The sequence below is a fragment of the Drosophila ananassae genome, chromosome 2L (assembly GCF_017639315.1).
Source record: "Drosophila ananassae strain 14024-0371.13 chromosome 2L, ASM1763931v2, whole genome shotgun sequence".
Taxonomy (NCBI): domain Eukaryota; kingdom Metazoa; phylum Arthropoda; class Insecta; order Diptera; family Drosophilidae; genus Drosophila; species Drosophila ananassae.
Window position 1 is genome coordinate 21,322,103 of NC_057927.1, and position 260,519 is coordinate 21,582,621.

At 40.6% G+C, this 260,519-nt stretch overlaps 31 protein-coding genes and 1 pseudogene across 61 annotated transcripts; 15 read left to right on the forward strand and 17 right to left on the reverse strand.

Annotated features, from left to right (window-relative positions):
- The first annotated feature begins 24,877 nt into the window (after window positions 1–24,877).
- LOC6501599 (headcase protein) lies at window positions 24,878–106,934 on the forward strand. The gene is given in 6 exon segments (XM_032456185.2): window positions 24,878–27,149; window positions 56,182–56,278; window positions 95,468–95,656; window positions 96,907–96,995; window positions 97,081–97,180; window positions 97,337–106,934. Coding segments are annotated over 6 exon segments (3,267 nt in total). The 5' UTR covers window positions 24,878–25,869; the 3' UTR covers window positions 98,849–106,934.
- LOC6498983 lies at window positions 52,987–54,008 on the reverse strand. 7 transcript variants are annotated; one of them, XM_044718360.1, is made up of 4 exons: window positions 53,746–54,008; window positions 53,591–53,673; window positions 53,400–53,535; window positions 52,987–53,323 (listed from the first exon to the last, which is right to left on the reverse strand). In XM_044718360.1, the coding sequence occupies exons 1-4, from the start codon at window positions 53,864–53,866 to the stop codon at window positions 53,091–53,093; spliced, it is 573 nt and encodes a 190-aa protein (XP_044574295.1). In that variant the 5' UTR covers window positions 53,867–54,008; the 3' UTR covers window positions 52,987–53,090. The 7 variants fall into 7 exon arrangements, 5 of the variants coding, with proteins under 5 accessions (XP_044574295.1, XP_044574297.1, XP_044574296.1 ...); XM_044718362.1 differs by having other exon boundaries at window positions 53,733–54,007; XM_044718361.1 differs by having other exon boundaries at window positions 53,400–53,532; window positions 53,746–54,004.
- Window positions 106,935–115,671: 8,737 nt separating the features above from the next.
- Window positions 115,672–117,114, reverse strand: LOC6502610. The gene is made up of 3 exons (XM_001955528.4): window positions 117,021–117,114; window positions 116,415–116,837; window positions 115,672–116,345 (listed from the first exon to the last, which is right to left on the reverse strand). Exons 1-3 carry the CDS (start codon window positions 117,064–117,066, stop codon window positions 115,711–115,713), a joined length of 1,104 nt encoding a protein of 367 aa, XP_001955564.2. The 5' UTR covers window positions 117,067–117,114; the 3' UTR covers window positions 115,672–115,710.
- Window positions 117,115–117,741: 627 nt separating this feature from the next.
- On the reverse strand, window positions 117,742–120,171 carry LOC6498982 (ferritin subunit). Of its 3 annotated transcripts, XM_014910377.3 has the most exons (5): window positions 119,906–120,045; window positions 119,557–119,645; window positions 118,801–118,932; window positions 118,294–118,571; window positions 117,742–118,219 (listed from the first exon to the last, which is right to left on the reverse strand). In XM_014910377.3, the coding sequence occupies exons 2-5, from the start codon at window positions 119,621–119,623 to the stop codon at window positions 117,947–117,949; spliced, it is 750 nt and encodes a 249-aa protein (XP_014765863.1). In that variant the 5' UTR covers window positions 119,624–119,645; window positions 119,906–120,045; the 3' UTR covers window positions 117,742–117,946. The 3 variants fall into 3 exon arrangements, with proteins under 3 accessions (XP_014765863.1, XP_014765862.1, XP_044574189.1); XM_014910376.3 differs by lacking the exon at window positions 118,801–118,932 and having other exon boundaries at window positions 119,906–120,039; XM_044718254.1 differs by lacking the exon at window positions 118,801–118,932 and having other exon boundaries at window positions 119,557–120,171.
- A 472-nt stretch (window positions 120,172–120,643) lies between these two features.
- On the forward strand, window positions 120,644–122,601 carry LOC6501601 (ferritin heavy chain). The gene is made up of 3 exons (XM_001955530.4): window positions 120,644–120,981; window positions 121,298–121,430; window positions 121,701–122,601. Exons 2-3 carry the CDS (start codon window positions 121,313–121,315, stop codon window positions 122,258–122,260), a joined length of 678 nt encoding a protein of 225 aa, XP_001955566.1. The 5' UTR covers window positions 120,644–120,981; window positions 121,298–121,312; the 3' UTR covers window positions 122,261–122,601.
- A 7,012-nt stretch (window positions 122,602–129,613) lies between these two features.
- Window positions 129,614–139,437, forward strand: LOC26513960. 14 transcript variants are annotated; one of them, XR_006508037.1, is made up of 4 exons: window positions 130,496–130,923; window positions 132,134–132,496; window positions 138,329–138,424; window positions 138,808–139,437. XR_006508037.1 is itself a non-coding variant. In XM_014911744.3 (3 exons), the coding sequence occupies exons 1-3, from the start codon at window positions 129,798–129,800 to the stop codon at window positions 139,023–139,025; spliced, it is 318 nt and encodes a 105-aa protein (XP_014767230.1). In that variant the 5' UTR covers window positions 129,614–129,797; the 3' UTR covers window positions 139,026–139,437. The 14 variants fall into 14 exon arrangements, 2 of the variants coding, with proteins under 2 accessions (XP_014767230.1, XP_014767231.1); XR_006508038.1 differs by having other exon boundaries at window positions 130,496–130,728; XR_004311516.2 differs by having other exon boundaries at window positions 130,502–132,363; window positions 132,437–132,496.
- An 8,152-nt stretch (window positions 139,438–147,589) lies between these two features.
- On the reverse strand, window positions 147,590–147,974 carry LOC26515152. Its single transcript, XM_014911910.3, has 2 exons — window positions 147,777–147,974; window positions 147,590–147,709 (listed from the first exon to the last, which is right to left on the reverse strand). Exons 1-2 carry the CDS (start codon window positions 147,913–147,915, stop codon window positions 147,693–147,695), a joined length of 156 nt encoding a protein of 51 aa, XP_014767396.1. The 5' UTR covers window positions 147,916–147,974; the 3' UTR covers window positions 147,590–147,692.
- Window positions 147,975–150,332: 2,358 nt separating this feature from the next.
- LOC6498981 (thyroid transcription factor 1-associated protein 26) lies at window positions 150,333–150,970 on the reverse strand. The gene is made up of 2 exons (XM_001955531.4): window positions 150,774–150,970; window positions 150,333–150,705 (listed from the first exon to the last, which is right to left on the reverse strand). The coding sequence occupies exons 1-2, from the start codon at window positions 150,828–150,830 to the stop codon at window positions 150,472–150,474; spliced, it is 291 nt and encodes a 96-aa protein (XP_001955567.1). The 5' UTR covers window positions 150,831–150,970; the 3' UTR covers window positions 150,333–150,471.
- A 1-nt stretch (window position 150,971) lies between these two features.
- LOC6501602 (28S ribosomal protein S18c, mitochondrial) lies at window positions 150,972–151,630 on the forward strand. The gene is made up of 2 exons (XM_001955532.4): window positions 150,972–151,098; window positions 151,154–151,630. The coding sequence occupies exons 1-2, from the start codon at window positions 151,065–151,067 to the stop codon at window positions 151,540–151,542; spliced, it is 423 nt and encodes a 140-aa protein (XP_001955568.1). The 5' UTR covers window positions 150,972–151,064; the 3' UTR covers window positions 151,543–151,630.
- On the reverse strand, window positions 151,562–152,245 carry LOC6498980. Its single transcript, XM_001955533.4, has one exon. The coding sequence runs from the start codon at window positions 152,243–152,245 to the stop codon at window positions 151,646–151,648; it is 600 nt and encodes a 199-aa protein (XP_001955569.1). The 3' UTR covers window positions 151,562–151,645.
- A 317-nt stretch (window positions 152,246–152,562) lies between these two features.
- On the reverse strand, window positions 152,563–155,214 carry LOC6498979 (RING finger protein 37). The gene is made up of 2 exons (XM_001955534.4): window positions 154,119–155,214; window positions 152,563–153,970 (listed from the first exon to the last, which is right to left on the reverse strand). Exons 1-2 carry the CDS (start codon window positions 154,839–154,841, stop codon window positions 153,203–153,205), a joined length of 1,491 nt encoding a protein of 496 aa, XP_001955570.2. The 5' UTR covers window positions 154,842–155,214; the 3' UTR covers window positions 152,563–153,202.
- A 553-nt stretch (window positions 155,215–155,767) lies between these two features.
- LOC6501603 (sphingomyelin phosphodiesterase) lies at window positions 155,768–158,477 on the forward strand. The gene is made up of 4 exons (XM_001955535.4): window positions 155,768–156,823; window positions 156,890–157,607; window positions 157,827–157,976; window positions 158,035–158,477. The coding sequence occupies exons 1-4, from the start codon at window positions 155,787–155,789 to the stop codon at window positions 158,215–158,217; spliced, it is 2,088 nt and encodes a 695-aa protein (XP_001955571.1). The 5' UTR covers window positions 155,768–155,786; the 3' UTR covers window positions 158,218–158,477.
- A 623-nt stretch (window positions 158,478–159,100) lies between these two features.
- Window positions 159,101–162,435, forward strand: LOC6501604 (aminopeptidase N). Its single transcript, XM_001955536.4, has 6 exons — window positions 159,101–159,710; window positions 159,770–159,925; window positions 159,980–160,834; window positions 160,892–161,441; window positions 161,494–162,005; window positions 162,066–162,435. Exons 1-6 carry the CDS (start codon window positions 159,250–159,252, stop codon window positions 162,283–162,285), a joined length of 2,754 nt encoding a protein of 917 aa, XP_001955572.2. The 5' UTR covers window positions 159,101–159,249; the 3' UTR covers window positions 162,286–162,435.
- Window positions 162,436–162,655: 220 nt separating this feature from the next.
- On the forward strand, window positions 162,656–165,022 carry LOC6501605 (sphingomyelin phosphodiesterase). Its single transcript, XM_001955537.4, has 4 exons — window positions 162,656–163,729; window positions 163,797–164,514; window positions 164,568–164,717; window positions 164,777–165,022. Exons 1-4 carry the CDS (start codon window positions 162,693–162,695, stop codon window positions 164,933–164,935), a joined length of 2,064 nt encoding a protein of 687 aa, XP_001955573.1. The 5' UTR covers window positions 162,656–162,692; the 3' UTR covers window positions 164,936–165,022.
- A 13-nt stretch (window positions 165,023–165,035) lies between these two features.
- Window positions 165,036–166,968, reverse strand: LOC6498978 (spermidine synthase). Its single transcript, XM_001955538.4, has 2 exons — window positions 166,495–166,968; window positions 165,036–165,811 (listed from the first exon to the last, which is right to left on the reverse strand). The coding sequence occupies exons 1-2, from the start codon at window positions 166,626–166,628 to the stop codon at window positions 165,082–165,084; spliced, it is 864 nt and encodes a 287-aa protein (XP_001955574.1). The 5' UTR covers window positions 166,629–166,968; the 3' UTR covers window positions 165,036–165,081.
- A 41-nt stretch (window positions 166,969–167,009) lies between these two features.
- On the forward strand, window positions 167,010–169,092 carry LOC6501606 (calreticulin). The gene is made up of 4 exons (XM_001955539.4): window positions 167,010–167,409; window positions 167,478–167,582; window positions 167,789–168,261; window positions 168,414–169,092. The coding sequence occupies exons 1-4, from the start codon at window positions 167,322–167,324 to the stop codon at window positions 168,963–168,965; spliced, it is 1,218 nt and encodes a 405-aa protein (XP_001955575.2). The 5' UTR covers window positions 167,010–167,321; the 3' UTR covers window positions 168,966–169,092.
- A 226-nt stretch (window positions 169,093–169,318) lies between these two features.
- LOC6498977 (thiamine transporter 2) lies at window positions 169,319–171,177 on the reverse strand. Its single transcript, XM_001955540.4, has 5 exons — window positions 170,857–171,177; window positions 170,467–170,768; window positions 170,044–170,375; window positions 169,748–169,989; window positions 169,319–169,686 (listed from the first exon to the last, which is right to left on the reverse strand). Exons 1-5 carry the CDS (start codon window positions 171,063–171,065, stop codon window positions 169,428–169,430), a joined length of 1,344 nt encoding a protein of 447 aa, XP_001955576.2. The 5' UTR covers window positions 171,066–171,177; the 3' UTR covers window positions 169,319–169,427.
- A 371-nt stretch (window positions 171,178–171,548) lies between these two features.
- LOC6498976 (thiamine transporter 2) lies at window positions 171,549–173,384 on the reverse strand. The gene is made up of 5 exons (XM_001955541.4): window positions 173,128–173,384; window positions 172,650–172,951; window positions 172,248–172,585; window positions 171,951–172,192; window positions 171,549–171,896 (listed from the first exon to the last, which is right to left on the reverse strand). The coding sequence occupies exons 1-5, from the start codon at window positions 173,334–173,336 to the stop codon at window positions 171,656–171,658; spliced, it is 1,332 nt and encodes a 443-aa protein (XP_001955577.1). The 5' UTR covers window positions 173,337–173,384; the 3' UTR covers window positions 171,549–171,655.
- Window positions 173,385–173,493: 109 nt separating this feature from the next.
- LOC6498974 (thiamine transporter 1) lies at window positions 173,494–176,003 on the reverse strand. The gene is made up of 5 exons (XM_001955542.3): window positions 175,291–176,003; window positions 175,146–175,228; window positions 174,699–175,000; window positions 174,077–174,635; window positions 173,494–174,009 (listed from the first exon to the last, which is right to left on the reverse strand). The coding sequence occupies exons 1-5, from the start codon at window positions 175,414–175,416 to the stop codon at window positions 173,748–173,750; spliced, it is 1,332 nt and encodes a 443-aa protein (XP_001955578.1). The 5' UTR covers window positions 175,417–176,003; the 3' UTR covers window positions 173,494–173,747.
- A 278-nt stretch (window positions 176,004–176,281) lies between these two features.
- On the reverse strand, window positions 176,282–181,988 carry LOC6498973 (methionine-R-sulfoxide reductase B1). 8 transcript variants are annotated; one of them, XM_032456188.2, is made up of 4 exons: window positions 181,190–181,569; window positions 179,910–180,077; window positions 179,664–179,828; window positions 176,282–176,416 (listed from the first exon to the last, which is right to left on the reverse strand). In XM_032456188.2, exons 1-4 carry the CDS (start codon window positions 181,287–181,289, stop codon window positions 176,346–176,348), a joined length of 504 nt encoding a protein of 167 aa, XP_032312079.1. In that variant the 5' UTR covers window positions 181,290–181,569; the 3' UTR covers window positions 176,282–176,345. The 8 variants fall into 8 exon arrangements, with proteins under 8 accessions (XP_032312079.1, XP_014765855.1, XP_014765859.1 ...); XM_014910369.3 differs by lacking the exons at window positions 176,282–176,416; window positions 181,190–181,569 and adding exons at window positions 176,520–177,143; window positions 181,775–181,988; XM_014910373.3 differs by lacking the exon at window positions 176,282–176,416 and adding an exon at window positions 176,520–177,110 and having other exon boundaries at window positions 181,190–181,669.
- Window positions 181,989–182,160: 172 nt separating this feature from the next.
- On the forward strand, window positions 182,161–184,034 carry LOC6501607 (tetraspanin-33). Its single transcript, XM_001955544.3, has 3 exons — window positions 182,161–182,241; window positions 182,295–183,027; window positions 183,119–184,034. The coding sequence occupies exons 2-3, from the start codon at window positions 182,478–182,480 to the stop codon at window positions 183,439–183,441; spliced, it is 873 nt and encodes a 290-aa protein (XP_001955580.3). The 5' UTR covers window positions 182,161–182,241; window positions 182,295–182,477; the 3' UTR covers window positions 183,442–184,034.
- Window positions 184,035–184,318: 284 nt separating this feature from the next.
- On the reverse strand, window positions 184,319–186,095 carry LOC6498972 (alcohol dehydrogenase class-3). The gene is made up of 4 exons (XM_001955545.4): window positions 185,776–186,095; window positions 185,632–185,721; window positions 185,098–185,559; window positions 184,319–184,989 (listed from the first exon to the last, which is right to left on the reverse strand). The coding sequence occupies exons 1-4, from the start codon at window positions 185,794–185,796 to the stop codon at window positions 184,423–184,425; spliced, it is 1,140 nt and encodes a 379-aa protein (XP_001955581.1). The 5' UTR covers window positions 185,797–186,095; the 3' UTR covers window positions 184,319–184,422.
- A 563-nt stretch (window positions 186,096–186,658) lies between these two features.
- Window positions 186,659–189,363, forward strand: LOC6501608. The gene is made up of 2 exons (XM_001955546.4): window positions 186,659–187,043; window positions 187,231–189,363. Exons 1-2 carry the CDS (start codon window positions 186,897–186,899, stop codon window positions 188,350–188,352), a joined length of 1,269 nt encoding a protein of 422 aa, XP_001955582.2. The 5' UTR covers window positions 186,659–186,896; the 3' UTR covers window positions 188,353–189,363.
- A 395-nt stretch (window positions 189,364–189,758) lies between these two features.
- On the forward strand, window positions 189,759–191,764 carry LOC6501609 (sorbitol dehydrogenase). Its single transcript, XM_001955547.4, has 6 exons — window positions 189,759–189,959; window positions 190,042–190,232; window positions 190,295–190,328; window positions 190,624–191,093; window positions 191,157–191,497; window positions 191,555–191,764. The coding sequence occupies exons 2-6, from the start codon at window positions 190,179–190,181 to the stop codon at window positions 191,736–191,738; spliced, it is 1,083 nt and encodes a 360-aa protein (XP_001955583.1). The 5' UTR covers window positions 189,759–189,959; window positions 190,042–190,178; the 3' UTR covers window positions 191,739–191,764.
- An 80-nt stretch (window positions 191,765–191,844) lies between these two features.
- LOC6498971 (acyl-CoA Delta-9 desaturase) lies at window positions 191,845–193,055 on the reverse strand. Its single transcript, XM_001955548.4, has one exon. The coding sequence runs from the start codon at window positions 193,021–193,023 to the stop codon at window positions 191,956–191,958; it is 1,068 nt and encodes a 355-aa protein (XP_001955584.1). The 5' UTR covers window positions 193,024–193,055; the 3' UTR covers window positions 191,845–191,955.
- A 45-nt stretch (window positions 193,056–193,100) lies between these two features.
- LOC6498970 lies at window positions 193,101–194,573 on the reverse strand. The gene has a single exon (XM_001955549.4). The coding sequence runs from the start codon at window positions 194,466–194,468 to the stop codon at window positions 193,578–193,580; it is 891 nt and encodes a 296-aa protein (XP_001955585.2). The 5' UTR covers window positions 194,469–194,573; the 3' UTR covers window positions 193,101–193,577.
- Window positions 194,574–194,680: 107 nt separating this feature from the next.
- LOC6498969 (mitochondrial thiamine pyrophosphate carrier) lies at window positions 194,681–197,348 on the reverse strand. 3 transcript variants are annotated; one of them, XM_001955550.4, is made up of 3 exons: window positions 197,004–197,348; window positions 196,627–196,924; window positions 194,681–196,226 (listed from the first exon to the last, which is right to left on the reverse strand). In XM_001955550.4, the coding sequence occupies exon 3, from the start codon at window positions 196,123–196,125 to the stop codon at window positions 195,118–195,120; it is 1,008 nt and encodes a 335-aa protein (XP_001955586.1). In that variant the 5' UTR covers window positions 196,126–196,226; window positions 196,627–196,924; window positions 197,004–197,348; the 3' UTR covers window positions 194,681–195,117. The 3 variants fall into 3 exon arrangements, with proteins under 3 accessions (XP_001955586.1, XP_032312081.1, XP_014765854.1); XM_032456190.2 differs by having other exon boundaries at window positions 196,627–196,953; XM_014910368.3 differs by having other exon boundaries at window positions 196,627–196,921; window positions 197,004–197,347.
- A 1,502-nt stretch (window positions 197,349–198,850) lies between these two features.
- On the forward strand, window positions 198,851–200,344 carry LOC6492909 (annotated as a pseudogene).
- Window positions 200,345–240,467: 40,123 nt separating this feature from the next.
- Window positions 240,468–242,075, forward strand: LOC6501610 (alpha-amylase 2). Its single transcript, XM_001955552.4, has one exon. It carries the CDS (start codon window positions 240,514–240,516, stop codon window positions 241,996–241,998), a length of 1,485 nt encoding a protein of 494 aa, XP_001955588.1. The 5' UTR covers window positions 240,468–240,513; the 3' UTR covers window positions 241,999–242,075.
- A 232-nt stretch (window positions 242,076–242,307) lies between these two features.
- LOC6498968 (arrestin domain-containing protein 1) lies at window positions 242,308–247,138 on the reverse strand. The gene is made up of 4 exons (XM_001955553.4): window positions 246,811–247,138; window positions 245,624–245,991; window positions 242,987–243,521; window positions 242,308–242,927 (listed from the first exon to the last, which is right to left on the reverse strand). Exons 1-4 carry the CDS (start codon window positions 246,923–246,925, stop codon window positions 242,518–242,520), a joined length of 1,428 nt encoding a protein of 475 aa, XP_001955589.1. The 5' UTR covers window positions 246,926–247,138; the 3' UTR covers window positions 242,308–242,517.
- Window positions 243,923–245,523, forward strand: LOC6492910 (alpha-amylase 1). The gene has a single exon (XM_001955554.4). It carries the CDS (start codon window positions 243,988–243,990, stop codon window positions 245,470–245,472), a length of 1,485 nt encoding a protein of 494 aa, XP_001955590.1. The 5' UTR covers window positions 243,923–243,987; the 3' UTR covers window positions 245,473–245,523.
- Window positions 247,139–247,538: 400 nt separating the features above from the next.
- LOC6501611 (ADP-ribosylation factor-like protein 8) lies at window positions 247,539–250,284 on the forward strand. The gene is made up of 4 exons (XM_001955555.4): window positions 247,539–247,783; window positions 248,793–248,947; window positions 249,015–249,176; window positions 249,248–250,284. Exons 1-4 carry the CDS (start codon window positions 247,661–247,663, stop codon window positions 249,366–249,368), a joined length of 561 nt encoding a protein of 186 aa, XP_001955591.1. The 5' UTR covers window positions 247,539–247,660; the 3' UTR covers window positions 249,369–250,284.
- Window positions 250,285–260,519: the final 10,235 nt, after the last annotated feature.

Genomic DNA, 260,519 nt, shown 5'->3' on the forward strand with positions numbered 1-260,519 from the left:
CGATACCTCCTCCATCGCGTCCACGATCATGGGTCACCCTCACGATTCTCACCCACAAACGAAAGTCGTGCCAGCCAGCACTCGAACCTGCAATTATGAAAATTAACAAACATTTTGGTAATTAATTTCGGCAACCCTTTTGGGGCGGCGCCTCCCTGTGACTGCGACGTGGCACCCATAATCCCGCATTAATTAAAATGCACAACCCGTAATCTGCCACCCACGAAATATGGCTTTGGGAGGTGATTGTGACCACTAGATGGATAAATAATAAAATAGACAAAATATGAATGGAATATTCAAATACTCTATGTAGTTAAAATTTGTTTAAAAATTAAAATAAATTGTGGATTAATAAAATAAACCTTAAAACCATAATGTCATTATATAAAATGAAATCCCTTTTTAGGTTATTGAAATTTAGTCCCTTTGAAATAACCCAAAATGCAAGGGTATAATTATGATAATAGAAATCGTTTTAAATAATTTGTGACACTCTTTGTCCGTCAATAGGCCATCAACGTTTGGGCCATTAATTGGCGGTTTGACAGCTGAAAGAGTTGGAAAGCGGAATCCACATCCGCGGCGGATCGCAGTCCGTTTTGTGTGGGTGTGATTTGGTAATTGAATCACACAACTCGTCTCACTTACCAACGCACACAGAAAAGTGCTTATATCGCAGATATATATATAGGATATAAGCATTGGATCGGGGCAGAAAAAGAAGAGAACAGGACGGCAAATTGTGCAAATCGTGTTGGCCAAAAAACCGGTTTCGGCCTGTTTCTATGTTAGTGGTCAAGGTCTAAGGAGCAGCGGACAGACGGACACACGGACAGACGGACGGAGAAGCTTTGCCGAGGAGCGGCTGGTGGGGGGAATAAACAATAACAGCAGGCCCAGTGTGGCGGCGAACACTGAACAAAAACCCAAGTGAAAAAAAAAATAAAATGGACAGCAACAAAAACCACAACGAGTAAAACAGAACCAAAAGGAGTCACGAGAATTGCATAAACAATGTATGTACAAAGTCTGGCAGGGTACATACATAAATCGAGTTATATATAGCTGGAAAGAGACCGAGGAAGAGTTAAAACCACTGAATAGGGTGCCTCAAGCTTCAATGGTTTTAAAAGATAGTTTAAGTGGCATTACCAACTAAGCACTATATTAAAAATATATAAATATGATTAAAATTTCAGGTATTTTATCACCTCCCTCTCTTGAGCGGACACACGGACACAAGCACACACGGCACATTCATTTTCAAAATACTTTTCAAAGTCAAAGCTCTTTTGAAAAACGACTCACCCTAATAAGAATTCAAGAGGCACGCACATGCATCATGCAACATGCAACAGCGGCGTGATTGCAACGCAGCAGAAAAAAACTGCATATGCATCGATGTGGCATCTAAACAGACGGCATATTGTACATAAGTGCATCGTTAAAAAAAAACTGCATTTACTCAGGCCTCTGCAATGGTGTTTGTGTGTCAAAAAGGGTTGCCAAACCACTTTGCGCCTCACCATATATACAAAATATATATCTATATATATATATATATTTGACGATATATACACCACCCAATGTGAACAATGCACACTGGCAGGACAGTAAAGGAGAAATCCCTATAATGAACATTGTTCAAGCCACAAAACTGGTTTTCGATTACGTCGACTTACCTCTTACCCCATCCCTTCTACCAGAAAAAAAAAAATAAAGAAGCCAAAGGTTGTCTTATCGCTTCCCGCAGAAAAGGCACTTGACCAAAACCCAAATGCAAAAAAAAACCTAAAAGAGATTGGAATCGGAGGGTTTTAGTTAAATATCGATGCAGAGCCATGATTCCTCAACTGCAGCATTAATCGTCGCCAGTTCAGCTGTCAGCTGTCACTGCCAAAACAATTTTCGGGGCTTTGTCTATAATTTGCGACACTTCACACGCACATCAACGACAGCTTCATTAAAATTAATTAATGCCTAGGCACACACACAAAATTATACACTGAAAAAATAATAGATTAAGTATCATTACAGGTGAAAGAAATATTTAAAAGACAACCTTTTCTAGAAATATATTTTCTTTTTAAAGAAAAGTTTAAAGAAACTACCATGTAGTTATCCTTTTTTAGGGAAAATATTTTTCCAAGTGCCTTAACCCTAAAACTATAGAAACACATCTAGGACCTAAAACCCAAAAAAGGGGGGGTCTGGGGATCGACATCATTAAGCTGGTATCAGTTTACAACGATTTTCCCCTAGTCGGGGGGCAGCCGAAAAAAAATATTCACAAATTAAATTAAATGAAGTGAGTGTGAAAATGCCGCAGGTGGGAGATGGAGGTGGTAGGGAAATGTGGAAAGCCACAGAGTGCAAATGGCCCGACGAGTGGGCCTGGTCAAAAGGAAACACGCTCAAGTGATTTCCATTCCAAACACCCCTGACCCGGCATTTCGGCCATATACCATACACATTTACTCACCTGTACCCTCCTGTCTGGCTGTTGATGTTAAATCAAGATAAGCAAATTGTTGCCGAAAAATAGAGGCTCACAAAGGAAGCGATTTGGACGTTTTAATGATGATAGAGCATGACACAGAATAAATGAAAATGAAGTGTGGAAAAAATTCATTTAAATTGCGGGGTAAACACAAAAAAACGACACAAAAAATAACTGTTACACGAGAGGTTAAAGGGTAAGAGGATTTTGGGCCGGGAAAGGCGAAGCTCTTGATTAATGATTGGAAAGGATTATTTTGATATGCTCGGGAGGAACCTCCAATGACGGGCACAATTATTTGCTCACTGGCAAAGTGAAAAATTCTATTCCGCTGAAAGAATCAACAAGGTGGAACTGTTGCTTCTTAAGTAAAAAATGTTTTAATAGATCCTCCTAAAAAATTTGATGCATGCATGGGAAGGACAATATGACCCCTTAAGAAGGCTATATCTTTGCCAAAACACATCCTATTCATGAGCGGAATGCCTTAATCGATTTGTAGATCGATTCCCCGCCAATCTGCATCAAAACCTACAAACAAAATATTTTTTAGATTTTTTCCAAATTTTCTGGGGGATCCCCTTCAAAAACGTTGAAGAATGCATGGCAAGGACAATATGCCCCTTGGGAAGGCTTTTTGGATTCTTAAGCGGAATACCTTAAACGATTTCTATATCGATTCCCCGTCACCTCGTTCCTTTTTTAGATTTTTTCCCAAAATTTCTGAAGGATCCCCTTCAAAAATGTTGAAGAATGCATGGCAAGGACAATATCCCCCTTTGGAAAGCTATATCTTTGCCAAATCACATTCGATTCTTAAGCGGAATACCTTAAACGATTTCTATATCGATTCCCCGTCAATTGGCATCAAAATCCACCCATAAAATATTTTTTAGATTTTTTCCCAAAATTTCTGAAGGATCCCCTTCAAAAATGTTGCAAAATTCATGGCAAGGAAAATATGCCCTTGGGATTCATGAACGGAATACCTTAAACGATTTCTATATCGATTCCCCGTGTGAATCAAAATCCACCAATAAATTATTTTTTCGATTTTTTCCGAATTTTCTGGAGCAACTCTTTCAACAAATTGAAAGAAAGAAGGTTAGGTTAGCGTTATTTATGCGAAAGTTTATTTGGAATGTTCCCGGTACCCATTCAAATTTGTTGGGTCACAAAATTACTTTCAATTCAAAAATTATCCTAAATTTAAGCAAATGGGAGCCGCTCCCCAACACATGTATTCGCACTTTAGAAGGCAAAAAATGTAGTCTCGAGCTGCTCCTGATGTTTGTCGTAAACAAAAGTCTCGATAATTATGATAATTTTGTTTTATGCTCCGTTTGTCTGCCTTTCAGCTCCTTTTCCCCCAGCACTCTCTTGTTGCCTTGACCAAATTGTCGTTTTCATAAAAGAAAATGTCCAAAAAATAACTCAACGACAAGTGTGTGCAAATGGTTTGGTATACATGGATATTAACACATTTATATGCATATGCACTGGTAAAAAAAATATTTAAAAAAAATATTATTTATATGTTATATGATTCTGAAAATTGTGGGAACATAGGTTGACTAAAAAGGTTGATTTATCCACCTTATGAAATCAGAATGACTTCTAACAAAATGATTTTGAAATAATATTGATTTAAATATTATATTAAAATTAAAGTGTACCTAAAAAAACACACATACATAAAACTTGACTATGTTTTGAATGCATCTTCCTTGCCTTATTTTTTGTGGTTGCCCAACCTGTTTCACCTGAGCGAGCTTCCCTTTAAAAAAGCCCGAAATTAAAAAGCCTGTGACAAGTGGACAGTAGGTAGGGTTCATTATCATCATGGTTATTATAATTATAATTTGGTGTCTGCTTTTTTGGGGTTTCCTTTGTGGCCGCCTGGAATCCTTTACGAGAAAGAGAGGAATTTAACAGCAGCCACTGCACTTAGTAGTGGTTGAAACTGATTTAGTATATAAGTATATAGAAGACAGAGCTTCCTGTTCTTACCCCACAACCTGCTCTTTGGGAGCCTTTCTAAGCAGCAATTCTTAAATGGACAGTGAGGCGTCTCAAGGTCTTCGCTGTCAACTGATAAAGAGATAATATTGCAAAAAAAAAGAACAGAAATGCAGAGGCTCAAAAAGTGAAGTAGCAACTGTCTGACTGACATACACACACCACACAAACACACACGAGTACACCCAAAAGCCATGATATCATCGCAGAAACAGAAAAAATATATATTCGCAAAACAGGCTGACTGAAATAAACTGCAGAAGAGGTAGTACAGTGAAAATATATACCATTTTTTAAATAATTCATAGGTTAAGATATTAAAAAAATACATGAAATAAATTTAAAAATTTTGTAGAACTTAAAATAACAAGGATTTTATAGTGTCTTTTTTTTAAATAAATATAATTAATGTCTAAATATTAGGCAAATTTTTTTTCAAGTGCATATATTCTATCTGACAATCGACAGAGAGGGGAGAAGACCCACGTATATCCCCACTCTTCACACACACACACATCGGCAAGTTCAAGTTTGTGAGACAGGATCCCATTCAAGGCCCCAACCAGCAGACTGCGAAGCAAAAAAAACAGAGACAGAACAATGTGGTAGGGAGGTTGGGGAATGGGATAGAGCACGTTGAAAAATCGCAAACAAGTTTCGCTTTTATTTAGTGGCCAACAACAACAACAACAATAACAGCGCCAACTTGCAGATTCCCCCATCACACAGGCGCAAGTTCCACATACGTGGCCTTATATAGAAAAGGGGCAGGCACTATATAGTACCCATACCCATATCCAAGCCTCAGCCGAACTTTGGCGATCCGATGCGAACGAATGTTCCACAGCTTTACGTGCCACAGCATAAAAATGGAACAGGCAGCTGAAGATGCAAAGACTGGCGGTTACATTTGGGGGCAACTAAATGGGGTTTCTCCACTTTTATTTAGTATAAAATTTAAGAATTATAGTGTAAAGATTATAGAATTATGTTTATAGAAGACAAAGATACAATCGCTTTTAAAGTTCTTAATGATATTTCATAGATTTAATATAATAAAAATTTTTTTTTAATAAAACCTTATAGTATCTACTATTTTCCGATCCTTTGCTGTTGCAAGTTTCTGGCAAAAGCAAAGGGAATCGCACTTAATGCTCCACTGATTGCACAACGATCGTTAAAAAGGGAGAATCCGATAGATGCAAGAGGGAGCCAGTGGCGGATACCAGGGGAATTTCTGATGGGAAATTTTAAAAGATCAGGGGGGGAGGTGGATGGTGTGTTGAGCAGTAGACACAATTGTAGCCGCAGTCGGTGTCAGTAGGTAGACCCCATCCGCATCATCATCATTATCATCATGAGGCACATATACAGCAACATCATTGTGCATCTATGTGTGTCACAAGGAGCTGAAATTAAAGTAAGGCAGGAGGTTTCTCGGACTGCTCTCGGCATGTGCAGATAGAATAGTCTTTTGCCCCACCATTTCACTCTTTTTTAAACCACCATACAATGGGCATTTAATTATTTAACCCTTCCACAATTCCCCGCCATGGTAGACACTCCCCACGAATTCGAGTGATGCAACTTTGTTGCAATGTGGTTGAAAGTTGGATAGACTTGGGGGGGTTACCTATAAGTTCTTACATTCTTTAAAGTACAGACAGAGGGAAGACATTATTTTTCTTTAATTTTGTTAACAGATTTATATTTATTCTCTTATTAATATTTTTTAACTATTTTAGTTAAAACTTTATTGCCGAAAATACCCATTAAATCCCTTTCGTATACCCTCTATAATGAAAAGTGATTTTTTTAGCCAGGATGAAGCTGCAGCTCCCGGCTGATTAATCGCGAATCGTGATGGAGCTATCGGCTTGGAATCACGTTCCGAGTCCAGCTGAGATCCTGCCTTCCTTTGTGCGTTAAAAATAGTACCGCCGCCTATTTAGATCTTAAGTCCCAGATATATGAGCACATTCATCCGTGATGGGGATTGCCCTGTGGGCGGTGTGGGGTCGTCCAAAAACTGATGAACTGCAATGGGAATGGAATCTTCGATGGGACGCTAATTGGAGCCACCACTCTTGGAATGATTTATTCCAAATATTTACACTTGCTTCTGCTGCGTAACTCTTGTTTGGACGACCAGATCGTATAAATCTTTCTCCACTTCAATGTTTTGTCACGCGATCTCAGTCTCTAAGCATATTGTTTTTATTTCATGTCCGATTCCCCCAAGGTTTGAGGCTCGGGGCTTAGTTCAGCTTGGTTCACAAATTGCCATAAATTATGAAATGATTTTGAAAACAACTCAAGAAGAACTCTAAATACACAGAAATTTATTTTCAGAATAATAGTTTTCTTCACGAAAGAGTTCTTATAAAATACAAAAACCATTTATTTTTTCTCTGCATAATACCGCAAAAGAATAATAAATTTGTTTGTTTTTCGGTTATGGATCGAAACGAACAATAAAGGTTTTATATTTCCGAAGGAGGGATCCCAATTACAGAGTTCGCCTGCAGTGCGCCAGATAAGCCCAAGGACCTCGATCCCCAACTGTGTGACCTTCGATAAATCAAAGGCCAACCTAAAATCCCAAGTCAAACTTATGGCCTCCGTTCCAGTGCTGACAGTGGCCACCTTTAACCCTTTCACTAATTATACTGCTACAAAAAAAAAGAAGCCAAAAAAAAAGAAAAATAAATTTTTGAAAAATGACTTCTTCGGCAACAAAGACTTCCCTTGATGGACGACACTCTAGGGAGCGTTTGTCTCACCCCCTCCTTTTAGAAAAAAAAATAACAACAAATTGCTTACAGGGCAAAATGCAAATCAAAATGACAAAAGCAATTAAATTTAACCCATTTCCAATATAAAAAAAAGTTCACTTTTTGTGGTTATTTCATGTGGAAAATGTACTGCATCATGGATAGGGTTCAGATTCCAATTCAGGTTGCCAACAGTTGCAGGAAAATCCAGAAAAAAAAGATGAAAAAAGAATAAGGAAAAGGGCTTTTTTTTAATTATTTGGCGCCTGCATGTGTCTCAATTTAAATTAGCTGGCGGGGATTTTTTTCTAGGGCTTCGTTGGAAATTAAAATTCAATTTGAAAAATGCCACGAAAAATGCCAGCGAAAACGGGCCAAAAAATTTTACAACAAAAGTGGGCTAATTTTGTTATGGTCCCTTAGGGGGATGGTTCAAAGTCCAAAGTCCTGGGCAGGTTCAAAGGGTTGTCTCGGAAATTAGTTTTACAATTTATGGTGCAACATTGGTTGACTCTTTAGGGGATGGGGCAAGCTTTTCAATTGCCATAAATATGATTTATGATCGGGGGCATTTAATAAGGATAATTTTCATTATATTATTCCTAGCCAGGACAGTCGGGACAGCCAGGCCACTGAAAACGGTTCACACCCGCCCCAATTAACGCACAATTGCAGGGAGTCTGTGTATTCGTTTTATTTGCGTCTTCCCTCCAAAGATGCCACGTCTTGGGGCAAACTGTTCATCAGTCATGCAATCGCAAAAGTTGCCTTCCTCTGCGATCCTCAATGACATCGAAATGTGCGGCTGGCATGCCGGGAACTTCGTCTTCTCAGCAGAAACACAACTCATCGATGAGGGCGGCCCCCGCCAGAAAACCTTGAAAACGACAGTCAAAAGGGCTGGCTCTCCGTCTCCCAGTACTGCCTGGGCCCCCCCCTTTTTCCGCCTCTGAGCCCCTGGGAGGCCCCCCTCTTTTATGCCTTGGTCGCGGGATCAACACAAAGGCGGCGTGCAAAGTAAACAGCAACATCATTGCACAGTGGTTTTCAGTTCCAAAATGATATATTACAATATGAAATTATTAAAATTACTAAAAAGTAGTAGTAAGAATAGCTGGGATAATATTAGTTCTTGAAGTAGTAACTAGAGTACATATATTGCCAACTTTTCAGACATTTGTGAGCATTTTATTTTTTGTTTTTAAATTTTATTTAAGGATATAATCACTCCACTGTGCTGGGAGTCGGGACTTGGAGTTGCCTTGGCACGACGCCTGGCCAGAACAAACATTGTTAGCACTAAATGTTGTCGTTGCCTTACCCTTGGCCCCTTGGACCCTTTCTCCTTTCTCGATGGCAATATTTACACGCGGTGCACGAAGTTGCAATGTGAATGTTGCTCGTTGCTCGTTGCTGGTTTGCTGGCTTGCTGGTTGCTTGTTGATGTTGCTGGCATTGCTGTTGCTTTAGCTGGTGTCGACAGATACGCCGAGGCATTAAAGTATAAAAATAAGAACGTCTTCCTGCCCCACAGCCCCTACCCGCCTCCTTTTTTCCAAGCCTATTTCATCTCCTTCGTGGGAGCGGGCCGGGCCGGGCCGCACTTGAAATTGCATTTGCTGGCCTGGCCTTGAAAAAATGGCAACGCCACCAAGCCCAGCAACTGGCTGGAATCACTTGGCCCGAAGAGGCAAACATTTTTAATAAAAATATTTATTAAATAATAAATAAAATCTGAAACATCCATATCCAACATCCAACACCCACTGGCAGGCGACATTGTTTTCATTTAATATCCTGGACATAACCACTCAAAAAACAGAAATACAGAAATTCTGAATCCAAGATGAAAGAGTTGCCCCCACTGCCCACTGCCATAAATGTGAAGTGTGCAATTTCTCTAATGTAGTGTGTGGTGAAGCGTCTTTCGAAAGATGTGCCCAACAAACCACTGACCCACTCGAAAAAGGGAATCGGAGCCACCACCTCAGTGTAGCCCGAGGGGCGAAACCCAAACACAGACTCCAGACCTCGTTGCTGCACTTTAAATTAAAAAATTTGGGATTTATTTAAAATATTATTAGAAATATATTAAATTTTTACTTAGAAAAAAATGAAAACTTATAGTTAATTATATAGTCTTCTTAAATAAAGTACTTCTTATTGTAGAAATATTTTAAATATTTTTCTTCAAGTGCCTTTAGCTTTCTGTAGGGTCTGTTTCTGGTTATATTATGCCTTTGGGCCTCTCTGGGCTCTGGTTGCCTGCATTTTTGGTCATGGCCTTTTGGCACTGCTGGCCTGACACTGCTGCACATTAATTATTGTTTATGTCCGGGCAGACAATGCAACATGGCCCGACTGGCGGCCGTGTCAAGTTCAAGGGTTCATTAAAAAGGGGCCCCAGACAATGGCATCGTGGTCTCCTCGGCTCTCGGGCACTCTTGGACCCAACTTGGATCATTTGGCTGCCTCGCCCACGAAGGAACCCTTCTTCGTCTTCCTTCAAAGCCGAGGCGAATGCAAAAAAAAAAACCTGCACCGGATGCATTCGAGATAAATTCAGATACCCGCTTGGGTTTATTTTCTAACTATATATATATTTTTTTTATGTAGGTGCAGCTGGTGCCGGGGTTGGGTCTCTGGAGCCGGAGCACCATATACTCTCCGTAATCTCAATTGTCGGCTTTTCAATGCTCGGTGATACGTGTGACCCTAATCCGCATTGACATGTAGCTCAAATTAGATAATAAAGTTGTCTCCACCCCATGGGCTTGTCTCTAAACTCAAAACTCAATCACGGTCTGGGTCGGGGTCTAGCCGGGATCCGATCTGTAGGAGATTGTCAGACGTGGCGGCTGCTCCTATGACAACAAAAGATACATTGACCCCATAAAAGTAACCCCTCCTTATTTTTCTAATAGAGAACATGAAGAAAAAATATTTCGAAATAATTTATTAATAATATTTTCTATGATATTTATTTAATAAAATATATAATAGCTTTTTAAAAAGCTCTAGCTACTACCTATACTTATAATATGCCATATAACTTTACCAAAAACTTTTATTAAACTCTTATATATTTTTTTCCAAGTGTACTAGACAACCCGAGCCTGGTCAAGCATTATTTAATCCAATTAAAGTATGGATTTATGAACTACCCGTCTGTGACTACGAGACTCTTGCATGAAAGGTAAACCCTTTTTATGGCCAGTGCGTGCTTCGGCTCTCGGCGAAAGCAGTCGGAGAAAGAGAGAAATGGAGTGGAGAATCATAGAGAAATGGAGAAAAAGAGGGAGACGTACTTAATGACACAACGAGTTGCAAATTATCATTCAACTTTCCATGCCACTCCAATTGCAGGCGCATTTCAAGAGCACTTCTCATAAAGATAAAAAAAATAACAAAAAAAAGTGGTGTGAAGGGAGAAAAATCATTACAGCAGGTTGGATAAATTAAAGGATAAAGCAAAGCAGACAGAATTAATTACAGATGACAAGAAACACTTTTGCAACAAGCATTAGTTCCATAATTAAAGGATGTGAACTGGTTACGTATACGTAATATTTTTTTAATCAAAGAAGAGAAGTATCTCTTCAACCGGAAATATTCTAGAAATATTCTAGAAATATTATTACGTATTTTAAAATTAATCTGCATTTAAAAAATATAAGCTTTCCACCAATTAACCATCTTTATTCTTTAGCAGACGGAGCCCTCTTCTTTGCCAATTCATTCATGAAGCGTTACCCTCTCGTTGGAAGTATATGGAGGAGCCCTGTAGGGTTAAGCCCTTCAAGCTCTCGGCAACAAAAGAAAAGCTGCAGAAGAATTATCATAGTAATCTTGATAAGTAAACGCATACAGACGGACGGAATAAAAGTGAATGTGTATACGTGTATGCGTAATTAGCATGCACGCAAATAAATTGTTGGCAGTTGCGGGTTAAACAACCAGGGGGTTAAAAGGGGGGGCCGCTCGATTTAACGAGCTGCGACTGCAACAGAGACGGAGGGGAAAAGGGAGAGGAAGACTTTCATCAACGCGTCAGTTTTTGTGCACTGGAAAAAATAAAATTATATATAAATAATATATAAATTAAATTTATATAGGAGAATTATCAATAAAAATAATACTTATCCCTTTAAAAAAAATCACAAAAAAAACTATTGTATTTTCTATCCTATCTATTCTCTTTTGAATTAAATTTTTTTCAGTGCATTAACCATTCTCTTTTGGCCCCCTGAGACCCACCACACGCATTTGAAGAATTATGAGGCGACGGCAACGCACATTTCGCTGAAGGAGCCGCCACAGCTACAAATCTCCCCCCCCCCCCCACAACCCCTGCCCCTTCTACCAGCCCAGCCCCTCACCTGCCCCCCCATCTTGAGCCTCTTCTTCTAACCAGACGTGGTGCATGCAACGTAGCGTTTCAATTTATGCGAAGTGATTCGTCATGCGGTTAACTTTAGAATCCGCACAGCCCAAGAGTCGTGCATACTTGAGATACAGTACATATTCGCTAAGAAACAAGATTTTATTGGTAATAAATTTTTTACTTTAAAGGTTTTAAGATTTAAATAAAAACTTATTAATCATAATCTAACAAAAGATGAGAATTTAAAAAGTGGATTATGATTTTTGTAACCATGCCCCTGAAGTATATCTCACTTCTACTATCTTTTAACTTAAAAAAGTATCTTATAGTTCAAATATCTTAAAAATTGTATTTTTCAAACAATTTTATTAGAAAACTCCCAATTTCTACAAACTTCTCTAAAAGATACAAAAAATATAGACATTATAGTAAAGTTTCACTTCTTGGCGGATAGCTGCGAGGGTTCGAGTAACTGGTGGGGTTGTGGGTTGGTGGTGCCAGTGGTGCTGGCTGGTTCTGCTGGTGGTGCTGTTGTCTCCGACCCCGCCGTCAGGCATTTGCATATGACTCTGTGGGTCGTCGGCAGGCGGATCAGGGGGGGGCAGGCAGACCAGACCATTGAAACCTAGACGATGGCAAAGCCCAACGCCAAGTCCAAGGCTACGAGTGGGGCTAGGAGGCAGAGGCACTAGAGGCAGGGCCCTGCTTATGAGGAAAGACTCGAAGCGAACGACTCAATTGGCGGCGTTGACACTGCCATTTGTTTCACTTTTCATGCCTTTTGTTTAGGCTGCCATCTCTTTTGGCTTATCGTTTGCTTTGTTAGCTGCCAGCCACCACTCCCCCCTGCCTCTCAGACTTTCTGCAATTGTTGCAACTGCATTCGCCATGGGTTTTTGAAATGGCCATGAAAAAGTTTAAACACCTCAGCGTCCAGGGAAATGTTTCTCCTCCACCAGCCTGGCCCCCTTCGCTGTTACACTCCTATTATTAGCTAATAGCCAAGCGAGTCGGTTGCCAACTGATTAGCCATTGACGGCCCCTCCCAGTCAAGACCATGTGTGCAAAAAAAAAATATGATTTAGAAATGATTTTTGAAAATAGAAATGTTTAAGAAAGACTCTCATTTTTGTATACCTCTTTAATGTTTATTTCATTAACTATAATCTTGTTTTGAATATTTAATATATTTATTTATTAATTTCTCTCAGTGTAGCTAGTTGCATCCATCCATTGGGCCATCAATTCCCCAGGCGTTGACACCAAACAATTTGTCAAAAGATAATGTGTTGTTGCAGCTGGCTTTGGGTCAGAACCAAGTACCTACCTACCATACTATACTGCCAATTGTTTGGCTTGTGATAAGCGGCTAACGATGTGGCCATTGTTTGCTGTTGGCCACCTTTTGGTCTCATTTGCTCAGCCGATTGTAGGCCATTCAACTCACTTCTTTACTTTGCCTTGCCAATTTTCCACCTGCCTGGAAAACATTGCAGCCTTTTAGGGGTCAAGAGGGCCATTTTCCTCTAAAAATAAATTAATTCTACAAATTAATGAAACAGCAATTGACTTTGGGTTCAAATAGTTTAAAGGGTTGCTCGATGACTTAATAAATAAAATGAAAAATCAAACAATTCTATTAAAAACATGAGTTTAATAATATTAACAAAGCTTTTAATGCAATTTTCTATTTCTATTCTGTGATGATCGAAGTCTTTCTTGGAAATCTTGGGTGACTCGTTGGGTCTAATTTTATGATTCTCAGATGTCAGTCGGTCACATTTTTTGGGTACGCAAATTTCGGTTCGTGTCCCTCAGTTTATAGGCGGCACTTTGATTGCTTTAAGAAGCACCCGAAATCTATGGTCGTAGAAAATTAATAGATTCATAAAAAAAACGGGACCGAACGCACCAAAAAAAAAAGATTTCCGATATGTGCGTAGAGAAGAATTCGACGGAAAAAGCAAAGGGGGGGTCTTCATCTTCGGGGTATTTTAATTTGTTAATTTACCGCAAAGCTCGCTTTTTGTGGCTATTTATTGAGAGTTATGTTTGGATCGTCTAGTTTCCAGCCAGATGTCTTCAAGGGCCACAGCAGGGAGATATTTTTTGGGAGGTTTAAGATGCAGGGCTTCCCTGAAAGGGAGACACTCTAAAATAAGGTTATAAATAAACATTATTAAAATAATTAAAAATATGAGTATTAATATGATATTAATATAATATGAGTATAAATAGTATTAATATAGTAATATAATATTATAAGTAGTATTAATACGATATGAGTATTATTAAATAATTCAAAATATGAGTAAAAATTACTATTATATCTATCTTTTTATATAAAATTATTGTAGAATTCTAAAATACTTCCATGTAAGTACTACTTAGACTACCTTAGAGAATCTGAAATTCATTTAAACTCTTACTATTTAGCTTTTAAATGATTTATGCCCCGAAATGTTGCCTGCCTCCTCCAGTTGTGACTCCTCCGATCCGACAGACTACCAGATCCCACAATTCCCCTCCAGAAACTGGCAGTAAGGTCTCATATAGAAGACTCTGAGATCCATGGTCACCCCCTCGTATTCTTCTCAAAAGAATAGCAACAATTTTGGTTTTAATTTTTAAACGAAATGAAATAGACAGAGCTTCTGAAATGGGCGGGTTCCTGGAACTTGAGCGGATGTGTTGATTTATGGGATTCGTTTCTGTTTGGGGGACAAAGAATTACGTAAGTCAACAATTAAGGAAATTCCAATAGAGAGTTGGGTTAAAAAAGGAAAGGGGTAATTGGAATCCTGTGGGAAAATTGTCTTTCAAAGAAAAGAAGATCGGTGCATTCAGAAAAAAATAGTAGTATAATAATAATAGTAACCAATATCAAAAAACTCTCCCCTCTATTATTAAAAATTCTAAACTCCCACTGTTTTAATTTTCTTATTTTTTTTCTCCCATTTTTTATTCAGAAATAAAAAAGTTTCGGTGCACTGATGACGGTCATGGTCTAATTGCACCGCCAAAGGGTTAACCATACGAGCAAAATTTAATCAACAGTCTGCAGTTGGGGGGGAGGGGATGGAAGTTTCGGAAAACTCCGCTCGCCAACCAGGCGCATTAATCCAATTCCAATTGTCACAATTCGCCCCACAAGAGCGGATGTAACGGTCCGCAGGCAAATGACAAAAAATCGCATGACGTGATGTTTGTGGAAAGTGCAACAAAGGTCCAACTTCCAGTGCAAAAATCCCAACCAAAAAAACTTTATCCTCTTTTTTTTTTGTTGTATGCCACAAACAAATTGCATTACAATGGGAGGCAAGTTGCCCAAAACTGAGTCAACTGGGAACAACTGCAATTTATGCACCCAGTATTTTTTCAGAAATTAAGGGAGTTTCAGATATCAGATATCATAATCATGAAAGTTAAAAAAAAAATTAATAAAAAATTTATCAAAAATAAACTCCATTTTAAAATTAAATGAAAAATATAAATAGTTTCTACCTATTTTATAATCATAATCGGTACTTTTCTCATTAAGTTTTACTTATTTAAGTCAAAAAAGTCAAAAAACCTCAATATTCTAATAATATTTTAGTCCAAAAATCTTAAATATTATTTAATATCAACTCTACTGCAATTTATGCATCCAGTATTTTGAGTTTCATATATATTTGATTCTAAAAATTTAATAAAATTAATATTCTACCAAGTTCTGCCTATTTCATTCCTAAATCTTTTCCAAATCTAAACCTCATAATACTAATATTCTTTTTTGTTCAAAAATCTCAAATATAATACTCTCTGATATATGTAATACCCCTTCTCCACTTGTTGCCAAATAACAGTAGTAGTAGTAGTTCTCGAAAGGTGTGGTCTGGACTCATGTAATTAACCTGCTAAACCGCTGTGACGCCTGCCGGCCTTATATTCATGGCGCAGACTGCACACATACATACGTATATAGAGGAAAAGTGAGTGAGATGCTAAAGTCGGGGGCCCTAGCAAAAATTTTAAATTGCCATAATAAAATGCCCAAAAATAAATAAATGAAATTTTGAGCATAAATGAAGGGGTAGTGGTGCTGTGGGTGGAGCTCCAACATTTTGTGGAGCTCTTTCTGTTCTGTATACCACATGTTTTTTTTGCAAACTCTGTTGTTTGGTATTTGTGTCTGTCTTTTGGGGGTTGTTCATGTACATGTAAGTGTATTAGTATTTACTGCCAGAACTTTCATTTTCATTCGCAAAAAAATGGACAAAAAAAAACAGGAAAACAAAGAAAAATCAGCCAGGCGTATGAGGTTCTATAGGAAAAATTTTGATAACTGAGATACATACGTATATGTGAGGGGGAGGTGTTTTTAATAAAGGAATTATGTATGGGTATTGGGAAATTGTTGAAAAAAAAATATTCAAAAATTCCTATACACAAAGGAGAGGCGAAAAAAAGTCTTTTCTTCTCTATTTGGTATTTTTAATTATCTTATTTAATAATTATTCAAATTTATTCAAATAAAACACATAAAACGATCATAATTTGAGTTTTCAAATGATTTCTTTTTCAATTTGATGTTTTAAAAAATAAAGAAAATCCTCTTTTTTATCCAGTCTTCTATTTAATATAATAATTATTAATCTTAATTATTAATTAAGTAAATAAAAACCATAAAAAATATCATAATAATAATTTGTAAAGCGTGAAAAATGCATTTTCGGTTCATAAAACCATCATCATTTTCAGTTTACAAATAATTTCTTTTCAATCTGTGTTTTAAAAAATTTTAAAATTCCCATACATAAAGTAAAGCCTCTATTTTATCCAGTCTTCTAATCTATATAATAATTAATCATCTTTGTGTTAACAAACCCATAAAAATATAGTAATAGTAATTTGTTAAGCTTCAAAAATGCATGTTTTGTTCATAAAACCATCATAATTTTCAGTTTTCAAATGATTTCTTTTTCAATTTGATGTTATATCCTCGCTTTTTTAGAGCTAGTCTCGGTTTTATGACGGAATTTTGTGTTTTTGAGTTGAATAGGGCGTGTAACACGATTTAGTTGCCTTTGTGGGAGCATAAATGCCACCCCGCCCCCAGAACCATGCTACATTTATGAGTCACTCGGACGAGCGAAGTAGTATAAAAATGAGTATAAATATTACGTATGTATGTGTGTATTTTGTATGTTTTTCCAAAGATGAGAAAAATCTACGCAACAAAATCGCCCCAACAAAGTGCGCAGTAAAAATAAACAGAACGAGGCGAAATAAAAAAAAAAAAAGCGATAAAGCCAAAGATCCCAACCAGAATCCGTGAAAGTTAGGGCAGATAAGGAGGAAGAGAAGGATAAGGCGGGAGAGAGTAGAAAAACGGCCAACATAGAACACCTTGTGCCTCCCACTTCCACCTCAACTTCCACTCCCTCTCCTCCTTGCTCGACTCAATTTCATTTTTACCCGACCTCGGCCAAGGAAGAGAATGTTCTCAAACTTCGCCAGAAAAGAGAAAGGAGAGTGGGCGGCTAGTGTCAAGAGGGGGCGGTGTGGGGGGCAGGCAGATGGAGAACGAAGCCAAATGAAGGCGAGGCGTTTGGCTGTCAGCGATGAAAAGGAAATGCAAGAGGCGGAAAATAACGCAGAAACCAGCCTAGGAAAATAGAAAAATGTGCAAAAATGTACAGTGGAGGTCAAGAAATTAAGATCTATTCGGATTTAATAGAAATTAACATATAAAGTTGGAAAATAGTACTTATTTATTCAGTTTTTAAAAACTAAAGTAAATAAAAATAGTATTTAATTAAAATTATCAAATTTCTTTAAAAATAATTAAAATTATCATTTCTTTAAAAATAAATAAATATTAATATTATATTAAAACATTCAATGCTTCAAACCATTCCTAAATCTTGACCGCTAGTGTACGCCTATAAGCTCTCCACTCACACATTGAAATCTCCAAAGGAGCTCACAGATAAAGTGGAGAGAAGAGCCAGCAGCAGCAGCAGTAGCAGCAGTTTCCCTTTGTGGCACTGACGTAATGCGGCAAATGCTGCGCCAAACTCCAACTCCGCCCCCCATCTTCGTGCCACTTCAACGTCATTCGTGCCCACAACAATTTTTCAAGGTTTCAAGGCCCCAGTAGCATAGAAAATTCACGATCAAGAACATGGAAAGTTGTGCCTTGTAGGAGTTTGGAGTTTGGAGTATTGGAGTTTGGGAGCCGAGAGAGCGACACGCGCAAAAATGTTCGCACGACGAGGGGTCGGCGGAGAACGGACAGGGCGGAGTTGCCAATCCGCCTTTGGTGGTGGTTTCGTTCTGCGGCTGCGTGGAGAGCGGGAGCCCAGGAGGGGCCGGGCCGAGGAGTGGTGGCGTCGGCGGCGGGGGGCCCTACTGCTCACAAAGGAGTGAAAGGGAGCGTGCGAGTGGAGTTTCATGGTTCATGCTCCCTCTTGCTTTTGGGATCTGTGCCTTTTGTTGTTGCTCCTTGGCCCCGGAGAGTGGGAGGCCAGCAATGGCAATGGGAGTGAGAGTGGGAGTGGGTGTGGGAGGGAGATAGTATGAAGTTAGAGTTTCCAGGGTGTTCAGGATTGAGGTTTATTTATGGCCCACGGCTTTTTGGCCAGTATTTGATACCACGTGTTTTGTTGCTATTGCGAATAGGAGTTTGGGCCAAACAGGAAAGCATTGGCATAGATAATGGCGAAACGAGGGGGAAGGGGAGCAAGCAGCCAAAACGGAAGGAGCTGGAGTATAGAGTCCTGGCAGCAGGACAACACAGTTGCTAAAAAAAAAAGGAAAACAAATGACTCATTTGTTCCTGTCGATGAGAAATGGGAATGGAAAAATGGTTAGAAGGGAAAATCAATTTCATGGAGAATGGAGGGATACAAGGAATTTTTAAAGGGAAATTTTTTGAAAAATTAAATTATTATCTTATTTTTTTAAATTTAACTAAAAGTTCTGTCGGTAGTGTTGTGAAACGTAATAATAATAGTGTTTGAAATATAAATAATGAAAGAAAATACGGTTTTTATTTTTAATCCATTAAATAGTTAGAAATTATCTGAGAAATAGAAATATCTTAGATAGAAATTTGTATTTTTAATCCGTTAAATAGATAATTTCTAACCCTATTTTCTTTCATTATGTACATACATTTCAAACACTATTATTATTACGTTACACAACACTGCCCACAGAACTTCAATATCCTCCACAGCAATAAATTAAATATTTTTATTCTAAAAAGAAAATATCAAAATACCAAATATAGTCCTTAGATTCTCAAGTTTAGATTAAGTTTCCCCATAAAAGTATGCGAAAACTTAGTTCGAACTGCTCCCTAGAATAAAAAAACAACTCAAACCCAATAACCAAACATTGCAGCTCCCTTGCCAAAAAAAAAAATTATAAAAAATAAAAAAAAAAAAAGAAAAAAGAAAGAAAAGAAATTTCATTCAATTTCAAATACATAGAATGTTGTCACAAAGCCCCAAGCTGCAAACACGTTTTCGGGCATTACATAAGCGAATCTCCAGAGAAACGGGGGTACAAAAAGGGTAAAAGAAGAGACCGAAGAAGACTGGGGAGAAGACAGGAGGACTTTGGCGGGGCAAGGATTGTGGGTCGCAAACAGGAAAGCAGACAAAACAAAAACCGGAAGAACAGGAAAAAGTGGGCGAAATGTCAAAAAGTGGGCAGTAGAATAGAATAGCGATATGGGGGATGTGGAGAAAAGGAAAAGGACGTGAGAAGAGAATGGAGAGTTGCTGCCCACACAAGTACTGTTACCCAAAAACTTTAAAACAATTGAAAAAATATATTTTTATAAAATATATAACACTTTTTTTTATTTAAAACATAAATTTCTAATAAATATTTTGATTTCAGTGTAGAAGAATGAAAAAAAAAAGAAGAGCAAAGGAGAGAGTGGCGAGACCAGAACTTCCAGAACCTGCTCCTCTGTCGAAGCGTTCCACACGCTGCCGCCGCTCTGCCGGACGCTCTGCGGCTGCAGTTGCCCTTGGAACTTGGCAGCCTTGCACTTGAAAACCGAAGTGCCGGCAGCGCTGCAGGCGTCGGCGTCGCGGTTGCATGTGGTTCTAATGCGCGCGCAGCTGCCTCCTCCTCCATTTTCCTGTTTTGCTCGCCTCTCTCTCTCTCTCTCTCGCTCCATCGCCGCCTGCAGCTGCAACTTCAAACTCGAACTTCAACGTCGACGCTGGCAGCGACTGCTACGGCGACTGCGACTTCGATGCTCATTTTCGGAATGTTGCAAATTTCGTTTTCATGCAGCAAATTTCAATTTCATGTTATAAAATCGCATATTTGCTTTTGCTTTTGCATTTGTGTTTGTATTAGTGGTTCTGCTGCTTCTTCGCTGTATTGGTGCATGTTTGGTTGCATATTTTTAGCTCTCCGTCAGTCTGCCACTTCCTTTTCGTTAGCTGCTGCTTCATTTTTTGCCTTTTGCCCTTCCACTCCTTCGCTCCGTTGCATACCACTCTCTTTTACACAAATTGAAGGTCAGCGTGTTAGCGAAAATTGCATTATATTTGCATACATGTGTGTGTGAGTGTGTGTGTGTGTGAGGGAGCTTATCAAAGTTGGTCAAAAAATTACAAAATAAAAAGAGAGGGAAATAAAAATGGTCTATAGATTCAAAATATTCTAACATACATAGATGCTCTGTGCATGTTCAAACATGATTAGAGAAAAATAGAGATGGAAATGGGTTGGAATTAAGGGAAAAATAAAAGTAACTGTATATTTTGTTTAGAAATTTTGAAAGTAAGGTTACAGCCGCCATTTTCCTTTATTTTCTTCATTTTCTTTTCTGTTCTATCTTCTGCTTCGTCATTTTCCATTTTCCTATTTACCTGAAAATCATATTACCTGCCTACCTCGTCTTCTAATGGAGTGGGCGGAGTTTCTCACTCTTCATGGATTCTCAACTTAGTGGAACGAAAATGTACATATATTATATACATATATTACTTATATTCCTTATATATGTACATATGTATGTATGGGTATATGGGTACCAGCATTTAAAATAAATAAAAATAAATAAAAAAAAGAACCCCCGAAAATACTCAGCCAAAAAGTGCGTGCGCCTCGTCATCATCCGCTTTTTGTGTTCTCTCCACTCTGCTGCTCCCCCCCACTCCACCCCCCCACCATATCCATTATCCTTGTGGTTGCTGCCACAAAGGACAAATGAAATTTCAGCACGAATCTGCCGTCTCGCTCACTTTCACTTTGGCGCCACAGAGAAAGGAGGATACAGGAGGCTATAGAATACGTGGCCAAGAGGGAGGGAAGAAAACAGGATATGTAGGGGGAGCAAATGGGGAGGCAACAACCAAATCCCCTACACATACATACAAACATATATTTCTGAATAAATGTAGCTCCACCCTTAAAAAAACAAGGAAATTTGGATAAAATTATACAAAAAATTATAAGATATATTTTTTTTTATTGCATAAATTTTTTATATAAATTTGTATCCCTAAAATATGCTTAGCATTTAATATTATATTATATATTTTATCTCAATATCATATACATATCTCTTAACTTAGACCCCCCCTTATTATAGTAGGACTAGGACTAGAATTAAGGATTTAAAAACAAAAAAAGATAAAAAAAACTATTTCTTTTTTATTTTCCAACAAATATGTGATAGAATTCTAAAAAGTTGTGACCATCCAGAACTCATCCTGCATGTACAAGGACTCAAGTGGAGAATATCCTTTTGTCAAATTGAAAATATATATGTCTATAGGGCGAATGCTGACTTCATTTCGCTTATGTAAGCTGTCTGAATCAGTCCCACATTGAGGGAAGAGTCCTGGGTAACTCTTCTCTTCTTCTTATTTTATGATCCTGCGGCAAGTGCCCGGACAAAATGGAGTTTGAGGTTATATTTTTTTGGCAACAAAACGAAATTACGACACCCTCTGTCGGCCGAAAAACACAACTCTCTCTCTCTACCTTTTTGTCTCTTTTATGTCTATATATGTATGTTTGTGTTTATGTATGTGTGGAATTACGGTATGTATTATGTTTACCGTTATATACTTTATAAACTCCTTCTGGTTTGAGGTTGCCATGGCAGTTGAATTTCAAACCCTATTTTGGGTTTCAAAGTTGCTTCCGATTGGATAAATGCGGGAGTATGAGTAATTACAAATAATGCTGCATTTTCAGAGGGGGGAATTTATATATGTAGGAGGAGGAGGAGGAGTACGGGTGGGTGTCGAACACATCTGCCCGACACACCCTCGGGCGAACTCAAAGAACAAAATACTGAAAACTGAAAACAGAAAACAAAAAACAGAAGGAGAGGCCTGAACAAATGGCCGTATGTGGGCGTAGGAGGTAGAAGAAGATTGTCTATCCAGCCAAAGTGAGTGTATCTTGTGGATGCTCTTGCCTTTTCACCGCAAAGTTCCTTCAAGGAACACGCTTTCACACCATGTGGGCTTGGTAATTCAAACAGGAAGCCAAGAAACACGCAAAAAGTTCTTCAAACACCTAAAGTCATAGCTTATTTGCTGCAAAGAGGTCTTAGGAAAGTTTTAGAAATTTAATTTTGAAAATATTAGGGTTTAAATGGGTGGAAATTATATTATTTAAAAATTATTTTAATTTAGACTTATTTTATTAAAGATATACACAAAAATGTTGAAATATAATATACAGTTTACAAAAAAAAACTAACAATTTTTTGTAACATCATCTAACAGAAGTTAACATGTATCCAACTTTATGGAGGTCTGGCAACCCTTTTTGTCTGTTAAGCATCTCTTGTTGGCTAGAAGGTGGTTTAAAAAAGTTTTAGAAATTTTAATTTTAAAAACTATAGGGTTAAAAAAGTTTTAAGATCATTCAATTTCAAAAATTGTTCAGAGAAACTCCGTTTTTTTCTAATCTAACAAGTCCTAACATGTATCCAACTTTATGGAGGTCTGGCAACCCTTTATGTCCATACACCTCTTCTATTTGTTAGAATGAGGTCTTAAGACAGTTTTATTTTTAGGGTTAAAAAAGCTTTAAAATCATACAATTTCTAAATTATTTAAAAATTTTTTTATTTTATTAACGAAATAAACAAAATTTAATACAAAAACCGTTAATTTTTTTCTAATCTAACAAGTCTTAACATGTATCCAACTTTATGGAGGTCTGGCAACCCTTTCTGTCCCGAGGGCTCCAAGCGTTGCCATTAATTATGCAAATTGAACTTGATGCGTGTCGCCGAAGAATTATGAGTTTAGCTTTGCCCCAAGGCCTCAGACTCTCCTCTCTCTCACTCCTGCTCCTCGCGCCACCTCTCTCTTTCTTGCCATCAGGTCTTCTGCTTCCTCTTCCCTTCTTCCTGCTTTCTTATTATTATTTTATTTTTTTTTTTGTTATGCATTGGTCATTAAAATTAGGTCAGAGCGGATCGGAACACAAAAGCGAAATCCTTGAAGAAATAATGCCACGATGACAACAAAAAACTAGTTTAGTTTGCCTTTGTTCTCTATGTTTGTCTCTTTCTATCATTAGCATTCTTCTCGAAGGGTCTTTATACAGTTAAGAATACAGGGAAGAAGAAAATAATAAAACAATGGCGTAATTAATGATCATTAGATGATTATAGTCTGTAGTAATATGTCCTAATATTCTTACTTTTATTTTAAATATTTTTAAAGTAATATTTTTTAGGTTATGTTTATTTTTTCTCTCTTTTTTTCCAGTGTCTTCTTCGATCCTTTTAGCTAGAATAACAAACACACACTCATACTCACACATGGACGATCCTATTACGCAATGGCTGCCGATCTGCCTACCTGACTGACTTAATTATTATATCAGATCCCTACCCTACTTCCCATCCCATCCCCCTCTCTCTTTCTCTTTCTTGTTCTTATTCTTATACGTGGCAGGTCAAAAGGAGAGAAGCAAACTGCGCAGTTCGGCTTGAAAATAAACAAAAATTGGACCTTGACTTTGCACCACAGAACCTGAAATAATAGAATTCGGATCCAGATCCTGAAAGTCCTATAAGAACTTCTCTTCTGTTACCCCCTTCCCTTCTAGTTACTTCTTTTTTTTAAGCTTTTTTTTCATTTTCCATTCCACACGTGCCCTTGTTTTGTCGTTTCTACCGCTTCTTCGTGTTCGCTTTTTTTTGCCATTTTTTGCAACACGCGCAGCGGGAATTTTTATATAAAAAGGGAATCAGGATGAGGAGGGCATGATGGAGGGAAGAGATGAGAGAAAGAGCAGGGACAAGGATACATAAAAGCTGTAGAGGACATATTAAAAGGATCAGCAAATAAAAATAAGCTTTTTTTCTTGTTATTATATTTTATATTATTATTCTATATTTGTGACACATTTAAAAAATTATTTAGGTATATAAAAATAAGCATATTTCCAATAGTTAAGGAAAGCAAAAGTGCGCTGCAAATTCGTTGAACTCGACAACCCTGGTTTTTTGCCGGCGTTTACTTTGCCGGCTTTTCGCACACAAACACAACTTCACCGACGTCGAGCATGTTGGAGGGGAAGTTCATGGCGAACAACGAACCGTTCGAACAGCAACGAAAGTGAATTTTGTGCGATAACAGAACGCCGCCAGGCAGGCGCTGGTTTTCCAGCATCCACCCCCATTCTCAACCCCAAAATCTGCGGATTTTCCGCCAAATGAAAAGCCAGAAACCAACGGTGGTGGTGGAAAGTGAAAAGCAGCCAACCACCACCCACCAACCCCAAAAATAAAGCCACGACGGGGCAGGCGGTGGAAACTCCAACTTCGCTGCCAATGCCAGCAGAGCTCTGCCGCGGTTGCGGTCGACGCTGGCGCGCACTCCATGCCACATGTTCGATCGAGCCATTAACATCCAACTCGAACTCTCCAGAGAGGGCCGCTGCCGTTGGCTCTGCCGACGTCGGCGCCCCGCTTTGCTCTCAAGCCGCACCAAGCCGTTTTTTTTTGTTTTGAAATACGAATTTCGCTTTCGATACGAACCCGTTCGAACATCGAACACGTTCCCGACGTTGTGTTTTCATGCTCTCTCTCTCTTTCGCGAGCCCGGCCCTGTACGAGCGGGGCAGAAAGAGACGCACGAGGCGTCGAACGAGGGGAGGGGGGGTGAGACCGGACTGCTCAAAAGCATTCGCAGCGGTTCGCGTCCGGACGTGTCTCACATTTTCGTGTGTCTCATTTCGAATTCCGCTTTTGATCTGTTCGGTTGTGTGCCTCTGCGTGCGGCGTCGTTGTGAAAAAAAAGCCTAATCAGAACAGTTTCGAAGAAGTACCAGAATAGCCGAGAACCATCACTCACTTTCCTTGAAATCACAAAATATTATCTTTTATTCATATTTTTGAAAGAATTCGAAGTGTCGCGATTTGCTCCTTAATTCCCAAATCCTCTTTTGCCGGCGAAAAGAAAGAAACGGTAAACAACGCAGAGCAAAGCAAAATGTGAAGAATTGCCGAGCATGGCGCCGCGTGTGTAGAAAGACGAAGACGAGAGGAGGGACGCACGGCAAGGGAGAGCGAAGATAAACAATAGAAATACACACAATTTTTGATACTTAACGTTCTAATTAAAAAAAAAAAAAAAAACTAAAAACTAAAAACTAAAAATAAAAAATAAAAAACTACAATAACATAAAACTCAGCTCAGGTACAAAAAAAAAAAAGAAAAACAAAAAGAAATTTTTTAAAAACTACGGCAAAAATAGACTGCAAACTAAAAACTAAACAACGGGAATTTTTTTACAAGTATTTTTGATACCCACTAAGGTGTACCAAATTTTTTAACCCACGGAAATTTTTTAACTAAAAAAAAAGCAATAACAAGAAAAGCAATTTCTCCAAGGCAGTTAAAAAATAAATCTCTAAAAAATAATCATTTACAAGAAAGCTAAAGAAAAACCAGAACAATTTACAAAAAAACTTTTCGAAAATATTACAATTTTTTAAAAAGAAATCTGGAAGAATTCTTCACTGGAAGAATTCTACAAATCAAGCCATTATAGACCATAAATTAAAGAAAACAAATTAAAAATTAAACATTTCGAGCAATGCTTATTCGAAATAGCAACTGATTCCACGAGGTTGTGTTCTTTTTGAGATACAAGTTGAGATCCAAAACCGAAAATAAATAAGAATCCAATTTATGGCTCCGCGTCGCAACAATAATATCAGCAGCAGCAGCAGCAGCGGAAACTCCACACAGCAGCAGCAGCAGCATCACCAACAGCAGCAGCAGCTCCACTCGCGGCAGCAACAGTTGCGCCAACACTTGCATCAGCAGCAGCAGCAGCAGCAGTCGGCGCAGCAGCAGGAACTTCATCCGCAGCAGGAGTACATGTCCTTGCTGATGTCCACCCTGCTGGTCAACGGGGGTGGTGGTGGTGGTGGGGGCGTGGTTCGGTGCTGCCTGCCCAGCGGCGAGTGCCGGAAGATCGACTCCCTGATCCCCCTAACGGAGATGTCCTTGACGGAGTGCGTCCGTGTCCTGTGCAACAACGAGAACTGCAATGCCGGGCAGTTCATGCACCGGGAGTGCTTCGATGTGTGGGAGGCGGGTGTCCTGCAGACGCTGAAGGCTAGTGGCCGAGCCAGATCCTGGTCGGAGCGGCAACGCGCCCAGCACCTGTGGACCAAGAAGGGCTACGAGTTGGTCCACAAGGCCTGCAGCTGCAAGTGTGGGCGTGGGCAGCTGCGCAAGGACCTCGACTGGGTGGCTCCGGAAAGGGTCTACCTGAACGGGAATGGGAACGGGAATCGGGGGGGCAACAACATAAATGGCAACATCAGCGAGGACGATGACAAAAAGAAGGCCAAGAAGAAGAGGAACCGCAACAACAACAACAATCAAGGATCACAGAAGACTCCTCTAAGCAATAATAACGGTAATACTTATGCAGGACTCACGCCGAATCCCAATGTGGGAGTGATTGGATCAGGACTCCCCCACAACAACAACAACAACACTAGCAACTCCAATAACTCCTCGGAGATCCTGCAACCGAGTGTGGTGGCCACTCTGAGCAACATCCTGAATCCGAACAATGTCCTGGGCCTGGACTTGCGCGCTCGTGCCGGCAGTCTCTCGTCCAGTGGTGCCGGAAGTGGCTCCACTTCCCCCTCGGCTTACCAGTCCAGCGGAGAGATCTCAGTGTCCCCCGTGCAGCAACTCTTGCAACAGCAGCCGCCGCAGCAGCAGCAGCAGCAACAGTCCCTGCTGATGCAACCTCTTGGCCCGATCTTCGAAAGCGATGTGATGTCGAATGGGCTGGGACTATCGAAGAATCTACTGATCGCCCCGCTGCCGCCCAACCTGCCCGCCCTGGCCAATGTCAGCAACTTCAAGCCCCTGGCCAGCTACGAGCAGCAGCAGCTGGTGCAGCAGCAGAAGAACAAGGAGGTCGAACTCTATTCCGAGCAAGTCCGGTGAGTCCTTCTACACTTAACTCCCAAAATAATCACATTATTCTCTCTTTTTAAGCCAAATTGTTTTTATTTTTTAAGAAGAATATTAATTTTAAGTGAAATAAAAGTTGAAACACCCAAAAACGGCGATTTGAATGCATGTGTGAGGGAGAAATTCCCCAACATGTGGTCGGGGCACATCAACAATTTCAATATTTATTCACGAAACTTTTATCAATTACACTAGGCGACAAAAAAAGGGGGGTTTCTTGGCCAAACTGCTTCTCTTAGGGGGTTCTAAAAATTGTTTCCATTTTTTTAATGTTTTTTTGTTATGAAATTAAAGCTAAAACCTTAAAGATTGTTGGTTTCAAAATTTAGAATATGTTTTTTACGAGTTTAATGGCTTTTTTCAGAATTCCTCTCAAAACTCATGTTTAAGGCCTCTTTTCTTCATAACTCAAAAACTACTCAATCGATTTTGCTGAAATTATAGATACAACTTCTAAATATAATTTAAAAAACAAAACTTGAAGGATTTTTTCTTAAAAAATAGTTTTTACAAAAGCCGTTTTTTCGCACAAAAATGTCTTGTTAGAAACTCTCTCTACTTTGGTTTTAAAATTTATTTTTTAAATAAAAAAAATATATTTTTTAATAGAAAATAAAATACTATCATGTTGCTTAGTGTTTTGAACAATTGCCGGCTCCATCGCTTATATAACCTTGATGATTCCTTTAATTCGCTGGCTGAACAGCTGCCGAATAGAGTGAAAAATACACAGAAAGTAGCATTCAATATTTGCCAAAAAAAAAGCGCTTGTTTATTCGAAAAATAAAAAAATAAAACAATTTCCAAAATAAAGTGCAGTTGAGGAAGTTCCATTAAGAGAAGGAGACGGGTGACAGACTGTCTCATCAGATATCTTTCTCTCTCTTTGGATCTTAAGCTTTTTTTTTTTTATTATTTTTGTTGGTGTGTGTTGTTATTTCCTTTTTCGTTTAGCGAGTTTCACTTTTTCTTGCCTTTTATTTTGATTTTTGTTACTTTTTTGATGCTTTGGGTCAAGGCTTGCTCCTCTTCTGAAGATTTCTGTGGGCTCTTCTCTTGCTTTTCTTCCCAAAAAGCAACCTCCATAAATCATAAGAAATGGAAATTATTGAAATTTATTTTCTGCCATATGGAATTCGTACACATGTGTTTGGTTTTCTTTATTTTTATTTATTTTATGTTGAATTTTAATATTTCCGTTTCCAAGCGGCGCTAAAAAATATTATTATTTATTTCGGAATGATACAAAAATAAAAAAATAAAAACAGAATGAAAACCAGAAAGAGTGGAGAAGTAGAAAACAGGAAAAAGAATTAGATCGTTTTTTTTTTTTCTTCTGTTTTTTTTTTTTCTTGTGTTGTTTTGGAAACGATCTTCAGGTTTGAGAATCCCAACCCCTCACCTGTCGCCCCATCTCGCTCTATCTCTTTATTGTTTTGCCTTCTATGGCATAATTCCATTCATTCTTCTGGTTTTTTTTTTCTCTCTCTCTGGTATATCTCGGGCTTTTATTTGTGCTTTTTCTGTTTTTGCCCACCTTTCAAGGCCACGATATTTGCTTTTATTTTTTTTTTCATGTTTTTTTTTTGTTCTCTTTTTGATCGCCTAGTCCAGGCTCTCTCTTCGCCGCACTCGCCTTTTGCCTGCACTTCTCCCCATTTCTCTCTCTCTTTCGCCGCCCTGCATTCTTCGCCGCTTATCAGCATTTTGTGATGATTTGTGTTTAATTCAAAAATAAACTTCCATAAAATTGTTTATCGCCTTTCGGTTTCTTTTCGTTTGTTATTTTTTTCTTACTTTTTTTTTTTTTTTTAAATTTTTTTTTGTATTATGATGTTTATTTTTAGCGCCACACGCGGCCCATTTTTATTTTTTATTTAATTTTTGCTCAGTACTTTTTATTGTTATTGTACGATAAACAAACTCTGCTGATTTAAAACTCAACTGGAAAAAAAAAATTAAATTTATTTCCCTTTAAATTTCCCTTCTCTGTTTAATGAATGAATGTGCTCTCTCTCTCTCCCTTTTTTTTTTTTAACTTGTTTTTGTCTGCCGGCATATTTGTGTTTTCTTCTTTTTTTTCGGCTTCTTCTTCTTGCTCGTGTTTGGCGCCCAATGTCAAGGTTAAGATACATTTTATGTATTCATTTTCGGTGGGTGGCTGAGGCGGAAGTTTGTTTGTTTTCATGACTTTTCCGAAGCCGAAACTTTTTTTTGCAGAAAGCTCTCTTCCTGTTTCTGTTTCTGCACATCATTTCTTCTAATCCATAGGCCCGACAGAGACTCTCGCGTGGGCGTATTACCCCTCCCACAAAATAATGGCGCAATATGTTCGGAAATATTGCGCGCCCCAACTGCAAATAAATTGCGAAAGGCACGCCGCGAATACATCCGAGAAATGCAACTAAAAACTATAGAAACTGTAGATACAAAGTAACAACAAAGTAGACGACGGGGGTCTAAAGGGTGTGACTATCTAGAAATTTCCCATAAAGTAGGGTATTAGGGGTAGTTGGGAACTCCAGACTGTTTAAAAAAAATATTAAATTTATTTTTTCGGTGGAGTTCGAACTCTAGATCATATTATGGTATTTTTTATGAAATATTATGTTATAATAAAAGTATATCTTCAGTTTCTTCAAAGAAAAAGATAAAATAAATGGTATTTTTAGAGAAGTTTGTACCCTAGACCATATAATAGTACTTAATTATGAAATATGATAAGACTATTATGAGTATATCTTATTATATCTTTAATTTCTTAAAAGAAATAGATAGAAAATGGGAACTTTAAAGTAAAGTTCGAACCCTAGACCATATTATAATGATATAATAGTATTACGTTGCAATAATTACTATTATATTTTTAATTTCTTATCAAAAATTTAGTAAATCGAAGACAACCCTAGTCTATTCGACTAAATTTTAATAATTTTGTTTTTAGATCGCCAGACACACAGACACTTATGGCTTAACCCTCCCCCCTACAGAGACTGGGGTTATATGGTGTGAAAAAATTAAAAAAAAAAAAAAACAAAAACAAAAACTAAAACGAAAATTAACAACTTTCGCACGACTTTTGTTGCTATTTTTTTGCGGGAGAACAGAAAGGCAGGTTAGAATGGGAGGTGAGGATATCCATATCGGTGCATAGTTTATCTCGCCAGGGGTCTCTTCCAATAGCAACTACGAGTACAAATTACAGTCGTGAGGCATAGAGGAGAATTTCATTTAAATGTTGTTTTCGTTTTTGTTTGTGTGTTTTTCACTCGTTAGCTCGTCATTCCATATATAATATGGTATGGTGGTATACTAATACCCCCCCTTAAGAACGCCCCCCGTTCAGATTTTTGCGCTAATTGAGCACGTTCCAAAAACTGTCGTCTAGACTTGAAGCATAAATTTCTGCACTGTAAAATTTTTATTAACGCGGAACCCATTTTCATCCATGACGATGACGACGATACGATATATCCAGTTGTTTTTGTTATTCTCTCGCTTGGCTTTCATTCTAAATATTGGAATAGGTTCTGTACGCGGATTGTCAGTACAAGTTTTTTTTATTTTTTAAAAGCTATATAAGCTATACTATTTCAAATACCCGTTCTGAGGTTAAGTTTCACTTTTCGCTCGGCTGGGATGCGATGGAAAAATGAATAAATAAAAAAACAAAAACAAAACCGAAAGACAAATGTAGAGGGGCAGCGGAGCATGAAATGAAATGGTGCGACTTGGATCTCGATGGCTATATGCATACATTATGGATTTTTCACTAAAAAAAATATCAAATACTATCTTTTAATTATTATTTTAAAGGGATATGATAATATCTCCCAAATATCTTGACGAAAACTGGCAAAAAATTAAGTTTTTTTTTGGAAATAGTTTTAAGAAAACAAAGTTTAAGGAAATAGTTCTCTGTGTATTTTATATAGGGACTATAAACCTTGGCGGGGATATGAAAAACAGCAATTAACAACCTTTTTTCGGGCCACTCAAATTGAGGAAACATTAAAAGCGCCACTTCGCCGACACTTTTTGTTCTTTCGGGAGCTTTGTTATGGATACGCTTTATAGGTTTTCCCTCACCAGGGGTTACCACTGTAGTACCCACACACACACGCACACACACAACAGAATCTCTAACCGCAAACAAATCTGCAAAACCATTTGCAAATTAAAGCGTATAACGATGTGTGGGCGCAGGCGGAGAAAGAGTTCGGAGATATAGAGTGCCGGAAAAAGTCCCCTCTGGGATAGGGGGGGACTTCACCTTTTGTTGAATATCAAATCAAGTATGCATTGCTTACTCAATTTCAACTCAGATCCATTCCTCCCTCATAACCACAACAGCTATTAATGGCATCTTGGCCAAAATGACACGCACAGTGGAGTCTTCTTCGGCACAGTGGGCATAACTCCGTTTCTAAACCTATGATTTCTAGTTTATATCATTTTTTGTAACTACTGTGTTTAAATTTTACTATTTTTGTTGTGTTAAATTTTGTACAAATTCTTAACTGGGTTTCTAATCCTATGATTTCTAATTTATATAATTTTTTTGTGTTTAAATATTAATATTTTTGTTGTTTTAAACTTTGTAAAAATTTTTCAACCTATGATTTCTAGTTTATATCATTTTTTGTAACTATTGTCGTTTAATTTTACTATTTTTTTTGTTTTAAACTTTGTAAAAATTGTTAAATTCTTAACTATCTTTCTAAATCTATGATTTCTGTTTTAGTTCATCTTTTTTAACTATTACCTTATTATTTCACCATTTCTGTTGTTTTAAACTTTGTAAAAATTCTTAAATCTTTTTTAAACCACTGTATCTGATGCATTGCTACGCTCCACATATTGAAATATAAACTGCAACACACAGATACTGGGCGCCTATAGAACGGCGCATGTCTCTTGGCTCGGCGTCATTATTGTCGTATTTTCATTGCCAACAGACAATGCCAGGGCAACTCCTGCCTGCACTCCTCCCACCTCCACTTCCTCGGGCACCTCCTGCTGCAGCAGTTGCCACCCACATCCGCAGCTCCATCCGCAGGCTTTTTGCCAACTTTAAAGGCTTCTGGGCTCAGCAGTTTTAGTCTCTCTCTTCCTCTTATCAGTTGGAGTTGAAATACAGAGAGAAAAAATTTAAATTTTTTTATAAAAATTAATTTTTAATAAAAATTATTTGTTATTTTTTCCGTATTTATTATTTTAATATTTTTAAATCTGTAAAATATCTTCTTAAACAAGAAAGTATCTCAAAGATACTGTTTCTACAGTGCATTCTATCCCTTTCCACTGCTTGGCTCCCTGCTTCCTCCTTCGGCCAGCATGATGTCGTCTGTCGGTTCAAAAGCCAAGCTTTGGTGTGAGTGTGAGAGAGTGTTTATCTGTCTGCCTCTCTTGTATGTGTGTGTGTGTGTGTGCTTTTAGGCTTTTGTGCTGAGCCATTCAGCCAAATGAGAATGAGAGCCCCACAACTCCCCAAATCCTCTCTCCCACTCTCCCTCCCCCCTCACTGCAGGCTGAAATTGCAATCAATATTGTTGTTGTTGTCGAGCAGCTGCCAGACACAAAAATAAAATGCAACGTGCAAAAAAAAAGGAAATAAAAAAAAAAAGAGGAAACAGTAAAAACGAGCCTGGCAAAATGAAAGAGCGAATTGGCAGGAAGAGGAGGGGGCGTGGAGGCGTGGATGAACAAGTTGAAAAGCGAAAAGTAAAACAGAACATCAGGACAAAACATGAAATGTTTGTGCAAATGAAACAAAACTGTTGTGTTGTTGTTGTTGTTTCTGCTCCACTCCTGTCGTCCTTCCTCCCCCCTCCCCTCCTCGCTGGGGCTCAGCTGGAGTTCTGATTGGAACTGGGAATGCAGTTGGAGATCCTTTGTCGGAAATGGACTGAAAAATAAGGGGGATATTAATTATTTATGGTTTTTAATATTTTTTTAGTTAAAAAAATGAATATTAAATATTTTGCTTATCTTTTTGATGATTTTCTTTTATATAAAATCTTAGTATTTCTTAAAAATAGCTCTTAACTTTACTCTGATTGTAACTGAGGATCCTTTGAGGGAAATCTACTGAAAATTGAGGGGGAGGTGTATTATAAATAGTTAAAAATAATAGGGTTGTTAAATTTTAGAATATTTAATATTTCCCTACTATATTTAAAGATTTTCTTTCTTATTATATCATAAATGTTCCTAAAAATTGATTAAATTATTGTATCATAAATAGTCTAAAATTCTTGCCCATTTAATTTATTGAATCTTAAATATTTCTATAGTATTTGGAATGATTTTCTTTCGTATTATATCATAACTTTTAGCTCCAAACTTTTCTCTCAGTGCCCATATGCATTTGAATGCATCAGAACTGCTCGATGAACATACATACATATGTATGTACATATGTACATATGTGTGTGGGAATGTTTGTTTTGTTCGCTATTTGATATCCATTAAAACGATTCCACATTCAGAGTCTGTCTGCTGCCTGTCCCTTGTCCCTTGTCCCTGACCCTGTCTCCAGAATAAACTCCCTACTTTCTCCCCACAGCCCCCACTCCCCCCGTCAATCTGATTGCGAATGCATTCAGCTTTTTGTGGGCATGCCCTCTGAACTGTCTGGTTCTAGATACTGTGCATGTATCCAATAGATATATGTGTGTTTGTGTCGCTTGCAGTTCCTATTTCCCCCTTTGCAACTCGACTTCCAATATTTATTTGTTTATTAGTTGCAATTTTCATTTAAAAAAAAAAATAAAATTGACAGTCTGGCAAGAGCTAACCATTCTAGTTTTGACACCCACTCAATCACAGAGTCCTTAACCACATCCCTGCCTCCCATATCCTTCCATCCCCGCAATATGGACTCTCTGACAAGAGCCACCAAATGAAGCTTAAATTTTAATCGTCACTCTGCCGCCATTTCACTGACGATAATGCTTTGGTACTCCTCTATTTTTTCACTCCTCTTTTTTTTTCACGCTTCTTACATCTCTCGTCTTATTCTGCTTCTTCATCCTACATCCTGTCAAAGGACAACAAGCAGCAAGAACGTTTCGACGTCGTTCAAAGTCATTTGCTTTTATGATTATTAGCTTGTTTAGTTCTCTTTCTACCCTATTTGATACCCTGTAGTATGCGAAGTATAAAAAGTTTCTTCATTTTATGCTTGGCTTTTAGATAGCAAGGACTTGAAGGATATCTTATAGTTGTGATTGTATTTTTTTTGTAAAAGACAGACTCCCCAAAACAAACATATTCTTCATGCTTATATAATATCTATTTAGTTGCACTTACCCCGCCCTAGTAGTTTTCGGGGGCAGCGATACGACTGATTGCGCTTGTTGTGCGATAACCGTTGCCATTTGTATCTTTTCCATCTTTTGGCCATAACAATTTGACGCTCCATGACTTTCGGCCAGGACCAGACAGGACAGGGACAATATGCCAGCTATAAGAAGTGAAAGAGATGGTCTAACAATTGCGTTTTGTTTAATTGAATAAGTGGCATGGCGGGGCGGTGCAGTGTGGCATGAAAATAAATATAAAAATCGAGCTTGAGGCGATCCAGCCTTCAACATGTGGCGTTGATTTCCCAGAAAAAAAGGGGAAAAAATAACATTCGAAATAAAAAGAGCAAAAGTCTCAAACATTCGACAGCATGACGAGGACATAAAACGCATTAAGTTTTGCCTTTTTGCCATTTTTGGGTGCATGCAACAGCAGAAACAGCAACAGCAACAGCCACAGCAACAGCGGCAACATCATTTGCCCCGTTTTGGGCAATAAAAGCAAATTATTTTTACGATCAAACCGCCGCAAATAAATAAATGCTACAAAAATACATTTTTCTCTTCAGCTTCCATCCTTTATTGTATATTTCTTTCTTTTTTTTATTTTTTAATTTTTTTTTTTTTTTTTTAAGTTTGCTCCGGGGCGTGACAGATCATTAGCAGAAACCTAAAAAAAAAATATCCAAACTGGGGAGAAAATGAAAATAAAAGGGAAGAACTGAGAATTTCTTAATCGCATCACGGTTTTTTGAAGAGAGAGAGTGTGGAAAGGAATTGAGCTTAATTGCAGGATAATCAGACGGAATTCATTTCCTGTGGCCCAGAAAAGGCTAAGAAGAGGAAATTGTTGAAAAAGAAACAAATATAGAGGGTTTTTAAAATTTTTATAGGGAGGGAGGTCTTAATTTTTTAATAAATAATGATTCCTTCTTGAATCCTCCTAGAATCCTCATTGAATCCCCTTTGGAATTTAATGGATAAAAAAAGAACAAAATATTATGTGTTTTTAATAGTTTTATAGGGCGGATGTCTTAATTTTTTTAATAAGCAATGATTCCCTATGGATTCCCCCTCGAATCCCCCTTGATTCCCTCTAGATTCCCCCTTGATTCCAACTCCCACAAACTGGCAAACTTTCTCACGCCATAATTTCTGTGTTTCAACCCAATCACCGATATTTGTAATTAACAATAACAACACACACACAAAGTCAGACAGAGACATTCGAGTGTGCAACATGCAACAAGACACACAACTTCGTCTTGGGGCAACGATCCCTGCTCTGATATCCGATGATCGCGAGCGGATCGAAGCGTTCCAGCTATAATCGGAAGAGAAGGGAACGGGAATGGGGCTTGGATAGCTTCATTTCATTGTGTTGTGGCTGTGGATGTGGCGGCAATTGCTGAAAGGCTCGTTGCACATGCGAAAATTGCAACGTATCTATTGCAGCATGCCACAAACAGTAGCAACATCATCATCGTTGTCAGGTTTATTGAACTTGGGGCAGGCAGGCGGCGGCGGCGGCGCCAGCGGCAATTAAAATTAAATGTTAAAAGTTAGCTACTACTACAGTGTTTCCAACCTTAAACGGACAAAATGTTGTCGCTGATTCAATTAATGAAAAAAAAAAAAAAGAAAAAACTAATCAACAAAAATTGGGCTTGAAAAAAAGACAGAAGACTGAACCAAAAGACGCGAGTCGAACTCGAAAGAAAGACTCAACACATGTGAGTTGCCCCCAAAGTAATTTTTTTCTTTATTTTTTTTTGCCTTAAAAAGTTAACTTTCACTTTCGAGTGCAACTCCTTTTCCCTTTCTCTCCCCTCACCTGACGACTTAAAAAAAAAATTGATAATAAAAATGCAACATTTATTGAGAGACAGTAGGGGGGGACTCACTCGGTTCAGTTCGGATCGATGGGGGCTTTATCGTTGATATGGCCGTTGCCTCGATCAACTTTACTTTCGTTTCGTTTCGTTTAGTTTTTTATTAAAAATGTAAGTGCAATAAAAAAGTGCATTTGCCAGAGATTTAAATCAATAAAAATGCATAAATTGAAAATGTCCAGAAAGGAAAGAAAGTGACACTCGAACCACGAAACCGGCGCGGAATATAAATAAATATTTACAGTTCTCGGCTTGTCCTCGTTCCTTTTTTTTATTTATTTTATTTTATTTTTTATTTCACTGACCTGGAAAATCTTTACGGGCATTTACAATAAAAAAAGAGGCAAATTTTGATTAAATACTCTATAAGGAAGGATGTGCCATACATAAAATACTTTCTTAAAAAATAAGAGAGAGTATTCCCATTTTCAAGAGCTCTTTCTTTAATGATTCCCTCTAGATTCCCCCTGGTTTCCTTATGGATTCCCCTTTGATTCCTCGCTATTTCAGTCTGGAAAGTCTTCTCATGCCTTTATTTCTAAATTATGATAAGGATAATGATTAAATTCTCCCTAAAAAACAAGTAAAAAACATTTTACTTTAAAATCTGAATAATTTTTTCAAGAAAGAGTATTAAAATCTACATGTATCCCCCCGACTCGCATCTCTTCTGTTTATCTTCACTTTCTTTTGTTTCTTCTGATCAACCTTCTTGGCTTTTTTTCCGAAAAATAAATAAAACCTAAAAACTGTTTACCCTTTGGCCGTTCGACCAAATGTCCTGCAATAATTTGCAGCATTCGACTGACAGGCAGCGGTGGCATGTCATGGCACGGCAGAGGAGGGGCAGGGCACATGGCACATTGCACATGACCGTGTTGCATGACTTTGTTGTAAACCTGAAATTCAGTTTCTGTTTTTTGTATGGCATTACCTTCTTTTTTTCTCGTTTCTGGCCCGCATCTTGTTTATGCACGCGATAAAAATGTGAACAAAAAATAAAAAAAAATATTTAAACGTAAATTCAGGCAACTTGGCCAAGTTGAAGTTGAAGTTGTCGTGGGACCTTAATCTTAAGGTAGCATCTGCTGAAGTGGCTTTAATTTTATTTTTTTTTAACAAGGCCAGAACCATATATGATTTGCACTATTTATTTAATATTCTTAAGCTTTCTTCACCAAACAATTTCCATCAATTCCCGACTAATCCTCCGATATATTTTCCCTTTTTTTCGTTGCAGGTGAGTACCTGAAGTGTTTACCTGAAGAGGAGATGGCCATAAATCGCGGCAAGTGCAGAACTTTGGTGGAAAGTGGTCTGATTAAGTGTGAAAAATCCGAGGGGGCAGACCTGAGAGTTAAGACTCCCTGAATTATTTGTCGACGCTTTAACTTAAACGCTCCCCATGGCGCCATAAACCAAAAAAAAAAAGTAGCAGTGGGGAGCGTTTAAGTGTTCTTTAACGGTTCAATGACATAATGAATATGAAGGAGGAGCAGCAGCCGGCGCCTGCAAGAGGGCCAACAAAAGGGTATCCTGCAGAAAGGATGCAGGACTCTCTAGCCAGTCGCCTGCTAATTAGCTGCATTCATAATTTCGTGCACATTATTTACATGCTAAGCAGAGGCGCAGCAGAGGGGAAGGTTGCTACCCAGACACTCCGAAGCTCAGACAGAGCCAACCACAATGTGGTTGCCACGACTCCTCCTGCCTCCTGTCTCTTGGCTCGTTTACAGTTATGCCGAGGAACTCGTACAACTGCCAGCCGCCGGCCCAGCCCGCGAAAAGAACAAAAAAATAAAAAAAGGTGTAAGAAGGAGATGCCTGCCACCAAGCACCAGGCACCCGTGTTGCAAGTGAAAACTTTCTTAATTGAATACATTTTTCAAGTTTATTTTGTATATTGAACGGCGGCAGCTCTCCACTTTTAGAGGTTAAGTGTGGCAAGGAAAAGGGAATAAGAATACAAAGAATAAAGTACAAAAAAGTTCACTTGGCTTAAAGCTGTCTCAAGCTGAAGTTTTCTTTTTTTTTTTTGTAATCCTTTCTAGGGCTTCTCTCGCACAGTGGGGCTACTACTCTTCTTGACTGTTTTGGTCAGAAATTTAAAGACAGATTCTTAAATCGTAATCCCACCCCCTCACTCACGCTCTTCAATAAAATATTTAAATGCCGGCAATCAATTTCCATTTCTCGTATACTTGTTGGGAATTATCCTGGCGCCATCTTGCCAGAGAGCTCTAGAACTGGCTATCAAGTGGTCCCTGGAGGTGCTCGAGGTTGGGGGGCAATGCAGAAGGTCAGACACGCTAATTACCCGATCAACTGTCGTCGTTCCAGGAGACTGTCGTGGAATGGCAGCCAGACATTTCATTCATTCAACTTTATGGCCAACAACCGTCCCTCCCTTTTAGCCCTCTCAACTGTCTGGCTAAAACTACATAACTTTTATTTTTCAATTTTTTCCTTTTTTTTTTTTTTCATGTTTTGTCAACATTTTGTTTTATTTCTACTCCCACAGCTACCACTTTTTGTGTGCTACTACTATTCTACTCCCTCTACTACTACTCTTCTATAAATGCAGAAAAATGCATCCACAAATCAATTTGCCAATTCCAACTCAATTTCAATTATTTAATAAATTGTTTATTGTTGTCATTAATTTTGTGTTGTCATCCATTCAGTCGTTCTCTCATCCTCTTGCCTCATTTGCATTTTTCCAATGGAAATCATTTTTTGAGGAAAATCCAAATCCAAATCGTATATTGTTGAAAAAAAAAGTCAAAGCTCAAATTCGGCTTTATGGCCATAAAAAGCTTTGTTTTGGCCACTTTGCTGCCAGCTGCCATTTTTCAGTTTTTGGATATATATTTTTTTCCTCTTTTTTTTGTTCATTACGCTGACTGTCAAATTAAATTTGACTTGCAGTTGCCAAATTCGTAAAAAAAATAAATAAATAACGAAAAAAATATCAACAAATGCATACAAACAGAAATGTCAAAAGAAAAAAAATACAAAAAGTATATAATATTATATACACAACTTGCTTTGGAATCTAAAAATTCCTTAAATGAGATTGCAATTTTAATTTCAATTCTGATCTTTAATTTTGCATTTTATTGATTGTTGCTTTTATTAATTTATAGAAATCAGCAAGTTTATTATTATGCTAAAATTTTGGCTTCTAACTCATAAATTATTAAGTTTATGATTTCATGAAAAAGCTTTTTGTTTAGGAGGATTAGTTTTTAAAATTTTATATAATAGTACTTTCGATTTCCGGTAGTCCCCACTTTTCAAGTTAAATCCTAAGATGTCACTCTATTCCTAATTTATTCCTAAGCTGATGATTCAACAATTTTCTGTTAAAGTTCTTATATGTCACCCTTTCCTCCCCCTTACTTATTGCATTTAATTAACTTGCTAGCCGCAGAGAAATATTACTCATACGCCCCGAGTGGTTCGATCGCAAAAATGGACATTGAAAAAAACAAAGTCGTTTGAAACGAGTTACTTCTCGGAGCAAATAAAAAAAAATTATGTGCGTAGCTTAGTGGTTTACTATGCCTATCTTTTGTTTTTTCTTGCCTTTTTTTCTTTTATTTATTTATATTTTTTTTTGTAACCACAAGCTTATATTGCACAAAAAAACGTGCCACGCATTTGAAGTCAATCACACGCCTGCTGTTTCATATCAGTGGGGTAAATGCACTTTGCACATGCCGCCCATGCCACCCCACCTGCCAATTGCCGTTTGACGTTGCCAAGAAGCACAAGTTACAACAAAACCACACACACACACCCAAAAAAAGTTGCAAATTTTATGAAATATTTTTGCATTGCATTAGGCGACAATTTATGACTTTTAATTAAGCATCCCCAACAAGTTGACGACAATGTAATAAAAAAAATGGAGGAAACTTTCAATTTTCATTTGCATATTGACGAAAATTTTGGATAAAACAAATAGTAAAGGGTGTGGAAAATTCACAGCAGCTTAAATTGATATTTTAGCCTTTTGAAATCCACCATCCATTCGGCTGTCAATTTCTAGTTAGCAACTGCCCAGCGGCAACTTTACGAAACTAGATAGGGCTGTATATAGGGGCGTGAGATGGGCGTGGGGATAGGGGCTTAGGGAAGCCTTGAACGTGCCTGGCATGGAGAATGAAGAGCAGCCAAGTTAGAAATACAAAGCATTTGGATTTAGCGGTCTACCGACAAAAGTTCCACTCTTTAACTTTCAAATACACCCTCTTTTCTATTACTACTAACTAGTTAACTAAAAAAATAACTATTACCAAGTAAAGAGTAGCTAAAAACTAGTAAACAATAACTAGTAACTAGTAAAAAATTACTAGAGATTATTAAAAAATATCTCCAAGTAGTTGCTAGTAACTAATAACTAGGATTTAGTAGGAATTAAAGTAACAATTGGGAAGTAACTAGTAAAAAAAACTAGTAACTACATAGTATCTGCATAAGTTTCTGAAAAACAAGTAGTAACTAGTAAAAAATAACTATCAAAAAATTACTATTCAAAAATAACAAGTAATAATAACTATAGTTACTGCTCAAAAGTAACTAGTGATTAGTAAAGAATAACTAGTAACTAGTATTCCCAAAAAAGATACTACTAATTAGTTAAAATTAATAAAACAATTAGGAAGTAACTAGTAACTAGTAAGAAATAACTAGTAACTAGTATCATAAACGAGAAAAAAGAAACTAGTAGCCATTACCCAGAAACTAGTGACTAGTAACTAGTAAATAGTAACTAGAAACGAGTAATACTATATTTTATTAATCAAAAAGACTAAAATAGAGAACATTATTTTTTTTTTATTATTAATTCTTTTAGCAGTTAAAATTATAATATTTTTGTAATTTTATTTTATGAATCATCATGACTTTTGATGACAAGAATTACCAACTTAATGTCTGAGTCTTTATCAACTGCCTGTGATTTCTTCCTTGTGATGCAAGACTTGGCTTGGCTTATTGTTGCTATTTGCCTGTGTTGTTGTTGTTGCTGTTGCAACCTTGGGGCTTTGTTTCATCGGGCATTAAACTACGACTACGACTACGACTATATAAGCCAGAAGAGAGAAGTGCCAGAAGGAGGCTCCTGGGGCTGGAGTGGAGGAGTGAGAAGGAGGAGATATCGCCGACGATATCAGTGTCAATATTGCTCGCGTACGCCGTGTAATTCTATTAATTATATTTATAAATTACACACACACACAGAAAGCAAGCCCGTAAGCTTGCAACAGCGAGACTTTTTCAATGGATCTGTCCTTGACAAAGTGCATTGCCGGCAGCGACCGAAGCAGAGGCAGCGACTTTAGCGTCAGCAGAGCGTTGCATTTTGCGTTCATTCGCCTCGAGTTGCAGTTGCAGCAGCAGCAGCTCTGCTTTGCTTTTGCTTTTTTGCTTTTTTTTTTGCTTTTTTTTTTTTGCTTTTTTTTTTTTTTGCTTTTTTTTTGCTTTTGCTCTCCACCGACTGCTTTTGCTTAATTTATTGACTCGACTGTGGCAATTTATTTGCCAAGCGACTAAAACTTCAATTACGTACGCACTTTCTAAAACTTTACTCAATTTTCGGGTTCATTTCAGTTTCAGTTTCAGTGTCAGTTTCTCTGACTTTGGCTGCAAATATTTATGAAACAAATATCGGGAGGCACAAAAGACCTGCATTGTTGTACTGTGAAAAGGAAAGTGTTGTTGGTGTTGCTTATTGCTGAGATACGAATACACGCTAAGTGGGTCACTTGAAAAGATCAGCTGTCACACTTAAAACGAGCCACAGTGGCGGTCACAACTATAGATACTTGCCTCAAGGACATCTATCTTAAAAAGAGGATTAAATTTCAGAATAATGTTACAAGAAATACTATCCTAGGAAATAGATAAGATTTTTTCAAATATTTCCCTTTAAATGCTAATAATTTGAAGGCAGCTGTGTCTATATAGCTACTACGCTTTCAGGCTCAAGGCTTGAGACTCTAGAGGAGGAAAAATTAACTGAAAGGGGCCGGACCTTATCAGACTTCCAGCTGCAAGCTGGCACTTGTGCAAATATTGAAATCCGAATCGGAATCATTGGCCTTATCAGGGCTAAACTTTGACTTTCATTAACAAGAAGATTTTGCATTCATTCTTTTCCATAAAGAATGGAAGCCCTTTCATCGGCAAAGTCATTATTGGTGAATTATATTGACAATTGTTCTATGGACTTTGCTCCGATCGCCCCGATCAATGGATTGGCTTTGTTTTCCAGGCCTAGGAGGGGATTTGGCGCCATGTCTTTTGGTCACTTGGCCTGACCTTTTGCCCAAAAAGGGCGGTGCCTACGCCCACGCTTAAAGTTCGAAACTAGATTATTCACATGCGATTAAGATATGAAAATATTAAATTTAAAAAAAAATTAATATTCTCACGGCACAACGCTTTGTGTCTCACATCTTTGCAGTTTCGTTTTCAATTGCATTTTGCTGTCTGTTGTCTGTTGTCTGTTGGATTTCCTGCTCTGTTTCAAGACCCCAATTCCCTGATTCGTACACCTTGAAAAATTTTTCTAAAATATCTTATAGGTTATTGAGTGTGTGCTTGAATTTAGGATTGAGTTTCTTTCAGTGTAAGACATTTGTTTCTTGTTTATTGCCTTCCTCGTTGTCTGACGATTTTTGTCAGTTGATCTTTGACACATTTCAGGGTGCGGCTCCCCTCCTTTTTTTTTTATTTTTTGTTGATTTTTTGGTTTCTTTTTTTTTTTTTTTTAGCCTGTGAGTAGGTGAATTTCCAGCTGGTTTTTGTTGTTGTTGTTGCTGCCGATGTTTATCGAGCTCTTCCTCTTATTCGAGCGACATGTGCACGTCCAACAATTGTTTTTATTTTTTAATTTTTTTTTTTCACCATATGTTTGTATTGGAATCATGTTCCTTTGTGGTGCGCGATTAATTGCATATTAATTTTGTTTATTTTTTCAAAAGGGGGTGTGTGAGAGGGTGTGGGTTGAAAGGGGGGAGACCTGAACACTCATACACCTTACGATCTTGGCACGTTTCCTGCGGTAAGTGGGTGAAAAGCATAAAAAAAGCTTCAAGCCTCGGAAACAAAAGCAAACAAAATCCAAAAAATAATAGCAAATAAAAAAAATTTTATTTAAAATTTTGTGCGCGTGTTACCAGCGGCGTGAGAACGAAACAAAAAAAAAAAATCACTACTCTGTCTTAAGTTTTTTAATTAGTTTTTTATTGTAATTAAATTTTTTTTTCGTTATTTTTTGAAGCACCTGTCTGTCACCCTGAACAAGGTTAATTTCCAAACTGCATTGAAGCTGAAATGGAAAGTGAAGTCGCTTTCAGTTTTAGTTACCAACCAATTCAATGCAATCTCGTTGTCTCCATCGGGTTTGTTGCTTCTGTGGTGCCACGCCCCTTTGTTGCAGTTGGCAGCTGCCAACGACCGTTATGTCTATTACCAGCATTTCGCTTTTTGCAATATCATCTTCATTAGCGATCAGTGGCAGATGCACAGTGGTCTAAAAGTTGCTATTATCTCTTAAAAAAGAGGGGTAGTATTTTATTTTTCCCCCATTTCTATTTAAGTTTTGATATCTGCTTTCTTTTTGGTTCAATTACTCACTCAAAGTTTAATATCTTATCTTTGATAATAAAAGTTATTAGATAAGATTTTTTTTTATCTCTGACTATAGTATTTTGACCTGTATTGTACTTCTGCCATGGCAAATAAATTCGCTTTTTGTTGCTACTGTTACAAGTTACTTAAACAATTGCCTAGTTGCCTGGTTGTTATTTTTTTTTTTTTTTTCAACTTTACACAATTTTGCGTTTGTTGAACCTCGTTTTTTTTTTTTGTTGTTTTTGCATTTGTCTTTCGGGCTTGTTGGGCGAGTTATTGTTGCAAAATGAATTTTTAAGTGTAGTATATGTACAATATGATGTAGAAAGCAGGCCCAAGCCAGTGGGCAATTGTGGGCGTGGGCCCGTGATGGCAATTTGTTGGCTGCCTTTCTTGCCACTAATTTGTGCAATTATATTCAAATTTAAAACTTATGTACTGCCATACATATTTGCATTTAAATTGCCACCACGCCACCAAGAACGCAAACGTCATCGTTAACAATTATTGTAAATTACTTAGCACATTTATACGAATTTTCTCTGCCCATCTCTCAGTTCTCGAGATACGAGATATAGTATCTCTCGGCTTTAAATGAATCCAAATTGAACTTGTCGCGCCCACACAATGAGAGTGCCTTCTCCCCATCTCGCATCGATATGAGCTCTGGGTTGCTGACATCATACTATTAGTATTATTATTATTACTGTTCTAGCTGGAAATTGCAATTCGCAATGCACTTTTAAGTCAACTGGCTCTAACAGTAAAATGGCAGAGCCAATAAAAGCTCAATCGAATGATTCCGAATGATTCACTTTTCAAATAAGTTTCTTTTTTAATACACTGGAAAAATAAAAGTCATTTAAATATGTCTCTATAAATGCAATAAATTTGTGTAAAATAATGTGATTTATTTTCTAATATTTCTAAGATTAAAAGCAATTAATATCGATTTGAATCGGATTAGTTGCCGGGAGTATGTAGATTCCTCTAATTGATTTTCGTTTTAATTAAAAAAGTATTCTATTTGTTTGAATAATAATTAAACGCTTTGTAATTTATGGTTTTCATTCAGAGAAGTCTATTTTTACACCCGAGAGCTAGACTGGCGATGATGGCATTGTCTGATGGTCTTGACACTGGGGCGTTGCTTTATAGTTTATATTTTATATTCTATAAGAAAAATAAGAAAAATGATCTTACTTTTCCGCTTGTCTCATAACTCATAAGGAAATGCAATAGTTTATTAAATATAGTTTTCCCAACGGTCCTCTTTACTTATCGCTGGCATACTTGGCGTATACTTTATATATATATTCCACCAGGAAACGGCCGCTGAATTCCAAGATTTCCTCAAGTCCCCAAGGAAATGATATTATTTAGCCAGCTTATTATTTAGATTTTTTCTTGAGTCACATTTTTTGGTGGTTCAGACTCAGACCCCCGAAAAAAAAACCCTTTTGTTGTCATAAGTCTGAGCACATTTGTTATGGCCTGGCCCTTAGTGGCTGGAAACAGGTAAGGAAGTTGGGGGGAGACCTCAGTCTAGCCCTATCTTAATAAGAAATCTTCCGACCGCATAAATAACACTTAACATGTTGTGGTCTCAACACATTTTGGCCCTTGTCCTACCTTTCTGTTGTCTCACTTCCCCCGACAGGCCCTTTACCATATTTCATATGAAATTTGCCTATTTTTTTTATACCAAAACACTCTTTTTTTTTTTACTCTTTCAGATAAGGTTGTTGTAATTTAAGTAGAAAGTTTGTTTAGAAGAATAGCTGGGTACATGTAACAAATCTTTCTTTTCAACCTAATGAGGTTATAATTTCTGGGTTTTTGGGGGATTATCTGTGATAACAAATCCGCTATTTTCTTTTAGAAATATTCTCAACTTGATTCTCCAAAAAACCAAACTCAGAAAAGACCACCCAAAGTTTCATAATTGTTTTAGTTTTTGTTTGAAAAACTATTCTCTGTCTTTCGGTCAGTATATGGTAGTAGTTGCCTCTATTTTTTTTTTTTTTTTTCTTCTCCCCCATAAAAGTTGTCAACTTTGGCTGACGGCTTGCCTCAGATGTTGTTTTTTGGCCATAAAGGGGCTTCAGGCCAACATGTTTGGTTTTGGTCTAATTATGCTGCTACCCTGCCGGCGGCCTGGCTTTGAGTTGTTAAGTGATTTGCCTTTTCCTTGTGACTCGACTAATTTTTGTTTTGTTTGTCCGCTCTGCTAATGAATTTTAATTGCAATCTGGCAGGGAATGCACTCTGACCCCGTGACGTGGAATTCCCATCAATTTCAGCCCAAAAATATTGTGTTTTGTGACATTTTCTGGTAGTTTTTCCAAAGAATTTTCACGCCAACGCCCACGAAACAAATGCCAGGTGATGACTCAACCTGAGCAGGGGAGGAGTACTATTATGGTGTTGTGGTTGCTGGTGTGTAGTATGTGCGTTGGCTGACCACAGACAACAATTACACAATTATGCGAAAGAAGGTTGCTGTGAGTGGAGGGGCAGGGAAGTCAGGTCAACCGTGAGCGTGCCGTAAAAGCCTTGAATTAATTAAAAATCTAAGCCTAAGCTTGGCGGTCATAAATAAGCCCAGACAACAGTAATAACAATGCCATTGGCCAACAATAATATTATTAAGCCAGGCCAGGCCAGTCGCAGTCGCAGTCAACAGTCGCTAAAAGAAAGATTTTGTAACCAAAATACTATGAGTAAATTTTTTCGAGAGCCTGTCGGGCAATTGCAATTAAAATTAAGGTTCTCCAATACAGTCTCAGTCATAGTTGTAAAAGAGTTTATGACTCGCTGATTGCTGTTCATAAAAATGTTATGTCTGATAAGAAAAAGTTTGTCTTTACTTTTGAAAAGAAAATCTAAAAATCCTTTTTGTTTATCTATTAAATGAATTAAATTGCTATTTTTTTGGTGCTGTCACGCACTGTAGCCGTGCCTAATTGAATACATAAATCAAGCGAGTGCATTCATTTGAAGTTTTCACAATTTTTACCCCGCCTACCATGCCCACCAGCCGCCTCTCTGGCATGTCAAGTGTCAGCGGCAGAAAATGTGGATTAAAAAATATGGGTGGAGTTTCGACTCGAATTCGTGCTTTGTCTCGATCGGCGTCCCAAAGAAATAGTTAGACACTCGCACAAAAAAATAAAAAGGCTATACCCACAAATGAAAAATAAAATAACAAACCAAACACCAAAATCAACAGAGCTCTGGAAAAAAATACTGCCAATTAGAATTAATGTGAGCACTCGCGATGAGATTTCACAGTCGGACATGTTTCCAATTATTTTTGAATATTTTTTCTTGCTTCTATTTGCACTTGCCGGCTAGTACTCTTTGTGGCTAGAGCAGCACTCTGGTTTTGGCCAGAAAGAAATAAATATCGCGGGGAAAAAATCCATTGATTTATAGAGGAAGTTAGCGCGGTTCTCAAAGAGCCGCCGCTGACAGCTCAATTTGTCATGAGCGAGATACAGATACGTTTTGTTGCTCAAAGATACACACTGAGGCTGGGCTTTCAAGTATCTTTTTTTTGGTGTCTTCTCCTGTTGCTATTTGCCCAAAAAGATCTCTCACCTGTCTTACGCATGGGAGTCGCAGAGTTATTTCATATTTATTTTTCCATATTTGAGACTCTTCAATATTTATTTATCACAGGTTCTGTGAAGTTTCAAATACTTTTGGCTGTAAAGAAGAGTTCCTAAAGCTTGCATAATTTATAACTATTTTAATATGTATCTTTATTTTTAAAGTGTTATTATTACATTTTATCGATTTGTTACATGGTCTTTAAGGTCTACCAGCTCTATTGTTTATACTTTTGTATGCAAATGTTTTTCTTTCACACGAATTCCCAAACACATGGCGTCGGTTCTTGGGTTAAATGTAATTAAATGTGTTTACCCGACAAGAGCCGAGAAAGGCAGGCATTAATTAAACAAAAAAATAGAAGAAATAATATTCAAATGTCTGGGCCTGGCTTACACATGTTCCCCATCGATCTGTCTCTTACTCCTAGGCCCTCCAGAGTCGTTCTACTATTGAATAATATTTGAATACGAAATAAAATGTTAGTGGCTGGCTGGCAATTAATTTGACGCCTCTGGAGTAGCAGAAAAAAAAAACTATATACATATTTGTCCCCACATGTGTTGCAAGAGAGCTACAGAATCCATTTTAATTGCAAAAACTGTGCGTGTGGCATGAGAAGTGAAAAGGGATCAAGTCACAGTTGCCGCCTGGCCTGCTCCGGCCTGGCCTGGCCTGGTCTGCCCCATATATAGCATATATGTTATGTATCTATGAACTTGCCACCGCAACACGCGAGCTGCTGCGGTCTAGTTGCTGCTATGGCCCCCTGTCTGCTGCAAAAACTTGGCAACTTTGCACATTCGCTTTAGTCCCCAGCCCCAGCCCCAGCCCAGTCAACTAACACTGCATATTTGTCCAAAGTAATGAGACTTTTCACAGCTATTTTTTGTTTTTCACTCTTGCCTTAGTCTTGTAGTAGACTTGTAGTATTATTTTTTTTTGTAGTGGCCGGCCAGCCAACAGGCACAGCACAGCGTGAAGTCAAAGTTGTGTCTCCTAGACAGCCTCGAAATGCATTATGGGAATTTTGTGGCATTTTCATTAACAGCTCTCGCTCCCCGCTTTCATATGGGTATTAGAGTCTCTCTCGGTGTGTGTCTTAGTTTTAATTTGTTTGCGATTAACACGCAAGCGTAGAAAAATATTGTAAAGTTGAGTCATATATGGGAGAGGAGGCTACTGATTAGGTAAGATTTAAAAGCGATTATCTGTAATTTTTATGGCTATAATTTAGGGTCTAAGACTACAGATAGTCTTTAATTTCTGGCCACCAGCTGCTGACGTTGGCGAATTTATAAAAGCCCCTATCAAATAGCTACTCCTCTTCCTCTGTTCTTGCAACACCTCTTTGTGGGGCCCGCCTGACCACTCGCAATTAATTAGCGGCAATGAGCTGTTGCCTCTGCCTCTTGGCTCTTGGGTTTGAGTTTCAGTTTCTGTTTTATGGCAACTAATGTGCGTCGTCGTTGTTATTGCTCTCTTTATGCTGCTGCACCAACATCCACATTATTTGTACGTTTCTTGTGCTGCTTGGCTGGCCAATGTCTGGCTAATTTTCTATTTATTTGACCACAAACACAGATGGAGGACCAGCCATCCAGGCCACCAGCAACCAGCTATACACGGATAAGGCACACTCGGGCTAATTTATGAGTTTCTTGCACTCTCTTGCAAGGGAAAGACATTAAAGCCAAAAGGCAAAGAGCCCAAAGCCTCTGCTCTGGCTTAAAGTTTGAATTCGTGTCCCAGAGGAGACCGCACCTCTGGAGGATCAATAACTAGTTTACTTTCAGTGACTGTCCAATGCTCATCAACCTGATTTGTGACTCTAGCCACCTTCACGATTTTCTACATTGAAATAAAATACTTTACCTTAAATAATACTCTTTTTAAACTCTATATATTTAAAGTTTTTAGTAATTTTTTTTTATTGTGCAGTCATTGTTCCCTTAGCTATTTATTTCTGTCGACTTTTGGCACACGCCCTTCTCTGACAATTGCTACTGGGCTTAAAGTTCAGGCCAGGTTCACTTTGAGTTCGAGTTCATGCGTGGCCTGTCTGCCCCTCCTGTTACTCCTCCACCACCACCTCCTACCACCCTCTAGAGTTGGCCTTTGCCGCGGATTCCGATTTGGAATTGTTGTAAAATGACTTTTTGCCATGATTTATGTTTCCACGTTGCGCTTCAAGTGCAGCAGTTTATAATTTATAATGAGGAGAAGGTATATAGGTTTTCTGATTTTTAGATGGTTGTTAAATATATAATAAAATATATATTAATTAAATTCTTTTTTAACTTGCATGCTTTCTTAAAGTCTGCCATTTATCCTACTGAATACTCTATTATTCCATCATAAATAGTTACTTCAATATCATGATAAATATCAAGAAAATATCAATTTAATCAACAAATATAAAAGAAATATTACATATTTTTAATAACTAAAATTTTCACTTGAATGCTTTCGTAAAGTCTGACATCTATCCTACTGAGTATCAGTCCATCATAACCGTTTAATGTTTAACTTTTTAGATGTGGGTTGGAACTGACATTTGTTGCTGGGCTGCTGCTTTAATTAGCTCAGCATTGTTTATGCTTATTTCGATTTGTTTCATTTTTTCTCCATTATTTTTTACCCCTCCCCTCCACCACCCACCCCCCTCTCAGTATTTTATTAATTAATTTGCCCGCTTCGTACTTGGAACAAAGGCTGGATGGCTGGCTGGCGGCAGCAGCACCGAATGTGTGGCAAGAAATGAGTTCGTATGTCTGTCAGACTGTTTTTATGTGCAAGACACAACCCACATGATTAACATTTGCTATTTGCATGGATTAAATCAGAGCCTCTTGGCTAAATTTGCGCAATTAACTGAAGCTGAAGCGAAAAAAAGTTTGTTTCCATTTTCCCCACTGCAATTTGAGATCGTTTGCTCGAAGATCGAACAGATGCGATAGTCATTTAGTTAAGGGGGGGTAAAGACGGACTGCGACTGCGACTGCGACTAAACTGGTTGCCGTTTTAAGGCATAAACTGAAACAATTAATAACAGCAACAAACCGCCATAACAACAACTCAAATAGCCTAGCCGCACTGAGTTTTCATGGTTCCCCACGAATACGAAAAAAGCAAAAACAACCCAAAGCCGAGCTGGAAAATGTTTTAAATATTTAGCAGCCATTAATCAATTGGCACTCGGCGCTGATCTAGCGTCCAGATGCGGTTGGTCAGCTCCGATTTCATTACAGTGGAGTGTCACTAAAATATATCATTAAAATACATAAATATAACTATAATTTTAACAAATAAACTAAAGATATAATGCTTTAATATTTAGCTATTTTAATTTTTACCTTTAAACTAGAGTTATTTTTCTTGTTTATCTTTTATTTTGGAGTAACCACTGTAGCTGATTTTTATTACAGACCAGATTGCGCATTATCGTCTCCCATTTCATATATTTTGCAATTTGTTTGGAGCCATAAACATAAAATTGCATTTCCTGCTTTTCCCTAAAAAACCGATAAGGAATTTTTTTATTTAAATATTAAAAACTTTTTAGGAGAACCGAACCACACCCTTTGACAAAAAAAAACTATTCAAAATGAAAGTAAAAATATTTGAAAATTTGATTTGAAATTCATTTCGACTTTGATTCGTGGCTTGCGGTGTTAACTTTGCCATTTCCAGTGCCACTCTCCTATTTGCATTGATTTATCTTTGATTTTGGCTTCTTGGGGGCCTACTGCCGATTTCCTTGGAAAAGTCCAATCAAATGATAGGCAAACAAATGAAGGGGCGTGTCTGATTTAGCCAAAAGGGAATTAACCAACTTAATCAATAACCAGGAGCACCACCATAACGAACAAGTCTACATTTATTTATTTTTTATATTTCAAATTGAATCTCAGGTGTTGCTTGGGTGGATTTTTGTACATATTTTTTGGCCACTTTGTTTTTTTTTTTTTTTTGGAAGAGGGCGAAGCCAGTTATTTATGGGAAAAACGTGAGACGAAGCAGTTGCACGAAAACTGTGTACGCCGCTCGTCTATTTACTTTTGGCATTATTATTATTATTTTTTGCATTTGCTGCGCATTTTGGGCAGCGTCTAATTTATTGAGAGGTGTGTCCTCTCCACCCAGTATCGCAATCAAATTATCAAAAATACAAATCTCTACGACAGCTTGAAGAGCCAGAAGAATCGAATCGAAATCGCACAGCACCGAGACAGGTACGAGCTCGAAATTGGAAAATTAAAAATCCAAATGGCAGCGGCGCCCAGAATTAGTTTTATTTATGGATTAATTGCAATCACAGCTATGACATTTAACGTGGAGGCCATGCCAATCGGAAGAGATAGAGACTAGAGACTGACCCAAAGTAAAGGTCGGTGATCTGATCTGATCTGCATTCAAATGCAGATGAGGTGGCCAAAATGAAGCGATTTGAGGGCAGAAAGACTGAAGCCACACAGTCATAAATGAGATCAGATCGAAGGAGAGCCAAGCAAACCGTCAAATCCATCGCTTGGAGACAAATATTTATTTATAGAAGCCTCGAACTATGAGTCTTATAGATGGATAGTGTGGAAAGTGATTATAAAGCCATAGATGATAAAAAGTATTACGTTTCAGAGCACTATTTGTATGAAAAACTGCAGAAACAAATATGAAATATTAAAGCTTTTGTATGAAATACTCCACCACTGACTTGATCACCTTACGCTTTCGTTACGCACTGTCAGTGGCCCGCGTTGTATTTGCATAAATTAAACTAATTGGGCGCCAAAGCAAAGTCGCCGCAAATGAATTTACATAAACCGATGGATGGTGGCCAAAGGGGTTTAGTTTTTTTTTTGTCAGAAATAGTGGTAGTAGTGGGTGAGTCTCACAGTTCAAGTCAAAGTGAAACCAGCTCACTGTTTTTGTTAGTTTTTTTTTCTGCTTCTATTTGGCAATAGCAAGACAGACTGTGCTACAGAAATTGAAACATTTCACATTTTTAATTTGTACGTGATAGGGCAAATAGTTTTGCCACTTGGAGCTGGACCTGGACCTGGAGCTGGAGCTGGAGATGGTGGCGCCCCTTTCCTACTAAAACAGTATGCCACGGGAAATTATGCAGCACACAAATCAGCTCTAGTTCTCCTCCGACTCTCCACCATGTTGCATGCTAACGTGGCAGGGCAGACAAATCGACTCTTTTCTGTCTGGCAGCACTTAGCACGTGATTGAAAATTGGCCCGACGAATGAAGTGATTGGCTTCCCTCTTTGAGGGAAGGAAAATAAATGGAAAATAGTTTCCCTAGTCTCTCACCTCCATTCTGATAGCTGGGGGGGGGAATACAAAATATATATACATATTTATTTCTTTGGACAAACAATTTGCGGAACTTTGGTCTTTTGTTTTTCTTCTTTGTCGTTTGGCATTAAAGGCAAATTTACAAATTAGTGTGAAATTAAAGCCAAAACAGGAAAGTACACAGACCAAGGCAAACACAAGCGGCGCAAGAGTTTTCTGTGAGAATCAATATAGATCCAGAATAGACCCCAGAGATACCCACTGAGATGCCACTGCCGCCTGTCAGTCGTCGTATTCTGGATCGTTCTGCCACTGAAGGCGCCGCAAGTACGAGAAGGCCACCAGCCAAGAATAGAGACTGACAACTGAAAGGAAGATTCTAAAATTAACAAAAAATTGCTAGGAATAAGTACTATTTTTATTCTTGAGGAGTTTGTTCGAACAAAATTACTCACTCAATGTGATGTATACGGGAGTTGTTTCCAAAGCGCAGAACTTGCAGTGCAAGGCGTACTCTATGACGAAGGCTGTGCTGAAGATCAGATGGAATATATTCGTACCCAGGTAGATAATCGTAAGTACTTCGATCTGCTGCAAATCAGATATGGGGGATCAGAGAGGTGGTGTTGAATGGAAGATCACATACCAACATGCTGCTCATCAAAAGGAAAATAGAGCCGATGAAGTGAAACAAGTATCCCAATCGTCCGATGAGAAACAACCTACCCTCTGCGATGCGATGGGAGGATTTCAATAATTTAGGATTGCTGTTGAAGAGCAGAGCTTACCTCTGCTTATTACCTTCGGCCACGAAGAAGCCCAGGACCGATGCGGCGATTTCAAGTAGAGCCAGAAAGAAGCAGCCCGCCCGCAGATTCACACAGCAGCAGCATGATTTCAGCCTCGGGACCCGACATTTCATCTCACCTCTCTGAGATGGGCTGACAGCAGGGCGAAGGCCTAGCCCGATCTATCCGATCGCACCCTCTCTAATCCTCTATATAACAACAAGCCTCTGATCTGACATCTTCAAAAAATATTTCGGATATAGCCAGCTTGGCATTACTGATTCAAGGCCAGAGTCAGCTGCTCGGAACATGTGATAATGTTTGGTATTCTAATTTCAAACGCCTTTGTCTTGACTGGCTGGCTGGCTGGCTCATTCAATTTGACAGCCGACGGACGGAAGCGACGCCGCCTATAAATTACAGCATTCGGCTCTGAATTGGACTGGCTTTCTGAGTCAATTTCTTGCCAGCTTTGTCAGCTGGAGCTGGCTTTTGGCCTGGCCCAGAATACTTCAAATTGAAGTTGAAACTCCAGACCCAGACAGGAAGAATCATAATCGATTGACGGGCGGACAGGAGGCGGATCTTAAAGAGTTAAGAGACCTTAAAAAGAGCACTTTTTGCTATTAATTAGTATGTGAAATGGGATATGCTTCCCTAAACGCTTATAACAATCAAAAACCTATTAAAAGAAAGTAATTGTGATAATAATTAATAAACAATAGCTACCTTATATGATTCTTGACTTTATTCCATCACTTAGACCCGAATACAAAAGGGTATCTGATAGCTTTTTAAGCAAAAGAAGGCTATAAGAGTGCACGTGTTCGGGCCAAATTATGAGTAAAGTATAGATGGCTGGGAGAGGAGAAGGCCAGGCCAACAACGGATTCGGGCCATTTAAATTCATTAGCCGTGCACATCTCGGATCTGGAGTGCGAGATCCGATCAATAAGCAAACAATAAAGAAGCCAGTTGACCAGGCCAGCTGGGCTGCTACGAATTTCGAATTAAAATTCATATTGCCCAAAATTAGCAGAATCTTGAACAGAAAAAAAAAAATAATAATATTATTAGCCCCATTTTATTGGTTCAGGGTTAAGATATGAGGCAGAGATGAAGGGGGGTACTGGTGTGTGGGTGGGTGCTTGGCTAATTAACCTTTCAAAATTGAATTTCCTCAGTCGATTATTTAGTCGATTCGTAATTGTTTCGTAAATAAATTACAAATTTCGACCGTTTTTTTTTTTTTTTTTGTTTTGTTCGCTGATTAGCGAAACGCGATGACTAATTTGTTAAAAGGGAGCTCGAGTTCGAGTGCGCTGGTACGAAGTATAGTATGACGCGACATACAGTCTGCCTTTGTTTATGTTATATAATCGAAGTCTGTCCCGAGGTGTAAATAAACGGCGTATTATAGCATTCCTAATGACAAAACAAAAAATAGCATTTCAAGTCCAAAAACCAGATAAGGTTTATTTTATTTATTTTTTTTTGTTTTAAAACTTTAGCCGATAAGTTGAAATTCCACACGAGCTATAATGGCCCACCCCCTGCCAGGAAATTTTTGATAAGAGTGCTTTGAAAATACAATTAAAATTAAAATAAATGCAAATAAAACCCGCAGCAAAAATAAAGTAAATAAAGAAAATACAAAAATAACAAAAATCTATTCAATGTCAAGGTCAGTGGAGCTCTCGAGAGGCAACAAATAAATTCGACTGTTTTGTGTCTCATGTCGTTTCTTCTCTCACTTTCAGTGTTTTTTCTGTTTTTGAACAATTTTTATTATTTGCTTTCGTTTTCATGTTAAATTTTTGTATTTTTATTTGTTGATAACTTTATTTGATTTGAGCTGTAGGCAGTAACAAGCTTGAATAAAAACTTAAAAAAGAAAAAAAATAAAGAATGAATTTTATAAAAAATCATATTTTTTTTTTTGCAAACTGTGAGGGAATTGTTTTATTTTCTTAAGCTTTTAAGGCTTTTAAGCAACTTGTATGTGTGTTTGTTTTTATTTTATTTGGCCAATGACGTCAGAGCGAGAAACAATCGCAAAGATTGTTGAGAAAATAAAAACAAAAACAGAAAGCAGCTGAAACATTTTCTTTCGGTGGCCGGCCATCGAAGAAAACTTAAAAGTCACGTAATAAAAATATGCATTTCTATATCATGTACATATACATTCGATTAGTCAGTTTGTTACGTGGCTCAAAGCCAATATATAAATATATGTATATTTTTTTTTTTTTAAAAGCTAACCCTTTGGGGGGAAATCCTTATCACCAGTCATCCGGCTTGAATGCGAACTCGAGTCTCGAGGAATTTCCGCTCGCTTGTCATATTTGCAATTTGCAAGCTGTCATAGAATTTACATTTTTTATTTAGACTATTTCTATTTTGTGCTTATCTTGTGGTTTTTGTTTTTTTTTCTGTCTCTATTTTTTAGCTCAACATCTGGTTGCAATGGGATCTTCTCACGTCGCCTGGACTTTTCCTCGTTCAATATGCTGCCAAAGACGCGTTTAAATTCTTATCAAGTCAAGGTAAGTTTTAGAAAAGAATATATAAACGAATTTAGATACTGTTTAATTTCCTTTTCATAAAAAAAATAAATATTTTGTAATATAAACACAACTCATAACTCATTGAGATAAAAAACCATTGAGAAAAGTGCTTGGCTTGGCTTTGTTTTCTGGGAAGGAAAGGCAAACAAAACAAAAAAATCCGCCTCACTTGGCAAACTTGGCAACTGGATACTGCCCTAAGAGTCTGAAGGGAAAAGCTTACGATTGAATTAAATAATTTCCAGCTGTTTTTCGGAGGCTGTGCTGACTTAAGTCTCAATTCTGTGGAAGAAGCCAGCTCTGAATGCATTGTCTAAGCTATTTTCAAGTCACATGAGTGCTTCGGAAAAATAAGCCATCAGTACTGAAAGAAACAAATATAAATAGGATTATACTTTACTTCTCAAAATATATATTTCTAGTCATTTTTTTCCAGTGCACTTTATCTTCAATTGTGAATGAGTGCATTGAGAAAACCAATCAAGAGGAAAAAGTCTTCTCATTCAGAAACCTTCGGGTTTCGGGTTTTTGTTTACACTTGATGATGATATGTGGAGGAAATTGAGACTTTTAAGTATGGAAAAAATAATACCCCTTAAAGGAAAACATATTAATTAACATAAAATCATTAAAATAGTTTGCAATAACCACTTATAGATAGATAGTTTCCTGTGTATTTAGAGATTCTGGCCTCCTTAAGCCTAAGCCAGCCCTTCCAACTGCACCACATTGTTATGGATTATGCTCCAGTGGTTTTCGATTGATATGATTGGGTTTGCGGTTGAGGCGAGAGAGCGCGGCTATTGAACCGATTCGAGTCGAGTTGGTCGGGGATTGTTTCAAGTGGCAATTAGCGGGGCCTCTCCTCCAAGGCAAACTTCACCATTTGCGGCTTTGTTGGCCAGGTCAGAACCACCGACAACCGACAACCATCCTTTGGTGGGCTGAGCTCATGAAATCATCATATACCACATGCCTGGCTATGCGAGAGATGCAGAAATCCTTGGAGTGCGCCTTGAATATTTCATAAGCAGCCACAGACAGAGTGGAAAGGCGTTCTCGCAGGATAACAATTGCATGCAGGATAAGTGGAAAACCATGAAAAGGAGGAGGAGGATACAGAGCTACCTGTCTTCCCTTGCCGCCTGCCTCGAATATGTTTTGCGTATACAAAATTGTATCTGGCGAATGTATCTGTATCTCTGTATCTGCTGCAGCTGCTCTCGGGATTCCCTTTTTGGCAAAAAAAAAAAAGAAAAAAGAAAAGCTTTGTCTGGGAGAGAATTGCTTTTAAAAACTTTACAATTCAATCTGTTGTTGTTGCTGCTGTAGAATCCCCCCTTTTTTTTGGCATGCATTCCGAATTGCATTTTGTATTGAATTTATAAATATTTAATGCCATTCAAAATGCCATGCAACCCCAGAATTGAGAATCCAGAATCCCAGCCAAAGCGTTGGAGTATAAACTGTCTAGGATTTTTCGGTTTTAAGAACTGAAACGAAAATGAAAGAGAAAAAGTTTCAGGGCCAACCAACTTAGACAAGTTGTTCGGAAGGATTTCAATGTTTGCCCGAAGGACTTAACTAAAGCCCAAAACAAAACAATGCCGATGAAGAAACCGGTTTTTTGAGCTTCTCGTCATAATTAATACAAGTCAACTTGTTAATCATCAAGCAATTTGCTGCCACTCGATGGATATTATTCCCGAAAGGGTTGTTACTCCTTCGCTGCCGCCTCGCTGATTTTTTAATCAGCATATCATAGACTCCGAGGAGGGTTAACCCCTTAAATCAGCTGTCGACATTTTGCCCGTCAAGGGATTTGCGTTAAAAAAAAAAAAAACAACTCGAGATGACTGCTCTGATGGCCCCGGGGCTATGGACAGTTTTAAGCAGCAGCTATAATTATAATTAACAGAGCGCCGGGGATTGAACTTCAAATCGGACCCAATCCGCACATCTGCTAATTGTTTCAGCTCTTCCTTAATCCTTTTTTTTTTTTAAATTTTTTTTGAGGTGGGGTGTGTCTGAGAGATGATTCAGTTTGAGATCTGCTCTGTTAAATGTTCATTTTCATATTTTATTTTTTGTTATCTGAGCGATTTTAATATGCCAATCAATCTTTGTCGAATTCTTTTGCAGAGCAAACTTTAAGCAAGAAAATAAGTTTTTTTTTTTTTTTTTTATACAAATGATTGATGAGCCCTGCCACATGTGTCTGGGTCTGGGACTGTTCCCAAAATCGCTATTTCAAATTTCAAAAATTTGAATAGAAATAAATGTTTGCTTATTGTTTTAAGTTTTATTTTTTAGGTAGTCTTTAGGGTTAGACTTTATACCCTACAATATGTCCTAAATTTTGTAGTCTCTGAAGTGGCGACACTTCTACAGGATTGATGGCTGCACATTTTCGGTGCCAAGAGCCCTCGGTTCTTTGCAAGTGTCAGCGAATTTTGAGCCGAATTCCGACAAAAATGGCAAAAGACAAAAATTCCGTTGATGGGCGCCACCGGACAGGCCCCAGTAAAATTTATGCAGTCTATGAAGGCAACCCCGACAAAAACCGGGCTACAAAAAAAAATTTTTTTTTGGCATATGGTAGATGGTAGATGACTGAGAAAAATAAAAAAAAGAATGTAAACTTGGCTGGCAGTGGCAGCAGTGCACAGAAATGCGATTGGAATTAAATTCTTGTTAAAGCCAGCAAATTTATGCAAAAGTTCTCGTACTCTCAGACATGTCTACGCCCACTCAGGTACGAAGTGGAATTGCTTCGGGCCATGTTTGTCAAAGTTGTGCTGCTGTTGATGTTGCTGTTTCTGCTGCTATTGTGCGCGGATGTTGCTGATGGAGTTTGGCTGGGCGGCTTGGCTGGGAGTCTGGACTGATGTGCGTCGCTTGACTGCCTTAAACATGACATTTATTGTAACTGTCTCTCTACAAAGAAAGCGGGGAGGGAGGTAGGGTCTAGGCCCTTTGTGGCACGTTGCAGGAGGAGATGTTGCTGTTGTCATTTAAGCATTTGATATGCATTGTGGTGTGTCTGTCTCTGTGTACTTATAGCATCTTACTATCTTATATATATGTTTCTATATAGTATGTGTTGTTTGTATGTTTTGTGCTTTTTGCCAGACGGCGCCAACAGTCGACAGTCATTGTCATGGCAACATGTTGCAGACACCGCTGAAGCTGCCATCATTGTTGCTTTTGCTGTTACTGTTGCAGATGTGTTTGCATTGCTGCATTGAGTTCTGCTGCTGCCCCATACTTCATTTATACATACAAAATGCCTCATGCCTTATACCACCCCCAGTTGAACGGCGACGACGACGACGACGACCCCTTTTGCTTATCATCCATTTATTTCAATTTCTGCACTTCTGCGTGGTGCAAATTGCACGAAATTTGCTCAAGTGCCTCCAAGTGCACAATGAAAATGAATAATTATGTTTGCCAGCTTTGGATTTCTCTGTGTTTTCCTTTTCTTCTCGGCTGTGTTCTGCTTAATTAAATGCCTCCGAGGCAGTGACAAAAACACAAATCTCATAAGCAATTGCATAGATAAATGGGCGACTTCAAGGAGGCAAGTGTTGATTAAATTAATATTTAATAAAAAAAACTTTTAAACCACAATTGTATCTTGTTGTATCATAAAACAGAAATACGGTTTGTTAACCTCAAGGCTTGTGTCCTTTTTGAATGACATTTTGTGGGCAAAATTTAATTTCAATTTAGGCTTAGGCGGTGGCTTTCCCTTTCTCGATAACTGTGGGGCTTGGTAGGTGATTTTGGGTATTTCCCGTCGTTAAGTTTGCCGCCTGGCTGGGACAGGCACCGGCGCCGTAGTCCTGACAGAAGACTGATACCGAGACAGAGACGAGGACGAGGACGAGGACGAGGACGAGGACGAGGACGAGGACATCTACCGACAACAGACATTGAGAATGATTGAAAGGGACTGACTGACTGACTTGCAAGGGAGGACCCAGCAGCGACCGACATTGAAATGTTGTTGAACTTTTCTTGGTCAGGTATCAGTGGCAGGACAGGTGAGTTTAATACCTCCCTAGTATTTAATCAATTGAGTAACTTGGTCTAAATAAATAAAAAATTGAAAACAATTGTGCAACTGACTCATTCTATAGTGATTTTTGGTTGGACGGACGATAATTACAACCGCAAATGCAAAAAAGGCGCGCATTAAACAAATTTAAAATGCATTGACTTGCGATGTTAACGAGTACTCGTACACTCGTACACTCGAACACTCTCACATTTATTTAACCTAAAAAATCGCACACACACAACACTTCAAAGTCTGCTGCCCACCAACCTAACTCTGCTGTCCCCATCACACATATCAGAGTCATTTGCATTCGACAATTAAGCATTTGTTTACAATCCAACAAAGGCAACAATAATAACAATACCACCAGCACCAAGTCAGAGTGAGAAAATCAACAGCAGCTACAATACGTTTTTTTTGGGATTGTTCTTTTTTGTTTTTTTTTTTTTTAGGAGAACCCCCCTTTATGGAGTCCCCTACTCGGTTGAGTTCATCTCACACCCACCAAAAGAGCTTCGACGTTGTCTCGTCTCGAGTTTTATGATTTCATTTAGATTTATCGCGCGCACACACGAAATATTGTACAAATACGATTGAGAGACATGTGCTGGTGCTGTCTATAATATATTTAATTGAGGATCGAGTGAGGAGGTGTTTTGGTGGTGGAGTTGTTAAAGTTCGACTCGAGCTCGAGCTCGAGGCCTTTGGGAACATAAAAATTGAAAAATATTTTAAATGTTTAAAAGTGCAGCAAGGTCGATACGATCTGACATTTCAATTTCCAGCTCTCTCAACTTTACAACCGATGTCTTGAAGTGGAGTTCAATGTGTTTAATGGCAGATAATAATTGAATTAATAATTGTGGTTATACCACATAAATAATCACTCTGAAATTCACTCTGAAAAGTCAAAGTATTATATTATAAAAATTTATTTGAAATATTTAACACTCGTTTCATTCTTCTTTATTTTTTTCTGCAATTTTCCGCATTTCATTGGCATTGTTTTCTGTCTCGAAAGTTAATTGAAATTTTTAAGGTACGGCCTGGAATTATTTTCGTTTTCTGATGTGTTGCAGTTGCAGTTGCCGGTTGCCAGTTGCCAGTTGCAGCTGCCGTGAGCCACTGAACCGCAACGGGTTGCAATTTTTTTTTTTTGTATTTTAACGCTTCATTTGCCTTGAAGAGAGAAATTGGCCAAATGACTTGCCACTGAAAAATGCAGAGGGGGATATCCAGTTAAAAAAAAAAAGTAAAGAGGATGGAGGTGCAGTCTGGAATTGTAATTTATATGAACATTATTTTATTTTATTTCAGTTGTTTGTGTGAATTTTGGGGATTGTTTGCCGGCAACTCGAGAAGCGACAGACAGAGGAGACAACTATGACAGCTGCCTGACTGACATAATGTCCGTTTGGCCGATGCTAATGACGATGATCACCATGCAATCATCATTATCATCAAGTTTTCAAGTGTCAGTCCCCGTACCCGGGTCTCTCAAGACAACGAACTGCAAGTCTAATTGTATGTCCGTCCATCTACAGTGGAATATCAATCAAGTGAACTGGCCAGAGCAGAGCTTATTGAAAATTATTGTAATTCGCCCCAATGGCAGGCCTCAGATTGAAATCCCCCCAAAAAAAAACACATTTTAATTGAATCGATTTCAGTGCTCAGTCGATGACATAATTCCTATAAACACACAACAAACAAACATCTACACCCTCCATCTCCACCCTCAAGTGGCCAGACTATAACGAGACACCTACATCACAGCCTCTCCTCTACCATAGTCCATAAATCTCCTTAGTTCGGCATTAGTTTAGTTTTGTCCTCGTTGGGGGCTTTAATGTTCCATGTGGTGTACCATGTTTCGATGCCCGTTTCAGTTGCCATTTGACTTTGATTTATGCTACATTTTTCTCTTAATTGTTGGCTGGCTGGAGTTTTTCTCGCCGGAATGTCACGCAAAAAGCGCAAAAATTCAATTAAAATTTTCCTCTTGACTTTAATATTTTTATAGTATTTTTCAGTATTATTTGGAGAGGCGTGGTCATGCTTGAGGGCTACGACTGAATGTCTTTAGTTTTATTTGTGTTAATGAAAATAAATTGCTTAATTTGTTTAGTTTAAGCAAGCATGCAAAAAAATAAATTTTAAATGCTTATTTTTTGGCAGTTGGCAGTGGCATGACAATAACAAAAACAACAAGGCCAAATGCTGCATAAACAAAAGCAATCAGAGAACATTAATTTTTTGACGTTAAAATTGCAATGGAAATAACAGTCGCGTCCTCAAACTTTGTCATTCAAGTGATTATTTCATTACTAATTTTATTTTTTTGGGAGAAAAAAAATATATATATCTACCATCCAATGATCCTTAAGTGGCTTTGGCTTATGGCGAAATAATCGAACGATATTTGCTGAGCTTCTCTGAGCCGGGCCAAATGCTTTTTATGGCCAATTCCTATGCAACACGACAGGGACAACATCATTATCGTTGTTCGCCTCATTTCGGTTTATCCGATGAGCGTTGAAATTACCAATTTCTGGCCATAAAATCAAAGAGAGAACAAGTTTGGCGCTATTTCTTCCCCTGCATTCCTTTACTTTCCTTTCCTTGCAACATTTTCGGTGTTGCAGTCATAACGGTTCTTAAGCTCACTTTATGTTGGCCATTACAGAACAAGTGAACTTGCTGCAAGATGCATCCTTGATTTTTTTCTCCATTTTTTTTTTCTTTTCAGATTCGATTTTCTTTTTACTTTTTTTTTTTTTATGGGTTTTTTTAGTACCAATGATGTGGTTGCCAAGATTTTAATAAAAAGTCTTTTCAACCAAAAATAAATCAACATTTTCCTTTGAACAGGAATAAATAAAATATAAATATCAACAATAAAATTATTTTCAATTCTTAATATTAATCTTGAAGATGTAAAATCGTAATTTAAACTTAACATTTCCATATAAAAACTGACTAACTAAGGACTAACTTAGTCACTGAAGTCCTTAAACCCTTCAGATATAGAAACTTCCAAAAAAGGGTATCAGAATCTGGACTTTCCTTTTGACCATAACTTTGCTGTTGACTTTTTCAATTTTTTGGTTAAATTTTTATGCTTCTCTTGGCGGTTTTCGGCGGCGGCGGCGGCGTCTGTCTACAAAGTTGCCAATTAGGCGAAAACTTTTTAATAACAGCAGCTGCAGTGGCAGCTTTGAACTCCATTTCCCTCTGACCATTTCACTTCCTCCACTTCCACTTCCCTTTTCCTTTTCCTTTACAGTTTTTATCTTTTTGGCTTTCGTCCAGCCACTGACCTCGTTCAATTGAGCAATTGTTGTTGGTGTTGCTTTATTTTATTTAGTACTTCGGTTCGTTGAGCAGTTCCAACACCTGTCAGTCTCGCAGAAAAACAAAAAACAACAACAAAATTCGAGCTGGAAATGCGCTTTGAACCCGAAAAAGGGAAAGAAGCAGCAACCAATCAATTTTATGACAAAGCTCCATTCTTCTCTCAGCTCTTCTTGGCTTTTGCCAAAAAAAAAATTCCCAAATTTAAATATCAAATATTTGAGAAGAGGAGCAACCCTGCACCAAAAAGGAATATCAACTTTTATTGCCCAGGACCCCGGCTATTTATTGTCTGCAGGTTCAGACACCTTAACGTATTTTTTTATTTCCCTCCGATATTAAATTGTGTCTACAGCGAAATGCCATAAAATCCCACTTAAAGCTGCTACAGCTACTGTTTCTCCCCCTCCCTCGCTGAGACACTGATTTTCCCACGCATATAGAAAAGGCAGACACCACTGCCCTCAGACCACCCACCCACCTCAAAAGCCCATTCTTTCGGTTCGACCTTCGCCTTGAATAATATATAAGTGCGTCAGACTCGGGCTTTTTTCGGTGGGGTCAGAAAGTCTGCGTGCCGCACATTTGCCAAATAACTCCCCCAGGAGGCGGAAGGAGGCGTATTAGGGGGTCGGGGGATGGTAGGATGGTAGGATAGGTGCAAGGGCAAGGTCAAAGCACCCGGCAAAGCTTAGAGTCGGGAAATCGGGGAAACAGCGGTAAGGAATAGGCCTGCGCACGCCTCGGTTTATTAACATTTACAAGTGGAGCCTGTTTACACTGAGAAATATTTGTAGTAGGAGTTATAACAACATGAATAAACTAGAAAAAACTAGAACAAACAAGTTTAATAAAAATAAATAAACATTAATAAATTGAAAAAACATGAATAAACTCTAAAAACTCTTCAATAAAATTATTAAATTTTAATGAAAATAAATAAACTATGTTCCTAGCTTTTCTCTCACTTTACAAATCCCATCCCCCCTCTACCAATTTCCCAAACTTTCCCTCTACGGTTTCCTTTTTTCCCTCAAAACCGCCCGAGGCAGAACATGAAAAGAAAATGAACCATAGAGGAGGGTAGGGGCTGAGGGGCCAGGCATAATGTCCCTATGCCGGAGAGTCCTTCTGGCTGCGCCTACGCAAGGGCAAGTGCAAGGACACAACCATTCAGTGTATAATAGAGGGGCCAGAGGCTTCGAGGACACCACTTCACGGCCAGGGCCATTGTCACGGCCATGGCCGTGAGATGAAAATGCCGAGACCCGAAAGAGCGCCGACCGCCGACCCGAGAGAGAGAAAAGCCGGCCGGCTTCGGCTTCGGAGGCTCTCGCTGCGAAAAGCTCCCGAATAGGAGCTTCGATGCCTATATGTGGTGGTGAGCGCCTGCGTGGGAGCCTCTCTCTCCCTAAGCCTCCCACTTATCCTTCAACCCAAGGAGCTACCCCACTCGGGTTTAATGTCCTTTGCAGCCGTGTAGAGACAACCGCCTGCCTGCATATTTTCATCGCCTAGGTTCCCTGAGAAAATTGAGAAAGTTTCGTCGTAAGCCGAACTGGTGAGCTGTTTGGGCGCTGAGGCGCCTCCAAAAATCCCCCGTGACTAATGTGGCGACTAATGGCGTGCCGCCATGGGGGGCGTGGTGCCGCCCATTTGGGCCTATCCGTTGTCTATTTTTGAAATACTTGGCGTTTTATGGCATACTTTATGGCGTTGGAATTGCGGCGCTTAACATCACGGCCAAAAGTGAAATAGTGGGCTGGGGACCGCCGGAATTCCCAATGAGTTTCGACTGGGCCGGACCCATGAATAATATTTTTTTTGGTAGCATTTTAAGAAAGCAAGGTTTTTGAGGGAAATCTTGAGCATATCTTTATAGGGAAGGTGCTATAAGGAAGATATTAAATAGAAAGATATCGGGTTCTATCTTAAATTTAAGAAAATTAGTATGTTTAATTTTTAGTTTCATAAAATTAAGGAAGAAATTGTTTGAAAAGATAGCAGGATTGAAAATATTAGTATTATTATAATACTCTTTTTGCTTTTAATTAGCTATATAGTTAGTCTATTTGTTCTCTTGATTCCTGGCACCCTAATAGCTCTTTTAACTCATCTACATCCCTCTACTCCCTCATCTAACCCTGCCATATGCTCAGCATAAAAAAAAGATATATCTATAAAAAAAAGAAGAGGAAAAAAAAACTACACACGCGACAATCTATATCTTCTTTCCCTTCAGCTGGCCATGCTCTTTGTCTGCGCTTGTAATGATTAATGTCAAGTTTTTTTTTTTGCTCCTCTGGCTGGTTGACAATTTTCTGTTTTTCTGTTTTTTGTATTTGAGTTTTCATTTTTCAATGTTTGCGTTTTATTTGCACTTCCCCCTGCCAGACACTCTCCTCTCCGATGTCTGCAGTTTAATTTCGCTTAATGAAAAATTGCAAGCAACCGAGCGAGCGAGCGAGTGAGTGAGTCATAGGGGGAGTTTGCATTTAATTGCCTGACATTGGGAAAGAAAGTGAGAGTTTCTCCAGAGGGGGTAGGGCGGTGTACTAGGGGGTAATGCATATAAATATGTTCCAGCCAAAAAGTTTTGTGACAAGCTTTAGATGGTTTTTTTGTTAAATATTTTTTTTGTTGTTGAGCTTCTTACATTGGCCGATGATTAATGGTTCGTGTTCACGTCAGTCGAGGATTGCCATTGCGGTTTTTAAAAAACACTTTGTGGAAAAAAAACTTAAATGATTTTTCACACAAATAAAAAAAAAGAAAAAATGGAAAAAAAGAACCATGATATTCAACACAATTTTTTCACTTCCCCCTCCTGTCTCTAAAAAAATTGCTGAAAATTAATGAGCGCCTGGGAGAGCAGTTCACATTTCCAGTCTGAATCATTTATTTCCCCTTCGCGGTCACCAAAAGTTATTAAAAAAGCATTCGTACATGAGAGAATCACATTTTCGTAATATCTTTATTATTTAAATATTCCATTTTCGGGGCTGCTAATAATTATTTATGGCAGTTTTTTTTTGGTTGTACGAACATTTAATGATTTTGTCAAACACTTTTGGTCATTTATTAAAAATTTGAGCTGAGAATTTGATGATTTTTTAATTCCAAACTGCAGCATTCAAATCACAGGAGGGGTCACGAAAAAAAAAAAAAAAATGAAAAATTAAATGAAGAATGAGGAGAACAATTAATCATTCCGGTGGCCAGTGACCGAGCATGTCAGAGCCGAGTTAGACCTCTTCCTGGGCCAACTTTTATGCGATTTTAATGACTTTTGGCCCATGCGATCTCTCACCTCCGCAGGGGCAGCAGGGCACGGTTTTCCTCTGGCACGGGTTTTCCACGAGCTCTGGCAAGAGTTTTCCGCTGTCGCTGTTGCTTCCACTCGAGTGACGTCGTCGTCGTCTTCCACTTTGATGCATTTGCAGCTTGTGGCTCTCACCTGAAAGTGCATCCATCATGAATGACTGGAAATGAATGAATGAATGACGAGAGAAGAGGCGTTGGACTGTAAACCTGAAGATGTAATGGTTATGGTTTCTTTGTGGATAGTTTCGTTTAATAATCATTTGGTTAAAGACTTTCAATCACTGGGTAACTATCTATTCGAGAGCCTGTCCTGACTCCTTTTGTATTTTGTTTGCCTTTGAGCTTTTATCCTGGCATCTGGCAAACAACAAACAGTCTTCAGCTGGAGAGTCGGCAGTCACTTAAATTGCTATTTCAGCAGCTCATTTTTTGGGATACGTCGGGTTCGTTGTCTCCTCCGGTGTTCACACGTGCAAATCAACAGAAACGGAGGGAAGTCGAGGAGCCGCCGAGTCCCAGGTAGTTCAACTGCCATTCATCATACGCACTGTTGTGCCAGCAAACTCTCTACCTATACAGGCTGCCTTCAAAGATAACACAGACTAGGGTTTGAGGGTAAAAAGTGAACAACTTTTGGGGGAAAAAAGGTAGTCCAGAAAGGACACCAGACCAGAGGTCTGACCACATGCTGTTCTGCATGTTTTTCGTTCCACCATTCGTTCAAGTTGTTATCTGCCACAATTTAGTGGCACTTCCTTGCAAGGAGCGTCGCCGGATACTTTTTTTTTTTTTTTTTTTTTCAATAAAGGAATGCAAGTTTTTGGCTTCTTTGGACAACATCAAGAACAGGCGGCGGCAACAACAACCAGGTTCATTGCTCGTTAAGTTATTGTCACCTTTATAGCCGCTCGACCCAACTCAAGTGTCTGGGCCATAGACTCGCCAAGTGCTCACTTACTTGCCCCCTGCCCCATGCCGCATGCCCCTGCCTTTGTTAATTTTGTGTGCATAAGGAATTTGTAGTGCCACCCACAAAAAGTCTGACCTTTAGTTGATAAAATCCTCTGCAGGAGAGTTCGATTTTGAAGGGAGGATTCAACTCAACTCAAGTACTCAGTACTCACTTCCGTTGGAGGACAAAAAGAAGGGAAAGGACGTACACCTGGGCACCTCTACTAAATACAACTAATCCCCAATGTAAACGAAACTTATTCGATTTGCTGAGACCAACTGCAGACCAACTTTGTTTCCCCTAATTACATTATGTTTACTTTTCCAATTAAACTGAGGGATTTCATCCTTCCACTCCACTCCCAGACTCTCACTACACTAGGAGGCTATGGATCATGTGTTTTTGCAGAGACAGTGAATTAATTTTAAGCCACTCTGAATGGATTCCAATTTTTATTTAATATGCCAGAGATCAGCTTGCAAATCAATTTCAATTGAGGGTGTCTGTTGACGCTATACGCGATGCTAGGAGGTTATAGCTCTTTAGTTCGCTTGGCACGTACCAGCTACTACCACTTGACTTGGCCCCTGGAATAGTTCAATAATAAATGCCCTGCTCCTCCATCAAGGATTATTGTTTCGAGGACTGTGCTTGCATGTTGGCCAAAAAGGAAAGGGGATATTTATAAATTGCACCTGTGCCTGACGTGCGATTTATTCTTTGTTGGGCGAATTAATTAAAGCTCTTGTGGGTCTTTAAGTCCGCGGAAATGACGGTGCAGAAGAAAAGCAAGACCGTCTCAGCGGGCGGGAAGAGCTGAGACTTCCTTTGGCGTGTTTCCGATTGCTTGTTAGACACACTCCGGAGTGCCAGACATGCATTTTTCTACCAACCAACTTGCCAGCAACGCCCCGTTTAGCCTTCTACATTGAGGGAAAAATACGAAATACTTAAGTTTATTTTACATTTTGTCTTGAAATATTTCTTCAAGTGTAGTACTTTTCCTCTCCTCTGAGTTGTGCTCACATGTCTATGGCAATTTTTATGGGAAACTTTTTTATTTGCACCTCATAAAAAGCGGCAAATGCGCCGTTCACTATGCAACACAATGCCAAAGAAGTTTGTAGTCCTTTCGGCATGATATGTGCATGTGTTAGTTTCTCCTTTTTATGTGTGTATATGTATGTGTGTGTGTCTGCCACAAATGTGATATTTATGACGCCCGTCCAGACAAAAGAATTCTGCCAGTTGCAGGTGCGCTCCAGGGGAATGCTAACCGAAAGGACCAAGCTGCAAAAAAAAATATATATCATTTTCTAGTGAAAAGAGGAGTTTATGTTAGTTTGTGTGTTGTGTCTGGGGGAAAGTCCTGGCAAAAACTTTCACTGATTCGGACTGACCTTTTGTGGCCTGTGTCTGGACGCAAGTGTAATTAAATTTTAATTTCCCTTCTTCTTGCCAACCAAAAACAAGCAAATCCTCTTTAATTGAAATTAATTTCATATGTTGTTTCCCTTCTTTTTCTTCCAGGTGAGTCTAATTTTTTTTTTCTGTCTCCGGATAATGTTGGTAATCTCGGGTGAGTTGGCATCAAAACTTTTTTTTTTTTAATTTCTGTTCTGGATCATAAATCTATTGAGTACTGGGTAGTTGCTTTACTTTCAACTCTTTCACTGAGGTGTTTCTTTATTTTTTTTTATTCTTGTTTTCTTGTAAAATTAGCAATGGGATCATAGTGCTTTGATGGAAGACACCTCTGGAAAGTCTGTGCACGTCGCGGGCATTGAAAACTTTTATAGACCAAATTGTGTCACTCTCCCCTTGACCCCCTCCGCTAACTTCTTTTGATGCGAAATGCAATTTCCGGGGCGCGTAATTTTTGGCTTTTTATTTACAAACGCATAAATGCGCTTAATAAACACGCTGCACATGGCTAGCTAGCATGGCTAGTGTGGCACGTTGCACGTTCTACTATACGTTGCACTGAAAAAGAGTTGTAAAACACCGGCGAAATGGCCGAGGCGAAGTTCCGCAGCATTAAGTTGGCCAACATGCCCCAGGGAAATGGCAAAAAAATAAAAAAAAAAAACTTTATTAGTTGCCAGTCAGCCATCCAGCCAGCCAGCAGTTTCAGTTTCTTCTATTTCGTATTTTTAACATCCATTGCTCATACGACGTGTTGTCTGTCTTTTGCGTTTTGATACTCTAACTGTGGGTAGGTTGATTTTCTATCTTATATATATATATTATATATACTATTAAGGTCTATAGAGCTTGATCAGTATCATAGTTCTCCCTATAGATTTTCTCTTGTAAGATTCTCTTTTTAAAATAGAGTGTCTCCCCTGGTCGTCCTTAGAATTTCTCTCCAACTTTTTATGCAGCTTCTGTTTTATGCTTTCCAGGGCAAATTTTATTAGCTGCCATGGCTAACAATGGCTGAATTTGTATGCTTTTATTGCCGCTGTTTGTTAGCACAACTCGTTCAAGCTGAAAAGGTGAACAAACCACTCTTTTTGTAGTTATTTTTTTCGTCTAATCCTTCAGCTTAGTGTCGTTTTCTATTTGCGTCTCTGGCGAATTCGATTGTTTGCGTCCTTTGGCTTATCTGCGGTGTCGAGTCCTTTATGAAGCTGTCACTTTGATGCCTGCGGCAGAACTACGCACTTTCCTGGATGTCAAATTGCGCATTCTTCAGGACAATTATAAAAGGAGAGGCCCTCTCCTTCCACAAATGAAGACGCAATTGCCAACTGCGCAGGTTCGTTCAGTTTGATCGTCAAGGGGTTCCTTTGTTCAACCACCACCTTTTCACATATCCTTCAAGAAGTCAGGATCTGGTTGGGCTGACAATGGACTTGATGATCATAAAATCAAATAGAACAAAAATCCCAGAAAACAATGAAAGCGGCAAATCAAGTTAAAGTCTTTTCCAGATGGCAGAACCTTTTGTGGAATTTTTCCCCCAAAACTGCAATTGTAGATACTTTCTAAGCCGTTGACAAATAATAATTATATAAGGGCTTAGAGGTTGCAACCCCTTTTGAATGCAAATCTGTTGCAGTTGCATTCCGAAAAAGCATTCCTAAGATCCTGTCTGCGATTTGCTTTAATTTGTTACGTTTGAATTGCTGGCAACTCGTTTTTAATTGTGGCACGAGCTGTTGCTGCCGTTGCCGCTGCTGCTTCTGAAGCTGTGCAAGTAGTGACGCTAATTGCTGCATATTCCAGACGCCTGCCACACAACAACACAAAAGCATCCAGCCTCTATGCCACAGCCCCGGCAGAATGCAAATCGATGCGGCGGCAGCTTGTGCAGTTTTCAAAATGCCAATTATGAGACTAAGCTGCAGTTTGCCGACCAGACAGACAGACGTCGTTCTGGGATTATCTTTTCTCAGTCTATATCAGAACCACCACGCCCTCCACTCTTCTTGCTCCCTTTTTTCAATTTTCTACAAAATTTATTTTTATATTTTTCTTCCTGCAAACTTCCTTGAAATTATGAATTTAAATTGCGGCTAATAAATCGCCACAAATAATCATATTTTTGCACATTTTTCTTTTACTTTTGCGGGCAGAGAGAGGGAGGGAGGGAGAGTCTTGCCATTCAGTTACTAAAAAGGATGCTAAAGGATGCCGGGGTAAAAAGCGAAAAAAGCCAGGACATCCTTCTACAGATTGCAAGTAGTTGATAGAGTGCATTTGGTGGTGGTGCTCCTCTGATGCAAATGACACAAACGACAACATTTCAACTTGGTCTGCTTCCTTGGAGACTCCTTCCTTCTCGTTTCCCTTTTTTTGCAGAAATCGTTGCAGTCAAAATAAGTAAAAATGGCCAACAAGCAAGCGCTGTTGCCCTTTCCCCAACTCGGCTTTATGCAAATGCAAAATGGATTTAAATTGGCCAGACAAAGTCTGCAGAGCGCATAAAGGCCAAAACAACGACAACCGCACCGCGCCGGCCGGACACACAGTTTGGCTTTAACGTTTCTCGCCCATTGAAATTGCACTTTTCAACTGCGAAGCGCTAAAAATGCAATTAAAAGCGAATTATTTCGCCCTGGAGGGGAGTCCGCCTCCAAGTCACACTACCCTCCACAGCACCCGCTGTTCGGTTATGGCTTAAAAGTTCCACAAATTACGCTTGATGGCTTTAAGAGATATTTTTCCCCAATTATGCAATTTTTATTTTTATGCTTTCCGGCTCCAGATACAATTTCAATTAATTTTAAGCTCTCTTTACATTCAGTATCTACCTTTTTTTTTGAACATGGAAATGTGATTTATCAATGGATTAATCGAAAAAAAAGGAGTATGGGTTTATAGAGAAAGGGTTTTTGGGTCTGGAACTCATAATTTGGGTTTAGAGAACATTAGACGGGGGATTAGAAGCGGAAAAGCGTGAGTTATTTCCACTAGAGGAGTTAACCAGGCGGAACAAGAGACAAAGATTCTTCAACCTTCTCTCTTTTTATTTCAGCGTGATTAGGGGAAGTTATGACTACATCATTCCTATCCATAAATTCGAATTATATTCTTTTTAATGTCCTTAACGATACCTAATCCTTTTCAATGGTTTAAAAAGGACTCTAGAGGGATGGGTTTTCTAAAATTCATTTCCTCAAGCGGAATGTTTTCCATCTCGAGTTTCAACAACAACGAACGACTGAATGTATTGGATAATATATGATATTGCCTTTAATTATCCCCTTTTTTTGCCGATTTCTCCACCTCATTGTCAATGCACGCCCCCTTGAGATCCCACAGATCCCAGATCTCACAGATCCCCGGAATTGCAATTCATATTCCCGAACTAAACTGATAACCGCAGAGGGAGGGGAAATCGTAATTCAGCCTCAAATTATATGGCCAGGACTGTCGTTACCTGCCCCAAATTCGATTCGTTTGTCGTCTTAAATTTCCAGTGATTCCAGATTCGGATTCGGATTCGGATCCGGGGCTTCTCTTAATGGTTTTGAGGGAAAAACAAAAGCTAAATCTGAATGCGATTTCAAGTGTCTGGCAAAAGGAAGTGCACTGAGGAAATTAAATATATATTTAATATTTTATATAATTTTAAATATAATAGTAAAGGTTTTTAATGTATTGTTTGTTATCTCTTTTAAATCTTAGTTTCCCCGATTATCTTTTAATTATTATTTCCAGTGCATAGCTTAAAGATAAAATATCGAAAAGACCGGCAGTAGCGACCTCCTTCTCCTACCTGAAGAACTGGAATCTCTGCTGTTGTTATTTTTCCTTTTTTTTCGGATTTCAGATTCCAGATCCCCAGTTCGCATTTCCCATTGTTCATTGATCTGTCGGGACCTTCGCTTCCCCTTTCCCCTAAATTTTGTTTTCTGAAAAGGGTCGATTTTGGCCGCGTTGACAACAAGCGGCAACCGCAACGTAGCTGATCAGATTACATAATGTGACATAATTAATTTCGAATTTTATAAGAAATTCCCTCCCGCCCAAGAATGAGCAACTTCTGGTTTGTATCTAATGTGTAGAATCGGAATAGACTGCGCCCTTTTTTGGGTGATTAGTTACATAGTTAGTCGAATAGTATCTTAGGCCTCTTTTAGGGCTCTTAATCCGATTTGGGTCATCGAAACATACACGCGTGTAAGCACGTCGTCGTCCTCAGCTCTTTTCCAGCTAATTTTCTGCTATCTTCAGCGAGAAGATCGGCAGAGCTCCCTACGGCGTCGGTCTGTATCTACCAGATACAGATACTTTTTTTTTTTTTTTTTTTCTTACATGGGCGGCTGTTGTAACTCATTTCTGATTTCATCGAGCTCTGTAGCTCTACATATCTGGTTGGAATATAAATCAAACAATTGCCCTGCTTGGTCACCAGAGAGAGACACAACACATATGTCTTGGGCTGTACCCGCCACCAGAAAGTTAAATCACCTTAAGGTTCTGGGTAGCTTTTTCTGGTCTGGTATCTGTTATAATTTTATTTTATTTATCGCTGAAATTGAATCGTCTGCAGCTGCGGAGACGAAGAGACAATGAGACATTAACCCAATAAGCAGCCGTGCAGATGGAAAAATGAGAAATTTCTTCATAAATAAAATGTGATTCAGGGCCGCAACAGAAATAATATTAAATGCCAAAAATGATATTAAAAGTTTGATAAAAAAAAGTTGTGATTTAGGAGTTTCATGTTTTTTTTCCGGTCGGTTGCATGACAGTTTCGCATTTGGGAAGTGCACGTAGTCCAATTCTACTCTTTTTTTTTGTGAAATTTCAATTGAGATGCAAATGATCAACCAGCTATGTTGTTTTGCAGTTGTAGTTGTTGTGTTTATTGTTTTAACAATTCAATTTGCATAAAAATTCAGACAAAAATAGCGGGAGATAGAGCCAAATTGCGTCATGGCATTGTACTATATAGTACAACTACTACGGTGGAAATCACTCTCCCTCTCTCTATATATGCAGGTCTATATAGTATATAGTACATATATGTATATTATATCTCCAGCTCTTGGTGAGTCGATGAGGCGACCCAATTTGCAACGAACTGAAAATTCCTTGAGGGGATTTCGCTTGCTGCTATTTCTACTTGTTGATGTTCATTGGTATTGCTGGTCGGTGTGCTCCTCGGTCCGATAAGGTTCAATCAGCAACAACTTGAGCTGTTCAAGGATGCGAGTGCCATAAAATCCCCAACAATATTTACCATAAGTAATAAAAATGCGAGTAAATTGCTTTTTTTTTTTTAAGCTAAAGTAAATCAGAGACTGCTGACGGAGGCTCTTGTCTGGCGGGGTAGGACAGGAAGCTTCAAGATACCCTATATATTCCAAGGTATTCATAACCAATGCATTTTATATCAGAATATATCTTTGTTTTAATCTTTTTTGTGAAGAAAACAAATATTAGCCTACTTTCTATAGAGACCCGACTCCCACGATAAGGAGGGCAGTCCCCAGACCCTGAAGGTTGCTACTTACTACTTATTATTATATGCTTCTGGCACATATGTTTTTTTCCCCAGTATGTAATTTGAAATAGTGACCATAAATAATCGCCGACGGATGCCATTTGCGGATCAGATCTCCGTCTGAACAGCATATAGCCTATATACTTATAGTATTTGTTATGCTGGCTGGCCCAGGACGTGACTTATGCGTTGTTCAAATGGTCGTGGGGGGGATCGAAAAACAAAACCATAAACCTTGTCTGGGGCACATAAAAACCTCAAGTTTCCCGCCAGCCGCGGGGTAGCAGTAGGGGCGTGTGGGTTGCATTTTGGGGGCTGAAAGCGAAACATTCCACTTCGTTTCGGTTTTTATGCACTTTTTTCATACATATGTATGTGCATAAGTTTTCAGTTCGAGACTCTGTTTTTGCTAATGTTTTCGTCGTCATTAAAAACCATACAATAACAATAATTATTACTGCCGGGCACTATACTATATAGTACAATGCTATATAGCTTTGTTTTTGTGCATCATAATTGAGTCGTAAAAGTTCTTAGCATAATTGTTATGATTATAGAGCCTCCTTAGCTAATAATACGGATATTTTATATAGAAATAGTGTCTACACAGTCTACTGTTGCTTTTAAATATGCGTATTTTAGCATTTCCCTCACATTCGCTAACAAAAGCCAACCCGGGGGCGAGTTCATCGCTCCAATTCAATGAAATGGTTGTCTATGGGAAGGGGGGATGGGGCGACGAGGGTTACCTGGTTGGAGGGTATATATATATATATATATATCCGATAGTTTGTGCTATTGACTCTTAACCGAGGCATCGCCGATCAGATAGCGAACGAGAATAATCATCGTCAGCATCCGAGTGCATCATTGGAGATGAGATATATAGTACAGTGCAAGGCATAAAAATATAGAGAAAAATTAAAAAAAAAAAAAAATGCATAAAAAATCATTATTCATTTTGTAGAGTAATATCTTAATTATCGCGTGATGACTTCATTACAAAAACGCTTGATAGAATCATTAAAAAAGTCATTATTCGATTTGCCTTTGGTGTAAGCATCTGAGAGATACTGTATCTTGTACTCGAATTTACAATTTTTTTTGGTGCCAGATCTGTGCCAGATCACCTCTCTCTTCCTCTCTCTCTCTCTCTCTCTCTCTCTTTGGGAAAATGATGCCAAACATCCGTTGTGCGAAAAACAAAAACAAAAACAGAAACAATAGCTATTGGAATAAAAACAAACATCAAAAAACAGAGATAGATAAAATGAAACAATGCAAATGAATGTGAACACCGGGAGGCAGCATTAAACATTAAAAGTCAAGCAGCGCCTAATTACAAATTGTAGCGGCATGTTGCACATAAAAAAAAAAAACAAAAAACAACAAACAACAAACAAAAACAATACGATCAACATCAAAAGCAACAGTAACAACAACTACACGGCGACCCATTCTCAATGCAATTAGTCAAAAATCAAGCAACAACAGCAACAATGACGAATGTTGCACTTTTTTCAGACTTTTTTTTTGTTTTTATTTATTTTTTTTTTTCATTTGAATTGGCAACTGTGAACGGCCAAGAGCAGCGCTGCCGCAGCTAACGTCGGCTGACTGCAATGAGCTCAGCAGCGAGTGCAATGTACTGAGTAGCTATCGATAGAGCAATAGAGATACATAGTTACTTAGATAGAGATAGATAGAGGCACACATGAGATAGTGTGGGAGAGGTGAGCTTTAGAGCAGACATAGTAGCTGTTTTAAGGCCTAAAAAAATTAATAAAATATTATTTATTACAAAAATTGTATTTTAAAAAGAAATTAATAAAGTTTTTTATATACATATATCATATATATGTATGTATATATATTTATTTTTTTTAACAATTAGCTCGAGTTGAAGCTTGTTCTGTTAGTATCTTGCACTTTTAAAACAAAAATGAATTAGTTACGCTCTTCACTCTCGTGTTTTGTGATAATAGCTACTCACAAAATCCAAAAAAAAAAGAGGAAACTGAACAAAAAAAAACAACATTTGACGAGACGACTGCCCGAATAGAAAAAACTGTGCGATAGGTCGGACTTTTCTGTGTGTGTCTCGTTGTGCTTTTGTTGCCGCTGCCTCTGCCTCTGCCTCTGCCGCAGCTCTGCTGTTGCTAATTGTTTGCGCTGACTGCAATTTGCATGTGTCGCGATTCGCCAAGTTTATTGACCGCTCTCGGCGTGGGCAGCTCAGTCAGCTCAGCCAGCTATGGCAGCTATGGCAGCAGCAGCGCCGCTGGCAGCACGCCCAACTATTTATAGATAAGAAAATGTGGCAACTAAAAACAAAACAACTGAGTTGCGCAAGCGAGTTGCACTAAGAAAAATTGCACTAAACGGAGGTAGTTTTTTGAGAAAATGATTCAAGAGAATCCCTAAAATAACACATTCTTAGAGGATTCTCAAGAAATGTTTTAGATTTTTTTTCTTGAATTTAAAATTTTAATTAAATTTCTTGAGAAAGTGAGGTAGTTAAGGGGGGAAACTAATTAACTTTCAGGTAAATAAAAAGTGCAAATTATATAATAAGGTATTTCCTTATTTTTTTCTGATTATTCTCATCATCTATTGAACTCCTCCACTTACCTCTGCCTGGCAACAAGTTGAAGATGATCACATCCCTCAATAAAAAAAAAAAAATAAAAAACAAAAAGAATCTAAAAGATGCTGCAACAGAAGATGTGGCTGACCGGATGTTGCGCATTGTAGCTGTTGTTGTTGTTGTTGTTGTTGTTATTGTTGTTGCAATCATAGCGCAAATGAAGCAAATATTTGCTGTTAACAACTTAATGCGCTTGTCGCCACTCCACCAAGCCCCCCTTCCCCTCTTTCCGCTGATTATGCGCCTCAATCCACAGAAGCAACAACAACAACAAGAAGACAAGCCATGTTGCTGCTGCACTTCATAATTTCTGCTATCTGAGCTTTGCTTTTTATTTCAGTTTTAATGCAATTAACTTGGCACTTGTCTGACTTTCAGTCTTTAGTTTTTTTTTTTTCCCCGCCAGACGTCGCCTCAGTTGACAGTCCCCCCCCCCCTCTATTAGCCATGACGAGTGGGCCGACAACTGCCTTAGTTGGGCTGCTTTATGGCCAGCTAATGCTGTTTTTATCTGTTTTTCTTGGCCAAGATTTATTTTATTGTTATTGGAATAAAAGATAGTCAGTCGCGTGTGTGTGTGTGGAAACTTTCAATAAAAGTTGTCAGCTGAAAGAGATGCACTTAAGTCTATAAGAAAGAGATGGCCTAAGTTGTTTGTCTGATTAATTCGCCATTAAACCGTGATTAATGTTGTTTATTCTGCGCCAACTTATTAGCTAAATGTGTTAATTATGAGTTTCGATTGTTCAGATTACAGCATTAGCACTTTTTCTACAATCATTCATGAATTTTTAGAACTGTAGAATTAAAAAAAATACATACTTTTTATTTCATAATTAACCGCCAATTATAATTTATATGCATTTTCCCCGCCTCCATTTATAGAGCATCAATTATCGGTGTCTGAGCGGCGATCACCCCCGCAAATATATATTTCATATTCATGAATAAATCAGACTCAGATTCAGACTGAGACTGAGACTGAGACTCAGACACCAATCGTCCTTCATGGCTTTTCGAGCTGTTGTGCAAATTAGCATTTTGCCATTTTTGTCAGCATCGACGATGGCATGGCATGGCGTTGCATTTTCATCACTTTTCACACCAAACATTTAAATGCGAAAATCAATTAAAAATGTTTTCGGGGCGAGTGGCGAGAGGAGGGAACATGGCACTCGAGGTTTACATGGTAATGACCGACGACTAGCAGCGATGATGGCGGAGTGTCCATGACAAAAATGCATAAATAACAAAGGCAAACAGCGGCAAACAAACGAGCTACAGACAGACATTAAGTTTAAACAATAATGATGAACGTCAAAGGCGAAGAAATCATTTAAATGGCAAATTGTTTGTGGCACGAAAAGAATCTATAAAAAGAATTTATGAGACTCCTTATAGGGAGAACTTACAGATCTCAAAAGTATAGTCCAAAAATGCTACTTAGATCTGAGCTATACCTTTGAAGTTCTTCAGTCTACCTCTATTTTAACTCTAGAGTCCAGACCTTAAAGTCTTTAAAGTAACCTGCTTAAATACCTTTCATTTGATAAGACTAATTACATGTTTTTTATATAATTTTACAGAAAGATAAGTAGAAATAAGAAAGAAACCCCTACCCAGCCCCTAATTAAATGCTTTATTTACAGCCACATTCCTCTGATTCCGTATCTCCCAGCAATGCCTTTACTTGGCAGGGCATTTATCGGCTCTTTCCATATAACAGTGTCTATAGGGGCAGCATTGACTTTGGTCACGACTTGGGCGACATGTGACACCCACTGTGAATAGAGACTTAGAGACTTACTGACTATAGACTATATTCTATAGACTATTGAGATCGAAGCAGACCTAGAGATCTGATTCAGAGCGCGGCTATGTTCTGCCTTTTTTTTGCATTCGTTCTTGAAAAGTTGCAAATGTCTGGCTGCAAATTAATTGCCACGTTCTGTTGCGATGCGATTTAAACATAAACATATATGCAGAGGGACAGAGAGACAGAGAGACAGGGAGACAGGGGGCGTGGCTGAATAATTATAGGCGCTGGACAGACAAAGTCAGGCTTGACTGTAATTTGACCTTAATGAGGTCTGGCGCTGAAAAGGCAATTTAATTACTAGACACCTTGATGAGACATTATAATTATTTTATATATCTCTTAAAGTTAATAACTTATATGGTGGCTTAAAAAATGCTTTTATTTTTCTCTACAAAATGGGTCAATGTTGAGAAAATTATCGCAAGCACTCCTTCGATTCTAATTTAGACATCCACTGACATTTATGAGGCGACCATAAAAATGTTTGGCCGTGTTTGGCCAGCTGATCGCCTTAGCTGGCGTTAAATTTATGACTCGCACTGTATGGGGCAACAGCCTGGCTAACAAACAATTGGCCACAAAATGTTTTTACGAGGCCTACTCCATCGACTACCGTAGCGCGGGATCTCTCTGCCTAAACCTATAAAGTCTCTCTTTTGCTTTTTAGCCAACTGGCCTGGCCTGGCCTGGCTTGTTGGCTTTCGGCCATATAGCCTTATAGCCATATAGCCATAGCTATCTATATCTATGCTGGCCATCGCTCCATGTAGGCTTTAAACATTTGTCAAATTGATTGCGAAATAAATTCGAGTGCGGGATTTCTTCATTAGTTTAGTTGTGCTACTGGCACTACCGTTGACATTGTCCGAGGATGATGCATGTGGCAAGTGGCACACAGAACGGATAATCTGCATAATTTAATGCTGAATTATAGACTTGATGGCTACTGAAGGATGAATAAATTTCCAGCTCGTTCTAAGAAGTAATTCCTTAAAAGGGGGGATTGGCTTTTGTGGGTCAAAGACTTGAAATAATTGGAAATATTTTTCTTTTTGAAGTATTATTTAGAAACTGTCTACTGTCTCATTAATATAAGTTTATTAATCACAATTTTCTCCTTCTTATCTCATTGCAGGTATGTTAAAAAAAAGCCAACTTCCTATATATAGATCATTGCAATCGTGAGTAAAAAATAAAAAACCGACAAAACGATGAATCAAAACCAGCTTTTTTTTTATAAATTTTTTTTTATACCCACACTGAGGGGTATCTTTGAGGTTCCCATCTGTGGCTAATTTGCATAATAAGCGCACAGCTGTTAATTAATAACGGGCAGCTGCCTTAAACTGATATTGGATTAAAAAAAATAATAATAATATTAAATAAGTATCATCGGAGGAGTCACCTTCGGCAGCAGATCAAAGGCGGAATTTTTAGGCCGATCTGCTTTATGGCCAGCAATTTGTGATGGCTAAGAAGAGAGAAATTGGTAACATGAGTTATACTTTAAGCCATGTTGTGTGGGTGGAGCTGTTCCAAGCATTTCCGTCTTGGATTTTTCCAGCTAGACAGAGGGAGAGAAGGGAGTATCTTGTGGCAAGGGGATCTTGTGGCAAATCACTTAGGTGACTGCCGCCGCGAAAACCGTTTACATGCTGTTTTTAAGGGGGGGAGGGGGACTGTAAGGTAGACTGGCAATTTTCAAATTTGCGATCATCGACAGGCGCCACCAACGCTCAGCGTCAATAATGCACAGCAAAAAAAAAAAAAATAGCTATTTAATATTTATAAACTTTTATTTAAAAATGAATTAATTTATTTTTAAGCATGATTTATGGATTAAAATCAAAACAGGATTATTGCTTAAATATTAGATAATCAGTATAAATTATTATTTTATTTCAAGTGCAGGAAAGCTAGCTGTTTTGGAGCTGCCACTGCCGGTGCTGCTGCCAAAAGCGGCAAATGGCTAAAATGTTTTGCAATTTTCGCTGCATTTGCAGACAATAAATTGTTGGGCCATTTAATTTGGCCATCGCACAAGGTGGAGCGAGAGGAGGGGACAGGGGGCCTGGGAGTGGGTGTGCCTCTAGCCATGTGCAACATGCCATGCCTCTCTCACCCTCTCTCTGTTTGTGCCAACTAAATTGATTTGTTGCGGCTCTAAAGGCACGCAGTCAATCAATCGCTGCAATCTGGCTACAAAAAATCTCAAAAAACTTCACTACTTCCTAGGAAAAAAGGGAAGGGGGTGGGGGCAGAGGCAAGATGCCACCGGGGCAGATAAGAAAAATGTTGAGCAACATTGTTGCCAATCGACAAGAAATTGCACTTAAAATTCGCGCGAAAAACTAAATAGAAATAAAATGCTTGTTCAGCGCCTTTTTGATCCAAAGCGACCAAAAAAAAAGCTCAAATAAAAAATGTCGAGTGCTGAATAAAAATGCCAAAGTGAGCTTAGGAACTAAATTATAGGGTATGTTTAGGGATGTAAGAGGTTTTGTTAAGAGAGATAAGGTATAGGCTATTATTCTAATGGTTAGTATTAATATAAGTTAATATTAAATATATTTTTAATATTTTTTAATTTATTTATATTAAAATATAATATTACAGGGTATGTATAGTCTATATAGTCTCTATCTATAAGCTAGTAGAGCTAAAAAGCGTTTGTCACAGTTATTACGCACAGTTAGTGCATGAGAGCCCCCCTTGGCACTTTTTGGCATGCAGTGTCATAAGCGTTCCTCTCTCTTCCTCTCCCCCTTTATTGTCAGAAAATAGAGGCAAACGCCAACACATGCAATTTTTTCAGCCTTTAGTCGCTGCCACAGTCGACGTCGGCTGTTGTCGTTTGGCCGCCATCGCAATCTAATGTCAGATAGTTTTGCGGTCGCTAACCCGCCTCGCTTCAACTGCAACTGCAACTGCAACGGCGACAGCAACAGCGACAGCGACGCTGGCAGCACAAACGTGAGTGTAAAGAGCGGCCAGAAATCGAGAAAATAGCACACAATGCAATGCACGCATGCAAGAAGAGTGTGTTTGTATGTATGTATTGCCATCTCGCATGCTCTCACACATTGTGCAATTAGTGTTGGAGCGCTGATGAATGCAAATTAGAATTAAAGCGGCACAGTGGAGTCATAAGAAGAAGAATATTATTCTCTCCCAAAATTATTCAGCCAACAGGGCGTATACTTACTTTTATTAAAGTGGCTTACAGGTCGGCTACGTAATAATTGGTGAAAAGCCTACATTACGTATACGACTAGTATTACCAAATATTTCTCATGTTTTTAAAGATTATTTAGAATTTGAACTGTAAGCTCCATTGTGGCTCCGTGTCTAGGTTCTCTTGTAAGCGATATTTAATCTGCCATTGGGTTGCACTCGAGCGTCGCTTCTTCGTGTGTGTCGCCAAGTGGCTTTTGAAAAGAAGAATGCGGCTCAGAGCCCCGGCCGTAAAAGCAAACATTTGTTGACATCTGCCACACGCTGGAGGAACCTCCTCTGCCCCAATCCCCAATCCCCTTTCAGAAGACACTCTGCTCTGCCATCGGTTTCCTTTCGTTTGTCAAGCTTGTCAATCAAGTGGTCGTCGTCCACAATTATCCATTCTAATGACAGAGGCAGGATGGGATGGTGGTTGGGGAACCAAAAAAGATGGCTTGCACATGTTCAGCTTTGACAAAATGCCAACAAAAATGCCAGCCCAGCAGCATATGCGGCACTTAAATAATTCTCGAAAAAGCATTCTGTGGCATAAAGGCAAAAGGCAAAAAAATACAATGTATAAATAAAAACAAACAAAAAGCGAACCATAAGGAAAAAAAGAAAAAACCATCACTTTGGGTTATGGCCCAATCTCTTGTGCTTTGTTCGTGAGAAAATATGTTTAAATTTCAGAGGCGAGAAAACTTTTGCTTTCAGCATTTTTTCAGTTTCAGACAGTTGGCAGTTTATATAGTTAGCGGCTGCCTACACTAACCTATGACAATAATTAGCAGAGCAAACAAACAAAACAAACCAAATAGCTCACAGCGAGTGAGAGAGAAAAGCTCCCCACACAACAACTGATTTGTGGTTTGTAATATTTTGGCCAAACAGCCGGAAAGTAGGCAAAACAATTCCAATATGCACACGAGAAACATTAATATTGAGTCGAGTGACAGCTTGGAAGTTCGTTGACTTCTAGCTCCCTGCTGCCTACTACTGCCTGCCGACTCTCGGGGCGCTTTTCCATTTTCCATTATTTGGCCAAAAGAGGTTGTGCAATTCTCCCCCGGGGGGTCAACACCTACCAATTTAAAGCCAAGTAAGCATTCAGTCTTTTGGCTCAGAGCAAGTGTTGTTATCTCCATCAGTTTGAGAGCGAGACTCAAGTATCGCACTTAAGTTGTTTAGCTTCAAGATGAGCTGCCTGCCTGCCCATGGGACGTATGCGTAATATTTCGCTAAATCGCTACTAATTAATAATGCAAATCGCCGCAGATCAGCGATAAGTCTCGGTCTGCCAGTTGCAACAACTCAATTACCAACAGCTGCTTGTAATTCTCCGGGGCATGTGGCATAAGCGTGTGGCAAGCTATTTTTTTTATCGGGAAAAGGCAATCAGAGAGGCAAATAGTAGTACTGTAGTATTATTTATAGGTCCATGTGAAAATTATATGTTTTTTAGTCAAGAATTTGAATGCCAAACAATTGAACAATTTATATGTCAAAAATAAATTACTATTAACCATAAATAAATGGTTTTTGTTATTAAATTGATGTTTATGGAATGCCTGCTCATTATTTTCATTAAATTCCATCATTTCTGATTCCCAATGCCCACTTTGAGTGCGAGTTATGGGGCGTTTTTAATGGCCGCCTTCATTTGCAGATGCAGATTTTCGTTTTCAGCTTCATGTGGCTCATAAAAATGCCTTTAAATAGCTGTGCAAGATTTTTGCTGGCCAGGGTGAAGGAGGAGTAGGAGAAATCGCCTCGCAGTCTGCCAAAAACTTGCACTTCAAGTGAGTCTGCCTGCCAGCCTGCCGGTTGGAGTGTTTGTTGTTGGATTTTCTGATTCATTCATAAGCGGCTGTCGAAACATTTTCTCGCATACTGAATGCTGCTGAGATGTTTGAAGTGCCTTTGATGCTCATTTCGTTGGCAGAGAAATGTAAAATGTATTTTAAAATTGCGCTACCACAGTCCGGAGGAGTCCGGAGTTCGTCGTCGTCCGCCTATTGATTTTTACGAGGCAGCCAAAGGTAAAGTTCATCGAACTTTTCCCCACACATATGTATGTATGTATTATGCCTTTTTGGAGTCTGAAGTTCTCCTACCTGGATGGAGGTTTTAGAGGTTGGAGGAGCAAAAAAAAAACATTAAAACAGACGACCCTCTCCTTTCACACACATATATTTTTTCATTAATTTTTGGCTTCGAGTTAGCTGCAATTAGTCGCATCCGTTGCCTCGCATAAGTAAATAAATTTTGTTTAATTTTATTTTATATGCTCGCCGGTGTTTGTTGGCAAATCTTCAACTCCAGACTTTGTAGAGTCATTGACCAACTTCAGCTGTCCCCTAATCCCCTGCCCTATGCTTTTTGGCCATCACTTTCTGGCCATCTCGTTTCCCTTTTTCCCTCGTGTCCACTTTCTATTTTTTTTCCTCCAGAGTCGGGAGCGAGAGGAGCCTTTCATGTCTGTTTAACTTATTTGACATGGGTCGAAAGAGCTTTGCTTTTGCACAATTGTGCAAGCGAGACGGCATCTGTCATCTATCTCTGTCCTATCCCTATTCCTATCTCTCTCTCCCTGTCTCTCTGTCTCTTCAGAGAGCTGTCCTGGGGCAGTCCATTATGTCCCGGCTTATTTGTTTTAATATTCGCTGCTCGTTTTCTTGCTAGTTTTTGGCCAAAGTCCTTTGCATAAAGCAGATGGAGGGCATTGGGAGGAGCATGTCCTGCCACCCGATCCTGCCGCTCTCTTGGCTTATCGTTAACAGCACATTAAAGGATTTCAATGCCGTCGGCTGTGGCGGAGAACCACAAACATTTTGCTTATTGACTTTGTTGCCACTTTGACGCCTTATCGCCCATCTACATGGCTATATCTTAGCTTCTGTCTGGATTTCTGCTCTCATTGCCAGTTGGAAGGACACGCAGACAGAAAGAGGGACAGAGGGGGGAGACAGCAGACAGGACAGACAAACATTTCCGCTCTGCTGGCTGCCTATGGTCACGTGCCGCTGTCGGATTTGGCTTTCGCTTCGATTTTGGTTCAGTTCTGGCCTCCAGTTCGACTCCATCCAGCCATCAAGGACAAAAATCAGGAGCAGCATTTAATTAGTTATACATTTTATTTAAAGAATCCTTAAAAATAGCTTAAATATCCTTTGCCACTTGCCCCTCATTATCGTCTCTTGTCGGCAATTCAATCAAAAATTTGCACAAAAAACAATTGAATTTGTCTCGGCTCTCGGCTTGAGTGGCAGTTAGAATATAGCTGCTGATGGATAGAGATTCTTAGGGAATGTCCTGGCTCTCATACCACCTGCATTCAGGACACGCCCCTGCAGCACAATTGTGTTTTTGGCATTGTCGCGGGCTGTGTCTGACAAGAACTCTCAGCAGACGCCACTTGTCACGACCCTCTTACCATTTACCGGCACTTGAAATGCACTTTTCAAAATTTCTACAACAGTTTACAGTTTAAAATATATTTTTCTTTAAAATTTATACTCATAAATATTAATTTAATAATTTTATTTTAATAGAAATGTTTAGGTTGGGAGTAAAATATATTTTTCTGAATGTGTAGTGGCCTCTTGTAGGCCACCTTCCTTCTGATGGAAGGATCTAGATCCTCCCAGCCATCGCTTGTGTTAATGTCACTTGGCAAACTTTCGCTGCATCCTTGTCGCCATAGCCATCGCCAGGACACCCAGCCACCATCCTATTTGTCCTGGTCGTTATCTATTGCTGGCAACGACAGGCAGCATTGATTTAATGACGTTGATGGGGCGCCACACCACCCAGCCGCCACTTGCCACTTGCCACCCCCTCACTTGCAACAGCTCCTCTTGATGCTTTATTTATTGATTTAACTTTGCAATATCGCTAGCATATCCTTTTTCTTACTACTTTTTTTTGTTGTATTTGGCGCACTTAACGCGTTTTTGTATCCTTGAATGGATTTCCTTTTTATTTCTGCAGCGATGGCGAAATTTATGCGCTGCCTTTGCTTCGCTATCAGCCAAAAAGGCCCCCACCCTCCGCAGCAGGTCCTTTGATCCTAAGCTTCTTTTAAATAAATAAGGAAAAAAAAAAAGGAGAAAAAGTTGAGCAGTACATTGAACTTGTTCCTTTGGCGCTTGCCGCCTTTATTGGCTTTTATTGGTTTTTGATTCGTCCTTTGGCTTGTTCGCTCACTATTGTTTTCTGACATTCTCTTCATTAGCCATAAGCAGCTCAAGTCGAATTGCGAATCTCGGCCGTCGAATGATTGCAAAAATTAATTACAGCCCTGCCACACCCCCCCAGCTCCTGGCATGATACGCCCTTTTCTTGTATTGTGTCTGCCAGAATTGCTGATTTTCTTTTTTTTTCGGTGAATGTGCTTTTATTTATTTCGGGATTGTGTGTCTCTCTCATAATGAAATTATCCTGCGTGCTTCAAATCTCCTTTAAGCTCCCCAAAACAAGTTCAAAATTCGTCCTTCAATCTGAGGTAACTGAGTCCTGAGAGGAGAGGCTGAAAATAAAAAAGGGATCACCAGACGAGAGTCGAGTCCCCTGCAATTTAATTACTCTGCGGTTGATGTTTGGAAACTGTGTGTGGGGGCATGTGCGGATTGTGTGGCATGCCCCGAAGAACAGCCAGTGCACCTGGAAGCGGAGGAATTTGCTTTTCATGTCTGAAGGAGTCGAGCACCCTCGACTGACCCCCTCTCGACCCGACCCACACATGTCTGACCCGACCAATGCAATTTGTAAGCATTTTCCCACTCCCACTCCCTCCTCACTCAAAGTTCATTAGTTTGATTACCCAAAATGGAGTTTTGGACGGCATAAAGGAACAGGATAGGAATAAAAAAAGGAAAAGCTCTGAGAGCCATATCCCTGGGCGCGCCCAAACACATGCAATGAAAAATTCAGAAACGCAATCCAGAAATTTAGACTGAGTCCTGATGGGGCCATCAACTTTGAACTTTAAGCTTCAGCCATTGAAAAGGATATGAGGCACTTGACTGGGAAAGTTTTGGCCAAAAATAAAAAGGATAAAATTCATAGAGAAATTGTAGATCCTTCATTTATTACTCTCTTCATTTAAAACTAAACTAAACTAGTCTTTTTTTTTTAAGTGCAAGTATAACTTAGAGGTCCCTGGCCATGTGCTTTAAATCATTTTCATTTTCAGCGCTGACAGCAGCTGTTGCTTGTCTTTGGATCCACCTCCTGAACTCTGTATCCTCTGTTCTGTGTCCTGTCCTCTGCATCCTGTGTCTGTGTCCTGCCCTGCTTCTTGGTCATTGTCCTGCGCTGATTTCTGTTTTTGGCTAGCTGGCTCTCTTGCCGGTCCTGGCCCTCCTCCTCCGTCTGAACAAGCACTTATCGCACCTTGTTTAGTCAGTTTAACTGTCAACTTGGACGAGAGATGGTGAATTTCTCGAAAGGACCTCTGCCACTTGCCGCCTTTCCTTGCCCCAGCTTGATTAATTGCAATTTCAGCGCTTTGTTGTAGTTGATGAAGTTTTTAGTGTCCGACAAAGTGCGCCCGCCTTTTTAAAGCGGGGTCGGTCTGGGGGCTCTGGCTAATTATTAATGTAAATGTTTTCCCTTTTAATAGAAGCTCACCGGCGCACCCACCGACCGACTGACGACTGTCTGGGTCGCTGAAAAGTGGGTGTTTGGGTGGCTCCCACTAATTGCCGTTAAACATGCAGCTTACATGGCCAATGGCCAATGGCCAGTGGAAAATAAAAAGGACTTTCCATTTCGCTGATCCACTAAACCACACCACTATACATATATAGCCTTCTCAAATTCAAACTCAGTCTGAGTGTGGCAGGTGTCATTATCCTTGTGGCGGACTCATATGCGGAGACATGGTCTCTCCATGCACAAGCTCTCTTTAATTAGAAATGCTAATGAGCCGAGCGAGCAGCTCCAGCCAAGCTACTTAGCGATGTTAGTGACACCTTGAAAAGCGATTCAACCGCAGCGGAGAGCGGGTGGAAGGAGCATTGTCTGCGTTTTTGTTCTTTTGTGGTGCGATTAGCGTTCTTGATGAGCAGCCACAAAAGTTGATATCATCGCCATATCATCCAGGTATGTGTGGAGCAGTGATGTGGAAGTTGGGAACTAGTACAGGACTTCACCAGCTCTTCTATAATTAAATAGTTTATGAAAAAAAAATTATTAAACTCTAAATAGAAAACTTTTAGAGACTGAAAAGTTGGAGTTTAAAGTTTCAAGCATATTATTAAGAATTCTTAAAAATTAAATATTAATTATTTCTCAAAACTTGAACCAGTTCGCGCAGCCCTCAGATCCTGTGAGTGCCGAATAAGCCCTCATTGAGGTGCAGCCACAAGGACCCTCGTCATTTATTGGCCTTTAAAGCGGCGTCGAGTGCACTGGCTTCTGACTGTCTCTCTGTCTGACTGTGTTTACCCATCTCTTTCACACCGCCATTGTCTGTCTCTTTCGGTTTTGGTTTCGGAAAACATGGCGGCGGGGATTCGAGGTTTTTAATGTCGTGTTTATTTTGACATTTTCATTATGTGCGTATCTTGTTTGTGTGCGAGTGTGTGTGTGTGTGTGTATTCGTTCATTGTCTGCTGCGTCTGGCTGCGTTTTTTATGGTTGCCACCTACTCCCTGCCCCCGCTGCCCCCCAACCCCAACCCAACTTGCCCCAAACTTTTGCCAGCTTTTGTTTGGAGTCAGAGCCCGCTTTTTAATTATATTATTTTGAACCTTTAACCTGGAAATGTTCAAGTTTCGCCTCTGTTTTTGGCAAAGTGTTGAATGCATTTTCAACGGGGAGGACTACTACTACTCTCCTGCATTCGGAATGGAATTCTTAAAACTTTCTTTTCGAGTTGCCTATCAAGTGTCCTTTTTGGCTTTCAAGGAAGAAACTTCTGTCTGCCTGTCTCCCTTTTTTTTTTGTTTTAATCAAACTTTGGCCAGTTCTTGTTGTTCTTTTTATTTTATTTTTTTTTCTTGTTTAAAACTTATAACTTTTTTTCGCATGGAGGTTAGAATTTCCACGCTTTTCAGACCCCCTTTTGTTTTGTTATTAAAATGCAGACGACTGCCTTTGCTCTCCATCTTGAAATACGCTTTTTTTCAAGCTTGACTCTAACAATTATAGAGATATGCTCCAAATGGGTTTCATTCCAGGCGATTTCTCAGTGCGGCGATAAAAAAAAGAGCCAGGAAAAATGGCAGAGCAACTGAAATTTAATTAGCTTCAACTAGGTCCTCCCACCCTCTCGTCGATCAATTGGCGGACCAGCGGTGCAGTTTGTTGACTCTCCACATGGCCCAGGTCTTATCTTTTTCTTTTTCCGTCCTCCATTATGTATATTTGCACTTCGAAATGGAGACTTTACTATTTCTGTTGTTGACAGCAGTTATCGCCCTGAGAGGGCTAGTTTGGTTCGTGGTTCATTGATCCGTGGGCTCGATAAGAGCGGAAAGTGCAACGAATGGGTTCTTAACCCTAACATGATAATGAAAACTATGCAGGTTGTGAGAACAGAACTTCTAGGTCTAAACCAGCATAAAAATATATCTAAAGAGTCTTTAATTACTTCTTTTGTTTCTGGTTTGAGGTAATTTTCAGAAAGTAATCAAATGGCCCAGTAAATATCACTCATACGCACCGTTGCTTAGGTGACAAGTCGAAGCAAACACAAATCCGTCTGCGTTTCGTATTATAAATATATATATATATACAAGTCCACAATGCAGTGCCACATATGTTTGCCTTAAAGCATCTAGGGAGATTAAGTTAAGTGGAAGAAATTACACCAAAGAGGATACACTTACTCGTCCTTCCTCCGTGTTTGTTTTGCCAACTTTCCCCTTTCTTCCGGCAGCCCTTTGGGAGAAATGGCTTACAGTTCGTTTAGTTTTTGGCTGCTAATGTCGTGGGGATTACGTTCAAATCAAAGCAATGTACTGTGACTTCGTAAAATGCATGCAGGAGAGTTGGAACGAAAAAAAAGGGAAAACGAAAAATTAGAAAAGGACCTTAGCAAAAAAATATATAATTAAACAATTAAGACTAACAAGGGTACGATCATAAAACTATTAACTGCCAGCGAATGCATTTAAATTGCTTGCTTAAGGAATTTAATGGCGAGGGCGTGGTATCCTGTCAGGCAGGCAGGATGCCAGGACACAGGATCCAATAACCATCAATGTCTGGCAAATGTCTGGGAGATGCCTTTGAAATTTGCTTTTCATATAAAAATAATTGTTATGTTCAAGAATAAAGTTTAAAGTGGAGAAAAACAAAAGAGAGAAAGGGAAAATTTTTTAAGGACTATATCCTTCGCGCCGGGATGCAGTTCAATAAACTGTAAAAACGGCCAAGAAGCATACTTGAAGGCGCTGCGAGAAAAATGAAATTGGAAATTGCATTTGTTTTTGCCTTAAACTCAGACCCAGACCCAGACCCTCTTTCTATACATATATTAAGCTTCTCTTTCTTGGCCAATCGAAGAAAGCCATTATGCCATAGCACATTGAACGGACGATAAATAAGGACCCGAGTCCCCGGTCAATAACAACAACAACAAAAACAGAAATGAAGCCAGGGTAAATACAATTTATTTGCAAATTGATATTTAAAGGTCAGGGTACACAGGACAGGAGCGAAGCTTAAGGCGCCGACGACGGTCAGAAGAAGCATTTGGCTAATGGCAAATGGCCAAAATGGTCGGTCGAATCGTAAATGCAGAAAAAAAATACAAAATATGCAAAAATCAAGAGGGAGGAATTAAAATGCTGGCAGAGTGATTCCAATGAAAGCGAAATATGCTTATGCTTCTGACAAGCCAAAGGACAAGGACATCCTCGAGGATGAGGAGCAAGAGAGGAGCAAGTTTCTTGAACTCATCGCTATGCCAAGCTTATCAAAAACATTTCGACTACGAGCCTAATGAAGTTATAACCCCAGACAAAACCTGACTAGATATGCAAAGCTAAAGCTTCTCTTTCCTTCTGCCTGGATTCCTCCCTGACTCTGCTCAGATTCCTGCTTGATTCATCCCTGACTCTCCCCCACAAAATGCTGTTTCTGTACTTTTATTTTGCAATTGTGTCGCGCATTTGAATTAAGTGCAAATGACATGAGATTTTCAGTGGGAAACAATGCGAGTAGCAGCTGCCTCTTAGGAGTTGCACAAGCTTTTAAGCCACTTCACAGTTGTACAACAGTACAGAGAGTGCAGTGCAGTTTCGAACCCCTCACCCGTAGAGTTTTTCTAGCCACGCTTTCCTTTGGCACTCCTTTTGCTTGTTTTCCTTGCAGTTCTCATTGTCTGGCTTGGTACTTTTTGAATTTATTGAAATGTTTGTTTGTCTGCCTCGGTTTGGTTGTTGTCGTTGCTTGGTTGCAATACCCTCCAGACCCTCCGCTGCCACCATGTCCTTTCTGGATCCTGCCCCAGCTGTGCCGCGTCTTTTGTTGCTGCATTTGTTGTCGGAAAATATTATTACTCCATTTCATTTATAAAAGTGCACTCCTCTCACCCCAGAATTTCATTTCATTGTCAGTGTCTCATGCCTCCTGCCTCCTGCCTCCTGCCTCCTACTATTGTTGTGATGTCCTTCGTGTTTATATGCAGTTGTTGGCATTGTTGTTTGGCTTGTCATTGGCTTTAACTTCTAATCTCGCAGTCAGCCACAGGTCACATCTGGGCCATTGATCAAAGTGTCTAGCTGGAAGACAGCCAACTTATTCCATTGCTTAAATTAAGCACCTAGCCACGCCCACAGCCCACAGTCACTATACTTGCTGTCACTATTCCCGATGACAATTTTCAAATTTATTCTGCAATTTCTTTTGTCTCTATTGCCACACAAAAACGCCTACAGTTCAGGCGAGCAAAAAAAGCCATTTAAAGCGCAAATAATTTTTCAATTTCCACACACACGCTCGCATTGAATTGTCATTGAATGATGGGGCCGGGTTAACCAGCTTTTCCGGGTTAATAAAATAGTTTACCTACAGAGCTACACGCCCACACAGGGCTACTCTCTAATGAGGATTTTTCCCCCGACTCTTTAATATGCGAGGAAAAAGCAGCTGAGCAGGAGGGAAAAAAGGTGAAAACATGGGCGGAGGCACCATGTTTGCTCTCCGTCTGCACAAACAATCGAGGAAAATTCACATGAGCACACACACTCTTGTTTATAAGCCAAGGCTCAAAGGCGAATCGGAATATTAAACAGTGTTATTAACTTTTTGCATAAAGCTTAAACGGGCCATCACACAAAAAACAGCCAACAAGAGTATCCAAACAAGCCCAAAGGGGGGCGGATGACATTGAAATATTTATGGGTGGCATTTTTAATGGATTAAGACTTCCGTCTAACCAAAGAAATGCCATTTAATTTAATGTGTTTATGAAAACCCCAAGCACTGTAATCCCCCTACCATCGATGGCTATATAGCGATTCAATTGAATTGTAGTTTCTGGAGAGGCCATTGTCTTGGACTCCTTTTCTGGAGGGTGTGGCGGAACTGGAAACCTTTTTGATTTGTAGTTCGGATTCGGGTGTTGATATTTATGGTCGGGAATGAAAAGGAAGCTGCCTGATTTATGCGTTCAATGCCAGGCAAAAGGGAAGTGACAACTCAATGGCTTCATTAGTGTCCTGATGTCCTTTTGGATGCATTGGCCTCTTCTGTCAAGAGTTTATTGCACTTCGACTTTTGACTTCTGAGACTGAATGTAAGAGGAGGCCAGGCCATGAAAAGTTCTACTTCACAATAATCACAAATGCGGCAATAATATTTTCATGCTTGTAATTTGTGGAAAGTTTCGTTTTGCGGCTTCTCACAAACTTCTTGCCACGCGCGACTTTCATAAATTATAAAGAAGAGTCCTTCAATCCTTCTCCTTTCCAGACTCCTTGCTGCCAGAGGTCTTGAGTTCATTCTCTTTTTTGGGCAACGACCGTCTTAGCCAGAAAACTGAGCTGAAATTAGCAAATCGTCACGTAGGCAACATAAAGTAGGGAAATATTAATGGAGCACTTGAAGAAACCAGTTTATAAATTTAATAAAATAAGAAATATTTATTAAAATAAATATGTGAACATGTAAGGTCTTAAAAACTGTATATATCCTTTGATGGCTTATGGTTTTTAATTATTAAAATGGATATGCTTTTTTGTTTTGTGTGGGCATTAAAAAAAACAAGGACCTGCACCAGACATTGATGAAATGTGTAGTACATGTGTGCGTCTGCCTGCCTGCCTTCATTTGCCTCAATTTTTTTCTCCTTTCTGGACAAGTACGAGGACTGGCTGCAGTTGCCTCTCCTATCTGGGTTATTGTTATTGTCCGTAATCCCAGACACAAGCACCATTCACACTCAGATACAGATACAGATACAGATACTGTGGCACCCATACCAGCACCACTTTCTCCTTGAGCAATCAACTTAATTTCTTTAGCAACTCACCCTCCCTCGTTCCGATGGAGATTCTTTTGTTTAATGAGTGAAAATTGTGCCTGGATATGGTGTAGAGTGTATAGTATCTCTTACCCAGGCCCCTTATTCCTTATTTTCGGCATGCAAACATTCATTAATCGAATCTGTTGTTTCGTAACAATGTTGGCAGTTGATTTTATTGTTGCCACGATTTATGAGCTGCCCCAAGAAGTTGGCAACAAGAGCAAATAAGGGCCAAGACAATTGCAACAAGGAGGAGGAGGGGGTAGACCCGTGCAAATATTAATTTGTTGATTATTTCCCGGGCGTGTTTACTTTGCAGATACACACAGAGGGGGAGATGAAGTCTTGGGTTGAGTTCTTGACAAATATTGGTAAGTGTTGTCAAGGGGTTTTAGCCTAAAGGAGCTTAAGGTCTTCTCTTAACCCCCTCACTTAACCCCTGGGTTATTAAAAGTGCATTAAACCTGTCCCCCCAAAAGACATTCCTCAGCTGCAGCAATTGATTGGTTCTACGTGTCCTTCGCCTTTATTTCGTTACATTCCTCGCTGCCACTCGCTGACTAAATTATTCAGCTTGGTATGTCTGAATTTCTATAGTTCTGTTCGGTTTGTTGTTAGACTGTCTGGTCAGGTGCCGGACCGGACCACCGTCATCATCAATTACCGAAACAGAGTCACAAATATTCCCTCATCATTGGGTTAGTTGGCTTTGATTGGCGAACGCGATGGCCACTATTCCCTCAATTCCCACTTTAACCATATTTTGTGTATCCTTTCGACACCTTTTGGCTTTTTGACGGCTTTATTATACCACCACCACCAGCAGGTCAATATATAGGGAAAGGGTTTCTCATCTGCTGGCTCGCCATATTGATTATCGATTTGGGAATTGGCCTGGACTTGCTTTTGGCCACCCACCTGGATGTCAGTGAATGAGTTCATGTGTGTGTGCATTCAATTTGGGCAACGTGTTAGCCACTTTGGCTTAGACAACAGAGGCGAGCTTACAGATCTCCGCCAGTTTCGTTTTTTTTTTTTTTCGCCTGGCACGTTTGGATTTTATGGTTCATTTGTTGGCGCTTAGACGCTGGATGGTGGCTGCTTCGTTTAGTCCCACGGCAGACATATATTGGCAATGTTCATTGGGCACCAAACACCTTGGCGGTGGCATTTCTATTTTTTACTTTCCTTCCTTTGAGAAGGAATAATCCAACCAGAAGTGAGTCAGTTCGAAGGGAGAAGGGCTGGTTGGCTGGGTAAACGAACCTTGTCTTTAAATTGAAAATGTCAGTGTGATGCGCTTGAACTAGTTTAACTAATCATTTATTTATATTCTCTGTCTTTCAGATCGAGGACGAGGGCAACCATGGCAATGACGAGACACGCCTCTTCATACTTTCCTCCCTGGCCCAGTCGCAGATGAGCCGGGTGGCCTGCATTTTGTGTGAGGAGCCGCTACTCGTTTTCGATCGCTATCCATTGGTCGATGGCTCCTTTTTCCTGAGTCCCAAGCAGCATTCCAGCGGCTGCATTGAGGTGAGTCTAGATTACACTGCAAAATAACTAGGGACATGCCACAGAAAACTGCCTTTAAAGTCTCCCTAATACATAAACATTAAATAAGAGTTTCTTTCCGTAAACTCATCATTTATAAAACGTCAAATGTGGCATGGCAAAAAAAAAATGGGAAAAAATCCAAAACCCACACCCACGACAACGCCCGCGCAGCTTTCACTCGCCCACGTGCCCCCGAGAACTTTCAGCTGCAATTAGCAGGCGAACTCTGCAACATGCCCCTCTTCCATATCCCATGTCCCATGCCACTCCCATTGCTGCAGTTACTCTGTCTGTCTGTCCCCCGCAATTTATGACCCATTTAAGTCAGCGTAATTACGCCACACGGAGCACCCAAAAGCGAAGAGCCCGAGTCAGGAAAACTGCACATTGCACATTTCACATTTTATGTACGCACGACCTACGCTTCACTGGGCTTTCCCTGGGATGGGATGGGATGCCTTTCCCTCCATCCTAGCCACCTCTGTGGGCTTTAATTCAAGCCTGGATTTATAATTCATTGCCAGCTGCTGGGCCAGCCTGAGACTGCTGCTTTGTTGGCTATAGGAATTGGCTTTTGTGCGACATATGGGTATGGTATAGTAGGTGGGTAGATAGGTTTTGTGGAACCTACTGGTACTACTACCCGTATAAGCCTCTCCCTTGACTTTGACTTCGTGGGCCGTGGGCGGCAATCTCCTGGGCAAGTTTATGCATTTTGCATTTTATTTGAAATTATTATGTCGCGTCGCAGTGGCAGCAGCACCAGTCCTTTTTGGCTTTTGTCAGGCATGCAGGAATGCGCAGAATTCTCTCCTGAAATCCTTTGCTTCCTCGCCCTTTGACAAAAGTGAAAAGCCGATACCCTGGGAAAGGGAACAGAATGCCATGTCTGGTGCTTTATTTGCCTTGGCAGGGCTTTTGAGGGTATTATAAGGGCCCTACAAAACGACAGAAAAGAAGCTTAAAGAACAAACATTTTTCTCGCAGTGCACTCAGGGGCTTCCCTTCCAGTTGCCCTTGCTGCAATAATTTCTCATTGTTGGTGTGTCTGGGCCCTGGGCTCCTGCCTGAATTATGCGGCTGGTTCTGCCCTTTTTTACGCTTCTTTATTTTTTTGCCTTTTGTGTCTGAACCTTTTTCATCGCTTCCGCTTTCTAAAGCCCCCTTTCACCGCTCCGCTTTCCACTTTTTTTCATGTATATATATTTTTTTGCAAATTTATTTCTCAGGTTAAATACGAGGGACGCACTCTCTACTTGACCTGTGTTTGCATGAGTTGCCTGGATGGAACCTCCAGCAGTCGCGTCATCAACTGCAGGTAAGCTTCGGAAATAGGGAATGAGACTTCGAGAAATAAATATTTAAATGGCAATTTTTCTTGTTTATTTTTCGCATCCTTACAGATTCTGCAAAGAGCCATGGGATGGCTCCAGCCTGGTCTTGGGCACCATGTATGCTTATGATATTTTTGCGGCCATGCCCTGTTGCGCCGAAAGGTTCAAGGTGGGTTTTAATGTCATTTATTTGCTTTAAAATATTTTTAAGAATATCTTACATACATACAAATTTGCATGGAAACTTGTCGTATTTATATCCGTATTATCCGTATTATCCGTATTATATCGTATTTTTTTGTTTCTATGGTTTATTTTATTTTAGTGCAATAACTGCTTCAAAATGCTGATGCATCCGCAGCAGCGTCTGAGCTTCTACAGTGATTACTCGCACGGAGTAACCTGTCCCTACTGCAACACCCAGGACACTCATTTCGTTAAGCCGCTGAGCTTCTGCTACGCCAAGAGCCCGGCGAACCGGCTGCCGACCCTCGCATAACATGAGGCCCCGTTGGAGTCGCCCGCTAACGGTACTGGTACCGCCAATCCCACCCAGGGACAGGTGCCAGGCGCCCAGGGCACTCCAACGGCCTCAAATGGTTCCAATAGTTGCAACAGCAACGGCAGCTCGTCAGCGATTTCCAAGCAACCGAAGCAAGCTCTGTACAATGCCGCCATCGATTATTCGGCACCCTTGCAGCAGGCGATTAATCCGGACTTGATTGGAGCTCATCCGCATGCCCAGCAGCATCAGCAGCAGGTGCGACAGCAACAACAGCAGCCGACACAGCAGCAGCAACAGCAACAACCACAGCAGCAGCAGCAGCAACCACAACAACAGCAGCAACCTGTGGTTTTCCAGAGAACCATAAGCAGCAACTTTCAACAACAGCCGCTTAAAACCATAAACATGATGACCATGGCGGATGTGATGGGCAAGTATCAACAGCAGCAGCAACATCAGCAGCAACCGCAGCAGCAGCATCAGTCGCAACAACAGCAGCAGCAACAGCAACCACGCCATCAGCAACAGCAGCATCCTGGCCAGCAGAAAGGACTAGAGAGCCTTTTATTGACCAACAGCAACACAAACACAAACATGAACAGCAGCAGCAGCAGCAGCAGTATTAGTAACTTAATCATTAGCCATAATTCAGCAGCCAACGGCGGCAATCAGGGCGGCAGCAAGCAGCAGATGCAAACCAACTGGCTGGCCAACCAAACCGATGCCATCTCGGCCCTGTGGGGCTGCTCCAGCAGCAGCAGTGGCTGCTCCTCCGGCAGCGGATCACAGCCATCGCTGAGTCCCACGGCCAGTAGTCATGGCAACGACAGTTCCAAAATGATGTTGTGGGCGGCCCAGAGCTCCCCGCAGGGATTTAAGGAGTTGCAAGTGCAACAGTCACATCAGCAACATCAGCAGTTGCAGCCGCAGCATGCCGCCTCGCCGACAGCCTCGCTGACCAGCACCAGCTCATCCTCGAACGGATGGAGTGCAGCCTCGAATTACGGTAAGCTGCCGGGTAATATTTGGGAGCTGCCCGGAGCTGGTGTCGCTGGATCTGGGCAAAGGATGCCGGCCGGGCACGACATCTTCACCGATCTCCTGTGCAACCTGAGCATCAGTCATCAGGACAACAATAGCCAACAGAGCAAGGCCAATGCAGACGCCTCATCGGACGTCAGTTCGAATTCCTCCTCGTCGGCTGGCGAGCTACTCGAAGCGGCCAACATCTGGGGGCGACCACTTTACGGAAATAATCTGTATGCCGAGGAAGCCACCGGTGGAGCTGCAGCCTGTATGCAGCTCTTCAACGACTATCTCAACATGAATTAAGCGTAAAGAAAAAAAGGATGTTTAAGGACCTGCAGCATTTGTTACTCTAGCTAAATTTTAAAATCACAAACTAAAAACGAAAGAGAGTAAGCAGGGAATTTGATACCAAGCTGATATATATCCAGAGAATGCTTGTATTTAGATTTAAAACCACCATTTGATTCTAATTCAACAAAAATAACACAAAAAACAGACTCACACACAACCACACACACATAACCACACACACATACACATCTACACCGAGAAGAAAAAAACAATGCAAACTAAAAAAAAAATTTCTTGTTATTTTGTTGAGTTTTTTTTTTTAGTTTTTTGTTTAAACATCTTACCCAAACAAAAGCAATTTTTAGTTTTTATTTTAAAGAAATTTTTTTTATACATTTTACCAAAAAAAAAAACAACAAAGTGAAACGTAAAAGCAAAAAAAAAGGGAAAATAAGTAAAATAAGGACTAAAGAAGGAGAGATAAACAAAAAAAAAAAAAGGAAACGGAAACATTTACATCACGAAGAGGGAAAATTTTATTTAGCGAAAATTGAAGGCAGGGCATTAAAATGTTTCAAAAAAAAGAAATTAAATCATGATAATTGCTGTGCTGCTCAATAAAATAACACAAAACGATGATAAAAGTTAGGAGACGAAGGAGTAGAGTACACGAGTGTTACGAGGGAGAATTTGAAACATTTGCTACAATTTATGAAACGTAAAATTACGAAAACCTAAAAAAAAAACCTAAATTTAAACAAAACATAATCGATAAGTTGCACATCTTTACCTAAGCGATTGGTAATTATTCCTAGTTTTAGTAAGCGAAACGAGAACCTCTAGAGCCGATTAAGATTCTCTCTTCAAACACCAAGTTCAGTGAGGTCCTTACAAAAAATGCACATTGCAACAGACCGACCAACCAACCAAACAACCAACCATCCACCCACCCAACCACCCACTCGCCAAATAGCAGCCAGGCGGCACATGCAACAAGGTCCTTGAGTTACCCCATTGAACCCCTTTTAAAAATATTGTATTTCCGGAAGACTAACCCCACCCACGCCCCCTATCACTCTCTCTCTCTCTATCTCTCTAAATTATAAGTCCCCCTTAAAATTTAAACAAAAAATTACAAAATAAAACAACTTTCGGCGCAGCGTGATCAATAATTAGTAAGTGTAAGCATAGGTTATAACGATCATCTTTGTATATGTTTAGGGTTTCTTCTCTTTGGCGTAAAATAGTAGAGCAGCCGTATGTGATGGATCTCTAAAGGTAGAGTGACTGCCCCCACTGACTGCACCATTCATATTCATGCAACAGGTGGGGGCACGCACTGTCAATAGGTTTAGTAGGCTTAAGGTCGAGTCTTTCGAAATTTAACAAAAGGTTTGCATGCAAACGTCCAACAATTTATAGAGCGGTTCAATGATTCCTGTTTTGATTTTATTCCGTGCTTAGAAAAGTCACCATGGGCCCCACCCCTCACCTTCCCAGTAATCTCTTTTTTTGCGTCCCTTCTCGAAAATGTGAAATTTCGATCGAATTGAAATTAAAAACCCCTTCGGATATAAACCCTGTGAATGTTTTTGATAAAATTGAAAATTAAAACCAACTTGATATTGACCCCCATCTGTGAAAGAAAATCGTATGAACAGCATTATCTGTGTTTGATTTTTTCCACTTCCCAGATTTATTTCTCAACTCCCACATTTTTTTTGATTCTTTTTCAAAATCTGTGAAATTTTTAATCAAATTAAAACCCCCTCGATATGACACCCAGCTGTGACAGGAAGTTTAGGCATCCTAAACGCTAAAAAGAATTCCAAAATCTGTGTTAGATTTTCATATTCTTTTTCTTTTGATTTCCCTTTCCTCAACTCTGTGAAATTTTCATGAAATTGAAAGAAAACCCCCCTGATATGACCCCAATCTGTGAGAAAATGTTAGGCAGCCTACATTTAAAAATGGATCAGCCATAAACTGTGTTAGGTTATACCTACCCCTCCGTTCGATACGAACCCTAAAAATTATTATCCCCTAAGTTTCGTCAAATCATCTGTGAAAAGAATGTGTTTTATTTTCCCCAAAGGATTGTTTCAAATCTGGAAGACAAAACACTCAATTAAACCTTCACTGTGAGAGTGTTCGAAACGGACGAAATTTTCTTGGAAAATTATAAAACAAACCCTCCCCCCCTAAAATTGTGACTAGGCCAGGCCCAAAAAATACCCAACCGTGAATCCCTGTTAAAAACAAACATTTTCTGAAAATGTCTAAAATTCGATCCCCACACCAAAATTGCCTCCAAAAAGAAGACAGCCAAACTGTGACTTCCCCCAAAAAATTTCGAAAACACTGTGTTTGCGTTCGGTAGGAACAAAATTTTGAGAAAAATTTTAAAAACCCGAAAGCATCTGTGAATGCGATTATCTCTTTCATTTCCGAATTATTATTTATTAACTTTCTCAAAAGTGTGATATTAATTGGATATAATTCTTTCCATTTGCGAATGTCCTTCGATGCGTGGGAATCGACAAATATCATCTGTGAAGAGCTGACAGCGTGATTAAACCCATTCGATTTCTGTGTTTCAAGCCAATGCATTGCATGAAATTTTTTTTGAAAAAAATTCTAAACTTATTCGAATATCTGTGAATGCCCCGCCCTCTCTTAGAAGCCCGCCCCTTTGGTGACTTTTGGTGGGGAATCTGCATGAAATACAAAGAAGAATGGGTATTATGGTGGGATATTCCTGCGACTTGCATGTGCCGACCTTTTTCCAATACTGAATTTTGATCGCCTCCTTTTGGGCATTTAGCATTGCCGCCATTTTACATACCAAATATATAATTCACGTTAATTTAACGACATAATTTTTCAGAAAGCAGGAAGGGACAACTGAGTGATAGTAAATTTTTTTGTATACAAGCCTACAGTAACGAGAATTCTTCGTTATGCCTACTTATATAGAACTACCATTAAGTTATATACCTATAAAGCTCTAACTAACCTATACCTAAAACCTAAAAACCTAAACCTAAATTGATAGCAACTAACAAGCGACAAGCGACAACTTTTGGCATTTACTTGAGAGAATTATATATAAGTTTGGCACAGTTATATATAATTTTCGTCTAAATTTAAGGTTTTAATCTAACATACAAATTACGCGCAGATCGGAGAAGGAGAGGAAGCGAACTTATTTATAGGTAACACAAGCCCCCAAAATCACACAACAAACATGACACAAACAACAAACACTAGACACACTCCCAGATACAACACGGTTAGACGCAGTCCTAGTTGTATAGATATTTAATTGGAGAGATACTTTTAGCCCTACACTACACTACTAAATATATTGGTAATAAGTTGAAAAAGAAAGCTAAAGCTAAAGCAGCAGCACCGCACCACCAACTACTACGTAAGTCAGCCCGTGTTTTAGTTTGATTCAGTGTTTTGTTTTAGTTAATGTGCTAGGACATTTTGGATGCCATCGACAAGGCGGCGTCCAGTCGAGAAACCACAAAACTTATGCCCACCTCAGCCACCAAGAAAATGAAAAAAGGATAAAAGGAAGAATAGTGAGATATAAAGTCAAAGCACGGAGTAGGATCGAACGAACCGCTTAAATATAGAGAGAGCCCCCTTTAAAAAAAAAAAACAAAACTGTAATAGTCAGACTTCCGATCACAACTAACACTATTGAATCGTAATGAACCCTGGAAGGCAAACGCGTAACATAATAGTAGAAGTCCTTAAGTAAGGCGGAAGGATAGCGAGAGTAAAACACATTAAAATGTAATTTATATTACCTCCTTAGCAAAAATCAATAACAAATAACATAAAAAAAACGATTAATAAATAAATAACAATGTTTTTTTAATACATATTAAAATTATAATGATAAACCAGAGACGGTTTAAAGAACAGGAATATGTATGTTTAAATCAAATAATCAATTTATAAACAATTAAAAGCAGTTTTTGTTTAGTTCATAATTTGTACTCAAAAAAAACGGAAAAACAATTCAAACCACAACCAATTACTTTACTTGAAATATTTGCGCGCTTTTTTAAATCAACCACAAGAACTATTATTTGATTAGTGGTTTTTTAATTTGATGAACTTCAGTTACTGGAACATGCCAAATCTTTCGTTGTGTAGCCACAGTAAAATGTTTAAACTTTATCCAAAATTCTTAAAACCAATTTTTGAAAGCTCCGTCCGAGCTCTCTCAGATCATCTGATGACGAAATGTACAAATTGGTGAAGTTTAGGCACTTTCTCAACCGCGATCCCAATTTCCAAATACAATAAAACTATTGAAACAGCGCAGCAAATATTTCCCCCGAAAAATAAAAAAAAAGAAACAATCCATGAACCTTACTCTTAAATACCAAACCCCAACCCACCCCATAAATTTTATAGAATGATTTTTTATTGCTATCCCGAATGTAATTTTTGTTTAATTAAATATAAACACTTAGCACACTTTTGTTTTATGCCTAATTCGTAATGTGTAATATATACTTTGTACCTTTTTATGTTATACACAACGTACCCCAACGTGCTCCTCCCCCCCCCAAGAAGGAATCCATCCTCGCCCAGTGTTGCACCCTCCCCCTCCCACTCGACACCTCGGCTCCTCCACTCCTACACACACATTTTGGCAATTCAACTTGAATGTCTACTTTTAATGTAATTTAGTTGAATATTTTAGTTGATTTTTATTATTATTATTATTCGTACTTTGTTCACTGCTACGTGAGCGAAAACTAAATAAATTTAATTGTATTTCAATAAAAAAAACAAAACAACAACAACAAAAAAAAAAACACAAAAAACGACAAAAATTAAATTACTTTCTGCTATTATTATTACTACAATTAATATTGAATTTTTGTTGAATTTTCAAATGATTAAATGAAATATTTTTAATAATTTGTTTTGGTCTTTTTTATTTATCCCCCCATTTATATGATTTAAATGTTAGACTTTATTTTTGGTATTTGGTATCATTTTTCAGTTCCCAATGCAGTTGCAAGTTTCAGTTCCCAATGCATAAACGCAATTAAAAATGGATAAAATAAATGCCGGACGATGAACTGCCGACTAGAAATGACAAAAACAGCAGAAACCTTTACCGAAATGTATTGCTTAGCATTTGGTAGGAAACATAAACTTTGGTTCCCGATTCCTCCGATTGCGACTTAGTTTAGCAGCTACCTCAGTTAGTCACATCTAATAGACAACAAGTACATACTTAACAATTACTCGACGTAGGAACATGTTAATCGCATCTTAAATCGATAGCTTAGAGTCCCCCGACCCCCGGGTAGCATCTCATTCGATGGCAAGCCCCCGATAAGCCCCAAAAATTCTTTAATTCTTACTTTTTTGTTATTCTTTAGCATACTTGCTTACTGAGTTACCTGTGACCCTGTCCCTTAGATCTCCCCCTCAAAAAAACAAAAAAAAAAAACAAAATCGTTTAAACCAATGCACTAAATCAATTTCTTAGTTGAATTTTGAGTTGAAAGCGCAGAAAAGCTGAGGAGTTGGTTAATCCAAAAGATAAAATATGGCGGAGAGTGACGAAGAATGTTGTAGTAGAATTTTTGTTCACGTTTGTTCTCGTTAAGTTGAAGATTTCATGCCAAAGTACAAACCTTAAATCAATTCTTCGTGATTCTCGTGATTGCGAAAAAACCCATCCTGAACCCCTCAACCCCAAATTCCCACTCAATTTTTTATTATTATTTGATTATTTTGCTTGATCCCCCCCCTCCCTAAAAAATGGGCTGCACTTGTTTAGACTATAAGTGTATTTAACTAGGATAGGATATATCTTCGTAATTCGAATTGGAAACTCCCCATGATGATGAAAACATTATTTTCGTTTGGCATTTTGCACAGGTTTTGCTAGAAACGAATTTGGTTTACATTTACGATCATATTACATTCGTATTCGTATTGGTATCGTATTGTATTGATATTGTATTGGAATTATCTCTAGAGTACGTAGCATTAAGCAGCAGTGAGTGGATCATACCGCTGGTTAAGTGGACCAACTCACCGGAAGGATCCATTATTACTAGGCATTGGCCGTATATATAAATATACCGAGTATGGCCAAAAGATAGCTGGAGTGTTGAGCAAGCAATACGAGAGAAGGCCCCATAAGGCAGCCACCACTGCGGAAGCCCCAACTCGCACCATCCCACAAAAAAACTCATTTCCTCTGGGCTTTTTTGATTTAGCTAATAGTTACACACACCTATATTATAGAGAGCTATAGAACTACACGATCACAACACTACACTACTTTAAATACATATATCTTTTTTGAGGCGCACTCGTGCTGATGGAGTATGAATTGTCGAACAATCGTTGCCATTTATTTCGCTATAAGTCGTATCTATGTGTTGTACTTAGGTTTTAGCAGTGCCCAGTTCGTTTTAACTTGTAATCCTCGATGTTGTGTTTTGTTCTCTGTAGGATCATATATTATTACCTTAGACTATACATAGTAGCATAAGCTTCAGAAAAAAAAAAACAAAGAGAAAAAATAGAGTTTAGCAATAGCGATAGAGACAACTGTAGGACTGATCCTGTGCGTGTGTGTGGCGATATTGAAATTGTGATCGGAATTATGATGGTATCCAAGACTGACTGACTCAAATCTGATGATGAAAATTATCTCCATAACGTAATGAGCGTGATCCGTAGGAGAATAAGTACTACATATATATAGAAAAGAGAAGACGAAGATATAACGAACATCCAAGCAATTCAGGTATGCTAACTAATCAAGAATTCAAGGACTTCCAGCAAACACAGAGACTAACTACGAAGCAACAAAAAGCAAACAGAACTTTCTACCTCATTGTTGAAACGTTTGTAGCCGAGAGTGTGGCTCTTTAGCACCCGACAATACCTCAGATGCAGAACCAAAAACCAAAAAAAAATCTTAATAAAAATCGAAAACGATCGGATGGTATAGAATTGAGAAAAAAGGAAAGGAGAAAGATAGAAGAGATGAAGGACTTTCAGTGTAAAAATTTGAATACGTATTACGTATAGTTAATATATAGAATTCAAATGGTCATCACATCATTCCATGTCACGTCATTTCATCTCCAGTCATGTCAGTCATCCACACAGATACTCTTTCCAACTCACACTCACACACACACGAACTCAGAAAGATACTCTCAGGACCCCTACTACTCGAATCATCGCATTCCATTCTAGAGTAAGTCACGCGCAAGAAGACAACACCAAGTCGAACCAAATCAAATCATTCCATTCGAATATTCGAATCGAGTCGGACTCATTCCGCACTCATTTAGTCTAAGCTAACCCGATTCGAGTAATCACTCAGTCACTCACTCCCAGGACAGCCACAAAATAGTTGATAAGCAAACAATTGGCAATTGGCATACATTAATTACACTTAGGTTGAGATCAGGATACAATCATTTTGCACTCATTTTATTTTGCATTTTGGATTCACTTGATTTCCGATTGAAAAGAGCTCCCCGATATGTGATATTTAATTGGTAATTGCTAAAATCGAAATTGAATTTGAAAATGAAATTGAAATTGAAATTGATAAGGAAAAGCAGAAAGGAAACTCAACATCTGTGAGCATTGGCTTTTAGCACTTAAGTTCGAAAGAGAATTAAGGTTAATAATTGTATACTTGTATTTAGATTCGGATTCGGATTCGGAACACCAACTGTGAGAGCATTCAAGATGATCTGAAATCAAATGAAATTTAAGAAAAATGATATGTGGTATATTTTTTTGGCTTGAAATTTGTAAAATTCACATAAAAAGGCATCGAACCGGTTCGATCGATCTATTTTGGATATTGTACTTCAGTAAGCTTAGGTTTAGTTGTTCCAAAATACTTGAGTCTGCATCACAGCATCTGCTAGGAAACAATCATGCACTTTCAAATCGAATAAAACTCATAACTGTGACAAAATTTACACAATCCAGCATTCGACAACCCAAACAAAAAAAAACAATTCCCCTAAGTTCAACAAAATTAATAAAAACAAAAAAAAAAAAGTAAAATATACATAAACCTTTTTGTGGCTGCTTCGAAGTAATTACAAGCTAATCAATCGCTAAGTAGATTCGCTTTGGGTCCCCTAAGGACTCTCAGGCAAAGGATAGGTCTCTAAGCTCTAGGCTAAGCACGCTTCCCAACAACTAACCCCTCTCGAAAAAATAGGGGGTGCAATCATTATACTCACTCTCTTAACACACTCACACACACGAATACAAATTAATGGAATAATTACCTCAGATTAGAATTTTTCTAGTTTAATTCTTACAAATATACATATAAATGTTAAATGACAAAGAAACCAAAAAAGCAAAACTAACGAAAATATTATGAAAATCATTTATACACTCCACAAAAAAAAAAACAAAAACAAAAAAACGAAAAAGTAAAATAAAACGAGCATTTTTTAATGGCGAGTTATGAGAAATTTTAATAGTAAAATTCAAGAGCAATTTATTATACAATGGCAAATCATACATACATACGTCAAAATGCATGCAATCTCAACTAAACTAAACCAATAATTAACGTAAACTAAACTAAAGTAAATTGAATTAATGCAAACATTTTTAACGTTCTAAAACCCCTCTAAGACAACCGATTAAATATTATAGAGTACTGCTCGAATATATACATATACACCATATAGACCAAGAACGCTGCCAAATATCGAAGCTGCCACGCCCACAACTCCTTGAAAACAAACTTAAAATATTGAAAACATAAAAAAAAAAACATCCCAGGCTCAAAAAAAATAAAGATCGCTAAACACAAAAAATAAAGAGAGGAGTACCATATGTAGGGACTTTATACATGTATATCTTTTAAACGTATATTGATCTTGGCTATTATTATTGCATTATTACGCATTACGCACTGCGAGTATCGGATATCGTATATCGAGTATTATCGAATATCTATTATATATGACATATATTGTATATGAAGTTTTCATTGTACTATTTAATAATCTATTGGAGATTGATCCTTGTATGTTTCGTTATAAGTATTTCATACCCACACCAACACTCACTCATAATCACTCACCTACACACATTAACACACTCCACTCACACACAATCATACACACTCACAGACACATACACTTTGAAAATGGGCATCCTGTAGCCTTTATTTTGGGATCGGGACGGGTATCCAAAGTCCGAGGCTGGGCGTGGTTGCGCCTACTCACATAGAAGAATTTCTGCTGCTCAGGTAAAGGCGTTGACCACGCCCAGCCCGGCTCAAGGACATGCCCATCACCCCCGATCCATGGGCTAAAAAGGATCAACGGGATGCCTTGGATTTTGTATCACATTCCGTTTGTTTAGTTAAACTAGAATTCCATCTCTTTCAAACTTTGAGGCTCACCGGTACGGAAGGATAATAAGGATATGAAGTGAGATAAGGAAGGGGAAAGAGAAGGAGAAAATGTAGAAGAGCCATAGTGGAATTTTGTTTAAGTTTTTTGTTTCGTTTCTATTATTGAAAAGGAAATTTAAGCAAATAATAAGATAATAATATTAAACAAAGTACACTTTACCTTATTTAGATGCAATGAAACTTTAATTCCTTGAATTAGTCAAATTTGATTTTGGACCTGAACAAAAACAAAATACAAAACAACAAAAAACCACAAAAAATACAATTACATGTTTAAAAAAAAAAATCAAATACAAATACTTGCTAAATAGACAAATGTGCCGCAGGACGAGGCCAGGATAAGTCGAATAGACAGGATAATTTTAATCCAAAACATACTTTTGCCACGCCCCTAGCCACGCCCTTTCCCGGCACTCCTAACAGTTTTTTGGGTTTTGCGTTGACCAAAAAAAATAAAAAAAAAAATAAATAAAGAAAGAGCGAAAATAAAATATTTATTGTATCTCTTACTATGCGAAAAGCGAGCATCCTTTGATTTCCTTGTTGAAAACTAAAGCAAATATACAAAGCGAAGAGCGAGCGGAGAGAAATTACAAAGTAACATTGAAAGATACAAAAAACATGAACCTCAGCACTCCTGCATCCTACACAAATGTAACAAAGCAAAGCGACAAAAAAAAAGATAACCCTAAACAAATCCTAGCGAATCAAACGAAGAAATCAGAAGGACAGAGCGAAGAAAGTGACGAGAAGAAGAGCCAAAGAGAGATAGCAAGCAGAGAAAGCAGAAAAAGCCCCTCCCCCTTTTCGAAAGTACAAATTGTTTTTATTGTGAGAGGATCTTTTATCGAAACAAAGTTGATTGGAGGAAGAGTGATCGATAACCGGTCGATAGGTCGATAGGCAGGCAGAGTCTGAGGAACACATCGCAATTCTGTTCGATCCATAGTTTCAGCCCAACTTTGCTTCCGGATTACAAAAATGATTAAAAAACGAAACAACCAAAAAAAAAACTATCAAAAAATATGTAATATTTATATTAGAAGCTTGTCGAAAATCGTTAATCGATAACAGCAGCAATAATCCTTTGCCAGCCTCTCTCTAAGCTAACATACTCACACATACTCATACACCACACACACCCACATCCTCATGAACATTCATCATCAAAACACTCTCATCATTGGCATTGAATCATCCAATTAAAATTTTAAAATATACAAAAATAAAATGAAAAAAAGTAAAAAAAATATAATTCTAATACACAAAACATACCAACAAACATATATTGTACTCCCCACATTTAGCACTTAACACATTCATACATAAATCACTCATAATATGCGTATTTGTCTCTATTTATAATAATAATAATAAAAATACTAAAGTAATAATATATGAAATATGTAACATTTACTATGTACTACCTTATGAATCGATTAAACTTCTAATTATATAACTAAATATATATATATATTTTGTATAAGCGATCGGGTTGGATCGATCCAGCAGACGACTCTCAAAGAACACAAAAATGAATCTTTCAATAAAGTGCGACCATTGTCGCTTATAATCATCAAGAACACAAAACAAATATCTTTTCTTTAATGGTTTTATCTTTTGTGAATTAATTTCATTTTTCAGCCCTAAAAAGTATGCTACAAAATCAGGTAAATGGATGTTAAGAGCTTTCCGCTGTAATGTAGTTTGACTCCTTGAGGGTACATCAGTTTTTGAGTGTGTATGGGTTCCATCCATTCCATCAACCGATAATCGAAGCTTAAGTCCAGCTGTGGCAGTTCAATTAGCGTCAGTAAAGCAGCTCGCAAGTACCTGCCTGGCTTTCTAATTAACGCGGCCAGAGGGTGAGGCCTTGAGGGGCCCGCTTGGGTTGGAGCACAGCTGTGCTATTTTCACTGAGAGCCAATAGGGAATCCAATTTCAGCTCGGCAACAAAATAACACTCGAAAGGAGTCTGGCCCACCCGCATCTGCAACTTGCACATACAATGTACAAATTCAATTGCAACTAATGCACTTCATGCGTCTTCCAAACCAGCCACTCCACCCACATCAATGTCTCGCCCACTGCCATCCACTATGCCGCAGACGTGTCTGCGTGTGAAGTTTAAGCTGTTTGGCTGCGGCTACGTGGAGAGCAGAGTAAGGACATCGCCCCAAGACGCCAAAGGATGTGTGTGTGGCCAGCGAGTCAAGGAGCTGAAAGCGGAAATCAAACACGAGGCGAGGATTGCTCGCTTTTTGGTTCGCACGATTAAGAAAAGCACTGTAAATAATAATATTTTATTATTATTTAAATAATAATATTTTATTATTATTTACTAATTATTATTTAATAATATTTATTTAAAAGGGAAAACCAAAAATCTTCAAAATGCTAAGGGTATTTTAAACACTTTTACAAAATATTAATAGAGTTACATTTTTAAATCGTAATAATTTTAAACCTGAATAAGCCTTAAACTCATTCCCTTGGTGCACAAATATTTTCCTTTCTAGAACTTCGTGTTATGCTTTCCTTCGAGAACGTGAACGTGGTTTCCACTCCATTCCTATACATCCAGGAGCGGGAGCTTCTGGTTGCAGCTGTGGCTCTGGCCTTGGCCAGGATAATAAGGTTGGATAGAGGGGCGGGTTGACTTGGCTATGCTCTGCGTGGCCGGCATGGCAAATATTTAACGCAAACAATGCGCTTAAATCAAAAGCAAGCCATGTCTGCGGCATAACTGAGCGTCGGGCAGACAGAAATCTCCCGTCTACTTTCCGGACACGAAATCTATTTAACCCGACACGTTGCAGGTCCTTTCTGTTTCTGTTCCTGCTGATGCTGCTTTTTATATTCTATATATCTTTAGTTTTAATGCCCGAGGTCCGTAGCTGAAGAGGAGCATGCAAATCAGCTTTTTATTTGACTGGCCTCCCAGCTGAATGAACATGAACCCAGACCCCCTTCTGATCCTGATCCCGATCCCGAGATGCCCGTGCCGTTGCCGATGCCAACCTGAGTGCATAAGTTCGCCATGGAATGACCCTCAGGGGAAATTCATAGTTGATACTTGTGGCCATTGAACTGCAGTGGGGTAAAAAGTGCGAGGGACCGACAATAAACATAGCAGCAGAAAGCAAAAGTTTAGGCACTGAAGAAAACAAAGGTCTAACTATAGGAAATCAATACAAAAGTATACTTTCCATCTCATATGGAAAAAATAAATTGTAATAATTTGTTTATAAAAGGACTCTCAAATCCTAGCTATATGTTTAATATGTGAATCATTTCCCTCCGTGTATGGAAGAGGACATTATCGTTATCTCAGCCATGTCAAGGCAAAGTTTGTGGCATAAAACTTTGCCTGCTCCCTTGTGCCAATGAAAGTGGTCAGTTAAAAAATGTCAAACCCTCCACCACCCCGATACATTATCCTTTGAAGAAACAAAAACTAAAACAAAGAAAAGCGAACTATATCGAAAGTAATATGACTGGGGTATGCATAATTACAAAACTTTGCGGCCGGGTCACATAAGTCATATTCCTGTCTGACCACTTGGACAAGAGTCCTGTTTCAGGATTTATGTGTGTGGGGGTTGCATGTAGGTGGGCTGCAAATTAAACACGACAAGGCAGCGTTATCTTTATAAATCAAAGGGAATTACAAGGCCCATGTCCCAACCCCACATATGAATGCCTAAGATTCTAAAAATTGTTGCAAACCCTTTCGGCAAACAGCTTTCCCTTTTCTCTTGTGGATATATTTTAATGATTTATTTCCAATTTAAGCTAGATTCCTTACTTAAGATGCTCAGCCTAATGGGCATCCCCAGAACCTGAGGATACACAAGGTCAGTGGTCGCCCATTCTTTCATACATTCCTGAATTCCCCGAGGTACTTTCTCCAAGGGTGCAACTTCCCCCAGCCGTTTCTACTGGTGTGCTAATATGCAAATCCAATTTATTGCACTCCCCAACCCTTGTTTTATATACATATATTCTCTACATCATGGCCATTCGGTCTGTCCTTGCGCTGGGCGTGAGTTATTCGAATCCTTTTTATCTCGACTGTCGCCTGGCGTGCGTCGGCCGCATAAATCTTGTATAAGTTCGCTCCTTGGCAAGGAGTCAATATGCTAAATCAGCAGAATCCTTTTGCCTCCCCTTGTAGCGATTTGGCTCAACAGGACCTCCAAGAATTCCGGGGGGAGGATTGTTTGGACAGCTGCTAAGACATTTCAATAGCGCTGCCAATCCTAGGGCGAGAATGGTTCCTTGGTTGGTTGCTGCTCGAATTTTCCAGCCCGATGTTTGTTGAATTTTAATCATTTGCTTGATGCAGCCTCAAGTGAAGCGGACTACAACTTTATCGAGAGCGAGAGTGGGGGAAAGTGAAGCAAAGTCAGGTACTTATTGGGTTCGAGAGCAGGAAAGTGTTTGAGAATGCATAAGGGGCAAGGACCTAAAGAAAAAGTTCCAATTTCCCTCTAAAAGGTAAGTTAAGCCAAAAGCTTGATTTTATAAGTATATTGTCACTACATTTTGAAACAGATTACGATCTACAATTCGTTTAAGGTATTCCGCTCAAGAATCGGATGGTTATTGGGGAAGATACAGCCTTCGCAGTGGGCCATATTGGGCCCCATGCATTTTTCAACATTTTAAAGGGACAAAAAATCTAAAAAATATTTTGTTCCTAGATTTTGATGCAGATTGATGGAGAATCGATCCACAATTCGTTGAAGGTATTCCGCACAAGAATCGGATGGTTATTGGGGAAGATATAGCCTTCGCAGTGGGCCATATTGGGCCCCATGCATTTTTCAACATTTTAAAGGGACAAAAAATCTAAAAAATATTTTGTTCCTAGATTTTGCTGCAGATTGATGGAGAATCGATCCACAATTCGTTAAAGGTATTCCGCACAAGAATCGGATGGTTATTGGGGAAGATATACTGCCTTCGCAGTGGGCCATATATTGGTCACCATGCATTTTTCAACAATTGGAAGGGGATGCCCCAGAAAATGGGACAAAAAATCTAAAAAATATTTTGTTCCTAGATTTTGATGCAGATTGATGGAGAATCGATCCACAATTCTTTTAAGGTATTCCGCTCAAGAATCCGATGGTTATTGGGAAAGATAGAGCCTTCGCTTGGCGCCATATTAGGCCTCCCATGCATTTTTCATAATTTTGAAGGGAAATTTTTACGAAAAATCTAAATCTTATTTTGGTCGTAGATTTTCATGTACATTGATGGTGAATCTATTTCCAAATCGTTTAATGTATTCGATCACGAATTATATGAAAATTGGGAAAGATATGGCCTTTCCTAGTACTTATATTGTCCTTCCATAAATTTTTCATGATTTTGGAGGAGATCGCCCAGAAGCTAAAAGTCGTAATCCAATGAAATGGAAATAAACATGATATTCTAAGATTTTTGATCCCATAAAACCCGTTAACCATTTAATATATTTTCAAACTAAATTCCTCAAAATGAAACATAAAATCTATACGGTAAAAACATTTGTATTTATCAATACTACAGAAGTTAGTTACCTTTCCAGGCCCTTCCAACCGGTTGAAACGGATTTCCCGGAGGCTACGCCTGTCACTTCTCAATGGCCATCCAGAGATTTATGGTGAGAACAGCAAACAAGCGGAGAAAGTAGAAAATCAGCGGAGGGATAGGGTAAATGAGTGAAAGACAAAGGAACCATGTGGACATAAATCATATCCTGGTGGCAGGCGACGAATATCCTGCGGCGCTGGCTGCAGCCACTTGAGCTGAGAACCAGTTTGGATATGGGTAGTTGTATAGTGAGGTTGGTTTTGATTCCGGGATCCTAGGGCAGACAGGCCTACTCAAAACACTCGTTTTCCATCGGCCAATTTGAAATTTCCATTTCATGCCCATTGTCCTGGCGGGCGTTGCAAATTTGTCAACGAATGAGTAGCAGGACAAATGTCAGCGAGATAAGCGTACAGTAACTTTTATCTGAAGGATATGCGCAGGATGAATCACTCGCACGTCTCGCTTTCGAAATATTTCACTACCAAACTGGCTATCTCCAGACTTTCTTTTTCTCTTGAAAAAATGGGAAATAATAACATTCACAAAAAAAAAACGCAATAAAAATCATTGGTAAATTGGGCGACAGCCATGAACAAAAGTTTTCCTCGGTTAGCCAAGATTGATAGTCGTCCAAATGTCATGGTCCATTTGTATGCCGGACACATGGACATTCGCACCCACCCCCAATCAAAAATTTCTCTTAAATATTTGCGGTGCTTATCGAAAAAAATTTGCAGCCCATTGTCCGTGCGGATTGATGCAATTTTAAACCCGCAACGAACAAGGACATCTGCTCAAATATTAGCTTATGAAATTGTTTAAAATGCCAAACACTAACCCATTCACCCTGGTCACGCTCCGGGGGGAAAAGATTTCGGAGGACAGAACTCAGGCGGTACAGGAAACAGCGTCGTAGTCCTTTTGCCAGTTGCCACAATTTATCATAATTCAATGCATGGCATGTCCTGTCAATCACTAAAAATCGACATCGACATGACCATCGAAAGGGTAAAAGGGGCACACACATTAGCCTCGGGCAAGAGGGTGGACTATAAGATTGCTTGTACTTAAAAAAAAAGCTTTAAGTAGATATATTCAATATTTTTAACAAATTGTAGAATATTATAAAAAAGCTGTTGTAATTCTTGTAAGAGAATTCATGGTTATTTAGAATATATTTATATTATAATATCTGTTTATACCCATTTTCTTTCAGTGCTCTGGTGGACACTTTTACAAGTGACTTATGAATTATTCCTTGTACTTCGCTTTGTCCATCTGCAAATCCCAGAATTTTCTTCAGAGTTTCGCTTCACTCGCTATATTTTTGGTTGGCTTTTTGTGTTTTCAAATCAGATTAGTCCTTTGGAAGGGGTGAACGATAAAGGATAGATGGGGGAGTCGACTACATGAAAGGGTCAATAATGTGACTCGAGACGAAGACGCCGGCGTTTATCAAACAGAATTTGCGATTCGTATGAACCATTAGACACTGCCCACTGATGGACAGGCGGAACGTGATCCCAGATATGGCTCATCAAGTGCATTGTCAGGGGACCGAAAGGGTTAATCGGCTAGAAGTAGGGCTTACCACATTATCTTCTTAGCAGACCATTTCTTAGGCCGACAGTACGAATTAGTCTTAAGCTGAAATTTGTAAAAAGCACATCAATTTAGATATTATATGATCCTTTATTTTATTCTCAGGAGAACACTTTAAAGTATAAGTATAAGTTTTTATATTATTTTTACATATTTTTTGTATACCATAGATGGCTACATGGCAAGACGTAGGGTATTTTTTATTTAAGATACTTTAACAAAGACCATACAAATAGGGAACTACGGAAGTTATAAAATGTTGATAATTACAGCAAAAAGTAAAAGGCCTATTTGTTAAGTCCAGACCGCCACAACTATCTGGATTGCAAATGTTAAGCATTTGAGGATTCGGTGCGGTTGTAGAAAACTGATCATTATAGGTCAGGGAGACATATCTGTAATCAACGATTTTATACATCCACTTGGGAATAGGGATTTGCAAAGCTGTTGGTTCTCTCCATAAGAAAACTTCTGTCATTACATTGCTGGTACTTTCCAATTCTAATACATTAAGAGTACCAGTGCAAACTTTAAGTATTCTATTTGGGTTACTTTTGGCGAGATCTCGTACCCAATTTTCGACAACCTTCCAGCTACCTTGATTTCTGTTCTGACTTTGCGGGACATAATTCCTTGATGAGAATGTCGCATCTTGTTGCATATGAAAAGGAAAGTCTTTGTTCGGAACTAAGTGTCCCCGATGGATGGAACACCGGCTTTTCTGTACATATGACTGGCCGTTTCCCAGTTCCCGTTGGAAACATGCGAAAACACCGTCCCTTCTGTATACATCAAATTGGGCTGGAGTCAGTACTCCGTCCGGTCTAAATTGAGAGCTCCTTGTAGCAGCTAAATGGTAAGAATAAGCAATGTTTAATACATAATATTCACGTCGTAGTATCTGTACAGTTTACTTACTATGGGAGCTGTCAGATATAAGGTGAATGGTAAACTTGACGGTTTTCAAAACGTCATTAAAGCAGGTTCGGTAAAGCTCGATGAATTCAGTTTGGAGTCTGAATCCTATGTGGTGCATGATGTTAGGGGTCTCACAAGCACCTGCCACGACTGGACGATCAGACTTAATAGTTATTTTATTTTGATCACAGCTGTTGCGTGGAAATGCATGGTCGAATGTATATTTCTGACGCGACAAATCTAGTATGCAGGTAAGTTGAAGAATGGGCTGATTACCGCAAGCCATGTACACTTTGTGGTTGAGAGCCACCCTGTCGGAGAGCTGAAGCTGATATTTATTATTCACATCCTTATAGTAGAATAAATAGTTGGAGTCTAGGATATTTTTATTAATTTCGCAGTAAGCCAGAGCAGTTCCCATAACTAAAATAGAAAATGTCTAATTTATTTCGCATATTGTTCCAAGTAGTCGAACTCATTGCAAAGCTATCTATATATTTATTTTTCCATTGAATCTATTTTAAAATTTTATATAGTTTTAAGTACGTTTATGTGAGTCCTAATTGATAAATTCTTTCTCACTTTTTTTTTAATATATATACTTACAGAGAAATAAACAGAAGCAGACAAAAAAGCAACGCAGATGTTCCATCTTTCCCACTTAAGAAATGAACAATGACTGAGCTCCACAAGGGGATTGCTTTTATTTCCAGGAAAAAATGATAGATAATTATAATTGTTTAATCTATTAATAAACAATATTAGGTGGTGATCTTTCGCGCTGGGCAATTCCAAGCTTTTATGAGATAAGACCAGATTTTTTACTATATATAGAAGGCATAGGAATCTTTATTTAAAAATGAATTTTTAATCTTTAGCTTAATATAAAGTCTCTTTTACTATTAAAATAATATACTCGGTCGTATTATATTTTTTTTAAATTTAGAAAAACAAGAAAAATAAGGACTTTCAAATAAGAAGGTAACTTATCCATTGGGGTTTCCAAAAACCAATTAAAACCCATCTGAAAATGAGAAAATTTAATAAAAGACCAAACTATTTTGATTTATAGTTTACATTTATTTGTTTATTTATTTAAGAACTTGCTCGTCTAATTGACAGAAAAAGTATAAAGATATAGGATGTATATGGGTTGTGCTTGAATGTCTTCCTATGCGAATGAACCCTTTTTGGGGCGCGCCACTTAAAACTAGGCGAAATCTCGGCGATTGCATAAGGCGGAACACCCTCCCGAGGCCTTTGGAAACTCAAAACTCGAATTGATAATACTCTTCGCGTGCGATGATAAGAAAGAGAACAGAGGGCGTTCAATTTTGCTGTGTGCTGGGGTTGTACAGATAATTTATTGGCCAGTCAAAGAATTGAAAAGAGGAACTTTTCAGCGTGATAATGGTTTAATGACGGGTAGCCTCGGGAGAAGGCTCGCGGATAACAGATAACAGAACACTATACGATGTCGACTGGCTGACAATTTTGAGGTGTAGCTGGACTGCTTCATCATCTTTGCCTGCTTACAGGTTCTTGTCGAACAGGAACTCGCCCAGCTCGCCGTGGGTGGAGAGCATCTTCTTGAGAGTGGTCAGCTTGCCAGCCAGATCGCGCTGTCCATGGAGCTGCTCCTCCAGATAGACACCGGTCAGATAGTCCACCAGGTGGTAGTCATTGTCCTTGCTGCCCTCGCAGGTCTTGATCACGTCGCGGATGGAGCGGGTAACCTTGGTCTCCAGCTCGAGGGCTTCCTCCAGAGCAGCGGCACCATTGTTCCACTCCTGTTTAGCAACAGTCTGAGGGTGGGTTAAGGATTTCCAATGGTTAAGTTGCTTGAAGTTTAAATGGATTTTTTTTAATTAAAACTTACCGGCACGGTAATCAGGTTGGTGATGCTGTCGGTCAACTGGCCACGCATGGACAGGTACTCGATGAGCTTGGAACCATGCTCGCGCTCCTCCTTGGCGGCGGTGAAGAAGTGCTCGGCGAATCCGGGGCGGTTGACGGTGTCACGGGCGAAGTAGGCACCCATGGCCAGGTACTGGTACGAGGCGTTAATCTCCTCCTGGATTTGGTGGCGCATCTTGTTGATGCACTTCTGGTTCATGTCAATCCATCCCTTCGGAATCTCGGGCACCTCAAGAGAGCCTGTAAAAAGAAAGGGTTGGTTAGAAAAGGGTTTTTATTATTTCATTAGAAATTGTTAAAAAAGAAACCTAACTTCTCCAACTTCAAACCGGTTCGAAGACCGTGATCTAGAAAAATTCTAGTCGTAGCGGTTTTTAGATTGAAAACTGGGAAATAAATATTGAATTAAAAAAAAAAAAACTTTATTTGGAGAAGCTTGACTTTGGCTAGTTCCAATGTTCATAGAAACCTTTGCAACCCTGATCTTGACCTTCACCATGATTGTGGTTTTTCTTTTCATTTCGGTTTGGGTTTTGGTTTTGGTTTTGCCTGGAGGCCTCGTTCTTCAGCTCTCTTAACACACTCTTGCTTTCCGGCTTAGCTGAGAGAGGGTAGGATGAGGAGGTTACATCTATTGCGTAAACCTTTGTAACAGCTTGAAATCGTGCTTGAAATTCCGTTCTTTTCTAGAAACGTGTGCAAACGGCAGCTGACAACTCTGCCTCTCTTTTGAAATGCATTTTTGGTACCGTGCGCAGCTCTCTCGCCGCCATAGCAACGGCATTTGTTTTGGTTTCGGGTCGTGTGCAAAAACATGCTCCACCACAAGCCCCAAACCCCAAGCCCCCAAGTCGTGTGCAAAGTTAAGAGTTTCAAAGAAACCGTTAAACCGTTCAAATGAAAGCGAAATTGCCATTATTTATGGGATTTATCGAAAGGGTTTTATAAATAACTAATATTGGAAGACCGGTTATATCATTTCCCCAAAAGCATAACGGAAGCAATACCGTGAATTCATTTTAATAACAAATTGTGAAATTTCTGGTTTCTGGTTTCTGGCTGCAGCCTAAGAGAAGACTAAAGAGAGGAGAGACAAAGGCGCATGCTCTGGGTCTCTCCAGGGGTTTCTCTGGAGTTCTCTCTGTGTATTGCGTCGAAATTTAATGTTTTTTTCCGCTGACCTGCCTTTGTTTTGTTCAAAATTTTATCAAATAATGTAACTTACACTTGAAGTCTCCGTAGGCTTGGGCCACCACGGCCAGGAGCATCAGGCTAGCGATTAATTTCACCATCTTTGATCGTCGGGGGGGGAGTCTTTACACAAAATCACAGAACAAATTTTCACTTGAGTTTAGTTGTTTCCAATAATGCTTGTGTTCGAAATGCACAAATGAGAATGAGGCTACACAATGTTGAGCGACAATGTTAAATAGGCGCACCGCACTGCTTTCTCTCTATCTTTTTTTTTTTCAAATTTGTGAAATGGCAGCCTTTACACACACTGGCATAGAAGGCGAAGGCCTGCTTCAATTTTGTTGATGGGCTTTGATTGGGATTACTCAGATTTTCAGTACCTTCTTGACAGGTTTAATCTTCCGTAGCGCTTGCGGTTGTTCGTTTACTGAACGTGAATGCGAACTGTGCTCCAAGTGGCGCACAAAACACTTTTAAACGTTCGCGCTCTCGTCCGCCCCTCCGGCTCTGACAGTGTGTGCGTGAGTGGGAGAGTGTGCACTCTTATCTTTTCAACATGTCGCCGTTGCTTTGTGTGCTAATGGCTGATAATTGAATATTCTCGATGAAAGGCGTACTTAATTTAATACACACGTCCTCAATAACGCTTGGATACTCGAAGTCTCGGTCTACTAGTCACAGATAATACCAATAATAACAAACATGGCCGCTGATCTCTGCGTCAGCTGTTCTTTGTTTTTGTTTTGATTGTATGCGAGAGAGGAAATGGAAGCAACACGTCATGGGTTGCCAGGCGCTTTAATTTCTTTCTAATTTGGTCTTGACAATTTAATTCCAGTCTTACAATATTGATTTGTCACGTTCGGTCAAGGGATCAATCAATGGTCAATGAAACCTACTAAATATGGTGACGGTTCCTTTCGGGTGTCACACACTCTAAGCTTGAATGACACTTGATAAGGGCCACCAATGCTGGGCAACTATGTGTTAACTATCATGGAATTTCCTTAAAATAATGATAAGGTTACATAAGATGGATTCTCAGAGCGTTTTCTTAGAGATATCATACAATTAATAAGTCTTTCAATAATACGTTTTGTATTCAAGACCCATATTAGCTGATAATAATCTCAGATGTCCCCTTGAAACGCAGATACAAAGTGCATCCATAGTCCAGTGGCCATGTTGCACACGTTGACAACCCTGCATGTGACTCACAACATGGGAGCCCCAGTAACGCGGCCATAGCGGCCATATTGCCCCCAAGCTGCCATGTACTGAGCGCAAAAACAGAGCTCTCTCTCTGACACACACACACAACGCACACACATGGCGTGTATGTGCATAGAAAGAGTCGTACGCGACGCTATAAACAGCAGTTCAGTTTTTGATTTCCAACAAGCAGCACACAAAACAGCGCCAACCACGAAGTTCGAACTTATTGTAGACAATTAAAGTGAGTTTAATCAATTACTAGCTAGTTAGTAGGTGTCGGTCGTGGTCAAGAAATTCGCAAACAGAAATTCTCAAATATATTGGCTAGAATTTTCTAAAAAGAAAAACAAATTCCGTGAAAACATTCCGATGGGGGTTGTTTGTTGTGAAAAACAAAGAGAGAGAGCGAGAGTGCCACTATGGGAGGCGAAGAAAATTCAAGAAACCTCTACGACGCAAAAGGGGAATACCGAAAACAAAAACAGACTACGACCTTTCTGTCTTTGTTAAATATTGTGAAATTAATTTCCCTTTTTCGATTTCCCCATTATTTACAGTAATCCAAAGCAAAAATGAAATTGTTCATTGCAATCGCTCTAGTTGCGAGCCTCGGCTCTCTGGCTCTGGCCAAGGAGGAAGAGTACTGCCAAAACAGCGTGCTCACCGCCTGCTCTTCGTCGACCTTCTCAGGTAAGTAGCACACTCCGCTCACCCGCAGGTGAGAGCCTGTGTGAAGAGAGTTTAACTTGTGTTTGCGTATTGTCGTTGTTGCTTTTCTTTGTAAAATAATAAACAAGCACTCACGGGCTTTTTCTCAGGCGAATGTAAGTAGTTAGATGACGTAAATTAAATAAATTTTGGAACTAGAACACAAACACAATTCTTAGAGACTAATGCAGTGGCTTAACTGTCTTAACACTATCTTAATTCGTGTTTTGTTTTTATTTTCCTAACCCATAGCTAACTCTATCTGTAATGCCCGATTCGCTGGCATCGATCATGTTGAGCCCGAGGTCCAGGCCTACATCAACTCGCAGCTGACCAAGTCCTACGACTACCTGTTGCTGGCCACGCACTTCAACTCCTACCAGAAGAACCGCCCCGGCTTCCAGAAGCTCTACCAGGGTCTCTCCGATCGCTCTTTCGAGGACAGCATCGCCCTGATCAAGCAGATCACCCGTCGCGGTGGTATTGTGGACTTCAACACCCGTCACGAGTCGCCCGCTTCCGTAAGCACCCAGCGCAACACCCTGGAAGTCGATGAACTCCACTCCCTGGCTTTGGCTCTGGATAATGAGAAGCAGCTGGCCGCTGGAGCCACCCATGTTCACACCCGTGCCACCCACGCCACCGAGCGCGACCCCGAGCTGGCCCACTACATCGAGGAGAACTTCCTGGGCAAGCAGGCCGAGACTGTGCGCAAGCTGTCCGGCTATGCCAACGACCTGGCTAAGCTCATGAAGGTGCCGGACCCATCTCTCTCCGTCTACCTGTTCGACGAGTACCTGCAGAAGCAGTAAGACGTTGGAGATTCTCCTCCCTTCAACACATTATCTTCCTTTCCCTCAAAATTGCTCTCATCATCCCGAAGATAACGTTTAAATTTGATTTGTTTCCTTGGTTTGTTCACCAATAAATCGCAGTGCAGCAGCAGCATTATCAAAGCAATATTTGAATGATTTATACATACAATCTTACCCAACATTCACCTTGATTTACCAGCACGCCAGCACACACGAGATTGTGATAATGTTATCATTATTAAGTTAGCAAGTTCGCCCCAACAAATGTATCTTTAGCCATGTATGTTACCGCGTGAACAAATAAACACAACAAAGTAACTAAATATCAACTTAGAAAACAGCAAATTGTTTTTGAGATAAGGTTTGGGTTTGGGGTTTCATTAAGTCCACATTGTGGGGCGTTTGGTTGAGTTTTTCTTTCAGCCGAATGCTGATAGAATCCCAGCGGGAAGTGTACTTTGGATACCAGATGAAACACTGTCACTCACAATCGCGAAAATTCCATAAAAACATGCGATTTAGTACGTAAGTGGCGTTGAATATCTATTAGATCATCCATGATTCCTTAGCATTTGAAACTGGGGAATCACAGTATAGATATTTAGAAATTTAAATTTTTTACAATAAATAGGGTTTCCCCAAGTGGAGGATTCACCCACCAATAGTTGGGGCTTTTGTTGGACACCAATAATTATCCACCACATAGCCGATAGCGTTTGAGGAATCATCCAGTCTACAAAGTAATCTCTTAAGAAATCTTTGAAGCTTAAAGAAGCCGCCTATCTTATCAATGACACGCTCTTCTGCCTGATAAAAAGGGCCACGTTGTTTGGCGATTCCACAATAGATTCCATGACACAACGGAACAAAGTCATTCCCTCTGCCCCCTTCACTTATCACTGTCTGCTGCACACGGCTTTTGCTGGGATCGTCCGGAAAAGTTCCGGCTGAGTGGGGTCCGAGCGCCATCTTGGCCGCCTGCTGACTAAGCCGGAAACCTCCGACGAAATGACGTGGATGTCGCCTTTTGATGACCGGAATGTCACATCGTTACGTACGGCGATGCAATCTCTGAGCTGCTCAGATGCTTTTTATTGTACCCTCAGTCTGCATCGCAGTTTCCTTATCAATTTTATTTTGGTGTTACGTAAAAAAGGGATTTATTTTCAAATGACAGATGTTTATTTTAAAGATTTAACTATTTTTTTAAGACTTAAAAACACATAAATTGTAAAAGTAGATTAAAGTAGGTGGTGTAATTGTAGTAGTGATCTTAATTGGGGATATAATTCTAGGAAAAGAATTCTATAGAACATAAATAACTCTCTATATATGTATGAATATGTGATTAAATTTGCAGTATGGATCCAGGCCACGCATCAGAGCAATTTATCAATTAGCGACGCCCATTCAATGAGGACTCGGCTCATATCACCGAACATCCGGGATACGGTCGACTAGCACGTGAAATGAACGTCAATTTGCCATTTTAATGCCGCTATAACTACTCAGCGGATGGGAGGGTCAGGGGTCATCAAATCGCAGTATCCGTATCATCAGGAGAAATAGAAACCGGATTCAAGTAATAACTGCGTGCTCTCGTGTAATTAGAATATGACGGCCATTTGGGATCATAACAGTTAGTGCGGAATGAGATTGAAGCTGACGTGGTGGCCCCGGGAAGGTCCTGGTCCTGGTCCTCGTTCTATGTCTCCAAGTGCGTGCAATGGTCATTAAATAATAATCCACTTAATATTAATTGCCCTGATTTGCGGATGAATACTGCCTCAATGATACTTCCTAAACCCCGAAACGCATATGAAATATTAGAGGGTAGCTAATTTGGGTCATTTGTGGTACATTTGCCAAAGAACTTAACTTTTATATTTCTAATTGTTCTCGAAAACAGGTTTGCTGCGCCATTTCACATATGTATGCCCTGAAATGGAGTCCATAAAAGGTTTCTTCTTGCCCAAAATTTCGTATTAATTTATGCATTTTAATAAAAACGTAAAGCAATTACAAAAGGGGTTGAGGTTGAGGTTGTGGGGGTTAAAAACTATTCGAATGGCCAGATGTTGTCAAAGTATTTGGGATATGTCGGTTATTATTCGACATCCAGACACTATGAATATGAAAAGCAAATGTGCGTTCGTATGTCCAGGACATGCGGGGCACACATAATATGTATGCAAAATAGCAATTTAATTTCGTTTTATTGCAATGCCATTTGCAGCCAGTGAAAGGCAGCTGCGCCGACAGCCCCAGCCAGGCTCCCCATAAATAATCCTTGCACCTCCAACCCCATTCCCTGCCACCAATAATCTTCTGACTCGCTTCACTTCCAGAGCAATTTTAATGAAAAGTCTCGTCTCCGGGCTTTTTGTTCCTCGCCATGTTTTCTGTGGCAGGCAGACGGTCCAAGAAGTTATTTGCGATTTTTCATTAACAAATTTTTCGTAGACGGGAAAAGTGCAGACCAAAATAATACAAAAGAAAAATATTGTTGTTTTTATCAGTAAAGCAGGTAGAGTTATAAAGATAATTACTGTCTTCTGTCTTATTGATCCTGGTATTAATTGGAACTGTTATTAAAAGTGATTTAATTGATTCCGTAATCTAATCAACTATAAAAGTACTGGTGTTTTATCAACTAAATATCATTATTCTTTATGCACACGGCTACGGGCAGTTAAAAGAAATAATTAATCAATATTATTTGTTTACTAATAATCATTTGTTCTATACTTTTTAAAGAAACTAAGTACAGAAATAGGGACTAAATGGTAAGGCACTTAAAATTATCATTTCTTATTAAGTATTTTACGAAACTTGACAACCATTTGATATCAAGGATACCTTTCTTAAAATCAATCAATTAAACTTCTGTTAATGAATTGCAGAACTACTAACCGCCACTTTATAACCAGAGTATTAACGCCAATCAGGGAACTAATATTATTCCAACCTTTCAATTAAAATCCAATCATTCCAGAATGGGGGTATTATACCAGATCAGCAGATTGTGCGTAATAGAGCCATTTACTTTGCCAAGGCAAGAGTTGAAATCGATAGCTCTTGAAGCAATTTGTGCAATAACATTAAGCAGGAGGTTTGGGGGGGGGGATAAATTTCCTGGGGGACTGCTCGATTAGCCAGGCAATCGAGTGCTGAGGTAACAGGTTTACATGCAAACAAATGTGTTTGGTTGGAAAGCAGGGGTTTGACTAATGGATTTTCATGTGGCGCGATAAGACCTGAGTGTAGTCAGTCGGTGATAAGCGAACGATTCCTGCCCTTTGTTGTGTTCTTCTCCCTTTGCGCAAAAAATAATGAAATTTTGCAATATTTCGCTGAGGTTTACACAGGGGGATGGCCTTCATTATTTGATGCTTTTTGCAACCTGATCCAGATCCACCCCTTGGGCTGTTGATTTTTCAGCTGCTCAATTTGCATGCATTCACTTTTCAAGGTCAGTGGGTAAAAACAAGTTGCGAAAAAAAGCAGAAAGTTTGCAAATCGCATAAGGCACCCCATCAGAGCTACCCCGATAGGTAGTCACTAGGGGGTTGATATTATAATTGTTTGTTTTTAATACTCTTTCTAAGGATAATACTATTTGTGAATAATTTTAAACTTAACTTAAATCTCTTAACTCTTAACTTAAATCGTAACAAAATTTTAATAATTTAAGATAGAAAAGTGAATAATAATAATCAAATAATAGTATAATTCATCTTCAATTGTAATCTTGGTACATAATTCATGTAGTAAGTGTATTTGATGCTTCGGTTTCGGATGCTAAAGTCTTCTTTTGTTTTTCAGCTCTTTGAGCTTTTGCGACTCAGGCCCTTAAGCGGAAATGGTCAGAAATGACATGTGGCCGGCAATTTGCATACGCACACGCACATTTTGGCAAGGACTTGTGCTAGCCCACACCCAAGATCTGATTCAGAATCCGACTCCTGGCAGCTGCTCCCCTGCCCGCATCCGGAATATCTGAATAATGCGTGAGCCAGGCACGCGCAGAGCCAAAAAGCTGAAGGACGAAACTGTACCCAGGACTTATCCCTTAGGGTTGCAAATTATTTCAGCCCACAAACTTTGCAATCAGCGTAAATTCTGATTCAGTTTTTGTCTGCGGAGTGCGCTTCCTCAAATATTTATGGGAAAATCTCACTGCACTGCCACTGCCACTGGCACTGGCACTGGCACTAAATTAAAATTCAATAAATCATAATTTGCTTTGATTTGTCTGCCCAAAAATTGAACTTAATCGTCCTTTCTCTTTCCCTTTTTTGGCAAACCGTGTATCTCTCTCTGTTAGTGATTTCATTGTTGCATTTGAGTTGCCCGGAAAAAGTTTATCAAAATTTCATTAACGTCTGCGTTTTTGTTTAAGTTTTGGCTTTCCATTTTGGCAATTATTTCGCCCAGGATAGAGACAGAGACTAAGGAGTAGAAAGAGAGGGGGCTAAGAAGTAGAAAGAGAGGGGGCTAAGAAGTAGAAAGAGATGGGGCCTAAAGTGAGAAAAAGTTTTGTCTGAAGAGGCGGACAAACTTTCGATGTGCAATTTTTCCGGTCGAAAGTTTTCACTAGTTTGATTAGATTTTTACTCAGACCCCCGTCGCCTTCAGTCCAGTCAGCACACAATAATTTAACTTTAATTTTTCCGATTTGGTTGTTGCACTTTGTGTTGTTTTGGAGCGCAACATAACCTCACTCTCCGACAGGACTCTAACCTCACTTTCCCAACCGGACTCGACCTAACCACAAAATGTGCGCATTTTCGGTCGCTAATTAATTTCTGCGTGTGGCCAACGACTTGGCTTGCAGCTAATTGTTATTGTTTTAACTACCTTGAACGACGTCGATGCCACAACACCACCACCCCCTCCCACACCCACACCCACTCACCACCCTTCGGCACCCATCAATGGCCGCACGATTTTGCGGTTTTCAAAATTCAGAGAACGTGTGTGCAGCAAGGCGAGAATTTGCGCTATAAACATAAAAATTAACGACTGACAAAAGGTTGTAAAAGACAAAGACGAAGAGTAGTTGCACTTGGGCTGTGAGCTGTGTGGGGTTGGGCTCGGCCCCATAGTTTTTGGCTAGACATTAAAATCAGTTTTTACGATCCTGCCACACCCACTTAAAGGAATTCCGGGTGGAACGTGCTGCCAGGCGGCAAGCAGTTGATTAAAAATCAACAGAAATCAAAAGGGAGTTCACAAAACAAAGTAATTCGTAAAGAACTTGAAATCCATAAGCTTAAGAACCTAATCTAATCTAGAAATTCAAAAAAGTGGATATTAATATTTTTAATATTTTTTATAGTATACATTTCGGGGTCTTTGTAACCACTTCTCATAATGGGTAGAGTTATTTGATATTCGAAAGAAGAAAGGCAACTTCCTAATCCGCGACAACTGTCGGTGGAAAAAGTCTCAAGATACTTGTGTTCCGAAGGCGAGTGAGTGAAACTCTTGCAGCCTAAGCCGCTTACCTCAAGTGCCCCAAAACGGTGGGCCACACTCAGCCGCACAATTGCGACAATTGCTGCAAGTTGTCCAAACGGCGGACGGATGGTGACAGCGCGATTAACTCGCTGTAAGCCATAAACGCTTCTCTGGGCAACTTCCTTCCAACCGCTTTTCATATTGTCACTAATTTCGTATGCATGAGCTGAAATGAAAAGCGAGGCGCAAAAGAAAAAAATATATATATAAAATGGAGAAAAATGGGTAGCCGTAATCGGCCAGGCCGTGTTCATAATACGCCAGAGAGGCACTTAAAAAATCAAGTTAACGCGGCAGCCACACAAGGATCCTCCCTCGCCATTTACTTCGCAGTTTTTTTTTTGGCTTTTTCACTGCCAACATTTTAATCCATATTTCCTGCAGAGGCAGCACTCGGGAAAAACATGAATTTTAAGGATATAAGATTTAAATTTAAAACAAATATTATACAAAATATTTAATCTATGGGCTCCCTAATATTTTAGTCCCAAAAACTTAGTAAAAATATTTTTAAAAAGTCAAAATATTATTTCAAAAATGTTTTCTTTTGGTATAGGGCTCCTGTTGCTGCTGCTGTGCCTGATGTTGCTTCTGTGGCGGCTCCTGCTGCGGCTGTTCCACTGCCGCCTGGCAGACAATTTTAAAAGATAATAGCATTTTTTTCCCCACTCCTTCCTCTGCTGCCCATCGTTATGGCCAACATTAATGGCAACAACGTAGACGCGTACAACAACTGCAACAAGGATTACCGGGAGCCACAAAGTTGCCAGGATCCCAGAGCCCAGCTCCTAGCCATCTGGCAGCTGCAGACGAGACGAGTTATTGCAGCCACTGGCCCGCAACGGACTCCACCGAGAAGAACAGTCTCCACAAAGTGGAGGCCATCTCCTGCTCCTCTATGCAGTTTCCAAAAATCGAGAGACCAGCGACAAGAGCAATTCGCGCTTTGTGCGAGGACATGACCAAAATTAGCATTTGACCATAAATTGGGCCATGCACTTGCACTTGGCCAGGAGCGCTGGGCGGTAATGGGAACATCGTCCTGCCAGCAGGATAAAATGCGAAAGGATAAAGTAACAGGATGGCGACCAGCGCCAGATGTGTTTAAAGGCTTTAAGCCAAAGGAAATTGCACTCGATAGGAGGGAGCTAATGTCATTGAAAAGATGAAAGTTAACTAAATCAGGTTTGAAACATTGTTTATGCTACTGAAATTTAATTATAACAGAGCCCTAAACTGAAGGTCTAACAGTCCAACCTTTTCCCCTTTTCAAGAGAGGATGGATTGGTCCTATCAAGGGCAAGGACTATTGCACTTTGCTACTTCAAGAGCTGAAAGCAGGAATTTCACTAATTTGCATGCACTTAGCAACAGCACTAACATGAGTAGGCTTTGAGTTCATTTCGTCTAATGTCATCTGACCCCGCTTGCCACCCACATCCTCCCCTGAAACTGGACTGACAAGATAGGGAGTCCACGTTTTGTCCAGCCTAATGCCGGCGCGTCAAACTTTGTCAGCGTTATGACAACTCTGCAGTTAACTTGGCATTTGAAGTTGCTGGTTGGGGGCGTCTGGGAAAGTGGAGCGGTCTGGAGGTGAATTGTCAGAGGGGGTGGCTGGAAAAGGGGACCAGGTCGGTGGCTCAGCAACAAGGCAACAAAGCAACCGCGACGCGACGGCGGCACGTAGAACGAAACTTACCAGCAAGATAAGCAGATTTACTTAAAGTTTCCAGAAAGTCAAAGTCTAGAACTCCCGACGTGCCCCTTGTTGCTGCCTCGTTCCTATTTTCCCTCACCCTCACACTATCTATTTGTCAGATTCCAATTCAAAGATAACCCCGCCGGGGGCATTAGTTGGTTTTCCTCATTACCTTGCTGAAATCCGCGATATGTGGACACCCCGTAAAGATTCGATTTGTGTGTGAAAGGATTTAACAAATATATCTCTTATTTGGTTAGAAAAAAAGTGAAGTCAGCTTATTGTGATGTCTTTGAAAATTAAACAAATATGTGTCTGGTTCGTATAATGGAAGTCCCCTTCATCATAATTAAATTTTATTTTAACTAAAATGCCCACCAGTACCAGACATCTTACAAGACCTAAGCCAAGTGTCCAAGTGAACTTATCTTCAATCCATTAAGGATCTAATATTGTTAACAAGATTAAATTAAAAACTTAATTTTCAGTGTTGAATATTTTCAGTAAAAGGGTTTTAGAGACCCCTTCCTGTGCCATTTCCTGATCTCCTTAGTTTCAGAGCCACTCCAGAGTTTTGTAATTACAACAGCATCTGATTAGCTAGAACTTTGGAAAATGTTAGAGTCAAAATTTGAGAGAATGCATTTGGAGGGTATAAGGTTTCCTCTTTTGTGGCAGGACGATGCCATGTGCAACTGGAAGAGGACCAGCCAGGAGTTGCCTATCGATGGTGGCGTGTGGTTTGCCTCGACAGAAGCTGACTGTTCATTCGCATTAGTCGCAGACTGAGTGCAGTGATTGCAGGTGGGTGGCGGTGGTCGGTGGAGAGGTGAGTCGCCAGGTGACAACACGTAAATGCAATCAACCGGTGCGCACGTAGCGATACGCGAATATCTGAGCCCAGTCACAGTTTCGTTTTGGTTGGAAACTTTTCGCCGCCGTTCACGTAGGTGAGGGTGGCTATTGGTGGGGCTGGAGGAGAAGGCATTTCGCCCTGTTTGAAGTGGATTAATCAGGGCATTTAGCGATTGACGAGCAAAGGCGACTGGCGGCGCCCCTTGTCTCGATTCGGCCGGTGTCACGTATCAGTTGGAAAACATTTTCCGCGCGGCATGCTCTCAGCTCGAACAAACGAATGCAAATAGTCGCCACAAAGTTGCAATGACAATCGCTAAATAAATTAAATAAAATTCCCGATATTTTAAAAGTCTTCTCGAAGCTTCTGACAAATTGAATGACGGTTAAGTTAAAAAAAAAAAGTAGCAGTGATGGATAGGCTTAAAAATAAGTATCTATATAAATTTCATCTCAATTCCAAATTCAAGCACAACAAATCGAAATAATTGCACAAAAAAAGAACCTTACCCCTTGGCGTCTTATGGTATTGCGATTTTAATAACATTTTCAAAAATATATTGCCCCCAACTGTCTGGTGGTGAGTTGAGGAAAAAGATACCCCAAAACTCTGTTTATCCAGAAACAACATCATCAAACACAACCTAAATCGGTGGACTTATCAACGCTCCACAGAGCAGCCGCAAAAACAATAAACCATTTGGCAATTGTCTTTCTAACATCCTGAAAACCATCTCAGGACCTCATTCGCATCCTGTTTCTGTTTGTGTTCCTGGTCGAACTCACGTCGTTTGATGGGCATAAAGTGAAATAATAAAACATTTTAACTCGACATTTGATGGCTGCTTTTATTTTTATTTGTGCGGCATAGCGACCGGCAAATAAAAACAGAACCCAAAAACTGAAACCGAAACCGAACTCCGGATTCACCTTGGAGCGATTTAATTTTTATGATCCTGCCACAAAGGAGACAGAAATCGTAAACGGGAAGATGGATGCCACCGGGATGAAGACAAACTCCTTGTAACGAGGCGAAATTTATGCAATTAGAAATTAATATTATACAATTTGATCCATGGCCTTATGGCCGGGACACGCGCATCGAGTGTCATAAATGTTAGTAACTGCATGTTTATGCCACATTTTGAATGGGGGCGTGACATGACAGCCTTCCAAGGAATTCTCTCCGCCATCCTGCAACACAATTTTAATGCGCAGTACAGCCAGAAATTAATATTGTCACCGTGAATGGGATTGGATCTGCATTGTTTGGCAACAAATTCGCTTTGCATCCTCTTCCCATTGGCGATAACTTTTATTAATCATTTAATTCGGCTGTAAAAAGTTGTGGGTGTATGGGTACAGTTCTGCCGGATGCCGATAAGCCTTAAACACAACGTGGGAATCTGCCAAGTGTCCGCCAATGTCCAGGACTAAGAATACCCTGAGGGATTACCGCCGCTGAAGTATCCAAAGATACAAAGTCATTACGACGCAGCGCATTCATAATTAAAAATGTTTACACAAATCAACGGCTTCAGGGTCCTGTAGAATTTCTATGAAACGCAATGAGCGTAATGGAGTTTGATCCTAATTAGTCAGCAGAAGGATAGGACTCCAGAAAGCCCTGCAATTCATCCTGTACTTTCTATTGTAAAATGAGTATATCTTCAGTTAAAAGATTTTAAAAGACTGTTCTTTTTCTTAACTCCATTACGCACAAAACTCTTCCACTAATCAACAGCTGAATTAGAAAATCAACCTCCTGAACTTTGCTCAATTTTTTTAAGGACTCTTACTCGAGGGAACTGCTTCCCCATTCAAAAAATATAACCCCGTGGCTAATTACTAATTCAGGCAAAATGCTCGCTAAAAAAATACACCATAATTCAATGGATCCGAGGGGTGGACTTTCCAGCTCAGGAAGCTATACAGGGGAAATCCAATAAATGGAACCAAAAATGTGCGTACATCAAGGAGCATTTCGGCGGATGAGGAGGTGGACACTTTGCATAGCTAAGTGAATTTCTAGCTGCATAAATCGAACTTTCACTTTTTTTTGGGTACTTTCTTTCATACTTTCGTCCTTTCAGCACTTGGCCACCCAGGACACGTAACGCTGGACAAGGAACAGGAAACGGAAACCAAAAAAGGTCTCGGGGCGTTGCTTTCTGTATTAAATTAGCATAATTTCTTCAACAGTTTTCATTATGTCTGAATTTTAAGTAATTTTTTGTATTTTGTTCAGGCTTGAGCATATTTTTTCCATTGCAATTAAACGTGTAATTACTTGACTGCTTAAAAATGCCATCCAGCACAAGGGTATTTCGGATGTCCTTTCGTCCGTTTCCCCTTCTCTGATTTCTAATTGTTGTTGTTTTCGTTTCATTTCTTCGCTTTTCACGGAAGTTTTAACTTGTTTTTATTTGATTTTCTCATTTATTCTGGTCTGAGTTATTAGTGAGCTCTCATTACCGGAATTACACGGAGGGATGGAGTTGCCTTCTGTTTTTTTGTTGTTATCCTGTTTACTTGTTGTGACACTTTCAAGTGGACCGTGAAGGAGATAGAATTTCTGGATAGAAGAGGTCGCTGGAGTTTACTTTTTTATTCGTTTATTATTTTAGCTTAAACGATTTTTTTTTGTATCCCTGTTCATTGTGTTTGGCTGCATTTTTTCCCCGTACCCGTACCGACATCCATGTGTCGGAGTCCTTAAAGATGGCATCGCTATTGGACACTAATCTCTGAAGCAAGCCCCACTCCTTTTTGCCTTCATCCGACTTCCTTTCGGAGCTCCAAAGTCAAGGCAGACTGCACTTAAGGACACTCAGGAATCAGACTCTCTGTCTGGCGAAAACTAAGAGACAAAAAGCCGGCGGAAGCAACAAAAGATTCGATACAACAGAAATGATTTCCTTGGACGGAAAAGGACGAAATTGGCAAAAACGCGAATGTATCCTTAGGAGAGTCTATTAGCGGACAAAGGAGTTGCGGGGAGGAGATTTTTATGATTTTGATAGCATGTGACAACAGGATACATGTTCTGTGCCCTGTGTCCTGGCAGCAATTTTCCCTCCAAAGATGATGTTCCCATCACCGTTTTTATGGTCTTCGATAATGCCTAATTGATGTGTCCAAGTCCCAGGCAAATTAGATGCGAAGGAAGTCGAGGAGGCGGGCTTCGGCAATTAGCCAGGACAATTGATGTTCGCCCTTATCTGTCCCACTCCCTAGCTTGCTGGAAAAAAACAAGGGATCATCCTGCTGGGTTTTGTTTCGCCAAATTGACTTTAAAGGTTTCAAGTACAATTTACAAACTTTTTAAGGACGTGACACGGTATGTGAAGCGATGTGTTACGACTCGAGAAGGTAATTCTCTCCGGAAGAAGAAAAAAATCGACAAAGCTCACTTCATGCGTGTGCGATTTGCATTCCCATCCTGTTGCCTGATGGGAAATATCCTGTATGTGGGAAGGACTCGTAAATCTTTTGCCTCTGCGTCTGCCCTACGAAAAACTCTCCTTATTTTTTTACCTCCCGTCTGGCACATAAATCATATGCAGCCAAGTATCTGAAGCGAAGAGAAATGAGACAGATTCGACTATTTTTACGCTTCGACGGGGAAAATGCGTTTTTTTCGACAATCTGCTCCACATCTTAGACTCAGCGTGAAAAGTTTTCAAGCGGGAAACGATAAACAAGTTCCGGTATATATATGCCAAAAGTTATAAGACATAAAAACTATTTAATCTCTTGCTAAAGTAGTTTTCATAACAAAAAAATACTTAAAGCGTATGCGTTTCTTATAGATAAAGCCACTAAGAAAAACATGTTCATACATATCACTGTGGACGGAAGTCCACGAGGTGACGACCTGCATGCCTAGGCGTGCGCGAGGAAACTCTATATATAGCCGAAGAATTAAAAATTTTCTGTAGGCAACCGATCTAAATGAATGATATACCAATCGAAAGGTATTGTTTCAATTAGATAATTTTTGTCGAAACATATTCCAAAAGTTATTTGGTTTGGGAGAAATTAGGGTGAAAGTAAAAAAATTTTTTATCACTAAAGTGGGGCTGGTGGACACATTTTAGTCCCCAGATAGAATATTTTTATATATTCGCATTCTAGAGCTAAATACGCGTCGATTGGTACCTCAATCGACCCGATCCAACATTTCATTCAGAAGTTATTCGAAAAATTCAATTTTTTCTTCTTCTTCAAAATGAAGCCAGTTTGCGTCGGTTTGTCGGTTTGTCTGTTTGCACTATTTTTATCTTAAAAATCCTGAAAAAAATTGGAAAATGTTTGTTACTATCATATGAGCAACTATTGTTCTACAACTTTTTGAAATACCTTAAGCTTACGTCAAAAAATTAAAAAAACTTTGTTAATGAAAAAATGCATAACTTTATAATTAAGAAAGATATTAAAAAGAGCTTTACACCGTTGAAAGGGGTTTTTAAATATCTATTTCACTTTCTTTGGGACCAAACGTCTATATAGTACACAAAAAAAAATACACTGAAAATAAACTTTTTTTTTAAGAAAAAAAATTATTTTTCAAAATTTAGTCGACTGACCCTTTTTTTTTTTTGCACGTGTAGATAGCTTTTGAGATGACGCAACTTTTGACATATCGCTCATATCTGGCAAAATCCGTTAACTCAAGATATAGTCCTGTAAGTGCAGCTACCCATTTTGTGCAGCCTCCTGTGAAGCTTGCATTTACTTATACATGTGTGTGTATTTGATTGGCAACTTTGCTTTTTGGTGTCTGCATATATTTGGTCTATACCCTAAAAAATATGGAGTATATCTTTTCAGATTTTAGATAATTTATTTAAAAATAAAATCCAAATAAAAAAGGGCTTAAAAAAGTAAAACGTAAACATTGACTCAAGTTGGACTCGAACCCAGGCCCTCCGTGTTAGGAACCACGACGCTCTCCACTCAGCTATCCTCGAACTTTGTTGCTTAATGGCAACTTTTGATGTAATTCTACTTTGTGTTTCAGTGTCTCATGTCTTAATGAGAAGAATGCAAAATTTTATGAGTAGAACGCTTGCATATGCCCCTACTGCATATGCATATGCCCCTACTGAGCATATAATGCATATAAATAAATGCAGCCACCACCGTTTTGGGCCAAATCATGGATTAAAAGCTAAAAAAAAACCAGGCAAACCAACTCCGCCAATACTTTTCTAATATTTATTATTTTATATCGCACACCCAAAATAAATTGTTACATTCAACAATTGGTTTAACTAGAAAAACTGGAGAAACGTAATTTCCATTTTTTTTTTAATTTTTTATCTTTGCGCATTTTTTTTTATATATAATACATGTTTATTATATGATTGATCGGATATGCCATACATTTTTTTTTTGTTATAAGTTAGAAGGAAGGAACTTAGTACAGATTGCATTTTGGGCAATCTTATCCGATTTGCAAAATTTTATTAGGATAATTGGCTTAACTTTGTTGTTTTTGAAGCTAGAATGATGGGACTTTTTATGGTTTCCGTTTTGGGCAATCTAATCCTATGTTCATAAGAATCGGCCAACTATATCCTATACCTGCCATATAACTGAACGATCGGAAATGGCACAACCTTTCTATTTTTAAAGATGCTTGGGGTGTTTCCAATATTTTTATTAGAAATTTTGTTGATGGTGAAATTCTCATAAGGATCGGACAACTATATAGGATCCGATATATATAATAATAATATAAGCTTATGCTTAACTGCAAGGGTATTTCAACTTCGGCTCCGCTTGAAGTTAGCTTTCCTTTTTTGTTTTTTTTTTATAATTTATTATATAGTGGAACTCTCATAAGGATAGGCCTCTCATCTGTTAATTTGTTAAAAAAAATTGGTTTCCCACAACTACGGAAAAATGTTGGATCTTAAATACATTTTTGGGCAAATTTTTAATTAAAATTTTTAAACTAACCAAATTCCAAAACCTTTGTAAATTAAAAATACGTATAACTTCAGAGCCACTGAAGCTATCGAAAAATTCTTTACGTCTTTGGAAAGGTTTTTAAATTTTCCACCTTCTTGAATTTCAAAATCTATAGAGTTAAAAAAAAAGAGTTTTGATGTTTATCCTTACAATTAAAGTATTGCTAACTGTGTGAATCGCCTGTCCAGAGGTTACTTCCATATATATATATTCTATATATTATGCGTTCTGTTTTAATTAATTGAAGATCAATATATACAAAAAAACAACTGATATCATATAAAAAAACCTCTTGACGAGGTAAAGTACCGGTGACGAACCTGCATGCGAAACCCAAAATATCTGATATCAATTTTAGTGACGATAATATGCTATATAGGTGTACAAAATTGCATATAAAAAATATTCTTGTTCGGCACGTGACTGATTTGTTTTTTGTTTTTCTTGCACGTGCCGAACAAGAATATTTTTTATATGCAATTTTGTACACCTATATAGCATATTATCGTCACTAAAATTGATATCAGATATTTTGGGTTTCGCATGCAGGTTCGTCACCGGTACTTTACCTCGTCAAGAGGTTTTTTTATATGATTCTATATTATGAATATTCGCCATCATTCTGCATTCAAATTCTAAGAACAAAATATTTTTTAGGATTTTAGTCACATTTTCTGGGGCATCCCCTTCGAAATAATGAAGAATTCATGGGAGGCCCAACATGGCCCCCAGCGATGGCTATATCTTTCCCAATTTCCATCCGATCCTTAAACGGAATACCTTAATCGATTTGTAGAAAGATTCTCCGTCATTCTGCATCAAAATCTAAGGACAAAATATTTTTTAAATTTTTCGTCTCATTTTCTGGGGCATCCCCTTCGAAATAATGAAGAATTCATGGGAGGCCCAACATGGCCCCCAGCGATGGCTATATCTTTCCCAATTTCCATCCGATTCTTGAACGGAATACCTTAATCGATTTGTAGAAAGATTCTCCGTCATTCTGCATCAAAATCTAAGGACAAAATATTTTTTACATTTTTCGTCACATTTTCTGGGGCATCCCCTTCGAAATAATGAAGAATTCATGGGACGCCCAATATGGCCCCCAGCGATGGCTATATCTTTCCCAATTTCCATCCGATTCTTGAACGGAATACCTTAATCGGTTTGTAGAAAGATTCTCAGTCATTCTGCATCAAAATCTAAGGACAAAATATTTTTTACATTTTTCGTCACATTTTCTGGGGTATCTCCTTCGAAATAATGAAGAATTCATGGGAGGCTCAGTATGACCCCCAGAGATGGCTATATCTTTCCCAATTTCTATCCGATTCTTGAACGGAATACCTTAATCGATTTGTAGAAAGATTCTCCGTCAGTCTGCATCAAAATCTAAGGACAAAATATTTTTTAAATTTTTCGTCACATTTTCAGGGGCATCTCCTTCGAAATAATGAAGAATTCATGGGAGGCCCAACATGGCCCCCAGAGATGGCTATATCTTTCCCAATTTCCATCCGATTCTTGAACGGAATACCTTAATCGATTTGTAGAAAGATTCTCCGTCATTCTGCATCAAAATCTAAGGACAAAATATTTTTTACATTTTTCGTCACATTTTCTGGGGCATCCCCTTCGAAATAATGAAGAATTCATGGGAGGCGCAATATGGCCCCCAGCGTTGGCTATATCTTTCCCAATTTCCATCCGATTCTTGAACGGAATACGTTAATCGATTTGTAGAAAGATTCTCCGTCATTCTGCATCAAAATCTAAAGACAAAATATTTTTTACATTTTTCGTCACATTTTCTGGGGCATCCCTTTCAAAATGATGAAGAGTTCATCGAAGGCGCAATATGGCCCCCAGCGATGGCTATATCTTTGCCAATTTCCATCCGATTCTTGAACGGAATCCCTTAATCGATTTGTAGAAAGATTCTCCGCTATTCTACATCAAAATCTAAGGACAAAATATTTTTTACATTTTTTATTTTTTTACAGGACGAGGACAGCTGCCGCTACGGAAAGAAGGAGCAGATTTTCCAGGAAAAGGAAATCTTTAAAGTCGTGTCGCGAGTAGCGAAAATCCAGCATTTTGTACGTAATACGTAATACTTTTGTACGATTATAAAAGTTCAATTGTAATTAAAGGGAGTAAATGGAAAAGGGTCATTTGAAACTTCTAATGGGCATAAAAAGATTAAGATAAAGATTTTGGAACACCTTTTCTTTTGACTTGATCCCTTCTTCAAAATTTTTATAAATTTTAGGCTCCAAGATATTTGTGTTAAAAGCTAGACTTCCTGTGTAGTTTATGTAATTATCCTTAAAAAACTGAAATCAGCAAAAAAACATACATATGCACGTCCTTCTGGGAGTTGCTTTCGAACTTTCATAATAATATTTTCCATTAGTTATGCCGTATTTTGATGTGATGTTGTCGCTCTGACGAAAGTTCTCTGTTTGCTTTTCATTTGCAGTGCAGATTAACGATGGCCCGCTGAGGAAACCGGGAACTCCAACTAATCGCAACCCTTTGGGCGCGGAAAAGCAATCTCAGTTTTTAGCCAAAAGGGCGAAACTATCAAAACTATTCGGAGTGACGATGGCAGCAGTGAAAGCGGCGCACCCAGGACACAAATGGGACATACAGGATGCCCGGGAGACGCTCTGCCAATTAACAGTTACATGTGTTTGAAGGAAATAATTGGGTTGCGTGACAACGAGGACAACGGCGACATGGCGAAAGGGGCGAGGTTCGGGCGGGATAAATAGTAAATAAATAGAGCTGCTCTATTAAAAGCAAACAAACCCACACGCGGATAAACTATGCAATTATAGTGATTGCTGATAGTGCGTCATCGTCATCATTGGGGAAAGGCACACGGTACTATCGTCCTTGTTCTCGTTCTTCTTTCCAGTCCCATCATAATTATCGTCATCATCAAAGTCTGCCGCAGGACAAAGGCGTTGCTAAAGTTATTAACGCGTCATGCGGCGTCAATCAACTTGGGGCTTCTCCAGGACCAATTTGCATGTAACTACACTGGCAGAAGTGTTTAGTTTTTGAAACGTGTTTTATCTAAAGAAAATATATTCCTAATACTAGACACTTTTGCATATCATATTTAACATTTTTCCAGTGCTTCCAAAGTAAGAATACTCACCCCTAAGCGAAAAACCCAATCCAATTCAAACCCCTTTTTGCCATCAAAATTTTTTGGGCTAAAAAGAGTGGAAAACGTGCCTTTGCTGGTCCCGAAGTTTATGTTAATTTAATTGCAACACCAACCGCATTAGAATAGTTCCACGTATCCTGGCAAGGATGTGTTTTGGATGGCAAGGGTTTCCTCCAAGCGATTGATGTGTTTGCCTTTTGCGGCTGCTCAACTTGGTTGCCATTGACAAATTTCTTGGCAGGCGGCATCCTTAATTAAGTTCGTCCTGCAGGGACTCTTAATTGCGTTAACTCGTTTGTTTACCCTGGTGAAAGATGTGTGTGCACATATCACATCATCCATCGATAGTTTCACATTTGATATGCCATCAAGGAAAGCACTGGAACACATCAAAGGCAGGATATCAGGTTTAGATTGGAAGGTAAGGATTCTACTTTATAAAATTGTAATTAATCCTCGGGCAGGAGAGTTAATATGAAAATTCTATATTTTAAAGGTAAGGTAGATGTGTTTAGCATATGGTTTTAACTCATTATACTGGCACTTACCATTTCCCTAGTCTAACATCGCAATATCTTGAATAATGTTTGAATTCTATCGAGAAGAGGTTATCAAACTCAATTCTTTCTCGAATGAACAATATCCACTCCCTTTCCCCAGAAAACCAATTGCAGAAAATGTTTATTTATGGGCCGCGCAGTTTGTATTTATGGCCGAATCATGATGACAAATGTCAGATGTGGCAAACACTTGAAATGGACACTGGGCTAAGTCACCCTCTGAGCCCTCTCAGCTTCAGTGTTGTGGAAACATTTTGCAAATATTCTTTGGCGATGCGAATCGGGAATAGGAAATATTTATGGCTCGCTCAGCACATTACACACCTAATTTCTATATTAGTTTTCGGACAATGTCCACCAGAGGATAGCACAAAAATGCTGAGCCCAAATATTTATGCAGCTTGATTGGATTTTCGTCACGCCCTCGGCCAAAGCCTCGCCCATTTATCAGAGGATGGGTCTGGCGAAAGTTCTGACATATTTTGATGGTTCCATTTTTGTCTTTATGGCTGCCTCATTAGGCTCCGTACACTTTCTTTGTTTGCAAAGGGTTTAAGGCCAACAAATGACTGCAATTTGCAACAATGGAATGGAATGGATGCCAGGAATCTTTTGGCGGTCTCCAACCCCCTCTTGTATTGCCATCGAAGACTATTTAATCGTGTGTAAGTAATAGTTATAAATTTCCTTTGTCCATTATTGGTTCCAGTATCTATCATGTCGCAATTGAACGACTGTTTAAAAGTTTCCATTCACCGAAGCTTTCATTGAAAACTCATAATTTTGATTTACGAGAGTTGGGGTGGGGCCAGCTGTTGGTATTTTAACAATGCCTCTTAAAACTCACCCCTCTGCCACCTCATTCCACCCTCCTTGAACTCATCCTTGACGGTTATGGCACATTAGCACCTCATTTGGGACTGGTTCCGGGATAAAAACCATACAATTTTGAAAAAAAAATTTCTATTTATAGATAGTTTTTTGCCATAAACCTTTTCGATTGCATTTTTCGACTCTAAGTTTGTCTGTTAAATTAGTATTTTGTTACAAGAAAACCAATATTTTTATCCAAGTTTCTCCCCCTTAGAGTTTCATTCAATATTTCCCACTGGATTCAAAATTTTAAACTCGAAAAATATCAAAACGATATGATACAATTCCGCCTGCATTGGATTTGCATTTCTTGCTGTCAAGTAAGCGCTTGATTTATGTCCGTAAATTGGATAACCCGGCTAGACCGAGACAGCTCATGATCTGGCGGCATAAATTGAAGCTAACCAAATAATTTCCAGATCCCAGGAGAGACACCTCCTTGCTCCGCCCCAAAAAACAAACGAAATTGAAAGCCATGAATTGCAAATGAATTAATTTTCGGGAACAAAGGCGCACAAAGTTGAAATTGAATTTGTTGCTCATTAAAATGAGAGCCACCATAGGTGGGGGGATAGTAACTGGACAGGAGTGGGTGGTGTGGTGGCATTTTAGGCAACTTGGAAAACCACTTAAACACACACGCGGGACCGAGCACATGGCTAACCACACTGACACACACGCCCAACGCGTTATGGCCACAATTAAGGCTATCATTCCCGAGGCAAGACATATGCAAATGGGCCAAAACGAAAAACCCTTTCTCTCGTATATCATCCTCCCAGTGGGTGGGATGGGGTGGTGCGGTGGAGATGCCATTTTTGAGAGAATTCTAGCCCACCCACCCCGAGAGGAGCTCAACATGAATTTTAATTATTCCGTTGATATTTCAATTTGAATTTTGCGAGCTCAGTTAATTTCATTAATAAATATTTATGGTTAAGCGTCGCAATTTAAGCTCACAACCCCAAAATTGTGGTAGATTTCGAAACATACTCTCCCCTCTTTTTTTAAACCTTTAAATATATGCTGCTATAAAAAATATTTAGAGCTCAGTGATTCAAAATGATTATCTAATATTTCAAGAGCCTAGTTTAATGGATAAAGCCCATCGTTCTTGGTCAAGTGTCAATGATTGGAATGAAGAGTTGGATGAGTTAAACCTCAGCTTCGACAAAGCGAGATTACGTGCTCTGGTTGTTCATTTTTTTCAGTTGTGCCCGTTGCCGCACAAGGACACACATGGGTCCACGCCAAAGTCACAGGACATGCCACTCGTTAGGCGGCCAATTGATTGATGGCCGCTCTGAGGCACTGAGGAATGTCCAACTCGGAATGCAGGGCCAGACAAAAAGTGCGGATCATTGTTCACATATCGCATTGAAAAGCACTTATCAAACGTCTCCTTTTCGTCCTGTATAACTCCTTTTCTGACAGTTGAAATTAAATCAACGCTGATTTCAGTTGGGACTTTAAATGAATCTGCCGCATCGCATCGCATCGCTCGCCCACTTCTCATTCGCGAATCCTCCAACCCTCTACCAAATGGAAAACTTCTGAAATCCTTACAGCACAGTCTGGTACAGTCTGTCTCGACAGTGTTAAGCCCCACGGCAACTCGCAGATTAACTCAAATTTGTGGCGGCCAAATAAATTTCACGGCGCGGCATTAAAAATTAAGCGCACACCCAGTCACAAAAGAAGTCGAACTTGCAGTCGACTTTTTACAACAGTCGTCAAGTAATTTCCACTTTCGTGCTGGTTACTTTTGGGCTAATAAATTTCACCTGAGTATCTGCAGTCACGCCTCTGCATATGTCTCTCCCAGTCCATCCTTGGGAGCTTCCTTAATTTATACCCAAAAGTATCTGCGTATCTATGCAACTGAAAACTTACAGGCTGTCTCTTCCAATTTGTACAGTTCTAAACTCCAAAGGAACTAAGTAACGAAAGTCTAGGGCTTAGTGCAAGTTAACCCCGGAATAGCGGGATTCCCACGATGGGGATGGAAAATCGAATAAAAAATCCATTTTCCCCGCGTCGCATTTTCCCATTCTTTCTATGTTTTTTGGTAAATGTGGCAATTTTTTTCTCATATTTCAGAACAAAAAGGCGCTACATTACACAAAACAAATTACAAAATACAAAATAAGAGGCATATTTCTCACTTTTATGATGTTTACTGGACACGCCTCCTCCTGCCACCGCCTGCTAGCGACCTTTCACCCTTATTAGAGCAGCGGGACAGTATTTTTTACCACTCTATATATTTTTTTTTTAATTTTGAATTTCGAATGAAAATTTACATAATTTATGGGCAGCAACAAAAGTCACACACAGATACGGATCCAAATCGGGGTAAAAATTCGAGGGTGGAGACCAAAAGCATATGCCGGAATGAAGTTTTTTTCATTAAAAAATTTGTTCATAATTTACGATTTTTTAAACCTCGTCAACAACAAATGAGACTCAAATTATTTTTGGTTCCATTTGGTTCCGTTTTTCTATTTTTTGTTTCTTGATTTGGTCAGGCGCCTCATTAAGAGCTCATTAAAAAGATTGCTCGAGTTATTCTTGAGCATTTAAACACGTTTTTAATTTTAATGCATTTTATGGCCCCTTAACAAAGTCCTCCGTCACAGTTCAGGGCCTCATCACCATTGAATTTTACCGCGGGCTGACTTTCACTTGTTGACTCGTCCAAAAGGACCCCTTCGCGATCCTTCTCCGGGAATCCTCGTCAACGTCACCGCACATCAGCACGTCAAACTTCATTAGGAAGGCAGAAAGTGGTGAGGATGGGTTTTTCTCGACCAGCTTTTCCAGAGGAAAGGGGGTTGCTTTCTCCGATGCTTCTGTTGCGGCGGTGCCTTCATTGTTTTTATGGGCTGCGCTAATTAGTTACGAAGTCATAGAATTTTACAGGAATTGCTCCTGAGCACTGTCATGATGCTGTCACCCCCCTTCCCGCCCATTATGTTCACTTGATGCAGTCATCATTTGTGGTCTTTCACTTTTGAAGTGGGAGTACTTGATATAAAGGAGCTCTTCAGAAAATATATTGTTATTGATATTATCGACAGTATCCTTATAAGTTAAACAGAAAGATTTTGATTTATCCCACAATCTTGGCTTACAAATTGTCAGAATAAATAAGAGTGCCTGGCTAACATTTATAATTTCTGTAAAATTCCACCACAAATTAATCAGAAGACACTCCAGTCTGACCACTTGACCACTATATAAGCCAAAACTAAACAAATCCCAACCGAGAGGAAACCGAGACCAAAGCCAATTAAAAGAAAGCCCATTTGACAAAGTGATAGTCTGGGAGAGCCCAAGATGAGCCCTAACCGAGTAAGATGTTGGCAGGTCCATAAATTTGTGGGCCACACGGACATAATTATGCAGACAGGCAGTCTCAAAGGGTTAAGTTATGGAGGGAGTATTTTCTCCCTGGTTTGTAAATTAAAAATACCACGCCCCGCTGTTATAAATCAAAGTCACTGGGCTTTGTGTTGGATTTGCAGAAAGGAATTTGTAGACATTAAGAAAGTCCAACTTTTCCTGTTGCTTCCTGGGGACCATTTGAATAAAGTTGGACCTTGTTGTGGGGAAAGTGTCGCTGACATGTTAAGACTTCTTCCAGATTTATGGGCCAATCTTTGGAAGGGGAACTTCTTAGCAAGTCTGGGGGTGCGAAAAAAACTCCCTGTTCTGGGCCAATTTAAAAATTGAATTTCAAAACCTCTCACGGTTTTCCCGGCTAATCATTTTTCAGATTGGCCAACACATGTGTACCCAGCTCTTAGATCTTTCATCGATGCGAAAATTTTGACACATGCCACGCCACATCTAATTCTCTATTGTCTCCTGCGTTTCTCCTCGGGCCCTAATGCGATTATTTGGTGTGTTTTTGCCCCAAAAAGCAGGCCATTTGCCAGCAGCTCTGATTAAATTGGATTGCAGATGCTCATAGACGTCACACATGCCACAGGACGTCCCTGTGTCCTTATCTTTGGTGTGTCAACACCAAACCACCCAAAAAACAAGGAATAAAAAACTTGAAAACAAGCAAATAAAGGGAAGGACTTTGCAAATATTGGAAGTGGCTATATTAGAAATATTAAATACCCTTACAAAATAGAGTATGTTTTCAAAGATTTCAGAAGCTATGTTTTTATTTTTATTGAAGTTTTGAAAGAAAATATCTATCATAAATTTAACATTCATTTACAATTATTTCATAATCCAAAGGTGAAAACTATTAACCCCTCTCAGACAGTGTATTCCCACAAAAAAATCAACGTAGGTTTTCAATAAACCCATCAAAAGGTACGAGTGGCGATGGCGAGTGAACCCTCACCCATGTGCGTGTCCTGTTTACAACCCCACCCCATTCACTTTCTCCGGCTGTATGTCCTCCGGCTAGCTCATCGTAAACGCAATTTGATTTATGGACAATGTGGAAATTGAAAATTGTCGCATGGTCACTTTAATTTGAGAGTTATGCGACTTTAAACTGAGTTACAGGGGATGTCCCTTGCTGATGATGCGGCAGGAAGTGAATTATGTCATGCCTCATTGTGAGGTTATGTCACTAGTACAGTTGCCTATGTCCTATGTCCTCCTTTGTCGAGCTTTGGCCTTTTGCGGCGACTGTACTTGACCGCCTGCGTGTGAAAAAAGGAAGCGGCACGCGTCGCTTGTTAACCGCTCGCTGTTGCAAGTTAAAGAGCAATTTCAGGATACCATAGAAGGGGAGGTCCTGCGACCAGCAACCCTCTTTGTCTTTTGGGTGGAGTCTGTGTTTGATGTTTGCCCCTCGCTGTTTATCGTTAGCTGCTGAAGTGCCGCGATGGTTTAGTGTCAGCTTATAGTTTTGACATTTGTCGCTGGGCTAAAGCTGATTGCAGATGAGTATCGGAAGTATCCTGGACCGGCGGAATGATGGATGTCCTTTTATTCACTTGGAGCTGCTGAAGTGTGAAATATGCCGTGGAATAGTTATTGACCAAGAGGATTAATAAAACTGATTCCTAGCAAAATAAAAACTATGAAAATACTTGAAAGTATCAAGAAAAATAAGTTTTAACTCTTCAACGCAATGAAGTGTGAAATACCTTTCAGTATCAACATTTTTCGAATAAAAGTTAACCCATTGAGATCGCCTTGGGGGTGCTTGACAAAGTTTTACTTATTTGGCAATTATTGGAAATATTTTCGAGTTTTAATTGAAATACTGCCGGCGCTCTCCTTCGCTGCGAGGAGAGCCACTTTCATGCATGCCTGCACCTGATGCCACTGTCCACAATTAAAATTTCATACCGCCCACACTCCTTTGGGTGACTTTTTATGGTTATCATTTTGGCTCCTCTCGGGGGTTTTACTTTTCATGGCTTTTCAATTTTAATTGAAATTTATGCGCAGCCCTCAAAGGGTTCCTGTTGGCACTACCTCCTGCCCCTGTTCTCCTGGCCACGTGTTCGCCAAAAAAAGAAGTGTTGCAAATTGTTGAAAATTTCAAAATTTACATGGACAATCCGCCCGGAGCAAAGCGATTCTGAAAGGGGTGATGGGAGGCGGAGTCCCGTGATTTACAGCCCGCACTTTTGTAATTTATGAGCCGCCGTACTTGAAAAACAGAACCAAAAACCGAACCAAACTGAACCGAACATGGAAAGTGCATGCAAAACATTTTGTGGCGCCATTTTATTGTGCTTCGGCTTGTTCATGTGTAAAATTTGAAATTGTTGTAAATAATTACCCTAATGGTCGTAATGCCATGGGGCGAAATGAGCCCCAAAGCCCATCCAACCACTTTGCCCAAACTCCACTCCTTCGGGGTCGAGTTTTCTTTTGCCAAACAGTTAATTTGGAAGCCGGCAACGTCGCCATTTGTAATTAAGCCTAAACCGTTAATATTTTAGCCAGATAAGAGCAACTGCATCCCCGTCTACCAGCCCACTCCAAAACGGGCCATAAATTCACGGCCAAAAGTTGGTCCTTTTCGTACAGGACTGGAAGGTCCCAATTGTTGGAGAAGCATTTTACGGTTGGGCGAAAGCGAATCTCTTTCGTTGGGTGTTAATTTCCAACCAGATTTTTTCCTATCTCTCCCCAAAGAAAGTGAAATTTCCCCCCTGAGTCTTAGGGCCAATATTTGGCACTTGTTTTCTTGCCTGCATTGGCAGGAATTTAATTAGCATACCGAATCGTTAACAAGATTGGAAAGCCAGTGAGTTATGCAAAACTTTTGCATGTAATGTTAAGGGGAAGGTGGCTTAGAGGATAGGGTTGCTGTTTGGCCTATTGTATTCTAAATACTGTAATCAAGAAATATGTATGTCTGCACATTCTTGAGCCAAGAACTTGGCAGAGATTCCAATATATACCTAAATATCACACTGAAGTCACCAATATTAAGCCTCTGCTATAAATTTGGCAATAACAGATAAGTTTCAAAAACTGCAAGTAGACACTTTCTTATCAAATGATGATACATTATCACATATTTATAGAGTGATATAATAATGGACATTTACTTGAGAGAGCTGTCAGACAAACAAGGCAACGTATAAACTTTTCCCCAGAATAATGATAAGAATATCACGAAAAATAAACTATTAAACATAATAAATAAGCCGAACATCTGTTTTTTAGCTTCTTAAAATAAATATTATGACATTATTATTATAAACACTTAGCAAAGATTGAGAAACAGAATTCTTTAGGACTAATTAAGATAATCTGCTGCTATCCAATATGAATATCTGCAATTGAAATTAAGGCACTTGTTATAATTTTATTTCCTTTTTTTTTTAATTTAAGAAAACTCACTATTGTGATGAATATTTATGTTGATTTTAGGAAGGTGAAATTTTGGCTTGGGTTTTCGCTTCGGGGCCGCCAGAACATCTTCCGAGCTGATAAAAAGCAGCAGAACAATCAGAAGCCAATAAACTCTAAAGTATTTCATCTTGAATATGACACTATTGTTTTTAAGACGAGAGCTGAATTCAGACTGAAGCTTGAGCGTAACTTGCTCGTAAATAAATGTTTCGAAGGTGCCTGAAAAAAACCGAAATACCGAGGAGAATGCCAGCTGAGGGAAGAACAAATTTCAAGTTGTTATCAGCTTGGATTTACCAAGCGGGAGAACTCATCAATGAATTAAAAAGTGAATCCCCTAGAGCTGTGGGAAAAATCCAAAGAAGCTGACTAGAAGATTATTCATTTCTGTCAATTTTTTATTTATTTTTCTTAGATTAAATATAAAAATGAACACAAGAAATACATAGAGGATATGTATAATCCCAAAGTATATACTTTTTCAAGTGGTTTCAACCAATATGTACATCTGAAAATGTAAATAATAATATTATTCCATTTTTATCTTTTAAAAGTTGTTTGTAAAAACTTACTATTATGGTGAACATTCAGGTTTAGGTTGGGCATTCCTGGAAACTTAAATCCTGGTTTGGGCTTGGGCTTGGGCTTGGCTTCAACTTTCGCCGTTCCAATGAAAAGTAATGCAACGAGGAGTAGCCAGTAGAAGCTCAAGTAATTCATTTTGAATATTATTTCAGTATTGTCTTGGCCGGAAATTACAAACACGACTGAGGCAGAAGCTGAAGTTTGCTCTTAAATAGGTTTCAACCTCCTGAAGTAAACGCAATCGGTGTCTTATCAGCCTGGAATTTACCATTTAATGGAAATCTTCAGGTTGGGAAAATCCATAGAAGCATCGGTTGAGCTTTTATGTAGATTCTACATTGTAGAACATAATTAAGGTGAAGAACATTATCATATCTCTTTTTTGAGTGGATTGTAGGTGAATTTGTATTCTTAAAATAGTTTAAGCTGATAACGTGGTCAGTGTGTAAAAGAATATTAGATTCAGATGCCTTAAACCTTGGTTGTTTTGGTTTTTGATTTTCACACTTTCAATCGGGAATATTCTTACATGCCATTTTATAATCAAGGTTTAAATGTCCTTTGTTCCAGGGCAAAAGATTAAACCCCTCATTCTTAAATGACATTCCTTTTCCAAATTCATTGAGAAATGGTAGAGATATTTGGAATCAAATGATATGTTTCAAATACCATCTTTTCACATTCTGAACTTGAGAAATACCACAGTTTTAGGCAGTTTATTGAAAAAATTTGTGTCAATGTATGGAAGCTTAAAAAATAGATGTTCTTTGAGGCAATAGGCTTCTTATCAGCTTGGATTTTACTTATGAAATGGAAAGTAAAATCCCAATTCCTTCGAAAAACCCAAAACTGAAGCCTATTGATACCCCACACCCCGGACTATTGGAAATATAAACATGCATGAACTGCATTATAAACGACCCAAACAAAGCATTAACCTTCGGATCGAATGGCCATTGAACAGCGGCCATAACTATTCATTATCGGCACATAAAACGACCCTCGAGCACTCATAACTTCAAATTTTTATTAAATAAACAGAACAAAGCGATGTCACCGAGAGGGGAGGGTGAGCATCCTCTGGCACATCCTTTTGACCCACTAAATTGGATCTAAGAATTGCAGCTAACTGAGAAACGAACCCTTTTCCCCGACTCGTTCGGCTCTTCCGGCGTAATTCAATATTTGACTAGATGAGATTTATGGCCACAGGGTGTAGCGACTTCCTGCGAATCCTGCGTCCTCGTTTTATTTGTGCAAAGTATAATTTTTGATTTAGTGCGATTTGTGTCAACGGGTTGCTACGCACACATAGGGTTAAGGTTTAAGGGGGAGGTGGCAATAGTTTCGCAATATCTTGCCGGAGTGAAAGTTTTCCTCCCGGCTTTGTTTACTTTGGCTACCACTCGGCGGATATGAGACCGCATGCTGATTGTCATTCCGATTCTGAAGGGCCATGGAGGTTGGAGGTGGGAATATGTTAACCCTCTTCTACGAAAAAAATACGAGAGGAAGCGGATGTTGTGCCAGCGGAATGCGCATAAAAGTTTACTGTTATGTAGAAAATTTTAGGCAAAATTGAATCGCGCGCCACCCAGCAAATTGCTTTGTTCATCAAATCGCGAGGGAATCAGAGGACCTAGAAGGGTGACTCTTACAGGTACAGGACCGGGGCCGCAGGATGCAGAGTGCAGGATGATAAGCCAATAGGCAATTTGCCGGGCGAATTTGCATAGTAGAAAGGGTTGATTCGCACGGCCGGAAGCGCGCGACAAGCGAATTTATTACAGGTTGCATTAAATTTAATTGCACGGGGAGCGTGATCGGAAATGTTAAGGAGAAAGCAGCGCAGAATAGAAAATCTCAGAACAGCTCATTTGGGGTTTCTTGATAAGGAAACATATTGCATTAAAATTATAATTTTAAAAGTTGACTTTGTTAGTCTTCAATGTTCCCAAATTGGCTTTTTTGAAACATGTTTTCTGTTTATTTTGAAAACCGCATGGCTTGATTGTAAAACGTTTCTGATAAAAATCTGGCTTATTCATTTATACTTATTATAAATTATAGTCCTTAACCCTAAGGTAGTAGTCCTGTTTCAGCGGCGCTTCATCTCCTCAATCTGCTTTAAAAGGAGCTGCATGCGGTCCTTCATCAGTGGTTGACCCCTTTGAGTTTTTTTGCTGATTGCCTTGGTGCGCTCCAGACGCTGTTGTTTATAGATCTTTATTTTGGCGTCCTTTTCTGCTTTTATTTTCTCTCTTTCGGCTGAAGCTTGGGCAGCCTTCTGCTGTCGTTGCATTTTGCGGATTTCAGGTTTATTGGGTTTATCCTATATAAAGTTTATTTTAAAATAAAGATTTTTATACGGACTACCATAACGTATATAGAGGCGCTTACATCTTTGGGTTTCGACTTATTTTTGCTCTTGAAATTCGGCTTCTGGTTGTGCTTCATTTTTCCAGGACCTCTATTTGCAGGTCTATTGTTTTTTCCTTGAAATTTATTTCCTTGCGGCTCATTATTTTCAGATTTCGGTTGTAAACAATCAAAAACGTGTGTATAAAAACAGCTGATTTAATTTAGAACATAAAACATTTACCAACACTACCTTTTTAGACCTTACACATGTTAAGCAGCTGTATTTATCAACACTCCTAAAGACATTTGTTTTCAATAATTTAAAGGAAAATGCTGAAAATTGGGAAATTTATAGCCCAAAGAGGTGATTATAGATTATAATTAATGAAACAACTTTATTTTTAACATTTACTCTATAGCTACAACAGCCAATATCGTTGGCAAGGGACCGTTTGAGGCCGCCACTCGTTTTTATTCGGAATCTGCCCAACAGCCGGATTCGGATTTACCAATTGACATTACGAATCCTTACGAAAAGGATCCTCAGAAGTGTATCTTGTGCAAGCACAACATTGCCCCACACTACAAAAATGTTAAGCTGCTGTCTCAATTCCAATCGCCATATACGGGCCGCATTTACGGCCGGCACATCACTGGATTATGCAAGAACAAGCAGGAGCAGGTGGAGCAAGCCATTCTCCGAGCCCAGCAGTGCCTCCTAATGCCTGGCTACCACAAGGATCTTGACTTCTTGCAGGACCCCAAGCTCTTCGACCCAGAGAGGCCAGTCCGACCACACAAGTACTAGTCTGTAATGCTAGTACTAGTTTAAGTTTGAGTTTTCCGTGTTATATTAATTGAAATTATAATTAACAGATTCTTAAAGTTGCAGTGTATAAGTAACGCAACGATTATTCATCCTCCAAGTAGCGCATCATTTCAAGGGGAATCCCAAGTTGCATTAACAGATCACTTTTTGTCGGTTTAGGGTCCACCATCGACTGCAGATCCTCCATTGAGGCAATGAATCCCTTGCGCCAGATTTCAATGTCTCCCTGCAGTTCTAAGATTTTGCTGCTCTTCGGTTGATCTTCTGCTGTCTTAGAGGGTACCACCTCCTGCTCAGACTCCTTTTCCTCGTTGTTTGTCTTCTTAGATTCCTCTCTAAGTTTCCTTTTGGTTCTTTCAGGTTTCTTTGCTTCCAATTTCGGAGGCGTCTTTTCTTTCTCTTCGGAAATTGATCCTTCCAGCACCTTTATATCATGCATGGCAGCAAACTCCAACTTCTTTTTGCTCAACTCTGTCCTATTTTTTGACAATCCCACCCGACGAACGCTCATAGACAATGGAAATGTCTTTGGTGTATCATTTTGAAGACTCCCAGTGGGTGTTTTATTATCGGTTTCCTCTTTTTGAAGTCGCAAAAGTGGTGTAGAGTGACAAGCACGGCGGGCCAATCCAAGACGGGGTCTCCTCCCCGATTGTGGAGTAGAAATAGATTCCTCTGACATTTTAAATCCATAAAAATATTTTCAGTCGACTTTTGAAATGTTTACAACTTAGCGGAGGCAGCAGTGTGACCAGATGTGACCAGAAAATTCAAATTTAAAAAAATAACTTACAATAAAATATTTCAATTTTTATAAATCAAATGGAAACAATCTGGTTATTTTATTTGAAAAATATTTTTTATTATTAGCTTCTAAAAGAAATACTTTACTAATAAATATAAAGTTCCAAATACAAAGATTAAAGTAAATGTCGACATTTTAGCCCAGACATGAATCGTTATAAAATTTTCCAAAAAATAAAGTCCTAAAAAAATATATATTTTTTTAACTTAAGAAATCTTTAATGAATGAAGAAAACACAAAAAAGTTAAACGTTGGCGACTGATATTAGAACTTACATAGACAATTTAACAAAAAGTTTAACACAAGTTTTAAGTAACAACTTTAAAGAAACACATAAGAGAAATATAAATTTAACTGTTTTGAGATTTGACTTTTTTAGTAAGAACTAATTGAAACTAAATGAGATAAAAATCTTGAATGTACGTTCTCTAAGGACACAACTTACTTTACGATTCATTATTTATTCTAATTATAGTTGGTATGAATATATAAACTTGCGCTGAACGATCCCGTCTTTTCGGACTGTATAAAGTTGTTTACAAAAACTATGCGCTCTCTATATGCTAATCTGTTAAATCTGTAATCTGCTCTATGACTAAACGTGACCTGATACTGATACATACTGTCGAACCGAGAACCGATTCGTGTGTACACATTTGGCTTCTCTGCAACTCCGACTCCAGATCTGATATGACTAAAACTATATATATATCGTGTAGAGTGAGGCCTAGGGGCTAAAGCGATTGACTGAACAATTTTGGGTATATGGGAGAAACAAACTTATTGCAACGATCGGCGATATTGCGATCGTGAAAAATTCTTGGGGGGAAGCTCTTAAGGGTCCAGCTTGTGATAGCGTTCGACGTCCGCTCCGCGGAAGGATGCCTTACAGACACACACCTGCGTCTGGGAAAGCAGCACCAAGCACTCCCTGCAAACCAAATGTCGACAGGTTCGGATTTCGTAGCTGAACTGCCCACTGCGACAGTTGATACAGCAGGCAGGCGTTGAATTGGTCACTGTTCCCACTTGGCTGAAGCGCGTGATCTTCTGCAGGGCCTGCTGGATGGCTTGGTCAATAGTGGAGGAAGATGTTGCTGAAGTGGAGGTTGTGGTCGAGGTAGATGCACTACTGGCTGTGACTGTTGCGCAGGCAGTGCCGTGATGGCTGTGTCTGGCTCGTTTGGCGGCCGGAGGCGAATGTCCCCCAAATCCGGCAGTGGAAGAGGTAGCCGTGGCAGTGGCCCTGCTCTTTCTTTGCTGCTGTTTGTAGGCATTGCTCAGCGCCGAGTAGGTCCCAGCCGCTGGGCTAATCTGTCCAGGCAGACATGTGCTGCTGGCAAACTGCGAGGCGTGGCGGCGACGAAGACGGGAGGATCCCAGGGATCGTGGCACTGCTTTAAAGTGCTCTGAATGCTCCATGAGAAACTTTTCAATGCGCGCTTTTAGGGCCAGGTTAAGAATCGCTTTTCGCTGCGCAGTATACTCCAGGCCGGTAAAGGGATCTGACGGTTGACGGCCCCATTTGGCCTCCTCCTCGGAGTGTTTGTCTATAGTAGATTGGTCAACAACTTTTCCCGAGGGCAAAACTGTGGGAAAAATCTAAAATAAAGAGACGGTTAAAAATTAAATTAATGCTCTTACTGTTTGGAAAAAATTGTAGTAATTGTGTAGAATGTACGCGATTGTGTAGAATATTGAGTCACTCAAGTAAACAATTGACTTAAAAAGATTAAAAGATAACACATACCATAAGTTCCCAGGTGATGGAGTCAAGAAACTCCTCGGGTATAGAGAGGGTGGAGAGCTCCCTCAGCTCGGGCACATGCCTGGGAGGTGAACGCTGTCCTTGGTTGGCCTGCACTGCATCCCTTTGCCCATAGGGATCACTGATTTCACTCCAGATGCTCTTGACCAGCTCCCGATCGGCTTTGTCGAGCGAACGGGCTGGTAATCCCCACATCTGGACTTTACGCAGCACGGGGGGACATCGTTCTGTTGCACGGATTACCACTTTGACGCTGTTGGTGCTTGACAGAATCTTGTGGGCCGATTTAAAGAAGAATACCTTTTCGCTTTGCGGTTGTCCGGAAGCTGTTGCTGAGTTGGAGCTGCTACGCGAGTTATAATCGCTCTGGTAGCAAAAGGTCACAGAGTCCACCCCTGGTCCCAAGTCTCGGACAAAAGCCACACGCTCCCAGATTCCATCGTGTCGTCCGTGGAGCTCGAAGGCCGTGGATCGGAGAGCTCCGCAGGCTGGCCACAATTTAATCACTTTCATGTCCACCGCCTTGGGAAAATCGAAGACGACCTCCACCGGAGGCTTGCAGACGGCAAAGCACATGAATCCACGTTCCAGCTGCTCCGCATCATCGGCTATTAGGTTCGCTGCTGTGTATCCGTCCTCGCAAACTGCGTCACTTTCCACCGATGGCTTCAGTTTTGGATTCAGGAAATTGATCAGGCAGCTCATCCTTGTACTCGCTGCTGCTCCGTCTCCTTCCCCTGTGTGTTTGCCTCTTTTTATCTGTCTCGTATCTTTTTGTGCCCCACCTGCTCGTTATTCGCACACAGAAATGGCGTCACTGTCTCAGGGCTGTTTCGCTTTTGTGGTTGTTCCAGCTGCTGAGTCCGCTGCTAATCCTCCTGGGTAATCCCTTGCTGCTCTACCGCCTGCTCCTGGTCACAGCCTTTCGTTGATATCCACTGGTACGCCACAATCATAGGGAAAATTATTAATTCTCTTTGTGATTAACAATTTGAGAATGAGCGATTAAGACGAGGAAGTGGAACCGTTTGGCAGCACCTTCTGGCCACACTAAGTTGGGAGCATTAGTGTGTTGGAAAACGATGTCAGCGACTGCTTGGTTGGAATACCTGATAAGTGTGGACACGCACCGTATTTGTAACTACAATTTTCAGAAAACGAATGTTTTTTGAATGATTCAATATAGTTTTTGTCAGAAAGTCTAAAAATCTTTTTAAATTACAAGAAATTTAAATAGGTACTGTACAGTTTACATAGTCCTTAATCACGGTAAACTGGTAAGAAATAATTTAAAGTTATAAAAGATAGTTTCATTAGGACACCTTAGATATATAGCATCTGACGGTCCAATCTACACTGCATCCACACATCCACAAATTATCGAACTATAGTATACCAATGAATTGGAAAAATCTAAACATTTACGATCTGTTATTTAGAAAATGCAATCTGCCCCACGCAGTAGGGAGATTAAACCTCTACCTTCTTCATGGGCCGAAAATAAAGGAACCCCAATGTATTCCACAAGATTAGGCTAATCTGAAATTGGGTTTTCCGGCTCCTCAATGGACTGGCCAGCTGGTGGCCAGATAAGCAGAGGCTATAAGAGTCCCCACCTGTGGAATTTAGTCTTCAGTTTCAGTGCGAACCATGAAAGGAATCGTACTTTTCTTGGCGGTCGCCTTGACCTCCGGCCTTTTAATGGCCTCCGCAGTAAATTTGCCTGGAGTACCGGTGGATTTTGAAGTGGACGATAAAGTTTTGTCCGCTATTGCTGATGATATATCGGAGCGCCTGGCCAAGGAGTACGTGACCTATTTGAAAACCGGAATTGAGACGGCAGCGTTCAAGAAACTCACCCAACAACTGGCCAAGTCGCACAGCCAGAAGGATATTTTCACCAGGAATATGCCCGATCTGGAGCCGAGGGACAGCTTTTTCGTGTGCGTAGCCTGTCGATCCGTGATGAGAGTCTTCATCCGTACAATTCGTGAAGAGGAGGGAGAGCTCCATGGAGAGGGCAGCTCCGCTCTGATGAAGGACTTTGCCATGGACTTCTGCCGGAGATTAAACCTTCAGACCGAGGAGGTTTGCGAAGGTCTGATCGATTCTAACCTGCCCTCAGTGGAGTACATTATGCGCAACTCCGAGAGCGACTCCCAGAGCTTCTGCTCGCTCTTCATGGAGTTCAGTTTCTGCAACACTGGTACCAACCAGGACTACAACTGGACTCTTACTGTGGACGATTCTGTTCAACCTTTGACCAGCTCCAAGTCAGATACCGATCGCTATAGTGAATCGGATCTCAAGATCTGCCAGTTTACCGACATCCACCACGATCCCTTGTACGAACCCGGTAGTTTGGCCTCCTGCGCCGAGCCCATGTGCTGCCAGAGAAACAAGGATACGGTGGAAGGCACTAGCGAAGCGGCTGGCTACTGGGGCGACTACCGGGACTGCGATCTTCCCTGGCACACATTTGAGTCCGCTTTGAACCACGCGGTAGCCAACCACAAGTGCGATTACGTCTACCAGACTGGTGACATTGTGGATCATATGGTGTGGGCCACTTCGGTGGAGAAAAACACCGCTGTGCTAACTAAGGTGAGCCAACGGCTCAATGAGGCCTTCGGCGATGTACCTGTCTATCCCTGCATTGGAAACCACGAGCCGCATCCTCTCAACCTGTGAGTATCTTCAAAGTATTCTTTTTATATAAAAATTTACCTTACCCATTTCAATATAAAATACAGCTTCAGTCCCGAAGGGGTACCTGATGAGATCAGCACTAAGTGGCTGTACGAGCATTTGTACAATGACTGGTCCAAGTGGCTGCCCGCGGAGACCAAGGAAACTATACTAAAGGGTGGATATTACACCGTATCCCCCAAGCCGGGATTCCGCATCATTGCACTGAACAGCAACGACTGTTACACGGATAACTTCTGGCTCTATCACAGTGGCACCGACAAGATTCCCCAGCTTCAGTGGTTCCACGACACTCTTCTCGCCGCCGAGAAAGCCGGAGAATATGTTCATGTACTCACCCACATTCCGTCCGGCGATGGAACCTGCTGGTCCGTTTGGGCTCGCGAATTCAACCGATGCATCACCCGCTTCAGTTCCACCATCAGTGGCATCTTCACCGGACACTCCCACAAGGACGAGATCTTTGTCTACTACTCTGAACAAGGACATGCCACGGCTGTCGCCTGGAACGGTGGTGCTGTGACCACTTTCTCTAACAAGAACCCCAACTACAGAGTCTACGACGTGAGCCAAACATCGCATGTGATAACAAATCACAGAACGTTTATCTTCAATGTGACTGAGGCTAATCTAACTCCCGATGAGGAACCTAAGTGGTTTGAGGAATACCAATTCATGAACGAGTTCACCGAAGACACGAGTCCTGCGGGCATTGATAAGCTGTTGGACGAACTAGCTTCTAACCCTGAACTTATGAGAAAGGTAGGTTAAACTGGAACATGAACTCAACCAATAATCTAAACGTTTTATAAAAAGAATAACTCCATTATGAATTACTTAACCATTATCATCCTGAGAGCTAAAATATGCGGTAATAACATTTCATTTCCCTCCATTTATTCAAAACACCACGTTCCCAGATAAGATAAGATTTAATTTTGGAACTAATGACCAATATAATTGTTAAATTTTGCGCTTTAGTACTGGCGTTTCCGAGTGACCCAGGGAGATCCTTACCTGAAAGGTGGCTGCGATCGTACTTGCCTGGCCGGATCTCTGTGCCGTGCTGCGGTGACCGTTAACACCGAAACGAAACGATGCGAGGAGCTTCGCGCCAAACTCTATGCTGCTGTAAGTCAAATTCTAAATATTTTGTGGAAATATAACTAATCATTCTTTCATCTGGCAGCTGGACAATGAGGGAAACACAACACCCGGAGATGGTGGTAACACAACTCCAGGAGACGGAGGAAGCAGCCCTGGAACCACTCCTGGAGATGAAGATGATGGTGGCGGCGGATCCGCCACCCTTACTCTGCTCAGCATCAGCTCCCTGCTGGCCATTGTCCTGGCCACCCGTCTTAGCTTCTAGTTCACGCTCATTTCAGTAGCCCTAAGTTATATAATTCGAATGGATTCCATTCTAAATGTGACCACTCTTAAGTGGCAAAATAGAAGTATGCGCTTATCCCTATCGGAGTTAATCTATTATTATTTTTAATCAGGGAACTTTGTTTCCGAGAGATTACTTTATCAGTGATTAGTGCAAATTAACCTATGCTTGTCATAAACTAAAGCCAACTTTAGTCCAAGATTATGGCCAATGATTAAACGGATCACCTTATAGCCAAACAGCACGTGTGAAAATTGTATATTTTTGGTTAGCCGCTGCTAAAGTCGTTCACATCAATTTGACTGGTTTATTATGGTACCTATCTTGACCATAATAGAAATTCCAATTTAAAGCTCTTGTATTTCAAGTATCCAATGTCATATTTTTAGTGAAAGCAAATAAAATATGTAACCGAAGGTTTGTTTTTTATTATATGTTCCTCTAATCAGATGAAATTACTTCCCAGAATATTATAATCATCCGTATTTCATGTCAATAATATTTACTTATTACTGAATGCCATGCCGAGGCTAGAAATTTATGGTTCAGGGAAAGATACGATTTTATATAGGATTGGTCAGAACTTACCTTAACTTTTGTATTTCCATAGTTGTCCATCAAAATAGTTTAATGTGAAAAAAATGTTCATGAAATATTTCCCTTTTTAAACTTGATACAATAATATATTTACTTAATGAAAGTGTAATTTGAAATTATGAGAATGTTTCTAATGAGATAGTGGCTTATCTCTCATTAGTTGATTATTAAGTGGGAAGTGGGATAATCAAAGTGCTATATTTTTCTACGTAATAAAAATATATATTTAATGTTACATATATTTGTAAGTTCCTAAGCCAGGTATCAGGCTTTTAAACGTTCAGACTCGCGGAGACAGTCATTGCATTTTAATCTCGCGCCGTGTTCGTCTAAATCATTTTAATTTAGATTCTTTTCAAATTGAAAAGTATTTTTCTTTCTGCAATCCTGAAATTTTGTATTTTTTGTTGTGTTATGAAGTGGATTTTATTTTTTGTGGCCGCGTTTGCCCAGGGCTTGGGCAGTTCTGATTTTAGTTATGATTACTATCGTTTGCCAACGTCTTTACGGCCTCAGAAATACCATCTCAGTATTTTGACCCACCTCGACAATCCAGAAGATCTCCGTTTCGAGGGCACCGTAAAAATTATAATCGAAGTTCTGGAGAATACCAAAAATATAACACTTCACTCCAAATCTCTGACCATCGAGGAGTCCAAAACCACTCTACGCCAAATTAGTGGAGAGAAAAGTGAAAACTGTGTCAACTCCACAGCCGTGAATGTCGATCAGGACTACTATATCCTCCACACTTGCCGGGAACTGATTGCCAGTAATATTTATGAGCTTAGCTTAGTCTTTTCGGCCCAGTTAGGCTCTGGCCTTAATGGATATTACCGCAGCTCCTACATGTGTCCCCAGGAGAACAAATTAAGGTAGGAATTGGATAGATGTGGGGTATTAGATCATTTCAGACATTATAAGATATTTTCAGATGGATTTCCGCTACTCAATTCGAACCGATTTATGCACGTATGGCTTTTCCTTGTTTCGACGAGCCAGCATTAAAGGCATCATTCGTCGTAACTTTGGGGTATCACAAAAATTACACGGGATTAAGTAACATGCCAGTAAAGGAAACTAAGCCCCAGTAAGATAATAATGATGTGTTTTGGAACCTTATAAGCATCTGTGTCATTTTCAGTGATCATCTTCCGGATTATATTTGGTGTGAGTTTGAAGAGTCATTGGTCATGTCCACCTACCTGGTGGCCTACTCTGTAAATGATTTTTCACATATCACCTCCAGTCTGAAAGATGGACCCGTATTCCGAACCTGGGCCAGGCCCAATGCAATCCCCCAATGTCGTTTTGCTGCTACATTCGGACCCAAAGTACTCAATTTCTATGAAGAGTTGTTCCAAATAAAGTTCCCGCTAACAAAAATCGATCAAATCGCTGTGCCCGATTTTGAAACTCATGCCATGGAGAACTGGGGCTTGGTGATCTATAAAGAAAACATCCTGCTCCACTCTTATAAAAATTTGGATCTGAGTGAGCGGCAGACTGCGAATTCAATTGCTCATGAACTGGCACACCAGTGGTTTGGAAACCTGGTCACCATGAAATGGTGGACGGATCTGTGGCTCAATGAAGGATTTGCTACTTTTGTGGGCACCTTGGGCGTAGACCACGTCTATCCGAAATGGCATTACAAAGATATGATGCATCTCACCAACATATTGTTATTATTTCAATATGATTCTTTGGAGTCAAGTCATCCTATCTCGCAGAATATCACACATGCGCACACGATAAAGGACAATTTCGATTACATCGCGTACAACAAAGGGTCGGCTGTGCTCCGAATGATGCACGCGTTTCTTGGCGAGGAATCGTTCACATACGGCCTGAAAACATATCTCAACTTGTATGCTTACAAAAACGCTGAATCCGACAATTTATGGGAGTCTCTTACTCAAGCGTCTCACAAGTTTGGTGTGTTGCCCGGAAACTACGATGTAAAAACCATAATGGACTCATGGATACTCAATACAGGGTAAGACTTTTAATTGTCGCTTATACTCTCTCCAAAATTATAAGGTTTATTATTTAGCTTTCCTGTTGTAAATATCACACGTGACTATGCCTCCAGAACCGCAAATCTCAGTCAGGAGAGATTTGTTTTAAGTACCAATCAGTCGGACCTAAAGAGCAAAAGTTGCTGGTGGGTACCACTGAGCTACACCACCCAGGCAGACCAGGATTTTAACAACACTTCTCCCAAAGTATGGCTGGAGTGTGATGAAAGTGGTAAGAGTGCGCCTAAAACAATCAAGGATCTTCCCGGACCAGATGAGTGGGTGATCTTCAACAATCAGTTCTCAACGCTATGCATCATCAACTACGACACGCAGAACTGGAACCTCCTTACCAAAACTTTGACAACAGGAAGTTTAAAGAGTTTCCATATAATGAACCGAGCCCACCTTATCAATGACGTCTTATATTTGTCTTGGATCGGCGAACAGGACTATGAGACCGCCTTCGGTTTGGTGGATTATCTGCAAAGGGAGATCGAGTATTTACCGTGGAAGGCCGCCGATGAAGGCCTAGATAGAATAAAAGACTTCATTAATCATACGCCATACGTTGGCAAATTTAAGGTAAGATTTTGTAGTTTTTTAAAGTCTATAGTCTAACAAAATTTATTACTAGAGCTTCATTAGAAAATTGACCACCCCGATTTACGAGAAATTAAATACCACGATTAGTTGGAATTCTAATCCCGATAAAATTATGCTGCTGGCAATAACTATAAAGTGGGCTTGCTATTGCGGGATAGAAGATTGTATTGAAAAGTCATTACTCATGTACCGAAGATGGCGATCTTATCCCTTTGGAGATGAATTTAATCCTGTGCCAAAAACTCTTCGAGAAATTATTTACAGCACTGCGATAGAGCACGGAAATGAGGAGGATTGGGAATTTATGTGGAGCAGATACCAAAAATCATCGGAAGAAGCTATCCAATTGAGATATCTCAAAGCCCTTGGTTTTTCGCAGGATGAGCTCCTCTTGCAGCGATATCTAGAGCTGATTTTTGATCTGGAGAAGCCTTTTAGTGTAGATCACTTCTCTGATGCTTTCCATGCTCTGGTTTCAACCCAAATGGGCTTTGAGTTGGCCCGAAAATTTATCTTGAATAATGTGGATTTAATATACAAACAGTAAGAAAATTTTAATTCCCAGATTACTATCAATACTAACTAATTATTTTACGTATTTAGTTTGCAACGCTTTAACGCCAACGCCTGGGCCTATGGTCTCTTTGAACCACTCTCTATGTTAATTCTATCCCAGGATGAATTCAATTCATTTAAAGAATTTTATTATCAATTATTTTACAATTCATTTGCCGACGAAATGATGGAGAAATTGCAATTGAAACTTCACTTTATAGAGAGGAGCTCTTACCAGATTTCTGAAGCCATTAGTAAATTTATTTAAAGTAGGTTATACTACTTTGGATACCCTTAAAAACTGAACAATATACTTATTTTTAAAACTTTATAAGTCTTATTTCTTGATCGAATAGAAATTGGCATAAATGTTTAAAATAAATAAATAAATAAAATACTTTCCGTTTAATACACCTTACTCCTACCAAAAGTGTAATCAATAATTAATCTGCAGAACCAAATATTTTATGAAATTTTTTTTTAATTGCAATCTGCCCCACCGCTGGTAGATTAGTCCTCCACCGCCTCACTCCTTTCCCTACACTAGATCCACAAGATTAGATTAATCTCAGCTTGGGTCCACCTTGTCAATGGACTGGCCAGCTGTTGGCCAGATAAGAGAAGGCTATAAGTGCCTCCACCTGGCTAAGTTCCACAACAGTTGCCGTGCGAACTATGAAGGGGGTAGTGATTTTGGTGGCGCTCGGCCTCCTCTCCGGGTTACTTGAGGCGTCCGCTGCGTATTTGCCTGGGGTGCCCATTGATTTTGAGGTGAATGACAAAGTGTTGTCTGCCATTGCTGATGACATATCTGAGCGCCTGGCCAAGGAGTACGTGATCTATTTGAAAACCGGAGTTGAGACGGCAGCGTTCAAGAAGCTAACCCAACAACTGGCCAAGTCGCACAGCCAGAATGATATTTTCACCAGGAATATGCCCGATCTGGAGCCGAGGGACAGCTTTTTTGTGTGCGTTGCCTGTCGCTCAGTGGTGCGAGTCCTCATTAGGACCATTCGCGATGAGGAGGGAGAGCTCCATGGAGAGGGCAGCTCCGCTCTGATGAAGGACTTTGCCACAGACTTCTGCCGAAGAATGAGTCTTCAGACCGATGAGGTTTGCGAGGGTCTGATCGATTCCTACCAGCCCTCCGTGGACTACATCCTAAGAAATTCGGAGAGCGATTCTCAGACCTTCTGTTCTCTTTTTATGGAGTATAGCTTCTGCAGCACTGGCACCAATCAGGACTACAACTGGACCCTTACTGTGGATAACTCAGTTCCGACCTTGACCTCTTCCAAGTCAGACACCGATCGCTACAGTGAAACGGATCTAAAGATCTGCCACTTCTCCGACATCCACTACGATCCCTTGTACCTACCAGGAAGTCTGGCCACCTGTGCTGAGCCCATGTGCTGCCAGAGGTACAAGGATACGGCGGAGGGCACAAGCGACGCAGCTGGATACTGGGGCGACTATAGGGGCTGCGATCTGCCGTGGCATTCCTTTGAATCCGCTTTGGAAAATGTAGTGGCAAATCACAAGTGCGACTATGTCTATCAGACTGGTGATGTGGTGGATCATATGGGATGGGCCACCTCCGTGGAGAAGAACAGCGAAGTGCTGAGTAAGGTGAACGATCGACTGAAGCAGGCATTTGGAGATGTGCCTATCTATCCCTGCATCGGCAACCATGAGCCACATCCTTTCAATCTGTAAGAGTCCTTCATCTACATAAACTGAATTTTAAAATACTTATTTTCACTTATTGTTTAACTACAGATTCAGTCCAGAAGGTGTGCCGGATGCAGTCAGCACCAAGTGGCTATATGAGCATCTGTACAACGACTGGTCGAAGTGGCTGCCCGAGGAGACCAAGGATACGATACTCAAGGGAGGCTACTATACTGTTTCGCCCAAAAAGGGATTTCGGATAATTTCTATAAATAGCAACGATTGCTCTACGGATAACTTCTGGCTCTATCACAGTGGGTCTGACAAGATTCCTCAGCTTCAGTGGTTCCATGACACTCTTCTGGCCGCCGAGAAAGCCGGAGAATTTGTCCATGTGATCACCCACATTCCCTCTGGAGTCGGAAGCTGCTGGTCGGTGTGGGCTCGTGAGTTTAATCGATGCATCACTCGCTTCAGTGCAACCATTAGTGGCATCTTTACCGGCGATACCCACAAGGACGAAATGTTCGTTCATTACTCAGATAAAGGACATGCCACCGCTGTGGCCTGGACAGGAGGAGCCCTAACCACTCGGTCAAACAAGAACCCCAACTATAGAATTTACGATGTGAATCCAGAATCCTTTGTGGTAACAAATCATCACACGTGGCTTTTCAATCTGACGGCGGCTAATCTGAATCCTGATGAGGAGCCCGAGTGGTTTGAGGAATATCAGTTTATCGATGAGTTCACTAAGGACACGAGTCCTGCGGGAATTGACAAGCTGCTGGATGAATTCGCTGCTAACCCGGACCTGATGAGGAAGGTAAGTGACAAAGTACAATTTCAAGATAAGATAAAATCCATATTCCTCTCTAGTACTGGCGCTTCCGTGTGACCCAGGGAGATCCTTACCTGCAAGATGGCTGCGATCGTACCTGCCTGGCGGCATCTCTGTGCCGTGCTGCCGTTACCGTCAACACTCAAACAGGACGATGCGAGGAGCTTCGGGCCAAACTGTATGCTGCTGTAAGTCATATAATTAGTACTCTGCTGAAAATAGAACTAATCTATGACTCTTCTCGCAGCTGGACAATGAGGAAAACACAACACCTGGAGATGGCGAAAGTCCTGGAACTACTCCAGGAGATAATGGAGATGACAACGGCGGAGGATCCGCCACCCTAAGCCTGTTCAGCATCACGTCCATGCTGATTATCGTTATCTCCATCCGACTTGGTAGTTAGTCTTGCCATTAAATGGGTTCTTAAATTATATAATTCGTGTTGGGGCTGGATCCCAAGATCCCCTCCAATAAATCCTTCTAAAATTAAGAAGAACTTCATATTTGTTTTTTGTGATTTTTATTTTGTAACAAATGTATATCGCATGGTCAATTGTAAAAATGGTTTTGAACCCATCGGGGCAGGGCAAAAGCCGCCGAATGAATGTCAGAGGAGTAGTATTTTAAATCTAAGGCATTAATCTCAGAGCTTCCCAGTTTAGGAGTAACAAAGTCTTGATTTTTGTTCAGAGAGCCCATGACAAAGCCAATGTGGCCACAAGGATAAGAAGGCACCGAGGTGACAGCATAGGCCACTTTGGCAAAGTGTTCCTTGCATCCCGACATGGTTTTCTTGATATAGTCGAGGTCCAGCCAGAAACTTCCACCCTGGGAGCACACGATTCCGTCTTCTTTAAGAGCGTGCTTCATTAGCTCGTAGTAGCTCTCTTGGAACAAACTCACTGCCGGACCAATTGGATCCGAGCTGTCGGTGATGATAACGTCAAATTCGTTCTTGTGATTCTTCATATAGTCGAAGCCGTCTCCAATGGTCAGCTTTAACTTTTCGTTTTCGAATCCGCACGCCATAGCTGGTAAATATTGCTTGGAGAGCTCCACCACTCGGTCGTCGATCTCCACCTGATGCACTTCCTCGACCAAAGGATGCTTCACCACTTCGCGTGCCACGCCTCCGTCGCCACCGCCTACAATGAGAACCTTTTTGGGATTCGGGTGGGCGCAAAGAGGCAGGAAGGATATCATTTCCTGGTACGAGAACTCATCTCGAGCAGTGCACTGTATAATTCCATCCAGAATCAAGCATCTTCCGTATGTCTCCCTGCAATGAAAAGGCACCAATGAAAGGTTTTTTCACTAAAATCATTACCAAAAAAATCTTAAAGCGATTAAATAATATTATATTATTATTTTCGATGCTGTTACTTCCCCTTTAATTTATTTACAGATAAGCCACAACAGATTCTTTACGGATCGGATCACTTTGAAAATACAGAGCGGTATCATAAATACTACGCTTTGCCACAAGAATATCAAATTTTGCTTCGCTATCAGTTATTTTTTGTTGGCGTGAGCTTTTTATACGAGAAGTCAGACGTACAATGGCCTTAGATGGCTCCATCGATAATAATGTTGGTGCAGATCAAGAAAATATGAGCCGAAAGGGGGAAAAATTCAGTTGCCATGGACATTTTTTAGTTTAGAATAAAAACTTTTGATTAATCATCAATTTAATGAAAGACAAAGTTCTACAGACAAAGACAATCGTTCTAATCAGACGATTTATGAACATCAATGTTTGTTTTTTAAAGTAATTCTGATCAATATATGAAATTTAAAACAATCGAAGAAAATTTTGAAGGTCTTTAGCACCGTTTCTAATTGACGTTTGAATTTCTTATCATTGATGGAACTCATGGCATTCGAATATAAGATGTAAACAAGTACACTAATATACATATGCAAATATTTATGTATACAAAACTTTGTTTTAATTAGACTTACGTTTCGACGATTTGAATGTCCTGAAACTTTGACTTCTCCTTGTGAATGACTTCCTTTACTTTCAAGGAGAAGGACTGTCCAGGCCATAGATCAGCCTGCAGTTCGCTGAACCATCCGTTGTTTAGGGAATCCATTGGTTTAATGCCAAACAGTAATCGGCATTTGATAAGAACGACTCAACACGTGGGATTAGTTTAAAGGTACCGTACGTTATAGGCAAGCTAGGTCTTAAAAAATACCTTCAAGACGTTCCCGTCAATATACTAAAAACCTTTTATGACCTTTTCCGTTACAATTTTAAAAACATGTATGAATAATTTGTGTCTAAATATAAAACTGAGTTTGGTTATTGAAACAGCTGTATATAAAAGCTGTATAGATTCAATTTTAGACGAGAGTCTTCTTTGTGGCGTTGCTTTAAACTTTTATGTTGTTAAAAGTAAATTTAAACTTTGGCGGCTTGTCCAGCTCCTTTTTACTCCAGCTGATAAACACTGTTTTGTTGTATGCTTTTCAACACTAATCATACACAAAATCGGCAGCACTCCCTGAAAAAACTTCCGATAATTCCAGGGCTGTGTCGATTTTTGTGTAGAAACAACCCTGATCGGAGTCAAAAACCTACGTAGACAAAACTGATTGGTCCACATGTAGCCAATAAAAACGTTCCAGCAAGGCAATTTGTAAGATTTGTCGTCCTACTTCAACACAGGCGTTTCAAGTGCAATAAATAAATAGCACCTTTCTTGCCGGCATTTACCCGTTTAACTTTAACCGAAGTGGGAAGCAAGTAGTTTCATTCCGGAAAATAAAGTGGGAGCGTTCACATGATGTGGTGCAAAACGGGAATTCTACTACTGGCAACAGTCGGTTTAATAAGTGCCGATGTCTACCTCAAGGAAAACTTCGAAAATGGTAAATAAAAAGCGGCTAATTCAGGTTCCCGGACGCCATGTGATTTCCTTGCCTTTTTTTCTACACAGAAAACTGGGAGGATAACTGGGTATACAGCAAACATCCTGGCAAGGAGTTTGGCAAGTTCGTCCTATCTGCAGGCACCTTCTACAACGATGCTGAGGCTGACAAAGGTATGCGTCATTCTATATAAATGGTTTTTGGAATTTTTTTTCCTTTTTATTTGATTTTTTGTTGGTTATTTTCTACACTGTAGTACTCTCACTATGTCAAAAGTGGTTATCTACATGGGCACGTAGAAATAAACCACTACGTGTACACTTTCTGTAGCCATAGTAATGTATACATTTTTTTTTTTTCTTACATTCGGGCAACTCAGGTATCCAGACGTCTCAGGACGCCCGCTTCTATGCTGTGAGCAGGAAATTCGACGGATTCTCCAACGAGGATAAGCCCCTCGTGGTGCAGTTCTCCGTGAAGCATGAACAGAACATCGACTGCGGTGGCGGATACGTGAAACTGTTCGACTGCTCTCTGGAGCAGACCGACATGCACGGAGAGTCGCCCTACGAGATCATGTTTGGTCCCGATATCTGCGGCCCCGGCACCAAGAAAGTCCACGTCATTTTCAGCTACAAGGGCAAGAACCACTTAATCAGCAAAGACATTCGCTGCAAAGATGACGTGTACACCCACTTCTACACGCTGATTGTCCGTCCGGATAACACCTACGAGGTGCTCATTGACAACGAGAAGGTTGAGTCTGGAAACTTGGAGGACGACTGGGACTTCCTGGCCCCCAAGAAGATCAAGGACCCCAGCGCCAAGAAGCCCGAGGACTGGGATGATAAGGTGAGATACATTTTCGAAATTGCAATAGTGGCTGTGATACATGTGGACTTTGGCTGGCTTGCCGCTTTGTTTATTTACCAAAAAAGCCGGTCTATCAAATACAACTTACTTACCTTATTTGTTTGTGTATCTAATCTAATTATCAAAAATAGGCCACCATTCCCGACCCCGATGATAAGAAACCCGAGGACTGGGACAAGCCAGAGCACATCCCCGACCCTGATGCCACCAAGCCTGAGGACTGGGACGATGAGATGGACGGCGAGTGGGAGCCCCCAATGATCGACAACCCCGAATTCAAGGGCGAGTGGCAGCCTAAGCAGCTGGACAACCCCAACTACAAGGGCGCCTGGGAGCATCCCGAGATCGCTAACCCCGAGTATGTGGCTGATGACAAACTGTACCTGCGCAAGGAGATCTGCACCCTGGGCTTCGATCTGTGGCAGGTTAAGTCTGGCACCATCTTCGACAATGTCCTGATCACGGACGACATTGAGCTGGCTGCCAAGGCTGTGTCCGATGTCAAGGACACCCAGGCCGGTGAAAAGAAGATGAAGGAGGCTCAGGATGAGGTCCAGCGGAAGAAGGATGAGGAGGAGGCGAAAAAGAACGCCGATAAGGACGATGAGGATGAGGATGACGATGATGAGGAGAAGGATGAATCTAAACAAGACAAAGATCAAAACGACCACGACGAATTGTAAGGGCGTTTAGGAGAAAATGCGTCAAAAAATATTCGGTATTTTTTGTGTGTTAGTAGCTGCTTCGATATTGTAAGCAAACTGAATCCACAATTACAATTTGTAAGACTTATAATTTATAAACATAAAACCTGTTCGTTTTCATTTAAATTAGTGGTGGGAATGTATTTATGAAAATTATATTTATACTCAAATGGAAGGCTACATGTATAGGGAACACTATCGCAGAACTTCTGATTTTGTTGAATGGGATTATGAGCACTACGCTTAGAAGCTTAATCGATTAGAGCTTATCTTTAGCCATAAAACTCTGACCTCGAATATAAGTAGCTTTCGCAGAATGTTTCTAAGCAGAATTCTAAATGCTCTGTTTCTCGGAAAAACAGATTATGTTTTTATTCAGAACTTAAGATCTAAGAACCTTCACATATTCAAGGAATTAGACTATGTTTGAACTTTGTAGAATTAATTTACTTGAAGAGACTTTGATTTTTTGCAGCATGACCAAAAATATTGGAGCAGAACAAAAATAAAATAAACTAAGCCAATGACTACAAAATAGAAGGCATAGACAGTAAACTGTTCGAACACATTTAGATTGAGGCTGGCATTCTCGGAGACGACCACAAAGGTCAGGATGCACTGCAGGATGAGTCCCAAAAAGGTGTTGAAGCCAAAGACCAAGGCGAAGCTGTCCTCTAACAAGCTACTAGCCAACTCCGAGCTGCAATGTCATGGAGAATTACTATTCTTGAACAAAATTATAATGAAATGGGAGGACCAACCTGGCTACCGTTATGGTAAATGCGAATAAGCCGCCGTAGAGGGTATATCCCAGATAGGATAGGTATATATTATTGGTCCAGCACGCCAGTAACACACATCCACCTTGGAGGATGGACAAAAGAGCCATGGACAATAAACTAAGCTTCGTACTGAGGCGTCCAGCATGGAAGTAACCTGCCAGAAGTGCAAAGACAGCACTCAGAAGTGTCAGCGCAGCATCCACGGCTCCATTCCACACAATCTGCCAAAGAGGTAGCCATTAAAATTTATTTTAATTACAATTAATTAACCTCACCGTTGGCTCATTCTCAAAAGACTTCCAAAGCACTTGCATGTACGTGGAGATTTGCAGAAATCCCGCCAAGCTGATGGCGTACCACAAGCTCCATTGTATCACCAGGGAGTTGGTGTAGGCGGCGCGGAAATGCGCCCAGAGGAGCTCCAAGGCCTGAGTACTCGCTTTCGAAGTGACCTTAGGTTCAGGTTCAATGCTCGGATTAGAGCCCTTCTCCAGGCTGCCCCCCTCTGGTTTGGTCACTCCCTCAATGGCTTCTGCTTTGTTGTGGAAGTACAAACTCTTCTCCACCTTGGGCAACCAGAATGCCCAAAGCAAGGCCACCACTTGGGCTGAAAGAGTATTGGAAATACGGGAGGGATTAGGATTTTTTGTAAATTTTAAAATTAAGATTTTCATAAAAAACTAAGACTAAATACGTACAGCTCACGGTGATGTAGTAGAGTTGTCGGAAGTTCATCCACTCCATTCCAATGAGTAACTGGGCCAGGAGTCCAGCCACCAGCTTTCCCACAAACATGGCAGCTCGGGTGTGTGAGGTTACCCGGGGATAGTACTGCTTGTCCACTTTGGCGTAGATGTACGAGTAGTAGGCCACTTCGGCCGCTTGATAGAAGCCATAGAGCACCTCCACCGCCTGCAACCCACCCAGAGTGGAAGTCCAGAGCAGAGTGCTCCAAATGAATATACCTGTGATAGCATTGGCTATGATTACGGGCTTGTATCTGTCGGTAAATAAAATAAAATGATGGTATTAGACAGTTGTATAATAAAATGTAATGCTTTTATTGTAGTTTTTTATTTCCAGCTCACCTGAGCAAGTCCGTCAGGAGAAAGACAAAGATGAGGAGAGCCAGGTAGGAGTATGTGCCCACAGGATATACCAAGCGATTGACTTCGTCCTGAGTCACATGATACCACTCCCCCATGAGGATCTCAGCGTGATACGGCTCCGAAGGTCGGAGCTCCCGCAGGAACCCGAATATGCACAGCACACACGATATCTTCAGCCAAGACTCCATGCCTCCACGGGTGTCAGCTAAATTCTAATCGCGTTTCTTACTAAGCACGGAGTGCCAGGGCTTTGACGGGGAGAGCTTCGGCCAACTATTAAAATAATTGCACATTCTTCCAAGGGGTTAGACCAGTGAATAGAGATTTAGCTTCGACGTTTGTAATCAGCTCGGCACTTTTTGTGAGATTTACGACGGGGATCGGAACAAGGGGGATGTGTGTGATCCGGGAAGTTTCCGCTTACCTGTGCCGAGCATGTTTACGATCTTGATTGAGTTGCTCTTTGGTTCCCACTCCATGCCAGCCATTCGAATTATCAGCTAATTAGACTATTAGCGCGCCACTTAAGTGGATCTTGCAGCGAAAAAAGCTCAGTAAGTTGGAATCTATAAACGTATCGTATCTCAACTGATTATTAAAATACAGTCGTTGATTGGCTAACTATATTTAACCACGGCGGGACACCACCCATAAAAACAATCATATTGTCGCTAAATTAGACGTCTTGGGACTAGTGGAATAAACTCATTCAAGTTTAAAAAGATTTATTATTAATAAGACTCCGTTTTAAAACGTTAAATACTTTCCCTGTAATAATTTACTTTCCCATCAAGCAGGAAAAGGCACCCCGTATGGAAATCACTACAAGATATAATAATCCCAGAACAATATAATAGAATGCATACACCGTGTACTGTTGGAAAACATTGAGATTCAAGCCCATGTCTTCGGATATAACCACAAAAGTCATGACGCACTGGAGGATTAGGGCCAAAAAGGTGTTGAAGCCAAAGATCAGGGCAAAACTGTCGTCTTCCAAACTGCCTGCCAACTCGGAGCTACATAATATAAATTAATTAATTTATTAAACAAAGAAGAAAAAGATGCCTCACCTGGCCATAGTAATGGCAAAAGCGAATATGGCGCCGTAAATCACAAAGCCCATGTAGGACACATAGATGTTCTTTGTCCAGCAAGCTAGGAGAACACTTAAACCCTCGAAAATCGACAAAAGCGCCATGGCAATCAAGCTGGTCCTAGGCTTGAAACGTCCAGCATGAAGATATCCGGCGAGAATCGCAAATACAGCGCTCAAAAAAGTTAAAGCGGCGTCTACAGCTCCGTTCCAAATGATCTGATTCAAATTATAATATATATAATGAAAACATATAGGACTTCTTGATACTTACAACTGGCTTATCATCAAAAGTGTTCCACGTTACTTGCATGTAGGTGGTGATCTGCTGGTAGCCAGCGTAGTTAATAGCGTACCAGAGGCTCCATTGGACCACCAACGGATTTGTGTAGGCACTTCGGAACTGAAGCCAAATGAGTTTCCAGGCCTGGTTCATTTTTTTTTTAAAAAATTGTGTTTTGCTCTCCGATTCCAGTTCTTTTCTGGGTGCATTTTCCAAGCCATTAGCATCTAACTGGCTATTTCCTTGGATGGCCTCGGGTTTGTTGTGGAAGTACAGGCTCTTGTCCACTCTGGGCAGGAAGAAAGCCCATATAAATGCCAAAATTTGAGCTATAAAGAGGTCAATAGGTCATTATTAGGGTCCAAATAATGGGGTTCTGATTGAAGAACTTACGACTCAGGGTGATGAAAAATAGTTGTTGGAGGTTCATCCAGTTCATTCCTATAACAAGTTGCGAAAGAACCCCCGCCACTAGTTTACCCACGAAAGTGGCCGCTCTGGTATGCGAAGTTACTTTCGGGTAGTATTGCTTTTCCACCTTGGCGTAGATATACGAGTAGTAGGCCACCTCGGTAGCTGAATAAAATCCATACAGCACTTCTGTGGCCTGTAAGACAGGAAGGGTGGTGGTAAAGATCCATGCGGTCCAGATAGCGACTCCAGCAGCAGCGTTGGCAATAATTAATGGCTTATATCTGTAAAGCAGAAGCAATGTTAACTTGTTCTATCATTTTCCTGATAACTTAGAACTTTGAAATGATTTTTGGAGACACGAAACGATTGATGAGTTGGAATATCTTAGGTATCTTAGGAGTACAGCTTTACATTTTTAAAGGAATTACTTGATAGTGGACTACTTGAAAGTCCTTACCGAAGAAAGTCCGTTACAAGAAATACAACGATTAGAAGTGCCAACTGGGAGTAGGCGCCGACTGGATAGACAAAGCGGTTTACTTCCTCGGCGGTGAATTGATACCATTCGCTAACAAGGATTTCAGCGTGGTATGGCTCCGATGGTCGCATTTCCCGCAGGAAGCCGAATATGCAGAGCACGCTAGATATTTTTAGCCAAGACTTCATTCCGGACAAGACAATTACATTCTACCCTTTTTCAATGTACTCACCCAAAAATTTGAATCTTTACATAAAGCCTTATCTTAAATCTGTGGAGTTAAGGGCATAAAGACACACACACTTTAGCTATATAAATTATCAGATAATTAAGAAGATTTTGGTCTATAAAAGCTGGGTATCTTTATTCAGCAACACGTACTGATTGTGCGCTCTATAAATGGAACATATCTACAAGATTACTTAAAACTCGTCAACAGATTTCAGATTAATAAAATCGTTTAAACTTTTCCGGGAAACTAATCAATATTCTCGGGAATACTATCTTATAATTTCAAGCATAGGAACTCCATTTCATTAAACCGCAAAGCTTGCTCCAGCCAAAAGGCAAAGTTAAGTACAAGTTAAATGCATCTGCGATTACTCCAATGAGTTCTCCAGCTTTTCGCTGGTTGTGCCGGGGAACCAGATGTACTCCACCAAAACAGATATCAGGTACAGCACTGCCACAGCAATGAAATAAAAGGCATATGCCGTGTACTGTCCCACGGGAGAAAGTTCAAAGCCGGTTTCCGTGACAAAGATCATTGTCAAGAGAGATTGGAAAGTGAGGGCCACCAGAGTATTGAAGCCAAAGACCAATCCGAAGCTTTCCTCCTGAAGATTCCGAGCCACTTCGGCACTGAAATGAGATAAAAGGGATATAAAGATTAGCATATTTAGAAGTCTGTGAAGGAAAATAAAATTACCTTGCTACAGTAATCGTGAAACCGTAGAGAGCACCGAATAAAATGAACCCGACATAGGACCAGTATATGTCTTGAGTCCAGCAGCAGATTAACACGCAGCCTCCCTCCACGGCGGACAAAACGGCCAGAATTAGAAGAGAAGTGCGCGGATTTAGACGTCCAGTATGAAGGTAACCCGCTGCTAAGGCACACAATGCGGCCAGGGCGGTTAGAACAGCGTCCACTGCTCCGTTCCAGGCCATATCTGGTTCGGGTTCAATTACTTTCCACAGAACCTGAACGTAGTAGGTAACTTGCAAGTAGCCGGCCAATCCTATGGCATACCACAGGCTCCACTGAATGACCCGTCCATTGGTATAGGCGCTGCGAAAATGCTGCCACAGAAGAGCCAATGCACCGGGCTGTTTGCTGGCACTTTCCCGGGCCAGATCCGACACTTCCAGGTTGCTTTCTCCGGGCAGCTGAGTCTGATCTGTTGCGGGCACCTGTTCGCGATGGAAGTAAAGGCTCTTATCCACTCGCGGTAGGCAAAAAGCCCACAGCATAGCTATAATTTGGGCTGTAGAAAGATGGTTTCTTATTAGTTGAGAAAATCTCAAAATTATTTCTCAGGAAAACTAACTTGAAAGAGTAATGTAATTGAGCTGCTTGTAGTCCATCAGATCGAAGTAGAGCATCAGCTGGGAGGTAATTCCGGAAACTAGTTTCCCTGCGAACATGGCAGCTCGAGTGTGCGAGGTGACCTTGGGATAGTACTTCTTATCAACTTTGGCGTAGATGTAGGTATAGTACGCCACCTCAGCAGCCATGTAGGTGCCATAGAAGAACTCGAGGATCTGCAGGGAGAGCAAACTGGTGGTCCAGATGAGCATACTCCATATAATCACGCCGGTGGCTCCAATGGTGATGATCAGTGGTTTGTATCTAGTAAATAAAATATATTATTAAGTTATGTTTCAAAATTCTCACAAATCTTCACTTGAATTATTCCTTTCAACATTTGCAACAACTGTTGCACATAAAATTATTCGAAAGGAAACAGAAGCCACCAAGTCGAAACATATTTTACCTCAAAAAGTCTGTTATTAGGAACACAAAGACCAGCTGCACCAGATACGAATAGGTTCCCACAGGATACACATCGTGGGTGAGCTGTTAAAATAAATTAATTGAAATAATATATATATTAATTAATTGAATATATTTCGCCTAACCTGATTCTCTGTAATATTCCGCCATGGTCCAAGAAGGTACTCCGTGACATAGGGCTCTGATGGTCGGATTTCTCGAACGCATCCGAAGATGCACAGCAGGCAGGAGATCTTCAACCACTCCTTCATGGCGGCGGGATGTTCGAAATTGTAAAACGGTCAGATGCCGTCAGCTGGAGGTGTGCATCTGGGCGAGTGAATTTCAAACAAATCACTGGGCACCGGCTGGGATTCAGGAACTATCTGGTGTATCAGGCCATGATCGTGTCTGGCTCAATCTTATCTCTGGATCCAAAAATACGTATCACTCTGAAGTGCCCTCGTTATATTTACACAGAAATCGCTGCCTTAACGATTGTTAGATAATTGCGAATTTATAATGCGGCAATTGCAGACAAACCGGCCGGCTATACGTCCACCTTACGAATGTCGTATATAAACAAAAAGCATTCTAATCGCCTTCAAAGCACACAGGTGTTTCGGATTGGCGGTTCTTCGGACACCCTACACGTGAAAATTTTGTGGCAGAATGATCGCAGCAACCTTTAAATGTGACCGTTATCGATTTGTCGCCAGCTTAGCACTTGAGTTCTAATAAAAATTCAATTTCCAAACACGGCAGGAGCAATTAGAATCAATTGACTTCCGAGCCATAAATAAATACGATTTCATGTTATTGCCGGCAGTTACGTCACAGCCACAGCAACAACAACCGGGTTGCAGCATCTGTTAGAGCGATTTTCCGATAGGTGGCAACGCGACTCAGCTGTTCTCACCTGACTGTTAATCAAGTTCGAACTTTGAACGTCGCATTTGAATAAGTCTACCACCTTATTTTAGCTTACCTGGGGATTTGTGGATTCATCTTTTAAACCTTGCAACATCAGTGTTATTAAACCGATAAAGATTATTATTTTTTTCTAATAAAAATATTTTACTTTATGTATTTTTATAATATTATATATTTCAACATTTCATTCGAATTTGAATCATCAATTAACTATATAAAAACACAAAAAAATGATATAATTCGTAGAATTCCAAGAGAAAACAAAAAATTATGCTATGGCAACACTGCGTATGAGTAATATTAAGCTTGGTTCGCAAGGGCGACTGTAACTTTTAAGAACTGTAAGAAAAATATAAATTTATATTTATTTTTTATACCGAATTTATAGTTTAAAAACTATAAGACCACCACCTACATAGTTCAGGTAAAAAAATACAAGTTATTCATTGTAAAAAATACACGTTTATTTAGCGCGCTCACTTTATAATTAGTAATGTTTCGAATGTGGTACAGAGTATTTGATTGTGTGAGTGTGATTAACAAAGATTTTGGATGGGAGTACGTTAGCTATTTACACAAACAGAAGACACACGTCGGGGGTATCCCGGAAATGAGGCCTACGCTTCCCTAATATATTTATGTAGAAACAGACGGAGACTGACTGACTGACTGACTGACGACTACAAGCTAAAATTGGCCACATATGCGGAAAGTTAGAAAATACACGTTAAAAAAACATCTTAACAGCAACATTGAGGTTAGACTCTTCGGTTACGCCTTATCCATTCTCTCTCTGGTGATTGTTCTCAAGCGCCAGCTTCCTGCTACCATGGGTCTCATTGCTGGGCAATGGGTGCCGAGGTGGGCGTAGCCACAGGTGGACTGGAGGCGGAAGGATCCTTCTCGCCGGTTACAAACTCGATGGAGGCGGAATTGATGCAGTAGCGCTTGCGCGTCGGCTTGGGTCCATCCTCGAAAACGTGTCCCATGTGGGCGGAGCAGCGGGCGCATCGGACCTCGGTGCGTATGCGTTCTGGATGTGCGATTAGTAGTAAAATATTGCCCCCTTTTTAATTGTATTTTGCCATTTGTGGGATTAATTGTAGCGCAGTTTTGTTTTGACAATAATTTTTTTTTACAATAATTTATCGTTTGTTTCGTTTCGCGTTTTTAAGGTTAATTCAAGAGGTTTTTTGTTGAAAGAGAAAATAACAGAAATCGTATTGCAAAATGGGTGTGAAAAGATAGCGAATGGATCGGCAAATAATATGAGAGTGCAGCAGGTGGGGGAACAGGTGTGTAGGAGCAACAGAAAGAGAGAGGAGTGAGAGTTCCAAGTGCAGCAGAGTAAACAGTAAAGAAACAGTTGACAAGTGAAATGAAATCACATAAATTATACGAAATAATATGACGAATCAAAGAGTGAATAAAATTGTTGTGTTTGCAAGATCGGCGTATTATTTTTGTTAATTAAGCGTTTTATGGATCGTGTGTCGAGTGTTACAATTTCAGCAATGGATTGTGAGTGTTTGTATCATTTTTGTTAGCAAAACAAACCCCCAAGGAACGATTACAGGCGTACATTTAGTTTTTGGTTTTGTTTGGTTGGGAAGCGAGTTAAAAAAAGAGAAATAGAAAATATATGAAAATACACATTATTCAGTTTGCTTGAGACACTCTATAAAGTTTATGTTTATAATGTAAAAGCATTGCAGTAATGTATGTTATTTAAAAACAATCGGGCATGAGAAAAAAGCAATAAAGTGTAAGCATAATTCAAAATAAATAAATAACATAAATAAAATAAAAACAACACCAACAAATCAATACTGATGCGGAAATAGATAAAAATAAAAACGCTACACAGAAAAATATATGCACACACATTTACACTTAATGGCCCTGGCCCAAAAATATAACCAAATTGTGACCTTGGATCATGAACTCAATGAGATGTGAAATAAGCTAATGATGTCGCATAAAACAAACGAATATGAAGAGTCGGGTAAGAGAAAAAGACACTCAACCAAGGAAATTGAATAAAAAAACCAAAAAACCTTCTCCATAATCCATTTGTAGCAGATCCTTCTTATCGTCCTAGAAAATACACTTCGAGGGATGTCCAAGTAAATTATAGTTAACCCTATACATTTCAACTACTCAACAAGGCTTTTCTCGTAATACTTTGCTTTTGGCAAACATTTTCCAATAAACTCTTATAAAATTTCTAGGTAGCTTTTCGATAACACGTAATTTTGATCAAGTGGGTTAACATCTGTCCTTGAAACCGAAAAACAGTGACAGAATACAAATAAAATAAATTCAATCAAATTAAAAGGATCTTGACTGATCTACAACAATAATCTCTCACTCCCCGTTCCAAAATACATATTCGAACAACTGTCATTACAAGCATTGACGTTTTGATTAACATTTTGCATAATAAACTGCTATAAAATATAGTAATATCCTTTCCCATTTCCATCTCAAGCTCTTTATAGATCTGACAATAAACTATATACTCTTAAAATCGTTTTTCATCGGGGATCAGTGTTTCTCAGGTCTATATAAGGCTTTTCCTCCACCGCCAAGTTGCGTCGGCAGATCGGTGCTCAGGCAGATCGGTCTTATTTCTTAGAGGAGGCTGTTGTGGGGTCCGGTTTCGATGGCGCCGCACTCTTCACAAAATCGATGGACGCGGAGTTGATGCAGAAGCGACGGTGCTTGGGCGGGGGTCCGTCGTCGAAGACGTGGCCCATGTGGGCGGAGCACCGGGAGCAGCGCACCTCCGTACGCACCATGCCTAGCGTTTTCGAAATGACTACTGTTGATTTAATCGTGTTTACAGTGATACTCGTGTGGGAAGAGTGTCGAAATTTAATTCAATGTTTTTTTAATTTTTTTTTTGTTAAGAAAAAAGAGAAATTTTGAGAGTCAGGAGGGGATAGAAGAGGTGGATAAGAGAACACAATACTTGGTTAGGAATTAATTTTAGTCGCTTCATCTCGCTCAGTTGCACATTCAGGTAGGAACACTCACTATTCACAATTAAGGCCACAAGGCTAGGTAATAACAACAACTGAACAGCATCTCCAACGGCACAACTACAGTGAACTCTGGGTAGCAGGCACCACATGGACAATAACTCTAACTCAGCATCTAGTTTTAATAATTTCCAAGACAAAAAACAAGCCAAAACAAAAAGGAACACAAGACAATACAAAAAGCACAGCACCGGGACACACATTTTGCAATTTCTATCGTTTTATGAGGAGTTCTTTTCATTACTTTAATGTTTCAACTCTTAATGTTTTAACTATATGGTTATCTAAGTCCAACTATTCTTATCGTATTAATATATGATGGCACATATGTACACATGATTACTTTTATTTTGTTCAGACAAGACTTAATCTCTCAAGATCAACGCAAATATTCATTCTCAACTCTTTTTTGTGTGCGGCAACGAAACAGCAACTCAAATAAATAAAACTAAACTCAAAATAATTGCAAATAACAGCTAATAGTGCCGAACAATGTCTAGACAGTTTATCTAGCAGATAGCTGGCTCTAAAGATCTACGCACCTGGTATACTGGCGTCGCGGTGCAGAGTGACCTTTCCCTTGTCCAGGACGTCATTGAATGCCGGCCAGCCGCAGCCGGAATCGTACTTGGTGTCCGAGCTGAACAGATCCTGATGGCACACGATGCACTGATAGACGCCCTTCTCGTAGTGCTTGTTATAGCAACCTAATGGTTGTAGAAAAAAGTTATTTCAATATTTTCCGATTTATTTTAAAGTATTTGAGGCTCAGAAAGGGAATGGCAAACCTGTAAAGGGGCGTTCGGTGCCCGCCTCCTGGGTAACCTGATACTGCAGTGGGGTCAGGCGCTTGCGGAGCTCCTCCTTGTTCACAGTAACCTTTTCGCTCTTGTTCTCCATCCTCGCTGCCTTTCCGGAATCCCTCTTTGCTGGGTTTTCGTTGTCTTGACGTGAGTCTGCAATTTGAAACCTTAGTATTTGGCTTGCGGTCGAGTTATGTGAACTTATTTGTAACCGCCCAGCTCACCGCCAGTTGGGTAATTGAGAAATTTGTGTGGAAGATGTGGTCTGTCGTCGAAGCTTTCTCGCGCAATCTCTTACTTATCAGTAGCAGTTTCACCTAATCCTTGGGTACTTATAATTTTCTAATATAAAAACAACATTGTTACCTTGATCCGATAAGGCTATAAGCTGTGACTAGCCGAAATTATTTTCAAACCCACAAATCATGTTGCTTTGGTAAATAGGTTTGAGTTATTAAGTCATAAATGGAATTCGTTTTTGGCTTTTTGCCTTGGCTCTACTATTAAAAATAGTTCATCAAATTAAGAGCTTAACTAAATATTTGAATTTCCCTTCCTCGTATGCACAGTGTAGCATCTTTTGGAGTTGTGCCTGCCCATAAATTTGTACGCAAACATTAAAGCTAATTGGGGGAGGTGTAAACAGATTCGTTAAGTGCAGTCGAAGATGCACACAGCAACAAATGGAGTGGAGAAACGCAAAGGCCCGGGCTAAAAATACTTTACCATTCGGGCGGCAATAAAACGAAGTGGCGCCCAAAGTAAACAGACACAGTGTAGTATAGTAGGGGGAGGGATAGTCAGTCACCTTTTGTTTTGGCTGCTCTATCCGAGTGCAACAATAGAAAAACCACCGAAGTGTGTCGCGGGCAATTAAAGACAATGAATTAATTTCGAGAAAAGGCGAAAATAAAATCACACTGCCTCCTCTCTGAAAATAGACTGGGGTTCATAAAGAATTCAAACGGCAATTTGAACTAGAAATTGTGTCTAAAATTAGAAGTTTGCCAATCGATTGATGATGATGATGGGAGCTCAACAAATGGAACTATGGCAGAGAACCATTGTGTTCTCAATGGAAGCAGGGCACACCCACAGGTGGAGCCTACTACTTTGAATGTCTTCTATAGGTGTGATACATTTTCAAAAGGTATTGGTTTAGGACGAAAGGATTTCGTCACCAAAAGGAAATCATCTGAACTGCAACTGATTAAATGATATCCTTTAAAGTTTAGTCCCCCTACTGTTCACCTGGCGTCACTCACCTGCAAAGTGGCGGGCAGCTGGAATAGATGCACCACAATTGGCGGCGGCAAGTGCAAAATTTCGAGTGCGCCGCAGTGCGTGGCGAGAAAGTGAAAACATTTTATATTTCGCTTTATTCGGCCAAATGCAAGGTGACAACTGCACTTGGCACTGGCGGCTGCTTGATTATTTAATCACAGGGGCGGAGAACTCGGATAAACACGGGAAAACGGATGAAAGTCAATGTTTTGCCTCTGCGCCCACGCAAACTAATATTTATGCAACGCTCTCCACTTCCGTCTTTGCTTGCATTTATCCGTTCTATTTTAGACTGGTGTGTTTTGCAAACCAACACGATGGGTTGTCAGTTGGCCACTTTGGGCGTGTGTGTGTCGGTTTGTGGCGGGGAGAAAGCGGAAAAATCACTAGAGAGAAAGCAAAGCCGTGGATGCTCAATTGCACGCTCATTAAATGAAAATTCCCCGTCGCTCAGAATTCTTTGCATCTGAAAAGCTCCAATGTCAGCCAACACACACACAGGTATAGTTTTTCTCACACTATCCAACTGGTCGCATGTCCTTGGGCTCGCCTGGAAAACTACTCACCTGCTCGAAAAGCGCCCGAAATGGTGCTACGCCTGTCGTGCGTCTATTTTTGGCCTTTTGTTTATGCGGTCTGTGGCGAAGCGTGCTGCTAGCGAAAAAACACAAACGCGCGTCGCAATGTTACGCAGCGGAGGAAAATGGAAAATTAAAAACCTAGTCTATCCCATACAAAAAATAACAGCAAATCAGCTGTGAAATAATCGATGGCAATATGCCTATCGATAACTGGCTATGGCGATTTTCAACAAAATCGTTAAAAACCTATTAATTGTCTACGACGTCGTTTTAATATGATTTTAGCTCTTTTAACTGATGGATTATACCAATATATATAGTAGGATTCAGTTTATATATACAAAAAATATCGATATATAATACAAATCGATAAGTAAAACTTATCGTGAGGAGTTGTCTCATCCCTACTGGCAACGACGAACAACTTTGTTATTCTTTTGTCCATATAAATTGTTAGTAAAAATTTACAATAACGTGTATAAGTATCTTATTAACATATTTGCAGATTGCTAGCTCTTGCCACCGCCGGAGAACTTGTCTGGAGTTGCTCCACCAAAGCAGGCTGTTGCAGAAACACCACACTCGAAGAGGGCGTCAACAAAAAAAAAGGCAGTGGGGGGTGGATTCCAATAAAAAAAGAAACCACTACAACAAGAAATAAAGATTTATCCTGACTCTTGAGATTATCATGAGCAACCACAGATATCACAATGGCGGGAGCTACATGCATCCGCGGATGTCCTATCCGCACCACTTCACCTATGTCTCGTCCTGCGTCAAATACATGATCTTTTTACTGAACTTCCTGTTCTGGCTGTTTGGCGGACTGCTCCTGGCCATCGGCGTGTACGCTTTTATGGATAAGCTGAAGGATGGAAACGGTTGGATGCGTGTGGACACAGTATACGACGTCATTTTCAATGTTTCGTTGGTGATGATCATCGCCGGGATCGTGGTGTTTGTGGTCAGTTTTGCTGGATGCTTGGGAGCCCTGCGCGAGAACACCTGCCTGCTGAAGTTCTACTCGATGTGCCTCCTGATGTTCTTCATCATGGAGATGACGCTGGCTATCATATGCTTTGTGTTCCCGCAGTACATGAATTCCTTCTTGGAGTACCAGTTTACGGATAAAATAATCCACTCCTATCGCGACGACTCCGACCTGCAGAACTTTATTGACTTTGCCCAGCAGGAGTTCAAGTGCTGTGGACTGAGTAATGCTGGATACCAAGATTGGAGTAAGTATTTTTTGTCATATTTCGACAAATTTGCAAACTCCCACTAGAATGTCAGAACAAAACATTAACATAATTTTCTTTATACCACCAGGTAAGAATGAGTATTTTAACTGTTCCTCCCCGTCAGTGGAAAAGTGTGGAGTTCCATATAGCTGCTGCATCAACGCCACCGATATCAGTTCGGGATTGGTAAACATTATGTGCGGCTATGGCGTCCAGGAGCACTCAGTGGCTGCCGCCAGCAAACGCATCTGGACAAGCGGCTGCATCGAGATTGTACGGGTCTGGGTGGAGCGAAATCTTTATGTGATTGCGGGCGTGGCCCTGGGCATCGCCCTACTCCAGCTTTTCGTCATTTACCTGGCCAAGACACTTGAGGGCCAGATCGACCTGCAGAAATCGCGCTGGTCGTGAGTGCCATACCACAATCCGTACTTGTACGGATACCCGCCGTGCGAAGACGACCCATACTATAACACTCGAATGTGAATCTGGTCCTGACCGTGCTCAAATAGCTTCGAATCCATCTCTAATCCAAGCCCTAGTTCAATCCATAGACCCGAATTTCAATGACTCTCTAAATTGTGTTCTTTACTTCCAACAAAAAAGTCTTAAAATCGTATTTTTTACTCTTTAGGCTAAGGTCTCGTATTTATATCAATATGTATTCACAAAGTAGAAATTATGTGTGTTTTATACGTCAATGTGATTCTTATTCACAAGTACACAACACAATTGAACAAATTTAAACGTTTTAATCACGTATATATGCAATATTGTACTATTTAAAACACTTGTATATAAGTTAGCCACTTCCATAAGAATTATGCATTTAAAATGAGAATTATATTTAAAAGACGAAACCAAAACTGCATGTAACTTTGATCAAAAAACTAAAAAGGAAGCAAACATACTAGACTTATTAGGAATTTTAAGTGTATGTGCGTCTGTGTGCAAATCCTTGTTGTAGTGTGTATTCAAATACAGATATACTATATTCATGATCATGAATTTTTCTTTTACTGGCAAATTAAGAAGATAAAGTTCTGTCAAAAGGTCATTTTTTTCTTTGTTATTATTTTTTTTATTCTTGACGATGTCCGGTTTCGGGGTTGACCCTGTTTTTTTATAGCACAATCGTTATCTGATGTTGCGAAATAGTATAGTATAGATTCTAGAACAATTAAGGTTTCTTGAACTTTGAGTTTGATAACCTAATAGACCATGCTGATAAGAAAATCCGAAGAATACAGGGATAAGTTGCGAGCCCCCCACTGAGATGCCTGTTACGTATAAAAATTCACTGCGTGTTTATTAAACCATATAGATAATTGCTTGCAATATCAAGCTTCTTACAAAGATGTGGAAAGAAAACAATAATAAAAGCCATATTCTTTAGTACTTGATAATAGAGCGGATGCTCTCCCCCTTGTGCATTAGGTCAAAAGCCTCGTTAATCTGCGACAGCGGTAGTTCGTGGGTAATAAATTCGTCCACTAGCAAGTCCTTCTTCAAATAATCCTCCACCAACTTGGGCACATCTGAAACGGAGCGCCAGCCTCCGAAAGCAGAGCCCTTCCACACGCGGCCCACAACCAGCTGGAAGGGGCGGGTGCTGATCTCCTGACCAGCTCCAGCTACGCCAATTACCACCGAGGTTCCCCAGCCCTTGTGAGTGGCCTCCAGAGCAGACCGCATGGTGTTCACATTGCCAATGCACTCGAAGGTGTAGTCGAATCCACCGTCTGTTAGGTCAATAAGGTAGTTCTGGATCGCTCCCTTGTCGGCCACATCTTTTGGATTTACAAAGTCGGTGAAACCAAACTTCTTTGCCAGCTCGAACTTTGAGGGGTTGATATCAATGCCGTAGACCTTGCCGGCTCCGGCTTTTTTGCAGCCGAGTCCGACGGCCAGGCCGACCGCACCCAAGCCCCAAACCGCACAAGTGCTTCCAGGCTCAACCTGAAATGCAACAAATTTTGTTTATCGTTAGAGTTGTGTTTCTGGCCTTATAAATGTGTCAAATATCAACGGTCAATGATTGTGTATTTATAATTGAAGATTCCTTACCTTGGCGGTATTGAGGGCTGCGCCGTATCCGGTAGAGATGCCACACCCCAGCAGGCACACCTTTTCCAGAGGCGCCTTCTCGTTAATCTTCGTCAGGGAAATGTCAGCCACCACGGTGTACTCTGCAAACGTCGAGGTGCCCATGAAGTGGAACAGCTTCTGTCCTTTGCAGGACAGGCGGGAAGTGCCCTCAGGCATGACCCCAGCACCTTGGGTCAAGCGGATCTTCTGGCAGAGGTTAGTTTTGCCGCTCTGGCAAAACTTGCACTCGTTGCACTGCGGAATGTACAAAGCGATGACATGATCGCCTTCCTTGAAGTTGGTCACGCCCTCGCCGACGCTCTCAACAATGCCGGCGCCCTCGTGGCCCAGGACCACCGGAAACAGACCCTCCGGATCGGAGCCGCTCAGGGTGAAGGCATCAGTATGGCAGACACCAGTGGCCGTGATCTTGATTCGCACCTAAGAGTTTTATTTGTTAATTTTCGTTTATTACATTTTCCAAATCACACCATCTGGAATTGGGGACCATACCTCGTGAGCTTTGGGCGGCTCTACCTCGATGTCCTCGATCACCAGGGGCTTTTTGGCCTCCCATGCCACTGCTGCTTTGCATGTTATAACCTTCGGAGACATTGATTAGCAGGTGTGTTTTTCCTAATTAAAATTCCTGCTTACCTTGCCTGCTGTAGCCGACATATTTGCAACGGAAAGTTTCTGGACAAGATCCAATCGACAGAAGGTGTGATAACGAAGTAAAGTTCGGGGCGCTCTGATCTGCCTCTAGTTATTAATCGGAGAACGCTATAAGAACAGTACAGACTTTGGTCCCACTGTTTTCTTCTCAAACGATTTGTGCAACAAAAAACTTTTTATGCAAATGTTCTCAGACTTTAAAATGGTTCTATAGCTCTACTGTGTGATAATATTAGTATGGTACGATCGCAGGTACGCGAAAATGGCAATAGAGAAAGTGGAGAGAGAAGAGAAAGAGCTACCGGCTTCGATGTGACCAGGTTTCAATCGCCAAAAAACGTATTTAAGCTCTGGAAAAGCTCCTGATGGTCCAGGAGCGGACTGTCTATGCTCCTTTTCAGCAAGAATAGAAGAACTACAATATATTAAGACAATACATTAAGATTAAGAGAAATATTAATATCCATTACTATCTGTATAACTTAGCTACAAAGCTTTTAGGCCATCAATAAGATATTATTTTTACAATATATTTAAAGTTAATTGTGGATGTCCAAAATTTTAAAAATAGTAGATCGAAAATAATAAAAGGATGAGCCATTCCGATTTTTTAATGCTTAATGCTTACAATTTAAGAATATCCCTCATGTAGATTAATTAAAAGTTCTGTTTTCCTTAAAATCTGGTGATTTTGGAAGTCTTAAATACTTATAAACGAAAATAATAAGCTTTAATAGGTTTAAAATATAAAATAAATGATGAATCCTTGTTTAAAATCAGCTGTTTATGTTTCTGAAGCTATTGCATTTCCAAGCAAAAATATCCTTCGGGCGCAGGCGCCATATTTTTTGTAAACATTGCCCGCCCAGCCCAAAATGCAACAACACCAGCCCCAAAGTAACGCCAACGAACGCCAAATGAGCACAAGGACGTGCCAACAAGCCAGGAAAAATCAATAAAAACACAGCCGCGAAGCGACAAAGGCCGGAAGTGCATTTTTCACCTTTATACGCGTTAAGTAACTCACAGAAAGGATAAAAGCTAACACTTTTTAGAAAAAATGGAGTAGTTTTTTATGCAGAAATCATAGAAAAAGGATAAAAATGGTGGGTAAGGGTTCCAGTGGATTGGGTGTGGATACAGGCACGGGCAGCAAGGAACGCCCTGTTTTTATTCCCCCACGGAAACGTCAACAAACAAAATCGGAGGCCAAAAAACAGAATTATGTAGATCACATAGTGAGCGTCCAGGTGAGTAAATTGAAAATCACAGTGGAAACTTGCTCGATTTTTCCCATTTTTTTAAAGCATATAGATGGTATAGATTTCTGTGAATTTTGATAGGATTATATAGGACATTTCATTTATAAAATCGAACTATTCATATTAAAATATTTTCATATCCTGTTCTTAAAATTTTTACTTGAAATGATTTCAGCAAAATCGACCTAAATTGTCGCCTTCGAATCCCGGACTGGAAGAGGAGCTCCGCAAGACAAAGCTGATTATCAAGAACAAGCAGCCGCTACCGCAGCTTCCGGGGGAACTTGGAGTTCCCAACGCCCAGGATACCTTGGCCAGCACCCACTCGGCCAGCTCCACTCAGCACAGCCAGAAATCCGCTCGCTCGACCAGTAACATCAACGAGCTGCAAAACTTCGAGTCCATTTCGCAGGGAACAAAGTCCAACTCCCAAAGGCATGAGAGCAGCACGGTGACCCCCAGTAGTTGCTGCTACTCGGAGAGCAGCTTGGATGCCAAGCTAAGCAAGTCGCAGGACTGCCTGAGCAACAGATCGTCCTCCAAGAAGCGAGTGAACATACGGACCGCTGACCTGCCCGGGCAGGCACGCAATCAGCGCTCATCGCCGGATATCGCCAACTATGAGGACCTTGAATCGGGGGAGACGAGTGTGCTCAACACCTACGACCAGAGCCTGGAGCGGAACTACCAGGCGCGAAAGGAAGGATACCTGACCATGACGGGCACCATCAAGCGGGGTCGCAAAAAAGGCCAGTCGGTGGACCTCCAGATCAACATCAGTCGCGAGGAACTGGAGCAGCTGAATGCCAATGCGATGGCCAGTGAGACGCATAAGGGCGGCAGCTTGTGTTGCCGCTGTAGCTGCGGAGTGGGACTCCATATCCTGCTTATATCGCTGCTGTGCCTTCCATTTGTGACGGTCATCTCGGGGGTGTACTCCTTCTACATTGGCACACTTACCTGGTACAACATGTTCAACTACTACTGCGAGGAGCGTACGTACCTGCACAAGATCCTGGTGACCCCGCTCCTGTTTGCGGTCTATCCGCTGGTCATCGTCCTGTGCACCTTTGGACTGGGCATCTACTCCGGCATCCGACAACTGAGCCTGCAGTATAGCAGTTGGGTGAACGACATTACGGATATCGAGAAGGGATTCTACGGCTGGTTGTGCGGCTTCCTGCGGATGCCAGACTGCAGTCCGTATGAGGTGGTCATCCTTACCGACATCTGTGTGGCGCCGCAGGATCCACAGAAGTTGCACATCAATAAACCGCGCCAGGAGCTCTCCATGTAGGAGGTTTTATTTGTATTGCGGGCCCGCATTTTCGACCATAAGTGTGATATAAAAACTTAATTACATTTGCAGTGCAGGAGTGCAGAATCACTCGACACATTAAGTTTCCTTTGGCCAAATTTGTTCCTTTTACATTGACATAAACATATGTCTGCAATTGCAGCTTTAGAAACCGGAAATATACTATATACACGGACAGATAGATATCAAAGTTACAACATAATCCAACCTAAAGAGCCTAGAAATTAAGTTACTAGAAATCTCAACACTCGCACAGCGTCTAAAACCCAAGGATATCTTCGGAGAGTTCAGAGAACCGATGCCAATACTGTAACCTTGCATTTGTTTCAAACTAATCAAATTAATAGATCCACAAATGTTGTGTAACAATGCGATTGCTCAATATTTTCATAGATAATTGCTACTTCAGATGACAATTTCCTGTAACTAATTCTTTTTAATTTTTTAATTTTCTGTTTTTTAATTGGGAGTGAAATTCTATGAGCACTTTGATCTTATCCCTTCCATAAACCCCATACTCATCCATTTGAAAATTGAACCAATTTGCAAGGTTATAAACTTATTGCAGTAACTGTTGTAGTCTGGCACTAGCCCTTCAACTTGAAACTTCGCTTTCCTTTTTAACTCAAAGCCAAATTTAAAAACAAATACGAAACATATTAAAAAACACAACTGGCATTTACAGATTATGCATTTATATTCAAATTGAACTAAAAACCAAAAGAACCGCCAACCTAAATGCGCAGTTGTCGTGATGGAAACTTTTTCTTAGTTTTAAGCAAACATTTTTTATTTCTACGCCAAGAACAAAAATCCAGCAGCAAAGCCACACATCTATATACAAAAATAAATATATATATAAGCGAAAGTTTTTAAAATAGAAATTCTATATGTTAAGAAAACTAAGAACCCGAATATCAAACACTTATTGAATTGAATATATTAGCCAGAGAAATAAAGCGAATAAAACCCTCATATAGCAAACACAAACAAACCTGATATGCTTATTGCGTTGTTAAATGAGACCTGCCACTTGCTTTTTATTTGCATAAATATTTGTTCCTTCTATAACATAAAAAAGCATTATAACTTTGTTGGCGTTTTTGATATCAGTCTTTATAAGAATATCCTTAAAGATCCCTTTCAATCGAACGATGGTATTATGATGAAAAGTAGACCGTTAAGCTTATTCGATTTTTATATTTGTATGGAAGGGTATAAAAAGTTCGACTTGGGAAAGGGATTTCATACACTTTACTTATTTTTTTATTAACCAAAATTAAGATATATGATGGGGAAAGGGTGCCGTACAAAGGGAGACACAAAAAGCTTTTGGGGCTGGTGTTTTTTGCCGGCATGGCCTGCTGCCTCCCCACAGTGTGTAAACAAGCTTCGGGAGGTAAATACAAGTCAGCTGTTGGGGCAATCAAGAGAACAGCAACAAATTACAGGCGAGAGCGAGTATAAAGAACGAAAAGGGGCTCGTCCGGGTCGATAATAACTATTATTTGCTAGGCCCATGGCAGAGCTAATCATAGTAACTAGCAGGAGCACCCAAAATAATTTATTAACTGTCCAATATGTTGGTTAGTAAGCATAAATAGCATCAATAAAATAGTCCCCATACGCAATGATAACTGTAGCCCCACTGGGCAAATACACATATAGGCAAATTTGAATATATACTACTATAATTACCAAGTTGCCAGCGCAGCGTTCTGAATAGATCGAATAGTAAGTTCAGTTCCAAATTGACTTTCGAAGGAGGCTGACGTGCGAAAAGTGAAAGCGAAATAACGGTAGCAATGGCAACGGATAATCTAACTGCTGTCCTTTATGGCATCGAGGACCTCCGCCTGGTAAGTCCCAACAGGAAAGCCATTAAGGAACTGTTATCCAACTATTAGTTTACTTCCTGCAGGAGCAACGCCCGATTCCGGAAATTGCCGATGATGGTAAGCTTTTTTAAACACTAACAGTGTCTCTGAAAATAGTATCCCCAAGGGTAATTTTTAAGGTCCTGTTTAAAGCCAAATCGGCTTCATAAGTATTATTTTATTAAAAAATAGTGATAGATAGTGATTCAAAAGGGCTCCTAAATGATTTGTGATTTAATAAAAAAAACCAAGGAGTGATAAGATAAGAGAAGTTCATCAAAGTAAGTTATTAATTAAGCAAATAAATTATCCTGAAATTAATCATAAATATTGTTTGTGAAAAATAATTAAAAATATCATTAACATATTCCAGAGGTTCTTTTGGCAATGGATAGTGTTGGCATATGTGGATCCGATGTCCACTACCTAGCCAATGGACGCATTGGTGACTTTGTGTTGACCAAGCCCATGGTCATTGGCCACGAGGCTGCCGGAGTGGTGGCCAAACTGGGCAAAAAGGTGACCAGCTTGAAGGTCGGCGATCGAGTTGCCATCGAACCGGGAGTACCCTGCCGATACTGCGACCATTGCAAGCAGGGTCAGTACAACCTGTGCGCCGAGATAGTCTTCTGCGCCACTCCTCCCTATGACGGAAATCTCACTCGCTACTACAAGCACGCCGCGGACTTCTGCTTCAAGTTACCGGACCACGTCAGCATGGAGGAGGCTGCCCTCCTGGAACCGCTTTCCGTAGGAGTTCACGCCTGCCGACGTGCCGGCGTTGGTTTGGGCTCAAAAGTGCTCATTCTAGGCGCTGGACCCATAGGTTTGGTCACCCTGCTGGTAAGTGGAGAGGTTTAATCTTCCAATTATTTTTTTAATATATTTGTGTTACCTTTCTAACAGGCGGCTCAAGCCATGGGTGCTTCTGAGATTCTCATCACTGACTTGGTGCAGCAGCGCCTGGACGTGGCCAAGGAGCTGGGTGCCACGTACACTCTTCTCCTCCAAAAGGATCAAACCGCCGAGGAGACCGTCAAGGTGGTGCACCAGACCATGAGCTCGGCTCCCGACAAGGCCATCGATTGCTGCGGAGCTGAGAGCAGCGCTCGCCTGGCCATCTTCGCCACCAGATCTGGCGGCGTGGTCGTCGTGGTGGGAATGGGAGCTCCGGAGGTGAAGCTGCCACTGATCAACGCCTTGGCCCGTGAAATCGATATCCGTGGCGTCTTCCGTTATTGCAACGAGTAGGTTATCTCCGGATTTGTGGCTTATTAGTTTTTTTGATAATTCTGTGTTCGCAGCTACTCCGCCGCTTTGGCTCTGGTGGCCTCTGGCAAGGTGAACGTGAAGCGTCTGGTGACGCACCATTTCGACATCACGCAGACGGCTGACGCTTTTGAGACCTCCCGCCGCGGATTGGGTGGAGCCATCAAGGTCATGATCCATGTCCAGCCAAGAGATACCAACAATCCCATTAAGTTCTAAATATACACCCTTATCTACACCAATAACTATGAATTTTTTGTTTCAGTCTTTCGAAACTTAATCCGTCTTAGATTTTTTTTTGAAATATTTTTGAGGGAATACTAATAAGCTCCAACTATATCCAGTTCAAATTTAAAATACAAAAACAGTCTACATCCTCACTTGTATAGTCCCACATGGAAGGCTTAGTTAGATCAAAGTTTTCCTTAGGGTATCCTTAGTCATCCTTCCGCTGGTGGGTGACAGTGGTTCCAACGATGTCCTCTCGCTGCTGATCCTTGTCGCCCCAGCCCCACACGGGATGGGAGCCGTCCCCCGTTCGTTGGACTCTTTTTCTCACCAAGTCACAGGACACGCTCTTAAGGTCATAGGCCCAGCCTATCCTGGCAAAGAAGTCAATGAATCCGGTGGTGACATCCTTGGAATATGGACCCAGCTCAGCACTCTTGTAATCCCAGGGAAAGACATGGTGATAGTTGTGGTATCCTTCGCCAAATCTCAGTCCCACCAGGAAGCTCTCATCCGTCGGACTAATATTCTTGTCGTAGGGACGCATTCCGAACATGTGAGCTGAGCTATTCACCAGCCAGATGAGATTGAGGGTGGTGCACCACCGGAGCAGAGCCATCACATGCCAGGCGCAGTTCAGGGACTCTCCCCACAGGTACATTGGCAGCACAGTGGGCAGCAGGAAGCAGATGGGCGGCATCAGCCACAAGTAATACTTCTTCTGGAACATCACTAGAGGATCCGCCTCGAGGTCGGACAGGTCGATTTGCTTGCCCTTGGCGACCACATCCGGATGCTTCCGGCAACAGAGCCAGCCGATGTGCGAGAAGAACCATCCGCGCCTGGAGTTGTAGGGATCAGCATCCGTTTCCGTGTATTTGTGGTGCACGCGGTGATCTCTGGCCCAGATATACACCGCATCCTGGAAGGCCAGAGTGTTCAGGAACAGGAAGATCAATCGCAACGGAACATTGGCCTTGAAGGTGCGATGCGCCCAAAGGCGATGAGCTCCCCCCGAAATGCCGAGAGCCGTTACCACCAGGGCCACCGGGAAGAGTAGGAACGTTGTCCACGTGGCCGTTGTAAAGAGCAACCAAACGCCGTAGAGCGACGACAAATGCAGGATTACAAACAGCACGATGTTGCGCCACACCAACTGCAGTTTGCTTCCATCGGTGGTCTTTAGCTGGCCCAGATCCTTGGCCAATCCGCCGTCCAGTGTCTCGGCATCGGACTCGTAGAGCACTCCCGTAATGTCGTTGCTTTTCGGCGGCATGGTGGCCCACACTTGGGCGTCTCTACTGCCACACGCTCCTATTTATAGCCGTGCCTAGAAGCCAGCACCCCACGAATGCGCTCGGAATTTTAATTCAATCCGGAATTGAACTTGGTGCGTCAATAAGGCTTGATATCGAAACGTGCGCATATAAGCCATCATAAAAATATCTAGGAAGCTGAATGAATGATTCAAAGATTCACGTTCAATGAAGCTAATTATAGTGTCCTATATATTATATAGTCTATATTTGAAAGAGACCTTCGCTAATTTTTAATAAGGAAAATTAGGTTAAACTGATAATCCTAAATAAGAAAAAATTATAGAATAATCTACATAATTCGTTAGAAATCGTGGCTTATAAACGGATGCGCCATATCATTCTAACTTCCGATCTTTTCATGAGTATGAGAATACCACCACATTTAGAAGAAATATTTTTCAAAGAATCTGATATCTTATCTCTAGTTCTTGTATCGCAAGATGTTGTTGCTAGAAAAACAATTATTTGCCAAGTCTATGATCACATATGTATTTTATATTTAAAAAACTATCTAATTTACCATAAATATATACCTTATGAATTCTAGTCCTTCCTCTGGTCCCCGTGGCTCCCCTTTGGCATTAAAGTTAATGAGCTCCACCTTCCGATTCTGGGCAATATATTGCAGGTATAGACGAGTTGTCTCCAGTTTTGACTGGATATTTATGTCCCAGCCGTTGCCTTCGGGCCGGAATATGATGCTTGTTCCGTGGCATTTCACCATATTTAACCAGCGGTGAAAGCCAACGCCAATGAAGCTTTTCGTCGTGTCCACCACCACCACAGGCATTCGATCGTTCTTATCCAGCAGGCGGACCAGCTTGCGAAGTATACGCTCCTGGATGGACCAACACTCGGTACCTGGCTCATAGAACACGACAAAAATGTCTTCCGTCCACTCGTTTTGCAAGTCAAAGAAGTTCTTCGGCGGCGAATCCTTGTCCACTGTGTCGCCCAGGACTACAGCTTGAAACAGCTTCTCCTGCAGCAACTGATCGCAAAATTCCTTCATATTCTTATAGGTAAAGAGCTTGTGCATTTCGTATACACGAAGCTCTAAATCTTTGGCAAAGATCAGCGGTGGAGAGTTCAGCCTGTAACTGCGAAAATCTTCGGCTATCAGGTTGGAGTTGAAGTCTTTCATGGAAGAAATATCCCTAACCCCAAAGAGAATTCTTCCAGCATATTCCTGTGCTATACGCTCGAACAGTTTCATCCACCGGCAGAGTCTGCTCCCAATGTCGACTAGAAAGTCAAACGCCACCACCTGGGGACCTTCGAATAAGTTGGGATCTTCGTTTGGCAACAGCCACAAGATGGAGGGAATGTTTCTACTAAAGCAGATTTTTTTAACCAGCGCCATTTGCCGTATGGTGGTAATGGAAAGACAATACCATACCATGTCGGGAACGCTCTTTTTATAGCCATTTGTATTTCACAACAAAGAAAGCTCTTCAGAGGTAGCTTTTAAAAAAAAAGAGCCGTTGATAACTTAACATTATTTCTGTGTCTTTTCATATAAGGCCAATCTTATTAACTGAAAATTTCCTTTTTCGTCAAAAAATATATCTCATTTATTCACTTAATCCTTCGTTAGATAGAACTCTTTCAACCTTTCAATGTAGTCAAGTTTTATTAAAGTCCCTGAATAGTTAAAGTTGATAATCATAATAAAACAAAGCGTGCGGCCTGGCCTCAGTTGTTTTCGTTTGCAAATTCAACAAAAGGTTAACATAAAAATGGATTTGAGTGGCTTTGCTTCGAATACTCAACTAAAAACTATATGAATATACATGTGGGTGTAATATAGAATATAGATAACTTGTAGTTGGGTGTGTGCGCTGCCCAAATTAATTAAACTAAGATAAACTGAAACCCCGTACACATAATCGAAAACTAATCAACAGCTAGCCTATGTCTTAATATTATGTACACGCTGTGGTAAATGTATATAAAAATAGAAAATACAGCGTAGATTCTGCCACAATGGGTTTGAGCTCCCGCTCCCATTAACCCCCGACTCGCTATTGCGGCTCCGACACCGATCCGACCTAGAAGCGCACCTGCTTGAGCTTGTCGTAAATGCTAAAGTACAGGGCCGTTGTCATGCTTGACTTGAGGAGTGTGGGGGCCACGCCCTTGTACAAGCCGCGCACGCCCTCCTGCCGCACTGTTTGTTGCAAGCAATCCCAGACTCCACGGCACTGCAATGTCTGTCCGAAGGTTTGGCGGTTCGATTCGAAGCCCTGGATCTGAAGCCGCTTCTTGATTAGGTCGAAGGGGTAAACGATCGTCTTGGAGAGCATGCCCGAGGAGGCTCCCAGCACCAAAAGGGTCCAGGTGGGCAGTTGGCTGCGGTCTCCAACCTCCAGGAAGGCACACGCCCAGTCGCTGAATAAACGATAGGCCATGAAATTGGTTCCCATCAGTGGAGTGATCTGCAGCAAAGCAGACGACAGTCCGCGGTACATGCCCCTGGGACCCTCCTGACGTACTATGGCTGACACAGCACGTGTGGCATTCCGGTAACCTTTGCTAGTATCTTGCGCAATCAGTCGGGTGCGGATTACGTCCAGAGGTGTAGATATAATGACCGCTGCTCCTCCGGCAGCGGCGCCACACATAAAATTGGATAGGTGCTGATGGTCGGACAGGTATGTCGTCTGCTTGGCAAGTAGGCTGAGCTGTTCGTATGTCCAAAACTGGCAAATACCATACATGATACTCAGCACCTGGGCAGGATTGTGGCCCTTCCAGAAGGCCAGAAGCCCTTCTTCCCGATATATGGTTTTTATCGCCTGTCCAATTGACGTGTATTTGGAGGTAAGGCCTCCCACAGAACCAACTTCCTTTCCGCGCACCTTGCCCAGCGGCTCCACTTGAAGTTGGAAACGGATCTTGAGCACATCCAGAGGCTGGCAGGTGGAACGTGTGATTGCGGCGGACAGACCGCCAGCAAGCATCTGATGGAGTTGCTCCCGTGTACTGTGCTTGCGACGCTGAACGGGGGGAGGAGCGGTGGTGGTTGCTCCGCTGCTGGAGCCTGTGGTTACCGCCATGTCTATTTCGGAACTGCTTTGGATTCGCTTTTCGTATGCGTGCGGTTTCTCGTACGGATTTCACTTTTATTGCTGCGACTGCCAACTCTTCAATGGCATTTCTGAAAAATAAAGAAAACCGAATATGCCAACGGCGTTATTACAGTTGAAATTCCATAAATTGAATTTTTATCGGATGTTAATATGGAAATTAGGTGTTTTTAATGTTACAAATTAATGTAACTTTTAAAAAGTGCATTAATATTTATAGAAATGATTTTTCCCACACATGAGGATGGAAATTTGAAGGATTTATGGTTTCCGACTTAAAGAAGTCGGACTGTATCTTTCATTCAAAGCGTTTAAAAGGTGCGGCCGGGCGCAAACTCCGAATTGTTTACACATTCATCATCTTGATGGCCAAATTGATGTGTAAAAATGCGTAGACAAAGATGAAGAAATAACAGGAGTAGGTGGAAAAGGCAAGTGGGGATTGCGCGGAATGTAGTGGATGGAACTTACAAGTGTCATGCTCAGTGGAGCGTGGGGATGTCGCTTGTCTGATTTCCCTGTCTGGGCGATTACTTCACTATTATCTCGGTTATACCCAAGTGCGAGCCAATTCGTCCATGCTCTTAAAATAGATTCCAGGTTCAGATGGTTCAGTCCACTGACTCTCACAACAATCGACTGGGGGTATTTGGGTTTATCAGCGATTTCACTTTTCCCGCAATGTGAGGCTTTTGTTGTTCGAATGTCAGATGACTCGTTGCTTGTTGTCCGATGTTCGATCCCAATTTCAGTTCCAATTCCGATGCTGCTGGCAAGATAAAGAGACAAAGACGAGGTCTTAGGGGGGAATATGATTAAGATAAAGGGCGGAACAGGGCCCAACTAACCCAGAGATCCACAGGTAAACCGTAGCTGCGTCCGTCCGCGGGTATAGTGCAGCAGCTACTGCGGCGTCGACGCTTCTTCATTACAGGCAGCGGCCCGTGGATTGCGTCAAAACTTTCTTTTCGGCGGGCATACGCCGCTGTCGCTTTTCCCCCTCTCTCGTTGGTGGCTTGTAATAGTTGGTCAGTTGCCGTTGCAGTTATGCTCACGTTGGCCACTTCCACTTCCACAAACTGGTTTTCCTGAGCCGATCCAAAACCTCTCTTGTCCAACAACAATAACAATCAAAGTTACGTCGCCAAGTGCACGTCGTCAGCTGTTCGAGCCGCTGGAGATGAGCGTCTCACAAATCAGCTGTTGCGGCGTCAGGCATGACAGTTTCGATAAAAAGAGTTTTTTTCATAAAATATATTTATATATATTACATGGTCCAAGTAAATTAAAATCTAAATGTTATATAATACATCTAAATAATATATTAAACAAAACAAATTAAAATTTTTATGAACAATTTTTGCTTCGATAGCTACTATCGATATGTGCCCTATGTCCGATAATGAAACAGAACTTTACCCGCGCTTTCAACTTTTTCAAATCGTTATTTAAACTTAACATTTTGAAATACTACTTAAGTAAAGCTTATTTGAAAGTATTTAACTTAAACGGCAATACTATCAACTAAATCCATTTATCGAAAACCATGGGAGCCTCTCAAGTGCAGCAGGTTAATTGGTCAGATGATGCAAATTTGTTGGTTTGGGTACATCCTCGCGAATCTAGAGGATTGGGTAGAAAAGGCAAAGGCGAAAAGGCCATTTCGGAGGCATCTATAGTAGATTTCATATGGAAATTTATTTAAAATAGTAATAAATAAATAATGTGTTTTGTTTATTCACCATAAACTGATGCATATGTCATAGTCTGAACCGATCACGCTGCAATTGTCGTGCGTCTGAAGTGGTACATAAATTACGCATTTCGTGCGATATAAAAGGAATGCAGTGTTTAAGGAATTCCTCAACTTATCGTCATAGTCATCAACCCGTACCAGCCTGTTGGTCTGTTCGAATTTTGATAAGCTATGGTTGATTACACTAGTTTACACCAAAAATGAACCTCCAAAAAAAAGTGTTTTTTATAGTAATTTGGGGTCGGAGAACACGAAAATGACATCCGTTTATTTTTCTTAAGAACCGTTTTTGAGATATTTTTGAAAATCGTGTTTTTGAGGTCCTTTTTCAGTTTTTTGGTAATATCTCATGAAAAAAACTGTTTACAAACAAAAAAAGGATATTGATTGACAGGTATTGAAGTAACGTTTACGTGGATATATAATATGTGCAGATTGAATCAAATCTCTGTAATGCACAAGCGAACAAAGTACAAAAATATTCGACCAATTTTGAAAATTTCAATTTTTCAATTGGTCGAAAATGACACTATTTTTGTACTTTGTTCGCTTGTGCATTACAGAGATTTGATTCAATCTGCACATATTATATATCCACGTAAACGTTACTTCAATACCTGTCAATCAATATCCTTTTTTTGTTTGTAAACAGTTTTTTTCATGAGATATTACCAAAAAAACTGAAAAAGGACCTCAAAAACACGATTTTCAAAAATATCTCAAAAACGGTTCTTAAGAAAAATAAACGGATGTCATTTTCGTGTTCTCCGACCCCAAATTACTATAAAACAATCATCAATTTTAAGGTTCACTCGATTACATTTAAATTTGTAAACTAGTGTTATCGTACCCCACTAAAAGCGAAGAAATTCCCCTGGAGTTGATTAGATCCCGAGATTTAATCAATCCCGCGAATCAGTAGACCCCTATATAAGCGGCCACAGGGCCTTCACTGCTTCAGAGCAAAATTCAGCTTTGAATTAAAATGTTCCTGGCAAAGAGTATTGTATGCCTCGCCCTCCTGGCGGTGGCCAACGCCCAGTTCAACACCAACTACGCCTCAGGACGCAGTGGCATGGTCCACCTCTTCGAGTGGAAGTGGGACGACATTGCCGCTGAGTGCGAGAACTTCCTGGGACCCTACGGCTATGCTGGTGTGCAGGTATCTCCTGTTAACGAAAACGCTGTGAAGGACAGCCGCCCTTGGTGGGAGCGTTACCAACCCATCTCCTACAAACTGGTTACCCGTTCCGGTAATGAGGAGCAATTCGCCAGCATGGTCAGGTGTTGCAACAATGTGGGAGTGCGAATCTACGTGGACGTCGTCTTCAACCACATGGCTGCTGATGGAGGCACTTACGGCACTGGTGGCAGCACCGCCAGTCCCAGTAGCAAGAGCTATCCAGGAGTGCCATTCTCCTCCCTGGACTTCAACCCCACCTGTGCCATCTCCAACTACAACGATGCCAACCAGGTGCGCAACTGCGAGCTGGTCGGACTTCGCGACCTCAACCAGGGCAACTCTTACGTTCAGGAGAAGATTGTCGAGTTCCTGAACCACCTGATCGATCTGGGAGTGGCTGGGATCCGTGTGGACGCTGCCAAGCACATGTGGCCCGCTGATCTGGGAGTGATCTACGGAAGCCTGAAGAATCTGAACACCGACCACGGCTTCGAGTCCGGTGCCAGGGCCTACATCGCCCAAGAGGTGATTGACATGGGTGGCGAGGCCATAAGCAAGTCCGAGTACACTGGCCTGGGAGCCATCACCGAGTTCCGTCACTCCGACTCCATTGGAAAGGCCTTCCGTGGCAAGGACCAGCTTCAGTATCTGGTCAACTGGGGTGTGGGCTGGGGCTTTGCTGCCTCCGATCGCTCCCTGGTCTTCGTCGACAACCACGACAACGAGCGCGGACATGGAGCCGGCGGTGCCGATGTTCTCACCTACAAGATGCCCAAGCAGTACAAGATGGCCTCCGCCTTCATGTTGGCCCATCCTTTCGGTACTCCGCGCGTCATGTCCTCCTTCTCCTTCACGGATACCGACCAGGGCCCTCCCACTACTGATGCTGGAGGCAGATCTACAACATGGTCGACTTCCGGAACGCCGTCGGTTCCGATGCCATCCAAAACTGGTGGGATAATGGAAGCAACCAGATCGCCTTCAGCCGCGGCAGCAAGGGATTTGTTGCATTCAACAACGACAACTACGACCTCAACAGCTCCGTTCAGACCGGCCTTCCCGCGGGAACCTACTGCGACGTCATCTCCGGCTCAAAGAGTGGATCTTCCTGCACTGGCAAGACTGTCACTGTCGGATCTGATGGAAGGGCCAACATCTACATCGGCAGCTCCGAGGATGACGGTGTTCTGGCCATTCATGTTAACGCAAAGTTGTAAAGCACCCTATTTAATCAAAAATTTTTAAATTTATAATGCATATTTAAAAATAAATGTCTTCATTCAAATTACACTGGCTAACAGCAAAAAATCTCCACCCAAAAATCTCACCTGCCCCAAACCTTTCTGCTCCGCTGAACAAAAGTCCAAGTATGTAATTGCGTTGACCATCATTGTTTTTAGTGCACACCATTTTTGAAATGTATGTGTACCAACTAAAATAAAAAAAATGACATCTAGCAGTTACCATATCTTTGGAATACGTATCCAAAGTTCAAATCTCCGATTTTCTGGATTTATAATTGTGCTTCTATGACTTTTACCCCGCGTGGTACTTCAGATTTTCTGCCATACGATTTTCAATAAATTTGCGCCGCGTTTTGGCCGCTAAGGCGTTCCTGTCCAAGCTCATATCTCGGCTATTTCGAAACAGATTTCGAGAAGGGTTATTTTGTTATCAGGACACCGATATCCTTCGAATTGCATCCCAAGATTTTGAAAAAAGGGCAACGAAAATTTCAACCCAATTTTCGCGATTTTGGCAAGGGATACCATCAGGATACCTGGTTACAAAATAAAATCCCTTACCAAAATCCGTCTAGAAATAGCCGAGATATGAGCTTGGAAAGGAACGTCTTGGTGTCTTGGCCCAAAGTGCGATCAGCACTTTCCTCGCAGTTTTTGCCAAATATCTTAACCATTTCGCATCCGATCCAAAAACGGCGTACCATTTATGAATCAGGAAACTCATCCCCATAGATCTGCATCAAATGATCCTTAAAATGCTCAAAATTCAATTTTGGCCCCATTTTTGGCCCAAATCATGATGGTACCCCTTGGAAAATCCTTGGAAAAGTGCGATCAGCACTTTCTTCGCAGTTTTTGCCGAATATCTTAACCATTTCGCATCCGATCCAAAAACGGCGTACCATTTATGAATCAGGGAACTCATCGCCGTAGATCTGCATCAAATGATCCCTAAAATGCTCAAAATTCAATTTTGGCCCCATTTTTGGCCCAAATCATGATGGTACCCCTTGGAAAATCCTTGGAAAAGTGCGATCGGCACTTTCCTCGCAGTTTTTGCCGAATATCTTAACCATTTCGCATCCGATCCAAAAACGGCGTACCATTTATGAATCAGGGAACTCATCGCCGTAGATCTGCATCAAATGATCCCTAAAATGCTCAAAATTCAATTTTGGCCCCATTTTTGGCCCAAATCATGATGGTACCCCTTGGAAAATCCTTGGAAAAGTGCGATCGGCACTTTCCTCGCAGTTTTTGCCGAATATCTTAACCATTTCGCATCCGATCCAAAAACGGCGTACCATTTATGAATCAGGAAACTCATCCCCATAGATCTGCATCAAATGATCCTTAAAATGCTCAAAATTCAATTTTGGCCCCATTTTTGGCCCAAATCATGATGGTACCCCTTGGAAAACCCTTGGAAAAGTGCGATCAGCACTTTCCTCGCAGTTTTTGCCGAATATCTTAACCATTTCGCATCCGATCCAAAAACGGCGTACCATTTATGAATCAGGGAACTCATCCCCGTAGATCTGCATCAAAATATCCCTCAAATACTCAAAATTCAATTTTGGCCCCATTTTTGGCCCAAATCATGATGGTACCCCTTGGAAAATCCTTGGAAAAGTGCGATCAGCACTCTCTTCGCAGTTTTTGCCGAATATCTTAACCATTTCGCATCCGATCCAAAAACGGCGTACCATTTATGAATCAGGAAACTCATCCCCATAGATCTGCATCAAATGATCCTTAAAATGCTCAAAATTCAATTTTGGCCCCATTTTTGGCCCAAATCCTGATGGTACCCCTTGGAAAATCCTTGGAAAAGTGCGATCAGCACTTTCCTCGAAGTTTTTGCCGAATATCTTAACCATTTCGCATCCGATCCAAAAACGGCGTACCATTTATGAATCAGGGAACTCATCCCCGTAGATCTGCATCAAACTATCCCTAAAATGCTCAAAATTCAATTTTGGCTCCATTTTTGGCCCAAATCATGATGGTACCCCTTGGAAAACCCTTGGAAAAGTGCGATCAGCACTTTCCTCGCAGTTTTTGCCGAATATCTTAACCATTTCGCATCCGATCCAAAAACGGCGTACCATTTATGAATCAGGGAACTCATCCCCGTAGATCTGCATCAAACTATCCCTCAAATACTCAAAATTCAATTTTGGCCCCATTTTTGGCCCAAATCATGATGGTACCCCTTGGAAAATCCTTGGAAAAGTGCGATCAGCACTTTCTTCGCAGTTTTTGCCGAATATCTTAACCATTTCGCCTCCGATCCAAAAACGGCGTACTATTTATGAATCAGGATACTCATCCCCGTAGATCTGCATCAAACTATCCCTAAAATACTCAAAATTCAATTTTGGCCCCATTTTTGGCCCAAATCATGATGGTACCCCTTGAAAAACCCTTGGAAAAGTGCGATCAGCACTCTCTTCGCAGTTTTTGCCGAATATCTTAACCATTTCGCATCCGATCCAAAAACGGCGTTCCATTTATGAATCAGGAAACTCATCCCCGTAGAGCTGCATCAAAGGATCCTTCAAATTCTCAAAATTCAATTTTGGCTCCATTTTTGCCCCAAATCATGATGGTACCCCTTGGAAAACCCTTGGAAAAGTGCGATCAGCACTTTCCTCGCAGTTTTTGCCGAATATCTTAACCATTTCGCATCCGATCCAAAAACGGCGTACTATTTATGAATCAGGGAACTCATCCCCGTAGATCTGCATCAAATGATCCCTAAAATGCTCAAAATTCAATTTTGGCCCCATTTTTGGCCCAAATCATGATGGTACCCCTTGGAAAATCCTTGGAAAAGTGCGATCAGCACTCTCTTCGCAGTTTTTGCCGAATATCTTAACTATTTCGCATCCGATCCAAAAACGGCGTACCATTTATGAATCAGGGAACTCATCCCCGTAGATCTGCATCAAACTATCCCTCAAATACTCAAAATTCAATTTTGGCCCCATTTTTGGCCCAAATCATGATGGTACCCCTTGGAAAATCCTTGGAAAAGTGCGATCAGCACTCTCTTCGCAGTTTTTGCCGAATATCTTAACCATTTCGCATCCGATCCAAAAACGGCGTACCATTTATGAATCAGGGAACTCATCCCCGTAGATCTGCATCAAACTATCCCTCAAATACTCAAAATTCAATTTTGGCCCCATTTTTGGCCCAAATCATGATGGTACCCCTTGGAAAATCCTTGGAAAAGTGCGATCAGCACTCTCTTCGCAGTTTTTGCCGAATATCTTAACCATTTCGCATCCGATCCAAAAACGGCGTACCATTTATGAATCAGGGAACTCATCCCGTAGATCTGCATCAAATGATCCCTAAAATGCTCAAAATTCAATTTTGGCTCCATTTTTGGCCCAAATCATGATGGTACCCCTTGGAAAACCCTTGGAAAAGTGCGATCAGCACTTTCCTCGCAGTTTTTGCCGAATATCTTAACCATTTCGCATCCGATCCAAAAACGGCGTACCATTTATGAATCAGGGAACTCATCCCCGTAGATCTGCATCAAACTATCCCTCAAATACTCAAAATTCAATTTTGGCCCCATTTTTGGCCCAAATCATGATGGTACCCCTTGGAAAATCCTTGGAAAAGTGCGATCAGCACTTTCTTCGCAGTTTTTGCCGAATATCTTAACCATTTCGCCTCCGATCCAAAAACGGCGTACTATTTATGAATCAGGATACTCATCCTCGTAGATCTGCATCAAACTATCCCTAAAATACTCAAAATTCAATTTTGGCCCCATTTTTGGCCCAAATCATGATGGTACCCCTTGAAAAACCCTTGGAAAAGTGCGATCAGCACTCTCTTCGCAGTTTTTGCCGAATATCTTAACCATTTCGCATCCGATCCAAAAACGGCGTTCCATTTATGAATCAGGAAACTCATCCCCGTAGAGCTGCATCAAAGGATCCTTCAAATTCTCAAAATTTAATTTTGGCTCCATTTTTGCCCCAAATCATGATGGTACCCCTTGGAAAACCCTTGGAAAAGTGCGATCAGCACTTTCCTCGCAGTTTTTGCCGAATATCTTAACCATTTCGCATCCGATCCAAAAACGGCGTACCATTTATGAATCAGGGAACTCATCCCCGTAGATCTGCATCAAACTATCCCTCAAATACTCAAAATTCAATTTTGGCCCCATTTTTGGCCCAAATCATGATGGTACCCCTTGGAAAATCCTTGGAAAAGTGCGATCAGCACTCTCTTCGCAGTTTTTGCCGAATATCTTAACCATTTCGCATCCGATCCAAAAACGGCGTACCATTTATGAATCAGGAAACTCATCCCCATAGATCTGCATCAAATGATCCTTAAAATGCTCAAAATTCAATTTTGGCCCCATTTTTGGCCCAAATCCTGATGGTACCCCTTGGAAAATCCTTGGAAAAGTGCGATCAACACTTTCCTCGAAGTTTTTGCCGAATATCTTAACCATTTCGCATCCGATCCAAAAACGGCGTACCATTTATGAATCAGGGAACTCATCCCCGTAGATCTGCATCAAACTATCCCTCAAATACTCAAAATTGGCCCAAATCATGATGGTACCCCTTGGAAAATCCTTGGAAAAGTGCGATCGGCACTTTCCTCGCAGTTTTTGCCGAATATCTTAACCATTTCGCATCCGATCCAAAAACGGCGTACCATTTATGAATCAGGAAACTCATCCCCATAGATCTGCATCAAATGATCCTTAAAATGCTCAAAATTCAATTTTGGCCCCATTTTTGGCCCAAATCATGATGGTACCCCTTGGAAAACCCTTGGAAAAGTGCGATCAGCACTTTCCTCGCAGTTTCTGCCGAATATCTTAACCATTTCGCATCCGATCCAAAAACGGCGTACCATTTATGAATCAGGGAACTCATCCCCGTAGATCTGCATCAAACTATCCCTCAAATACTCAAAATTGGCCCAAATCATGATGGTACCCCTTGGAAAATCCTTGGAAAAGTGCGATCGGCACTTTCCTCGCAGTTTTTGCCGAATATCTTAACCATTTCGCATCCGATCCAAAAACGGCGTACCATTTATGAATCAGGAAACTCATCCCGTAGATCTGCATCAAATGATCCCTAAAATGCTCAAAATTCAATTTTGGCTCCATTTTTGGCCCAAATCATGATGGTACCCCTTGGAAAACCCTTGGAAAAGTGCGATCAGCACTTTCCTCGCAGTTTTTGCCGAATATCTTAACCATTTCGCATCCGATCCAAAAACGGCGTACCATTTATGAATCAGGGAACTCATCCCCGTAGATCTGCATCAAACTATCCCTCAAATACTCAAAATTCAATTTTGGCACCATTTTTGGCCCAAATCATGATGGTACCCCTTGGAAAATCCTTGGAAAAGTGCGATCAGCACTCTCTTCGCAGTTTTTGCCGAATATCTTAACCATTTCGCATCCGATCCAAAAACGGCGTACCATTTATGAATCAGGGAACTCATCCCGTAGATCTGCATCAAATGATCCCTAAAATGCTCAAAATTCAATTTTGGCTCCATTTTTGGCCCAAATCATGATGGTACCCCTTGGAAAACCCTTGGAAAAGTGCGATCAGCACTTTCCTCGCAGTTTTTGCCGAATATCTTAACCATTTCGCATCCGATCCAAAAACGGCGTACCATTTATGAATCAGGGAACTCATCCCCGTAGATCTGCATCAAACTATCCCTCAAATACTCAAAATTCAATTTTGGCACCATTTTTGGCCCAAATCATGATGGTACCCCTTGGAAAATCCTTGGAAAAGTGCGATCAGCACTCTCTTCGCAGTTTTTGCCGAATATCTTAACCATTTCGCATCCGATCCAAAAACGGCGTACCATTTATGAATCAGGGAACTCATCCCGTAGATCTGCATCAAATGATCCCTAAAATGCTCAAAATTCAATTTTGGCTCCATTTTTGGCCCAAATCATGATGGTACCCCTTGGAAAACCCTTGGAAAAGTGCGATCAGCACTTTCCTCGCAGTTTTTGCCGAATATCTTAACCATTTCGCATCCGATCCAAAAACGGCGTACCATTTATGAATCAGGGAACTCATCCCCGTAGATCTGCATCAAACTATCCCTCAAATACTCAAAATTCAATTTTGGCCCCATTTTTGGCCCAAATCATGATGGTACCCCTTGGAAAATCCTTGGAAAAGTGCGATCAGCACTTTCTTCGCAGTTTTTGCCGAATATCTTAACCATTTCGCCTCCGATCCAAAAACGGCGTACTATTTATGAATCAGGATACTCATCCCCGTAGATCTGCATCAAACTATCCCTAAAATACTCAAAATTCAATTTTGGCCCCATTTTTGGCCCAAATCATGATGGTACCCCTTGAAAAACCCTTGGAAAAGTGCGATCAGCACTCTCTTCGCAGTTTTTGCCGAATATCTTAACCATTTCGCATCCGATCCAAAAACGGCGTACCATTTATGAATCAGGAAACTCATCCCCGTAGAGCTGCATCAAAGGATCCTTCAAATTCTCAAAATTTAATTTTGGCTCCATTTTTGCCCCAAATCATGATGGTACCCCTTGGAAAACCCTTGGAAAAGTGCGATCAGCACTTTCCTCGCAGTTTTTGCCGAATATCTTAACCATTTCGCATCCGATCCAAATACGGCGTACCATTTATGAATCAGGGAACTCATCCCCGTAGATCTGCATCAAACTATCCCTCAAATACTCAAAATTCAATTTTGGCCCCATTTTTGGCCCAAATCATGATGGTACCCCTTGGAAAATCCTTGGAAAAGTGCGATCAGCACTCTCTTCGCAGTTTTTGCCGAATATCTTAACCATTTCGCATCCGATCCAAAAACGGCGTACCATTTATGAATCAGGAAACTCATCCCCATAGATCTGCATCAAATGATCCTTAAAATGCTCAAAATTCAATTTTGGCCCCATTTTTGGCCCAAATCCTGATGGTACCCCTTGGAAAATCCTTGGAAAAGTGCGATCAACACTTTCCTCGAAGTTTTTGCCGAATATCTTAACCATTTCGCATCCGATCCAAAAACGGCGTACCATTTATGAATCAGGGAACTCATCCCCGTAGATCTGCATCAAACTATCCCTCAAATACTCAAAATTGGCCCAAATCATGATGGTACCCCTTGGAAAATCCTTGGAAAAGTGCGATCGGCACTTTCCTCGCAGTTTTTGCCGAATATCTTAACCATTTCGCATCCGATCCAAAAACGGCGTACCATTTATGAATCAGGGAACTCATCCCCGTAGATCTGCATCAAACTGATCCCTAAAATACTCAAAATTCAATTTTGGCACCATTTTTGGCCCAAATCATGATGGTACCCCTTGGAAAACCCTTGGAAAAGTGCGATCAGCACTTTCCTCGCAGTTTTTGCCGAATATCTTAACCATTTCGCATCCGATCCAAAAACGGCGTACCATTTATGAATCAGGGAACTCATCCCCGTAGATCTGCATCAAATGATCCCTAAAATGCTCAAAATTCAATTTTGGCACCATTTTTGGCCCAAATCATGATGGTACCCCTTGGAAAACCCTTGGAAAAGTGCGATCAGCACTTTCCTCGCAGTTTTTGCCGAATATCTTAACCATTTCGCATCCGATCCAAAAACGGCGTACCATTTATGAATCAGGGAACTCATCCCCGTAGATCTGCATCAAATGATCCCTAAAATGCTCAAAATTCAATTTTGGCCCCATTTTTGGCCCAAATCATGATGGTACCCCTTGGAAAACCCTTGGAAAAGTGCGATCAGCACTTTCCTCGCAGTTTTTGCCGAATATCTTAACCATTTCGCATCCGATCCAAAAACGGCGTACCATTTATGAATCAGGGAACTCATCCCCGTAGATCTGCATCAAAATATCCCTCAAATACTCAAAATTCAATTTTGGCCCCATTTTTGGCCCAAATCATGATGGTACCCCTTGGAAAATCCTTGGAAAAGTGCGATCAGCACTCTCTTCGCAGTTTTTGCCGAATATCTTAACCATTTCGCATCCGATCCAAAAACGGCGTACCATTTATGAATCAGGAAACTCATCCCATAGATCTGCATCAAATGATCCTTAAAATGCTCAAAATTCAATTTTGGCCCCATTTTTGGCCCAAATCCTGATGGTACCCCTTGGAAAATCCTTGGAAAAGTGCGATCAGCACTTTCCTCGAAGTTTTTGCCGAATATCTTAACCATTTCGCATCCGATCCAAAAACGGCGTACCATTTATGAATCAGGGAACTCATCCCGTAGATCTGCATCAAATGATCCCTAAAATGCTCAAAATTCAATTTTGGCTCCATTTTTGGCCCAAATCATGATGGTACCCCTTGGAAAACCCTTGGAAAAGTGCGATCAGCACTCTCTTCGCAGTTTTTGCCGAATATCTTAACCATTTCGCATCGGATCCAAAAACGGCGTACCATTTATGAATCAGGGAACTCATCCCGTAGATCTGCATCAAATGATCCCTAAAATGCTCAAAATTCAATTTTGGCTCCATTTTTGGCCCAAATCATGATGGTACCCCTTGGAAAACCCTTGGAAAAGTGCGATCAGCACTTTCCTCGCAGTTTTTGCCGAATATCTTAACCATTTCGCCTCCGATCCAAAAACGGCGTACTATTTATGAATCAGGATACTCATCCCCGTAGATCTGCATCAAACTATCCCTAAAATACTCAAAATTCAATTTTGGCCCCATTTTTGGCCAAATCATGATGGTACCCCTTGAAAAACCCTTGGAAAAGTGCGATCAGCACTCTCTTCGCAGTTTTTGCCGAATATCTTAACCATTTCGCATCCGATCCAAAAACGGCGTACCATTTATGAAGATCTGCATCAATGGATCCTTAAAATGCTCAAAATTCAATTTTGGCCCCATTTTTGGCCCAAATCCTGATGGTACCCCTTGGAAAATCCTTGGAAAAGTGCGATCAGCACTTTCCTCGCAGTTTTTGCCGAATATCTTAACCATTTCGCATCCGATCCAAAAACGGCGTACCATTTATGAATCAGGGAACTCATCCCGTAGATCTGCATCAAATGATCCTTAAAATGCTCAAAATTCAATTTTGGCTCCATTTTTGGCCCAAATCATGATGGTACCCCTTGGAAAACCCTTGGAAAAGTGCGATCAGCACTTTCCTCGCAGTTTTTGCCGAATATCTTAACCATTTCGCATCCGATCCAAAAACGACGTACCATTTATGAATCAGGGAACTCATCCCCGTAGATCTGCATCAAATGATCCCTAAAAATCATGATGGTACCCCTTGGAAAACCCTTGGAAAAGTGCGATCAGCACTTTCCTCGCAGTTTTTGCCGAATATCTTAACCATTTCGCATCCGATCCAAAAACGGCGTACCATTTATGAATCAGGGAACTCATCCCCGTAGATCTGCATCAAACTATCCCTCAAATACTCAAAATTCAATTTTGGCCCCATTTTTGGCCCAAATCATGATGGTACCCCTTGGAAAATCCTTGGAAAAGTGCGATCAGCACTCTCTTCGCAGTTTTTGCCGAATATCTTAACCATTTCGCATCCGATCCAAAAACGGCGTACCATTTATGAATCAGGAAACTCATCCCCATAGATCTGCATCAAATGATCCTTAAAATGCTCAAAATTCAATTTTGGCCCCATTTTTGGCCCAAATCATGATGGTACCCCTTGGAAAATCCTTGGAAAAGTGCGATCAGCACTTTCCTCGCAGTTTTTGCCGAATATCTTAACCATTTCGCATCCGATCCAAAAACGGCGTACCATTTATGAATCAGGGAACTCATCCCGTAGATGTGCATCAAATGATCCTTAAAATGCTCAAAATTCAATTTTGGCTCCATTTTTGGCCCAAATCATGATGGTACCCCTTGGAAAACCCTTGGAAAAGTGCGATCAGCACTTTCCTCGCAGTTTTTGCCGAATATCTTAACCATTTCGCATCCGATCCAAAAACGGCGTACCATTTATGAATCAGGGAACTCATCCCCGTAGATCTGCATCAAATGATCCCTAAAATGCTCAAAATTCAATTTTGGCCCCATTTTTGGCCCAAATCATGATGGTACCCCATGGAAAATCCTTGGAAAAGTGCGATCAGCACTTTCCTCGCAGTTTTTGCCGAATATCTTAACCATTTCGCATCCGATCCAAAAACGGCGTACCATTTATGAATCATGGAACTCATCCCGTAGAGCTGCATCAAATGATCCTTAAAATTCTCAAAATTCAATTTTGGCTCCATTTTTGGCCCAAATCATGATGGTACCCCTTGGAAAATCCTTGGAAAAGTGCGATCAGCACTTTCCTCGCAGTTTTTGCCGAATATCTTAACCATTTCGGATCCGATCCAAAAACGGCGTACCATTTATGAATCAGGAAACTCATCCCCATAGATCTGCATCAAATGATCCTTAAAATGCTCAAAATTCAATTTTGGCCCCATTTTTGGCCCAAATCATGATGGTACCCCTTGGAAAATCCTTGGAAAAGTGCGATCAGCACTCTCTTCGCAGTTTTTGCCGAATATCTTAACCATTTCGCATCCGATCCAAAAACGGCGTACCATTTATGAACCAGGATACTCATCCCCGTAGATCTGCATCAATGATCCTTAAAATGCTCAAAATTCAATTTTGGCCACATTTTTGGCCCAAATCCTGATGGTACCCCTTGGAAAATCCTTGGAAAAGTGCGATCAGCACTTTCCTCGCAGTTTTTGCCGAATATCTTAACCATTTCGCATCCGATCCAAAAACGGCGTACCATTTATGAATCAGGAACTCATCCCCGTAGATCTGCATCAAATGATCCTTAAAATGCTCAAAATTCAATTTTGGCCCCATTTTTGGCCCAAATCATGATGGTACCCCTTGGAAAATCCTTGGAAAAGTGCGATCAGCACTTTCCTCGCAGTTTTTGCCGAATATCTTAACCATTTCGCATCCGATCCAAAAACGGCGTACCATTTATGAATCAGGGAACTCATCCCCGTAGATCTGCATCAAATGATCCTTAAAATGCTCAAAATTCAATTTTGGCCCCATTTTTGGCCCAAATCATGATGGTACCCCTTGGAAAATCCTTGGAAAAGTGCGATCAGCACTTTCCTCGCAGTTTTTGCCGAATATCTTAACCATTTCGCATCCGATCCAAAAACGGCGTACCATTTATGAATCAGGATACTCATCCCCGTAGATCTGCATCAAATGATCCTTAAAATGCTCAAAATTCAATTTTGGCCCCATTTTTGGCCCAAATCATGATGGTACCCCTTGGAAAATCCTTGGAAAAGTGCGATCAGCACTTTCCTCGCAGTTTTTGCCGAATATCTTAACCATTTCGCATCCGATCCAAAAACGGCGTACCATTTATGAATCAGGGAACTCATCCCGTAGATCTGCATCAAATGATCCCTAAAATGCTCAAAATTCAATTTTGGCTCCATTTTTGGCCCAAATCATGATGGTACCCCTTGGAAAATCCTTGGAAAAGTGCGATCAGCACTTTCCTCGCAGTTTTTGCCGAATATCTTAACCATTTCGCATCCGATCCAAAAACGGCGTACCATTTATGAATCAGGGAACTCATCCCCGTAGATCTGCATCAAATGATCCTTAAAATGCTCAAAATTCAATTTTGGCCCCATTTTTGGCCCAAATCATGATGGTACCCCTTGGAAAATCCTTGGAAAAGTGCGATCAGCACTTCTCTCGCAGTTTTTGCCGAATATCTTAACCATTTCGCATCCGATCCAAAAACGGCGTACCATTTATGAATCAGGGAACTCATCCCCGTAGATCTGCATCAAATGATCCCTAAAATGCTCAAAATTCAATTTTGGCCCCATTTTTGGCCCAAATCATGATGGTACCCCTTGGAAAATCCTTGGAAAAGTGCGATCAGCACTTTCCTCGCAGTTTTTGCCGAATATCTTAACCATTTCGCATCCGATCCAAAAACGGCGTACCATTTATGAATCAGGGAACTCATCCCCGTAGATCTGCATCAAATGATCCCTAAAATGCTCAAAATTCAATTTTGGCCCCATTTTTGGCCCAAATCATGATGGTACCCCTTGGAAAATCCTTGGAAAAGTGCGATCAGCACTTCTCTCGCAGTTTTTGCCGAATATCTTAACCATTTCGCATCCGATCCAAAAACGGCGTACCATTTATGAATCAGGAAACTCATCCCCGTAGATCTGCATCAAATGATCCTTAAAATGCTCAAAATTCAATTTTGGCCCCATTTTTGGCCCAAATCATGATGGTACCCCTTGGAAAACCCTTGGAAAAGTGCGATCAGCACTTTCCTCGCAGTTTTTGCCGAATATCTTAACCATTTCGCATCCGATCCAAAAACGGCGTACCATTTATGAATCAGGGAACTCATCCCGTAGATCTGCATCAAATGATCCCTAAAATGCTCAAAATTCAATTTTGGCCCCATTTTTGGCCCAAATCATGATGGTACCCCTTGGAAAACCCTTGGAAAAGTGCGATCAGCACTTTCCTCGCAGTTTTTGCCGAATATCTTAACCATTTCGCATCCGATCCAAAAACGGCGTACCATTTATGAATCAGGAACTCATCCCCGTAGATCTGCATCAAATGATCCCTAAAATTCTCAAAATTCAATTTTGGCCCCATTTTTGGCCCAAATCATGATGGTACCCCTTGGAAAACCCTTGGAAAAGTGCGATCAGCACTTTCCTCGCAGTTTTTGCCGAATATCTTAACCATTTCGCATCCGATCCAAAAACGGCGTACCATTTATGAATCAGGAACTCATCCCCGTAGATCTGCATCAAATGATCCTTAAAATGCTCAAAATTCAATTTTGGCCCCATTTTTGGCCCAAATCATGATGGTACCCCTTGGAAAATCCTTGGAAAAGTGCGATCAGCACTTTCCTCGCAGTTTTTGCCGAATATCTTAACCATTTCGCATCCGATCCAAAAACGGCGTACCATTTATGAATCAGGAAACTCATCCCCGTAGATCTGCATCAAATGATCCTTAAAATGCTCAAAATTCAATTTTGGCCCCATTTTTGGCCCAAATCATGATGGTACCCCTTGGAAAATCCTTGGAAAAGTGCGATCAGCACTTTCCTCGCAGTTTTTGCCGAATATCTTAACCATTTCGCATCCGATCCAAAAACGGCGTACCATTTATGAATCAGGAACTCATCCCCGTAGATCTGCATCAAATGATCCTTAAAATGCTCAAAATTCAATTTTGGCCCCATTTTTGGCCCAAATCATGATGGTACCCCTTGGAAAACCCTTGGAAAAGTGCGATCAGCACTTTCCTCGCAGTTTTTGCCGAATATCTTAACCATTTCGCATCCGATCCAAAAACGGCGTACCATTTATGAATCAGGGAACTCATCCCCGTAGATCTGCATCAAATGATCCTTAAAATGCTCAAAATTCAATTTTGGCCCCATTTTTGGCCCAAATCATGATGGTACCCCTTGGAAAATCCTTGGAAAAGTGCGATCAGCACTTTCCTCGCAGTTTTTGCCGAATATCTTAACCATTTCGCATCCGATCCAAAAACGGCGTACCATTTATGAATCAGGAACTCATCCCCGTAGATCTGCATCAAATGATCCTTAAAATGCTCAAAATTCAATTTTGGCCCCATTTTTGGCCCAAATCATGATGGTACCCCTTGGAAAATCCTTGGAAAAGTGCGATCAGCACTTTCCTCGCAGTTTTTGCCGAATATCTTAACCATTTCGCATCCGATCCAAAAACGGCGTACCATTTATGAATCAGGAAACTCATCCCCGTAGATCTGCATCAAATGATCCTTAAAATGCTCAAAATTCAATTTTGGCCCCATTTTTGGCCCAAATCATGATGGTACCCCTTGGAAAATCCTTGGAAAAGTGCGATCAGCACTTTCCTCGCAGTTTTTGCCGAATATCTTAACCATTTCGCATCCGATCCAAAAACGGCGTACCATTTATGAATCAGGAACTCATCCCCGTAGATCTGCATCAAATGATCCCTAAAATGCTCAAAATTCAATTTTGGCCCCATTTTTGGCCCAAATCATGATGGTACCCCTTGGAAAACCTTGGAAAAGTGCGATCAGCACTTTCCTCGCAGTTTTTGCCGAATATCTTAACCATTTCGCATCCGATCCAAAAACGGCGTACCATTTATGAATCAGGAACTCATCCCCGTAGATCTGCATCAAATGATCCTTAAAATGCTCAAAATTCAATTTTGGCCCCATTTTTGGCCCAAATCATGATGGTACCCCTTGGAAAACCCTTGGAAAAGTGCGATCAGCACTTTCCTCGCAGTTTTTGCCGAATATCTTAACCATTTCGCATCCGATCCAAAAACGGCGTACCATTTATGAATCAGGGAACTCATCCCCGTAGATCTGCATCAAATGATCCTTAAAATGCTCAAAATTCAATTTTGGCCCCATTTTTGGCCCAAATCATGATGGTACCCCTTGGAAAACCCTTGGAAAAGTGCGATCAGCACTTTCCTCGCAGTTTTTGCCGAATATCTTAACCATTTCGCATCCGATCCAAAAACGGCGTACCATTTATGAATCAGGAACTCATCCCCGTAGATCTGCATCAAATGATCCTTAAAATGCTCAAAATTCAATTTTGGCCCCATTTTTGGCCCAAATCATGATGGTACCCCTTGGAAAACCCTTGGAAAAGTGCGATCAGCACTTTCCTCGCAGTTTTTGCCGAATATCTTAACCATTTCGCATCCGATCCAAAAACGGCGTACCATTTATGAATCAGGGAACTCATCCCCGTAGATCTGCATCAAACGATCCCTCAAATACTCAAAATTCAATTTTGGCCCCATTTTTGGCCCAAATCATGATGGTACCCCTTGGAAAACCCTTGGAAAAGTGCGATCAGCACTTTCCTCGCAGTTTTTGCCGAATATCTTAACCATTTCGCATCCGATCCAAAAACGGCGTACCATTTATGAATCAGGGAACTCATCCCCGTAGATCTGCATCAAATGATCCCTAAAATGCTCAAAATTCAATTTTGGCCCCATTTTTGGCCCAAATCATGATGGTACCCCTTGGAAAACCCTTGGAAAAGTGCGATCAGCACTTTCCTCGCAGTTTTTGCCGAATATCTTAACCATTTCGCATCCGATCCAAAAACGGCGGAAACTCATCCCCGTAGATCTGCATCAAATGATCCCTAAAATGCTCAAAATTCAATTTTGGCCCCATTTTTGGCCCAAATCATGATGGTACCCCTTGGAAAACCCTTGGAAAAGTGCGATCAGCACTTTCCTCGCAGTTTTTGCCGAATATCTTAACCATTTCGCATCCGATCCAAAAACGGCGTACCATTTATGAATCAGGGAACTCATCCCCGTAGATCTGCATCAAATGATCCCTAAAATGCTCAAAATTCAATTTTGGCCCCATTTTTGGCCCAAATCATGATGGTACCCCTTGGAAAACCCTTGGAAAAGTGCGATCAGCACTTTCCTCGCAGTTTTTGCCGAATATCTTAACCATTTCGCATCCGATCCAAAAACGGCGTACCATTTATGAATCAGGGAACTCATCCCCGTAGATCTGCATCAAATGATCCCTAAAATACTCAAAATTCAATTTTGGCCCCATTTTTGGCCCAAATCATGATGGTACCCCTTGGAAAACCCTTGGAAAAGTGCGATCAGCACTTTCCTCGCAGTTTTTGCCGAATATCTTAACCATTTCGCATCCGATCCAAAAACGGCGTACCATTTATGAATCAGGAACTCATCCCCGTAGATCTGCATCAAATGATCCCTAAAATGCTCAAAATTCAATTTTGGCCCCATTTTTGGCCCAAATCATGATGGTACCCCTTGGAAAACCCTTGGAAAAGTGCGATCAGCACTTTCCTCGCAGTTTTTGCCGAATATCTTAACCATTTCGCATCCGATCCAAAAACGGCGTACCATTTATGAATCAGGGAACTCATCCCCGTAGATCTGCATCAAATGATCCCTAAAATGCTCAAAATTCAATTTTGGCCCCATTTTTGGCCCAAATCATGATGGTACCCCTTGGAAAACCCTTGGAAAAGTGCGATCAGCACTTTCCTCGCAGTTTTTGCCGAATATCTTAACCATTTCGCATCCGATCCAAAAACGGCGTACCATTTATGAATCAGGAACTCATCCCCGTAGATCTGCATCAAATGATCCCTAAAATGCTCAAAATTCAATTTTGGCCCCATTTTTGGCCCAAATCATGATGGTACCCCTTGGAAAACCCTTGGAAAAGTGCGATCAGCACTTTCCTCGCAGTTTTTGCCGAATATCTTAACCATTTCGCATCCGATCCAAAAACGGCGTACCATTTATGAATCAGGAAACTCATCCCCGTAGATCTGCATCAAATGATCCCTAAAATTCTCAAAATTCAATTTTGGCCCCATTTTTGGCCCAAATCATGATGGTACCCCTTGGAAAACCCTTGGAAAAGTGCGATCAGCACTTTCCTCGCAGTTTTTGCCGAATATCTTAACCATTTCGCATCCGATCCAAAAACGGCGTACCATTTATGAATCAGGGAACTCATCCCCGTAGATCTGCATCAAATGATCCCTAAAATGCTCAAAATTCAATTTTGGCCCCATTTTTGGCCCAAATCATGATGGTACCCCTTGGAAAACCCTTGGAAAAGTGCGATCAGCACTTTCCTCGCAGTTTTTGCCGAATATCTTAACCATTTCGCATCCGATCCAAAAACGGCGTACCATTTATGAATCAGGAAACTCATCCCCGTAGATCTGCATCAAATGATCCCTAAAAATCATGATGGTACCCCTTGGAAAACCCTTGGAAAAGTGCGATCAGCACTTTCCTCGCAGTTTTTGCCGAATATCTTAACCATTTCGCATCCGATCCAAAAACGGCGTACCATTTATGAATCAGGGAACTCATCCCCGTAGATCTGCATCAAATGATCCCTAAAATGCTCAAAATTCAATTTTGGCCCCATTTTTGGCCCAAATCATGATGGTACCCCTTGGAAAACCCTTGGAAAAGTGCGATCAGCACTTTCCTCGCAGTTTTTGCCGAATATCTTAACCATTTCGCATCCGATCCAAAAACGGCGTACCATTTATGAATCAGGAAACTCATCCCCGTAGATCTGCATCAAATGATCCATAAAAATCATGATGGTACCCCTTGGAAAACCCTTGGAAAAGTGCGATCAGCACTTTCCTCGCAGTTTTTGCCGAATATCTTAACCATTTCGCATCCGATCCAAAAACGGCGTACCATTTATGAATCAGGAACTCATCCCCGTAGATCTGCATCAAATGATCCCTAAAATGCTCAAAATTCAATTTTGGCCCCATTTTTGGCCCAAATCATGATGGTACCCCTTGGAAAACCCTTGGAAAAGTGCGATCAGCACTTTCCTCGCAGTTTTTGCCGAATATCTTAACCATTTCGCATCCGATCCAAAAACGGCGTACCATTTATGAATCAGGAAACTCATCCCCGTAGATCTGCATCAAATGATCCTTAAAATTCTCAAAATTCAATTTTGGCCCCATTTTTGGCCCAAATCATGATGGTACCCCTTGGAAAACCCTTGGAAAAGTGCGATCAGCACTTTCCTCGCAGTTTTTGCCGAATATCTTAACCATTTCGCATCCGATCCAAAAACGGCGTACCATTTATGAATCAGGAAACTCATCCCCGTAGATCTGCATCAAATGATCCCTAAAATTCTCAAAATTCAATTTTGGCCCCATTTTTGGCCCAAATCATGATGGTACCCCTTGGAAAACCCTTGGAAAAGTGCGATCAGCACTTTCCTCGCAGTTTTTGCCGAATATCTTAACCATTTCGCATCCGATCCAAAAACGGCGTACCATTTATGAATCAGGAAACTCATCCCCGTAGATCTGCATCAAATGATCCCTAAAAATCATGATGGTACCCCTTGGAAAACCCTTGGAAAAGTGCGATCAGCACTTTCCTCGCAGTTTTTGCCGAATATCTTAACCATTTCGCATCCGATCCAAAAACGGCGTACCATTTATGAATCAGGAAACTCATCCCCGTAGATCTGCATCAAATGATCCTTAAAATTCTCAAAATTCAATTTTGGCCCCATTTTTGGCCCAAATCATGATGGTACCCCTTGGAAAACCCTTGGAAAAGTGCGATCAGCACTTTCCTCGCAGTTTTTGCCGAATATCTTAACCATTTCGCATCCGATCCAAAAACGGCGTACCATTTATGAATCAGGAAACTCATCCCCGTAGATCTGCATCAAATGATCCCTAAAAATCATGATGGTACCCCTTGGAAAACCCTTGGAAAAGTGCGATCAGCACTTTCCTCGCAGTTTTTGCCGAATATCTTAACCATTTCGCATCCGATCCAAAAACGGCGTACCATTTATGAATCAGGGAACTCATCCCCGTAGATCTGCATCAAATGATCCCTAAAATGCTCAAAATTCAATTTTGGCCCCATTTTTGGCCCAAATCATGATGGTACCCCTTGGAAAACCCTTGGAAAAGTGCGATCAGCACTTTCCTCGCAGTTTTTGCCGAATATCTTAACCATTTCGCATCCGATCCAAAAACGGCGTACCATTTATGAATCAGGAACTCATCCCCGTAGATCTGCATCAAATGATCCCTAAAATGCTCAAAATTCAATTTTGGCCCCATTTTTGGCCCAAATCATGATGGTACCCCTTGGAAAACCCTTGGAAAAGTGCGATCAGCACTTTCCTCGCAGTTTTTGCCGAATATCTTAACCATTTCGCATCCGATCCAAAAACGGCGTACCATTTATGAATCAGGAAACTCATCCCCGTAGATCTGCATCAAATGATCCCTAAAATTCTCAAAATTCAATTTTGGCCCCATTTTTGGCCCAAATCATGATGGTACCCCTTGGAAAACCCTTGGAAAAGTGCGATCAGCACTTTCCTCGCAGTTTTTGCCGAATATCTTAACCATTTCGCATCCGATCCAAAAACGGCGTACCATTTATGAATCAGGGAACTCATCCCCGTAGATCTGCATCAAATGATCCCTAAAATGCTCAAAATTCAATTTTGGCCCCATTTTTGGCCCAAATCATGATGGTACCCCTTGGAAAACCCTTGGAAAAGTGCGATCAGCACTTTCCTCGCAGTTTTTGCCGAATATCTTAACCATTTCGCATCCGATCCAAAAACGGCGTACCATTTATGAATCAGGGAACTCATCCCCGTAGATCTGCATCAAATGATCCCTAAAATGCTCAAAATTCAATTTTGGCCCCATTTTTGGCCCAAATCATGATGGTACCCCTTGGAAAACCCTTGGAAAAGTGCGATCAGCACTTTCCTCGCAGTTTTTGCCGAATATCTTAACCATTTCGCATCCGATCCAAAAACGGCGTACCATTTATGAATCAGGAAACTCATCCCCGTAGATCTGCATCAAATGATCCCTAAAATGCTCAAAATTCAATTTTGGCCCCATTTTTGGCCCAAATCATGATGGTACCCCTTGGAAAACCCTTGGAAAAGTGCGATCAGCACTTTCCTCGCAGTTTTTGCCGAATATCTTAACCATTTCGCATCCGATCCAAAAACGGCGTACCATTTATGAATCAGGGAACTCATCCCCGTAGATCTGCATCAAATGATCCCTAAAATGCTCAAAATTCAATTTTGGCCCCATTTTTGGCCCAAATCATGATGGTACCCCTTGGAAAACCCTTGGAAAAGTGCGATCAGCACTTTCCTCGCAGTTTTTGCCGAATATCTTAACCATTTCGCATCCGATCCAAAAACGGCGTACCATTTATGAATCAGGAAACTCATCCCCGTAGATCTGCATCAAATGATCCCTAAAATTCTCAAAATTCAATTTTGGCCCCATTTTTGGCCCAAATCATGATGGTACCCCTTGGAAAACCCTTGGAAAAGTGCGATCAGCACTTTCCTCGCAGTTTTTGCCGAATATCTTAACCATTTCGCATCCGATCCAAAAACGGCGTACCATTTATGAATCAGGAACTCATCCCCGTAGATCTGCATCAAATGATCCCTAAAATGCTCAAAATTCAATTTTGGCCCCATTTTTGGCCCAAATCATGATGGTACCCCTTGGAAAACCCTTGGAAAAGTGCGATCAGCACTTTCCTCGCAGTTTTTGCCGAATATCTTAACCATTTCGCATCCGATCCAAAAACGGCGTACCATTTATGAATCAGGAACTCATCCCCGTAGATCTGCATCAAATGATCCCTAAAATTCTCAAAATTCAATTTTGGCCCCATTTTTGGCCCAAATCATGATGGTACCCCTTGGAAAACCCTTGGAAAAGTGCGATCAGCACTTTCCTCGCAGTTTTTGCCGAATATCTTAACCATTTCGCATCCGATCCAAAAACGGCGTACCATTTATGAATCAGGGAACTCATCCCCGTAGATCTGCATCAAATGATCCCTAAAATTCTCAAAATTCAATTTTGGCCCCATTTTTGGCCCAAATCATGATGGTACCCCTTGGAAAACCCTTGGAAAAGTGCGATCAGCACTTTCCTCGCAGTTTTTGCCGAATATCTTAACCATTTCGCATCCGATCCAAAAACGGCGTACCATTTATGAATCAGGAACTCATCCCCGTAGATCTGCATCAAATGATCCCTAAAATTCTCAAAATTCAATTTTGGCCCCATTTTTGGCCCAAATCATGATGGTACCCCTTGGAAAACCCTTGGAAAAGTGCGATCAGCACTTTCCTCGCAGTTTTTGCCGAATATCTTAACCATTTCGCATCCGATCCAAAAACGGCGTACCATTTATGAATCAGGAAACTCATCCCCGTAGATCTGCATCAAATGATCCCTAAAATTCTCAAAATTCAATTTTGGCCCCATTTTTGGCCCAAATCATGATGGTACCCCTTGGAAAACCCTTGGAAAAGTGCGATCAGCACTTTCCTCGCAGTTTTTGCCGAATATCTTAACCATTTCGCATCCGATCCAAAAACGGCGTACCATTTATGAATCAGGGAACTCATCCCCGTAGATCTGCATCAAATGATCCCTAAAATGCTCAAAATTCAATTTTGGCCCCATTTTTGGCCCAAATCATGATGGTACCCCTTGGAAAACCCTTGGAAAAGTGCGATCAGCACTTTCCTCGCAGTTTTTGCCGAATATCTTAACCATTTCGCATCCGATCCAAAAACGGCGTACCATTTATGAATCAGGAAACTCATCCCCGTAGATCTGCATCAAATGATCCCTAAAATTCTCAAAATTCAATTTTGGCCCCATTTTTGGCCCAAATCATGATGGTACCCCTTGGAAAACCCTTGGAAAAGTGCGATCAGCACTTTCCTCGCAGTTTTTGCCGAATATCTTAACCATTTCGCATCCGATCCAAAAACGGCGTACCATTTATGAATCAGGGAACTCATCCCCGTAGATCTGCATCAAATGATCCCTAAAATGCTCAAAATTCAATTTTGGCCCCATTTTTGGCCCAAATCATGATGGTACCCCTTGGAAAACCCTTGGAAAAGTGCGATCAGCACTTTCCTCGCAGTTTTTGCCGAATATCTTAACCATTTCGCATCCGATCCAAAAACGGCGTACCATTTATGAATCAGGAAACTCATCCCCGTAGATCTGCATCAAATGATCCCTAAAATTCTCAAAATTCAATTTTGGCCCCATTTTTGGCCCAAATCATGATGGTACCCCTTGGAAAACCCTTGGAAAAGTGCGATCAGCACTTTCCTCGCAGTTTTTGCCGAATATCTTAACCATTTCGCATCCGATCCAAAAACGGCGTACCATTTATGAATCAGGGAACTCATCCCCGTAGATCTGCATCAAATGATCCCTAAAATGCTCAAAATTCAATTTTGGCCCCATTTTTGGCCCAAATCATGATGGTACCCCTTGGAAAACCCTTGGAAAAGTGCGATCAGCACTTTCCTCGCAGTTTTTGCCGAATATCTTAACCATTTCGCATCCGATCCAAAAACGGCGTACCATTTATGAATCAGGGAACTCATCCCCGTAGATCTGCATCAAATGATCCCTAAAATGCTCAAAATTCAATTTTGGCCCCATTTTTGGCCCAAATCATGATGGTACCCCTTGGAAAACCCTTGGAAAAGTGCGATCAGCACTTTCCTCGCAGTTTTTGCCGAATATCTTAACCATTTCGCATCCGATCCAAAAACGGCGTACCATTTATGAATATTCGGCAAAAACTGCGAGGAAAGTGCTGATCGCACTTTTCCAAGGGTTTTCCAAGGGGTACCATCATGATTTGGGCCAAAAATGGGGCCAAAATTGAATTTTGAGCATTTTAGGGATCATTAGATGCAGATCTACGGGGATGAGTTCCCTGATTCATAAATGGTACGCCGTTTTTGGATCGGATGCGAAATGGTTAAGATATTCGGCAAAAACTGCGAGGAAAGTGCTGATCGCACTTTTCCAAGGGTTTTCCAAGGGGTACCATCATGATTTGGGCCAAAAATGGGGCCAAAATTGAATTTTGAGCATTTTAGGGATCATTTGATGCAGATCTACGGGGATGAGTTCCCTGATTCATAAATGGTACGCCGTTTTTGGATCGGATGCGAAATGGTTAAGATATTCGGCAAAAACTGCGAGGAAAGTGCTGATCGCACTTTTCCAAGGGTTTTCCAAGGGGTACCATCATGATTTGGGCCAAAAATGGGGCCAAAATTGAATTTTGAGAATTTTAAGGATCATTTGATGCAGATCTACGGGGATGAGTTTCCTGATTCATAAATGGTACGCCGTTTTTGGATCGGATGCGAAATGGTTAAGATATTCGGCAAAAACTGCGAGGAAAGTGCTGATCGCACTTTTCCAAGGGTTTTCCAAGGGGTACCATCATGATTTGGGCCAAAAATGGGGCCAAAATTGAATTTTGAGCATTTTAGGGATCATTAGATGCAGATCTACGGGGATGAGTTCCCTGATTCATAAATAGTACGCCGTTTTTGGATCGGATGCGAAATGGTTAAGATATTCGGCAAAAACTGCGAGGAAAGTGCTGATCGCACTTTTCCAAGGGTTTTCCAAGGGGTACCATCATGATTTGGGCCAAAAATGGGGCCAAAATTGAATTTTGAGCATTTTAGGGATCATTAGATGCAGATCTACGGGGATGAGTTTCCTGATTCATAAATGGTACGCCGTTTTTGGATCGGATGCGAAATGGTTAAGATATTCGGCAAAAACTGCGAGGAAAGTGCTGATCGCACTTTTCCAAGGGTTTTCCAAGGGGTACCATCATGATTTGGGCCAAAAATGGGGCCAAAATTGAATTTTGAGCGTTTTAGGGATCATTTGATGCAGATCTACGGGGATGAGTTCCTGATTCATAAATGGTACGCCGTTTTTGGATCGGATGCGAAATGGTTAAGATATTCGGCAAAAACTGCGAGGAAAGTGCTGATCGCACTTTTCCAAGGGTTTTCCAAGGGGTACCATCATGATTTGGGCCAAAAATGGGGCCAAAATTGAATTTTGAGCATTTTAAGGATCATTTGATGCAGATCTACTGGGATGAGTTCCCTGATTCATAAATGGTACGCCGTTTTTGGATCGGATGCGAAATGGTTAAGATATTCGGCAAAAACTGCGAGGAAAGTGCTGATCGCACTTTTCCAAGGGTTTTCCAAGGGGTACCATCATGATTTGGGCCAAAAATGGGGCCAAAATTGAATTTTGAGAATTTTAAGGATCATTTGATGCAGATCTACGGGGATGAGTTTCCTGATTCATAAATGGTACGCCGTTTTTGGATCGGATGCGAAATGGTTAAGATATTCGGCAAAAACTGCGAAGAAAGTGCTGATCGCACTTTTCCAAGGGTTTTCCAAGGGGTACCATCATGATTTGGGCCAAAAATGGGGCCAAAATTGAATTTTGAGAATTTTAGGGATCATTTGATGCAGATCTACTGGGATGAGTTCCCTGATTCATAAATGGTACGCCGTTTTTGGATCGGATGCGAAATGGTTAAGATAATCGGCAAAAACTGCGAGGAACTGCTGATCGCACTTTTCCAAGGGTTTTCCAAGGGGTACCATCATGATTTGGGCCAAAAATGGGGCCAAAATTGAATTTTGAGAATTTTAGGGATCATTTGATGCAGATCTACTGGGATGAGTTCCCTGATTCATAAATGGTACGCCGTTTTTGGATCGGATGCGAAATGGTTAAGATAATCGGCAAAAACTGCGAGGAACTGCTGATCGCACTTTTCCAAGGGTTTTCCAAGGGGTACCATCATGATTTGGGCCAAAAATGGGGCCAAAATTGAATTTTGAGAATTTTAAGGATCCTTTGATGCAGATCTGCGGGGATGAGTTCCCTGTTTCATAAATGGTACGCCGTTTTTGGATCGGATGCGAAATGGTTAAGATATTCGGCAAAAACTGCGAGGAAAGTGCTGATCGCACTTTTCCAAGGGTTTTCCAAGGGGTAGCATCATGATTTGGGCCAAAAATGGGGCCAAAATTGAATTTTGAGAATTTTAAGGATCATTTGATGCAGATCTACGGGGATGAGTTTCCTGATTCATAAATGGTACGCCGTTTTTGGATCGGATGCGAAATGGTTAAGATATTCGGCAAAAACTGCGAGGAAAGTGCTGATCGCACTTTTCCAAGGGTTTTCCAAGGGGTACCATCATGATTTGGGCCAAAAATGGGGCCAAAATTGAATTTTGAGCATTTTAGGGATCATTTGATGCAGATCTACGGGGATGAGTTCCCTGATTCATAAATGGTACGCCGTTTTTGGATCGGATGCGAAATGGTTAAGATATTCGGCAAAAACTGCGAGGAAAGTGCTGATCGCACTTTTCCAAGGGTTTTCCAAGGGGTACCATCATGATTTGGGCCAAAAATGGGGCCAAAATTGAATTTTGAGCATTTTAGGGATCATTTGATGCAGATCTACGGGGATGAGTTCCCTGATTCATAAATGGTACGCCGTTTTTGGATCGGATGCGAAATGGTTAAGATATTCGGCAAAAACTGCGAAGAGAGTGCTGATCGCACTTTTCCAAGGGTTTTCCAAGGGGTACCATCATGATTTGGGCCAAAAATGGGGCCAAAATTGAATTTTGAGCATTTTAGGGATCATTTGATGCAGATCTACGGGGATGAGTTCCCTGATTCATAAATGGTACGCCGTTTTTGGATCGGATGCGAAATGGTTAAGATATTCGGCAAAAACTGCGAGGAAAGTGCTGATCGCACTTTTCCAAGGGTTTTCCAAGGGGTACCATCATGATTTGGGCCAAAATTGAATTTTGAGAATTTGAAGGATCCTTTGATGCAGCTCTAGGAGGATGAGTTCCCTGATTCATAAATGGTACGCCGTTTTTGGATCGGATGCGAAATGGTTAAGATATTCGGCAAAAACTGCGAGGAAAGTGCTGATCGCACTTTTCCAAGGGTTTTCCAAGGGGTACCATCATGATTTGGGCCAAAAATGGGGCCAAAATTGAATTTTGAGAATTTTAAGGATCATTTGATGCAGATCTACGGGGATGAGTTTCCTGATTCATAAATGGTACGCCGTTTTTGGATCGGATGCGAAATGGTTAAGATATGCGGCCAAAACTGCGAGGAAAGTGCTGATCGCACTTTTCCAAGGGTTTTCTAAGGGGTACCATCATGATTTGGGCCAAAAATGGGGCCAAAATTGAATTTTGAGAATTTTAAGGATCATTTGATGCAGATCTACGGGGATAAGTTTCCTGATTCATAAATGGTACGCCGTTTTTGGATCGGATGCGAAATGGTTAAGATATTCGGCAAAAACTGCGAGGAAAGTGCTGATCGCACTTTTCCAAGGGTTTTCCAAGGGGTACCATCATGATTTGGGCCAAAAATGGGGCCAAAATTGAATTTTGAGCATTTTAGGGATCATTAGATGCAGATCTACGGGGATGAGTTCCCTGATTCATAAATGGTACGCCGTTTTTGAATCGGATGGGAAATGGTTAAGATATTCGGCAAAAACTACGAGGAAAATGCTGATCGCACTTTTCCAAGGGTTTTCCAAGGGGTACCATCATGATTTGGGCCAAAAATGGGGCCAAAATTGAATTTTGAGAATTTGAAGGATCCTCTGATGCAGCTCTACGAGGATGAGTTCCCTGATTCATAAATGGTACGCCGTTATTGAATCGGATGGGAAATGGTTAAGATATTCGGCAAAAACTACGAGGAACTGCTGATCGCACTTTTCCAAGGGTTTTCCAAGGGGTACCATCATGATTTGGGCCAAAAATGGGGCCAAAATTGAGTTTTGAGAATATAAAGGATCCTTTGATGCAGCTCTACGGGGATGAGTTCCCTGATTCATAAATGGTACGCCGTTTTTGGATCGGATGCGAAATGGTTAAGATACTCGGCAAAAACTGCGAGGAAAGTGCAGATCACACTTTTCCAAGGGTTTTCCAAGGGTTTGGGCCAAAAATGGGGCCAAAATTGAATTTTGAGAATTTTAAGGATCCTTTGATGCAGCTCTACGGTGTTGAGTTCCCTGATTCATAAATGGTACGCCGTTTTTGGATCGGAGGCGAAATGGTTAAGATATTCGGCAAAAACTGCGTGGAAAGTGCTGATCGCACTTTTCCAAGGGGTACCATCATGATTTGGGCCAAAAGTGGGGCCAAAATTGAATTTTGAGAATTTGAAGGATCCTTTGATGCAGATCTGCGGGGATAAGTTCCAGGATTCATAAATGGTACGCCGTTTTTGAATCGGATGCGAAATGCTTAAGATATTCGGCAAAAACTGCGAGGAAGGTACTGATCGCACTTTTCCAAGGGTTTTCCAAGGGGTACCATCATGATTTGGGCCAAAAATGGGGCCAAAATTGAATTTTGAGAATTTTAAGGGTCCTTTGATGCAGATCTGCGGGGATGAGTTCCCTGATTCCTAAATGGTACGCCGTTTTTGAATCGAATGCGAAATGCTTAAGATATTCCGCAAAAACTGTGTGGAAAGTGCTGATCGCACTTTTCCAAGGGTTTTCCAAGGGGTACCATCATGATTTGGGCCAAAAATGGGGCCAAAATTGAATTTTGAGAATTTTAAGGGTCCTTTGATGCAGATCTGCGGGGATGAGTTCCCTGATTCCTAAATGGTACGCCGTTTTTGAATCGGATGCGAAATAGTTAAGATTTTCGGCAAAAACTGCGAGGAAAGTGCTGATCGCACTTTTCCACGGGTTTTCCAAGGGCTAAAATCATCCTAGTTTTTATTGAAATACCTGGAGTTCGATGACCTTTAATACTGACCTGTATAACTTTTCTGGATCTGACAAATATTGGCCAAGTTATGCATATTTTCCATGATGGAAATCAAAGAGATGGGATCAACATTTTTTACGTTATTTTATGTGGCAACATATAAACTTTTGATTCACCTTTTAGTGAATATCAAATCTATAATATCTTATATGAAACCCAATTTCCCTCAATTTCTATACCAATACGATATTGGTTCTATACCGTCAAAATGTCATTCCTCGTCGGAAATGGGAATGCTGTATAATTTTGGTACAAAGCCTCCTTTAGGGATACCCTAGATCTGCATTATTAGCTTATTAAAAATGGTGAATATTAATTTCAAATCAATTTTTTGAATCTATGACAATTTTCCGTTAATACGAAACCGATTTGGAAAAGGGTGACCATTTCGTAATCAGGACACCCTTCGAACTGCATCCCAGGATTTTGAAAATAGGGCAACAAGAATTTCGACCCGATTTTCGCAATTTTGACTAGGGGTACTGGTCACATCTCGGCTATTTCTAAACGGATTTTGAAAAGGGATATCATTTCGCAATCAGGACTTTGATATCCTTCGAACTGCATCCCAGGATTTCGAAAATAGGGCAAAAAAATTTCGACCCAATTTTCGCGATTTTGGCAAGGGGTACCATCAGGATTTTTTACAAAAATCGTCGAAAATTTTATTGTTCGATTTTAAAATACTTTTGATGCAGATCGAAGGATAATGATGTCCTGATCACAAAATGACACCCCTTTCCAAAATCCGTTAGGAAATAGCTGAGATATGAGCTTGGAAAATCGCGCCTTGGCGGCCAAAACGCGGCGCAAATTTCTCGAAATTCGTATGGCAGAAAATCTGAAGTACCAGGCGAACAGAAACCAGCAGAAGGTGGACGAAATCAAGCAGTGCAAGCAGTGCAGTGACGTCAGAGCAATTATTATTTTCTGATCATAAGGGGGGAGCGGGACAAACAGATCTGAATATATAACGGCCTAGCCTTGCCTCCCTTTTCACCTAATGCAATGGAGATCCAACTTAGACTTCATGGGGGGGAATGGGACAATGCACTAAGAGGGAGACAGGTAGACAAATGGGGCTCTCTTGGGGGTGGCAGTACTGAGTGTCTTGGAGCCACGGTACTCACGACTTCTCGGCACGCAGTAACATTCCCCATACAAAACAATGAATTTTCGCTCACGATGGCCCCAAATCGTGACACGCGCAGAAAAACAACGTGTGTCGTTTTAACTTTGCCATCATTAAGTGAATATTACCGCTCTGGACTGGAAATTGAGATGCAGGGATTGGCGAACTGTCGGCCATCATGGATTTCAGTACCGTTTTTTTCGAATTTACGAGAGAATACTTAAATTAACCCTTCACCTGTCTTTAACATTGTTCAATCTTTATTTTAAGTTATGTACATGTACCTAGAGGAAAAAAAAAACCATCAATGAAACAGAACGAGTTAAAAATGCTACATTTATAAAAAGGAAACATTAGTGTGCTTTTTTATTGCCGTATTAAAAGGGCTTTCCTTGCGAAAATGTTGTTAGAATGTTAAACCCATGGGGCCAGTGAAGGGATAATCGAGACAAATTTCTGGCGAAGTGAGGGTGAGGGGATGGTGGAAATCCACCTTCTGCTGATTTCTGTTCGCCTGGTACTTCAGATTTTCTGCCATACGAATTTCGTGCAATTGGCGCAACATTTTGGGCGGCGCAATATCGCCACTTTTTTAACTCATATTTTAGGCATTTCGCAATGGATTTAAATATTTAAAAAACTATAATTAAATAATATACTATTTATATTTTATAAAAACATGCATTCTTAAAATTCATATCCTCCCGATCATCCTTCGTAGTCGTTTTTTTAATCCCTCCCTATCAAATTTGGGCCAGCGGCGCCAAAATTTTTCCTCGATTTCATTCAATTTTGCCCGTGGCCAGATTTGAAGTACCAGGCGAACAGAAATCAGCAGAAGGTGTCCGAAACAAAGCAGTGCAAGCAGTTCGAATGACTTTTTCTGACTTGGCCAGGTGTGGGAAAGGGAAGAAGGCTGCTTAGGGTGGCACTCTACCCTCCCATGGTCCCTTATGGAATGGGGATTACTGCATCATACTTCATTGGGGGGAACGAGATGATGCGATCGAGCGGGACAGGTAGATAAATTAAGCTGATGTAGTGATGGGGGATCAGGTGTGATTTGGCACGACATTTGGCACGCCACCTCGGCACGATGCACCTTCCTCCATAGGATCCAATGCATTTTCACTCACGCGAGCCCCAATTCGTGACACGCGCAGAAAAACAACGTGTGCCATTTTGATTTTGCCATCATTAGGAGAAGTTTCCCGTTCAAGACTGGAAATTTGAATTCAGAGATTGGCCAAATGTCGGCCATCATGGATTTTAGTACCGTTTTATTCAATTTTAAGCAACTGTAAGTTGGAACATTTATCGCATTAGGGGAAAAGGGACGCAAAATACCGCCATAAACTAGCTTTATCTCCCTCTCGCAGTGCAGAAAAATCTGTGCACTGCTTGCTTTGACGTCACTCGGCCACCTTCTGCTGGTTTCTGTTGGCCTGGTGCTTCAGATTTTGTCCCATACGAATTCTAAGCATTTTGCGGCGGCTGCCCGACGCCGTTGGGCATCTTGCCAAGCTCATATCTTGGCCATTTCCCAACCGATCTTGAAAAACAAAGTCATTTTGGAATCAGGATCTCAATGTCCTTCGTTTTGCATCTAAAGTTTTTCGAAATCGGACAATAAAATTTTTCCCCTTTTTCGCAAAATTTTGTGATGGTTACCCTTGCAAAAATTTCAAAAATCGGGTGAATTTTTTTTGTTTGATTTTCGAAATGTTGGGATGCAGTTGAAAGAATATTGAATCCTGATTCCAAATTGGTACTTGGATTCCCAATCGGCAAGGGAACTGCAGAGATATTTGCTAAAAACTTCATAAAAAATGTACATTATTGCCAATTGAATTCCTCCGTCTGAGGATCAGTATTTCTGATCCTATTTCTGATCCTATTTCTGAGACTGTAATTTGGCAAAGCATCTTTGCCACTTCGAATCCTATTTTGGCTATTGACTGAAGTATTTCCGCAAATGAAACACGCATTATTTATTTTTATATATTTGTTTTCTATTTTACCTTTACCCTGCAGTTACCATTTCATGTTTTGTATTTAAGAACCGATCGTGGATAAATTGGAACTCCAGATACGTTCTTTTCACTCATGCTATTTTCCGCGGTATTCGTCCTTACACCCTAACGTACTGCAGCTATTTGTGGGAGGCCGCCTTTGTGTCCATTTTGTTCATGATACCCTGCAGAAGAATATTTCTCATATCCAGGAGACACCTTCCGTAATCCCGGTTATGTGGGGAAGTCAATATTATATTGGTTAAGTCTATGATTTATGGTTACTTATGATTGTCCTTCGCTAGAGGCGGGGAATTCAAATTCCGGTTCATTCATCGATATTTTTAGTTCGCCAAGATAGTGGTGAGAAATTCAAAATAATTTACTAGAGGTGAGAAATTTAATTAAATTGAATTAAATTCAATCATCGATATTTTTAGATCGAAACTTAGAGGTGAGAAATTCAAATAAAATACTAGAGGTGAGATATTTAAAATGCGGTTCAATCATCTATAGTTTTAGATCTTGTTAGAGGTGGGAGATTCAAAATAATTTACTAGAGGAGAGAAGCTTCGGAACCATCCAGCTTATCGATATTTTTAGTTCCCTTCGTTAGAGGTGGGAAATTTGAAACCTTTCGCTAGCGGTGGATAATTCAAAATACGTCTATTTAATTGTTATTTAGAATTATCGTTTGCCTGTTGATGCTCAATCCGTTAGCTAGGTTTGCTACAAATATACTGTTTCTACTCTAAGTTCCAAGATCGGGAAGGTACAAAATTCCATGATCTGCCGAGTACTAGCATGATCTGCGAGTTATAGACACTTGCCTTTCAGAAACAAAAATTATTGAGACCCGGTTCTTTAAGTATTTTTATTTGTTCTAATTATGAACTTTTGATGAACGTTTTAGTGAATATTTAAACTGTTTCGCAATGGATTCAAATACTTCCGATTTTTTCCCATACGATTTTTAAGAAATTTGCGCCGCGTTTTGCCCGCTAAGGCTCAATTTTCAAAGTGCATATCTTGGCCATTTCTTGAAGGATTTGGAAAAGGGATATCATTTCGCAATCAGGACTTTGATATCCTTCGAACTGCATCCCAGGATTTTGAAAACCGGGCAAAAAAAATTTCGACCCAATTTTCGCGATTTTGGCAAGGGGTACATCATCAGGATTTTTTACAAAAATCGTCGAAAATTTTATTGTTTGATTTTAAAATACTTTTGATGCAGATCAAAGGATAATGATGTCCTGATCACAAAATGACACCCCTTTCCAAAATCCGTTAGGAAATAGCTGAGATATGAGCTTGGAAAATCGCGCCTTGGCGGCCAAAACGCGGCGCAAATTTCTCGAAATTCGTATGGCAGAAAATCTGAAGTACCAGGCGAACAGAAACCAGCAGAAGGTGGACGAAATCAAGCAGTGCAAGCAGTGCAGTGACGTCAGAGCAATTATTATTTTCTGATCATAAGGGGGGAGCGGGACAAACAGATCTGAATATATAACGGCCTAGCCTTGCCTCCCTTTTCACCTAATGCAATGGAGATCCAACTTAGACTTCATGGGGGGGAATGGGACAATGCACTAAGAGGGAGACAGGTAGACAAATGGGGCTCTCTTGGGGGTGGCAGTACTGAGTGTCTTGGAGCCACGGTACTCACGACTTCTCGGCACGCAGTAACATTCCCCATACAAAACAATGAATTTTCGCTCACGATGGCCCCAAATCGTGACACGCGCAGAAAAACAACGTGTGTCGTTTTAACTTTGCCATCATTAAGTGAATATTACCGCTCTGGACTGGAAATTGAGATGCAGGGATTGGCGAACTGTCGGCCATCATGGATTTCAGTACCGTTTTTTTCGAATTTACGAGAGAATACTTAAATTAACCCTTCACCTGTCTTTAACATTGTTCAATCTTTATTTTAAGTTATGTACATGTACCTAGAGGAAAAAAAAAACCATCAATGAAACAGAACGAGTTAAAAATGCTACATTTATAAAAAGGAAACATTAGTGTGCTTTTTTATTGCCGTATTAAAAGGGCTTTCCTTGCGAAAATGTTGTTAGAATGTTAAACCCATGGGGCCAGTGAAGGGATAATCGAGACAAATTTCTGGCGAAGTGAGGGTGAGGGGATGGTGGAAATCCACCTTCTGCTGATTTCTGTTCGCCTGGTACTTCAGATTTTCTGCCATACGAATTTCGTGCAATTGGCGCAACATTTTGGGCGGCGCAATATCGCCACTTTTTTAACTCATATTTTAGGCATTTCGCAATGGATTTAAATATTTAAAAAACTATAATTAAATAATATACTATTTATATTTTATAAAAACATGCATTCTTAAAATTCATATCCTCCCGATCATCCTTTTTTAGTCGTTTTTTTAATCCCTCCCTATCAAATTTGGGCCAGCGGCGCCAAAATTTTTCCTCGATTTCATTCAATTTTGCCCGTGGCCAGATTTGAAGTACCAGGCGAACAGAAATCAGCAGAAGGTGTCCGAAACAAAGCAGTGCAAGCAGTTCGAATGACTTTTTCTGACTTGGCCAGGTGTGGGAAAGGGAAGAAGGCTGCTTAGGGTGGCACTCTACCCTCCCATGGTCCCTTATGGAATGGGGATTACTGCATCATACTTCATTGGGGGGAACGAGATGATGCGATCGAGCGGGACAGGTAGATAAATTAAGCTGATGTAGTGATGGGGGATCAGGTGTGATTTGGCACGACATTTGGCACGCCACCTCGGCACGATGCACCTTCCTCCATAGGATCCAATGCATTTTCACTCACGCGAGCCCCAATTCGTGACACGCGCAGAAAAACAACGTGTGCCATTTTGATTTTGCCATCATTAGGAGAAGTTTCCCGTTCAAGACTGGAAATTTGAATTCAGAGATTGGCCAAATGTCGGCCATCATGGATTTTAGTACCGTTTTATTCAATTTTAAGCAACTGTAAGTTGGAACAATTATCGCATTAGGGGAAAAGGGACGCAAAATACCGCCATAAACTAGCTTTATCTCCCTCTCGCAGTGCAGAAAAATCTGTGCACTGCTTGCTTTGACGTCACTCGGCCACCTTCTGCTGGTTTCTGTTGGCCTGGTGCTTCAGATTTTGTCCCATACGAATTCTAAGCATTTTGCGGCGGCTGCCCGACGCCGTTGGGCATCTTGCCAAGCTCATATCTTGGCCATTTCCCAACCGATCTTGAAAAACAAAGTCATTTTGGAATCAGGATCTCAATGTCCTTCGTTTTGCATCTAAAGTTTTTCGAAATCGGACAATAAAATTTTTCCCCTTTTTCGCAAAATTTTGTGATGGTTACCCTTGCAAAAATTTCAAAAATCGGGTGAATTTTTTTTGTTTGATTTTCGAAATGTTGGGATGCAGTTGAAAGAATATTGAATCCTGATTCCAAATTGGTACTTGGATTCCCAATCGGCAAGGGAACTGCAGAGATATTTGCTAAAAACTTCATAAAAAATGTACATTATTGCCAATTGAATTCCTCCGTCTGAGGATCAGTATTTCTGATCCTATTTCTGAGACTGTAATTTGGCAAAGCATCTTTGCCACTTCGAATCCTATTTTGGCTATTGACTGAAGTATTTCCGCAAATAAAACACGCATTATTTATTTGTATATATTTGTTTTCTATTTTACCTTTACCCTGCAGTTACCATTTCATGTTTTGTATTTAAGAACCGATCGTGGATAAATTGGAACTCCAGATACGTTCTTTTCACTCATGCTATTTTCCGCGGTATTCGTCCTTACACCCTAACGTGCTGCAGCTATTTGTGGGAGGCCGCCTTTGTGTCCATTTTGTTCATGATACCCTGCAGAGGAATATTTCTCATATCCAGGAGACACCTTCCGTAATCCCGGTTATGTGGGGAAGTCAATATTATATTGGTTAAGTCTATGATTTATGGTTACTTATGATTGTCCTTCGCTAGAGGCGGGGAATTCAAATTCCGGTTCATTCATCGATATTTTTAGTTCGCCAAGATAGTGGTGAGAAATTCAAAATAATTTACTAGAGGTGAGAAATTTAATTAAATTGAATTAAATTCAATCATCGATATTTTTAGATCGAAACTTAGAGGTGAGAAATTCAAATAAAATACTAGAGGTGAGATATTTAAAATGCGGTTCAATCATCTATAGTTTTAGATCTTGTTAGAGGTGGGAGATTCAAAATAATTTACTAGAGGAGAGAAGCTTCGGAACCATCCAGCTTATCGATATTTTTAGTTCCCTTCGTTAGAGGTGGGAAATTTGAAACCTTTCGCTAGCGGTGGATAATTCAAAATACGTCTATTTAATTGTTATTTAGAATTATCGTTTGCCTGTTGATGCTCAATCCGTTAGCTAGGTTTGCTACAAATATACTGTTTCTACTCTAAGTTCCAAGATCGGGAAGGTACAAAATTCCATGATCTGCCGAGTACTAGCATGATCTGCGAGTTATAGACACTTGCCTTTCAGAAACAAAAATTATTGAGACCCGGTTCTTTAAGTATTTTTATTTGTTCTAATTATGAACTTTTGATGAACGTTTTAGTGAATATTTTAACTGTTTCGCAATGGATTCAAATACTTCCGATTTTTTCCCATACGATTTTTAAGAAATTTGCGCCGCGTTTTGCCCGCTAAGGCTCAATTTTCAAAGTGCATATCTTGGCCATTTCTTGAAGGATTTGGAAAAGGGATATCATTTCGCAATCAGGACTTTCATATCCTTCGAACTGCATCCCAGGATTTTGAAAACCGGGCAAAAAAAATTCGACCCGATTTTCGCGATTTTGGCAAGGGGTACATCATCAGGATTTTTTACAAAAATCGTCGAAAATTTTATTGTACGATTTTAAAAAACTTTTGATGCAGATCGAAGGATAATGATGTCCTGATCACAAAATTACACCCCTTTCCAAAATCCGTTAGGAAATAGCTGAGATATGAGCTTGGAAAATCGCGCCTTGGCGGCCAAAACTCGGCGCAAATTTCTCGAAATTCGTATGGCAGAAAATCTGAAGTACCAGGCGAACAGAAACCAGCAGAAGGTGGACGAAATCAAGCAGTGCAAGCAGTGCAGTGACGTCAGAGCAATAATTATTTTCTGATCATAAGGGGGAGCGGGACAAACAGATCTGAATATATAACGGCCTAGCCATACCTCCCTTTTCACCTAATGCAATGGAGATCCAACTTAGACTTCATGGGGGGGAATGGGACATTGCACTAAGAGGGAGACAGGTAGACAAATGGGGCTCTCTTGGGGGTGGCAGTACTGAGTGTCTTGGAGCCACGGTACTCACGACTTCTCGGCACGCAGTAACATTCCCCATACAAAACAATGAATTTTCGCTCACGATGGCCCCAAATCGTGACACGCGCAGAAAAACAACGTGTGTCGTTTTAACTTTGCCATCATTAAGTGAATATTACCGTTCTGGACTGGAAATTGCAATGCAGGGATTGGCGAACTGTCGGCCATCATGGATTTCAGTACCGTTTTTTTCGAATTTACGAGAGAATACTTAAATTAACCCTTCACCTGTCTTTAACATTTTTCAATCTTTATTTTAAGTTATGTACATGTACCTAGAGGAAAAAACAAACCATCAATGAAACAGAACGAGTTAAAAATGCTACATTTATAAAAAGGAAACATTAGTGTGCTTTTTTATTGCCGTATTAAAAGGGCTTTCCTTGCGAAAATGTTGTTAGAATGTTAAACCCATGGGGCCAGTGAAGGGATAATCGAGAAAAATTTCTGGCGAAGTGAGGGTGAGGGGATGGTGGAAATCCACCTTCTGCTGATTTCTGTTCGCCTGGTACTTCAGATTTTCTGCCATACGAATTTCGTGCAATTGGCGCAACATTTTGGGCGGCGCAATATCGCCACTTTTTTAACTCATATTTTAGGCATTTCGCAATGGATTTAAATATTTAAAAAACTATAATTAAATAATATACTATTTATATTTTATAAAAACATGCATTCTTAAAATTCATATCCTCCCGATCATCCTTTTTTAGTCGTTTTTTTAATCCCTCCCTATCAAATTTGGGCCAGCGGCGCCAAAATTTTTCCTCGATTTCATTCAATTTTGCCCGTGGCCAGATTTGAAGTACCAGGCGAACAGAAATCAGCAGAAGGTGTCCGAAACAAAGCAGTGCAAGCAGTTCGAATGACTTTTTCTGACTTGGCCAGGTGTGGGAAAGGGAAGAAGGCTGCTTAGGGTGGCACTCTACCCTCCCATGGTCCCTTATGGAATGGGGATTACTGCATCATACTTCATTGGGGGGAACGAGATGATGCGATCGAGCGGGACAGGTAGATAAATTAAGCTGATGTAGTGATGGGGGATCAGGTGTGATTTGGCACGACATTTGGCACGCCACCTCGGCACGATGCACCTTCCTCCATAGGATCCAATGCATTTTCACTCACGCGAGCCCCAATTCGTGACACGCGCAGAAAAACAACGTGTGCCATTTTGATTTTGCCATCATTAGGAGAAGTTTCCCGTTCAAGACTGGAAATTTGAATTCAGAGATTGGCCAAATGTCGGCCATCATGGATTTTAGTACCGTTTTATTCAATTTTAAGCAACTGTAAGTTGGAACATTTATCGCATTAGGGGAAAAGGGACGCAAAATACCGCCATAAACTAGCTTTATCTCCCTCTCGCAGTGCAGAAAAATCTGTGCACTGCTTGCTTTGACGTCACTCGGCCACCTTCTGCTGGTTTCTGTTGGCCTGGTGCTTCAGATTTTGTCCCATACGAATTCTAAGCATTTTGCGGCGGCTGCCCGACGCCGTTGGGCATCTTGCCAAGCTCATATCTTGACCATTTCCCAACCGATCTTGAAAAACAAAGTCATTTTGGAATCAGGATCTCAATGTCCTTCGTTTTGCATCTAAAGTTTTTCGAAATCGGACAATAAAATTTTTCCCCTTTTTCGCAAAATTTTGTGATGGTTACCCTTGCAAAAATTTCAAAAATCGGGTGAATTTTTTTTGTTTGATTTTCGAAATGTTGGGATGCAGTTGAAAGAATATTGAATCCTGATTCCAAATTGGTACTTGGATTCCCAATCGGCAAGGGAACTGCAGAGATATTTGCTAAAAACTTCATAAAAAATGTACATTATTGCCAATTGAATTCCTCCGTCTGAGGATCAGTATTTCTGATCCTATTTCTGAGACTGTAATTTGGCAAAGCATCTTTGCCACTTCGAATCCTATTTTGGCTATTGACTGAAGTATTTCCGCAAATAAAACACGCATTATTTATTTGTATATATTTGTTTTCTATTTTACCTTTACCCTGCAGTTACCATTTCATGTTTTGTATTTAAGAACCGATCGTGGATAAATTGGAACTCCAGATACGTTCTTTTCACTCATGCTATTTTCCGCGGTATTCGTCCTTACACCCTAACGTGCTGCAGCTATTTGTGGGAGGCCGTCTTTGTGTCCATTTTGTTCATGATACCCTGCAGAAGAATATTTCTCATATCCAGGAGTCACCTTCCGTAATCCCGGTTATGTGGGGAAGTCAATATTATATTGGTTAAGTCTATGATTTATGGTTACTTATGGTTGTCCTTCGCTAGAGGCGGGGAATTCAAATTTCGGTTCATTCATCGATATTTTTAGTTCGAAACTTAGAGGTGAGAAATTCAAATAAAATACTAGAGGTGAGATATTTAAAATGCGGTTCAATCATCGGTAGTTTTAGATCTGGTTAGAGGTGGGAAATTCAAAATAATTTACTAGAGGTGAGAAACTTCGGAACCATACAGCTTATCGATATTTTGAATTCGCTTCGTTAGAGGTGGGAAATTTGATACCCTTCGCTAGCGGCGGATAATTCAAAATACGTCTATTTAATTGGTATTTGGAATTATCGTTTGCCTGTTGATGCTCAATCCGTTTCATAAATTAAAACTCTACATTTTTAAATAAAAACTTTGTTAGCTATTTTTAATACAAAATGTAATGTTTCTACTCTAAGTTCTAAGATCGGGAAGGTATAACATTTCATGATCTTCCAAGTATTAGCCAAGTTATGAACATTTTTCCATAGGAAAACGGAAAAAATTGGGATCCAGTTTTAATAATTTTTTTTTTTGTTTCAAAATATGAATTTTTTATGTTTTAGTAGATATTCGCAACGGATTCCAAAACGGAATACCATTTATGAATCAGAACACTAATCGCCATCGAACTGCGTCACTCGGCAACCTTCTGCTGGTTTCTGTTGGCCTGGTACTTCAGATTTTCTGCCATACGAATTTCGAGCAATTGGCGCAACATTATAAGCGGCGGAATATCGCCACTTTTCAATTCCATATTTTGGTCATTTGGAAATCGTTTGAAAAATTTTAAAAAATATATTTAAATAATATAGTATTTATATTTAACAAAAATGTATAATTTCGTAGTTGACACCTTCTCAATTACCCTTTTTTAAATCGTTTTTTAAATGCCTCCTCATCGAATTTTACCCAGAGGCGCCAATATTTTTCGACGGTTTCAGTGAATTTGACACTGAATCATTCGGTTATCAGCGAACCTTCTATCACCTTTCCTCATTCAAAGTATTGCCTAAAAGTCATTTCAAAAACGTACATTTTTGCAAGGGGTCCCCTATAAAATGGCATTTTTCCATTGTTGGATACTTTCTCTCCTTCCCATAGACATAGCTCTGCCAATTTGTACCCTATCCAGAAAAAAAATAGCATTCTGTAATCAGCGAACCTTCTGCCACTTTTCTTTTAGTCGAATTATTGCGTAAAAGTCGTTTTGAAAATTTCCAGTTTTGTTTTAGGGATTTCCCCATGAAATGGCGAGGCATCGACATTTTCCATGTTGGATGTTGGATACTTTCTCTCCCTGCGATTGGCATAAGTCAGCCAATTTTTATCCGATTCAGATATTCCGTATACCATTCCGTATTCAGCAAACTACTCAGCTACTTATCTTTATTTGTTCAAAGGGCCCCTGTTTACTTTTTTATACTGGTTATCCATGACCAGATGAAAGATAATTTTCTGCATAGGCGGAGAAGGCGTCCGAAGATGGATCCCCACCAAAAGCGTTTCAAAGGTTCCCGTCCAAAATATAGCAAGATGATTATATAGGAAGGTATTTTATTGGCAAAAAACTAAACACTAAATATCTGTCTTAGAATTGTCTTGATTATTATTTGTTTATTCGCTATTAACTGAAACATTGGTCATAGTCTGAACCGATCACGCTGCAATTCGCGTGTTTCTGAAGTGGCACATAAATTACGCATTCCGTGAGATATAAAAGGAATGCAGTGTCTAAGGAATACCATTAATTAATTCTTCAACTAATCGTCATAGACATCAGCCCATACCAGCCGGTGGGTCTGTTCGAATTTTGATAAGCTATTTTTAATTATCGTACCCCACCAAGTGCAAAGAAACTCCCCCGGAGCTGATTAGATCCCGAGATTTAATCAATCCCGCGAATCAGTAGACCCCTATATAAGCGGCCACAGGGCCTTCACTGCTTCAGAGCAAAATTCAGCTTTGAATTAAAATGTTCCTGGCAAAGAGTATTGTATGCCTCGCCCTCCTGGCGGTGGCCAACGCCCAGTTCAACACCAACTACGCCTCAGGACGCAGTGGCATGGTCCACCTCTTCGAGTGGAAGTGGGACGACATTGCCGCTGAGTGCGAGAACTTCCTGGGACCCTACGGCTATGCTGGTGTGCAGGTATCTCCTGTAAACGAAAACGCTGTGAAGGACAGCCGCCCTTGGTGGGAGCGTTACCAACCCATCTCCTACAAACTGGTTACCCGTTCCGGCAATGAGGAGCAATTCGCCAGCATGGTCAGGCGTTGCAACAATGTGGGAGTGCGAATCTACGTGGACGTCGTCTTCAACCACATGGCTGCTGATGGAGGCACTTACGGCACTGGTGGCAGCACCGCCAGTCCCAGTAGCAAGAGCTATCCAGGAGTGCCATTCTCCTCCCTGGACTTCAACCCCACTTGTGCCATCTCCAACTACAACGATGCCAACCAGGTGCGCAACTGCGAGCTGGTCGGACTGCGCGACCTCAATCAGGGCAACTCCTACGTTCAGGAGAAGATTGTGGAGTTCCTGAACCACCTGATCGATCTGGGAGTGGCTGGGTTCCGTGTGGACGCTGCCAAGCACATGTGGCCCGCTGATCTGGGAGTGATCTACGGAAGCCTGAAGAATCTGAACACCGACCACGGCTTCGAGTCCGGTGCCAAGGCCTACATCGTCCAAGAGGTGATTGACATGGGTGGCGAGGCCATAAGCAAGTCCGAGTACACTGGCCTGGGAGCCATCACCGAGTTCCGTCACTCCGACTCCATTGGAAAGGCCTTCCGTGGCAAGAACCAGCTTCAGTATCTGGTCAACTGGGGTGTGAGCTGGGGCTTTGCTGCCTCCGATCGCTCCCTGGTCTTCGTCGACAACCACGACAACCAGCGTGGACATGGAGCCGGCGGTGCCGATGTTCTCACCTACAAGGTGCCCAAGCAGTACAAGATGGCCTCCGCCTTCATGTTGGCCCATCCTTTCGGAACTCCGCGCGTCATGTCCTCCTTCTCCTTCACGGATACCGACCAGGGCCCTCCCACTACTGATGGCCAGAACATCGCCTCCCCCAGCTTCAACAGCGACAACTCCTGCAGCGGCGGATGGGTGTGCGAGCACCGCTGGAAGCAGATCTACAACATGGTCGGCTTCCGGAACGCCGTCGGTTCCGATGCCATCCAAAACTGGTGGGATAATGGAAGCAACCAGATCGCCTTCAGCCGCGGCAGCAAGGGATTTGTTGCATTCAACAACGACAACTACGACCTCAACAGCTCCGTCCAGACCGGCCTTCCCGCGGGAACCTACTGCGACGTCATCTCCGGCTCAAAGAGTGGATCTTCCTGCACTGGCAAGACCGTCACTGTCGGATCTGATGGAAGGGCCAACATCTCCATCGGCAGCTCCGAGGATGACGGTGTTCTGGCCATTCATGTTAACGCAAAGTTGTAAAGGACCCTACTTAACTAGAAATTTTTAACAAATATAAAATGTTTGTTCAATAAATATATATATTGTCCTCATTCAAAGTATTTCCTAAAAGTCATTTTCTAATTCACAAAAAATTAACTAAAAAAATTTGGTTTTAGGTTCTAGGTTCTGGCCAAATGACACAATCTTCAATCTGTACATATACCGAATGAGAAACGAAACCTGTTGTCTATCTCCATGAGATAGTTAATACTTAAGTTAAGCAAAATAAGTCAAGTGCGTTCCCCAAGAAATCTCTTCCTGATATTTTAAAATATAATATACAATACATTATTAGTTTGACGTGATTGAGTGACCACAAATTATATATTTTTGATCCGATATAATACAATTTGTCGGTTGCTATTATAATTACAGGTATAAGAAAATTAGGTTTTGAATCCTATCGTTTATACAGTCCCGGTATTACGAACACAGGTCTGAAATGCTGCCCTCATAGATTTGTTAAAATATCTTATATATAGAACCCAATATTGGACTTTATTTCCAGCCGATTCCCGCTGTGGGAGCGCCAGCTGGAGCACTGGGCGTGGGTTGATAGCCCGGTGGAATACTGAAGCCTAGCACCTCAAAGTTTCCGCCTGGGGCAGATGCAGGTGCAACGGGTGGGTTTGTGGGGTATGGTGGAGATTTATGGGTACCAGGTGGATGAACCGGATAGGGCGCTGTTTTCGGGCCAATTGGCGACACGGGATTCGGCGTAAAGGGCGCTGGAGCGACAGGATGAGTTCCTTCCGCTCTTGGATAAAGACTGGGAGTATTGGACGACCCATTGGTTCCATTGGAAGCGACGCCAGGCTTGCCATCGAATGGATAGACAGGATAACGAGCCTTGAAAGTATTCGATTCGAATTGCTCCTCACTAACATCTTCTTGAAAGTTGGGAGAGCCTGAAGAAAATGTAAAATTTTATTAAATAAACACACAATTTTCCCCTCCCAGATATTACCCTCGTAGGAATTGCCATTGGCTTGGGATTTGTCCGTGTGTCCTGGTCCCTTGTCACTGGCACTTCCAGATATCGGCACCGTTCCAATCGTTAATGGAAAGTCGACAACTAAATCCCCACCGCCATGCAGTCGGAACGTCTTTGCAATGAAGCGCAGTGTGTAGGTGACCCGGATGGGATCCCTCTCGCCCTGGCTAGTGGGTGTGGTGGGCGGCACCACAAGGAACTCGTCGAAGCGGGCTTTGTTGTGCTTCAGCACTTCTCCGCAATGTTTGTCCGCCACCCGGGATTCCGTCACCTTGAGCTGTTCCTTGGTCCCTGAAGAGTTGGCCCGGTAGGAGACGTTCTTGAGAAGGCGCACCTTGACGTCTTGACACTGAACATCAGACTGGTTATCCATGACCAGGTGAAAGTTAATCTTCTGGCCAGGCACGTAGGCAGAATAGGACGTGCTCACGTCCATAACCATTGGTTTGTTGCCTCCGAAGATGGATCCCCACCAAAAGCTCTTTTCCTCGATGCGTTTCAAAGGTTCCTGTGAAAAATGTACCAAGATAATCATTTAGGGATTTAGGAAGGTAATTTATTGCAAAAAACTAAACACTAAATATCTGTCTTAGAATTGTCTTGATTATTATTTGTTTATTCGCTATTAACTGAGACATTGGTCATAGTCTGAACCGATCACGCTGCAATTCGCGTGTTCCTGAAGTGGCACATAAATTACGCATTCCGTGCGATATAAAAGGAATGCAGTGTCTAAGGAATACCATTAATCAATTCTTCAACTAATCGTCATAGACATCAGCCCATACCAGCCGGTGGGTCTGTTCGAATTTTGATAAGCTATTTTTAATTATCGTATCGTTATCAAGTGCAAAGAAACTCCCCCGGAGCTGATTAGATCCCGAGATTTAATCAATCCCGCGAATCAGTAGACCCCTATATAAGCGGCCACAGGGCCTTCACTGCTTCAGAGCAAAATTCAGCTTTGAATTAAAATGTTCCTGGCAAAGAGTATTGTATGCCTCGCCCTCCTGGCGGTGGCCAACGCCCAGTTCAACACCAACTACGCCTCAGGACGCAGTGGCATGGTCCACCTCTTCGAGTGGAAGTGGGACGACATTGCCGCTGAGTGCGAGAACTTCCTGGGACCCTACGGCTATGCTGGTGTGCAGGTATCTCCTGTTAACGAAAACGCTGTGAAGGACAGCCGCCCTTGGTGGGAGCGTTACCAACCCATCTCCTACAAACTGGTTACCCGTTCCGGCAACGAGGAGCAATTCGCCAGCATGGTCAGGCGTTGCAACAATGTGGGAGTGCGAATCTACGTGGACGTCGTCTTCAACCACATGGCTGCTAATGGAGGCACTTACGGCACTGGTGGCAGCACCGCCAGTCCCAGTAGCAAGAGCTATCCAGGAGTGCCATTCTCCTCCCTGGACTTCAACCCCACTTGTGCCATCTCCAACTACAACGATGCCAACCAGGTGCGCAACTGCGAGCTGGTCGGACTGCGCGACCTCAATCAGGGCAACTCCTACGTTCAGGAGAAGATTGTGGAGTTCCTGAACCACCTGATCGATCTGGGAGTGGCTGGGTTCCGTGTGGACGCTGCCAAGCACATGTGGCCCGCTGATCTGGGAGTGATCTACGGAAGCCTGAAGAATCTGAACACCGACCACGGCTTCGAGTCCGGTGCCAAGGCCTACATCGTCCAAGAGGTGATTGACATGGGTGGCGAGGCCATAAGCAAGTCCGAGTACACTGGCCTGGGAGCCATCACCGAGTTCCGTCACTCCGACTCCATTGGAAAGGCCTTCCGTGGCAAGAACCAGCTTCAGTATCTGGTCAACTGGGGTGTGAGCTGGGGCTTTGCTGCCTCCGATCGCTCCCTGGTCTTCGTCGACAACCACGACAACCAGCGTGGACATGGAGCCGGCGGTGCCGATGTTCTCACCTACAAGGTGCCCAAGCAGTACAAGATGGCCTCCGCCTTCATGTTGGCCCATCCTTTCGGAACTCCGCGCGTCATGTCCTCCTTCTCCTTCACGGATACCGACCAGGGCCCTCCCACTACTGATGGCCAGAACATCGCCTCCCCCAGCTTCAACAGCGACAACTCCTGCAGCGGCGGATGGGTGTGCGAGCACCGCTGGAAGCAGATCTACAACATGGTCGGCTTCCGGAACGCCGTCGGTTCCGATGCCATCCAAAACTGGTGGGATAATGGAAGCAACCAGATCGCCTTCAGCCGCGGCAGCAAGGGATTTGTTGCATTCAACAACGACAACTACGACCTCAACAGCTCCGTCCAGACCGGCCTTCCCGCGGGAACCTACTGCGACGTCATCTCCGGCTCAAAGAGTGGATCTTCCTGCACTGGCAAGACCGTCACTGTCGGATCTGATGGAAGGGCCAACATCTCCATCGGCAGCTCCGAGGATGACGGTGTTCTGGCCATTCATGTCAACGCAAAGTTGTAAAGGATCTTTTTTAACCAGAACTTTTTAAAAAATATATAATGTGAGCATTAATTTACAATGTAATTTTCTTTTGGGATAACTGGGCAAAGTATGAAAAGTACTTTAAAATGTGGCTGAAAGTAAAGAACAAAAGCAAAGAAATGCTACTTACTGCGTACTCTTGCCGCTTGTTCAAGTCGTGGGGCAGGATCACAGTGAAGCATTGCTTGAAGGTGTTGTTGTATCGGACAGCACGGTCGATGGTCAGGGTGACCTCGTGCTTGACCTGTCCATGGGTGCCGTTGAAGGAAGTCGGAGCGTTGGGTGGAATGGTAGTGCGGAACGGAAAGACGTACTTTCCCTTCGGCAGCTCCAGCTGGGAGCCGGCGCTCTGGCCGTAGACATATTGGTCCAAGCTGTAGTAGACCTCGGTGGTGGTGTGGGTCACCAGAGACTTGGTGGTTTTCCCGTCCTCGCCCACCCGCTCCTCAGTCTCCTGCCAGCGCGTCTCGGCGTAGCCATTCAAGGTTATGAAGATAGCTGCAATTGGATTAATTTACGGTTTGTAATTCAATTATGCATTTACTTTAATTGTATTTAACCTTCGGCCTATTGTGTTCTTGTTTCAGGCTATTGGAATTCATACAATAATAGTTCTCAAAATTATTCTCAAAGAATAATCTGTTTTTATTGCATTTTGATTTATTTAAGGTATTTCATTCTAGGCATTTTGTAATTTCGATTTGAAAGTAGTTATAAATAAGAAAAAATGTATATTTATGTTAGCTTTTTCCAATCGTTGGAAAACCTTAAATACTCTAACTAAACTGAAGCAGAGCGTAAATGAAAATGTACAAGTTAGAAGCAAATAGTATAATATTTCTACAAGTCAAATCTATTAAAAATAACTTCCTATTTAATATAGGCACTAAGGGAGTTAGAACCATTATATAGCCATGAATTCGTAGGCTTCTGGCCAATTGAGCCGGCCATCAGAGTGAGTCAAATATGTTATAATATAAACAGCGGCCGCAATTTCAAAACAAAACTAGTTTTTCTGTCGCTATCAGATATCCGAGCCCAGTCAAGCGGGCACACATGTGTGCTGTACATAAAGCTTATATATAAACTCACAATTAAATCAAACAGATCTGCCGGTAACAATAACAAAAGCAACAACAATAAAGACATCAGACAACAATATACCAACAATATTAATGACGGCGCGACTACGCAACGAAAGTGGATGGGAACGCGGATGGGGCTTTTGAATGGGGATGGAGAACTATGTATGCCATGCCATGCCATGACGTCATGGCTAAGACATTAGAATATTGCGTCTTCGCGAGGGCTACTTACATCGAATGGTTTTCGGACGGTCAGTAATGAGCTCGGCGGTCCCAGAGATTACCTGACCCGATTGATAGACACCCAATGGGTTGTTGTCGAAGGCGAAGGTCACTTTGCTGCTCATCTTTTCCTTGGCGACGGTGTCGGTCGGTGTCAGGATATATTCTTTGTTTGTTCAGTAAAGTGATAGTGGCAGGCAGATAAAAGGGGGAGCGAGGCAACAGTAGAGGGAGCTCCACCAAACGCGCACCCGAACGCGACCAGCTTTGACTTAATAATAATTCGAGAGGCAGCGACGAACTTCGGTCGACGGTTCCGCGAGGGTATCCATTGGGGTGGGCAACCGAACAATAAACGGGGATTCACCACGCATATTAAAACCAAATCAAGCTCTTGAATTCAAGTGAACTGTGAAAGAATATAAATACTATTATATACTCTTTTAAGGGTTATATTTATACATCATTAAGCGACTTAAATAACTAAACATCATTCAAAAAACGGCTGCAAAGCTCGTAACGGATATTCAAATTTTTAGCTTTTCAGTATTTTTTTCGGCCAGAGATTTTGGCTTTCATTTGGATTAAAGTGAAGAATAAAACGATTCAATTAAAACTAGTAAGGCACTTTAAAAAAGGTTTGTGCCCTATTAATGTGTTAAACTTTTTAAAATTTAAAATAGAAAATACATAATTTAACAACTGCCAGTGTCGGGAAACACCCAGATTTTTTGGGGTATCTTCGTATCAGTCGCCTCTGGTCACACTATCCTGACCAGTTGTTTTTTCAGCCAACGCCATTTACGCTCTTTGGAAAATCATATTTTTTGTAAAAACACAGCCCAGACACACGCCCCAGGATGTTGGCCCTCATCAACAGGATTCTCGACTGGTTCAAGAGCATCTTCTGGAAAGAGGAGATGGAATTGACGCTGGTGGGACTGCAATTCTCCGGGAAAACTACGTTTGTCAATGTTATTGCAGTGAGTATTTTCATTTTGTTTGTTTGTGTGTGTGTGCGAATTTTCGCTAGTGTGCAGGGGCGAGGTGCTGTAACAGGGGGGTGGTCGCCCAGTGAAAGCCGGGGGGACCGGGAATGACTACTGTATGTTAGTAACTAATAAATGTCAGGAAACTGCAAAACACAAAGGAATTCGATAGCCAACGATTATTTTAGTTTAGTCCACGGGTGCGCCTTTGTTTTTCGGATTCTTTCGGCCCATCAATAATTAACACTGTGCTAACACGTTTTCTTTTAGTGTCAAAGTTTATTGTTCCAGCGGTGGTCGTCCCGTAATCAATAAACTTATACGCATGTTCCGCACAATGACGCCATTATCAGCCAAACGACCCCCTGTGAACCCCACTCCGCCGCCGCCCCTGTCTTTGTCGCCCATTTCTGCAAGCTGATAAAGTCGCGATCTGATTTTTCAAGAGTGGAAATCGAATCTGAACGAACCTGTAAGCTGTTTTCCCAGTAGACAATGAGGCGGAGGCGGAGGAGGAGCGATTGCCTTTGTGCCCGCCTGACTTCATGAGTCATGTGAGCCCGCCAACCATCAAATTGGAATCAAATGTGCCCGCATGCACTGGAACTGCACTGTAGCTCAGAAAATCTGTTTCTTTAAGTTCTCGAAAACGGAAAATATTCCCAGCTTATCGTTGTTGATAATACGGTCTGAACAAATACTTTGTAATCCCCTGCTTATTTAGATTAATACGTACTGGATGATTTTTTAGTGGCGCTTTCCCACTTTCATTTTCAATCTGTTTCTCTATTTAAAACTTGAATTAAGTGACTCAAAAATTAATCGGTTTAGCTTTATTTTTTATAGAAATTCCCTTTTTAAAACAAGCAATTGGAAATTTAATATCACGACAAATTTTACACCATTTTTACATCTAAAATAATGTGTTGCATACTTTTGGGCCAGCATATTAATGGGAATACTTACCTGGGAACACTTATAATATTCTGCTTCTCTTTCACAGTCCGGCCAGTTTGCTGAGGACATGATACCCACAGTTGGTTTCAATATGCGAAAGATCACTAGGGGAAATGTGACAATCAAGGTGTGGGACATAGGCGGTCAGCCCCGTTTCCGTTCCATGTGGGAGCGATATTGTCGCGGCGTTAATGCGATTGTGTAAGTATCTTACAAATAACTTCAAAGAAAACTTTAAAGAATATCAAAACATATTTTGAATCCTCAGCTATATGGTGGATGCAGCGGATTTGGACAAACTGGAGGCGTCGCGAAATGAGCTGCACTCGCTGTTGGATAAGCCACAACTGGCTGGCATTCCAGTGCTCGTTTTGGGCAACAAACGTGATCTTCCAGGCGCCCTCGATGAAACCGGGCTCATCGAGCGCATGTACGTATTTTGACTTAAAGTCAAAAGCTAATGTTTTTCCTAAATTAAAATAAAATGTGTTTAATTTGCAGGAATTTATCAAGCATACAGGATCGTGAAATTTGCTGTTATAGTATTTCGTGTAAGGAAAAGGACAACATTGATATAACACTGCAGTGGTTAATTCAACATTCGAAAAGCCAAAGTCGTTAGATAACGAAGACACAAACTACAACCTCCCTACCAACAAACACACACACACACACTTAGGCACTATATCTCTCACACAGAACTATATATACATATATACTAATAATAATTTGCAGAGTGATGAATAATGAGAAAAGCCAGCAGTAAGCCAACTATTTCGGGTAGAAGATAGATCGAAAATGTGTTTCTAAGCAAATGATAAACAAAACAAAAACCAAGAAATGAAAGCTAAATCTAAACAAAACTACACACAGCGAGTAATAACTAAGCCTTAATGATCTGTTTTAACGTATGTCTGTCTGTATGTATGCTTGTGTGATTTTGCAAAGCAGGGTTCGGGTGCTCGATTGTCTCGAATTTGTTGATTCACAAATGGAAGATGCTTAAAGAATTCTGTATACATTGTAAGTTTTGTTAGTTAATCTGCGCCCCACAACTCACACACAACTAGACACAAACACACAGCTTTAGCTTTTCATATTGGCTTTATCGACCAACTCTATCTCCGATGGATTACAACGCCCCGCTTCTGATCAAGATCATCGCCTAAAAAATAACTTCTTTGTCCGTGTCCATGTTTAGTTAGTTTTATGTTTAGTGCTGATTGGTGTGATTATATAAATACTATTATTATTTTTATAATTTTTGTATACAATATATACTTTACATTTCGCAGAATATTTATTTTAAAAATGGAATTTTTTGCCTAGCGAAGAGAACAAACTATAAAAACGTTTTAAACTACATATATTATATTATGAAAAAATAAACTATACGAATGTAAAATCTATTAAGCAAGCGAAAGCCATAGTTAAAGGAATTCCAATATTGATTGTAAAATATGCAAAAAAAAAAAAAAAAGAAAATTGTTGAGTTTTTCTAGCTGCAGCCAAAACCAATTAAAAGAAAATTCTCTTAAGCCTTGTCACGCTTTTTTCGTATACTCATTAAGCATTCACCTAGTTAATTAATATAATTTATATGAAACGCAAATGCAAATTATAAACAAATGCAATAACCAAAAACAAATGAAAAACTGAAAACGAGCAAGGCATACAAACAACAGCGAGAAAACAAAACATGAAATGACAAAAACCAATAAAGACAAATTATAAAAACATTACAAAGACCCGGGAGTGAATCTCATAAATTACAAATAATTGAAAATCCAGTGACAAACACCCGAGTTTGAATGTAATTTATAGAGGCAGGCCCGGTAGTTGGCCACCCAGCAGACGTAGCAGGAGCAGGTTAACAATTGATAGATGCGGACAGCCCAGCGAACGCATAAATATCGGGGAAACACGCCAGGAGCAAGTGCAGCCCTTGGCTAATTAGGAATTCTGTGTGCAGAATCAAGGCATAGCTACCGGAGGAGCGTAGCTGAAGTGCCGGAGGTGGACGGTGGTGTTGGAGGGTATTGGGGTTTGTCCCTTCAGAATACGTGTCAAGCACGAGCCGTACGACTGAGTCATGTTCAAATATTCTCATGTCCCGCGTCTGGACGAGCTTCCTGCTTCCTTTTTGAATCTTCCTGCTGACCCCGAGCGTGGCAAGTTTGCTGCCTAAGTCTTTCGTTACCGTGCGCTCGCTTCATATTTCAAATTGCGTTAATTACACTTTTAAATGCGGGGTATTAACAGTGCCAGCGATAAGCATCTCTCTTTTCGGCCATTTGCCACAAGCCAAACATTCGGCCATAACTCGAGGCGATCTTCAAAGGAAAAAAACTAACAAAAATGCGGCTAACGACGTGCTCGTAAATTTTCATAAAAAAGTGTATACAAAAAAAAACTAATAAACAAACATAAACAAGCTGAAAACATTTACGAACATTACGCATATAACTTTTGGCTTAGATGTCGTATGAAGCCGTAAAGTGTGATTCATAGTTGGGAATAAGGTAAATGTAGTTTTCGGTAAACTATAATTCGCTTTTTTAAATCCAATACAACTCATTTGCCTATTTATTTTATTCATTTAAAAGAGAAACAGCAGTCTTCCCCTTCTCCATATTAAATTATCTCTTAATTATGGCTTTACTGTCCCAATATGTTTTAATGTCATGATCCGCACTGTCTTTCTTTTCAAAATAAAACTGATATTTCTTTTGCCGCCACAAAGGCCGATTCTGCTTAGTTCTTTCTGTTTAATTTTCAGCGATTTGTACGACTTGTGCTGATTATATAATGACATTATAAAACATGCCCAAACCACATTTAAATTTTTTGTGCCTGTTTTTACGTACATATTTTTGCAGACCTCATCGAGCCAGATCCATTAATTTGTATGCGCCGCAGTTGCCATCATCGTGACTCCTTTGATGAAAAGCCGTCACTTAACGCAAAAACAAAGAACCAAAAACAAGACAAAAAAAATAATTAAAATGAAAAAGAATAAGCAAATCTCAATCAAAATAGCTAGGCGGGGTGTTACTCATAAATTTACACAGAACACATGGATCCTTTAGTAACTCTTATGACTTCTAGGAGTTTAAAATTATCTGAAAAACTTTTCTTAAATAATTAATAAGAAATAAACTAAAACAAGACCCCTAGAAGAATTATGAACTTTTTCTGAAGTTTTTTAAGTTTAGTTTGCAAAATGGTCTCTTTTTTATTTTAACCTTTCCCATCCTCCAATTTTTCTAACCAAATTGTTCTTAAATATATTTTAATTGAAAGCCCCACAATGGGATCTGCACGAGGCCACCAAAAGTGTGTCTGGCCAGAGCATGCTGTGCCACCTGAAAAGTTCTTGGAATTGTCAAAGCCCCACTACAGACCCCCGTACAGAAACAATGACCCGGAAAGGGGGCCTGAAATAAAGGAGGGGGCTAGTACGAGCTGCTCCGAAGCTGGATCCCTGGAGTTGGCATAAAGTTCAGGTCTTAACAAGATGGAACAAAGACTGTCGTCTGGCCCAGTACTCGCCAGACTCGTGGGCAACAGTTTTCATGTTTGGCTCTTATTCTGCTTCATTTTTGTTTTATTTTTCTTGCAGACTGTCAGTAGCAGGATGCCCAGGATGGAGGACCCAAACCCAGAGTAGTCGGAGGCGGAGGCGCTGACAACAGGGCGAATGCAAATAAGTTTCGCCAGCTTATTTCTGGTGAATTTGCAGAACTCCAGCTCCGCTGATTTCCACCTCTTTGCTGGGCCCTCGCCTTGATTTATCTGGCATTTTATTGGCCAGCGCCATTTCTGTTTTCTGTTCGGGCCTAGACCATAATTTACGCATCCTAATAAAGTCCTCTCAGGTGCGAACAGCCCTCGGTCTTAATTGATGACAACATCTTGGAATTTTCGTTGGTATTCCAACTGCAGTCCAGGCTGGACCTTTATTTATTTTGTTTTCAGCCAGCTGGCCAGCTTAACTGGCCAACTGAAATCAGTTAAATAATGAAACATTTGCACGATACTGAGGAATCGAAATCGGAATCGAATCGCGCGCGGTCTGGAGTCTGAAATACTCAGTACTTTAAGAGGTATATTGGGTAGAGAAAAGATATAGAAGACATAGAAACGTATATCTCAAATTTTTAATAAATTTCAGAATCCTTGGTTTTCCATAAAGATTTATAATTTAAAACAGAGTGAAGGAATTTATGAGATTAAACTGATATTTCTAAATCCATGAAAGTGTTAAGGACTTACAGGGATCGTACAGATTAACTTGTTTATGTCAGTTATTTTAAAAGATATCATAATTGCGCTATTAAATAGAGAGCATCGCCAAGTCGATTCTCCAATATACGTGTCCTTACTAGTTTTAATTTTTTTGGTTCCTCTTAACTTAGCTAAGGACAATCAGCACAGCACAATCCACAGTTGTATGGTGCTACATATCGTACAAGATTTCCGGGAATTGAAAACTGCTAAAAATCGTGTTTGATTCGCTGCTCCTTTTGCATGCAACCCGAAGCCAGGAGATTTTGGAAGCAGAAGAAAAGCGGGGAACAGCATCTACGATACGCGTCGTGGTTCAACATGCAATCGCAACAAACGAAAGCAGCTTGTTAACTAATTAAAACCAAAATATATGCAAATCAAAGGCCCCAAAAAGAAGCCCAGAATCGCGAACCCAAAACGGACGAAGTCCAGGAGTCCTCGGTATTTTTTTTCTTTTCTACTCTTTTTTAATTTTATTTAGCTACTGTTTGTCTTTGGGCCTTGGGATTGGGGTTTCAGGGTTCTGGGGTTCTGAGACTCTGCTGCTCTTTGCAGCAATCTTTTTTCGGGGGCAATTAAGCGAGAGGTAGCCGGATCGCTGCCATAATGCTGCAAATTCGAGAACTAAATAGCACAAAGAGCATTGTGAAAAAATTAATTGCAACATTTTGAGCAGGGATCGGTCGGCAGGCATGCAGGCATCCGCCCCCTCGCTTTATCCTGCTCCAAATGCAATCAATTCAGTATGGTTTCTCGATTTCTGGTGAAGCAATCGTTGCGGATTTACGAGTCGCCTGCATTTTGCCTTTTCCAGGCAGCCATTTGGCCCATTGTCGAGTTGCTCCCAGAGGGCCACAAGATGATGGATTACACTTAAAAAAATATATATTCTATGAACTTGTGTAAGAGGGTCTTTAGTTCTAAAGCCTACTACATAGTATCGTTAATAAAGAAGACTCATTCAACCATTTATTAGTTTTGTTGGACTTAGTAACAATTTGATCCTTTTGAAGCCATTTGCTCAGTGCATTTGAGTGGTGGGTGAGCTGCACCATCCTCCGACGAGGTCTTGCATCTTTTGCTTAGGTGCGGACATATGTAAAACAAGCCATGAAACAACCGGCTGGGAGCAGGACTCCACTGCTCGCTCCTCCTCATTCCGATTCAGATTCGGAAGTGAAATTTATTTTGCATACGAGCCTTAGCCCCACAGAGCCGCCAGAGCCATTGTCTTTTTGTTTGTCGCTGGGATGGAATGGAGCACTCTGTGGGGTCACCGGCAAGTGCTCCTGGGAAACTTTTTTCTCGGCGCATATATCAGGGGCTAGGGATAAGGCAATCCCAGGCAAGGCAAGGAGCACTGGGATCTGGGAGGACCCTCTCGATTGTCACTGGGAAATTATCCAATTTTGTGGTTTGCATTCAAATTGAGTATCGGCGGCTGTCAATTTACCAAAGGCCCCGGACAAAAACACGGCCAAAATTGAAAGGAAAAAAAGGAGAAGCAGGAGGGATTCGGACGAGTAGCTGTCATGTTGATGAATGCAATTGGCAATTGCCCCCGGATAGCTGTGTGGTCCCAGTAATTCGTTTCATTTCGTTTCGGTTTAGTTCGGTTCAAGTCCGCCCCAGGGGGGGTTGAGCTGAGAGAAATCATAATCGCGATCTGGCTGCGATCCCGATTTCGAACCCTTTTTATTGCCTGCTTCCGGATATCCATGACCATTAAGTGCATGGCCTGGCCAACGCCGTTTATTAATTGCATCAAGATCAACTCGCCAACGCCGCCAGCTTAAAATCGAAAAACAAAAACAAAATGTATATATAAAAGGAACAAAATTGTGATAAGAAATTTCACTAATGAGTATTTACCTTTTGGGAAAGGCTGTGCGGCTTTGGCCACGGCTTATTTGGGGTAGGGTTATAACTTATAAGCGCACGTTAACGTTCACGGTGCGTATGCTTAATGCTAGATTAGTATCGCGAATTTCATGTGCGCTGAACTTAACGGCTGATCGCTCATAAAATTAATCAAGCTGCTTTAGGCTACTTTAATGTTTTCAGCATTTTGAAATTCTTAAATACTCTAATGTTTTGCGGGAAGTTATGGTTAAAGATGCAGTAAGTTAAGAAAAATATATAAGGAGAGGAAATAGGATTATCTTTATAATGTTAAGAAAGGGAGATCAAAAATGGACAAAATTATGTAATTTATGTAATGCCTGATGTCTTAAAAGTATCCCAAATGAAACTAATATATATTGAAAAGTTTCCCCCGAAAACTAAGCTAATAGCCTTTGATCCTTCGGGCAGAGCAACCAGTTTTCGTTCTCCTCCCAAACATCTCTGGGTTGTTTCGAAAATGTTGTTAATATTTTCACATACTTTGGTGGGATTTCCTTTCCCTTTGCTGGCTGGCGGTTAACAAATTGCTTTTGTTATCGCCGATTTCGATACAAGAGCGAGTTGAATGGACTCTGCCAAACGCTATGGCTCTTCGATTTGGACCCGCTGGGAGTCCGACTCCTGGGAGAACGGCGCTCACGTTCGAAGGCCTCTGCCATTTGTTACATTATAAAATATAATAAATTTTGCTAGCCAGGCGATCGGAGGAGCAGCTAGATAAATAATGCATTTGGCACATAAATATCCTGCTGCTGCCGTCTGATTGACGCCTGACGTTTGTCATGGCTAGCCGGCAATTTGCATTGGTTTCATTGGAAAATGTCAACTTTAATTGAATTTGCACTGACGAAAGTCCTCTGGCCACTCCACTCCACCTCCGATTTATGTCTCCATGGGCTATCGTAATAAACATGTCAGCCGGAGTTTCGATCTTCGGAAAGCACTTGGCCTCAGCTCCGGCATTTGACTTTTGGGCCAACTAATTTGAACGCTAGCTGGGAACAGTTTTCTGGCCCGAACCGCCAACAGCCAAAAACAGGATGAAGAAAAACCTGCTTGGATGCTGGGGAGCTGGCTCGCATCGAGGCTACCTCCGACTTGCACCAATCCAATCCCAGTTGGCTAGCTTAATGCCATAATTTATGCGCACAACTCGCTTTTGGTGCCGTGGCTCTGGCTCCGCCTTTTGGCCAATCAGCGATGCTTTTCTGGCCATGTCTAGGGCTTGCCCATAACTTCCGTTCGACCAACTTACCACGCATATCACGGTTTCAAAAATAACAAATCTTTAAATAACTTCACTCTTAAAAACAATAATTCAGATTGCTAGATTGTTCTTTTAACAATTAAAATTATAATTTTTGTACAACGATCTTATCTTACCTTATCTTAGAGTCTAAAAACTACTACTTATCTTCTAAATAGTTGTAGGCTATAAACACTCAATTAACATCTTCCAGAAGGCATCCCTCTCGCAAAGCGGAAACATGAATTACACATTTCTTTGGTCCTGAAAATCGACCCGACTCGCCGGGAGTTGCACCTGCTGAGGCAACCTGCAGCCTGCAGGATGAAGCAGTAAAAATGCAGCGCGTGCCGAGTATTCCCCAAACCAAGAAAAAAAAAGGACCTTAAACCGCCAAAAATGAGAAACGCAGGAAGCATTAAACCCAGAAACCGAAAGTGCAAGGTGCAGAGGTGCCTCAAATGCGAGAATATCCATGGGAATGGGAGCGGCATCGGAGTCCTCATTGAGAAAATTAAATTAAACTCAAATACTGGACTAAGCCGAAAGGCAAACCTTAAATGCAAACCCCCGAAAACCACAATTTGTTACAGACAAAACCACAAAACCACAATGCTAGGCGGATTATTGAATTTCTCGTTATGCGCTTCAGTGGCAGAAAATGCAACACATTGGATTTGGGATGCAGAGCGGAGATTTAATGCCTCAATGGATATGTACACACACTTCTTTATCCATATAGGCCAAATGCGGAGCCAAAGTGGGATGAATTGATCTGATTTGATCTCGACTGAGCGATCGCTTTGTCAATTGCCAATTGATCTTTTGAGCAATTGATCCGCTTTCGTTTTCGCATCGAGAGGATTTCCCTTTTTTATTTAATTTTTAGGGGTGCGTGCTATAGGATATGGCAGACAATAAATTTCGAATTTATTTTCAATAAAAATATTGCACAATTATTCATGTCGATTGGCATCTAAATGTGATTTTAATTGTTGGCATTAATTAGCCAGCGATCGGCATAGAGATGACTGTTCGCCATGCGATAACCACTTGGCTTACATCGCACACACACACACCCACTTAATTACGGCTTAAACCGGGCTTTAGTCATAAAAAGTGGGCAAAAAAAGCTCACCATGTTCAAAATTAATTTTTTGCGTTGTCAAACTTTATGGACAGCCATAAAGAATCGCATCAAATCAGAGCAAATACGGGAAGCTAAGCCGCAGGAATCCTCAGAGCCGGGCCACGTGTAAATAAATTGCTTTCCGATGGGTTAGCGCTTAAAGTCGAACCCTTCCACTTGACCTGACCTGACCGACCGCCCGCCCACGCTCTGCTCCTGTCTTTATCAGTGGAAAGTGACCAGGCCAGTGGCGGAAGGGTTGCGTCTAATCCTTGGCAATAAAATACAATTTTGTCCAGGCACAAAATGCATAGCAAGTACAGTAAGACTTTAATAAAGTAAACTATTTTTAAAGGCTTAATCCTTAAAAAATTCCTAAAATTTTATTGCCATAAAACAGCTACCATTGGAATGGAATTATTGAATAAAATGGCTTATAATGAAATATATGAACTGTCTATGGATTAAATTGATTGTCCACTGTATGGTTAGTCCACTGTATCGTATTTTCAAGACGACGGAGTGGGTGTTTGGCTATATCTTTCTGGCACTATTGCTCCGCTTTTTGTCGTTGTGTAAATAAGAATTGAACTGTGAAGAAGCGATGCGAATGACGTTTACTTTTTATGTTTGCTTATCGGAGAAACTGAAAGCTGGACACTCGCCTCATCCAAAGGATTTTGTTGTATTTTTAGGATTTATGTTGCTGGTCTTTTGGCAATTGGACGGCATTCCTTTTTTTTATCCCTATATATTTCAAGAAACCATTCATTGAGCTGTGTAATTGAGTTGGCCAGGAGATCAGGCGAGAACTATAAACTTGAAAATGATATAAACTTGGGCGGGAGCTCTGGTTTCAATGTAATAATGACGGCCATCGCGTGAGGCCAAAAAAAGGGGGTTACTCTTCGCTTTTATGGCTTATTACTGGCCTAATTGGGGCCATTGTCATTCTGGCTCTTTTTGCAGATCTCGCTGCCGTTCGCATGTCACTTGTGACGCAGGTTTTGGGTTCGGGTTCACTCGCCCACTTAATTGACATGTTCTGTGTTCAGAGCTCTGTGTTCTGTGTTCTGGGTCCTGAGTGTGTGTGCATTTCTTTTTGGGTGCTGAAATGCTGAAAGGCTGTTTGCTGAAATGCCCAAGTTGCACGTGAGGCGACAATTATGCAGTTCCATTTGCCAGCAACATGTTGCCAAGTGTGCAGACGATGTTGCTGGCCCTGGGATCTGGATCTCGCCGACACCGAGATGTCTCGCACGGGAATTACATGTTCCAAAGATGTGCAGGTGTGATTAGGTAACATGCTAATACTTGTTATTAATGCCTGATGGGGTATGGTAAGGTTTATGAGGAAGAAGCTAACTAACGAGCCCAGCAAAGCCTTGTCTTCGATATCCATCGCTTTAATGTAGAAAATAATAGTCTTAAAAATAAAATAAAATCAAAAAAAGTGGACTCTTTCTTATGATTAAATATTATTTAAATAATTTGGTATGTTTCCTGAAGAGTATTGTTTTTTTTAGACAATCCTTGCATCTACTACTTCATCAAGTTAAGTACTATTCCGAAATCTATTCTTGAATCTTAAGATATATATTTAAAATCATAACTACAACTCATTTAAATTATTTGTACATTAAACCGCAGTTTCCTTGTGAAACATGTTTATGTATAATATTATTTCTCCAAACTTACAGTCCTACACAGCCCATTCGAATGCACTTTCCACCTGGCAAGGACTCTTTCATTAAGGACCTTGGCTGTTTATTTCTCTCTCTCCTCATGCCCCTTGTTAGATGAACAAATGTAAATGGGTCTGCTCGTAACCTGACGCAAAGTGGCATAATTACATGTTTGGATGACAAATGCCAAGTCCACTGTCCGGATCCAAAGAGGGACCCTTCTTCATTAGGGATTGCCACTGGAGTGTGCGGGAGGGGAGCGCCTCCCTAACCAAAGGAATGCTGCACGAATGCCCGCGATTAAATAGCCAAAGGAATAACCCAAAACTAAAAAAAACAGAAAAACCCTAAACCGAGAAGGAAACGTTGCAGTCCCCGGGTTCCTACCACAATTGCATTTTTTGGTTACAATTCGCTCACGTTTCGGCTGCAATTAAAAACGAACGAAAGGGAACCTAAAAGTCGAGGGTGTAAGCCGGGGATGGCTGGAAAGGGAAAGGCCGCGCTTAGCCAACTATGAAGATTTAGATAAGCGTCTCATTTTCCTAGCAGCTTGCCCAGGCCCAGGGTCCAGTTCTCTGGTCAGTTTCTCGTTTTGGCCTCCCCGCGTTTTCCATTTCATTTCATTTTCGTGTGGCACAGGGGCGTGTTGCCTCGCACACATGAACACTCCACGAAAAATTGTCGCCTGCCAGAGGAAGTACAGGTAAGTACCGGTAATACTAAGATGAACAAAATGTATTTTTAAAAATTGTATATTTTATCAAGAAATGCAACTAAGCTGGCCCAAAAAGATTGAAACAATTGATGATTCAATTATTCCATTTAAGGATAAAAGAGATAATATATTAAAGAACCATCCTTTTATTTTCAGTGCTATTGGAACCTTGAGTGACCTACACTTGCATTTAAATTAATGAAAAACACATACATTTTTTGTTTTTTACAAGGGTGTAAGTTTACACTCCATCTACAAACTGTTTTTTATCCAAAATTTATTCGTAATAATGTCGTTTTAAATGTTTTGTCAGAATGCCCATAATAGTAGTTTTAGAGTTTTTTAATTAAATAGTGGAATTTTTGGGTAGATAATGCTAAAAAACAAATTGCTTGGTGGAGTTGCTGCATCGACCAATCAAAACTGATCCGCTTTCTTGGTCGTGGTCGTTTATAATGATTGCAAACACAATCTGGCCATGTTGATCTCGGGGCCAGAGCCTGCCTGCGGTTCACTCCCTTTGGCGATGGTATGAAAAGAAAATGCTTTTCCAGAGAATTTCCCTCAGCTACCCTCAGATCATGATGACTTCTGCCGCATAGAATTTCAACCGTAATCGCGACGGGCGAGTAACAAACCAGCAAACAAGGCGAAAACAACACAAGTAACAACAAACGGCACAAACAAACAAAGAGCGGCAAAGGTATCATCATAATCATAATGCGCATAAGCCGACTTCAGTTGGGTGGGGAGTGTAGTGTAGTATAAAGGTGGCGGGGATTGTGGGACTGGGAGAGGAG

What these genes read in the sequence shown, in the direction of transcription:
- LOC6501607 (XM_001955544.3), top strand. Translation starts at nt 182,478, where the DNA reads ATGAGCAACCACAGATATCACAATGGCGGGAGCTACATGCATCCGCGG. An exon ending in TGCTGGATACCAAGATTGGA is followed by an intron (nt 183,028 to 183,118) that starts GTAAGTATTTTT and finishes TTATACCACCAG; the next exon opens with GTAAGAATGAGTATTTTAAC.
- LOC6501603 (XM_001955535.4), top strand. Translation starts at nt 155,787, where the DNA reads ATGAAAGGAATCGTACTTTTCTTGGCGGTCGCCTTGACCTCCGGCCTT. An exon ending in ACCCTGAACTTATGAGAAAG is followed by an intron (nt 157,608 to 157,826) that starts GTAGGTTAAACT and finishes TTTGCGCTTTAG; the next exon opens with TACTGGCGTTTCCGAGTGAC. An exon ending in GCGCCAAACTCTATGCTGCT is followed by an intron (nt 157,977 to 158,034) that starts GTAAGTCAAATT and finishes TTCATCTGGCAG; the next exon opens with CTGGACAATGAGGGAAACAC.
- LOC6498973 (XM_001955543.4), bottom strand. Translation starts at nt 181,289, where the DNA reads ATGTTTTCACTTTCTCGCCACGCACTGCGGCGCACTCGAAATTTTGCA. An exon ending in AGCTGCCCGCCACTTTGCAG is followed by an intron (nt 180,078 to 181,189) that starts GTGAGTGACGCC and finishes TTCAAATTGCAG; the next exon opens with ACTCACGTCAAGACAACGAA. An exon ending in CACCGAACGCCCCTTTACAG is followed by an intron (nt 179,829 to 179,909) that starts GTTTGCCATTCC and finishes TACAACCATTAG; the next exon opens with GTTGCTATAACAAGCACTAC.
- LOC6501611 (XM_001955555.4), top strand. Translation starts at nt 247,661, where the DNA reads ATGTTGGCCCTCATCAACAGGATTCTCGACTGGTTCAAGAGCATCTTC. An exon ending in CGTTTGTCAATGTTATTGCA is followed by an intron (nt 247,784 to 248,792) that starts GTGAGTATTTTC and finishes TCTCTTTCACAG; the next exon opens with TCCGGCCAGTTTGCTGAGGA. An exon ending in CGCGGCGTTAATGCGATTGT is followed by an intron (nt 248,948 to 249,014) that starts GTAAGTATCTTA and finishes TTGAATCCTCAG; the next exon opens with CTATATGGTGGATGCAGCGG.
- LOC6501608 (XM_001955546.4), top strand. Translation starts at nt 186,897, where the DNA reads ATGGTGGGTAAGGGTTCCAGTGGATTGGGTGTGGATACAGGCACGGGC. An exon ending in ATCACATAGTGAGCGTCCAG is followed by an intron (nt 187,044 to 187,230) that starts GTGAGTAAATTG and finishes AAATGATTTCAG; the next exon opens with CAAAATCGACCTAAATTGTC.
- LOC6501609 (XM_001955547.4), top strand. Translation starts at nt 190,179, where the DNA reads ATGGCAACGGATAATCTAACTGCTGTCCTTTATGGCATCGAGGACCTC. An exon ending in GCATCGAGGACCTCCGCCTG is followed by an intron (nt 190,233 to 190,294) that starts GTAAGTCCCAAC and finishes TACTTCCTGCAG; the next exon opens with GAGCAACGCCCGATTCCGGA. An exon ending in GTCTTCCGTTATTGCAACGA is followed by an intron (nt 191,498 to 191,554) that starts GTAGGTTATCTC and finishes CTGTGTTCGCAG; the next exon opens with CTACTCCGCCGCTTTGGCTC.
- LOC6498969 (XM_001955550.4), bottom strand. Translation starts at nt 196,125, where the DNA reads ATGGCGGTAACCACAGGCTCCAGCAGCGGAGCAACCACCACCGCTCCT.
- LOC6502610 (XM_001955528.4), bottom strand. Translation starts at nt 117,066, where the DNA reads ATGGAACATCTGCGTTGCTTTTTTGTCTGCTTCTGTTTATTTCTCT. An exon ending in CTGCTTCTGTTTATTTCTCT is followed by an intron (nt 116,838 to 117,020) that starts GTAAGTATATAT and finishes TTTCTATTTTAG; the next exon opens with TTATGGGAACTGCTCTGGCT. An exon ending in TATATCTGACAGCTCCCATA is followed by an intron (nt 116,346 to 116,414) that starts GTAAGTAAACTG and finishes CTTACCATTTAG; the next exon opens with CTGCTACAAGGAGCTCTCAA.
- LOC6498983 (XM_044718360.1), bottom strand. Translation starts at nt 53,866, where the DNA reads ATGAAATGTCGGGTCCCGAGGCTGAAATCATGCTGCTGCTGTGTGAAT. An exon ending in GGGCTTCTTCGTGGCCGAAG is followed by an intron (nt 53,674 to 53,745) that starts GTAATAAGCAGA and finishes ATCGCATCGCAG; the next exon opens with AGGGTAGGTTGTTTCTCATC. An exon ending in TCCCGTATACATCACATTGA is followed by an intron (nt 53,324 to 53,399) that starts GTGAGTAATTTT and finishes TGTTAATTTTAG; the next exon opens with AATCTTCCTTTCAGTTGTCA.
- LOC6498971 (XM_001955548.4), bottom strand. Translation starts at nt 193,023, where the DNA reads ATGCCGCCGAAAAGCAACGACATTACGGGAGTGCTCTACGAGTCCGAT.
- LOC6501606 (XM_001955539.4), top strand. Translation starts at nt 167,322, where the DNA reads ATGATGTGGTGCAAAACGGGAATTCTACTACTGGCAACAGTCGGTTTA. An exon ending in CAAGGAAAACTTCGAAAATG is followed by an intron (nt 167,410 to 167,477) that starts GTAAATAAAAAG and finishes TTTTCTACACAG; the next exon opens with AAAACTGGGAGGATAACTGG. An exon ending in CGATGCTGAGGCTGACAAAG is followed by an intron (nt 167,583 to 167,788) that starts GTATGCGTCATT and finishes CGGGCAACTCAG; the next exon opens with GTATCCAGACGTCTCAGGAC.
- LOC6492910 (XM_001955554.4), top strand. Translation starts at nt 243,988, where the DNA reads ATGTTCCTGGCAAAGAGTATTGTATGCCTCGCCCTCCTGGCGGTGGCC.
- LOC6501602 (XM_001955532.4), top strand. Translation starts at nt 151,065, where the DNA reads ATGCTGAAAATTGGGAAATTTATAGCCCAAAGAG. An exon ending in GAAATTTATAGCCCAAAGAG is followed by an intron (nt 151,099 to 151,153) that starts GTGATTATAGAT and finishes TTTACTCTATAG; the next exon opens with CTACAACAGCCAATATCGTT.
- LOC6498980 (XM_001955533.4), bottom strand. Translation starts at nt 152,245, where the DNA reads ATGTCAGAGGAATCTATTTCTACTCCACAATCGGGGAGGAGACCCCGT.
- LOC6498976 (XM_001955541.4), bottom strand. Translation starts at nt 173,336, where the DNA reads ATGAAGTCTTGGCTAAAAATATCTAGCGTGCTCTGCATATTCGGCTTC. An exon ending in ATTTTTCATCACCCTGAGTC is followed by an intron (nt 172,586 to 172,649) that starts GTAAGTTCTTCA and finishes ACCTCTTTATAG; the next exon opens with CTCAAATTTTGGCATTTATA. An exon ending in TTTGCCATTACTATGGCCAG is followed by an intron (nt 171,897 to 171,950) that starts GTGAGGCATCTT and finishes TATATTATGTAG; the next exon opens with CTCCGAGTTGGCAGGCAGTT.
- LOC6498982 (XM_014910377.3), bottom strand. Translation starts at nt 119,623, where the DNA reads ATGGTGAAATTAATCGCTAGCCTGATGCTCCTGGCCGTGGTGGCCCAA. An exon ending in TCAAGATCAGGGTTGCAAAG is followed by an intron (nt 118,572 to 118,800) that starts GTTTCTATGAAC and finishes TTCTTTTTACAG; the next exon opens with GCTCTCTTGAGGTGCCCGAG. An exon ending in CCAACCTGATTACCGTGCCG is followed by an intron (nt 118,220 to 118,293) that starts GTAAGTTTTAAT and finishes ACCCACCCTCAG; the next exon opens with ACTGTTGCTAAACAGGAGTG.
- LOC6501604 (XM_001955536.4), top strand. Translation starts at nt 159,250, where the DNA reads ATGAAGTGGATTTTATTTTTTGTGGCCGCGTTTGCCCAGGGCTTGGGC. An exon ending in TCATGGATACTCAATACAGG is followed by an intron (nt 160,835 to 160,891) that starts GTAAGACTTTTA and finishes TTTATTATTTAG; the next exon opens with CTTTCCTGTTGTAAATATCA. An exon ending in GTGGATTTAATATACAAACA is followed by an intron (nt 162,006 to 162,065) that starts GTAAGAAAATTT and finishes TTACGTATTTAG; the next exon opens with TTTGCAACGCTTTAACGCCA.
- LOC6501610 (XM_001955552.4), top strand. Translation starts at nt 240,514, where the DNA reads ATGTTCCTGGCAAAGAGTATTGTATGCCTCGCCCTCCTGGCGGTGGCC.
- LOC6501601 (XM_001955530.4), top strand. Translation starts at nt 121,313, where the DNA reads ATGAAATTGTTCATTGCAATCGCTCTAGTTGCGAGCCTCGGCTCTCTG. An exon ending in CTCTTCGTCGACCTTCTCAG is followed by an intron (nt 121,431 to 121,700) that starts GTAAGTAGCACA and finishes CCTAACCCATAG; the next exon opens with CTAACTCTATCTGTAATGCC.
- LOC6498978 (XM_001955538.4), bottom strand. Translation starts at nt 166,628, where the DNA reads ATGGATTCCCTAAACAACGGATGGTTCAGCGAACTGCAGGCTGATCTA. An exon ending in GACATTCAAATCGTCGAAAC is followed by an intron (nt 165,812 to 166,494) that starts GTAAGTCTAATT and finishes TTTTCATTGCAG; the next exon opens with GGAGACATACGGAAGATGCT.
- LOC6501605 (XM_001955537.4), top strand. Translation starts at nt 162,693, where the DNA reads ATGAAGGGGGTAGTGATTTTGGTGGCGCTCGGCCTCCTCTCCGGGTTA. An exon ending in GAGCCACATCCTTTCAATCT is followed by an intron (nt 163,730 to 163,796) that starts GTAAGAGTCCTT and finishes GTTTAACTACAG; the next exon opens with ATTCAGTCCAGAAGGTGTGC. An exon ending in ACCCGGACCTGATGAGGAAG is followed by an intron (nt 164,515 to 164,567) that starts GTAAGTGACAAA and finishes ATTCCTCTCTAG; the next exon opens with TACTGGCGCTTCCGTGTGAC.
- LOC6498972 (XM_001955545.4), bottom strand. Translation starts at nt 185,796, where the DNA reads ATGTCGGCTACAGCAGGCAAG. An exon ending in AGCCGCCCAAAGCTCACGAG is followed by an intron (nt 185,560 to 185,631) that starts GTATGGTCCCCA and finishes TAAAACTCTTAG; the next exon opens with GTGCGAATCAAGATCACGGC. An exon ending in CAGCCCTCAATACCGCCAAG is followed by an intron (nt 184,990 to 185,097) that starts GTAAGGAATCTT and finishes GTTGCATTTCAG; the next exon opens with GTTGAGCCTGGAAGCACTTG.
- LOC6498968 (XM_001955553.4), bottom strand. Translation starts at nt 246,925, where the DNA reads ATGAGCAGCAAAGTGACCTTCGCCTTCGACAACAACCCATTGGGTGTC. An exon ending in CCGTCCGAAAACCATTCGAT is followed by an intron (nt 245,992 to 246,810) that starts GTAAGTAGCCCT and finishes ATCCAATTGCAG; the next exon opens with CTATCTTCATAACCTTGAAT. An exon ending in ACAAGCGGCAAGAGTACGCA is followed by an intron (nt 243,522 to 245,623) that starts GTAAGTAGCATT and finishes CATTTTTCACAG; the next exon opens with GAACCTTTGAAACGCATCGA.
- LOC26513960 (XM_014911744.3), top strand. An exon ending in TAGCGAAAATCCAGCATTTT is followed by an intron (nt 138,425 to 138,812) that starts GTACGTAATACG and finishes TTTGCAGTGCAG; the next exon opens with ATTAACGATGGCCCGCTGAG.
- LOC6498974 (XM_001955542.3), bottom strand. Translation starts at nt 175,416, where the DNA reads ATGAAGGAGTGGTTGAAGATCTCCTGCCTGCTGTGCATCTTCGGATGC. An exon ending in GGAATATTACAGAGAATCAG is followed by an intron (nt 175,229 to 175,290) that starts GTTAGGCGAAAT and finishes TTATTTTAACAG; the next exon opens with CTCACCCACGATGTGTATCC. An exon ending in CAATTACATTACTCTTTCAA is followed by an intron (nt 174,636 to 174,698) that starts GTTAGTTTTCCT and finishes ATCTTTCTACAG; the next exon opens with CCCAAATTATAGCTATGCTG.
- LOC6498979 (XM_001955534.4), bottom strand. Translation starts at nt 154,841, where the DNA reads ATGAGCTGCCTGATCAATTTCCTGAATCCAAAACTGAAGCCATCGGTG. An exon ending in CCATCACCTGGGAACTTATG is followed by an intron (nt 153,971 to 154,118) that starts GTATGTGTTATC and finishes TCTTTATTTTAG; the next exon opens with ATTTTTCCCACAGTTTTGCC.
- LOC6498970 (XM_001955549.4), bottom strand. Translation starts at nt 194,468, where the DNA reads ATGGTATGGTATTGTCTTTCCATTACCACCATACGGCAAATGGCGCTG.
- LOC6498981 (XM_001955531.4), bottom strand. Translation starts at nt 150,830, where the DNA reads ATGAAGCACAACCAGAAGCCGAATTTCAAGAGCAAAAATAAGTCGAAA. An exon ending in ATAAGTCGAAACCCAAAGAT is followed by an intron (nt 150,706 to 150,773) that starts GTAAGCGCCTCT and finishes AACTTTATATAG; the next exon opens with GATAAACCCAATAAACCTGA.
- LOC6498977 (XM_001955540.4), bottom strand. Translation starts at nt 171,065, where the DNA reads ATGGAGTCTTGGCTGAAGATATCGTGTGTGCTGTGCATATTCGGGTTC. An exon ending in CTACTACATCACCGTGAGCT is followed by an intron (nt 170,376 to 170,466) that starts GTACGTATTTAG and finishes ATACTCTTTCAG; the next exon opens with CCCAAGTGGTGGCCTTGCTT. An exon ending in TTTACCATAACGGTAGCCAG is followed by an intron (nt 169,687 to 169,747) that starts GTTGGTCCTCCC and finishes ATGACATTGCAG; the next exon opens with CTCGGAGTTGGCTAGTAGCT.
- LOC26515152 (XM_014911910.3), bottom strand. Translation starts at nt 147,915, where the DNA reads ATGAAATACTTTAGAGTTTATTGGCTTCTGATTGTTCTGCTGCTTTTT.